The 288,358-nt window shown below is 39.4% G+C and overlaps 1 protein-coding gene, 2 long non-coding RNA genes and 1 other non-coding gene across 16 annotated transcripts; 2 read left to right on the top strand and 2 right to left on the bottom strand.

The window, feature by feature from the left end:
• The first annotated feature begins 13,164 nt into the window (after positions 1-13,164).
• On the top strand, positions 13,165-13,384 carry LOC117071930. The gene has a single exon (XR_004432651.1). It is a non-coding gene; the product is annotated as a small nucleolar RNA U3 (small nucleolar RNA).
• Positions 13,385-24,840: 11,456 nt separating this feature from the next.
• LOC117069307 lies at positions 24,841-32,379 on the bottom strand. 2 transcript variants are annotated; one of them, XR_004431495.1, is made up of 3 exons: positions 32,368-32,379; positions 27,173-27,174; positions 24,841-25,087 (listed from the first exon to the last, which is right to left on the bottom strand). It is a non-coding gene; the product is annotated as an uncharacterized LOC117069307 (long non-coding RNA). The 2 variants fall into 2 exon arrangements; XR_004431496.1 differs by lacking the exon at positions 32,368-32,379 and adding an exon at positions 27,349-27,359.
• Positions 32,380-43,786: 11,407 nt separating this feature from the next.
• Positions 43,787-45,481, top strand: LOC117069306. Its single transcript, XR_004431494.1, has 2 exons — positions 43,787-43,866; positions 44,524-45,481. It is a non-coding gene; the product is annotated as an uncharacterized LOC117069306 (long non-coding RNA).
• Positions 45,482-57,390: 11,909 nt separating this feature from the next.
• On the bottom strand, positions 57,391-273,861 carry MEIS2 (Meis homeobox 2). 12 transcript variants are annotated; one of them, XM_033190642.1, is made up of 13 exons: positions 271,359-271,897; positions 270,424-270,656; positions 268,752-268,870; positions 268,024-268,074; positions 267,006-267,056; positions 266,066-266,215; positions 256,307-256,421; positions 207,361-207,506; positions 119,065-119,141; positions 63,026-63,084; positions 61,519-61,608; positions 61,086-61,181; positions 57,391-58,829 (listed from the first exon to the last, which is right to left on the bottom strand). In XM_033190642.1, exons 2-12 carry the CDS (start codon positions 270,425-270,427, stop codon positions 61,123-61,125), a joined length of 921 nt encoding a protein of 306 aa, XP_033046533.1. In that variant the 5' UTR covers positions 270,428-270,656; positions 271,359-271,897; the 3' UTR covers positions 57,391-58,829; positions 61,086-61,122. The 12 variants fall into 12 exon arrangements, with proteins under 12 accessions (XP_033046533.1, XP_033046532.1, XP_033046525.1 ...); XM_033190641.1 differs by lacking the exon at positions 271,359-271,897 and adding an exon at positions 273,361-273,861 and having other exon boundaries at positions 57,396-58,829; positions 268,752-268,893; XM_033190634.1 differs by lacking the exon at positions 271,359-271,897 and adding an exon at positions 271,911-273,041 and having other exon boundaries at positions 57,396-58,829; positions 61,519-61,629; positions 268,752-268,893.
• Between the last annotated feature and the right edge of the window lie 14,497 nt (positions 273,862-288,358).

Raw genomic sequence — 288,358 nt, 5'->3', positions numbered from 1 at the left:
GGTGTGGTGGCACACACATGTAATCCCAGCTACTCAGGAGGCTGAGGCAGGAGAATTGCTTGAACCCAGGAGGCGGAGGTTGCAGTGAGCCGAGATCACGCCACTGTACTCCAGCTTGGGCAACAGAGCGAGACTCTGTCTCAAAAAAAAACACACACAAACACATTGTACAGTGGAAATATATCTATCCTTATTTAGATGGGGTTTGCACTTACAATTAAAACACATAAAAATAATATCCATTTGGCAGTATGTCTTTATGCTGCAACGCTACTAATTTTTTATGTTTCCATCATGAAGAGAATAGAAATTCAGCTTCTCTATCACTAGGTAATGAGTTTCAAAGTCAACAAAATGATAAAATATTGATACCCATTGACATCTGAGCTTACCAGATCTTTGCTTCCTTTCTAAAGCAAAAATATGTTATTAATAAACAGTTATACAGGCACAGCATGGAAAATAAATTTCAAAGAGCAGCAGTATAAATGCTGTATTTTGCTTTCAGGTTCAGTGGATTTTTACCTTGAGTAATAGCTTAAAAGATTAACCAGCTATTCATTTCATAAGCTTGAACACACACCTCACAGTAGAAAACAAATTGGCATTTGGAGTTCCTGAATAAAGTGCTATTCAAAGTGGCTCCATAGTCATTAAAACATAGAGTTAGTTTTGTGAATGCCATCAGTGAAAAATCTTTCTCGTGTAAAGAAAGCAGTGGGAATAAACTTTAAGTCAAAGGCAAGTTCTTCTGGTCCCTCATCCACGATGTTTATCCCAGTGGGATATGATACAGTCTGTGCAATTGCTGTGTTCCACAATAATTATAAAGAGCAATAACATGTGATATGAATAGAACATGTAACAAAGAACAGCAGTAGATGGTAAAATAAACCACTGGTTATGTCAAAACTAATAACTTATTTTGCTCACGCAGAGTCAATGAGTTAAGGGGTCAAATGAGCCCTGTTGTTTAAGCCTAATAGTACACATGGCTTTTCTGGTTCATCATTTTTGAGGTCCTTCAGAACTGTTTTAAGGATTATGTGAAATTGACTGGGTTTCATCAATGGCTTAGGTAAGAACATGTGCTCATGTTTTCGAAAGTAAAGTCCAAGACATTCAATGTAAGCATTTGCGTTTTTGCAGCTTCTGGGAAGAGGTGGAGTGTTATAAGACCCCGTGTCATAAATATAACATTCACTATCATAGAAAATAGCATCCATCTTTCTTAGGAATGGAGGTAGTTGTACAATATGACACCCAACACATCTTTAAAATGTTATGTATCATAGTGTACTTTTAAAAAGCAGCGTACTTCTCATCAATCTCCCCATTTTACTTTGATTTAAAATGCAGATCTTTTCCTCCTTTTGAAATCTTTGCATGTTTATTCATCAGTCTATAGGGGGAATCCATTTCAGACATATGCATCCTCATAAATTATGTTTGGTAGTTGAAACAGTAGGTGCTTATGTCATGAATTGAACATCCTCCTTTATTAGAATGCTATTTATTGCCACCAGCTGCACTGCTTAGCTCAGAAAGTTCTTGACACCAGCGATTGCTTTTCAGCACCACTGCTTCTGGCTGCTAACAGGGGCTTCTATTTCCAAATGAAGCCACCCCTCTGAAGCTCTTCCTTCTGCTACACAGATACCTCCTGTCATCGTGATGTTGGAGAATCGATGGGGGGTGGGACTGCCCCCACCCAGGCTCTATGATCTCCCAGGCTGTAAATCTCCCACTGCCTGGAGACTTCTCGCCTAATAGTACTGGCCTGAGAGCTGTCAAATGCATTCAGGAAATCTACCCTACGGTAATGGATTTTTCAAAATTAAGATGTGAATTTAGCCTGCAAGCAAAGGGTGTTTCAGAGTCATTGGCGTGTATTTCAGAAGAGAGGCCTGGTGCCTATCAGCAGCAGACACTGGTCTCTATTTTATTACATTTTACAGCAGGGAAAACTAGACAAAGGTAATTACTCTTCTTCTGTTAAAGACTATTATTACACTTGCATGAACAGTTAACCCTGCTGTTATTTTCTCTGCTGCCTGTGTCGATGACATCCAGACCATCCAAGCAGGAAAGGTATAGAAATGGGGGTCTCAGCTCATTTCCAATTGCACAGTAAGTCCACTTTGAAAGGTAATCTTCTAAACCACAAATGTGTGCACCAACACACAAGCGTGTTCCATTTATCTGTTGACGGAATCTGTGTCCGTGTCTTCTGCATGCCAGTTTGAGCACTGGCTCCTTTTTATAATGCTTCCACACATAATTGGGCTCCCAGAGCCCACAAAGCTAACAGCAGCAGTCAGTGACAGGAGGAGACCTCCCTCTGTTAACATGGAAACAGAATTTCCTCGCTCTCCCCTAGAAAGGAAATTCCCTCTAGGTCAAGGTTGAGGCTGTCTGCAGTGTGGGGAGGACGAGATTACGCAGAAGATACCTTAACCTGTGATCCTGGAGCGCTCTCTTGAAGTGGTGTCAGGCCCTCAGCCCTTCATGAGCAGCAAATTTCTCCCCTTGACTAAACAAGAGGACAAGCAGAAAATTGATTTCTAGACATTACCTTTGAGATACAGACTGAAAATTAGAACTTCAGGGCACCTCTTGCCCCAACCAAAAGCTCAGGCAAAGAAAAGCCCTGCATGTCTTCCATTTCAGGTTTGGAAATGCAGCTGTTAAACCTAAGATCTCATTTTCAGAGTCACTCTCCTCATTAGATTTTGCTTCTCATTCAACAAGGGACTGGCTTAAAGCCATACAGTTGTGTGACCATTATTCACAATAACTTTCACCTGAATTTCACCAACTACTCGGCGACAGGTATTATTATGTCCATCATGACAGGACAGAAACCAGAGCACAAAATTGTCACCTCTGATTTTCCAGGTGCCATCCACTGGCTCAGAGGAGCTGACAAGGATGCTGGACAGCCAACCTGATTTTGTTTGTTTGGTTTGGTTTTGCTTTTGCTTGGGCCAGTCTCAGTATCAGGTTGAATAGAAAGAGCAGAAAGGATAACATGGATTCAAAGCATCACATGGAAAATGGAAAATGCTGAGTTAAAAAGGGGCTGGATGCTGGTGTCTGTGTGTGTCTGAAAGGAGTGACCAGAGACTCTCAACTTCCTTCATGTTGACCATTTAGAAAAGAAATAAAAGGAGAAATGATATTTTGGTACTATTACTTATCTCTTCTAAAAAATAGATAATTAAAAAGAAAAAGCACTGATATTAGGTGATTTGGTAAAATGCCCCACGTGCCTATGTGCTCTTTCGTGAGGTTGAAAGTGGGTGATATATTTTAAACAATTAAAGAACAAAAATCAAGTTAAAAAAGAAGATTACCTAAAAAGGCAAACAACACTCACACCAGGAATGGCAACTCAGAAGGTAGTTGATTATAGTGCCCGAGGATATTAGAAGAAATTGTGGTTACCATCTTCTTTCAAGATGATCTTTTATCTGAAATGTTGAGTAGCTGAATCTGACCCACTTAATTAATATTCATTAGTGATACCTGCCACATATATTTTGGGTAGAAAATATGCAAGTAAAAATTGTTTTACAAAAAGAGAAGTTTGAGCCTGTTTCCTTCTGTCTTGTGGCAATGATTTTAATTTATTCTGTAATAACCATTCAACAGATATTCAACCTGTGCCTACTAAGGACCAGGCATTCTACTGCTTGCTACAGATCTTTAAATTCTGAATTTCTAAGATACTGTCCTCAATTGTAACTATGACATACAACCAGTGTTGAATGCCTATTGAACTGATTATAGGAAAGTCTACCTACATTTGCTACATGTTTTACGGAGCTTTTCATTAGCATCTACATCCATTTGCATAACTTTTTCTACATTTCCTCAAGCTATTGTAGTCTTCCTACTATCCATGTAAAATTTCCTCTCTTTATCATTTCCAAATGGGTTTGAGTTAGTTATTACAGAAATTAAATAAATTATAATTACCTACTAGTTATTTATCCTATCTTTATCAAAGAAAAAATAGTTATTAAAGAACAAAATCTAATTTTCACTTCAGGAAAATGAATACTTGTGAATAAATCAATTAATTGATACACCAATGTTCTGCCAGAAATTCTCCATTTATTATATCAGATCAACAGAATAAACATCACTAGATGCCACTAGTAATTATCATTCATCTCAAATGAACCCAGTGGAATTAAGTGACTCAACTCACAAGATTTTATTTCAGTTGCAAGAAAGTAGAATAAGCAATATCAGCAGTTATACTAAACAAAATAACACAGAACAATCAAAGTCAACTTAATGCACCCAGCATCCAGAGCTGGACTGTAAGTCGAGATTCTGACTTTGCCACTTACTACCTGTGTGACCTTTGGCAAGTTACAGAACTTCTCAATGCCTCATCTGTAAAGTGGGTATAGTAGCTTAGCACATAGAATTTTCCTGAAGAATAAATGTGTTTTATACATACTAAACACACAATAAATGTTAGCTGTGTTTATTATGTCAAAAATATTATTTTAAATGAATGGATATAGAAGAATCTGCAACTGTCTTTTGCTTAGTAGTAGCATAAAACATAGTTTATACCTCTATACCATTATTTAATACACTAACTTGGCTTTCCTCAGTAACTGAATCTTTCTTTAAATGTTACCCTCTTTTTTCATTTCACTGCTTATTAAGACCAAATACTCACATTATCCTCACTTAAAGAGCTCCTAAAAATCCCTCTTCCCCCACAGAACATTGCCTGACTTGTATAAGTAAGATTATAAATCTCTTTCCCCTTCAGTTTCAACAAGCTACTTATACAACACAAACACGGAGCACACCAAAGCTTGTAAGTCAATGTTTACATTACATCCTAGTGAATGCTTTTTTCAATGTGCAGTTTAAAATGTAGGCTTCTTGCCAGGGCAGGAATTTTGTCTGCTTCATGTGTTTTCTAGGTTCACACTTGACCGTGGTTTGGCATAGGAAGAATATTTCTAGACTGTTTTGTGCTGCATATCACCCAAAAAAAGTGAGGGTTGGGGAGAAGAAAACCAGAGCGATATTTCATTCTTAACATCTCAAGAAGTGAACCTGACAGCAGCTACAAGAAAGAGCCAAGGAGAAAGAGTACAGCTGCAGGAGGGATGTCTCCTCCGTCAATCTCCAAGCCCTGGCACCCTTTCCAAGAGCTGCTGTCTGCATTCATAGTAATCAGAGTCGTAACAGGGAAGAGAAGTGGAGGCAGGTCCACCTGAGAACTGTGTATGTGAAAAAGGCTTTCCCATGGTGGGAGAGGCTTCAACCTGACCCCAGTGCTAAATTAGATAAGTTACAGCACCAGGATGAGCACTCTGCCTCGTCATACTCCCAGGACAATTTTGAGCCTCCCCATCAGTGTCAAATTACCCCATCAGTGTCAAATTACCCCATCAGTGTCAAATTACCTGCATTGGTGCTTGCTGTAGAAAGTTAAAAGGACATCATCATGCCTTCTCTTTGGTGTAAAAGTAATTTTAAAAGAAGAGAAAGTTAAAAGGAAAACTTGAGAACTCAGAGCCATAAGGAAAGTGCATAGAAATATCATCATCTGCCGGGCGCGTGGCTCAAGCCTGTAATCCCAGCACTTTGGGAGGCCGAGACGGGCGGATCATGAGGTCAGGAGATCGAGACCATCCTGGCTAACACGGTGAAACCCCGTCTCTACTAAAAAATACAAAAACAAAAACTAGCCGGGCGAGATGGCGGACGCCTGTAGTCCCAGTTACTCGGGAGGCTGAGGCAGGAGAATGGCGTAAACCCGGGAGGCGGAGCTTACAGTGAGCTGAGATCCGGCCACTGCACTCCAGCCTGGGCGACAGAGGGGGACTCTGTCTCAAAAGAAAAAAAAAAACAAACAAAATAGAAATATCATCATCTAAGAAGATAGTTTTCCAATTTGACTACACACTGAAATAATCAAGGGAACTTTGTATGTACTAGCACCAGTCCCCTCCCCAGTGGTCTGGGGTGCAACCTGGTCGTCAGTTTTTAAAGCTCCCTGTGTGGTTAAGAAACACCAATCAATCTAGCAAATAATCTAAGCCCCAATCAACAAAGGCAGTCTGCACTGTGCCCCAGGCTTTTTCATGACTTTGCTCTAGAGCAAATTGACAATACGAGAAAACACTGGGTCCTAGGACTGGCTTCTTATTTGCCACTTAGCCAATCTGTGAATATTTACCACGTACGAATCTCAAGACTGATTCTCAAAGGGGATCAGGTGACATTTTTAAAGACCTGACCGTCTTACTCTCTCCTTCTGGAACTTTCTGCATCAATTTTCTCCTTAAGGAGGGGCTAGCTAATTATCACTATAGCAATTTTTCTCCTTCCTAAGAAGATTTAGTAAAAATAAACCAGCCCTCATAGAATATGATTATTTGTTTTAAATGGTTAGGAATAAGGGTAGGGATATAGACCTAAAATATATTTTCCATATTTCCTAATAGAGTGAAATTGCAAAGATGTCAGCGGTTCAAGAAACATCTCAAGAGACTGACTACACGCACTTACCCTTCTGGTTTTTCAGGAGCTGGAGCCTCACCAAAGGAGATGATAGCTAGGAAAGAAGAAAACCACACAACAGCAAGGACAGGTAGAGAAAGCAATGAGCTACACGGGGAATGGAGTGGAGAGTGGAGGAGAGTTGATAAAATCAAAACTTCAGCTGAATTAAATTTAAATGATTTTAATGGAGCAATGAACGATTCGCAAATCAGGCAGCCTTCTGAGCAAGGGTAGGCTCAGAGACTCCAGCACAGCCATGTGGTAGAGTAAGATTACGGACAGAAAAAGGAAAGTGAGGTACAGAAAACAGAAGTGAGGTACAGAAACAGCTGGATTGGTTACAGCTCGGCATCAGCCTTATTTGAACGTGGCTCAAACAGTTGGCTACAGTTGATTGTCCAAAACTCAGTGATTGGCACAAGTGCAGGTTATGGTCTGTTTGCACATTCACTTGTTAGAGTTCATGATGTACAAAAAACCTTTAGGCCGAACTTAAAATATGTAAGGAAGCAGCTTTAGGCTAAACTTTGATTTAGCAGGTCGAAAGAGAAGAAGAAAATGGATCACTTCATTGCCTGAGAGGTTCTCATTGCCCAGGGTTAATTGGTGTCAGCAAAAGGCATCTCCCAGTGAATTCACTTAAAATGGAACCATAATTTGATAAAAAACACATTTCAAAAGCATTTGCTGAGAACAATTGTAAAAATTAAGGTAAAAATTATTGAAGCAAATGCATTTTATTTTATAAGTAACAAAATATATTTTATAATTAAATGCAGTACTAGGAATCAAGAAGAGTAAATCAAACATTGACTTTTGTTGTAATTTTCCCAACAAAATTGTAAGGCAGGATAATACACCCATCATTTCACATTTCACTTCTGCAACACAAGACTATCACTTGGAAAATATTTGAAGTTTTTTTAAATTAGGTTTTTCTGAGGGTCCTACTAAGACTTTGATATTCACATTCTGTATTTAGTCATCCTCCTTCTTGATTTCTCTTCTCTGATTGTTCAATTAACTCTGCCAGATCCCTATATGTCAAATAGTGGCTCAAAATGTGATGTATGCAGTTCACCAACATTACCTTCATTTCTTTCACAAAATTCTACAACTTTTGAAATATGTATAATTTCTCTTTGCAGTCAATTTGTATCATATTATATCGCATTGTTGGCTTTTTATAATATTTGATAGTCAGTGAGAGACTAACCAAGACCTTGACACAATAGGCTGATATAAATGTTCTGCTAAGCCAGGAGAACTAGTTGGATGGGGATTAGTTGTATAAGTGGTTAATTCAGTAATGGACTTTTCCCTAGACTGCCTAATAACTTGAGAACTTCAATGAAGTAATTAGATAATGAGGTCCCCATGTATAAAAGCCAGGTTTTAAAGTGAGTCCAGGTATTTTGCCTCCTTACTCCTTTTTTCCCCACCCCAAGATTGGTTTTTGGCTACCTTGGGAAGTAAGAATCTCAGGTAAAATCAGAAATGACTCCTATTATACTCTCTGACAGATGAGTGTTGAAGTAATGTCATTTAATGGGAAATTATCTAATGGATGCCCTAAAATTAATTTCTAAAGGGGTATTATTCCAAGAATTAAAAAACTATACTCATGAGTGAGTTTAGATTATAGAAGTTATTAATAACCATATTCATAGATAGCTAGATATAAGAGTAATTGCTGGCCCTTGGAGGATTAAATGATTTGAGATGGCTTTTGTTACTCAGTAGAAGTTATCTTACGGAAGTTAAGAGCAGTAAGGGGTGATAAACATGATGGAAGCCAGATAAGAAAACATCCAAGAGATGTTTGATGCTTACATCATTGGGACTTCCTATGCCTATTCTATGTTATTTGCTGCAATAAAGGTCTGTGCTCTATACATTGTTTTCTATTATACTTAATTGGAACAGTCTTCCTAGGAAAGAGACAGAAGGACGGGAAATACATCTTAATGCCCTCTCCTCGATTGAACCCTCCCAATTCTTTAACTTCGAAGTTCACACTTACGTTAAATGTACACATATGAATGAGCGAGGCAAACAATTAAGATGTTTTATTTTATTGCATTAAAGCTCAATGTGGATTCTCAGAAACTAAAGAAATTTCTATTAACTTCAAATCAATTAATATTATACAAAATGATACAGAATAAATCCCAAAATTTCAGACTAAATGACACAGGCCAATCAGGCTTTGCAAAAGGAACCTCACCTGCTTAAAGTTCTTCAGCTTAAAAAAACAAACAAACAAACAAACAGGCAAACTATATTAGCAAACCCATAATTCAGCAAGTGGAGAAACAAAATATCAAGACTGTAGCAGGCATTAATTATCAAAGTATTGATTTAATAAAATGAATAATAAACACTAAAGGCAATATGAGGAAGAGAAGGAAATTTCTGGCAACTTTGTTTAGATCCCTTTTCAGCTAACAGTCAAGCAAATAAAGTCTCTTTTAAGCCAGAAGGATCACAATATTCCTTTCCATCATGGAATCCCAAATCAAGTTTCTAGCCTCAAGAACCAGAAACAAGTGGCAATATGGTCAATTTGTGTAATCAGCCAATGCAAAGACCAGTCAACACTGAAGGAAAATCATCCTGGGGAGCTTATTATACCCAATTTAAAATAATAAGCCAAATGAACCATCAGATGAAGGAACAGAAAGCACTATTTCTTACTGCCAGTCTAAAGGGAACTGCTCTGATTGTGCTAAGCAATTTGTCAGAAAAAGACAGAAGGAGCTCTCCAGTATTATTAGGACATTAACCAGATTTTTTATGGTTGGACACAAGGCAGGATTGGCCAGAGTGAGAATCAAGAATTCTATTAGAAAAAGTTGTTAGTCACTAACCAGATTGACTCAAGATACTGAATAATCATTGTGTTGAATCTATCCATATGCCCTGAGGACCAAAACGGCATCAGAACTCCATTTTCTGAAGCATTTTGTAAGTGATCCAGTGGAAATAAAGTTACATTATTTTTGCTTTAAATCATGTGTTATGCATACTCTCTAAAATACTTATTATTTAGTAATCTTCCTGATAAATCTGGGGAGGAAATATTGCCTAAAGTAAAATAAACATAGAGGATGCCCTCAAGTATTCAGCAAAATATGAATCAATACGTGTATAAGAAAACTAGCTGATGCCAGGAAAAGGACTATCTGAAATGATGAGAGGAAATAGGACTAGGTGCTCACATGGGGCCAGAAAGAATTTCTATATCCAGCAGCCATACTGGAAAATGCAAAATTAATGGTGCATTTTACAGACTACTTGGAAGGGTCTTTTATCATTAGTGGGGAAATAATTAGCACTAAACTGAGCATTCTGCTATTCCCACCTAACAAATTTTAAAAGCAAGGCCTAGCTAAAACAACTTTTACAAAGAAGAATGAAGCAAAAGGACTAATAACTGATTTTAAGACTTAACCTAAAGTTATAGTACTCAAGACTTGATGGTATTGCTATCAAGATGGACAAATCAACAGAACAGACTGCAGTCCAGAAATAGACCATGCCTGGCCAGACTTGCATATTTTTGACAAAAGTGGACTGGCAATTTATTGGAGAGAAGATAGTCTTTCAACAAATGATGCAGGAACAATTTAATATCTCTATTCAAAAAAATGAAAGTTAATTTATACTCTGTACCATGTGAAAAATTAACTCAAATGGATCATAGACCTAAATGTAAAATCAAAAACCATAGCATTTCTAGAGAAAAATATAAGAGAAAAACTTTATAACCTTGGGTTAGGCAACAATTTCTTATATGTGACACCAAAAGCATGATGTATAAAAGAATAAGTTGATAAACTGAAATTTTATTTTCTTTTGAGATAGGGTCCCTCATTTCATCATATAGGCTGGAGTGCACTGGTGCAATCACAGCTCACTGCAGCCTTGACTTCCCTGGCTCAGGTGATTCTCTCACCTCAGTCTCCTGAGTAGCTGAGACTACAGGCATGTGCCATCATGTGCAGCTGATTTTTTTGTAAAGATGGGATTTTGCCATGTTGCCCAGGCTGGTCTCAAACTACTGGACTCATTCAATCCACTCACCTCAACCTCCCAGAAGTGCTAGGATTACAGGTGTGAGCCACTAGACCCAGCAGAGAAATTGGATTTCATAGGAAATATGAAATTCTTCCCTTTGGAAGACATGCTAAAACAATAGAAAGACATGCTGCAATTTAGAAGAAAATCTTTGCAAATCATATATCTGATTTTTTTAAAAGTGTCCATAATACATAAGGAACTCTCCAATCTCAATTATAAGAAAACAAAAATACACATTTTTAAATGGGCAAAAGATTTAGATAGGTACTTCACCAAAGAAGACATATAAATTACAAGGAAGGACATGAAAAGATGCACAACAGCACTAGACATTTAGGAAATTCACATTAAAACCACAAGAGATACCCTTGCCCACTATCAAAATGGCTGAAATAAAACGGATGGACCACACCAAGTGTTGGCAAAGACGTGGAGGAACTGGAACTTTCATATACTGCTGTTAGAAAACTTGGAAGTTTCTTAAAAGTTAAATATACAACTACCATATGATCCAACTCAACTCCTAGGTATTTAATTTTTTTAAAAAATTGAAAGGATATGTCCATAGAAAGACTTGAAAGCAAATATTCATAGATTTATTTGTAATAGCCAACAGCTGAAAACAACCAAAATGTCCATCAACAGGTAAACAGAAAAACAATTTGTGGTATATCCATACAAAGGAATACTACTCAGCCATTAAAAGCAACGAACTATTGACACATATGACAACATAAATTATCTCAGATAATTATGCTCATTGAAAGAAGCTAGACAAAAATATCTAAATATAATATGAATTCGTGTATATGCAATTCTAGAAGTTACACACTTAACTATTGTGACCAAAAGCGGATCAGTGGGCATGGAGGTTGGGAGCCATGGGGAGGGATTAACCAAGGAAAATAAGGATTCTCGGGGGAGTGATGGTTATATTTATCATCTTGATTGTGGTGATGGTTTCAAGAGTGTATATGTTTGTCTAAATTTGTCATGTATGTTTTATTTACATGCAGTTTATTGCATGCCAACTATACCTAAATAAAGCAAAATTTTAAAAGAATAAATAGAAAACACAAATTAATAGAGTAGAAATGTGGACTGGGTATCTTTGTTTGCCTTTCCAGATTCACGGTCTACATATACTTTTCTACCCTGCTGTGTGGCCTGAGAGATTGACTCCCCTGGACAAAATCAGAGACTTCCTTGCTCTCTTGTTTCTGAAGAGTAGAAGATCAGAAAGAAGAAAAGCAAGGTTGAGTATTCACTTCCCCAGCTTTCTCACTGCAGGATTATATCAGACTGGCTGATTCCTTAATCAAAGGTCTCAGTTCTTGTCAGGTCACTCTACACATAGCATTCTCCCAGTAACTACTTCTTTCTCTCATTCCCCCAGCACTTTTGGTGGAAATGAAGCCTGCCATTATGAGCTCTGGGTTGCTTTCCTTTTAGTGTTCCTATACCCAGACTGTACCTTTGTAAGTGTTTTTTGTTGTTGTTGTTGTTGTTTTGTTTGTGTGTGTGTGTCTATGTGTGTGTGTTTTACAACTGATGCCATGTATTTCCTTCTGGGATTTCAACTGACCAAAAAAAAAAAAAAAAAAAAAAACACCAAATACATCACTAAACTCTCCAGCTAAAAGTTTAACTTTTAAAATGGACAGATTGAAAATAGATTTTTTAATGGAAGACTGAATTTTAAAACAGTAATAAAATCAAACTATATGCTGCTTACAAGTGGTGCACTTAAAACACAAGGGCACAGAAATGTGAGTTCAAGATGAAAAAGCATACCATGCAAATATTACTACTATCCAATATAAAGTCAATATATTTATAGTGACACCAGACATCAAGCATTATTGGGAATAAGAAAGGAACCAAACAAGGCTGGGCATGGTGGCTCACACCTGTAATCCCTACATTTTGGGAGGCTGAGGCGGGAGGATCACTTGAGGCCAGGAGTTTGAGACCAGCCTGGCCAACATGGTGAAATGCCATCTCTACTAAAAATACAAAAAAATTAGCCAGGTGTGGTGGCGGGCGCCTGTAATCCCAGCTACTTGGGAGGCTGAGGCTGGAGGATCGCTGGAACCTGGGAGGCAGAGGTTGCAGTAAGTGGGGATTGTGCCACTGCACTCCAGCCCTGGTACAGAGTGGGACTCTGTCTCAAAAACAACAAAGGGAAAGAAAGGAAAGGAAAGGAAAAAGGAAAGGAAAGGAAAGCCAAATAATGATCAAAAGAAAAATTCAAGGAGCCGGGCGCGATAGCTCACGCCTGTAATCTCAGCACTTTGGAAGTCCGAGGAGGGCAGATCACGAGGTCAGGAGATCGAGACCCCATCTCTACTAAAAATACAAAAAATTAGCTGGGCGTGGTGGCGGGCGCCTGTAGTCCCAGCTACTCAGGAGGCTGAGGCAGGAGAATGGCGTGAACCCAGGAGGCGGAGCTTGCAGTGAGCCGAGATCCTGCCACTGCACTTAAAGAGTGACAGTAGGTCTCAAAAAAACAAAAACAAAAGAAAAGAAAAATGCAAGATGATACTCTCAAGAATCATGATCGTTCTATACAGTTCATTACTAGGGAAGTTTCTCTAGATATGTAGAGCGCTGGAAGCCATGAGGAGGAGTCTTAGCATTGTCGCCTGAGCATGAAGCAGGCTCTTGTTGCTTCACTGCAACCACCATGTACCATTGATGATGGTTCTTCTCTTCCTCCAGGAGAGTAAGAGGGAAAGAATGCAGTCTGAGTGGTTTCCTTTCTTGTTAAAAAAGAAAAGAAAAAAAAAATTCACCAAGAAGGTATAACTATTTAAAACGCATATGTATTTAATAGCTTCAAAGTATATAAAGTAAAAAATTGACAGAATTACAAAAAGAAATTGAAAAAGCCATAAACATGGTGGAAGATTTTAACACACTTTTCTCAGTAATTCAGGAAAAGAAAAATTAGGTAAAATGTAGAAGATGTGAACCACCCAACAATTAGAGTATATGCTTTACAAACACACATTTCTAACCAAAAAAAAAAAAGTGTCATAAAGCAAACTTGTATTGTAGCAGGACGAGCCGCAGACAAAACTCTTCAGACACCGGATTAAAGAAGGAAGAGGTTTTTTATTCTGCCGGGAGCGTGGGCAGACTCGCATCTAAAGAGCCCAGCTCCCCAAAAAAGAAATATTTGGCCTTTTTGAAGGTTTACAACTTGAAGGGGTCCACTGAAAGAATCGTGATAAATCTAGCAAGCATGGGAAACGTGACTGGGGCTACATGCATCAGCTAACAGAATAAAAAATTTTACAATGCCTTTTTTCATACAGTGTCTGGAATTTACAGATAACACAAGTAGTTTAGGTCAGGGGTTGATATTATTATTATTACTTTTTTTAACTCCTAGGGCCAGGTGGTGGTGCCAAGGTTGTCTGGCTATTTATCTTACTTTTGTTTCTTTCTAATTTTTTGCCTTCTCCCTTTCCTCCTGTCTGTGAACTAGGCAAGGTAGAGGGGAGGAGGGCAGCAGGAGTAATAGTGGTCTCCTTCCTTAGTATACATATCAAAACATAAGCATCAAAAACTCAAAAACAAAAACAAAAAAAGACCCATGTTCTCTGATTATTAGTTTGAACTTGATAACAATAACAAAATCCTATACACGAAGAAACACTTCAAAGAATGAATATTCAAATAAATACTAAGAGTACATAAAGGTACACAGCCTCATTCCAAATCAGGGAAATGCAAAGTAAAACCAAAGTAATATATTAATACTAGTACATACCCACAAGAATGACTAACGTTAAAAGGAGTGACATTCCAAGGGTGGGCAAGGTTGTGGAAGAATTCTTCCCCTCATGTATTGCTGGCATGAGTGTAATTGTTACAATGATTTTGGAAAACTGTTTGGCAAGACCATAGCTCCCTACCTATGGTTTTGCTTTCCACATTTTCAGCTATCTATAGTCAGCCACAGTTTGAAAATATTAAGATATTTTAACAGAGACAGAGGCCATATTCACGTAACTTTTATTACAGTATATTGTTATAATTGTTCTGTTTTATTATTAGGTATTGTTGTTAATATCTTACTATGCCTAATTTATGAATTAAACTTTTTCATAGGAGTGTATGGGAAGAAACATAGCATATATAGAGTTCAGTACTATCTGGGGTTCCAGGTATCTGTTGGGGGTCTTGGAACATGTTCTCTATGATAAGGGGGGACCAGCGCATTATTAAAGCTGCACACATGCCTACCATTTAGCCCAACAATTCCATTCCTAAGTACTTACCTAAGAGAAATGAGTGCATATTATCACTATAAAGTTTGTATAAGAATGTCTGTGGCAGTTTTATTTATAACAGTTCCAAACAGGAAACAATTCAAATGTCCATTAACAGGAGAATGGATGCACTTTGTTATATTTAAACAACGGAATATTATAGGGCAATAAAAAAGAATGAATTACTGGTGCACAGAACACTGCCAAGTCTCACAAATGTTATGTTGAGCAAAAGAAGCTAAGCACTTTACACACAATCTGATTCCATTTATAAGAATTTTAGGAATAGACAAAACTATCTACAGTGATAGAATTCAGAATAGTAGGAGGTAAGGTACTAATTGAGAAAGGCGCAAAAACAAAAAACAAAACAAAAAAAACCTTAAAAATAACTCCACATTTTTTGTGGTACAACCACTTAACATGAGATCTTTCCTCTAAAATGTTCAAGAGTGCAATACAGTGTTATTACTTTTAGCTATAGATACAATACTTTACAGCAGATCTCTAGAACTTACTCATCTTGTTTAACTGAAACTCTCAGCCCATTGATTAGCAACTCCACCTCCTTCTCCTCTCCCCCTACACCCTGGCAACAGCATTCTACTCTTCGATTCTATAAATTTTGCTATTTTAGATACCTCATGTAACTGGACTCAACGCAGCATGTATCCTTCTGTGACTGGCTTATTTCACTTAGCATAATGTGGGAATGCAAAATGGCACAGCTGCTAAGGAAAACAGTATGGAATTTCCTCAAAAGATTAAAAATATGTCTTCCATATGATCAAACAATCTCATTTCTGGTTATATATCTAAAAGAATTGAAATGAGGATCTCAAAGAGGTATCCGCACTCACTTGTTCATTGAAGCATCATTCATAATAGCCAAGATACAGAAACAACCTAAATGTCCATCAGCAGATAAATGCATAAAGAAAATGAGGTATATGCATATAATGGAATATTATCCTGCCTTAAAAAAGAAGTAAATTTTGCAACATGTGACACCATGGATAAACCTTCAGGATATTATGCTAAGGAAACTTCTGAGTAGTAGAAATGTTCTAAATCTTTATCTGTTTGGTAGATGGCTCTCTGGATCTATGTATCTGTCTATATAATGTATTATAGTAATGTATAATATATGTAAAAATACATCAAGATGTACACTTAAGCTTGATGCTCTTTCCTTACATATGTTATGTCTTTATTTAAAAGAATATGAAGAAGTCATAAATTTGAAAATTAAAGAAATTGAACCAGCTATTTAAAATTTGCTTATGCAGCAAAACAGGTCCAGGCAAAATTCTACCAAAGAAAAACACACTTCAATTATTATGCAAAACAGTAGTTCTTCAACTTATTTTAGAGTCTAATAACATTTTAGTACCAAAACTAGATTAGAAGAGTATGAGAAGGGAAGTTATGGGCCTGTTTTACTGATTAACATAGATGGAAAAATTTTAAATAAAATTTTAGCATACTAAATGCAGGGCAGGAAAAAAGACACTATGAACAACTTGAGTCTATCCCCAAAAGTGTAAGGATGTTTTAACTTTTGAAAATTGATCAATATATTTCACCATATTAACAGAATAAAGTTCCAGAAATCTGCGTAAAAGTCTTCTTGACTTTTTCACTATATTGTTTATTTACACAGGATGATAATTCATGAGGCTAGGCAAAGAACAACTGCAAGGAAGTTGTAAGCTGAACAATTCACAGAGTCCACAAAGGGCTGGGAGACTACTGAGTTCTGGTTAGTCACAATGGAGAGAACTTTTTAAACACCTAGGTCATTCAGTAGAGTCTGCAGAAGGATCATTCCTCAACAGTAGGGCTAAATTGGCCTTAGATTAAGGGATACTCCAGACCTACCCTAACAAAGCTAAAAAGCAAAACTCAAGATGATCAAGCTGGTCTACAAATAACTAATAACCTGCAAAAATAAACACACTATTCTTTAAAGAAAAACATACAAATTCAGATGTTCAATGGTATAACACTCACAATATCTAGCAACCAATAAAAAAATTAGACACAAAAAGAAACAGAAAAATATGCCACAAAGCCAAGAGAACATCCATTCAATAAAAAACAACTCAGCAATGACAGAGATGATGGCATTAGCAAACAGGATCTTAAAAACAGCTATTATACATATGTACAAGGATTTAAAGGAAAACATAAACATAATGAGACAATGAAAGATTTTTAAAGTAGAAATTTCTAGGACTGAAAAATGCAATTTCTGAAATGAGAAATTCACTAGATGAACTTAATAACCGATTATACACTTTAGAAGAAAACATTGGTAAGCTTGAAAAAATAGAAAATAAATTATTGAAACTAAAGCACAGAGTAAAAAAAGTTGAAAAATTTAAACAGAACTTCAATAACCTGTGAGACAATTGTAAGTGGTCTAACATATGAGTAATTGGAGATCCCAAAGAGGAGAAAGTGGGAAAGCAGGAAAAAAATACTCATGAACATTTTCCAAATTTGATGAAAATTATAAACTTAGAGATACAAAAGCCCAATAAATCCAAAGTAGAAAGAAAACAAAAAAATTACACCAAGGCACATTATGATGATAAACGGAGGTCTGTCCTACATTAATGATTGTTTATATGCTTCTACTCTGGACCTAAAATTAGGGCCAGATATCCACAAAAACTCTTGTACACAAATGTTCATAGAAGCTTTAGCCTTTTTCTTTTATTTTCCCTTCCTTCTTTCCTTCCTTCCTTCCTTCCTTCCTTCCTTCTTTTCTTTTTCTTTTCCTTCCTTCCCTTCTTCCTTCCTTCTTTTCTTTTTTCTTTTTCTTTTCCTTCCTTCCCTCCTTCCCTCCTTCCTTCCTTTTCTTTTTCTTTTCCTTCCTTCCTTCCCTCCTTCCTTCCTTCTTTTCTTTTTCTTTTCCTTCCTTCCTTCCTTCCTTCCTTGCTTCCTTCCTTCTCCCTTCCCTTCCTTTTCCTTTCTTCCCCTCCCCTCCCCTTCCTTCCCCTGCCCTCCCCTTCCCTTCCCTTCTTCTTTCTTTTGTTTTTTCTTTTTCTTTTTTTTTTTTTTGAGACGGAGTCTCGCTCTGTCGCCCAGGCTGGAGCACAGTGGCCGGATCTCAGCTCACTGCAAGCTCCGCCTCCCGGGTTTACGCCATTCTCCTGCCTCAGTCTCCCGAGTAGCTGGGACTACAGGCGCCCAGCACCTCGCCAGGCTAGCTTTTTGTGTTTTTTTTAGTAGAGACGGGGTTTCACCGTGTTAGCCAGGATGGTCTCGATCTCCTGACCTCGTGATCCGCCCGTCTCGGCCTCCCAAAGTGCTGGGATTACAGGCTTCAGCCACCGCGCCCAGCCGATTTTTCTTTTTTTGTTGTTTTTAAGACAGAGTCTCATTCTGTCACCCAGGCTGGAGTGCATTGTCACAATCTCGGCTCACTGCAATGTCCACATCCCAGACTCAAAGAACTTCCTGCCTCAGCATCCTGAGTAGTTGGGACTACAAGTGTGCACCACAAAGTCCGGCTAATTTTTGCTTTTTTTTTTTTTTTTTTTTTATAGAGACAGGGGTCTTGCCATGTTTCCCAGGCTAGTCTCAAACTCCTGGACTCAAGTGATCTGCCTGCCTTGGCTTCTTAAGTACTGGGATTTAAAGGTGTGAGCCACCACACCTGGCCCGAAGCTTTATTCTTCTTTTTCTTTTTTTTTTTTTGAGACGGAGTCTCGCTCTGTCGCCCGGGCTGGAGTGCAGTGGCCGGATCTCAGCTCACTGCAAGCTCCGCCTCCCGGGTTCACGCCATTCTCCTGCCTCAGCCTCCCAAGTAGCTGGGACTACAGGCGCCCGCCACCTCGCCCGGCTAGCTTTTTGTATTTTTTAGTAGAGACGGGGTTTCACCGTGTTAGCCAGGATGGTCTCGATCTCCTGACCTCGTGATCCGCCCGTCTCGGCCTCCCAAAGTGCTGGGATTACAGGCTTGAGCCACCGCGCCCGGCCGAAGCTTTATTCTTAGTAGCCCTAAACTAAAAACAATCAAATTTGCATCAACATTTAAATGGATAAACAAATAGTATTTTGGATACTATTCAGTAGTGAATAGTACTCAGAAAAAAGAAAGAATGAACTCATTCATTGACAATGGATAAATCTAAAAACTATTTTGCTAAGCAAAGAAGCCAGAAACAAGACAATAAACACTGTATGATTCCATTTATATGAAATTACAGAAGAGACAAAACAAATCCAAAATGGCAAAAAGAAGACGAGTGTTTTTCTGTGGCTGGGGTGGAGATTGGGACTGCTTACAAATAAGCGTGAAAGAATTGTTTTATATGCCTTGATTAGAGTTGTGATTATATTTGTATATATCTTTGTCAAACATCATCAAAATGTACACATAAAATTTTATCATATAAAAATTATACTCCAACAATGTTGATTTAAAATTTACAAACATTACAAATTTTATAGCAACAGAAATATAAAGAAACTGTAAATTATTCAAACATGCAAACTCTTATGGAGAAAACTGTAATTTATTATTGAGGACATATAGGAGGAAGACCTAAATACATTTAAAAATATATTATGCTCATAGATAGGCAGACTCAATATCATAAAAATGTCAGCTAACCCTCAAGCCAAAAATTCAAAGAGCAAAGGGTCAAATATAGCCAGTAAAATCTTCAAGAATGATAATTATCTTTGAAGGCTGTTGGGAAAGACTAGAAATGATTTGATAACTAAATGACAAAAGCTTAAAGACATTTATACTCCATCACAAGAAATAATCTCATGGGTATTTTTTGAGACAAAAATAATTTGATTCTGTTTATTTAAAAAGCAACACCAGGAAATTTGTATATTTGTCATGGTAAATTAGTATCCCCCCGTCAACTAATTAGGCTATTTTAACAGTAAGACCAGTTACAGTGGTAAGTTCTTCATAAGAAAAAAGCATCTTTTTTTTTAGCACTAGTCAGAATCCTGATGTGTTAGTCTTAAAGGTTTTCCCAATCTTTTTTTTTTAAGACAGAGTCTGGCTCTGCTGCCCAGACTGGATTGCAGTGTTGCAATCATGGCCCCCTGCCGCCTTGACCTTCTCAGGGTAAAAAGTTATTTTAATCTTACAAGGGCAAATTGTCTTTAATTAGAGCATAAATACATAATGAGAAATCCATCTCATGTTGAAAGTGTTACCCTCAGTAAGATTTTATCTATTACAAATGATATAATAAATATGAATAGGAATGGGAAAATAAAAAATAAAACTGTTCACTTGTTAACCTGAAGATGTAGTATTATTTTCTTCTTTATATTTCTGACGTTCCTGTCATGATGTTGGTTCTACAGCTTGTTTCAGTTAGAGTCAATACAAGGAAAAGTTGATTTCATCAACTGTTGCTAACCATTTTCTAGCTGCTTTTTTTTTTTTTTTTTTGAGACGGAGTCTTGCTCTGTCGCCCAGGCTGGAGCGCAGTGGCCGGATCTCAGCTCACTGCAAGCTCCGCCTCCCGGGTTTACGCCATTCTCCTGCCTCAGCCTCCCGAGTAGCTGGGACTACAGGCGCCCGCCACCTCGCCCGGCTAGTTTTTTTTTTTTGTATTTTTAGTAGAGACGGGGTTTCACCGTGTTAGCCAGGATGATCTCGGCTTCTTAACCTAATATAATTTGATGACACGTTCAGAGTAAATGAGGAAACTAATGCCTGCCTCTATTTTTCCTCTCTCCCAGCATCTCACCACAGCCACCTGTTGCAGTCAGTGGAATTCCCACTGATAAGTACCTTAATCAGCTTTGAGCTCTCACATGCTCAGCATCAGTTATCAGTAATAGGGAACCACAGAAGATGAGATCTGTGCAATAAAAAGTATTATCAGGAAAAAGTAAGACATTATCCTTTCTCTGAACCACAGTGTGATGTCATAATTCATCTGACCCGGGAACACTTTTTTGCAGTGCAGTCATTGTGCTTTGGTAAGAAAGATATGTTGAAACTTGAGAAAGATTCAGTGGGAGTGTCACAGAATGATAATATGTGAAGATCTAAGAGTAGGCTCTACTTAATTTGCTATGAGGAATGTAGGTATTATCAAATAGATTAATTAATTAGGTAAATGTATTGGAGATAATATTCTGAAATAGTCTGCTTTTTTCTTTTACCTTTCTAAGTTCATGACCTCCTTTCTGATTGACCCAAGGAAACTCCTAGTAAAGAAGAAGGCAAGAGGTCAGGTGGTTGTAAAAGATAATTAGGATAATTACACAAGTATCCAAAATGAACAGATCCTGACATTTTAATTGTAGTTTTATGTTAATGAAATATCAATTTGAAAATTTCCATAAAATAGTCTTATATGGTCATAAGAAGTCATTTGCTTGAGAGAGGAATGTCTAAATTATTCTTTATTCTCTTATTTTTTTCAAGAACCAAACCTAGAGCACCTGCTCAAGTTATTTTCCCTGTTTCTCCCAGAGAATATTTCTTCTGCCTTTTAGGCTTAGGTAGAAGAAAGATATGACACAGTAAGAGGCAGCAATCTACTTCTTTCAGACCCAGGGTACTATGGAAGAAATTAGGAAGATGGAAAGAGTGGAGAAGGGGAAGGAAAATACCTCAGTGGTCTCTTTCTCCATACTTTGAGGCCAAATATCATTTTGAGGTGCCACAGTAATTACAAATTTATTATCAGCAATTCCATATATCGGAACTAACCTCGTCCAATGGGTCTGAGGCGGATGCTCCATTGACAATCCAACCCTCACACGATTCTTCACCCTTCACTTCACCCTACCTTTCATTATCGCAACCCTCACAGCTCTACACCTACTATTCCTACACGAAACAGGATCAAATAACCCCTGCGGAATCTCCTCCCACTCTGACAAAATCACCTTTCACCCCTACTACACAGTCAAAGATATTCTAGGCTTAGCCCTTCTCTTTCTCATTCTAATAACACTAGTACTATTCTCACCTGACCTTCTAAGCGACCCAGATAATTACACCCCAGCCAACCCACTAAGCACTCCCCCACACATCAAACCAGAATGGTATTTCCTATTCGCATACGCAATCCTACGATCTGTCCCTAACAAATTAGGAGGGGTATTAGCACTCCTCTCATCCACCCTCGTCCTAACAATCACACGTATACTCCACAAATCCAAACAACAAAGCATAGCATTTCGCCCACTTAGCCAATTCCTATTATGATCTCTAACCGCAATCCTACTGACCCTTACCTGAATCGGAAGCCAACCAGTAAGCCAACCCTTCATTATCATTGGACAGATAGCATCCATTATATATTTCACCACAATTCTAATCTTAATACCACTAGCCTCCCTAACCGAAAACAACCTACTCAAATGAACCTGCCCTTGTAGTACAAATCAGTACACCAGTCTTGTAAACTGGAAATGGAAATCTCTCCCTGGGGCAACTCAGAAAGAAAGCACTTAACTTTACCACCAACACCCAAAACTGGCATTCTAACTTAAACTACTTTCTGTATTCTATGGTGTGCAACCTAATTTATTTTAACATGCCCTCATGTAATTCGTGCACTACTGCTAGCCAACATGAATATTACATAGTACTATATATGCTTAACTGTACATAGCACATATTTTTACATATTTACTAACCGTCCTTCAGAACATGCTTACAAGCAGGAACTCTCATAAACTCACCAACTGTAGTACATAACACCAAGATCCAAAGACCCAGCATAACCCCCAGAATATCAACTAACCTAATATATCATTCATCGTACATAGTACATTACATCCTTTACTGGACATAGCACATTTTAGTCAAATACTTTCTTGTCACCACGGATATCCCCCTCAGTTGGGTGTCCCTTGTTCACCATCCTCCGTGAAATCAATATCCCGCACAAGAGTGCCACTCTCCTCGCTCCGGGCCCATCACTTGTGGGGGTAGCTACAATGAACTGTATCTGGCATCTGGTTCTTACCTCAGGGCCATAAAACCAAGATCACCCACACGTTCCCCTTAAATAACACATCTCCATGGATCACGGGTCTATCACCCTATTAACCAGTCACGGGAGCTCTCCATGCATTTGGTATCTTTTATCTCTGGTCTGCATGTGACCCCATCGCAGAAAGCCGGTCCTGCCACACTACATGCTGCAGCACCTGTCTTTGATTCCTAGTTCATACCATTATTAACTGCACCTACGTTCAATGTCCTAGCCCCACATAATACCATAAGGTGTTATTTAATTCATGCTTGTAAGACATACCAACAGTTAACTACACAACGCACCCTCGTTAACACTACAAAACCGCAACAAATTTATGCCAAACTCCCCTCCCCCATCTCCGACCTTTCCCCACAAATCCACTTTTGCCAAACCCCAAACACAAAAGCCTTTAATCCACTGGGCCAGAGCTCGCATTCTCATCTTTTAGCTATGCACAACTTCAACTGCTATTCCCTCAACTAATAAAAATTTACTTCACCCTACCACTCTTGACTCCATTCTCCCTCTCTTTTCCCAAATACTTGCACAATACCAAATTCACCCCCTTATCACCACAACCCCAAAGCCAGCACTTCACAATTATCTGTTTTTCCGTTTATGTAGCTTAATTCACTCAAAGCAAGACACTGAAAATGCCTAGACGGTCTGCGCACCCCATGAACAAATAGGTTTGGTCCTGGCCTTTCTATTAACTCTTAGCAAGATTACACATGCAAGCATCCCCACTCCGGTGAAGACACCCTATAAGTCACCATGACTAAAAGGAGTAAGTATCAAGCACGCATAACGCAGCTCAAAACACTTTGCTCAGCCACACCCCTGCGGGAAACAGCAGTGACAAATCTTTAGCAATAAAGGAAAGTTTAACTAAGCTATGCTATATTCAGGGTTGGTTAATTTCGTGCCAGCCACCGCGGCCATACGATTAACCCAAGCTAATAGACACCAGTGTAAAGAGTGTTTTAGATCTAATACAGTAAAGCTAAACTCCATCTAAATTGTAAAACCTTAGCTGATGTAAAATAAACTACGAAAGTGGCTTTAAAACTTCTGAACACACAATAGCTAAGACTCAAACTGGGATTAGATACCCCACTATGCTTAGCCTTAAACTTCAATAGTTAAAATAACAAAACTACTCGCCAGAACACTACAAGCAACAGCTTAAAACTCAAAGGACTTGGCGGTGCTTCACATCCCCCTAGAGGAGCCTGTTCTATAATCGATAAACCCTGATCCACCTCACCATCTCTCGCTCAGCCTGTATACCGCCATCCTCAGCAAACCCTAACAAAGGTCACAAAGTAAGCGCAAACGCCCAAGCAAAAACGTTAGGTCAAGGTGTAGCGTATGGGATGGGAAAAAATGGGCTACATTTTTCTACCCCAGAAAACCCTACGATAGCTTTTATGAAGCCTAAAAGTCCAGGGAGGATTTAGTAGTAAATTAAGAATAGAGTGCTTAATTGAATTAGGCCATGAAGCACGTACACACCGCCTGTCGCTCTCCTCAAATATATTTAAGGACTAACTTAACTAAACACCCCTAACATTTATACAGAGGAGATAAGTCGTAACATGGTTAGTGTACTGGAAGGTGCACTTGGATAAACCAAGGCATAGCTCAACACAAAACATCCGGCTTACACCCAGAAGATATCAATATTATTTGATTGCCTTGAGCTAACACTAGCCCAAAAAATCTAATCAATACTACTACCAAATTAGTATATACTAAACCATTTACACATACAAAAGTATAGGCGATAGAAATTCTACCCAGGCGCTATAGACATAGTACCGCAAGGGAAAGATGAAAAAATTAACCAAGCACAAAATAGCAAGGACTTACCCCTATACCTTTTGCATAATGAATTAACTACAGACCATTTCGCAAAGAGAAATAAAGCCAAATTCCCCGAAACCAGACGAGCTACCCAAAAACAGCTAAAAGAGCACATTCGTCTACGTAGCAAAATAGTGGGAAGATTTATGGGTAGAGGTGACAAGCCTACCGAGCCTGGTGATAGCTGGTTATCCAAGATAGAATCTTAGTTCAACCTTAAGTTTACCCGCAGAACCACACAATCCCCCTGTAAGCTTAATTGTTAATCTAAAGAGGGACAGCTCTTTAGATACTAGGAAAAAACCTTATATAGAGAGTAAAAAACTTAACTTCCATAGTTGGCCCAAAAGCAGCCATCAACCTATATATTTAGAGTATATCCCCCACCTTGGAGGTGACCCTTCAGAGAAAGTTGTCTTTTGGTATATATACAGATAAATTGAAGAAAATACCAGAAGGAGAATGGAGCTATGCCAACATGAGATACTTAACAAGCCAAAACGGTGTAGCTGGCAGCCAGATGATTTCTTTCGCCCTTCCAAGTCCCTCTCAGTTCCTAAGTGGCATGAGTACAGTGGACCTTCCAAGGTCCATTCTGAACAGGATGGTGTGACTCCATGGCAAAAGCCGACCATCTGGCCTAGAGGCTGACTGGACGGAGCCTCTGGCAGTGGCAGTGCCTGAGGAGTCAGCAAGAGCTGAGGGAAGGACATGCAGGTCAGAATGCACCACTGGAGGCCAATAAATCAGAGAGACCCCATCCTATGTATTATACCAGCTGTAGACTTCAGCCACCAGAAGCCAACATAGTGAGTGGCAGCCTAGATGGACAAATGACAATGAAATAAAAAGCCTTATCCTCTACCCCTCCTACAAGAATTCAAAAGTTTCTTGAGATGTCATGTTGGAGAGGAGAAGGTCAGAAGGGTGGGAGACCAACATTTCTGAGAGATAAGTATTTTTCCCCTGGATATCAAGGACTATCTAATGATACTTTTAAATTATTGGATCAGATTAAGAGAGAAACCAGAATGGGCTTCAGGCTAGCATGATGACAGCAAAAATAAGGAAACTATATTTTCTCTGCCCATTTGAATCTTATTCTGTCCCATTATTAGGATAAATCTGGAAATGATTGTTTGGAAAGAGTAAATGATATTAGTTTGTGAAATCACGCAGTCTTGGTAGAGGAAACAACTTTTTAATGAAAATTACAATTCCAGAATTAGGAGGTACCGCTTAAAGTTTGGAAAACTTAGTTTGGAGTTAAATAAGAGGAAAGGGTAATTTTATATAATCATTACCTGAAGTTATGGTGAAGGCTGAAAGTACAAGAATTTGAAGGGAAGTTTAGATAAATTAGCAGATGCTGTAAGTCTCAAATATGTTAATAAAAACAAAACAAATGAACAAACAAACAAAACCTAAGGCCTTTGGAAGTTATGCTGTTTAAACAAGTATTGTTTGTTACTACTGCAGAGATCAACTGAGTTAGCCATTGGTGTGATCCAGTGTAAACCCAAAGCCACTAAGCAGAGTAGTTGTTCTCATGTTCTGTGCATCAATATATATTATAGCATCATATGTATGAATAAACATATATCAATAAAAACAACATATGAAAAAGTTCTGATATACTATTGGTATATCATGGTAGGTTAGGGCAACTTTGAAGAGGTTGCTTGGAGAAATAAGTGAAAAAATACTGAAAGGTGTAAAGTAAGTAGTTGCATAGAAAAAGTGGGAAGATCTGAAAAGTAAATATTTGACAGATGGATACAAGGGACAAACAGAAGTCTTTATAAAAGTGGTGACAAGAAGAGGCAGCTGTGAAAGGATAATTATTGCACAATAATAACAGCAAAGCTTTTACATAGTGCTAGATACTAGTCTCAGCAATCTACATACATCAGTTCATTGGAGCCCTTCCAAAGCCCTTCGAGGTAGCTACTATTATTACTGGTATACCCATTTTACAGATAAGGAAAGTGAAACATAAAGAAGTCGTAAGGTCGGGCGCGGTGGCTCATGCCTGTAATCCCAGCACTTTGGGAGGCCAAGGCAGGTGGATCCCCTGAGGTCAGGAGTTTGAGACCAGCCTGGTCAACATGTTGAAACCCCATCTCTACTAAAAATACAAAAATTAGATGGGCATGGTGGCACGCACCTGTAATCCCAGCTACTTGGGAGGCTGAGGCAGGAGAATCACTTGAACCCGGAAGGCATAGATTGTAGTGAGCTGAGATTGTGCCATTGCACTCCAGCCTGGGCGACAAGGGCAAAACTCTGTCTCAAGAAGAAAAAAAAAAAAAAAAAAGAAGAAGTTATAAAATTTGCCCACAGTCATGCATCAGTGCCAGCATTCCAGCACAGGCTCACTAACTCCTGAGTACATGTTGTTTTTGTAACTTCTACACTATTATACCATTGTAAAAATAAAAAAGAGTTTAGATATTCAAGCAATAAATAATTTGGATTTGGGGCAATAGCACTTATAACCAGTCTTTGACAACTTTATGCCCAAATATAAGAGTAATTTCATTTTTTCCTGTTGAGAAAAATAAGCACTAAAATTCCATTTTGACCTAAATTAATAAGAAGCAATTCCATTTTAGGAATGTATATAAAAGATATAGAACATATATGCATGAAGACACGTATACGGGCATATTTATTACAGTGTTTTTATTCATAAAAGACAAAAGATCAATCTAAATGTTTAGCAATAGAAGACCAATTCAATAAATTATGTTTTATCCACAATGAAATAGATTACCTCTTTCAAAAGAATGGGTAGAAATCTATAGGTACTGATGGATGGAAGGCTCTCCAACATATATCCTTAACTGCAAAAAACATGGAGCAGAAGCGTGCATGGCAGATGTCTTCCAGTGGCTTACTCTTTCTCTGCTCTATTCTTTGCTGGTGGAGACCAACCTATATGGACTCTACCACTGAGCTTCTGGGTCCCATGGCTGCTGGTTGGATTTGGCCAGTGGGAACCCCTGCATGGCACCAGAGGAGAGGAGCGTGAGGTCAGAGCATTCATTCCCTTTCGACCTTAGGTGGACTGTATCACTACTCCTCTCCTACATGATTTCTTCCTTCCAAGTTCAGGTTACAATAACCATCACATTCCCCATTTCTTTGAGCCTGTAGATGTGACAGCTCCACTGATACTAGTGTGGGTTACTAAACTATCTCCTTGTGGTTCCCTCACATAATAACTCATAAGTTTGCTGATAATTTCTTTATTTGTAAACTGTTGTCCAATTTTCCAAGTTTGAGTGTTCTTTCTGCTTCCCATTATGACCCAATTATGCTACTATATTAATATGAAAAAGAATGACCAAGTGTGGTGGCTCATGCTGGTAATCCCAGCATTTTCGGGTGCCAAGGTGGAGGACTGAGACCAGCCTGGACAACACAGGGACACCCTGTCTCTACCAAAAAAAAAAAAAAAAATTAGGTGGATGTGGTGGCCCATCATCCCAGCTACTCCAGAGGAGTGAGGAGTGATCATGCCACTGCACTCCATCCTGGGAACAGAGCACGAGCCTATCTTAAAAAAAAAAGAAAAAAGAAAAAGAATGGTGGATATATAGAAATAGACACTCAAATATTCAGATAATACATTTAGAATGGTATATTGAAAATGCTAACAATAACTGTCGAGAAGGCTGGGTGTGGTGGCTCACACCTGTAATCCCAGCACTTTGGGAGGCTGAGGCGGGCGGATCACGAGGTCAGGAAATCAAGACCATCCTGGCTAACATGGTGAAACCTCGTCTCTACTAAAAACACAAAAAATTAGCTGGGCGTGGTGACGGGCGCCTGTAGTCCCAGCTACTCAGGAGGCTGAGGCAGGAGAATGGCATGAACCCAGGAGGCAGAGCTTGCAGTGAACCGAGATCGCACCACTGCACTCCAGCCTGGGCGACAGAGTGAGACTAGGTCTCAAAAAATAAATAAATAAATAACTGTCAGGGAGAGGAAATGCACTGGGTGCTGGGAATGAAAGGCTTATCCTCATTGTATATCTTTTTGTATTGTCTGAGTTTCTTACCATGTCGATATATCAGCTATTGAGAAAAATAATAAAATAAAATGTTGTAAAAATAATCCAATCTTTACCTTCAAGATAGGAAAAAAAGTTAATGCAGAAACTGTGCTATAAAGCCCAAAGTCTAGTTCAGAGAACATATGTAGATGAAAAATTAGTGCCTGTAAGGTCCATGAAATTGAGTTGCACATGGCTAGAGTTATGTTCTACTGAAATATTATTTTTCAGATATCTTATAGGATCTAATATATATAGCACTATACACGTTAACATATATTCTCTATTTTTTAATTATTTGCCATTGTTACTATTTTTATTTAGCCTTAAATTAAAAATATGATTCACAGGCTAATCACAATCTTCATTTCGACTAAATGTGACAAGTATTCAAGTTTACCTTTGGCTTTATGAAGTGAGTCTCACTAGCGATAATGAGTAAATAAAGTCTTACCTTTCCGTCACATCTTGAATCAACAGTTTTGCAAGCAATGAATGCAAAAATTAAGTTGTCTTTTTTTGGCAACAATTTAGCAAAGGCATATGTTCCAAAGTCAAATGACTTCACTTAAAGTTGAAATTAAGAAATGTTTTGAAGCATAGTCATTTGATAATAATTTGCTTCAAAATAAGCAGCACGCTTCTTTTTAATGCGACCCACATCCTTAACATGTGACTCAACAATATGGTAAATGAAAAAAAAACAAAGTGCTCTCAAAATAGCCTCCAAGTACATTCCAGTTCATGGGATTTGGGTGTCTGTGTTTCTTTGTTATTTAGGTCCCCACTTTATGGCTGTCTATGCAAACCCCACCATTTTCTTCTTTGTTTCAATGATGACAAACGCTCTGAGAAAGAGGAGTTGGGCCTCTGCCAAGAACCTACTCTCGACTTCAGTATGTTTCAGCTTTCAAGACCTGATTGTTTTCTCCTTTCTCCCAGGGACCACTAGTTACCTCATTACCAGGAAGAATGACCCTTTGACAGCACAACTGCAATCCAGAATCTCCACCAAATTGTAACCTTAGAGATGCCGATGGCATCAAAAAACGAATCAAGATCGGAAGGTCAGAAAGACAAATGCATTAGTACATCTATAGCCTACAAGTTATTTGGCAGTTTTCTTGGCTTGCAAAAACCCATTTATAAAGTTTCTTTTGACATATTTATTGCCTTTTTGCTTACAATCTTTAGACTGCCAGGATTCTTAATGTGTAGGGGATTCCACTGTTTGAGATTATGGCCTGGATTTGCAATCTATTTCATAAAATGTTGAACTAGAAACAAAAGCCTCCTCCCTCTTCAAACAATCACTATTAATATCTTACTCAGTTTTTACTACAGCAGAATACCAGCAAGATCAGCCATTTACTAAAAAATATTTCATAAAACAGCTCAAACTAAAAATGAAGTCAGATAGAAAGTAAACTAAAATAAATGGTGAGCTTGCTATTTAAGCTGCTTAACAACTTGAATTAATCTAACTTTAAACTTCCTCTTGCTATTATCTTAAGTTGATTGAATGTACTAGTTAGAGTTTTCTAAGATCCAGATAGACCAGTAACGAATTGCTTAATTTCTTCAAAGCAACCTGAACTTTTAATAAATCATCATAATAAATTACAGCAACCATTTATTGTCTGCTATATGCTAGATACTTTGCTTGAATTATTTTTAATCTTTACTGTAACACATCTAGGCAAAATATTAATATACCTATTTTACAAAAAAGGAAACACACTCAGCAATTTTTAGGGACCCAGGAGCCAGAATTCCATTTCTTCCAATTTCCTTCAGTGTGTTCACGATGTATCAAGTGACTTGTTGGTTTAGTCAAGCAAACATTTTAGTTGATTTAGTCAACGATTCAACTGATAACATTTACTCATTGTCTTAGATTTGGGAGGCATAGCTTGACAGCTGCAAGGATTATGTTAAATGCCAGTGAAATAATGGAATGTGGATTGGCTCATTTCATCTTAAAGATCCTGCTTACAAGGCACCAACATTAAACTAGTTTTAATAATTAAATTGATAGACATTTCCTGGAGCAAGAAGCTGTGGCTACATTCTGTAAGTTTGTTGTGTAATACAAAACCTTATGTGGGTGTGCAAAAATCAAGCACACATTGCTAATTAAATCATTATCATCAAGGCTGAAGAGTCTTCATAAAAGAAAGACAAAGTGTTGTTGAGTTACTGTTCTAGTTCCAAGAACAGGATCGAACCAAAGTGGGTGACATTCTGTGACCTTACTTACTGTACCTTTTGGTGACTATCAGTAGATAGACCAAAAAGCTACCCTCTGTTAAAGATGACATTCCTTCTCCCCATTTCCTAATGGCAAAATTTTTCACTCAAGTCATAGAACAAGAAGTCTAATGTTACCATTTAGGAATGGCATATCTCTTTAAGCCCTTCTCAATGGCTTTTATGGCAATGAAGAAACCAAAGAGTGTATTTTTTCTTGCCATCTTACGTGCTGTTTTTAGTCTTTATCTGGCAGCATGCCTAGAGTATAAGGGTTGGTCTCTAGATAGATCTTTAAGTCTTTCTCCTTGCCAATTACCATCACTCAAATACTCTCATTATCAGTGGATATCTTACACTCTGGATTACACCTTCTTGTTATTCTACTTCCAGAAGTAGAGCTTCTAAAACTGGTGCTTCTATTAATGATACCACTCAGTTGATCATTTATCTGTCCCTAAAGATGGAGTCGAAAAGACAACAATTTCGGAAAGAAAAGGTAAATAATCCAAAGATAGTTTTTATGTACAAAACAGCATTGCCTCTACTTAATATAGCATAAAATTTAATGCTCTACAAAGAAGTCTAAGTTTCTAAAAGTAAAATGATTTGCATATTTCAATATTCGATTCCCTATTTTGCTTACACAATTTTACACAGGCCTCTCAGATAGTTGCAGTGTCTTTAATCTCATGTTTTCCTTCATGATACTCTCTCTAACAAACATCCAATAAGTGTCTCACTCTGCAATACTTCCATTTCTAGTTCTTCAAATTTTTCTAGGGCATAAGCATAGAAACAAATGCTTACAGGAAACTTAATAAGAGTTATCGTATTTCTGTTAAGTTTCCTGACAATATGTTAATGTATATATGGGGAAATAATTTCTATAGATGACAGGGAGAAATCATATATTTCCATTATCCTTAACAGTATCATGAAAGGCTTCAAGAAGTAAGTGGCATTTGAGTTGACTCTTAAACTTGGTTCAGTGGTGGACCAAGACATTCCTTGCTTAATAATAAAATGAGTAAAGTCATGGGAGAAGAAAAGTAAATGGGTTATTCGTGGCCTGCTAAGTTGTCTGGTGGGATTTGACTATCAGTATATCTGATATAACTCACTTTTTTGCTCAAACAAGCCTTAATCAACTAACCAACGCTTTGCTAAGATGGTGTCATCCATCCAGTCTCTCCACCCAGTCTCTTACGTGTGCTGCCTGAGCTGCTACAGCTTTACAGCCACAAATCAGTCACTACATTGATAGTCAACCATAGGACTTTCCAAAGTAAACCTAAATGCAAAGGTGAGCTACCTCACTTTCTTCTAGTCTGGAAAGAGAGTTGGCCTTAGACACAAACACCTGGAGGCGAAGTGACTGGCAGCCAGGAAGAGATGGCAGGAATAGAGACAGATGACATCTGAGATGCCCATTCTGGGATTCACCCATGACAGTTCCCATGGCTCTTTCCTTTTTTTTCTTTCTTTTTTCTTTTTTTGTGTGTGTGTGATGGAGTTTTGCTCTTGTTGCCCAGGCTGGAGTGCAACAGCACGATCTCAGCTCACCATAACCTCCGCCTCCCAGGTTCAAGCAATTCTCCTGCCTCAGCCTCCCAAGTAGCTGGGATTACAAGCATGCACCACCACGCCGGGCTAATTTTGTATTTTTAGTAGAGACGGGGTTTCTCCATGTCGAGGCTGGTCTCGAACTCCTGACCTCAACTGATTCACCTGCTTCGACCTCCCAAAGGGCTGGGATTACAGTCGTGAACTGGCCATGGACTGTGTCCGTTGAAGTGATGTGTCATAAATCTAGTGGCATGTGGCATTTCACATCATGGAACACTTCCCACATCATTGCCAGGATTTCTGGTGCAGCTAGCTTGAATATTTCCTGTCTACCCCATTCCTACTTCTAATGCCTGGTGACTGAAATGAGGTTCTGTATCACCTCTTCCTTGAAACACTGCAAGAATATCTCAACTGATGATGATGGTGATGATGATAGTTAACTTTCATTGAGAGCTTTCGATAGGTCAGGCTTTTTTTCTTTTTTGCACACTCTTTTTTTTTTTTTTTTTGAGATGGAGTCTTGCTCTGTCGCCCAGGCTGGAGTGCAGTGGCTTGATCTTGGCTCACTGCAACCTCTGCCTCCCAAGTTCATACCATTCTCCCGCCTCAGCCTCCTGAGCAGCTGGGAATACAGGTGCCTGCCACCACGCCAGGCTAATTTTTTTTTTTGTATTTTTAGTAGAGATGGGGTTTCACTGTGTTAGCCAGGATGGTCTCAATTTCCTGATCTCATGATCTGCCTGCCTCAGCCTCCGAAAGTGCTGGGATTACAGGTGTGAGCCACCGCACCCGGCTGCACATTCATCTTTTAAGAACTTTTACTTTGAAATAATTTCAAATGTACAGAAAAGTTGCAAGAAGTATGCAGAACTCCTGTACAACTTTTTTCCCAGATTCACCAATTTTTACATAAGTTTTCAATATTTCCTTTAGTATTCTCGCTCTCTTCTTCTCTATATTTTTCCTAAGCAATTAAGAGAGTTGGTTGCATAGATAATGCTACTTTACTCATCCATCTTTCAGTGTATATTTTCTTCAGTGTATAAATGTAGTACAGTCACTAAATTGAGAAAATTAACAGTGATACTTTTTTCTAATCTCAAGTCCGTATTCCAATTTCATCTATTTCCCTGATAATGTCCTTTATAGCAAATTTGTCCAATACAGAATCCAGTCTAGGGTGATAAATCACACTTTTCATGTCTCTTTGGTCTTCTTTAATGTGGAATCATTACTTGGCCTTTCCGTTGAAGCATACAGGCCAGATATTTTATAGACTGTCTCTCAATATGGATTTGTGTGATGTGTCACATGACTACATTCAGGTTGTGCATTTAGGGCTGGAGTACCAAGAAGTGAGAATATGTACTTTTCACAGTATCACATTGGAGGCACATCATCTTTATTGGTGATGTTAATTTAGATCACTTGGATAAGGTATTGTCTGTTTTCTTCACTGCATAATTTTTTCCTAGTGTAATAAATAATCTATGATGAGATACTTCAATATCATATAAATATCCTGTTCTTCATCAACTTTGCTCCACTACATTTAGCATCCATTGATGATTCATGCCTGAATCAATTTCTTTCTATGATGTTGCAAAATGGGGATTTTCTTCTTTGTTGTTTTTTCTTTTTTGAGACAGGGTCTCTCTCTGTCACCCAGACTGGAGTGCAGTGGCACAAACATGGCTCACTGCAGCCTTGACCTCCTGGGCTCAAATGATCCTCCCCACTCAGACTCCTGAGTAACTGGAACTACAGGTGCACCCAGCAAATTTTTGTTTTTTTTTTTTTGTTTGTTTGTTTTTGTTTTTTGTTTTGTTTTGCAGAGACAGGGTTTCACCATGTTGCCCAGGCTGGGAAATGGTGATTTTTTTAAACTTCACTATTCCCTCTATATTAACTGGTTTACTACTGTAAAAGCAAGAGCTTTCTCTTCTTATTTATTTATCTATTTATTATTATAGACTCACAGATTCCTGTTCTATTCAAAAGACAACAATCCATTACTTCCTTATTTATTTTGATGGAAGCCTCTTCAAGCTGGCTTCGTGTACCTTTTGACAGGCCTTCATATTTTTGGGAGCACTTCCTCACTTTCAGGCACTGAAGATATTCCAAGCTCATAACTTTTCCTGCTCCAGCCATGAAATCTGTAGGGTATATTTTAAACACTTTATAAATAAACAATTTCCCAATGAACCTATAAGATGTGTACTATTAGCATTCCGATTATACAGATGAAGGGATTAAGACACAGAAAGGTAAAATACTCCTAAGTTATAGCCTTATTAAATGGTGAAATCAAATTGTTATTGCCTCCAATCTTGTGCCCACTCTCACTCCCCAGCCCCAGCCAAATTTATTCTCCACAAAGTTAACAGAATGATGGATCTCAAATGCAAACACTGAATCTCTACCATGCAGCAGTACCTTGGTAGTTGGTATTAACGCATTAACTACTTATTGAAGTGAATTGGTTTAAACTGACAAACAACTAATGAATAAATCATATTCCCATTTTCTCCTTTGCCATCTTTCAGTTATCTGGCCCAAGAAGCAGAAAATAAATTCCTAGAATGAAATGGGAAGAGAAAGTGAGGATGTTGTCATGCCTTTTAGGACTGATGTAAAGATCCCTCTTTCGATATCTATCACTATGGCTGATCTGGATCTATTTATCCCCTCTGCATAGAAGAGGAAACTTCCACCTCTCCATCCGAAATGCTGATGTAACAATCTCTCATTATACTCTCCTACATTCTCTTAGCTCTAAGAACCTTTAGCTTCTTTTCTCCAAGAAAATATCCAAACCTTGTGTCCCTAAATTTACACTCAGGCTGTCACCCACTCTGTGTCTTCATTTCCTTCTTTATCTAACTTAGACCCAATGGTTTATTAGCTCAAATACTCCCCAACATGTATTCTTAACTTCCAAACTCTTCTTCCCCTGCAAACTCTCAGACCTAGAAGAATCCAAGCATCTCACTCCCTCACTGAAATTGCTGAGCACTTCTGGAGAAAATTACACAATGATATGGATGGTTGGCACCACAAATCTCCCTTGGCAAGGTTCAGCAATCTTATGACCTGATCCTGATCAGCTCCCTCTCCTATTCCCCTCAACAATGATTTTAAGCTTTTATCTCTCTCTTTATGTCCTTTCCCTACCATCCCCTTTCTCTGAGTGCCTCCTACAACTGGGAGAAAATCCAGGTTGTCAAGCAGCATCCACACTATTTTCTCAGCCCCACACCTCCATTTAATCCACATGTATGCCTGCCTTTACTTTCCTCCTTTATGTCTCATTGAGGAGGTGACTTTTAACTTTTATAGAACTTAGCTTATATGCTCTAAATCCCAGCCTCTACTACAATCCTCTAATATTCGTTCATTAATTTCTTTTCTTTTTTTCTATATCCTCAATCTCCATTACTTTATATATCTTCTATTTTATTGCTTTCTTTTCAACTATATAAATAAGCTCAGTTCTTTCCTCTTAGAAAGCAAAACATCCCCTGATCCTACATCTTTCCTTTATCTACTGTCATATTGCTTTTTTTCCATGACTAAGATTCTTGAAATTAGTTTACACCCACTTCCTTCACTTTCTCACCTCCCTTTTGTTCCTAATCCACTTCGATCTGCATCTACCCATGCCTCGCCACTGAAACTGCCTTCTCTGAAGTCATCCATGACCTCCTAGTTGCTAAATCTAAAGGACATTTTTCAAGCCTTATATATTTTTTGACTTCTCCCTCCCTCCCTTTCATCTTCTTTTACCCTCAAAAATATTTGTTAGACATAGGGGATACCATAGTGAACCAAAGATACCCGACCTTGTCACCACAGAACACATAGTCTAGCTGGGGAAACAGACATTAAACAAATCGTTACGTAATTAACTATTAATGAAGCTAATGTGATATCACAAATATAACAAAATGACTGTTGATGAATATAACTGTGATAGTGATGCAAAGAAAATTTAAATGTTATTATGAGAATAGAGAGTCTAGCTTAATCTAGAGGGGAAATGGTCAAGAAAAATTCTCCTGCAGCAGTGGCATTTAAACTGAGATCTGAGAAATGAATAGCAGTTAGCTAAGTTACAGATGGGGGACGGTGGAGGAAAGAAGAACCTTCCAGACCGAGGAAACAGAATGTGCAAAAGCCCTGAGGTAGGACGAGGCTATACTGTTTGAGTGATGTAATGGCGGACAGCATGACTGGATTAAAGAGAATAAAGGGATTCCAGATGGGGCTGAAGATCGGAGGACAGAAGTGAAATCAATCAAGGCCTTAGAACATTTTAAGAAATGTGGACTTCATCCTAAGAATGGTGGTGGGTTTCCATCAAAGGATTTTGAATAGGAATATGAAGAGATCAGATTTGGCTCCAGAACCCCCAGTGGTGAAGTCCAGATAAAACTAGGGTGGTGGCAGCTGAAACAGAGAGAAACATATGGGTTGAAGATGCATTTAGGGGCATAATTATTAGGCCTTGGAAATTGATTGGATTTGATACCCTTTGTGGAGGTACTGGGGATGAAGAAAAGTATCAAGGATAAAACCCAAATCTCCAGCACAAGCAACTGGGTGGATGGTAATGCCATTTACCAACATAGTGAACACAAGAGAAAGTGTTTCCTTGGCGGTGAAGATCACGAATTTAGGGTGCCTCTTGACCTATAGAGATGTCACTGGAGAACTGAATGTATACGTGTAAAGTTCAAATGCAGGTTCTGGGTCAAAAATAGAAAACTGGACAATCATCAGACAATGAAGGGTAACTGACGCCAAAGGATTCTATAGGACTGACACTGACTGTGGAGACATGGAAGAGCAAAGAGGGAGAAGCCACGTCTCTACCCAGTCACACATACCCTCTGCCCTCCAGCTATGCTTAACTACCAGTTTTCTCTATGGCCTTATCTTTCTCTCTCTCTCTCTCTCTTTTTTTTTTTTTTGTTTGTTTCTTTACACATACTATTTCCTCCTGTCATGATTTTCTCCTCACCTCTGCCTTAATTCTTATTTATTCCTTAAGACAGTTGAGGTGCCAGTTCCTCTACAAAGCTTTTCCTTCTCTTTCCCTCGTCATGTATTTGCCTCCCTTTCATTAGATGTTTCTTCTATCAGGTCTTATAATTCTGAAGAGTTACCTGTAAAATAGCAATTATTATACTGTAATGTAATGTTAGCTACACTGCTAGACTGTAAATTTCTTGAACACAGAACTCTACTTATATCTCATTGAGTCTCAGGGCCAAGCACAGGGCCAGGCACATAATATTTCTCAATATGTACTTGAAAGGAAGCAAAAAGATTCTACTAGGAAAAGTTTCCTATGTGAGTCGTAGAATTCCTGACTATTAAAGCCAGAATGGACCTTGGATATTTTCTACTGCAACCTATTTTGTAGGTGAGGAAACTGAGGCCCAACTACAGAGCTAATAAGTGGGAAAAAATATTTAGAATCCCGTTTTCCTGGCTCTCAGCCTAGTGGTCCTCCCATTACCTAATAAACCAACAAACCCATTGAGTAAGCTCTTTACTCAATGACTTGCCCATAAAAATGTATGCTGTGTGGGTCTTTTTAAAACATGGAATATTAAATGATAACTATACAGATGCAAATATATAAGCAATTGAAGTGACCTACATGATATAAAACAAAAGGAGAATCTAGACTAACAGAAGCGTTGAATTCTTATGTGATTAATAAAAGTAGAAGATGTTAAAATTTTATGCATTGTTTACATGAGGTCCTGTCTAAGCTTGGAGATAGGGGTGGTATAGGATGTTAACTATCCCATTAACAATAATAACTGGTATTTATTGGCTGCTCACCATGAGCCAAGTACTAGGATAAATTTCTTCATTCGTTAATTCCTTTGGTGAGCATGTGAAAGCCCTATGAGAAGTTTGGAAGTATGAGTTTGCCTAGGGTCGTCTAGCTGATGAGAGGCAGAGCCAGCATTGAGATCCAGGCAGTCTGACTGTAAAGGGATGTCTCCTGCCTTCATTATTTAAACCTGTGTGTACTCCCTCCACTTAGGCAGCTCTGGTTGCCACCTTCTCTTTGCCAGTCTCTTAAAAAGGTTAAAAGGGCAAGAGCTGTTTGTCCAAAGTCATCCCTAGTTGATAGAAAATAAATGCAATAAATTATTCTCTCTTTCCCAACCACCTACTTGGATCTGAAAAAAGATATTTAAATGAAAAGATAAAAATGTGTTCATTCATAAGCTAGGCTCCATTATATTTGCTTTTTTTTTTTTATTAAAAAAGGATATATTTATCATGATGCCATTTCTATTTGTCTGTGTTTCCCTGTAGTTTTTGGCGGGTGCTCTTGGATTATAAACTCTAGATGGCAGTGATTAAGTTAAAGTTTTGTGCGGTCTCTGGACAATGGTATGTATATTGCGTAATACATAATAAACACTATTTGTAATTATAATAAGGGTGAGTCTGGAAGAGGTAAACAAGAGTATAAAATTCATCTTCCGTATGGTTATTATTCCATTTATACGAGAAGTCCACTAAATTCACTGAACCATATCAGGCCACATCTGTTTGAAAACCTACCAGTTTTTATGAACATTAAATAAAACTGGTTAGACTTAATGACCATTTATCATATTCATACAAACATCATGAAATGGAAACATAGCAGAGAGGAGACCACTGAGAAAGAAAAAGTTTTAAACACCAACAACTTTGATATATTATTTTTATATTTAAAAAAATCAAGTATCTGCTATTTTTTTGCTCCAGAACTTTCTGCAATTGGAGGGTCTTTTAGTTGCACTGTTGTTTTCTTTCTTGCCTGAGTATTAACCTAAGTAGCATAGATTCAGAAAGCATGCCCAAAATATTTATACATGCATTTTCTCACAAAAACTAGGTACTTGAAACTTAAGAGAAACAGCTTGGATGAAAAATTTTACCACAAGGAGAAACAGTGAACAGCCTTAAACAGAATCAAGATAAAGTTTGCAGGGTGCAGGGCGATGGTTAGGGAGAGAGGTAGGTGACAGGAAATGAAAAAAGTTCTCCTAGTTTCATTTCATAGGTGAAGTAGGTTCTACTTGGATTAGACCTTCTAAGTTACTATGACAGACAGTAAAGAGAGGTGGAAAGGAAACTGAAGGACGCTTCTGACAGCAGGCTACAGAAATAACCGTTTGACAGAAGGGGCCATCATAAATATAAGATCAGTTCAGGCATGAATAGGACTTCTTAATGTAAAAAATATGGAGCATGTATAGGATTCAATTTGGGGTGAAGAGAAGAGCCAGGTGGGAAGGTTACTTAGAAGCCAGATATTAGTGTTGAAGTCAAGGAACTCTGGTATCCATTTAAATATTCCTGGTGAACATTTTTCGGAGATTTTGAATTATCTTTCTCAGTTCTTTCTATTTATATCTGGTTTTAGCTTGATTGACTGAGCTGACGTGTAACCAATAAATAGAGAAGTTTGGTATTTCTATAAATACAAAGTTTGTTTTTGTGCCAATACTGGCATCTATTTATCCTGCAGGTAGAGGATAGATCTCGTTTTTGCCTAATTAAAACAGCATCACAGATCAAAAACAGATCTTCCTATCAGCAAACAGAACCATCACTGTCTTCTTGTTATTTAATAGGAATTTCATTATCAATGTGCTGGAAGGAAAAATAATAGTAAAAAAGTCTGCATATGGTATTATAAATACTACTCTATTATAGAGGGTAGAAAATGGGAAAGCACCATATAGTAAGAAACATTGGCCTTAAGTTAAAAGCTTTGGAATCTTGTCAGAAACTAGAGCTAACTAGTTTTATAAATTGGACTGGTCAGTTGCCATCACTAGGCCTCCAATTCTTCGCTGGAATGATAAGAGAAGTCGTCCAAATTGTTCCTAAAGTCCACTATTCAGCTCTGAAACTCATGACAAGTAAATATTCTATTTTGAATTTTCATTAGGTTAAGGATTTAACAATCAGCTGAAACAGGATGACTAACCCATAACATGTTCCAGAAAAATATGAAATGACATGTTGAAGAGCATTCAAATTGAACAAAACAGATTTGTGTCTGTGCCACTATTGATATACAAATGTTGAATGTGTTTTACTGTATCTACTGAATGTGATTGATAGGAGAGGCATCAATTTCAAGGTTTGTGAATTTAAGTAAATTGTTGTCAGTGGTATCGCTTCTTAAAAAAATGATATCTTTACAGTGAACAGACAAATTGAGACAGGATATACATAAAGCATCAATTTAGCACAAATAGCCACTTACAATTGTGAAATATATATATATGTAGTTGGGAGTTTTTCAGAAAATTTGAGGAGCATTTTTTAAATTGCTTATGCTTTTTAGAATGCTTAGCATTTCTGTTTTGAAAACAACTTGTCTTCCTTTTCAAAATGTATGTGCGAAGCTGGCTCTGATGTCAGAATGAACCATTTTCACAGGATTGGGTCAGCTCCCACTCAACATTTCTTTTACAGAAAAGAAACCGGTGATGAGGCAGTATTTGAGCTCGTTAAATCTCAAACCCCTAGCGTCTTTTCCAAAGCACCACAAAACTCTTAAATGTATAATCACGAGGAGGAAAAGAAGAGAATATAGTTTGTCTTTAAATTATTAAATCTTTGTTTTGACCCTTTCCTTTCTACCTTGACGCTTTCTGCCTCCACCTTCATTTAAATTTCCTCACTTTGAATGAAAACGCATAAGTAAGTCTGGTGCATAAAAAGGAAAACAAGCAAATAAATAGAAAACTTGTCTTTTCATCTCTCCCATTGCTGTTTTCTTTTCCCTCTCATTTCTCTCTGCATCGAACTTGAATCGTGTCTATTTAAATCCTTCCTATACCCGGGATATTTTAGGTTTCCAATATTTTTAAACGGAATAAAAATAGTTTAAAAAATTTTAACTGCATGTCACAAATATTTTGCAGATAAACTTGCTTTGAAACATAAGTGAATATCAAGTGGGGAAAACAGAAATTTTCTTCACAAAATCTATAAATGTCTTCCTTCACTTTAAAAGGTTTTTAAAGCTTATAAAGGAAGCTACTGGAAGCAAGTTCATGTTTAGCAAGACTAGCCACAAAAAAAAAAAAAAAAAAGAAAGAAAGAAAAAAGAAAAGAAAGAAAAAGAAAAAGAAAGAAAATAAATTGATTTAACGGGAGCCCACCCTGTGTCTAATTTCAACGTTTCCATTTATGTCATGTCAGATTTGGGGAGACTGAACCCTCGTTAAATGCACTGGGCTGACTGTCTCCCATGCCTGATACCCAGGGTTCATGACTGCAGTTCCTGGCACAGTCATAAATATTCATACCTAGACTAAGAATTTGCAAGCCAAATTCATTTGGCTTTTTTCACCCCATCAATCTTATAATTAATAAGGGTGGTGCTCTTGTTTCACTTTCCTCCAAAAGAAAAGATAAATGAAATAAAGAGTCATCCTGTAAATTTAAATGGGAGTGCCTCTCACTGATTAAAAGCTGATGCTATCATATAATGGTGGAAGGGGAGGCTTCAGCTATTTCTCTCACTGGTGGCTTGGGCGGGGTGAGGAGGTGGTGATGGGTAATGCAAAGGAAGCATTTCCAGATGTGGCAGCATGAGCCTTAATCTGAAGAGTTTGGTTATCTATTAAATAATGCATAGGAGAATGTTGAGATACTATGTTAGAAATGAGTTGTAGGATATATATTTACAAATTGCACTCTTATCTAGTATTTTGATAGGTGGACACTGAATTTAGCTGGACATTGAATATAGCATGCCAATATCCAGAAAATTGGATTCTGAACAGCCTGCAGGTTCTGCTTGCAGTTTAGAAATTTAGACATATTTTAGAAAATTGTTAAAATTTGATGATCATTGAATCTTCAAAGTAACTGCCTTTGAATTAGTGTGATAGCTGTGTTCCTAAATCTAATTGGAAAGGCTTTGTTTCCTCAAAAACATTAAAGAAGGTATACATATATATCACAAAATAATTTTACAAATAAGCCACAGTACCCAGGACACAATGTAAATTGTCTGCTCCTATTGGATTTTCTAAGATCTTTTAGAGCAAAGCAGGAGAATCAAATTAAACATAATTTTGAAATAAAATTTTGATAATTGAGTTAAGCAACTTGATCTTGTCAATAACCTGTGACCTTATTCTATTTACACTTCATTTAAAAATTCAAAAACTCCCAAGGCTCTTGGATCAGCTTCAAAGTATGAACAACTGTCTTCACTCTATTTTGGTGGGTAATGTCAACCCTTTTGAGCAGATTATTTAGTCTGTTTTAAAATTAAGAGACCTGCCGGGCGTGGTGGCTCACACCTGTAATCCCAGCACTTTGGGAGGCTAAGGCGGGTGGATCACCTGAGGTCGGGAGTTCAAGACCAGCCTGACCAACATGGAGAAACCCCGTCTCTACTAAAAATACAAAATTAGCCAGGCATGGTGGTGCATGCCTGTAATCCCAGCTACTCGGGAGGCTGAGGCAGGAGAATCGCTTGAACCCGGGAGGCGGAGGTTGCGGTGAGCCGAGATCGTGCCATTGCACTCCAGCGTGGGCAAAAAGAGTGAAACTCTGTCTCAAAAAAAATAAAATTAAATTAAATTAAATTAAATAAAATTAAGAGACCTGGATAAACAAAGAAGCAGGAAAAGCTTAACTCTGCAGTTAGGTATTCACCTCTAACTTCTTTGAGGGTAACTTACTTTAAACATGTGATTATCTGTTATTTTTGTGTATTGGTTAGTTAGCTTTAAGAACTCTTGATACCTGAGATATCCCTGAGACCCACCTAATTTATGTAAAGGCAGTGGAAGGGGATACTGGGCCTCTTCACATTCTTTGTCTTTAAAGCTTATATTTAATGGTTTCATTCTTTAAAAACCGACTACGTTCAGGGCAGTCCCTCTTTAAACATGTCTAAGTGCATTTGCAGAAAAGATATATTTGACTTCTTAATTCTATGTGAATGCAATTATACATTTGATTTACTGCAAAAGAAAGAAAAAGAAAAGAAAAGAAGAAAGAAAGAAAAAGAAAAACTCCTTTCCTCCACTGACCTTTGAAACAGGAGGGTAAATGAGAGAGAAGCAAAACTCACTGGGCCTCCTAGTGTTCCCCGATCTCCCCTAGTCAGCTGCTTCCGGGATGAGAATGGTCTGAGATCCTAGAGGCCGTGGTGATCTGGGTAAGTGGCACAGGTGGGGACCCTAAGGTGCCTTTACAAGGAGTCCTCAGCTGGTGGGGAAGCTCCCTCCAGGTTTCTTGTAGGGGTGTGGAGGGGGCTAGGAGGGAACTGTCTTGTCCTCAGCCTCTGTCAAACCCTTCTCAACTTTGCTTGGCTGAGGGGGATCATCTTGGAAAACTCACTGTTTGGTAATAAAGTCTCTTTCCTCTCCTACTACTTTTCAAAAGCAAAATTAGACCCACTTAGAGCTTGTGGGTGTTTCTGGGTCCTTGCTATTGATCTCCCAGGTCACCAAAACAAGGCAGCAGCTCCTGCAGGCATGTCCTCCGAAGGCGTGGGAAGAGAGATCTAGGAATGGCAGAGGGGGGAGTGGGAGAGAGAGAGAGGGGTGGGGGGAGAGGGGAGAGAGAGAGAGGGGTGGGGGGAGAGGGGAGAGAGGGGAGAGACTGGCTCTGTCACCCTTTCTCCTGCATTCTAAATCTGGCTCTTGAGACAGGAGAGAGGAGAGAGACTGGCTCTGACAGTCACCCTTTCTCCTGCATTCCAAATCTGCTTCTGGAGCCAGAGGCAGCCCTCCATCCTGGTGCCACCCAAATGCTACACTGCTAGATTGGGCTGGGCCTGAGCACTGCCGAGCGAGCTTCTCTGTCTTTAAAGGGTTCTGCGGGCTGAGCCCTTCAGCAGTTCGACGCTGCCGTCCTCGCTGCAGACTTTCTCGCCGGCGGACGTGGGTTCTGGTGCAGTCACACTGTGGCAGCTCGGAGGCGCCCGCCCTACGCTGCTTCTCCAGGTCCTGAGAGTCGTGGGGTCCTGAAGACTGGATCTGTTCCTAACTCCATTCCCAAAAGCCCGCGAAGAGCGTGGAGGAAGGGGAAAGTGAAAAGCACCCCTTCACCTCACCCAAACCCCACGCTCTGTGAGAGGTGGCACAGCAAGGCCCAGAGCCGGGAGGAACCTTGCTCCCTGGCCTGCTGCACCCCAACTTCCTGCCTCGGGGGAGCCAGCTGTGCTCCTTCTCAGCCGGGGGGATTTGAGGGGGGTTGCAAATGGAATTTTGCTTGTTTTAATGTTCTTCCCTTTTTTGTGTGAGTCCAGCTGCTGTGGAGGCAGGCGAGGGCGGCGGGATAGGAAGGACTGGGATAGGACCGGGTCAGGGAAGAAGAGACAGCAGTTACAGAGCTTTGTGGATGTTTGTGGATGCCTAGGTCACCGCGTGCGTGCGTGCGTGTGTGTGTGTGTGTGTGTGTGTGTGTAATGGGGTGAGTCAGAAAGAAAGAGGGTGTACAAAGCTAAGGAACCCCAGACCAAGTCAGTTTGTGGAGCTCAGAGACGCGCCTCAGACCCAGCTACTGTCGCCTCACCTAGGGGTCTGGAATAGGCACACTTACAGCTCGGGGTTCATTTAACCCTTTCTGTGCCTCAATCCCAAGAACTTTCTTTGTTCTCCAGCACCGGGGAGAGGGGCTGTCCGGAAGAGGGGGGCTGGAGTGGCCGGGCGGAGGTTCACACTAGAGAGCTGAGCTCAGGGGTGCTGGACTCGAGAGTGCTGGCTCAGCTGCCAGTGTCCACTCCACTGGCCGGGCGGCCTGCCCTGTCTCCAACTCTTTTGTCCAGGTGAGAATGAAGGGCTTTTTTTTTTTTTTTTTTTTTTGCATCGATTTGGCTTTTCTGTAAGAAGGGAAATGATGAGTTGTGATATTTCTATTTTTTAAAAATCACGCCTGCTTGAGATTGTGTTCACCTGGCAAAGCGGAGAGTTTGAAGCTGAGAAGAGTTTGAACAAATGAAGTTGAGAAGACTTTGGACAATGCCAAATAAATATTGGGAATGATAACTTGTGTTAAAGCTAAAACTTTTGCACAGTTTGCACGGGACTGGCTCATTACTGGGACAGAAATAACCCTCACAATACATTGTCTATGTGTGTACACAGTGTCCTCACTATCTTCAACATCCCAATTCTCTTGGGTGTCAAAAGGTGGTTGGGCTGACACAGTCCAAGAGCCTACTTATGTGTGTGTTTCAGAGAAATACTTTGTACGAAATGGATCACCATGAAATACACAAAGACAAGCAAATAGAGGAGGGGGAGAGGAAATTAACATCAATTCTGGGAAAGGTGAGGAGAAAGCGGAACAGGGAGAAAGAGAGGAAGAGGAGGAGCAGGAGGGAGGGAGGAAGACAGAGAGATTTTTCACACGTGCAGACCAATGGCTTTGAAGCCTTCGACCCTGACCCCCAAACCCAAGTGCATCTCACAAAACAGGTTCGGCTCATATTTCAGGCGGTCTCCTGGCCCGGCGTCCGCGGTCCCCGGGGCCTTAATTCACTCCTGCCCTCTCTGCACAATGACTTTCGAACCTGGGAAAATAATTGCATTAGAGCAGATTACTTATCCGTCTTTTTCTGTTCGACAGAAGTCTATTAAACTCAACACAGCCATTACCAGCTGAGCTCTAGAGCGCGCCTTCATTAAGAAAATTAAAATCATACTTTTGAACCCAAGCAACGCCTGCGCAGGTCTCAGGAGTCCGCGTCAAATCGCTGTATTTTCGAGAACCCGATTTTTCCGTGAATCAATGTCTGCTTTTTGGATACGGTAGACCAGGGTGTAAAGATTGAGCGTGATGACAATTTCTCGGAAGATAGGGACGTCTGAGCTCTGGAAGTACCATCTCTCTTCTCTATCCCTCCCACCTCCTCCCGCCGCCTCGCCTCCTTTCCTGCGGGGGCTCTTTTCCCGGGAGCTTTCCAGTTAGAGGCAGCACACCTGTCCGGGCGTGCCCCGGGATTTGGGTAGCAGGTGGGGGCGGCTGAGGCGACAGGGAGGGAATGGTGGGTTCAGGGCCCGGGAAGCCCGGGGGTGAACTTCCCCAGGTGACGTCTGCGGCCGAAGGCCCGCACCGAGTGCACGTGTTTCACACGCGCGCGCGCGCACACGCGTACCAGAGCCGGCGAGGAGACTGGCCCCCTCCATTGCCTTTCACAGCGGCTCCGGGACCAGTGTGGCCTGTGAGCCTTTTGTCCAGCCGGGCGTGGGAGCCTGGCGAGGGAACAGGGCAGGCCGTTGCGTGTGCCTCGGACCGGGAGCTTCGGTCCTTTTGGCGGGGTTTGGCCTCTGGGGGCCTATCTGGGTTTCCTTCTTGGTTTGGTAAGAGCAGCAGTAGCGCCCGGTATCCCTTGGAAACTGTGGGCGGAATCGCTCCAGCTCCTGCTCTCTCCTGAGCCCCAGCTTGGGGCGGAGGGAACAGGTGGGAACCGCTGGCTGGAAGGAGGGCGACGTCCCCTACCTCCCTTCCGAAGCCTGGGGTAACATCTCCCATTGCTCTAGCGGAGTTCAGATCTCCAATTCCACTTTCATCTGGAACCCTCACCGGGTCTGTCTGCTCAGTTAGGAGGGGGTGCGTTTGCATTGGTTTTTTGTGGCATCTGGAAATTTGCGGTGTTTCAAGAATAATTTTTAGCGTGTTTTTATTTTCTGTTAGCCACCACCCTCCGTTTCTGCATTTTGTTTTTAAAATGTTAATGACTGTGTATGTCTCTCAAAGGTCCACCCAACTCAAGACTCTAAAGGAAAACATAACTGCTTTTGCACATTTGGGGGGCGTCCTTCCTTAGGGATCTAGGAGCAGAGAGATGCTGCTTCCATTTTTTGTCAGAATGCTCAGTCATAGAGTTCTCACCCCCTCTTTCTGTCTAATACGGTTTTGAGGGGCTTATGAGGGGAAAATATCACCCCCTCCTCCTCCCTATCAGCACTCAAATACAGGATTAGGTGGAGTTACCTGAAAGTGTATATATTGTTGTTCCTTGGCAAGTGTCTAATTCTCTTTCTCTCCATTTCTATCTGGTACAAATGCCTACAAAACTCCGATGACGAAAGTCAACAAATAGATGTGGACAAGCGAACATCTTTTTACATCTCCACAGCTTTCAACTCGCTAATTGGTGAATATTAAAAATATTTTTTCCAGGAAAAAAGAAAAACAAACAAACACACCTACACTGCTGTTGTTCGTGTTTTCTTCTCATCAAACGTAGACACATCATTGGATTTCTTTTTCCTTTGTAGCAAAAGATGAGGAAGTCAGAAATGAACTGCAGCCTTTTAACAATAGCAATTCCAAGACTTTTGAAACAGTTTTCTTTGCTTCTGTTTTCCCTTCTTTGCCCTTAAAGCAAAACAAAAACAAAGATAAAAAAGGAAGAAACATCATTCTTAGTGAAGAGTTTATTTTGTTGCCACAATAAAGGGATGGGGGCAGTTAACAGCTACTTGAGATGGTAATGCTTAGTGATCCCATTCTTTTAATCATAATCTTCAAGTGGTTTAAGATTAATGGCAAGGGGTGTTTTCCGTCTCTTCCTAAGGACCTTCACATTAATTTACTTGGAACATTGACCAGACTGTCAATGTCTCCAAATTTCATTAAGTCAAACAGAGACAATACAATGAGATGATCATATTTTCTTAATATGTGAGAGAAATATTTTTATTTGGATGCAATTGCTATGAGGGACACCCCCTTTCTTGTCTTTATTACTTTATTGTCTTTGTACAGATATATAGATAGCTATATAGAGATATTTTGCATATATACCCACATACATATATACCTATATATTTGAATAGATCCATACGGTCTGCAGATAACTTCCCTTCCACTTCTGAGCTTAACAGAGACCTTTCAAAAAGTCAACCCCAGTGGCAGGCAGCAGATGCTGCTTCCCCAGAGCAGGATTTATATTTAAAGTCAGTTTGAAACCAGTGGACTTCCTCTAAACAGATCCCCCAAAATGTAACAGCTTGGAGTATAAATATTTAACTTTACCTCAGTTGTCACACAATAGCCCCAGCAAATCTTCAAACACAATCAGACTGAGGCATCCCTTCACTGGCCTGAAGACCGGGCCGTCTCCCACCTCTGCCTTGCCCTAGAAGTGCTCGTTCTAGGGAGTTGCCTGGTCCCTGTCCCCTCCCGGAGCGTCTCCAAAGATGGGGATAGGGGTTGAAGAAGGGGTGACACGGATTCTGGGAAGAAGCGAAAGAGGAGCATGGATTTTTAAACTAAAAAATCCTGCTACTCTGGCAAGAAATGAAAGTCCAGTGACACAACTTTCCCCTGCTGTCCGCCCTGCCCGTGTTCCTTCCCCCGCGCCTCATTTCTGAGCACTATTTTAACAAAATCCTGAAATCCGGTACTTCGAAAAGCAAAACCAAAAACTCCCTCAGAAACTAAAGTCGTTCCGCAATGTAGATTGACACTCTTTATGTGGGGGTCTTGTTGCGGTCAGAAGACTTTTCCGAGTCAGGGCTGCGTTGCCAGCGCCTTTCCCAAGAGTGGAGGCTGGCGGTGCAGGCGGTGCGGCTGCCAGCCTGAGATGGCTCCGGCTCTCGTTACCTGTGCGCCCTCGCGTTACGTGGTGCTCATAAATCCCGCGGCAGATGAACTGGGAAACCAAGAAAATGCCTCTATGCACCGAACCGTTGAATAAGAACCAAAATTCTCTCAAATAGTAGCAGTCTCACACCTCGCACTGGACGTGAAACACTATAGTAAGATCAAATGTCAAAGACATAGGTTGTTTGTTTTGGTGCGCTTTAGCTACCTTTTCCGTTTCCAGCAAAATTGAGAAGTACTACCCAAAAAAGAACAGACACATCCGTGGAAAAGACGTGTGTGTGTGTGTGTGTGTAGTGTGTGCAGCTACGGCGGTGACAACTTTTAAATACGTTTTTTGCTTAAAAAAAAGATTCGGACAGGGTCTGGTATTGCTTTGCGTTGCAGGAAAGGGTCATTCTGGACAAGGAACCGTCTGAATTCCGAAAGCTATCCCTCAAGACTTTTCTAAACAGTGCGAGTTTCCTGGGAGTTTAATTTTGTGAGGATGCAAAATATTGCTTTGTATTGGCCTGTTTCCCCATCAGATATCCATTTTAAAAACATCTACAGCATCTATTAAAAACATTTCCTTGGACTCGGAATCTGCAGTTCGGCAGGAAAAATAAACTGTAGCGAAAACCCAGAGAATAAAGAGATGTAGAAAAAGGAAAGATGTCCCTTTGCCAAGGCGTTTGATACTTTATTCCCCAGAGGCCAAGGGAAGGTGGGGGGGGTTCCTTCGCATTTTATTATTATTTTTATTATTTATTCATTTAAATGTTCAGTCCTTGACAAGCCATTTTCCTGCCGCTGGGTTTTGCTGGAGAATGGACGTGAGGGCAGTGGAAGGAGTCAGCGAAAGGTGGGGTGCGCAGAAAAACACGATTCACTTCGCAGGGGGCTGACCCGCAGCGTTCTGCTCTACTGGCCAGCAGGGGGCGCTCTGATGTTAGCTCTGGACTAGACAGCAGAGCCACTCTGTGCTTGCAAGACAGGCTTGGCAGTTTCACGCAGCTGCAAAAGGAAAGGGAGGGAGGATTGTAGCTCCTAAATCCTCAACAGCTATTCCACTTGGGATTATTTACCCTCGGTTCGAAATGCGTCTACGTCTCACTTTACCTACCCATCCCGCTTATAGTGCATCCCGTTCCCCATTCACCTCTTTCTTTTCATCGGCATCTACGCACCACATATATCATCTCTCTCTCTAGCCTTGAAATATACATTAATGCAACTTATTAAATGCGACGATGAATAGTCAACATTTTTTTCGCCTGTTAGTTCCGCTGATCCAAGCAGGATTTATTTGCAGATCTCACGTCCAGGAGCCATAATGCATGATTTTTTTTTTTCCTTAAATAAAATTGGTCAAATGTTGACAACCTTTAAGCCAATCTAACACTCAAGATTAGTGATGGGAAACTAATGAGAAAATATCAGATCGCCCAGCCTGAGGGCTGCCAATTAAATCTTCGCTGATTGAAAAATAAAAGCGGACTTGGGGTGTGAGCCCAGCTCAACTTCAACTATTAATTTAACATGTTGCCGGGTTTATGCCTTCTCTTCTCTAAACAGCTTCCCGTAATACAGCTTTCTCCTCTTCATCCCTCAACCTAAAAGCCAAATGTTATTTCTTAGAATATTTCAAGAGGTCCAAATCTGGATGATCATTTCTTACACGGTAAATATTAGGCCTTTAAGCAATATGATTCAACTAATTAGAAAATTTACATCATTAAGTCTCAGGGAGAGAAAAAAAAAAGAGAAACAAATCTGCCAGTCATTTTAAAGGAGACAGGCACTATTGAAGTGTGAAGAAATCGGCTCTAATTCAAAAAGGCAATCGGGCAGAAAAAGCCCTCAACATTACCCTGCTAGTTATTAATCAGAAAGGGCTCTCTCCTCCCCACACCCCCTCCCCTCTGAGCACTGAGTTTAAGTTCGTTTTTTGCCAGTGGCCCATGTCATATTTATATTGAGGTTTTGTCTGCTAAAGGATTAAAATTTGAAAATGTTTCAATAAGAGGAAAACAGGATCCTCAAAGGGAAAAATATCCACAGAATCACCTCTCTTCCAGACAAGTAAACTTGTAATAAGCAATTCTCACGCCCCTCTTATTTTTTTTTAATTCTTTCGTCTTTCTTCCCATTAAGTTCCTATTTTGAAACCTGCTTGGTGAGAACTAGATAAAGTCTTTGTGTTCTGCTCCCCTCCCCCTCCTTTCTTGCATCTCCTCCCTCCTCCAAAGCGAGAAACTTAGTCTGAAAGCAGAAAAGTACAAATACATTAACAAAGCCCCACTCACTTGATAAAAAGGCCATGGTCTAGGCTTACATGTCAGGAATCTAAGGGAAGGGGGCTCCGTTGGTGGGTCTACAGACAGAAGGTGATGAACTAGAAATTTCCCCCACCTATGTGTACTATTCAATGTAGTGTGTGCTTAGAGAAAAAGGAAGACAGGTGGGTGAGAATTATTTTAAAGTGTATTGTGGTGTTGTGTGGCTTTTTCTTTCTTCTCCTCTTTTCTATTCAGCTTAAAACAGCAGCCTCATTATATCTAGGTGCCCCTTCCCATCATACTCTTACTTAAGCCCTTGGTACACCACACACATCGCCTTTTCCCTAGTCTTCTCATTCCCAGCAAATTAACAGAAGAAGGAACTGCAAAAGGAACTTTGTGAGTAGTTCCATTTGGAAACCCAGGCCCTTCCTGGCATCTCTGAGGGTTTGTTCTTAAACGGATATTGGCCTCAAAAAAAAATGTAATAGCAAGCCTTAGATATTCAATTTCCCTTCATTATTATTTCTTTTTAAATTATAAAGAGGTCCCAAAGGCTCATTTTTCTGCCTTGTCCTATTCTTCTCTCATTATGTTCCCTCCTCGCCTCATTTTCTTCTCCCCCTCTCTGCCTTACTTTCTGCAAGTTTCACTACCTTGCTTCCCATCAAGTCACTGGGCCTTAGAATTCTCAAGTCTTTGGGCTTCTGCTGACCTTGAACAGCTCCCAGCATTAGTTCAATGCCATATTCCTCCTTACCAGATTTCAGCTTTGCAGAAGAGAGCAGTAGCAGACCTGGGCTATTAACACACCACAGTTAATTCTCTGCGGGAACTTTTACTAGGTGGGACTTGTGAAAGCAGAAAATGTCTGTAAACAGGGCATGCTCCTGAGGGTGGCAAATGATTTCTGGTATAGAAGCCAGAACACATAAAATATGGCCAAATTGGTGAAAGAGCCAGTTCCGAGTTAGCATTTGGTTAAATAAGGAGACGGAAGAGAACAGGGGGACCTTGGGAAGGGTTTAGAATGCTCCCCAAATGCAACTCCTTTTCTGACCATGAAAGAGCAGATGTGAGTCGAACGTGCTCCCCTTTGAGAAAGATTAGAGTAAAATGGACACCTCTGTCACTTTCAGGAGGCAGGACACAGAGAGGTGAAAATATACAAGACAATGGCCTCTGGTGCTGGTGGGCTTCCTTGGCGGGCTCTCCACCTTTTGCCCCATCCCTCTCAGAACCCTTCTTACCTTTGTTGCTTCAATTTGATATGAAACTATGGGATGTTCCTGGGCTAGGTTCCCCGAGAGGAAAAAGACCACGAGAATCATCCCGTCTCCTGCATCTACTCCGAAGTCAAGAAGCATTACAATAAAATTTACAGCGCCTTTAACAACTAGCAAGTAAAGCATTAAAATTCGCTTTAATTGAGAAAATATTGATTTTTTAGTCTAGAAAAAGCGAAATCGTAATTTAGCTTCAAACTTTCATGCTAGAATATAGCGTATTATGTCGCCGTATAATGGATCCACCCTTTCTGCCCATGCAACATCACATCTTTAATTGCTCTACTTTATGAAGTGATAAAGACAAAAGATAACCCGACTTAGGCAAATGCTTTTTAAAATGAGGACCTAGAGGAATTTCTTTTACCAGATAATTGTAGAAAGAATTATCTCCTTTTTTGAAGCAGAAAAAAAAAAAAAAAAAAAAAGCCCAAAGGGGAGGAAAGAAATAAAAAGAAAAACCACAGACTAGTCTGAAAGCAACTCACATTAGCAAATCCGTTGATAGTCTCTACCAAAGGAGGGATGAAGCCAACATTTAGAGAAAATGCATTCACGAACAGAATTGCATCCTCCTTTAAACGAAACAAACCTGGATCTATTTTCTTACTTTACTCCTCCGTCCTTTTTTGGGGGGGGGTGGCGGGGAGGGGTGTCAGAGGGGGCAGAATCCATTGGTGGACAGGGAAGGGAAAGAAAATCAGGCTTTCTATGTCATTTCTGTATCGGTTTTTGGTATTATAGAGGAGTAAAGAAGTTTTTGTGTGGTGGTTTTTCATTGATCAGTCACTCTGAGCTAATGTAATTATCCTCATCAATAGGAGGCTGCAGAGAGAATCATTATGTGGGTGACATTGATAAATGATCGCCCAGGAACGGCCCTCTCGCGGGCAACCCCCACGTCTGACCCTCCCACACACACAATGTAGTCATAGAAACACCTAGAGAACCTCAAGCCCCGCCGCGGAAGAGGCAGGAGAGGGAAGAAAAGCCTCGGGCGGCCGAGGTGGGGGTGGGGGCGAAAGGGGACGGCCAGCCCCAGATCCAAACCAGTTCCAACGACAAAAACAGCCAGCGGCGGGGGGCGAGGGGAGAGGGACGGTCTCCCCACCCGGCGGCCAACCCTCCCGCGCACAGTTGCTCACAACAAAGTGAAAATCCGCCCTCCAGACGGACCCCATTCCTCCACACCTTTTCCCATGTGTGACCTCACTACCAACAACATCTGATGTTTGCCGAGACACGCATTCAAAGGGGTCTCTCCAAAGGAGTTAAATAATTAGGTCACGCAACTTGTAGGCATCTCATTCTCACGCGAGTTTACCCCGCTCCCCAAACCCCAAACAAACAACAAACCAACCAAACCCATCGGAAAGAACACAAAGGCAGCATCTGGGCGACACCCCCCTTCCCACATTCCCCCCAGTTATTTACTGGGTGACCCGGTCCTTTCTCTTCACCTCCTCACCCAGCGCCTCTGATTATGAGATAATGGATTTTGCGATTGTTCTTGTCAGGGAAAAAAATCTCCACCGAACCCCGCGTTTTCATCTTTCGACTGTTTTATTTAAGCCAATGGGAAGGTATTGAGAGCAGTAATTGATTCATAATGATCCATAAATCGATGCCGGAAAGCGGGGGGTGAGGGTGGAGGTGTGCTAAGAGTAAGGGGGGTGGCGATGCTGTTTATTTTATTTCTAAAGCTTCAACTAAAGTAGCTTTGACACTGTTGGGGCTGGGGGGGAGGAGCTGTTGGGCTCTGCCGGATCATCCATCATCCCTGTCACCCAGAGTCTGCCCGGAGGAGCCGTAGACGCAATCTCCCTTCTGTCTCTACACCGAAACTATTAATATTAAAACCTCCCTTCAAACACTGCCCCGACGGTCTCCATTCTCATCACAATCTGACCGGCCTCCCCCATCAGACCAGCATTTCCCCCGCGCGGCACCTTCTCCCAGCCCGGGCCCGGAGGGAGGGGGCCCGCCCTGGCGCGCGAAGCCCAGAGTTGATGACCGCAGCTATAACTGGGACGGGCCCTGCTGCTGCCCCCATAGTTTGCAATCCGTTGGTCCAACTCTAACACACGCCCCAGGAAGGCCAGGTGAGGGCCAGGGTAGCCCTCTGCACGCCCCGCTGCCGCGGCCCAAGCCTCTGTCCTGCCTCCTCCCAGGCTCCAGGACGCGCGTCCGCACCAAGCCCGCTGGGTGGGCGGCGGGGGCTGCGGCCGGCGAAGCTGGGGCCACTCCGCGCATCCAGACACCCGGACACCGGACTTTCTAACTGAGTGGCAACTTGTAGCGGAGGTCCAGGCTCCTTATCAAATTGCTGGCGTGCTAGACTAATGGAGAGCTTGTGGAGGATCCCTGTCCAGTCCCTTTGAAGGAAGGTCCCTCCTTTGACAGCTGCTAGAGATATTAGCCACATTTCCCTTCCCAAATCTGCTCCGGGTTAACAGGCCCGCGGGGGCGGGAGGGGGTGAGGAGGCAGGAGGATCCCGGTGGACTCTAACGAGGGTGAGAGCTGGGGGCGTGAGGGGTGCTGACCTAGGGGGTGGGAGAGAGGAGGGGTGGACGGAAGACACAGACTTTCCTGGTCTTTTCTCTCTTTTTCGTTTAAAATGTGGCTTCTTGCTCAATTCCCAACCCTTAACAGATGGCGACTGCAGTTCTCTCAGAATTTCTTAAAGAAAGGGAAACCTTTGGAATTTATTTCTGCTTTTGCTTTTTCATATAAATAAAAAAGTGTTTTTATATTACTCTTGTTTTGGAGAACATAAGCAATTTTATTCAGACTACAGTATTTCCTTTAACACTATATGGTTGTCAAAACACCATTCCCAGTTTCTTTGCTTTTGACAGCTGAGTCTTTCTTAAATATACCCAAATCGGAACTCTTTACACTAAATAGTAAACCCGAGATAGGAGCAAGTGCCTTCCGGGGTGGTGTAAAAAAAGCATTATAAAAATTGAACAAATCTATCACTTCTCTGTCTTATCATAGGGTTGGGGGTGGGGGAGAGCAAGGTAATGCAAACAAATATTACAGTTATCATTCGTCTCCCAATATTTAAGAAGGTTAAAGTTAACACGATAGGACGTGGGTTTGACGAATAAACTAAGCATGAGATGACTTTATTCATTAAAACCAAGGATTGAGAGCTCTGGTCTCTAAACTTTGAGATAACTTAATAATTTCATAAAACACATCCTAAACATGAGCCAATTACCAAGTAAACCCTTCAGCATTTACTGAGTGGAAAGAAAAAAAGGTTTTTTCCTCACCTGATGTGAGAGTTGATTTATGGGGAATTTTCAGAGTTTACACAAAAGCATTTAAAGTAAAAGTAGGCAAACATTTAAAATTTACAAAAAGACTTCATGTAAAATAGAATAGCAAAAATGAGAGGGAAGCTATCTCTCTTTTCCAAGTGGCACAGAATTTCTCTATTTAGTTTGTGTCAGAAGCATTATTTCTATGTTTAAACAGCAACACACCACTTAAACTGATAAATGTATGTGTAAAAATTCTACCTAACTAAATATGATACAAAACAATAAAAGTTTATTTCCTTGGTCATTTATATAGAACTTCCATAAATGCTGTCTGAAATGGAAAGATGGAAGAGTCCCAAATAAATATAACGATGGATTTCTTCCAAGTTTAAGTTTGCAGAGATAGTGAATTATTTCCCTAGCCAGTTGACATCACATATCTAGCTAAAGTTTACGGTATTATTCTTTCTAAACAAAGATTCAAAATTTAAGAGTTACAAAATTCCAGGATAGTATATTCATTTGAAAATTGAGGGGACTTGCCTCACTCTTTTTGCACACTTTAGCAGACATTGTTTGCACAGTCTCAATAAGCTAATGGTATAAATTTCCAGGAATGTTGCATAAAATTTTGAAAATGGCATTACACTGTCCATTTTGTTTTGTTTTGTTTTCAGAGAAAAATGTAAGTTTAGTGATCAAATCATCACCCTAGCATCCCTGCACATGGAGGTGTCTGAAATAAAAATACACAATATAATTTATAAAATATTAATGATTAAGTAATCTTTTAAAGTCAAAATTTCAAACTCCATAGAAGTTGTTTACTTATCTATGAACACCCATATGTAAATTTTCATTTACATATCCAACAGTATTGTAGTAAGACAGGCAGAGGAAAAACACAGGCAGATAAATTACCTTTGAGCACAGACATTATTTCTTACATTGTAAAATTAACCTGAAAAGTCCTTTATTCTGGCAGAGGATGACCATGGAAAGCTTTATCTGAAAGTATATATTTTTTAACTTCATGCATCTAAAAAGGAGGTTGAGCATGTTCAAGGGGATATTTCAACCTGGCTCATTATGTACACAGAGTTTCGTACCTTTAGAAGTTTTCTGCTGGTGGAACTTATAGGCCAAATAGACATTCAAAGGCTACAGACAACTACCTTACAAATTATTGATAAGTTTAAAATATACTCAACTGCTAGGGGGAAAAATTATCACCTACTTTTAACACTGTATAGAGTTGGCATTGTGCAGCCTTGTCCTCAAACCATTAAAAACGCAAAAGCCTAACAAAAAATCAAAAATGAAATATTTATTACCGCATTTTGTGACTTAACACCTTTTTTTTTTTTTTAACATAACGTCACAGTCCTCATACAAGTATTTTCATGTAAATTTGACAAAGCTTAAAGGTAACAGCATTTTCTTCTAGTGAGGAACACGTGCTGAGAAAAGAAGAATTCATGGACATACAATACCAATTCCACAGCAGATCTGATACTAGCAAAAACATTCTTTTTTTTCAATTGAGGTAAACACATAGAATATCTAACATGAAACAATTAATAGACCGAACTCTGTACGAAGTTTGTTACAGTATTCTCTTGCTCCTTTTTATCCCCCAAGCTTTGAGTTTCTGATAAAGTCCTAGTTACGGTTCAATGACCATTAATAACTTTTTTTGTGTTGAGGAAAGCTGCCCAACTTAAGATTGTTGTGTCCACAACCAAGGCTCAGAACTTCTGGAAGAAGCTCCTGCTCTGTCTTTAAATCTTCATTGGCAAGCTCTTTGAAGAAGAGTCCCCCAAAAATAATAATAAGAATTGGCTTATGAAGCACGAACTATAAAGATCTGTTTGAAACTAAAGGACACATTTATGGAGGAACAAAGGCCGGGCATGAAAACACATTCTTGAAGCTGGAGTTCGAGTGATGAGGTTCAGCCAAACGTTCATCATGATCTCCAGTGTGGTTCTTTTCTCATTGGCCCAACAGGTTTAAAATATATACCACAGTCTCTCCTGGATAGTGAATTCACTGATGAACCAAAACAGTCATTCTTTTGGGAACAACACACATAGTGTGGAAAACAAGGATATATTTTTTTTTCTCTTCTAAAACTATTTGAGGCAACATAACGGCGTGATCAACAGAAATGTACAAGTTTAACTTAGTTCCTATGTTTATACTACAGTAGTTATAACTCTCGGAGTCTTTTTCCAGAGGATCTTTACATGGACAGAATTGTCTCAGTCAGCCCATGATTTCACATTTGTGTTCTTGTTGCATTGGTCCTCTGTTGCTTGATGAAAAATGACAAAAGTAAAAAATAATCACAGCTGTCTGGAATTTCATATTAAGTGTCAACATCTGGTCAAAGTTCAGAAAGTCTTAAAATAGTTTTTGCGTGTGTTTCCTTTTCCCTTGAGTTCCCTTATACTATTGGGCATGAATGTCCATAACCTGTCCGCCAACATTGGGATCTACAGAATTTAACATTGTGGGACTCTGTGCTGACATAGTCATTCCAGGGTGGGTAGGGGGTCCTCCGTGCATCATCATGGCTGGGTGGTGGGGATGGCTTGGCAAATATGAATGCATTGGGGGTCCATGTCTTAATTGAGTAGGGTGTGGGGTCATCTGGGGAGGAGTGTAACTTGGCTGTGCCATACTCATTCCCATAGGACCACCCTGAGAAACGTAGTCCCCTGGCATGCTCTGCAAACCTGAAAATAGAGAGGGAAGAAGAAAGCAGGTCAAATTCCTAAACATTTTTATACTTTACCCATCAAAGATGAAAAGAAAAAAAAAAACAACAGACACTGCAAATCTTATATCTAAATTTAGCTGCAGATTCTTGCCAATGTTTGCAGACATTCAAATTGTAGTTTGCATTTAATTTCATCGCACAGCAGTATAATGCAACACAACAGAACTAAATATTTAATGCAACTAAATGTCATAAAGTGGAACTGTTTTTCAAAATGGTATTCAGTACATTTCTTTGATAAGTGCAATAAGAATATAAATTTTGAGCCGAATTTTATCAGTTAACTGTTGATAGATCATTTATTTTTCTGTGTTGCATTTGTAGACATGGACAAAAATTGAAGAGAGTAAAATAAAATAAAATTGACATCTTATCATATCTATATTTCTTCATGAAAAATTTATTATACAAAACATTACAGCATATTCATTTTGAAGAAATGAGTTTTATGTGTATTTAAAATGAAGCCCCCTTTTTGAATTAGAGGCACTCCTAGAGCAGTACACCCAAGAGATTGTAAAGGTCAAAGGTAAGAAGTCAATGTAAGGTCATATGACATGCCCGGTAGTTTATTTCTGAAAATTCCCCCAAATAATGCCTTGATATTAGGAATAAAACGTAATAAATCTAGAAATTCTTAATTGAGATAAGCAACATTCAAAGTGATGAGTTAAATGGTGGGAAGTCAGCAATTGTAAGGATTCTGATTTCTCTTGCGAGTTACCTGTTTATTGAATTAAGGTTATATTTACAGTTGCACATCCCCAGGTCTAAAAGGACAGCTTTATTCACCTCTATTTAACCTCCAGTGCATACAGTTGAAAAGCTGAACAGATGTTTTTGACACTGTAAGCTGGTAATCTAAAGGCTTATATGCTGCAGTCATTTTGTTAAGTAGATCCGCAGTCCATTATTAACAGAAGTGGCAAAACCATCTAAAGACAATAACACAGCCTGCATAGTCCCAGCTCTCTGTTTATTCTACCACAGCAGCCTGCTCAATGGATGATGATAATTAAGTACCAAATATACCATATTGTGTGGCTGCATAATCAAATCAAGAGAGGATAATATTCTTCTGTATTAAGCTATTAATGTAATTGGTCATGAAGCATAAAATATGTTATGTAATTAAATAGGCTAGAAATTATACGGCCTATATTAAGAATTATCCAAGCTGAGCAAATGTTTTCTCTATAGCTGTTTTAGGGAACATTGCTTTCTACATTTTTTGACTGCATTAGTAAAGGAAGGAAGGAAGGAAATTGGCTTCATCAATGGTGTGCCATGGTGACCCCCTGAGATCTCCTATAAAATGTTGGCCTCTATTTACATATAGAGAATGATTTAATCAAGGTACGTGTTGTTATATTCAGCCTCATTAAACAAGGAAGTTTCAATGTTATATGAATTTTTTTATGCTCTGGTGTCTTCAGCAAAGGATATATCTTGTTGGCAGACTCTGAATTTTTTTCAGATGTCAAAAACACTTGAAGCTTTAAAGTCTAATGGGTTTCTTAATCCAACTGCAGCCATTCAGCCTCAGTGAAAAATCCATTCCTTCATATTCAGTTGCTCCTAAATGTCTTTCCCTTTAAATTTATTGACTGACTTTCCTGTCTTTCTGTCTCATGTCGAAAGTCAGTAGGCACATGTAAAAAATAATCAAAACACACCGACTCCCTAGTGAAGAATCAATGGTGTCACTGCTGTCATATATCTAGACTAGGCATAATGAACTGCAGCATTTCATCTTTGCATATAAGATAATTTGGGCATCAATCGTATTCTGACAGATTTATGTCACTCAAAGGACAGTTCTACTTTTCCTTTTTTTTTTTTTTTTACCGCTTCATTGAAGCCTGCTTAATTTCTCTCAGTCAACTGGTGCCCCCAAGACATTATTTTTATTCTTAAATGTCCAATATCTTCCTGATGTCTGTGTTTGTGCACATTGGGGCCACAGTAAATAGGCTAAAAGGCAGTCCCACCTGCTTAAAACACACGCAGGCTTGTCAGTTGGCCTTTTCAAAAGTACACATCAGTGTCATCTGTGACTTCAGAGATGGGTGATATATCTTTAAAAACAGGTCCTTAGTTTGGAAAGGCATGCAGTTATGGGCAAGGAAAAATAAAATGGGGGCAAATTATAAAAAATAAAATCAAGTCTCTGAAGTGATAGTGAAGACAGATCGCACCCGACTGTACTTACTTCCCCCTTGCTTTGCGATTGCTTTACATGATGAAGGTTACATGTAGTGCCATTGCCCATCCATGCCCATATTCATGCCCATTCCACTCATAGGTCCTAGAAAGGAGATAAAATCCAAGAAGAGGCCGGAAAATCAGCAATAATTGATGGTGAAAAAATAGAAGGAAACTCATATTCCTTTTCACTTATTGCCTTGGTTTAAAAAGAAAAAAGAAAAAGGATGTGTGTGGGGCAGAGTATAATGATACTGTGGTAAAATCTTTACTTTTTCAAAGAGGATTTTTTCCCCCACCCAATGTAAAGAAAGCAGGCAGAGCAGGCAGCAGGCAAATGTTAAACCCACCATGAGAGTGGGAGAGTAGAGTGGATGGAGAGACTGGTGGAGCAGGTGGTACTTCCCAGGGAAGCCCAGAGGCGGGATGAGCCAACCTACCTGCAGGCCGGATCCCCATGTGTTGCTGACCATCCAACACAAAGCTCCCCATGGGCTGACCCTCTGGACTATATGCTGCTCCTTGGCTCACTGAAGGATCAAGAAGAAAACCTGATTGTGGTCATTCGAGGACACAGAGGAGAAAGAAGAAAAGATATACCAAACAATCAGCAATTGTTCCCGCTGCAGCACTGAAACGTTACAGCAACAATGTGGTTGGCACTCTACAAATGGGGGTGTGGTTTGTATGAGTGTCTTGATGACTGAGTGAAGGTGTGCAAGTGGCTTTAAAAAGTGTTCTGGAAGAAAGACTTCACTGGCCAGTTTCCCAGGGGGTTCGTCCTCTGCAGCCCTTACTCTTTTACTCATCTCTTGATTAGGGGGACGAAGGCTGGAGAAGTTAGGGGTACCCCATATATAAATATTGCAATGTACCATTTGGTTGGGATTCTCTGAGCCTACCATCTCTGGTGGCTTAATACAAAATTTTCATATTTTACACAAACATTTTAAACTGGAATACAGTTTCACAAGGTTAAATAGACTCAATTAAATACTTGCCTTTTTATTCACACCCAAGGAAATACAAACACAGTAAATATAATATTTCCTTTGTTTTATGTTCTTCTCCAACAGGCCCCCTGGCCTCCAATAGTGAGAACATTATTTTGGCGTCACTGGGGAAATTTTGCCAAAGGATGACTAATTTTCACAAATCCTTTAAAGCGAGGCTGCGGTTAAAATCTCCACCAAGTTTAACACCGTTGTTAATGGCAGCAGCCATCACCCCAAGGAAAACTGTTTTTCCCTATAAGCCTTATTGCAGGAGACCACAACCCCTCAGTAAACTGAGGAAAGGTCTGTTTCAAAACAAAATGACTTGGAGTACACCAGGAGGGTTCTGACAGTACCACGTAAAAACTGTTTCAGAGAAATTGAGAGAATTGTGAGAAAAGCTCACCTGTATTTTAGCAGCATGGATGTGAAGCATTTTAAACAAAGGTAATAATTCTTTAACAAAAAATAATGGTGGCAATGCAGCACGTCAGGCTTTCATAGAATATTATGAATAGCCAAAGCAAATGAACGGATACAACAAGTTTAACAGTGGATGCTACAGAACGGAAGGCCAAGCATACACCAAGGAGCTATAGGCAACAAAAAAATGAGAGTGTGCCAATGATTGGATGCAGACAAGCAAGGGGTAATGCCAGAGCTCACAAACACGCTGCTTGTGGCATTAATACTTGTGCCCAGTTACCAATTCAGAAAGAAAATAAAAAGCAGTTTCAGTAGAGTCAGGGTGGGACATCTGCAATTAGCACCAGTTACTGAAGTTGCTTCCTTGAGTGGGATTCTGGGGACATTAAAAAAAAAAAAAAAAAAAATTCCAGAATGCCTGGTGGAAGCACTTATTTACCAGATGAGGAAACTACTGGAGTCTAACTTGATGAGGATTTGTGCCTGTGGGCCATAAATATAGATAAAGATACTACTTGGAACTTGCCTGCTCGATTTGACTGGTCAATCATGGGCTGTACTATTCTTCTTCTGGCATTAATAAACCTGAAACAGAACAGAGAAGTCCAGTCATCAAACTCCGTTTCTGTACTCTGCGAACACCTTTGCATGAACGCTGAGGGGCACAAAATACAGTCAAATCTCTTCTGAAAATTAACTTTTCAACTAAAGGTGATTTTCCCTTTCAGTGTTCAAAAATAGTCGACTGGGTAATCTCCATCGTCACTGTGTAGTCATCACCAAGATAACTTGCTGAAAGAGCTCAGGGAGGGAAAAAAGTTCTCCATGAGAAAGCTTCTGTTAATTTTGAATTGTGCTTCTGCTTCTTGAACAAGTAGGAATCTGGCTAAAGTTCACAGGCTGGAAGACTTTCCCCTTTCCCTAGACTCCGCGTGATAGGGAGACCCAACTTCCCCTTGCAGCTGGTCATAAATGGAGACCAGGCTCTAGCACTCGGCTTTCACAAGGTATTGTTAGGTCAGCAAAGCCATCAATTAGGCTGTCTGAAGTTTTATCACCAACACAGCAGTAATAAGTGCTGGCCAGAAAGACTTCTTCTCTTCGGCAACTCCTGCAGTTTAAGCCTGTAAAGTTAGGGGTCATTCAGAGGTCAGTGCCAGCTGGGGGCAGCCTTTCCAGCCTAAGCGGGGACACCCAGGGCAGAGGATAAGGTAACTGCCAACCATAAACCCAGCCACCTTTCAACCCACTAGAAAGACAGAGCCTCAGGTACACATGGTTGATATTAGAGCCCAAGAAACGTTTGCAAATCAGGTGGTGACTGAATCGCAGGAATGCAAAGGAGAAGGTTATTTCATCTAAGAAGCCTGGATCTAATTTTGTTGGAAATCCAAAAATAAGTGCCTACTTCATGTTACTTTAATGTTTAATAATGCCCATCAAATATTCATGTACAAACAGAGTAAGATGATAAGAAATCTCCTTTATTTCTCCAAATTTAATAAAAACAAAACAATTTTCTACCATTTGTGAGTTACCCTTGTCCCTGTGCACTTAACGACGTGTATTCCCCACACATTTGCGCTCATGCACAGGATTCACTGACCATGCATTTCAGAGGAGCAGGGAGCATCCAGCTAGCTTTTCCTTAAAAATATACCCATTGATAACATCTGTCAATATTTCCAGTTTCAGATCTTAAGCACAGGGGGGACTTCATGATTAATGAGTCCACCTGGGGCCACAGGCAGGAACTGAAAACTCATTCTTTGAAATTAGCCAGAAAAATTCAGTGTGTGCTGGCAGCTCTGCGTTCTGGGAAAGCTGAAGTCCCTTTGGAGGAGGACAGCCAGGCCACACTCGGGCAGGCCTCCTGTGAGCACTCTGGTGGGAATACAATTAAGCTGAGGAATAATAGCTGGGAGAAAACCAAAGGAGCCTTTTGCATATGGTGTTTCTTTGCAAAACAATGGACTTCTTTATTACTTAAGAAAGTGTCGGTCAGTTGTCAAAAAAGAAAGTGACCAGCTATGTAGAGGTGAAAACAAAAGGAGAGTTGAAACTTCATCTTTATTCCCACCTGTCACCTGAAATGTTGCTGAGGAATATCTGACCAGATCACAAAGACTTCCAGAAGTATCCCTCCAATCAGAAAAAGAACTCAATTATCTACTCTTTCCCCACCACTTTTACAGCAACCAAGGAGGACTGACCCGATATTTCCACCCCAGGAACTGTTTTTATCAGCTCACCTTGAAACCAGCAGAGATGCTCAGGAGAGTCAGAGAAGTCTCTTCTCCTTGAAGTTTCTAATGGAGGACACACTTGGCAGGGGTTTTACCTCCTTTTATGTGCTACTAATCCTGGTTTTTGTGTTTTGTAGTTTTTTGTTTTTTGTTTTTTGTTTTTTTTTTTGGTATAGGCCGACTCTTTAGGTAAAATGAATTGCTATTTTTTCCCTTTTTAATTTCACTCTTTTATTCTTTACATCTGGAGGTTGTTCCCTTATTTATGTCTTTCTCTCCAGTTCCCCCAAACACTCCCTTACTCACAGAGCTGCAAGGCATCATGGTTCTTAGTTCTCAGCAGGAGAACTCCACACTGTCTTCAAACAAATAATTACGGGGAAGGTTAGAGGTTCACTCAAAGGTCATTTCTTTGGATACTCGTCAGAATGTTTACATTAGTAAAAACGGGGTCCGCTCAAAAGGTTGTTCAATGGGGGATACACAACAATGCAGAACATTAAAAAAGCATTCTGTGTGCTAGCAGGTCTTTATAGAAGCACTGAACTTGGAAATGCCACTCCAGTATAACATTTTCAACTAGTTACCATGGCATGGACTGGATGTTCACTAGCAGTTATGGCAATGGCCTTTCTTTGCCCACTTCTCCTAAGCAAATATGAATAGGAGCCTCTGAAGGTTTTCACTAGGTCCTTTTACAAAGGGTCACAGAGATTTTGCTTTTTTCACTTGGGCACCATTTAGCCTCTCTGGATTTTTGTTCTCAAACAATGTTTTTGATTCATAGTGCTATTTCTTGCCAGATTCATAATTCTACCACATTCTTTCAAATCACACAGAATTTTAAAAACATATGGGCCCCAAATTTTCAGAAATCTCTTAACATACAACTCCTGCCAATTGTCAATTCCCCCGATCTTGGGATATTTTATTGACATCATAGATGTTACTATGAAAATTAACAATTAATGAGATGACTGTAAGAAAACCCTGACATTAAAAAATGAAATTACCGCCTCCCACCAGTACTGATGACCCAGAGGCCACTCTTAGAAAATACACTGACATACATAACATGGAGCCATTTAAATTATAGACTAAAACAAATCAAACTAGGAATAATTTTATTTGTTTAATATTTCTAAGATGAAATTTCCATCTATGGTCTTTTCTCAAAATTACATGAAGTAAATTTTTTTCCACATCTCCTAATCTATATTTTTTTAAAATGATCTTTTTCAGTGCTCAAGTAGTAAATGGAATGTCAAGCTTTGATTTTACTTAAAATTTGAAGAATCTAAGTTGAAAATCAACTCATCTTCAGTCTTTCAAGGTTCAGGCTCCATTCATATGGAAAAATGTAACTTGCTGGTTCAAAGACAAAAGACTTGTCTTAAAAAGACTCAGAAGTTTCCATGGATATTAAATGGGTCTTATAAAATAACATTTTGATGAGTTAAGTGTAAATGAATCAGACACATATGGATTAAGTTATCCTTGAATTTCACACGGGTTTAAAAAATAAGGGGAAAAGAGGGTCTTGGCAAAAAACATTTTGGACTTTGCCAAACCCAAAACATTTGAAAAATTGCTGAAGACATCCAACTAACCAAAATGCAGCAAGCTGCACCCAACTTTAATGAAAACCCCCACAAGTTATTTCCAATCCAAAGACTGTTAGGTTTTTCATCTGTATCTGATATTAAAAAAATTCTCTAAGTTTTAATGTCATACCAGAATGATTTTGAAGTTGCAGACATACAATCTACTTCTCTATTGGTTTAAACAATTTAACCCTAAGTTACAAAGTCTTCTTCAATATTAAACAGTTCTTAAAAAACACTCTTGAGTTTCTTACAACTTGTCCATAAAATGTGCCAGTAAGCTTCGTGTCTAGCTTTATCTAGATTTCACTTAGAAAAAAAAATTTCATTAGCCTCATTGTGACTTTTTTTAAAGGGCTACAGATAATTTCATTAGTGAGTCCTTAGGGAATGAAGACCCTAAAGAGCCCTAGTTCCATTGATTTGTAATGAACTCACAGTTAGTATCCAGGCTCATACACAAGCTTGGGAGAGTATCTACTAAGACTACTTTTTCTCTAATTTTTTTTTCTTTTTTTTTTGAGACGGAGTCTCGCTCTGTCGCCCAGGCTGGAGTGCAGTGGCCGGATCTCAGCTCACTGCAAGCTCCGCTTCCCGGGTTTATGCCATTCTCCTGTCTCAGCCTCCCCAGAGCTGGGACTACAGGCGCCCACCACCACGCCCGGCTAGTTTTTTTTTTTTTTTGTATTTTTTAGTAGAGATGGGGTTTCACCGTGTTAGCCAGGATGGTCTCGATCTCCAGTAGAAAATGCATGAGTATGTGTGATCCTTAAAAATTATATACTAAGACTGTTAGTTTAAAAATAACTTAATTATAGAAATAAATTCAATGATGATCCAAGAATCATGAGGCCTTTCTGAGTCAACTCAGAGATGAAAAAAGAACACGTTAAAACAAATAAACCCAAGGTAGCAAATATCACTGTAATCTCATCTTACTGCCTTGCTGAAGAGCTGTTTCCCAGAGGCCTTTCCTGCTCCTAGGAAGTCTAAACTTTGTAGCTTTGCATAGTTTTCTACAACTGAACTCTGACCATCATGATTTTTCGTTTAAAGACTTTTTACTCCAAAGTATAGTTCAGACTGATAGAAGTAGATTTAGGTGTTATTCCTGTTTGTTGTTAGTTTCTTTTCTTTATTCCTTTCTTTCTCCACCCCCCACCTTTTTAACTGGCTGATAAATCCCTTCTTTCTGGTTCACTAAGTTCATGCCACACCTGGTAACCAACTCCTTTTGGAAGCATTCCTTTTGTTAGAAAGTGCAGGCCTCCATGGAGTTACCTGGAAAGCTGCCATCCCTGAACACTCTGAGGAGGAATCAAGAAGAGCCGGAATTGAAGCTTCTGCATTGATTGCTTTGGGCAAGGAAGGGGACTGAACTGTTGAAGAGGGATCAGATCAATTGGGGAAAGGTGTTGTAGGTAGCTCAGTGACAGGGGACCTGTTAAAACATGAAAAGGCCCTGCTTCCCTACTGTCCCCAGCCCTGGGACCCATCAGCCACAGTGCTTATTCACAGCGCTTGCTCTTGGCTGGTGTTTCAAATGATGAAACTTCAGCCTGAGCAAGTCACTTATTAAATTTCTCCATTTTTTCTTACTTTACAAAAAAAGCAAGTCTTTCTCTGTGCTATAGTTATGGCTGAGAGTAGGATTTTCTCGGTAAGATACATTAAAATGGTTCAATGAGTGAATAAGGCAAGTTTAATGCCTTTGAAGGTGAACTTGGGCACGCAAATGATGGAGTCATATCGCAAACGTAAGTTTACCACTGGTGACCAGACAATGGCTCCTTTCTCACAGACAGCCATGAGCAAAGTAAGGTAAATCAATGAGATTCATATGTTACTTAGGGACAGATTCATGGATCATAATTACTTTCCCTAAGCAATAGCTTGATTTATAATTTGATAGAATACTAGATTTGCCTACACCTTTAAAAACACACGAACTAAATACTAATACATTTATAATATAAAACATGATGGTAATCTGGAATCACAAACATTTCGTACCTTTATGAATATGGCTTGAACAATGGAGTGTTCATGCTGACATAAAAGGCCCTGGGCAAAATTATCAAGTAGGTGACGCTTATCCTTGATGGCCTTCTACTGTCTTTTTCCAATATTCTTACTTTCATCTAATTCTTCCCTAAAGTTACAGGGGTTCATGTAGGTTCTTTACTAAAATACTCTACTTTCAGCATGCACTTTTCAATTACTGTTGTATATTCCAGACTTACACATAGAGTAATATGGTGAAGAGCATGGGCTCCTGTTCTCTGCCCTTTATTTGCTGTGTGAATTTGGACATAGAATTAAGAATTCTTCTTAACCTTCCCAAGCTTCACTCTGTTTCCTATCTGTAAACTGAGGAAATAACTGGGCCTGGGTGGTTTTGAGGACTGAGGGAGATTTTGTATGCAAGATCCTTAGCACAATGCCTGGCACATAGTAAGCTCATTCAATGTTAGCTTACAGTCAAAATGCACCTATTCCAATGCTCCTAAATAGCTCTGTTCTCTCATAGATAGTAATTAGGAATAGGTGGGTGGCTGTTAAAAAAATCTGTGCTGGATTGGCAACAGGGTAATAATGTGTTGTACTCCTACAAGTAGCGTATGTTCATGTGGCAGGATCTTTCTAAAAATCGCAGTTGAATCCAAATGTACAATGCTATGGTGGAGATTTTAGACACTGGGGCAGGCGTCTGCCTGCAGGGGTGGGAGGTGGATAGGGGAGGGAGCTCTTTGGAATCATACTCTCTGTTTGGTTCCCTAGATCCTTGCTGCTTTACATATGTGCCATGGACCAGTAGCAGCATCACCTTGAGCTTGTTAGAGATGCAGAAATGTATTACCGTCCCCATTCCTGTGCTACTGAATCTGAATCTGCATTTTAAAAGATCTCCAAGGGATCTATGTACATTTAAGTATGAGAAGCCTTGCTCTAGATCACATATCAAATTCTAATACTCTGCCTAAGAATAGAAACTTGCAAAGATCAAGTTTTAATTGTGAATCTCAGTTGCAAAAAATTCACACACTCTTCTCTTTAGGTATCTTAGATCTAAAGAGTCTTTTACTCACTTGCCTTGGGCAATAAACACTTTATAATAATTTAATCTATTGTACTCCATCTGTACCTCTTAAAGGAAAAGTTAGGCCAGTAAAATGTTTTTGTGAAGACTGTTAACAGAGGCTATCTCTCAGGCAGGGATAGGAGAATTGTAGATTTCTATCTTTTTTTTCCAAATAATTCTGTACTGTTGGAGTTTTTAATAAATATAATTATTTTTATATATAAAAGAATTTTTAAAGGAGATTGAGAAAATTTGTCATTTTACTTAACTAAGGTTTATATGGCTAAACGTAGGGACCTTTTAATTAAAATATTTGAGAGATTTCCCCCCAGAAAGGGAATTACCTTTTATTTCCTTTATAATATTGAGCAACAGTAAACACTATTCCATGAATATAATCACACTTGATGGCATGTAACAAAACATCCCAGCAGGTTATGATTTTGAAGCACTGTTACTCTTACAGAATACCATCAGATTATTCATATGTAGCTATTTATCATGCACTATAAAAGTGATCTTTCAAAGCTATTTGAAAGCAAGGGAGGAGAAAACACTCAAACTTCCTTAGCTATTCATATCTAGGATCTATCCTTTTAAAGATAAAATCCTAAGTCAATAGACATAAGTTGTAGTATATTACCTCACCCTGTACATGATTTATTGCAGATGGAAGTCAACTAGAAACTGAATTACTTTGAAAGTTCTACTACTGACATTAAAATTCCAGATCTGGATACCTACACACCTTATAGTGCTTCTGGAAACAACTTTTTGCAGACACAGAAAGTACATCTACAACTTTATTTAACTCTATCAACATAAAAAGCAGGCACAATCATTTTTAAAACTACTGATTTCTAATTACCTACTCATGTATCTGAACACTGTAGCCTGACCTGGCTTTGCGAATCAACCAGTCACTTCACAATCAGTTGCATGCATTCTTAGTCAATTCCTGTTATGTTCCAGCCATTTTACTAATTCACTCTAAGAGGAAAAGATCCCAACAAATCTAGTATCTCTTTAACTTTCATAATCACCTTTGATTGAAGTATTAATTCTCTATCCTACTTCTTAATGGAAACCACCTAAGCATTAACTGGCCAAAAATGCACCAAGCTGTTTAGCAATTATGTATTAGATATGTTTGAAGAGATCAAGGTGCACTCACATGCCCTGTGCTATGGATATGTCTCTGATTAGCTTGTCATCTGCTCAGAAGAAGATGTAGGCTGATTCTCCCATACAGTCTAGCAGGCCAGCTGTTAGCTGCCTGTCAAGCCCTCAAGTGGACAAGTAGTCCAGGAGCAAAAATGTCACTCCTTTGATCTGGCAAGGAGCAGCTGCTGATTTATAGAGTAGGACTTTGTTCTTCCGTTCCATTTTACTTTCTTTCCTAAGGCAGAACCACAAAATCCAGGAGAAAAAAAAGTGCCGTTCCCAGCAACATCAACAAGCTCTGACAACTGCAACAGGGTTTTTCTTGGCCCTAACGAAGCTCTCAGGCATCTCCTTTGACGCTCACCTTTCCCCCTCCCCTTCCTCCCACCCCCACCATTTTTTGCAGTGCGGTAGTTATTGTTTAATTCAGCTTCTGTAAATGGAATGGACTGTGGCCAGCAAGCCTGGGGCATAAACACACCTGTGTGAAAGAAGCCTTATTGTAGCAACCATCTACAAGGAAGCTCACATGAACCACGCGCTCCTGAGTTCAGAAAGAATGCTCCATTTTTTCTGACAGCAAATTTTACCCTAAGTGAGTTTCTATTTTTGGTGCCACCAACCTATGACGACCACATTTGAACTGCTTCCTTTCCAATGGCATTACACCCTTTAAATCAAAGAGATAAAAGGATTACATTTTCTTTTTTTTTTTTTATCTGTGAGCAAACAGATCCATCAAAAATGTTTATTCACTGCCTGTAATATCAATCATTGAGAGCTGGGTAAACGTCCAGAAAGGCTTTAGCAAATGCATTATCAAAGATGCTATAATGTTGATTTCATTACCACTGATTTATATTGACATGACTTTCCCCAAGTAACTTATCAGGCAGAAAAAATCAACAACGAAATCTACATAAGACATGTGTATTGTCTTGTTAAGAATTAAACTGGTTTCAAATGCATACTCCTATTCTCAACAGATAAATCTGTCAGGCTAGAGATGCCCTATCAACTAAGTGAGACATGCAATAATGCTTTGAGATATACTGTGAGAAGTCATCAGCCACATACAGGTATGTATATGTATGTGCATTGTGTATGTGTGCACATGTACATGTATGGAAACACACACACACACACAGCAATAAACTTTGCCAGAGGTGAATTCATTCACACCTGGCTCAGTTTTCTGTGCTGCTGCTGAAGGAGAGGTGATAAGGACACACACACACATACACACATACATATAGAGAGCGTTATCAATTCTAGGATATTTAGACATCTTACTGCATAGCTTAAAGACAGGAATTTTGTTGGGGGGTGATGGGGGGTGAAAATGCCAGAAACAAAGGAGAAAAGAATGGTTGCTAAACATTCTCACTTCTATTATACTCAATCATGCCATGTTCTAGTGTTCGCTCCCTTCCCCTCTATCTAGGGGAACAGAGACTTTTCTCACCTTCATTTCTTTTTATTTTATTTTATTTTTCTTTCTTTTTTTTTTTTTTTTTTTGAGACGGAGTCTTGCTCTGTCGCCCAAACTGGAATGCAGTGGCCGGATCTCAGCTCACTGCAAGCTCCGCCTTTTGGGTTCATGCCATTCTCCTGCCTCAGCCTCCCGAGTAGCTGGGACTATAGGCGCCCGCCACCTCACCCGGCTAGTTTTTTTTTTTTTTTTTTTTAGTAGAGATGGGGTTTCACCGTGTTAGCCACGATGGTCTCGATCTCCTGGCCTTGTGATCCACCCATCTCGGCCTCCTAAAGTGCTGGGATTACAGGCTTGAGCCACTGTGCCCGGCTCACCTTCATTTCATGCTTTAACCTACATCACCCTTTTGCCAATCAAAAGTTACTAATCACCCACCTCCTCCATGTTCACAGAATTGTATTCATAGATGCTTTCTCTAGGGGCGTGTGTGTGTGTGTGTATGTTTCCCAATGAGAGACTGGGTTTGGCAAGGGAAGAGGGCGGAAGGTAAAGCTAGGTATAAAGGAGCAGATATAATGTAAGGCTTGTTTTCATCCTGTTTTAATCCTTAAAAAAATTAAACCAAGTAATTTTTAAGGTCCATAGTAATCTATATATGTGTCACACATTGGTAAATCTTCCATATTCTATACTTAACATAAAACAAATTTAATGACAGAATATAAGACAAAGTTATATATACAATTATAAATAATACATACATATCTAGTTATATGAATTTCTTTCTCCGTATATATGAAAATGCAAGTTATGCCTTTAAAGATTTTTATTTTTTACACCCACAGAAACAAACTGAAAATCACAATTGGAGAACACACAAATAATTACAAATCAAAATAGCCCATAGTCAGTAAATGAGGGTCACGAGGTCAATTAAAGAAGGTAAAGATAAAGATTAATCTCAAATTCTTGGAGGAAGAAAGCTGAACCAGATTAAAAGAACGTGGAATATTGGAAGAAAAGAAAACAAGGAAATGGCATGCTGTAAAGCACCAGTGCAGAACAGGGCCGATTTTGTGTAAGGGAGGATGAAGGAACTGAACTCTGACTGGCTCCCAGCTTCGACCTGGAAAACATGGCTATGCTTAACACGCAAGCTGGTGGAGGTTCTTGAGTGATAAATTGAATCCTTGAAATTCCTAAATGGTAGAATGATAAAATATGGTGTTTGAGGAAGATCTTTCCAAGAGCTATGTATAGGATGAACTGAACTGATGAGAATCTAGAAGCTGAGAAGATAGAAAGTTCTTGTCCAATCCAGGCAGAAGAGGGAAACAAAATGAACTCTGCGGAAGGTGGTAGAAATGAAAAAGAAGTAGGGTGTTTGGTTGGGAGACTGCTGATAAATTACACTTAGACGAAAAAGGAGAGATATAAATACAAAAGATATTGAGAGGATAAGTCTGAGAATTTATGTTTAGTATGTTATGGTGTACAGTTGATGAAAATTGGAAATAGATGAGAAATTCCTATTTGTTGTGGTGAGAAGAGGCAAACCCAAATTTTCAAAAGTTACCTTTGGTTTGACAACAGGACTTTCATGCCGAGACAGTATGTAAGCCACTCAAGAAAAAAAGAAAAAAAAAAAAAAAAAACAAGGACAAAAGAAGAGCAAAAGGTAGTGACACAACTTCAAAACGTCTAATTTCTTCCTATTTTCCAAGCTATATGCATATTCCAGAGCTGCAGGAGTAGGTAGTAGGATAAACTGCCTGGCTACCTCCAAAAAAATTACTTCCTTCCTCTTCTAAATTATCCTGTAAATTTTAGAAAGTTCTTTATCTGATCATGATTGGCCAAGTCAATTATTAGTAAAAACCTCTGTGGTCAAGGCCTTGTTCCTAATAGGTCCAATTCGCTTTTTCTTTACATTTTGAGTTAATTTGTGTGACTAGATTTAGAGGCCGATGATAATTACATAGATGTTACACTGGGTGTTGCTACACAAATGACGTTCCACTCTTTACTTAACAAAAGTAAGTTTAGTAATGGAACTTACCAGAGAGTTTTTAAAACTGGAATAGGAAAATATATATAAAAGACGATGTGTTTTTAAGCAATAGCATAAAACAATCAAGGGTGGGTTTTCTCTAGGTAGTGACAACTAATTTAGAAGAGAATTGATAGGATAAAGTGTTACATTTAAAAGGGGCTCCATTAAGGGTGATGGCTTCCAAATTGTGTCCTCCTTTCAAACCATATTTTTCTTTTTAAATGGGCTTTTAAGGTGAAAAATATAGCACTTCACCCAAAATGGTGTGGAAACAAATGGTTCTCAAGTCTCTATTCTTCAACTCAGGCCAAACCACCCCAACACACGGGCAATCTAAAGCCACTTGGAGGGAAGGTGTTATGCATGTCAATGTCCCCGTGGCCCTTTCATTTGTCTGGGGATCTCTTTTTTCTAAAGCAGCAGGGGATACTTCAGAAGACCAGATTGGCATGCCAGAAGTGTTTGGATGGACCAGGCTCTTATCCTCCTCTCAATTCTCCTGCTGCTTTAAAAGAAAGGATGTGGCAGAGGACACATTCGGAAGGTGGCAACATTCTTAGGGCCCTTTATCAATACCACTGCTTTCTCTAAATTGTAGCTTGGTCTCTTGTTTGAGAGGCTGAGATTTTAGCACTTTTAAAGGGAACCATAAGTGAGAAATCTCCTAGGTGTTAAACTTTAGAGTGGCTTCATCCCAAAATATGAAAAAATGAGATTAAAACACAGAAAGTCAAGTAATATTAAGAAAAAGATCCAACAAACAAAATATCATGAATATGCATATGTATATTCTTTCTGTTTAAACCAAATGCTATTTAACCAGTTTATACTGGCATCTAGTAAAGGTGCCGATGGAGAAGAAAAATCAAAGATCTAAACAATTTTAAAACTCACTTTAAATAAATTACAGTTCTAACAGCTACACATCTAACAATAGCTTTAAAAATTATTAAAACACATTATGTCAGAAAGCAAAAAAGAATCCATGAATACATGACTTAATATCCTCACATTTATGATGTTCACACATCAAAGACCAAATTCCAAATAAAATTTCCTGACTGCCTTTTCTTAATGACAAATTAAACATCTTTTACTTTGATTTGACAGCCGGGTAGCATTCTGTATCTTCTCCAGAGATGTTATATGCAGTCTTTCCAATGTGACGGTATTATTACCCACAAAATTTTTAGCATCATCCCGTAATCATAAAAGACATAAAATATATCTTTATAAACCACAAGAGACCTAGCAAACCAGCAGTTATGCCACATCTGCTTTAGTCCTTAAATATTTTAGCTTTAGAGGGTTAGTTAGTGGATTTTTCCCCCCGATTTGCTGAGAAATAGAGACATCAACCTTTGATTCTGACATTACCCACAAAGCTGTAATCTCCAATAGACAAAAAGCAAACACATTGTACCACAATTTGAAAGACTTTTTACAGCATACTCAGATTTCACATCTCGTATCAGAATTTTCTAAAGTGGTTTAACTTAATTTTTAGAAATAGAAACGATGGCATTTGAAATATTTCCACTTTCACAATACAGATAAAGTAACAACACTATTTATCAAAAAATAACTTGGCCGGACATGGAGGCTCACACCTGTAATCCCAGCACTTTGGGAGACTGAAGTGGGCGGATCACCAGCCTGACCAACGTGGAGAAACCCCGTCGCTACTAAAAATACAAAAAAAAAAAAAAAAAAAAATTAGCCGGGCATGGCAGCGGGTGCCTGCAATCCCAGCTACTCGGGAGGCTGAGGCAGGAGAATCGCTTGAACCTGGGAGGAGGAGGTTGTGGTGAGCCGAGATCGTGCCATTGCACTCCAGCGTGGGCAAAAAGAGTGAGACTCCATCTCAAAATAATAATAATAATAATAAAATAAAAACAAAACAACAACAACAACAAAACCTTAATTTAGTACTTGGTTTAACTGCCACAGATTATTTAGAGTCAGGTAATGTATAAATAAACAAAAAGCAATTAATACTTTTAAAGTCAATGTGCTAACTAACCAGGACCACACTATTTCTTTGCTCTGGGCTGGGCTTTCTGCTATGGCCATCTGGCTAACACACCCTTCAAAGTGCTCATCACAGAAATCTCTTTGAGGTAACTTCCCTGGTTCCAAAGTCTGATTAAGAAGCACTTCCTGGCCGGGCGCGGTGGCTCAAGCCTGTAATCCCAGCACTTTGGGAGGCCGAGACGGGTGGATCACGAGGTCAGGAGATCGAGACCATCCTGGCTAACACGGTGAAACCCCGTCTCTACTAAAAATACAAAAACTAGCCGGGCGAGGTGGCGGGCGCCTGTAGTCCCAGCTACTCCGGAGGCTGAGGCAGGAGAATGGCGTAAACCCGGGAGGCGGAGCTTGCAGTGAGCTGAGATCCGGCCACTGCACTCCAGCCTGGGCGACAGAGCGAGACTCCGCCTCAAAAAAAAAAAAAAAAAAAAAAAAAAAAAAGAAGCACTTCCTCAGTGGCACCGAGCTAATATGCCCAACACAGTGTTTATTCACAATTGTGATTTACTTGTCTGACTTTCCTACTAGATAGCCTTCGAGAGCAGGGGCCACATCTTAAGTTTTATTATGGACACTGTGTCAGGAATATAGTACACTCTCAATAAAATGTGTGTGAGTGAATAACTACGCGAGTGAATGACAATACGGTTCCTTCATCTCTGATATAACTTAGAATTGAGAATAAAGAGCCCGGAGTTTGGGGATTTTCTTGTTCTCATTTGATAAGAGGTATAGCTGAATCCTTGATGAAATGATTTGTCCCGGAGCGGTACAGAACTACGGTGGGAAATAACTCTAGCTTTCTGGCGCTGGTCTAGTTATTTTTGTACTCACAAACAACTTAAGATACAGACTAGAAGTATTAGGTAACGGTGCGAATCTATCTGGGCATTAGAGAGCCAGGTAAATCGTGGGTACAGAAGTGATGGAGGAAAAGGATTTAACTTGGAAGAAATTGGGCCTCTGGCTTTTCTAGGCTGGCAGGCAATATGCACAGTACAGGACATAACGGTATTGGGGATGATAGGGGCAGTTGACTCAAGTGGAGAGGAATGAGAACTGAGGTCAGTGAGGTGTTATGAGTGTGTGTGTGTTGTCGGGGGGGTGTTGGGAGAGAGGGATAGAGAATAGAAAGTGAAGGACGAAGATTTGTGAGACTGAGAAACGAAAGGAGACAAAGGAGAAATAGGGGCAACATGATGAAGCCCTATCTCTATGAAAACCTTAAAAAATCAGTCAGACATGGTGGCATGTATCTGTGGTCCCAACTACTCAGGAGGCTGATGTGGGAGGATCGCCTGAGACCAGGAGGTGGAGGCTGCAGTGAGCCAAGATGGTGCCACTCCACTCCAGTCTGGGCAACAGAGCCAGAACTTGTCTCAACCCCCAAAACAAAAAGCTTTTTAAAAATATTTTTTCTGATATCTTTGTAAGGACATTTTGCTCTCAAATGTGCTCTGAAGAACTCTAGTATCAACAGGTATTTCTCCAGAATAGGGGCCAAGGTCAAATAAATATGGAGAAAACAAATGTGAAGGTAAACAAAGTGAAGTCACTTTCTCTGCTGCAGGTTGTGTCACAGCCTTTAACAGAGTGACATGCATTATGGATCCCTAAGAGAAGGTGATGGTACAAATTAACTCCTGACTCTAGTTGTTCAGATTTTGAGGGGCACTAGGGTTCCAAGTATTTGAAAAGAAAATGAAGCCGCATCCTAATTTTTAACATAAATTATATTTTTAAGCCTTTTACCAACTTAAAAATAGGCTTTCTTTCCATCTTTAGATTTCCACGAGTCAGATTCAGAGATGAAGAGCCACTCGTAGGGCTCTCCTTTATATCTAACCTGTTCATAATTCTACCTCCCAAGATTATTATAAAACACGAGTACCCCATGACAACCCCAAATATGACACCTTGACCCCTAAAATGTGCTGGCTGAAAAGATTCTTTAGAACTTTGCTATCTCAAAGGTAATTTTATTATTAGGGAATTATATTAGGCTTAAATGCTTTCTCTGCCTTTTCCTTTCCTTACTTTTGTCATATTTTCCCTACTCAATGGAATATTTTTTAAAAAAACGATTATTGGGTATTTTACTATGCCTAAAATATCTGCTTCAAAATAGCTGTTTGAAACCAAAGAATAATCTTAAGAATAAGATGTGTGTGTGTGTATGTATGTATACATATAGATACAGACATTTCACATATATACATATATATTTTCAATACCTTCTTGATGTTTCATTAATCAGAACTGTGATTGAGCTGTGTGTGGCCATCTAACTTTAGCATGTCTGCTACATGTGTTGGAGACACACGCATGCAGAGGGTAGGAGGAGGTGGGGACCATGTTAAGAGGAAGGAGAAATGAGAAGAGGAAAGAGACGGGAAGAAAAGAAGTGCTGCTTTGGATAATGTATATCAATGTACATCAAATGCTCCCAATCAATTCTACTTTCTTGTTTACAGAGCTTACAAGTACAAAATCAGCTTTTACTTATAACTGTGTTAAACACCACCTGCCTGCCCTCTGAACCTCGCTGTCCCAAGATGAGGTCAGCCTGGTGAAGGGCTCTGGGTCTATAAGCAATCCTGTCATTCAGGCTAACAGCAGTGATTCACTCACAGGAGGCAAAAATGACTCAATTGTTGGGCTTATTGACTCCAGGGAGCACAGCTACTCTATTATTACCATGGAGTGCAAACACCCTGAGCTCTGTTTTGGTCCACTTAAAATTACTATTTGCTGTGAAGAATTGGCAAAGCAATTCTTAAAATGATGGGGGTGAAAGTCAGGCAAGCGCCATTATGGGCTTTTCCTTCCGTTTAAGCAGAAGTAAGCAGTACAGGACTCGTTCTGAGCCTGACCCACTTATTTAACCTTTTATTCACTTTGTTGTATTAACATATATTAACTGGCTATATAAGCCCTAGGGGGGATAAAAAAAACCTCATGACCAAATTACGGTTCCATTTTCATGGGTAACCTCTCCTTGGGTGGAAATTAAACCCCAATCTAAATACATTTTAGGTCCATACGAAATTGAGGAGGAATGCCAAAAAACAAATGCTGAACAACGGTCCTGCAAAGACCACAGCAACCATGGAGTGGCTGGGTAAATTACACACAAAAGGAACTATTTCAAAAACCAAATAAATTTAATTAAATAAGTTACAAAATTATTTTCCTATCTCTTATCTACTCCCCTTGGTTAATATCCATGACATACTGATGTTGCATAATTGCTCTTACGGAATGCTGCAGCTCAGAGCCGTAATGAGCTGTCTTTGCACAAAGGCAGCAAAAGTGGTTTCCCTACAGAGTTATCTTCTCAATTATTTATACTTGCAACACTTTCACATAATGGCAGTTTTAAAATCAAACAAACAAAGCAAACCGTACAATAAAGGAAGGAGGCAAGAAGGTACAGGGACCTTTTCCTTTCTCTTTTGAACACCAGAAGCGATGGGCAAGCCACATGAAGTCAATGAATCTGGTTCCTGGAAAAGTCTCAGGGGCCTTACAGCCAGGCGACATTAAAGCATTTGGAGAGTGCCACCTTGGTGAGGGATTAGACATGCTCTGCATACCTGCTTTGCTTTTAATCTGTCATATCTAAATATATAAAGGAATGCAAACTTTATTTCTTCTGTTTGTAAGTTTGTCTTTGAAAATTCCTAATCAGAAGACTTGCTACTCACCCCCACTCCTGAAAAAAAGAAAAAAGGTGCTAAACTGTCAAAGTGATGTCAGTGTAAACAGAAAATGGTGCTGTGTGTTGTACCCGTCCCTCAGGCTGTGGAAGGGCCTGAAGGTTTTTAACAGTGCTTGTTTCCACTGTCCACACCTGCCTTTGGTTAATCACTCAAAAACTTATATACAGCAGAAGAAAAACGACTTGGCAGTTATACCATATATGGACATACAAAATAACATAAAGGGTATATTTAAATATTAAGGCAGAACTATAGTGTTATTTCTAATATTTAAATTTGGTATACATTTGGAATGAGCTGCTTACTGCTACCATCCAACTCAGACTTACTTGGTTCTTAGTGCCTGGCTCAGTCTCCTGGTTAGAGTAGATGCTCAATAAATGTTAGCTACGTGATGCTTTCAAGTTAATTCATAGATGTGGTGGCAGATTATATTTTTATAGTTTCAAAAATTAAAAGTGAAATTTGGACATACATTTTGGACCTGCATAGCATTGAGAGTTAGTTTGATTCTCCATTAAACAAGCATAGATTTTGGCCTTTGGGAAACAGTTAACAGCCTCTACTTAAACAGGTATTCCACATCGATTAATAGTCACTCATATATCCATGACTTATGATATTCATTAGCAATACCAAAGAAACAAAGATTTTACATCACCTACTGGCCATTTCCAAATAACAAAATGTTAAAGCAACTAGTTCCTTAAAGTCCTACAGGAAAGATTATAGAAGAGAGTAAAAAAGTAATTTTAAAAGCCTCAAAACTTATTTCTTACAATATGCCTACATGCACATACATTGAATTTACACACATATGCGCCTATTTTTCATAAATGTGTCTTGTGACCTTGAATCCCACTTGACTTGACACACTCGGGGGGAAAAAAAAAAGCTTAAGGAGATTTGTTTTCCTCCTAAGCACACAGGTACTACCATGAAAGGTCAGAAGGAAAAAAATATACCCTGCGGAAAAGAAATCAGACCATGATCCATAACCCAGCTGAGGTCACGGAAGAGAAGCTCTTGGAACTGAGCTGGGATCCGCCATCTTGTCTTGCTTTGCCCCAAGAATCAAACTAAACCGATATCATATGGTGTCCACTTGCTGCCACTTAAAGTTGTTCTTAGCTATGAAGAGCTAGGAATGAGCCATAGTTTCTTGACCTCTTCCTTTCTTTCTGCCATCCTCACCTCTAAGGTCAAAGCGATTGGTGGTATGGTGGGATCTGAGGGGTTAGCAACCTTGCAGTTGTGACCCCAATTCTACTTATCAATATAAATTTATACCCCACTGTTGGTCTCTGAGCAGCACTAGCCACCATCAGTACTGAAAATGATCTTTCTGAGTATGTGCATGTGTGGTTATGAACTGGACAAAAGAAGATGGAGAAGCGTAAGAATGCAAGGGGAACACAGATGATAATAAGAAACTCTTGTGCCAGAGTATTCAAGACACATCTCTGCTGTAGACAAATATAAATCTGACTGAACTTTGGCATACTGCAAATATGTCCCATGACATGCATAATATACTTTTCAAAAATGTGAATGTAACAACTGGTATGTGATTAATGACTATGTGAAAGATGAAATATTGGGGTCTAGAAGAGAGTTGGGTAGTTTTTGCATTTTCAAATACGGACAGGTTCTGAAGGGAGGTCTCAGTTTCTGAGTTTCCCATTTGAAAAGTGCTCCCTCTGGCAGTAAAATGTGAAGGTTAGTAGAGGATGGGGGAAAGTGACTTGATTCTGAGAGGCCTGGAGAATAAAACCAAAAGCTGAAGTGGAGCCGAGTGGGTGTGGCTTTCATCCCTGGGAGGACTCTGGCTGATGGGAATAGAAATTGCTATCGGTGGCTTGAGGGTAGTAAGATTATATGGCTCTCAATTCCCCAACGTAACAGAGTCGTAAGAAACCTTAACCTCTATTTTTTTTTCCCCAGCTTTCCTCAACCGCAGCAACACACTCTTTCATGGAAGGCTAGCCAATTAACCAAGCATTAAAAAATCCCACAAATCTATACCAATAGCTTTGCAGGACAAAAAGAAAGACATGTGAAGTCAACACTTGTTGTTATAAACAACATAAGCCAGGATGTTCAGGAGCCAAATAAATTGAAATAGGCTATGGCTGAAACAAACAAACAAATAATCAGAAGAAATGAAATCTCTCTCTCCTTTCCTCAAGTATCCTGTGTGTGTTCTTTTGCATTTAATTCACAGCGACAAGCCTTCAGCTTCTCTGTGACTGGTGCAAATCTGATAAGGGGTTGGCACAGATATACCGAGCCTAGTTTACAATTTGTTTTGCAACTTCCTTTCCCAGATAAACATAGTAGTACAACTTCTGAAAAAAAAAAAAAAAAAAAAAAGTTGTGTTTACATGTCCTGTTCTTAAGATTTTTATTTTTTTTTCTCCTGAATGTCCCCTCAGGATACCGGCTTGAAATCTAGAAAAAGCTGGATTTCAGTTTCGGTCTCCAAGGTATTCTACTGTTCAGCTGGGACGTGCTCTAGGAGGGAAGCTCTCTACCTTGCTGATTTAATTAACAGGATTCTTTTCATTATTATGGGGATTTAGTTTCTTCTTGCCTTTCAGTGTTTAGGAAACACTGATTTATGTTTTATATTTTGAAGGAAAATTTATTGTTCTTTGACAGCTGAGGCTCTGTAAATCTCTGGCACCAAAGGGACCGCAGGGAGGTATCACAGTTGCCTTGCCCTCCCCACCTATATGCTGTCCTCTCAAGGGCCCCCTCCAGAAGTGAGGAGAATGCTCAGTGCCCAACCCACTCCTCCTCCCACTGATCATTATGCCAGCATTGCTTGGTCCATTCCCATTTATGAATGGTGGTATCCCGGATTCATTTAAGTGAAGCCAACAGTCCATGAATCTGACCTGGATTTAGTCTCTTGACTAAATAGAGCTCATTGAATCAAGTGGAAGAATGTGCTGTACTTATTATAATAACCATGGCTGAACCAAAATTCAGGGTAAATTTTGTAAAGATGAGTATGCTTAGGAGGTCAACAAAACAAAATATTTGACGTTAGCACTATAGAAAATCTGGCATAGACGGTTATCACAGCTCTACTGGGTTATCAGTCCTCTAAACGACACAGTCCATCAAATTCTGACTTGGAGAACAAGTGAAACATGTAGTGAAAACTCCAGAAGACTTGTAGCTAATGTATATTTTAGGTGAAAAATTTCAGGTGTCAGTTAATGCTCATAGTTTTATTACATTAAAGTTTCCTTTTCTTTGAGACCATCCTGGCAAAAACGGTGAAATCCTGTCTCTACTAAAAATACAAAAAATTAGACAGGCATGGTGGCAGGCGCCTGTAGTCCCAGCTACTCAGGAGGCTGAGGCAGGAGAATGGCATGAACCCGGGACGCGGAGCTTGTAGTGAGCCGAGATCGCACCGCTGCAGTACAGCCTGGGCGACAGAGCAAGACTTTGTCTCAAAAAAAAAAAAAAAAAAAAAAAAAGAGAGAGAGACAGGGTTTCACTTTTTTGCCCAGGCTAAAGTGTAGTGGTATGATCATAGCTCATCGTATCCTCCAAATTCTGGGCTCAAGCAATCCTCCTGTCTCAGCCTCCCAAATACCTAGAACTACAGGTGTGCACCACCATACCTGGCTACTTTTTAAATTTTTTGTAGAGATGATATCTTGCTTTGTTGCCCAGGCTGGTCTCAAACTCCTGGCCTCAAGCAATCCTCCCACCTCAGCTTCTCAAACTGTTGAGATTATAGGTGTAAGCCACTGTGCACAGCCAACAACATTTCCTTTTCTAAGAGGGCTTCATACTTCATAACTTGCTTTCATTCGTATTATTATAATTAGCATTTATTGAGCTAGACACTAAACTGAATGCATACATGTATCCTCTTATTAAATTCTCCCAAAAATCCTATGGAGTAGATAATGTTATCAGCGTCCCCATTTTCTGGTTGGGGAAACTGACAGTTAGCAAAATCTAATAATATGCCTAAATTCACCACTTAGTAAGTGGCAAAAGTGGGAGTCAGATACACTCACGCATACATGTGCGCACACACATACACGCATGCATGCAAATGATTGGGGGCTAGGAAATTAGGAATATTTAGGGTTGTTTTTCCTGTCTTCTCAGGAGACGCCTGCAGCTGAAAGACCTTCTGGGAACCAGCAGCAACCTGATCATAAGCTATCTTTTTTTTTTTTTTTTTTTTTTTTTTTTTTTTTTGAGACAGAGTCTGGCTCTGTCGCCCAGGCTGGAGTGCAGTGGCGCGATCTCAGCTCACTGCAAGCTCCGCCTCCTGGGTTTACGCCATTCTCCTGCCTCAGCCTCCCGAGTAACTGGGACTACAGGCGCCCGCCACCTCGCCCGGCTAGTTTTTTTGTATTTTTTTTAGTAGAGACGGGGTTTCACCGTGTTAGCCAGGATGGTCTCGATCTCCTGACCTTGTGATCCACCCGTCTCGGCCTCCCAAAGTGCTGGGATTACAGGCTTGAGCCACCGCGCCCGGCCCATAAGCTATCTTAAACCCAGCACACTCTTTATCTGCTATTTCCCAGTCAGGTAGAGAAACTGAACCAATTATTACAGCAGACACATAAAATGGAGCCTTGGAAACTACTTCATCTCTAGAAAAGTTCTAGACCAGAACTTTTCACTTATCTAAATTTGAAAGCCAGTAGGTTCTAAGGAAGAATATAGGAAAAACATAGAATGTGCATAGAATTCTATAGTGGTTAGCATTTTTAAAGTCTTCAAAATTACTTAGTGTGGGAATGTGGTCCAGCTTGTGAGGAAAAAATAAACGAAAGTAGGCCTTTACTCTGAACCCAATTCAACAGGTCCACGCTAATTTTCTCATTCATCAGTTCTGAAGGGTTAAACATGAATAACTCTTTTGAAATTTGAATTATCTTTGTTTATTCAGCCTGTCCATCAGGATCCTTAAATGCAGACTGTACCTGTCCTAAAAATTCAGACTTCTTGAATTTTCCTACAAAGGAAATCCTAAACAGATTTTTATCTCCAATCATACTCTAGGGAAACACCTGGGTAAAATGTCACCTAAGGGCACTAACTCATCACTGTACTGAACACAACCTAAAAGAGTGTCAGGATCAATGACAGAGGGAAACGAGAGAACACTGGAAGCAAATCAACACAGTGGTGAGAAGTCCATACCAGAGACATGAGTACGAATTCTTTACACACACACAGAATTTCAAAATGGTAGCCTCTCTTTGCTTATCTCATCGCTATTCCATCTACAAGAAAATTTTCCATTATCTTCCTTCAAATGGTCTTCTGGTTCCCCTGGTCCATCTCCTTTCTCTCATTAATAATCTTTGATTGCCTGCAGAAATTCTAGAAATCACAATTCTTAATCCCCTTTAACAAATATTTATTCAGTGTCTGCTGCCTACTGGGCATTACATCAAGGACCTTGTCAGAAAGTATATAAAGAAGAGACTGTATAACAAGCCACATTTGTCAAATAAAAAAAGCACTAAAATTGGGATTAATTTCATATCTTAGGGATCTCTGAATTTAATTAGAGAAACAAGACATACAGCCCTCTATCCATTAAGTTTTGTGTGATGAGAGAGGCAGCACAATTTAATGAAGAGTATGGGATTGGGAAATCTGGGTTTGAACTCTGGCTATACCACTTACTGAGTGATTTTGGACAAGTTATTTAACCTTTCTGTGTCTTCATCTTCTCAAATGTAAAATGAGAATAAATTATATAGTCTACTTCAAAGACTTAACCTGAAGATGAAATGTGAAGTCCAATTTGTATTGTAAAGACATCAGAACAGCATGTGAGAATTACAAGGAAACATGTTTAAATAATTCCACAAATAAATGTTAATGCTTACAATCCTGTAGACACTGCAAGGCATACATGGATGAAGAAGATTTAGTCTTGCTCTCAGAAAGGTTGGAGTTTAGCAGTAAAGCGATGACCATGCAATAAGATGAAAGAGTCTTGATGCAGAAGAGTGGCTATGCATGTGCAGAAAAGGTGAAGATAACCTGGATGAGAAGGGGAGGAGGAGAGGAAGCTTTGGGCCCTTCCTTGAAGGATTCTGACAGGAGGGAATGGGAAGGACAGAAGGAGAGAGAACATTCCAGATAGAGAAAACTACTTCAGCAAATGCACAGATACAGCAAGTACTCCTGGTCATAAGCTTAGTAGAAAAGGTACTGGACTAAAGTTAGGTGGTAACTTTGAATCCTGCTGGTGCAATTTCTTAGCTATGTGACCTCTCTGACTCACCATTTCTCATCTGTAAAATGGAGATGATACCTACCTCATAACTGTAACGATTAAAGATTTTAGGCATTGGCTCATGCCTGTAATTCCAGCACTTTGAGAGGCCTAGAGGCAGGAGGACTGCTTGAGTTTAGGAGTTTGAGTCCCAGCTACTCTGCAGACTGAGGTGGGAAAATCACGTGATCCCAGGAGTTTGCGGCTGCAGTGAGCTATGACCATGCCACTGCAGTTCAGCCAAGGTGACAGAGGGAGACTCTGTCTCGAAAGAAAGCGAGAGAGAAAGAGAGAGAGAGAGAGAGAGGAGAGAGAGAGAGAAAGGAAAGAAGGAAAGAAGGAAGGAAGGAAGGAAGGAAGGAAGGAAGGAAGGAAGGAAAGCAAGAAAGAAAGCAAGAAAGAAAGCAAGAAAGAAAGAAAGAAAGTAAGTTTGATTTATCCAAATAATGGGCATATTTGGATAAATTTTTGGATAAATACTTGTACAAATATTATCAACGTTTTATGTACTTAAAATTTTTGGAAGGCCAGGCATGGTGGGTCAAGCCTGTAATCCCAGCACTTTGGGAGACCGAGTTGGGCGGATCACCTGAGGTCGGGAGTTCGAGACCAGCCTGACCAACATGGAGAAACCCCATCTCTACTAAAAATACAAAATTAGCTGGGCATGGTGGCACATGCCTGTAATCCCAGCTACTCAGGAGGCTGAGGCAGGAGAATCGCTTGAACTCGGGAGGCAGAGGTTGTGGTGAGCCGAGATTGCACCATTGCACTCCAACCTGGACAACTCAAAAAAAAAAAAAAAAAAAAAAAATTGGAAAGAGTAATTTTAGAAATCTTCAATATTACCAGAAGAATTATGATTAGTCGCTAGTTTATGTGTACAGTGGTCCAATCATAGCACTAATTTCTATAATCACTTAAACATTGGAGGATGAGCATCAAAATTTGTTATTGACTTGTACTTGGTATTTTATCTACAATGACCCCCTATTGGAATGCACATGAAATAGAGCAAGTAATAAGTGAGACAGCCTGAATTTTAAGCTGTTTTGCTAGATGTTGTCTTTCAGAGTATCACGTTCTCCTTACGCTGACATGGGTGAGCATAACACAACAGGTGGATCTTTATTTAGAGCTCACAAATTATTCGTCCAAATATTTAGGCATGTAAGAACAACATACCCACCTAGGTGTTGTTCCTTAAAGTCAAGGATGAAGGAAGGTATACTACATAGTCACTGGAGCATGGATAGTGATGCTGGAATAAGAAAAATAAGAAGAAACGGAGGCTGGAGATTAAAGTCCCAGCAACACTTAGCAACCTATACTGCTCTTCAGGTACCACTTTTCTCTTTTTATAAAAGAATTCTTAGAAATCTTATAAGGCTAAAGGGGAGAATGATGCAGAACCTATTTCACTGATAAAAACAGGTCTGCTAAAAATCCTTTAATTTGAGCCCACAGGGGATGATGACTTATGGATCACAAAGTGAGAAAATGGACCTCCATGCTTCCTTTGGCAGATAACAATCTTATTTCTCAATTTCACCAAATGAAGACAGTAGAAATACAGTCTTGACTTAGTTTATAAGAACTATACTCTCAGAATCGCCTGTGTTCTGAGGATAAAACAATACAAAGTTATAAAGTAATCAAGTCCTTCAATTTAAAAAGAAAAACTACTATGGAGGTCGAGTGGAATCTGTTGTTCTACATCCTTTATCTAGACTGGAACTGACCAGTCTGACAAACAAGGGTGGAAGCTGAAATTTAACCAGCGCTCGGCCGGGCGCGGTGGCTCACGCCTGTAATCCCAGCACTTTGGGAGGCCGAGGCGGGCAGATCACGAGGTCAGGAGATGGAGACCATCCTGGCTAACACGGTGAAACCCCGTCTCTATTAAAAAAATACAAAAAACTAGCCCGGCGCGGTGGCGGGCGCCTGTAGTCCCAGCTACTCGGGAGGCTGAGGCAGGAGAATGGCGGGAACCCGGGAGGCGGAGCTTGCAGTGAGCCGAGATCGCGCCACTGCACTCCAGCCTGGGCGACAGAGCGAGACTCCGTCTCAAAAAAAAAAAAAAAAGAAAAAATTAAAAAGAAAGAAATTTAACCAGTGCTCACGGCCAGGAGGTAACAGATATTGTTTTCTATTGGTAAAAGCACATTCCAAAGGTTTCAGAAGGGCTGGGAAAAAAAACAAAACAAAACAAAACTCTGTTGTTCATTTTTAACCCCGAAGAGCCACATAAATCTAATAAATTCTCCATTTGTTAATCAAACATGGCATATAAAGCTCTCTAGGATGCAGCCCCTGTAGAATAAAGCTGCCAAACCACCTTGGATAAATTTTTAGCCGGGCGCGGTGGCTCAAGCCTGTAATCCCAGCACTTTGGGAGGCCGTGACCGGCGGATCACGAGGTCAGGAGATCGAGACCATCCTGGCTAACCCGGTGAAACCCCGTCTCTACTAAAAACTACAAAAAAAAAAAAAACTAGCCGGGCGACGTGGTGGCGCCTGTAGTCCCAGCTCCCCGGGAGGCTGAGACAGGAGAATGGCGTGAACCCGGGAGGCGGAGCTTGCAGTGAGCTGAGATCCGGCCACTGCACTCCAGCCTGGGTGACAGGGCGAGACTCCGTCTCAAAAAAAAAAAAAATTTTTTTTTAATGAGATGTTTGCCTTGATGATAGGTATCACCAAGAAAAGGTATCTTGTGATGCCTGTGAAATATGTAGGATTGACTAGAGGAGGCCCATGTAACCCTGTGGATTACGTCAATCACAGGGCTAAAAGCAGCAGCATGGAAAAGAAAATGCGAAATGATCAGTTCCAATAGAACATGAAGCCTAAACATACATTCTGTTCAAGGGACAGCCACTCAGCTTGTGTTAGAAGTCATTAACTATACTCAGACTCAGTTTTCCTATACTGTGTGTTATTTTATGTGGTTTGAAATAATTTCAAGGAAGTGATCTTCCTAGCATTTTCAAGGAAAAACACCATAGCGCTTAGTCTCTGGCTTTAACTTCGGGAGTTGAACGTTGCTTTCTGCCTCACTGTCTGTCTGTCTGCTCCCGATCCAAAGTGGAAAAGAATTTGGTTCACTCAAAGTGTGCCCCCACCTTTCGTGTTGTTCCCAGAGCTCGTGTTTCAGCACCACTTAGCATAACTTCATACTTAAAACACAGTGTGGAGCCTGATACGCCAGTGACCTCTCAGCATTGTTGGAAAAAAAAAAAACGAAATGTGAGTGGCCCTCTCAAGCTAACTACATTTAGAGAGTCGGCACTGAAACAACAAGAAACAGAGACTCAAGTCCTGGTTGGAAGGCCGCAGGAAGAGCAGCTATAAAGAGAAACCAAAGGAAGCAAAATGAGAATTCAAACATTGACTGAGTTTGCCCTTACATACGAGGGCTTCCTTGTGGGAAATCTCACCCTCCAAGGTCAGCCATGATGAGATATTCCCGGAGTATCCAAGGACCTCCATGATCACTGATGTGGACTGATATGGAAATGCATATGCTTAAGTAACATTCTGGCTTAGGGATATCATTTTTGTCTGGCAAGTTTGCCTTCCCAATCTTAAAAAATTCAACTGAGCTCTTTCCACAGGATAATGCAGCACATAGAAAAGAACTGCAAGGAGTAGAAGGGAGAGCATTGGTCAGTTAGAACCTAAAGGTTTAGTTCCAGTCTGACCCTAGAAGCTTTGCAACAGTAAACAAGCCCTCAAGCCTGGAAGAGCCTGTGCTTCTTCATTTACAAAAAGGGAAAAACCTTGTTCACTTTACAGAGCTGATGTGAGAATCAAGTGAGACAGCATATATGAAACTGCCCTGAAAACTGTAAAGGACTATAAAATATAAGATAGTGTGAGGCCCAGCGCGGTGGATCACGCCTGTATTCCCAGCACTTTGCGGGGGCTGAGGCAGGCGGATCACGAGGTCAGGAGTTCAAGATCAACCTGACCAACATGGCAAAACCCCATCTCTACTAAAAATACAAAAATTAACCAGGCGTGGTGGCGGGCGCCTGTAATCCCAGCTACTCGGGAGGCTGAGGTAGGAGAATCACTTGAACCTTGGAGGCAGAGGTTGCGGTGAGCTGAGATCACACCTCTGTCACTCCAGCCTGGGTGACAGAGCAAGACTCCGCCTCAAAAAAAAGAGAAAAAAAAAAAGTATATATATGTAGTGTGGTAAAGAGTTAGTTTTATACGTAATCAAAAGGGTTTTTGTGTGTGTGTGTTTGTTTTCACCTCATTTTACGTTTTAACTACTGTGATCCTTCTTTTTTTTTTTTTTTTAATGTTACTTTTTATGGGAGTTCATCTAATAGGGCAGAAACAAACCAACAAAAAATCCTTAAGGAGTATCTGCCTCTAATTTTGTTTTCTGTATGAAATTCTGTAAGTCCCTTTGGAAACCTCGGTCTTTCTCATCTTTGTAATGAACATGGTATAACTTTCTCTTTTTTTCTTTTTTCCTTTTTTTTCTTTTTTCTTTTGTGACAGAGTTTTGCTCTTTGTCACCCAGGCTGGAGTGCAGTGGTACGATTTCAGCACACTGCAACCTCCGCCTCCCTGGTTCAAGTGATTCTCCTCCCTCAGCTTCCTGAGTAGCTGGCGTGCCACCACTCCCGCCTAATTTTTGCATTTTTTTTTTTTTTAAGAGATGGGGGTTTCACCATACTGATCTGGTCTCGAACTCCTGACCTTGTGATCCGCTTGCCTTGGCCTCCCAAAGTGTTGGGATTACAGGCAATGAGCCACCGTGCCCGGCCAAACATAGTATAACTTTCTATGCAGTGTTTTTAATTATCTAGAAGAAAGTCTCCTGCCATATAAGTCTTTCATCTGAAATGAATAATGTTCTCTAGAAACAAACAAAAAAATCTTGCCCCCAAACAATGTTTATTCTTATGAGTTGTCAATCTCCTTAGCAATAATATGTCACAATTTTGTCTGCTGCAACAGAAGAAAAACAAGCCGCACACACAATACGAAATGCGTTTAATTTCTGGAGGGCACAAAAGGTACTTGCAATGTCACCTGAATTAAGGCCATTGTACAATGAACCAATGCAAGTATAGCAGTTTGCCAACTAGCTTGATGTTTTCTAATTCTGGTCTACTTTCCCTTAGTCTGTCTGATGATATCATCCTGTTCTAAGGTTCTGAGCTTTTTTTTTTTTTTTTTTTTTTTGGTCATATATGTTCGTTCTGCTAGGAAAACATGGCTTAATGTATGCATTTATACCAGGCTTACAGAATGCAAGCTTCCAACCAACTAGTCTATGGCCACCCTACATCCTTCAGGAAAAGTCAAGCTATCCCTGGTGCCCCATGATTCAAGCTGTGCAGTGTCCTCCAAAGCATTCAGTCTGAACTGAATAAACACCTCTCAAAATGCATTAATACAGTAATAATCCTCACGGGAACTGGTAGATCACCACTAGCTGAGATTCTTTAGTATGACCAGGAAGCATGTTGACATAGATCATGCGCTCTGGAGAGAAAGAGAGAGAAGAAAACACAAACAGAAGTCTTTCCTCACTGAGTCCTGTCAGTTTCCCCCAGCATGTAAAAGGTTCTATCCCAAATTCCCTCCCATACATTCTCGCGGCTCTCCTTTTGTTCACCTTGACACACTCAAAAGGGAAGCACAAAATACCATAGTTGTTTTAAACAGCAAGCCATGCCATGTCACCTCCCTCCATACAGGTTTGGCTGAAACATCTGTGGGAAAAGGGGCTGCAGAGAATTCAGTGAAACATAAGCAATGAGAAAACCTTTCTATCCTCTTCAATTACTCAAAAATGGGAAAGGAGCATCATTTTCAAAGGAACAAATGCTACACAAGACATGCCCTTTAAATCCTTTTTAAGGTTCTGTGACCTGTGAAACTATCTGCAATATCAGCAGGAGAAAGCCCTTTCCAGAACAAATGCCCATGTTTTATGTGTACTGTATTTGCTAATCATTACTTCATAAGCAAGAGTAGATATACAGTGAGCTATAAATAATGGCGGGAATATAAAAGTGAATTGATCTGTCTGGCTATCTAGTAATACTCCTGGCACAAGACCAGTCTTGAATGGCTGCCAACTACCACAGAGCCAGCCAGTGATTTGTCTGGGGGTCCTGCCCTGTCAGGCAGAAAACAGTCTTAAAGCTGAACTCCCACCACTGTGTGCAGGGCTGAGATCGCGGCCGTGAACATTTCTTGCAGAGTTCCCTTTCACCAAATCAGTCCAAAAACCACTTAAAAATTCTGTCAGAAAAGAAAGCAGAGAAAAACCATAGAACCAAACCAAAGTTTAAAATTCATAAAGACCTTAAGAATCCAAGCTGGGGGTCATGAGATAAAAATATGAAATACACATAGGCAGCCAACCCGAATTACAAAGGGCACCAGTGAGGACTGGCCTGTCATCCCAAAGGTTAGGAGAGTTAACTACATAGACTTGCCACAAACCTCAAAGCATCCAAGGCACCAAGCTTGACCATGACTGGCTGCGAGCTTAGGGGGGCAGACCTGCTAGGACTTTCCTATGGAATAAACCCAACATTTCAGCCTCTAGGCCCCACAAATCAGGTCAGCCTCAACCCCAAATGCATGAGTTTCCCTGACAAAGAAGTGGGGTGTCTCAGCAGCAAGTCTGACAACCAGAAGTATTTCTAATAAATCTCTCTTGCAAATGGAGATACAGTTATGGATTGATCATCTTCCTTAATTTCCTCTCAGGCTCCCACCTTCACCCTATCCTCCCTTCTGGAGTAGGTGAGTCTGATGCCAGAACTGGTGGCCTGAACTACTTCTCCCTGCGCGTCAACACTGCAAGACCACCTGGGCAGCACACTCACCTCGGGACGCCTTGCAGGGATGCAGTGACTGTCTGGCACTGTTTCTTGTACCCTCAAGGCTGTCTCCTAAGTTCTTTGTAAGGGTAGCCCTGGCTCAAAAAAACAAAAACAAAACAGGAACAGAAGGAAAAAGGAAAAAAGGAAGAAAAAGAGAAGTAAAAAAGGAGAAAAAAAAAGAAAGTCCTATCAAATGAGGAGCTCAATTCCAGCCTTGCTAGGTGTACTTGATTCCCAGCCTCAGGCAGATGAGGGCTCCGCCTGAGTGTTTATTATACAGGGCAACGTCCTTACGAAGAGATAAAGTAACAGAGAAGGCTTTCACGAAGATGGAGGGGCGCACCCTGTGAATCAAGAAGTTGCTAATTATTTAAGGATCTGCAACTTGAATTTCCTCAAAGTGATGCACGTTTATGGCTCAGAGACCACACAAGGGTGAGGCGGCTGCTTTGTTTGGATATTTCTTCATTTTTTTTTTTATTGAATTTCATAAATACCAACCAAATTCAAACAAAACTGATTTAGATTTCACCTCGTCACTTAAAATATATTTTGTCGAGTACAGTCTGTGCAGTAATCCTCTGCTATACTTTAATTTGGTTTTAATTTTATAGGCCCTGTTTTAACTGCATATTTCCAGACCTTTATTTCTCTCACAGCTCTTAGCAAAATGGTAGCTCATAAACACAAGCTCTGCTGTATAGACTTTGCATTTCATCCCAAAGTATTTCCTTTTTTATAGCCGTGGTCTTTCCATCTTAGTGCTGTGAGCTTGGGTCACAAATCTCTCTGCTATTCCAGTGTGTGACATCTTCGCTCGTTTGCCGCTGCTCATTAACAAACAATACTGCTGTGAAATTGGTTTAATGACAAAGTAATAAAATTGCTATTCTGCTCACAGATTGCCTGAGGCACTTTGAGCTCCTACAAGGCTTACTGTGGGTGCCAAGATACATTAAGCTGCTTATTCGTAAAAACTGCATCATCCGTTTTTTCACAGGTTTTTCCCTTTCCTATCCAGCTCCGCTTCTTTTTATCTTCAAATAAAAAGATATATTTGCTTATGTTCTTCCAGACTGTCAAATTTTTACTTGCATGCATATTTCTGGAAAATGAAAGTATATTTCATTTCCTTTTTTTTTTTTTTTTTTCCTTGAAAGGTCACTCTGTCCCTACTACAAGGTTGTCCCTGGACAGAACACCTACTGCATACAACATTAAAGCAGACTTATTTTTGTACATTATGTAAGTCAGAGCCAGGGTCGTTGGAACCTATTTTGGGAGAGCAAGGGAATGAAACTATTTATGGAATGGTTTTACCTTTTCAAAAAAACAAGGTTTGGAGAATCCTTACAATTTCTCTCTTCACATTAAAACTGAAAATTTTACATGAAAACAACCCTCACAACTCTGGTAGTGACTACTCACATTAATATTTTATGAATAATAAAATATGTCTGCATTAAAGCAAAAATCTTCAGCAGGCACCTGTTTTCCATAATGAATTACATGTTCTGGGAAAGTAGCCTTTTTCCATTTGTCTAATGCCCATCCAGACCTGAAGATTTACTGCTGCAAGACAATGGGGAAATAACCCAATTGCGGTTTGACAGGTGGGCAGGTCTTGATAATTATGGCCAGACATCTTAACACTGTGCAACTGATGTAAATAAACATCCAAAGCACAGATCAATATTGCTTTCCTACTTTTGCATTTTGAACAACACATGCTAGCAATTTACATCCTTTCTCTCTTTCTGGCTGATTGGAAAGGCTGCATTCATTTAAACACATTGCATGCGTGCACACACTCCACATATTTCATTTAAAAGTATTCAATACACCCCAACAGCCAGGACTGTACTTTATAATCACATTATAGTCACCTGCTGGTATATTTCTATTAATTATGTAAACGGACATCTCAAGAGCTCCAAAAAGCATCTGAATTAGCCATTTGAATACCTGCAATACCTGGATGATAAATTAAAGGAAACACAAACCAGATTGGCAAAAATACAAGCTGTCCAGAATTTGGGCATCTTTTCTTCCTACCTGTGCACTTGGCATTCTTTACAATTTCATGAACTGTAGGCGCTTTCTCGTCTACATGCATCTGACCTCATAAATCTCAGCAACTGGAGATTTTATTACAGCAGCCAAAAGATTTGCAAGGCCTGCCAATCCTGCTGAGAGGCTAGACCCCCGCCCCCCAAAGATGAGAGAGGGTCTGATGAGTGATGGGGGGGTCTGATGTAAAGGAGCATATAAACCAGGGGTTCAGAAATAAGTGGCCTGAGGAAGCAAGGTGAACTGTTTCCACAGAGAGGATCTGAGGGAGGCAGGTAGAGAACCTGCAAAAAAGGCAAGAATGGGCAGAAGGAAACGAAGGAAGGAAGGGCTCTGATGGGAAAATAAGGTGAAAGGAAAAAGATAAACTAATGCGAAGTGGGATTACCATCAAATAGCATCTACATGTTGTTTATTCTCATCTTCAGACCTTGTTAATCTTTGAAAGGAGATGTTATGTACCGTTTCAAGAACCTTGTATGAGTTCATTAGACGTGTTGCTTCTCTCACAGCATCTTGACGTTAACGCCTTTTTCTTTTCTTAAATCTTTAAGAAATATGACAGTGGGAGGGATGAGAAGACGTGTCTCTTCTATTTTAATATAAGAAACAATGGGCTATAGAGGAAGTGACCAAGGAAACTCTCTCCGGGATGTAATGTTAACTTAAATCTCTGAAAATAATGTCTGTTCCCTTCTCTACATGTGTTAGGATGTCCACAGTCAGTCAATTTCTGTGTATTTAGAAGCCTGCAATAGATCCTGTCAGCTGTTTGTACCTTAATGGTATATATTATAAAACTCAGGTATTTAAATTTAAATATTTGATAAATAACAAGTAAACAACTGCTTAGAGGAAGAAAAAAATACCGCTTAAAAAAATATTTAGAGCCGGCCAAGATTTATGGTTTTCATGACCATTTTGCTGTGACATAAACCACCATCATTTAGAAGCCATGAAATGCTCAAATTACCAGAGGCATTTGTCTTTATTTTCAGAATGCCTCTGTGAAAATACTCCAGCATCAAAAGCATTAAAAATCTTATGAAAAATAAAAACGTTGCATAATAGTAAGAGGAACTATTTGCAGAAGAGAGTATGAAATTCCTGAAATTCACTTTCTGCGCTATCTGTTAAATCATGCTATTTATTAATCTCCTACCATATGCAGAAAAATGTACAAGGTTTTTCCAGGAATAAACGAAGAACAGATAATGTGACATAACAGCAATGAAAACAACAACAGTAACAAGAGTTACTTTTTGGAGCTCCCACCAACTGTTATATAGTTCTCACGATAATATTCTGAATCAAAGCCATTGTGCCAGTTTGACAGATGAGGAAGCTGAGGGTCCAAGTTCATGTCCAAACTGATAGTTAACAGTGATGCCAAATGCAAACTCACATCCTTTTTGTTCCAAAATCTGTCCTTTCTACTATATGCTACTGCCTCTTCATAAGAAGTGATTTAAGAAAAAGTACCAAATACTACCTGTGTGTGTATGCAAACTATTCTTCTAAGTAATGTCAGACAGCTTATGTACCCTTTGTTACCTAACCCTGTACATAAGTGGAGATTTAAAAACATGTGACCCATATTTGAGAAGAGTCTTCCGAGGAACAATTAGATAACATACAAGAGTACTTAGATATTTTTAAAGAATGGTATGATTAGAACACAGCCAATATTGTTTTCCTTGGCTTAGTTAGAACCAACTGAAAGTAGTATCTTCTATCTTCCCCTGTGGGCCTGTTCCTTCATTCTGGATGGCTGAGGACTGCACCATTAACCCTCATAATCTCTTGGAAAATGAGTGGCACTGCTTATAAAAAAAGATCAAAAAAAGAAAGGAGGGAAAGAAAGAAAAGCAAAATAAAATAACTCACAGCTTATGTCTAACTGATCACCGATTATTCCATTATAAACATTTTAAATAAAACCAAACAACAACTAGTTATATAACTCTTCTGTCTTCTTCAATAGACTTGAAACTCCATGAGGGCAGGGTTGCAACTCTGGTTTGCTGATGTCTCTCTAGCACTTAGCATTATAAGTATTTGCTATCTGCCATATTACCAATCAAATATTCATATTAATATAAGAAATCTCTCAACTTAAAGACATTTTACTTACATGTGTCTCATACTTTTCAACAGGGGAATTTCACTGTAGTGAGTCAGTAAGATGAGGGAAGAAGCAGAGGAACCAGAAGAGGAAGAGCTCCCTTCCAAAGACCAATAAATATCAGCTCTGGCCAAGGCAGTCTGCTCTGACCTGTGGGTATGGAGTATAAACTACCTTGTGCATGCTACTATTTTTCTCATTTTACATTTTATTTTCTCCCCCAACTGTATGGAGCTTCCATACATTTTGAGATGGAATTTATATGAGAGTATTATGTACGCTTTTGTGGGCATGTTTGGGCCTCTGCATGTAATTATAACATTAAACTTTAGGAAGAATATACTCCAAGTTCTACACAACTGATGCAATAGTTCCATACTTGTGTCATTTACATTTGATTCTGAACTGGAAGTGCCATGAAGGCAGAGGGTCCACTTTGTCCCACTTCTGAATAGACCTCACCTAGCACAGCTCCTGGCACCATGACAGGTACTTGTGCAATGGTAGATGCTCAAGAAACATTAGTGGACAGACTGAATCTGTGGTTTTGAAAGAGGCAGCAAACTTAATTCTCCAATTACACTTGATGTGGGCTAATATTAGGATTGGTTTGGATTTTCTAAACATACAGAGATTGATGACAGAGGTGACAACTCAGCAGAAAATATTGACCGTCAAGAAGAAATCAGTTGAGGATTAAAAGTCATCCACAGAGGCCGGGTGTGGTGGCTCACACCTGTAATCCCAGCACTCTGGGAGGCCAAGGCGGGTGGATCAGTTGAGGTCAGGAGTTCAAGACCAGCCTGGCCAACATGGTGAAACCCCATCTCTACTAAAAAATACAAAAATTAGCCAACTGCCGTGGTGGGCACCTGTAATCCCAGCTACTTGGGAGGTTGAGGCAGGAGAATTACTTGAACCCAGAAGACAGAGGTTACAGTGAGTTGAGATCATGCCACTGCACTCCAGCCTGGGCGACAGAGTGAGACTCTGTCTTAAAAAAAAAAAAAAAAAAAAAAGGTTATCCACAGAGAATAAACCACAGAGATACACAGAGCTGATTCCACAAGGAATGGTTATATAAAACATTAAGGGACACCCAGAAACAAAAAGGAGCTGCCAAAGTACCAAAGAACTCCCAGTAATACCAGGAGAGGTCACTGAGGCTGGCGAGGGTCACTAAGTCACGGGTAAAGGCACAACCAAAGGCTCTTCCAGTACGCACTTAAAGCTGTAAGTTAAGTTGACAAGGTGCAAACACATAGGTTTAAAGACCCTCAATGAGCGACATGCATTATCTCTCATTCCTCATTTTCACGTCCTCAGCATCTAGGTTTTTAATTTATTTTGTTGTTTTGTTTCTGAGGTCATGTTTAGCACATTTAAAAGTAGTCCATCAAAATAATTTCCAACTTGTTTCTGAAGTCATAAGCAAAAGAACGAAAACTTTGCCAAAATACCAAAGTTGTTAAAGGAGAGGACAGATATAAGACTGGGACACTAGCTTTCAATGTAAATATATACTGTTCATGTATGTTCATCATATATATGCACATCCTTCTATAAGTACAAACACTAGTTATTTTATCTGTAACATTATACAGCATGTGAAATAGATAAGTGAAATCAGACCCTTCTTTGTGGGTTTGATATTGTTTTTAATTTCCCAGTTTCCACCACTCTGAAATAAACCACATAGTTCAAAAGTTGCCTGAGTTACCTGCCTGGCAATGGTGGGCATCCAAATTGCAGTGAGTAAGTGGTTTCCTTCACACTCCCAAGTTTCCACATTTTTTTCTGTATTGGTTCAGCCCATTCTTAATGACTATGTTTGAAAACATTTCTAGAAAATTTCCTTTCACTGGTTTTGATAGATTTCCCGACTTCATTCCAATAAAGAATATATAACCCATCTTAAAGTAATTGTCGTGAAGGACAGTCAAATGATTAAAATTTGTCGTCAGCCAAGAGAGGAGAGAAAGAAAAAAGCCTATAGCAGCAAACTCAATATATCATGGGGAAGATAAACAGTTAACATATGGAAAATAAACGCTGTTGTTTTGTACAGAATAGCACAACCGTGATGGGTGTACTACTGTAGCTGAGGCCGACTTACTTCAAGACAACAGAGTAAAGAATTTTTGCTACAAAGGCATTTCTTTCACTTAAAATTCAAATCAGAATACAGCTTTTGTGCTGTAACTTTTAAAATATGAAATGGAATGAAGCAGAAGTTTGTTCAAAAAATACCAGCATAATCTTAATGGCATAAAACAAAATTGAAACAATTTTTTTTTTTTTTTTTTTTTTGAGACGGAGTCTGGCTCTGTTGCCCAGGCTGGAGTGCGGTGGCCGGATCTCAGCTCACTGCAAGCTCCGCCTCCCGGATTTACGCCATTCTCCTGCCTCCGCCTCCCAAGTAGCTGGGACTACAGGCGCCCGCCTCATCGCCCGGCTAGTTTTTTGTATTCTTTAGTAGAGACGGGGTTTCACCGTGTTAGCCAGGGTGGTCTCGATCTCCTGACCTTGTGATCCGCCCGTCTCGGCCTCCCAAAGTGCTGGGATTACAGGCTTGAGCCACCGCGCCCGGCCTGAAACAATGTTGATGCTTGCTTTTTAAAAGAAGCCACAAAGCACTTCTATTTTGTAAGGCTCTGTGACATTGTTGCACATTTGAAACGACAATGGCAACTAGGGAAGTGCCCCGGAAACCAGAAAAATGCATTTGGGGTTGGGCCTATGCATCACAGAACAGAATCAATCTTCCTAATTAACGACAAATTAGCAATCCCAAAATGAGTGGGATCAACCTGTCTTCACTGGCCAAGAATCATGCTAAGTATAGAGCTTTCTCTAAGTGCCTCTAAATTACATTTACACTCATATAAAGTAACATTCTTTTAATCTAATACTACATTAGTGTCACTGTTCTTAAAGTTATTACACCGTTTAAAATTTCTATAGATAGGTGGACAGATAAACAAATTAATAGACAGATATGCAGATAATCAGACATTTCACAAAGAGGGAGGCTAAGGTGGTGACAAATCACTGAAAGGCAGTGCACAAAATCCCTATTAGCATAAAGCTCACCAAGGAAGAAAAGTTTATGTGTAATAGTGATATTCTTTAAGATCTAATGGCTATTTCGACATGTACTATATATTTTTTTAACATACAGAGATAAACGTTAAGAAGAAAAGTCACCATTTAGAAGAGAATAATTATAACCAAAGCAGACTTAATCGCTAATGACTTAAATAGCATTTTGCTAAAATTGATGTGCTGTTGGGTGGTGCCATTCAATATCCATGTGTTAAACATTGATAAGAGATGCTGAGTTGCATGACGCTGAGGGTGCCGATCACAGCGCTGTCTGTGCATATGATGCGCCCTGAAACTGTGCAGTGTACAGAGTGCTCAGGCCTCTACAGTGGCCCTGGCTGTACCATACAGAACAAACCAAAAGGTATCGCTCATAATTTTATGAATTTAAAATCTAATAAAGTGAGAACCATCTGTTGCCATTTTAAAAATTCAATTAATTTAAATTTCATCCACCAAGAAAATGAGGAATAGTGATTATGGTCTTTTTTTAAGATTAGTTAACATATTTCCACCAAACTTATTAGAATAGGAAGTTTCTTTGTTGTTGTTGTTGGCTTTTGTTCATTTGTTTTTGGGTTTAATTGTTAGGGCCCATTGAAGGGCCCTAAGATTGTGGACAAAATTCTATGTGTGCGCGTGTGTGTGCGCGCGCACACGTGTGTGTGTGTGTCTGTCTGTCTATATGTACATATTCCTCTGGGGATATGTGGGTTTCATTACATTGTCAGAGACGTCTATGACCCAGCAAAGGTTCAGAATTAGTATATTACAGCCCATTGCTAAATGAGGAAAAGCCTTGAGTGTTACGCCGAAGGTGGTCTGAGTAGTCAAAAGTGATGGACAAAGGAATTCATAGCCTATTGCTAGAAAGAGATTATTTAAAATTTGGAAAAAATTGCTTTTCCAAAGATCAGACCCTGACTGAGGATCCAAGTGAGTAAACAAATGAAAACTCTGAAATCTCTCCAGTGTAGACTATTAGTTTGACATGAAACACCCGCTATGTTTGGGCCCCCTTCTCTCAGCACCCACAGTGGAAAATTTTAGAACAGACTTTAGGGTCTGATCTGAGAGAGGCAGGATAGTCTGTCCTACTCCAGAGTGAGTCTCAAAGCTGTAATCCTGCTGGGCAACATTTCCAATCTGCACTGCTAGTGAAAATTAGGTGGCTAGGCTCACTCTTGAACTCACTCTTGAACAAGTGGGAACACTATCTCAGCATCAGAACAGTGCGGCTTTCTATAGGGTCTGTGGTCTAAGAAAAAAGCCCTAAAAATTCGATGGTCTTCCCAAGGCCACTATTCACAAAGACTGAATATGTGTATACATATTTACCCATACACATATCTGAATAGTTGCATAAGACTCTAGTCACTGAGGAAGGACATCTCCATCTACATCGTGCAATTTTTATCTCCTCCATCAAGCCATTTTACATTCTTACATAACCTGTATGGTTTAGAGACCAGTTGAGAAATTGATACCTCAGAAAGAGACAGTCCTTTTTAATGAATCCCAGACTCTAGTGCCAAGTAGTCTTCTTCCCATTTGTTTAGCATTTGTGTGTGTGTGTGTGTGTCTGTGTGTGTGTGTGTAGCGGTGGGCGGGGGGCGGAAATTTGGAAACACAAATTTTTAACTTATTCAGAAGGGATTAACAGTGAAATCCTACTACCTGCCTCACATTTTGACTTGGGAATTGAGTATCGTAACACTTTTGTCTGAGTCTATTCATATGACTTTCCAAAAGCCCCTGAGAAAACCACTTCAATTTATGCATTGGTTTACTTCTCTGTACAGAAGAATAACTAACTCATAAGGGTGTTAGGAAACTAAGTATTGTTGATAAAGTGCTCTTCTAATTGGTGCAATACAAGTGGTGATTATTATTAAATGGTTGTCACTGTCACCTCTGCCTGAAGCCAACCCTATCTTTAACATTTCCTTTATTTTTCAAACTTCCTCTTTTCAACATTAATAAAATATTTGTCAGCTATGTATATCACATAAATGCATTAGGGCATAAAAGCTAACATTTTCTTTTAATTTTAACAATGTGCATACTATTGGTAACGAATACTGAAAGAAATACAATGCGTAAGTAGATTTTACACCACATTAGAGTTGTCCAATTTCTCATGTTTAAAATTTTTCTGCATGACTAGAGCCAGGAAGAAATACATGCCAGCATAATTATATGAACAGTTGAAATTTAAACATATTGAAAAGGAGAAGAGAACATATCCACCCATTTGTGTGTTTTTTTTTCCTCCGTAACAATTCGAAAGATGAGTAATTTCTTTTCATAGAGTCAGGCTGAAGGCACAAAGCTTTAACATTCAAAGGAGGGAGGTAGGGGGAAAAGAAGCTTTTTAAAGTACTGTGCAAATCAATACACAAAAAATTCTCAAGATGATAGTTTAATTAAAATGTGCACAAGGCAATTCATCAGCCTCTTCCCTTGGTGTACTAGCCTCTAGAACTTGCCTTCTGCTTTCTGATCCCCTGATGGTTTTAACTTGAAGGCATTTAAAATACCGTTCAACGGGCACCTTTCCACTTAGCTTACATTCCTTGTTTTTCTTTATAAACAAAAAATTGTACTGGCTTTGTGATGTTTGTTATGCTTCATGCTTTTTCATCTCCTGTATGAGCTTTGCCTCGCATGAAATGCTGCCATGCAGTGAAATTTACCTGAGAGCTAAAGGGAGAAAAAAAAATCTTCCAAGTGTATTTGGTTACAAGTTCATAGCCAGCTAAATCACTGGCAATTTTATGCTACTGGTTATTTCAATTTAGATGTTTGTAAAAGTACATCTAAAAATAAAATAACCACTCCCATAGTCATCAAAATGAAAAATCTGCTTGGATTAGAATACACTGTAAGTTGTTTTAAACTACCATGTGGGAACGTTAATATTATTCAATTTCTATTATATAGTGTTCTAGGGATACCTTGGCAGAGACATAAAGCTACTGAACTCTTGGCTCCTTAATAGTTTGACTCCCATTGTAATTGCTTTGTTCACTGGCTGCCCTGGGTCTTCAGAATTGGTTAGAATCCAGGGTCACAGATTCAGTATGGTAGTGGGAGCCACTTAGCTGGCTGTGAAGTTTCCAATGGTAGCTTGTTTTCAGTTAGTATTATCTTCTTTTCAGATTGAGAAATTCTTTTTTTTTTTTTTTTTTAGCAGAGGAGAAATTCTTCTTTGCTGGGTCATGGACTTCTCTGACAATGTAATCGTTTTATTTATTTTTAATAAAATGAAATTTTGTTTAATAAAATAAAAAATTTATTTAATAAACATTTATTTATTAAATAAAACATAGGTATGTGCCTATGATGGTTTTGTTCAACCTCCCTCCCCAACTTCTGCATATAGTAATTTTTAAGCCAAAAGTCATCCAGTAATATATTAAGTCCAAACCCAAACTAAATTTTTTTAAGACTTGTTGAGGTTCCTTAAATGTTGCATTTTTTTTTTAATTACAAATATCCATTTGGACAGACTGTAAATATTTCATTTAATAAAATTCGTTTAAAACATAGTCTCAACTCAGTGTCTTAGTTATTAATTTTTCAAAACATTTATGAACACAAAAATATAATAATAATCAGGGCCAGGCGCGGTGGCTCAAGCCTGTAATCCCAGCACTTTGGGAGGCCAAGACGGGCGGATCACGAGGTCAGGAGATCGAGACCATCCTGGCGAACACGGTGAAACCCCGTCTCTACTAAAAAATACAAAAAAAAAAACTAGCCGGGCGAGGTGGCGGGCGCCTGTAGTCCCAGCTACTCGGGAGGCTGAGGTAGGAGAATGGCGTGAAACCGGGAGGCGGAGCTTGCAGTGAGCTGAGATCTGGCCACTGCACTCCAGCCGGGGCGACAGAGCGAGACTCCGTCTCAAAAAAAAAAAAAAAAGAAGAATAATAATAATCAGGAAAAGAAAGAGCTTTAACTTTTCTTAAAACCAAGGTCACAACAGCAATATAAAGTTATGTAGAGAAGAAGCTCATTGTATGATCACACTGCATCCTCTAATGTATTATGTTTTTCTTTCCGAGATAATTTAACAATTGAAATGAAAAAAAATTGGAGGCAGTGTGTGGTGTATTAGAAATGGCTCTGGATCTGGGGCCTTGATCTATTTGACTTTGGGCTTTACCTCTAAGGCCCTCAGATAATCATTTTCCCCCTCTGTACCTTGTTTTGTTTTGTTTTGTTTTTTTAAATAAAATGAGAGCTTTAGGTTAAATTATCTAAAATGTCTTTCCCACTTATAATTTATTTTATTTACATTAGCCAATATTTAGCTCAGTTAAGAGCTTCACTTTATAAGCAATTATTCAGAATTGACAGGAATATTATTTTACATTATGAATTCCCCATTACCTGCAAGTAAGTATTAGTACCATTGAACAGTTTTTGCTGCTCAGATAAGACCCTTTAGGGCATCTTTTAATACAGACATCAAATATTTACTTGCTCTGTTTGCATTTATTCGATAAGTATTAGGTGAGTTTCTTACTATGTACCAGGCACTATGGCAGGCACCCAGGATCTTGGATAGCAAATCGACCATAGTTTCTGCCTTCAGGGAGGAGTGGGAGGTGCATTTTCTTTTTTCTTTTCTTTTCTTTTCTTTTTTTTTTTTTTGAGACAGAGTCTCGCTCTGTCGCCCAGGCTGAAGTACAGCGGCGCGATCTCAGCTCACTGCAAGCTCCGCCTCCCGAGTTCACGCCATTCTCCTGCCTCAGCCTCCCAAGTAGCTGGGACTACAGGCGCCCGCCACCTCGCCCGGCTAGTTTTTTGTATTTTTAGTAGAGACGGGGTTTCACCGTGTTAGCCAGGATGTTCTGGATCTCCTGAGGGAGGTGCATTTTCTTAACGGAGCAAAACTTTTCTTCAGTTAGTTTAACAGTTTGTATAAAGGTGATGGTAAACAACCATTTCTCCTTTCGTGAGCACAGGCTTTTCCAAAAGTGAGTGCGATTGAGCTGCGGTAGGCATGTGTTCCTGAGAACCACGTGAACAATTTATTATAAACTTGAGCTCTACTGTAATTATGAACTGACTATATTTGATATTGTATTCAATGCTCCCCTTTAAATAAAGATTTAAGAGTCACAAAATAACATATTCTCATAAAATGACTCAACCTGTTATACTATTCCTTTTTATTATGAATGCCCAGTTTTCCGAGGAAATTGTACAATTTTCATGTATTTCTCCAAATATAGTCAGGACTGGATGGATAACAAGGATGATTCATTCATTGCATTCAAGGAGAAAAGATAACCGTTTCAGAAAAATTTCAAACTCATTAAAAAGCATTTGTTTGAGATCCAAGGGTTCCTCTGTATTAGTGTTACCCAATAAGGAGACTTGACAAGGAATGTGCTTATTTTTGAAAGACTTCTTGATACAGATGAACTTTGGCAATAACAACATGTCAACACAAACGGTGAACAAGCAACCCGTGAAAGAGGCCCTCAGGAAATCAATCCTTTAGTGAGAAACAACTTGGGTGGGGGAAGAAAAGACAGATTAAACTGTGTTTTGAGGTCGGATATGATACTGGAGGTATACCACAAATGTCCCACTGATTTACATATTTAAATAGCAAAGGTATAGTGACTTACAGATCCTCAAATTTACCTCTCCCTTGTTGTTTGGTCAGAAATTAACAAAATAGACAATCCTCAAAATGTAAATGTCTAGAGTCCCTCTAGACAATCTTGACAAATGAAGGTGACTGGGTGAAGTAATCATTTGGTCTGATCATCTCAATCATTCCAAATTCAATAGCTTTTTGTGAAAGGCTACATGTAACTTTGACCTGGTATGTGTTCTAAAGAGGGGTATCTACCTTGCAAGGAGGGATTTAAGAAACAGTTTATCAAAATACCAAGAGAAGGCACTGTGCATAGTTTCTACATAAAAGCTAAATAAGATATACTTTTTATAAGATGGTATTTCATTTTTCGCTAGTGCTGCCTTTTAAAAATTTATAAATTGCTATGAAAGTGACAAGCCAAAAGTGTATGAATGGTCACTGTTGAAGCAAATTACTTTAGAGCAGAGCTCACCCACAGCAAAACGTCTATGCGTTCCACAGCCAGATCAACAACATACTATTAGGAAGATTGTTGCTTTTGTTTTGCTATGGACCTGTTAGGGATCAGGATGCCACAAAGAGAAACAAACAACAACAACAAAAACCATGATGTAATTCCACACTCTTAAAAGACTTTTTACCCTCACAACTCTGGAAAATTGGGGGTTGTCTATTTGAGTCAAAATTTTTATGACACAAAAAGTTGACTCATTTATTATCCTATGTAAACTTGCAAGAGGAAAGCCAGGCTTCTTGCTTTGCCTACTATTCCATTTTTATGAAGAATTTTGTGCTTTAAATAGACGTCAAACTTTCTTTTTCTCCAGCCCTAGTTGGTCTTTCCAGTTGGAGATTTTAAACAATGTTTGAAATTTGGTTCTATATAGATTTCTGCCTTAGGAAGGTCCTCTATGCCTAGATATGGTATGTCCTTTTCAGGGACCCTCTAAATCAAAGTGTGGATTTGTCCCTAAGCCCCAAGCTCCTCCAAGCACCCGCTGTCACCAAAGCCTCCTCTCTTTTTCTGGATGAGCTCATCTGCTCCCAGGGCTGGAATAACATCTATACCCTCAGACCTACCTTTCCCTCCCCTTGTGCAGTCCCACAGTGCTTCCTGTTATTCTGACCTCTTTCCCTACAGGGCTCATCTTTATTTTATGCTACCTATTGTGAAAACAAAATCTTCTTCCCAGAGAAACCATCAGGCCCCACTCAGATCTGCTGTCACTGTGGAAAGAATCCCCAAGCCCCTGCTCCCACGGGCCAGAGCCCAGAGTTGTAGCTCCTTTTTCTGTGCTCGCCCCATGCTGAATTAGCCACCAAAACCTGCCACAGTTACCACAATAGTGATAAAAATCAGTTTCTTTTTCTTCATCTTAATAGCTAAATCTCTGATTCAGGTTCTCTTTAAGTTACCTATCATCTACCATGACTGGCCTCTGCATCTCTTGTTCTAATCAATTCAAAATACAACGGTTAAAATCGTTTTTCATCTTACTAGCTTTCGCTAGACTTTTGTTTTTAGTTCACAGGCTTAGAATCATAAAATACTAGAATTTTAAAGGTATAAAGGACCTTAAAAATCACCCGGTCCCCATTCTCTTATGGATGAGGGAAATAGACACTAAAGAAGGCTAAGCTGACCAAGATCACACAACTTGTTTGAGCTGGAATTAGACCCAAGCTGCTGACGTCCAGCCTGTTCTCTTTCACGCACCACACTGCATTGTCCTTTGTCGAACACTGAACCTTCCTCCACGCTGTCCCCGCTGCAACTTTGTGGACAGGGGTGTCAGCCTTTCTCACTGGACCTCGTACACTTGCAAATGTCTTTCTCTCATCAGGGAGAGCTGGTTCCTCCCAGACTCCTTTACTCAATTTCCCTACTTCCATGGTCTCTCATACTATCTCCATATGACTACTAAAACAGTTCTTCCTGATTCAAAACTGACTTCGAATCTAATCTCCTCCAAGAAAATGCATGCTAATAGTTACCCTCCCACCTCAATAACTGGCTTTCATGCATGTTTACTTCTCCAGCCCTCTCTCTAGCTTATTTGAATTCAACCCAACAAAAAGTTATGCATACCTACTAAGAGTTGAACACTGTGGTTCTGAATAATTCCTTTGTCACATAAAAGGCAGAAAAAAATCCCAAACCAATCTGGGAATTATTTCAGATGGTCAACTAGTTTGGAAACAGAGCCAAAGGTCAGGGCTGTCGCTCATAAAAAAAAAAAAAAAAAAAAAACCTACTTTTATTCTGGTGGGATGTCTAGGAGAACCATTTTCCCTTTGGATCCATTTTGCTCTCTTTGCAAGTGTTGCTATTAGGCTATGGAAGAGTTTCTAGGAAGGTCTAGCAATAGAGGTCCTCATTATTTTTTTTAAATTTGTTAATGATCTTCTGGTGTTATTGGGAAAATCATATCATCTCCATGAAGTGCCAGTTTTCTCAAGAAATTGTACCTGTTTATCCTCAGAACAAATACAATTCATTATAATATACTCCAAGGGGCTTGCCCACAATTCTTAATAAAATTGTGTCATTAAAAGTATTATTTAAAATTAGTGAACTACTGCCTGGGCTGGAAATTTTTGTTGTATAAAGATTTTCTGTTGGAATGGGATTTGACTTATTTATAATACCTACAATTCTGAATTCACCTCATCACTAACTTGATGGTAAATTGGCAGGCGTTACTTATTTAGGGTATGGGGCAGGTAAGCTTTCCTTCTGCGGCCAAATTAGTGGCAAGTCTTTCATTAATCAAGTGGAAGATAAATTGAGATGGCAGGACATTGGTTCCCACGGATAATCTGAGGATATGACACTCTTACACAGTAACAGATGCTCAAATCCCCAGGGACACAGCACTCTGCAAATGTTACCCTAAGTAGGAGCTACAAGTCCTGGTTGCTGTGATGGAACCAAAGTATGGATGTGCCTTATCTGCAGAGCTCTGGAACTGGGGCATTTTTTTCATCTGTGGGTTATGGCCCCATTTCCAGGAAAATCTATCTGAGCCTAATGTAACCTAGCAAATCTTTCAAATGAAATAGTCTTGTGGGAGGCAAGTTGTCAGTTGCTGACATATTATTTAGGGCTCAGTTCAGGTTTCATTCTTTCTTCTTTCCCTACTTAAACCCCCTGCTCATTCTCCATAAGCGCCATTTTCTAATTAAGGAAAATGAAATTTGTAATGTGTGGAAGGGAGACATGACCTCCCTTGCCAGCCAGTCTCGCTCCTCCCTGCACACCATTAAAAATAGAATCCAGGGGTGGTTGTTTTTTTAATTGGTATCACTTTGTCTTTAGTGCAAAACACATGGCAATAATTCAGTGAACTCCAGTGTTTCTCTTGTGGCAAATTGATAGCATAATTTTATTATGAGTGGAACGATGACTTCTGGGAGCAGGAGAGATTCTCCCAGAACTACACATAACTCGGTTGACTAAATGTAATACTTGCAGAAGGTAATGAAAATAGAGCCAGGGCTCAGCAAGGACTAGAAGATTTCAGTTTCTCACTCCTGTCAAAAGGCTACTCAATAAATCATACCTGAAGCTTATTTAACGTCAGAAGCCAGTAAGCTGACAAAGTGCATTGGGGTGCTCACCTCAGAAAAGGCACGCGGAGTCACCTGATCTCTGGTCCCTGGACTTGATGGGGTCATAGAATCCATCTATGGATTTTAATAAGTAACCTATTATGTTCCCTTTGGTGCTAATTATTTTACACATCACTTGTTTCCTGTTTACTGACATTGCTTTAGTAATTTCATTATGACAAAAAAAAATCACAAGGAAAGTTAATCCCTGTGACTTTTACTAGTCTGTTCCACAGGCGGTTTCTACTTTTCTCGCCCTCTATTCTTCTGCAGCAACCCATTTCACCTAACACAAACACGGAAACACAGAATCCATGGAACATGACAGGATAACAGGAAACCTGCAATGAGCAAAGCCAAGCAAAGAGCTACCCTGAGTCACACAGATCCAAGACTATCGGGATTTAGTAACTCACAGCTAAGAAAGTATTTGGAATTTACCCTATCTAACCCGGCCTCAGGTCACCCAGGAAATCTGTGACCAAATTCCATGGTGCTACTTTCTACAGCCTTTATGAAAAGGAAATTTGCCCATGGGCACCCAAGAATCCCTGTGCATCCTTTTAACTGCATTGACAAAGAAAACAATGAGAATCAGATCAAAATAACAACCACAACCACCACCACCATGACTATTTTGCCCATCTCCTTATGCATTGTATTGCATACATGTTGAGTATGCTTATCCATCAGACTACTGGAATCAGAATCCTCTCTCTTCTGAAGAGTGTATTTTTCTGAATTTTAGCAAACCATGTGCAGAGATCAAGAAAGGTAGCATGTGTTTTATAATTTTTAGGTGAACTAATATCCAAAATCTAGGTTCAAAATGTAAGACAGTTTGACTTTGAAATTACCAAAATGTCAATACTGGATTCGTAAAAGTATACAAACATCTGTGACCATCTCTGTAAAGGAGATCAATCTATCAATAATGGAAAAAGGATTTCTCTAGCAGGCATTCTTATGAGATACTCTTAGTCAAGGAAGACCCATTCCTTCCTCAAGAATTGAGCTGAAACCATTAAGCCAAGACCATTAAAGAGATTTTTCACGTGTGGGTTTTGAAGTAGATTTGAATCCAGATCTTTGGGGATTAATTCACTATTCCATTCACTCCTTGAGTAATTACTGCTAAAGTTTGTTGCTTATCTAAAGGCTTTAAGGAAGTTTGGAACTTAGGAGGTCGACATTAAACAGCCTGAAACCTCAGCCTGCAGGGACTTATCTAAAAGATAAAGTGTATCTAGAGACACAGGGAAATCTCATATCTCTAAATGTTTACCTTGCAAAGGAAAAAGGAGAACCTTGCATGTGTTTTCAGCCTGAGTGCAGAATTAACGATTCTGGATGAGGGCTGGGAGTTAGCTGAAAATCTCCACTGAATGATCAGTCAGCAATAACGATTCTGATTCATGCACAAAAACAAAAAACAAAACAAAACCGGAAACAAGGCTTTCTATTATAATTACAACAAAAACAGTGAAGCCGGAAAAAGACTTGGAGAAAGCAATATTTTTTAAAAATTAAGGCCCTATGTATTTTTGTACCCAAGTTTCTAATAATTTTGCAGATTAGAAAATTATTTTCCTTATTTAGAGAATAGAGGGAACAATTCTGAGTGTGGCGAATTGGGCGGAATTCCTGGAGTAAGCACCGGGAAGCACCACCTAACCGATGCTCACTCTCTTATACTTGAAAAATCCAACACAATGAAAACAACAGCAACAACAACAAAACAAGTCCTCAAGATCACGAGGTTAATAGGACCTACATTTACTCATTAACAGAGCAGATTCTCAATTAAGTAATTTTTAGAAGGCTGCTCTCCAGTGAATCAATGCATGAATGAATGAGTGAAGTGAATGAGGATCTGGTCTAAAGACTATTCATTAAGCACTTATTTCTCTGAGAGTGAATTTTTGGAAAGAACTTAAAGACTACTCAATACTGTGGGTAATGCAAGAAATGAGAAAAAAAAAATTTCTGGTAAAGGCACCACCATAGTAAAAAGGACTGAAGATTTAGAACCAGGGCTATGGCCCCCAAGACTCCTATTTTTAAGAGTAAAAAAATTAGAGAAAGTAAACAATATGGTATTGATATATTCTGATCTATCTTTTACCTTCCTTTCAATAGCTTCTAATTTAGAGGCTCGGTGAAATTTTGCATTTACAAGCCCCCTTTCTATTTTCTGTCTTCTAAAAAATAAGTTAGAGGGTAATTTGAAAATTCCTTTTTTTAAAAAATGTTTTTTTAAAATACAATTTTACTTTATCCATCTGTGACTGGGGCTAGGAATACTTACTGAATCAGTTGCTATGGGATAATTGTGTAATATTTGCAATGAGTTATCTTCAACTTTTTTCCTATTTAAAAATAAGTAAATCGCTAAGTCAATATCGTTCTTTTAAACCATGCAACCCACTGAAATATAGACTTTTGTTTCTGTGTTACTTTGAGAAACCATGTAGATCATGCCAATTGAGATGGATAAAGGACTTATTTGAGCAAACTTTGTCTCCCATCCAAATACTGTTATAATGAAGTGCAGAAGTAGGTAGAGGCTTGTGCCTCACACAGGACTTGTCTGGAGTTTATTGTCTCCATCAATGAAAGAGAAGAGGATAATTCTAAAAATCTTAGATATCAAAAAGGGTCTACGTTTTTGGCCAAATTTCTTTCCATATTTAGAGACTCTGGAAAAACTGGTTACTTTCAGCCTGAGAAATTTTATCTTCCAAAAAGTTCTCATTTAAATATTTTCTTTAAGGGGCATTTTTTGGAACTGTTTCAGAAGCTTGTTGCATTCCTTTTTTGTTGTTTTGTGTTTTCTCTGTAGCACTGTACTTTCCTCTAAACTAGGAACTTTTTTTCTCCCCTTATTGGCATTCCAACCCAGCAAAGAAATATGCATCCTGAGATAATGCTGCCAGCTTGCTATGAAAACCATATTTCATTCTTTCTTTGCAGAGCAAAAGGGAAAAAGCACAAAGGAGCTGGTATAATTGAATGTAAAGGATTGCAGCAAACCTCCCCTTTGAGTCCCCTCGCTGGCATTCCCTTCCTTTATTTCCCCCTCTACTCCTTTTGTTTACCACTTTTAAAAGGCTCTTGCTGAGTCTTAGCTGCTTGCCCAAATTTGGTCTGAATCTAAATTTCTGGAAATGGGACTCCCATCTCTACAAGATAGAAGGGTGTCTAGAAGTGGTGATCTGACACAGCAATGGATTGGAGACACAGCTGCCTAGGTACAATAAATACATTCAGTGTTCGGCTCAGTGTGGGAATTTCATGAATCTGCTGCAGGAAGTAAAATGGGAAGATATGGTAATGCTTTCTCTTATTCAAAATTGGTATGCCATGTGTCAATGGTCACCCCCAGTTACATTTCCCCAGTTACAGAGCAAACTGAAACCCACTTAAATTTCAGGGTGATCCCTCTGGTTAAACATTAATAATGTGTGTTTTTCTTTTTACATCTTTTAATCTCTTTTCCCACCTTCTTTTGGTTTTCTTCTCAGAAATAATTGTAGGTCTCCAAGAAATGATTATATGACCATGGAGACAGAATGATTGGAAACTATACAGAGGTGTAAAGAGATTAGAAACTCTACTGCTAACACAAGGCCAGTTATTTCACCACATGAATGACTGTCAGTAAGAAAATGCTCCAGAGTAGCAAAAGACTTCATGGGGCTGGTTGAAATCACACCCCTTTGGATCTCTGCCTCTTCCCATGGCCACTGATTTTTCTGGCATAGGAAGTGATCTGAAAGAGAAGCATTTTCACCTAGAGCTCACCAAAGCTTTTCTGTATTCATTTCATCAGCATCGGCAGTTTCAGCACATTAAATGCTGACAATGAATCTAGCACCTGGCAAATCTGACTTGAGATTCAAATGGATTTTTATTCAGAAACATAGACGTTACTTGGAAATAATCACTGAAGATGGCAGCTATGCGTTTAACAAATGGCCGCGGTGGAAATTGCTGAGCAGAGAGAGGATATTTAGTCCAGCAGGCTTGTTCCCTTTAGGTTTATCTCGACCCCACCTCCCTGGTTTATCACTCTATCCTTCAATCCTTTCTCTCTTGAGATAAAAGTGTCCAGCTGTCTCTGTACCTCATTTAGATTTCTTGCACCACTGGCCAATTATTCCATATGTTTACCACAAAATTATTTTCCTCAATTCCCAGCTTACTCTTGATGTCCTAATATCACAACATATTTCCTGGTGTCTGCTCTCCTTGCAGTGGAATGACAACATATACACCTTGGAAAATGACTTCTCTTTGCTGTAAAGAAGTGCAACCTCTTCTAGCATCCACCCTGCCTCCTACTAATTAGGCTTCAAATTGGGCTTGGAGATTCACTGACCTAGGCCTGAAACTGACCCTCTGTCTTGAAACCCACCTAGAACACTATTATTGCCCTTCAAGTATAAGCCGCAAAGAAAAGCATCTGGGCACCCAAATCTATCTGGGCTGATGGATCCAGGAGGAAAATGATTGCTTTCCTTAGGCTACCACTCTGTTCCTGTCCATATTTTAATCAGGGCTGAGAAGTTCTTCTAATAATGATACCTTTTATTTTCAGAGCACTTTTAACCTACAACATGTTTTCACACACAAATTCTCCTTTTGTGTCAGCATCATTCCATTTCACACATTAGGAAACCAAGTCACCTGGGTGGTTAATGAGCCTTCCTGAAGGGAAAGAGAAGGAGGCTAGAAAGGGAAACTGATTCTTTTCTCTTGGCACAGTCCTTTACTGGTAATTGAACAAGAGCCTATATATTCTTGAAAAATTCATCAATGGGGCCAAATAGAAATGGGTAAAGCAAAACTACCACCTTCCATGAAGAAGTAATACAAAGGGGGTGTTGATTATTAAAAATGATTAATAATCTGGAATGACTGTTGTGAGACCATTTTGATGGGAAGGTGGGGCTAACAGGACACAGGTATTTAATCTCAGCTTGAGAGGCCATACAAGGACATTTAATCCATTATACAAAGGAACTCTCTGAACCACCTTCAACTGGAAAGTTCTTTGAAATTTCAGTGTCATGCTTTTTTATCTGGAGGCCTGGAGACAGCCTTCTATCAAGAAAGTAAATCCTTTATTCCTAGTACGCCTGTAAACTGTCAACAAGTCACCCTGTGAATTGTGCTGGTTGGTATACAACTAGGCTGTAATTACTGCAGTGACATGAGTTTTTAAAAGTACAGTATTCCCTGCTTTTAAAATTAATCTGGAAATGGAAACATTTAAGTCAATATTATAATTCGGATATAGCACTGAGAAAAGTTATATGAGAACATGGAAATGTCTTATAATCTTTCCTTTGTAATTTTAGCTTCAAGGATTTTAATTGTCAAAGACTTTCCTATATTTCAATGATTACTGTTATCAAAGATGTATATAAACGCAACTCATCAAATGACTCAAGCAAGGACTTCCTCATTTAAAAACTAACCTTTTTCGTCTTTTGTCAATAAATGCTTATAAGTATGTCTCCTGATAAAATACCAGAGTGTTAATACCCAAAACTTGCTTTCAAAATGCCTAACCTTCACAGTTATTTGAAGCCACTTACCTCCTAGGGTCCCCTAATCTTACCTGCCTGCCATCAAAGAACTGTAAAAAAAAAAAAAAAAGTATCATCTGAGCAGCTACAAAAGTCTATCTTTGTTTAATACAGAAGTTCTGCACAGTAAGTTGTCTGCACTAAATTTTTCCCCCTTAAACATGCCTATTTGCCCCTGGAAGAAATCTCCATTGCTATTTGTAAGCTACTTAATGTCTTCTTTGTATCATTGTATGAAATCATGTTTCTCTTTCATTTTTACAATTACTTATTTTAACTATTTTAACAATAGCTATCTTATGTGCCAGCACCATACTGACCACTTAGCACACAGAGTTTCTTAAAGTCTTACAACTACATGCGATATATATGACCATTTTCTCCATTTCACAGATGAAAGCACTAAGTCTTAAAGGGGTTTAGTAATTGCTGAAGGTCAAACATCTATCAAATGGTGGAGCCAGGATTTTAACCCCACACGGTCTGATTCCTGAGCCTGAGTGCTTACCCATCATGCTATATTACCTTTAGAGCTTTAATCAATATTCAGTCAAATTATACCATGTTTGCTTTTCCATTGCAAGGAGGTTATTCAGGTTGAAGATATTTGGTTCGTTGCTATTCCTCTCTCCTAATGCATGCACTTTGGTTGTTTTACAGCTGATTTGACTCTCCACCAACTAACCAGCATAGAAAGTGAGTCTTATCACTTGTGATTAGCTTTGACAGTGAGGTGCACACATTGAAGATCTGGTTATCATCTTTTAAAAGAAAGTCTTAATTAGGTGATTGATGATTTATGGACTTCTGAGAGCTAACTGTAGGAAAAAATGACTGAGTGTCATCAATTTCACTCCTTTCCTGAAGCACATTTTGATTTGGTTGCATCATCACTTTTTGCATACTCCCTACTGTAAATACACTGGAAAAGTCCATGAAGATTATTTCTAGCACTGACTGTGAAGACCCAAGGCATCTTTAATTCTCTTAGTCATCTCCTAAACTTCCTTTTTGCTTATTTGTTCTAAAGTTCATCATTACTGGCTGATACTAACAGGTCTGTTTTTATTGCTTATTGCTCTCATCAAGTGCGTGAAGCCATGTTCCATTGCTTATTACTATAGATGTTATTTTGTAGTGCTGCTTAACTACCCTGACCTTGTGTGGCCTTTCTATTTTAAGAGGTAAGTAAGAAGCAGAACCAGAACCACAAGTCTTCCGTGATTGTCTGATTTTTATGTTTTTTTACTGCTCTAATTCTTTGGGTGCAAATCTTACAGCCCACACGTCTAAATTCCTGGTCTCAATCGGAGAAGTGGGCATTATTTCCCAGTATTGCTGACTGAATGAGTTTGTTTAGGAACTACACTCTGATCCCCTCTGCTTTTTGACTGAGAGCTCTCAGGGCCTGGAGAAATAGTTTATAGTCCACTCTTCTCATCTCTCTTAGTGATTACTTTGTAGTTAAGAACAGTGACTGTGAGGCCTTTTGAAAGTAGATTGAATAGCTTTCTCTGTTTTGAAGCTGACTTCATCAAGGCACTGGGCAAGTTCAAAATGCACTAAAATAAGTGGTGTTCACTTTCAGATTTCTTTCTGAAATCCCCAGAAGTTTGGGCCCTACATTAAATTCTTGCTGGTCTTTTAGAGGTATTTGCTGTACTATCCTCATGAGTCACACCTTATTATCAAAGTTACGGTAGCCGTTAACTAAGACTTGGACCCGAGGGCAGGATTACAGGATTTTTCTGAAGGAAGTGTGAAAATTAGGAAGATGGAATTATTTTGTAGAGATGGAAGTGTCAACGTTTCTGCTGTATTATGGGAAGTATGCTCTGCGACAGACTGCCACATCCTAACCCTTGGCATTCTGTGGCAAACATGGCTCAAATAATAGAGAAACAAGAAACCTAAACTCCCTCTCACACTCACTGAACTCCTTGTATATGCCTTGGGACTCAATGGAATTCAGAAAGGAAGGGTGTTCTTTCCAGCTCCAGCCAGGTGTCTGATTGTGGGAAATGCTAGACTTTAGATTCGAAAAATTATTCATTCTTCAGACGCAAAGACTACATCAAAAACTACAGGTAATGGACGATAAGGCACAGTATTTTCAAAAAGAACAAGATCAAATATCAGTACCAAATATCCATGTGGAAATATTTATTTTTCTCAGAAATTCCCGTCACACCTCCCTCAATTGCCTCAAATGTACAAAAATTATGATTCTAAAGCAATGTTAACTGCGTCATGGACCAATGTATATATATTAGCTCAGTCTGGTAATCAGTATGCTATAAAAGAATGTGCAGAGCAAACAAGTATCCTATAGTTAACAAAGAATGCATTTATTTTACTGTTTCAGATCACTGATAACTTGTGCTAGGAACATAAATGAGAATATGTATATTTACATATATTTTTGCACTCTGAAGCTCATATCAACATATAATCACATACACATCCCCCTCCAGAGGGGAATGTGCTGCCTTTATTCCAAGTTTTTGGTCTAGAGGGTGTCTTTAAATGTACATAGTTCCAATCTTTAGAAGAAAATTAAAGTGAATTCAAGTCTGTATTGTCTATCCTTTCTTTCTGCCTTTCTTTTCAGGTTAGCAGTTTATTTCTGCATTAATCACCCTGACAGAAGCAAGGCAACTCAATTTTCTGCTTCTGTAGGTAGGCACATCACTTTCTGTACAGCACTAGGCATGAAAAGGGCTGCAGCTAAGCTTTGGTTACTGGTGTAATTGAAATGCTATCCACACTATAGGGTGCATTAAAGTCAGATAACGGCAGTTCCTGTGGCCAATTTAAGTAGCTTGACTTCCCTGGGAAAAAAAAAAAAAATTGCCTGACAGATAAGGCAGACAAACTGGCTAATTCTCCAAGCATGTCTCTCATTGTGATCCCAGAAAAATGAGAAAAAAATGAATCACAGAACCACAAAATCAATTGACCCTCGGGTAGCTCATCAGGCAGCGAGCCTGATAAACCTAAAAGCTTTGTTAATGTCTGCCTGCCTGTATCCCACAGATAGAGCACTTTGTAAATGAACCTGCTTTGATAAATATATTAAGGAAAGCTGTGAATAAAGGCAGAGACTTCTCATTTGTAAATACAACCTCTGCTACATGGAATTAGAATGATAAAATGGAGTTCCATGTAATTAAGTTTGTATAAGGCCTGAAATCCGTGCAAATACTTTCCCTGAATTTTGAAAGAGAACTGTCAGTTCAATTAATCTGAACATCACCCCAAGAATGTACCGAACAAAATTAAGCTGCTGATAAAACCTGGGCCAGTATTTTGATAAGTAATTCCTATATCATTTCTTGGCCACTGTGATCATTTTATTTAATCCTCTGCCCCTCCTTTTCCTCAGTTACCCTCTAAGCTGTGTACAAAGGGTGGACGGTCCATACACCACCACAGGAATAATCTACCAAATCGCACAAATGGAAAAACCTTTTCTCCTATTTAAAAAAAAAAAATTAGGGTAAATAAATTTCTATTAGGAGATACTAAAAAGCCTGTATCTACATCACCACTCAAAGCCAAGACAAAAGAATCCTTTCTGGAACCGATGACTCCGTATGAGGACTATGCAAAAACCCACGGTGTGACTATTTTCAATAGGAATAACCGGAACAGAATTTGTGGTTCAATTCGAGAATTTTAAAGCATCAGAGATGGGAAAAGTGAGGTGGAGAGGAAAAGTGATAGAGAAGAAGAGAAAAGAAAGAGGGAGAGAGAAAAAGAAAAGGAGTCAATCTTAACAAAAACCATTTCCCTAGGTTACCCTTTCCTCTCCCTAATCACTCCTTTCACACCTCAAGGTAGAAACACAGAAGTTATCCTCCTCAATTTCATTTGTTTTAGAAACAAAACAAAGAGAAAACCATTATTTAGAAATCTCATTTTAGCCATGGGAGAAAGACATTGATTTTTGGGTCACTCACCAGTTGTTTACTTGGAGAATTGTAAGTCCTGTGTCTTGCGCTAACTGTTTCTTCTGCTCTTCGGAAGGGTACGGATGCTAATGGAAAAACAAATGTTTTAAAAGATGGATCAGAAGTTAAGAAAGAGTCACTTACTTCTAAGAATAAAACCACCATTGGTGATTTCTTTAGTCTATGACTTGATTTTCCTAACTTGTATCTTTTTTATCATGTGTTGAGAAATTGTGGGCAGGGACAAGAACCCAGAAACCTGTATTAGCAGCCCCATGTTCCTATTACATTCTGTAGGGCCAGCAGTAAAAAGTAAGGAGTTTAAGTTATTCAACGTCTTTAATCAGTCAGAACGCAAAGCACTTTTGTGATGGTGTCAGAATTTTGGTCATCTTCGTCGCTTCTGCTGCACTAAGGGAACTGGTTTCAGGCCCCTTTTACTCCCCTCCTAGACAGCCTATGTAAAGCCCTTATTCTAAATTACCTTTGTGAGATGGCTCAATATAATCATCCTTCCCTAGTTATTTTGAGAGTATTGACAGTAAAAGTTTAGAAAGTGAGGTAGTATATAATCACAACTATTCTCGTAAGCCATGGCAACCGATTCAATTACAGCACAGTTCACTCACAGTGTATTTCTGTTGACTCCTGTGTGGGACAACAGAAGATCCTTTCACTGTTACTGGTGACTGCTCTAAGTTAACAGGGTCACACAATGATCACACAGCAAAACGAGCCAATTATGTGCAATGCTTCATACAGAAATTTTACATTTTACCTTCAACTACAACAGTAAGAGAATGAAGCCATAGGTTTTCGTGTTTTCTAATTCTTTACTTCCCCTGGGAATTCACCAACATTTCTCATGGACAATTCTCCCATTATCAAGCCACTTTCCTCTCTCATTCTAAAATCAAGGATTGTTATTTTAGACCCATACCTTACTTTAAAAGACACTGTACTGGGTATACATAATTATGAAATATGGATATTAAATAGGTCCCTGCTCTAAATTCACTGATTTTCTTAAACAAAAAAGTAAACTTTTATCTAGCATGTCAAAGTCATTCATAAAGTAGAAAGCCTTTTGTAACAAACACTTCCCATCAACATTATTAGAGGGTGACATTAGGAACAACAAAGTATTCCATTCAGAGTATTCTAATCATTCCAGTCTTTGAGAGAGTGAATGTTTTTCAATCATCTAAGATTTTATTCTTCAGGTATTTCATTTTCTATAATAGCGTACATTATCCAAAATGTGCACAATTACTTATTAGCAAACCCAAATGCCATGAGGTTAAACAAAATCCCCTGTATAGCAAAAGGGGTTAACTAGATTTGTATTAATATAGAAGCCAGGCTTTTAATATTCTGCAAATGTTAACAAAGAAAGATGATAATGTTGAGTTAATATGGGTTAAGCATAAAATGAAAATAAATTTTTCTGATTGCGAGGTGTTGACACTTTTTTGGCTAGGGCCTCCAGCCTGTTCCTGAAAGCTGTGTAATTACAGAAGGCTTTTCCCCTCCTTTCCCCCTCCTGCTTCGAGCCTACCCACATTAGTAATGACCCCTTCACTGCTTCAAAAATCACTAATGGTCTTCAGCACGGGCAAGAAAAATGAACAGGATAAATTGGAATCCACAGTTAGTAATTTGCATCCTATGAGGCTGCTTTGGCCACTCACACTCATTCCTGGCCATCAGTCGTTGCCTGTCAGGTGCTGCACTCTGCCACCATGACAAATACTCCTCCTAACACTCTGATTCGTCCAAACAATGTAATTGTCCTCCATTCTCCTTTTGGTAATGGAGATAATGAATGACTGCACAAACAAGAAGGATTGCTCATCACTGACGCCAGTGTGGCTTCAAACTGGAAAAGGCCTGGAGTACAAATTTTAATGGACTGAAAACACTGGTTGGGGTGGGAGGGGCGGTGGGAAAAGAAATGTAAAAATCCTTTCTGTTATGGTATTTTCCTGCCAAATTCATGGGAGTTGCACCCTTTGACTTTTTGCCCCTCCAAGATTTTTAGAGCCTAGGTTCATAGGTTATTTGCCCAACAGAAATATATTTTGCAAATAGCACAAATTAAAATGAAAACAAGGATGCATCACGAGAGTATCTAGACCTGCGTTGGTAATGTCTTCCAGTGTGCTGTTTCTTTATGCAGTGTTTTTGATCTTTCTTGTGTGTTTAGTCTTGCTCACTGTTCACTGTTGTGATGCATTTGTCCAAGGCAGTTCTGACAAAATGTGGGTTGTAGAGTCTCTCTCTCTTTCTCTCTCTTTCGGTGTCTGTCTGTGTGTGTGTGTGTTTAAGCAAGAGAGAGAGAAGGTTTAGATGAAATAAAGGTTTAGGATGTAAGCAGAAGAGCTGAAATGGGAGATTACTGGAGAGTCAATTCCTTCAAGTTTGATTGTAAATTTTGTAAATTCTGATTGAATAACAATAATTCTTTCCAGTGTTTTGTTAGAAATTCAGTCAAATGACCACAGAATTACATAAATGGTGCATTTTATCTTGGGAATCCCTGAGCTGTACGGAATCACTATGAAAGCAGTTGCAAATTCCATCCACAATCATTAAAAAAATTGGTACCTTACCAAAATTCACCTTGCACAGATGGCTTTTTTTTAATTAATAGGGAAGACCATAATAACTTTAACTTATTTAAATAACGGTCTGTGGTTTCTGAACATTCATGATTCCATGCCCCTTTTATACATGGGTGGACTGTTTATCTCCAAGTGCTCTGGCAATCAGCCACTATATTTCTAAAATTAAAAAGGGGATTGAAAATAATCAGCTTTCAGAGGAATTGGAACCATGACAATGTGTTTTGGATTAATTTACAAATATATGTATACATTTAAGGCCAAACTGTGGAACTAGAGAATTTCTACTACATGGTCTATCATATGCATTCTTCTGCTTTATTAGAACAGACATCATATTGAAATAATAAACATGGGAAGCCTTTCACTTCTTCTTTGATGTGTATTACTAAATGTCTGACTGGCTCAAATTTAAAATAAACTTTGGTATGCTTGCACTTGAAAACTGGAAGTAGACCACAAGCAATAATTTGTTGTCAGTTTCCATATTCTTGGACTAAAGCTATAGTTTAGTCTGTTCACTGTTGGGGGTCAACCCACTCTAGTCCAGTGGCCCAGAGGTGGCTCAGCTTACTCATAAGAGCACACATCATAGTAACCTGATAGCAATGATTAGGATTCCCCTCATCAAGAAAGAGCCAGCACAGGTTAAACTTTTTCACATCTCGAAAGAATTCTAAAGCCACTGTTGAATAGAAGTCAGTCACAACGATCCTTTAACTTTGAATATCAACTGACAGCTGTTCAAAAAGCTAAGAAGACATGTATGGCTTATGACTTCATGTAGACAGAAAATGTATTTTAATTACCTTTCTTCTAAGGACTCATTTGAAAGTAAGCTATCTTTATTCAAGATACTGACCTTAGGCCTTCTTCTTTTTTATTTTCCTTTTGGGGTTAACTAGGTTTGTCAAGAACATGGAAATAGATCTACAATATCCTTGGAATACATCAGTGGGACTTTTTATGGGCAAACCACCTAATAGTCAACTTCTTTTGTGATTAACTCCTCTGTGATGATATCCAAACTGAAACTGATATATCATAAACTTTATTCTATATTGAAAGAATTTATATTGATGTTTTGAAATTTTAAGTGATACCTTGAATCACCTCATAAATTAGATATGTACAATGAATGAAAAAGGTAGTATCTGGAAGGCTAAAAGTTTGGAATTAACCTAAATGTCTATCAACTGGATGACAGTTAAATAAAATGTGAGGTTCTCATGAAAAGGTTGTCCCCATATATTATTGAGTTAAAAAAGCAAGCTGCAGAACAATATGCATCATCTATTTCTGATGAATAAACAAATAAAATATACACATATCTATGCTTGTAGTGCAGAAAAATCTGGAAAAATATACACTGAATAATTCATGTTGTGTAGGGCAGCGAGTAGAAATTTTTTGTTTATATACTCCTATATTGTCTATGTGTGTACTGCTTTAAATAATTTTAAAAATATAATATCAATTTTAAAATTATAATTAATTATAATTATAACTAATTTATATACTTCATATTTTTAAAAAACTATAGCCTCTTAACTTTTTAATACAATGTGATATTCTCTCGCATTGTAGTAACTCTTTCATGGACTTTTTTTAAAGCAAGACATCTCCAAGATCAGTTCTGCCTCTTAGGTTACCTTCCTATCCTGTAAGTCTGACTCACTTGCTGGTCTACAAAGCTGACCAGATGAGCGCTGACTGAACAATGCACAATTTGTCACATTACTTCTGTGATAACGTAATACAGTCATTTAGATAATGGTCAAGTAACTTGTTGAGTAGAATCTTAGTTTGAGTAAATGTGTGGAAACTGATCATTACAATGATCACTTCCTTTTCTTTGCTCCCCTCCAAGACATACATTTTATAGAGTTAATACAGGTGACCTTCACTTTGATGATCCACTCATTAGTGAAACTCTCTACGTAATTTCCCTAATGTGGACAATAAAAACGCATTGGGCAGATATCATTGATCTAGGACTATGCTTACTGAAACAGGGTACAGGCAGACATGCTAAGGACCCAACCCCTCAATAAATAAATGCATCTTCCTGGAATGCCAAATTTATTCGATTGCCCTTAATTTAATGCCTTTTCCTTTTTAAATATCTTTTTTTATTATGTAAACAAGAATTCCTATGCTATGAATAGAATGTATATTCTCATGAATTTTGAAGGTAAAACAAGAAACAATAAGATATTTTAAACCAATCCCATCCTTGTAGTGGAAAAAAATCACCTTTCCACTAAATTCGCATAGCAATTTACTTGGTATTCATAATTTTCAGCTTTTCATTGCCGTACTTGATTTACATCTCTGTGAAGTATAACTTCCTGAAGGTAAAGCCTTGGGATTTTTAACTTTCGTATTTCTCCCCCATTCTTTCTCAATATCTCTAAATATTTGTAGAAAAAATGAAAAAAATTAGACATAGTTCTCATTCCAGCTTTGTTACTTTAAACAAGACTGTGCTTGGGATGCAGTCTCTGTTATGGTAAAATGAGAGAAGGTTAACAAAGGCATACATGGGATATAAAACACCTATAGAGGTTGTAATAACAAGGTTTGTGATGCTTAATTTTGAATTGCTCTGACTCTCTTTCCCTGACAAACATATACACACCCTTCTCAAGTTGTCTGAGCTTCTAGCCACATCAGGATGCAGTAAAAATCCTTTGCTATCCTACTGCCAAGCTAACTCCGTTTCCACCTGAAGCACTTCTGCATGAAACAGTATGTATCTCTTGATTTGTGTTTCTATATTCAAATTTCTATATTTTCTGGAGGTCTCATCCTTGTCTCTAGCTCTTGAAATCAGAATCACAAAACATTAAGAGTCAAAAGATTTTTGGACAGAACTTGATCTGAGACCTAATTTATGTAAATAAGGAAACCGAGGCTCACAAGGCTTAAATAATCTACATCAGGTCATATAAATTGGCTTTGGCAAGAGTTGGGATAACCAACGGCTCTCCTAACATTTAGTGGAGGACTTTTCCACTCTAACATTAATGTTTTATATTGAAATACCACTTCCCCTTTCTTTTTGATAAGAGTGCCCTGATTTTACTTTAGGGATGTAGTCAGTGGTGGCTAAGTGACTCACATTTAGCCAGTCAACACAAATAATGATGCTGTCTGCATTAAAGATGGAACCCAAGTTAGGTTAATGGGAGTCAGTCATGAAACTGTTAAAAGTGTTGTTTTTTTCACTGCGGTTACCAAGTCAGTAAAATGTGTGCCTGGAGTTACTAATGGCTATTATTGTCACTGAATGAAGAGAACTTGATTGAGAATGAAGCTCATGCAGACAAAAGGAGAGCCAACAGATGCAGAAAATACATTCCTTTTTTTTTTTTTTCTGAGACGGAGTCTCGCTCTGTCGCCCAGGCTGGAGTCCAGTGGCGCGATCTCAGCTCACTGCAAGCTCCGCCTCCCGGGTTCAGGCCATTCTCCTGCCTCAGCCTCCCGAGTAGCTGGGAAACCAGGCCCCCACCACCACGCCCGGCTAATATGTGTGTGTGTGTGTGTGTGTGTGTGTGTGTGTGTGTATTTACTAGAGACGGAATTTCACTGTGTTAGCCAGGATGGTCTTGATTTCCTGACCTCGTGATCTGCCCACCTCAGCCTCCCAAAGTGCTGGGATTACAGGCGTGAGCCATCGTGCCCGGCAGAAAATATATTCCTAACATCATTTCTACACCTAAATTAAGCTTTACCTAAAAGTTACCACCTTTTACCTTTCAGTCACTTCAGCCAATAAATTAGTCCTGAATAACAAACGTAGTGTGATTTGGATTATGTGGACCTTTTTCAGTTTATTCCCTTTTCCCCTCCCGCTAGAAATGATTGTTAAAAAAAAAAAAAAAAAAGAGAGAGAGAGAGAGAGAAGCATGAGGAGGAAAAGGAGGAGGAAGAAGAAAAAGGAAAAGAATAAAAAGGAAATGAATCATTTTGCTTTAATTTCTATGGAAAAGCAGACTCTGGTCAAACAGCAAAAACTTTAGAATTGAAGTTTTTTAAAAAGTTTATCAGAGTAGTGATCCCAATAGATTTTAAAAATCATATAGTTTGAAAGATAGAGGCTTAAGCATGCAATGTATATGGAAGTGTGAAAATTTTGTATCTAAATTCGAAAACCAAAGGATAAGGTGGAATTTTAACGATGTTTCTTAAAATGACCATAGAGAGTAAATTTTAGCATGTTTTTCACGTAAAGTTGAAACTCTAAAGTGAGATGAATATAAATTTGCTGATATAAATTCAAAATACCTGAAAAACACATTTAGACTCAATAACCTTACAGCAACCAAAGGCTGTGATAAGGCAAAATGATACAAAAACTATTGCAATCATCTGGCTAATTTAGGGTTATTTGATTTCAGTAAAATTCCCCTACCCGGCTGCTGAAGGAGAGTGTATCTCAAGTGGTGTGGGATCAAAACATCCCCCTCCATTTCCACGATTCCGGCATGTCCAAGCCCTGCTATCCACCATAGTTCATTCAAACAGTGGAAAACCCTCCCAAGCCAGAAGTAGTCGCTCCCCCAAACTTCCACAGTGCTTTCTTTCCTCCTCTCTTGTGTTTTTACTCACTTCATATTGTCTTTTATGTACACATGTGCATCTGTGTTACATCCCTCACTGGACTGCAAATCATTTGAGGGCAGAGTTCAAGAATTATTTAACCTCGAATTTTCTACAGCACTTAGCTCGGTGTTTCCTACAGAACAGGTGTTCAATACATACTTGTTACTGAATGCATTGGTTCTGAAATTGGTAGCGTTTCCTGACAGAAAGGACGGACTGTGCCACAGATAAGATACATAAGTACTCAGATACATATGGAGAGATTGAGACAATCATTTAACTGTTTTACGAACACAATATTTGGATATTTGAAGACATCTCTGAAGTTTTTACTTTTCATCCAGATGTTTGATGTTACAGAAACGCAGGCTTCACCTTCAAAATAGTAATTTTTAAAAATTTAATGCCAGAGGTATACTTGGGAGGAGGGGAAAGTGACCATTTCAGGAAGATTCACTTCCATTTGAGTTTACATGGAGGTAAATAGATTGAATTATAATAATAGCATCCTATAAAATTCAGAAAAGGTTTGAGAGATGTTAATAATTACCAGATCCTAAGAAATTAAAATGTTTGGTGGATACTGAGAGCCAGAGTGGGAAGGCCTTATTAAAAAGAGCAAAGAGAAAAGCACACTGTCTTCTGTAGATAAGCTAAAGGAATACTGAATAATCTTTGGATTATTATCCAAAGATTTTAAGAACAATTATTAAATTTATTATTAAGATGTAGATAAAATAGAAAAGTGGAGAAGGAATGTTTTAAGATACCAAAGTTAATGACTAAAAGGAAAAAAAGGTGAGTATCTTAGGATAAGGAAAAACAAAAACATTTGCAAGGAGAAATGTTACATATACATATTCTAACAGTATCAAGGGAGTTTATATGGATGGGAGTGATGGAATTAAGTGATGGTCCAATACCACCAACACTCATTTTACCTCTAAACTTCCAAAAAGGCAACAAAAATATTGCAGATAAGATTCAGAATTTCAAGCATAACAAATATAATTATTTTCCTATCGACTGAGACTTTAAAGCTGAGCACAATCTTATTTCGAATATAACAGAAATATATTCCTAAGGCTAGAGAAAGATAACTTTTATTTAACATTTGTTAGGATGCTCCCATGAGCTGCTTGGCCATGCATGTTATGCTGCCTACATGGCTAATGGGTAATCTTACTAAATGAGCCAAGAGCCACAAATAAGGTCTTGACTCATTTAACAATCATTTCACATTTCCACACTATGACCAAATTAATATTTTATGGGACCACTCAATTCTACAGTCAGACCACTTTTCCAAAAAATTGAATTTTGTACTTATTTATTTTATGGATCATTTGTTGAAATAGATTTCAAAACAGGTTTAGGCTATTTAGATTTTTCAATGAACTGCAAAAGAAAAACTCAGATTCAGAGTTTTAGACCTAGAGAGGATATTAGAGGTCATCTAACTCAAGCTTCTCATTTTATGCCTAACAAAACTGAGGTTGACGGAGGCAAAATGGCTTGGCCAAGCCTCACTAACTTTCCTCTCTTTTAAGATGTCCGTGATTTCTCCAGTGAAAAGAAATTTCACACACATGATCTCAGAGAACACTCTTATGGAACATCTTATTTCTACCTAGGAATTATAGATGCCAATATCCAGATTTTTTTCCTGCAAGTTACTTAATAACACCCATATCCTATGTCTTTCTGTGCCACTGTATCTTTCCCCATTTGCCACACTGCGTTACAAATGCTTGCCTGTTTGTCTAGCTTCCCTATTAGACCATATGTGCCTTCAGAGTAGAGACTGGCTATCCATATTTTACTTCCAGAAGCTAGTTCACTGCCTGGCATTTAAGAGGTACCCAAAAAATACACGTTGAACTAACCAAGTTTGAAAAGGTGACAAGTGAATTCTTTGCATCCCCAAAATACTATTTTAAAATTACAGAAAGGGAAGTTAGTGGAGGTAAAAGCCAGACAGCAAACAAGAAGGGAGATTTAGGAACACAAAGAGGCAGAAAATACCAACTTTTTATCCACATCAAACTTGAAATAGTGAAAATCAGCCCTTACTTAAAACAAGAGTAAAACTTTATACATATAGAGAACTGGGAAGAAATTGCAAATCCAGATGGTGACAATGAGACACTATGGAAAAGAAATAAATGCATTGGAGTTTTCATTAACATTTAATTTATTCATTTTAAATAGGCTAAGGGATTGCTTTAAAACAAGGGTCTGAAGTATGTAGCAGAGAGTTATATAATGTCTAGACAACTGAGATACTTGTATCTAATCTTATGACAACAATCCTACTTAACAGGTCCAGACACAGTGCCTTATGAGACTGAGTTAGAAGGAAATGAGGATTAGCGATTAGTCCATTACAACATTTCTTTAATAACATGAAAAAAAAGTCTAGGTGAGAAAAATCTGGGGCAAATATTAAGGAATTATTAAGTAACATTAAAAGCTATAATAATTTCAGTATGTCCCATTCAATTTTACTTGCACAGATTATGCTATGAATAATTTTGTCTGATTTACCAGAAGAATGCACTGAAGGTCTAGTTGGCCAAGAGATAGCTAACATGGATTTAAAGAGGAAGAGGTTGTTTAAGGAAGCTGAGGGTTATCTTTTTTTTCAAAAAGGTTATTATCTCTAGAGTAAGCAATGGAAATGTGGTGGATAGTATCTTCTTGGCTCATCTCAGCGTATGGGATAACAGAATGGGGTTAATGATAAGCTTAAAAAGTTAGAAAAACAAGAAGGAAGAAGCTATAAACTAGTGACTTCTTGTGATAGACAGGAGTGGTTAAAAGGAGAACCTTCATAGTAACTGACCATTTCTTGCGCCATATTATGAAGAAAGTCTTAATCAGGAGGGCTATGCAACGCAACCCCTTAATAAGACTTAGTTCTTTCATTTTTGAAGCTCACCAAGACAGTAACTCATAAGGTATAAAACATCAGCATTAGGAACTTGGCTGAAAGGTTCAGAACTACTTTCTTTTTCTAACATATACCGAGAGCTTCTTTCTGCATATAAATGAGGGTTTCATACAACTAGAAACTTAGATGAACACCCTAAAAAAGGCAGGCTCAAAACATCTGACATTTTTTCTGTTTAATTATAGTCTCATATTCTTAAAATGTTTCGGAATTTATCTGACTTTTAAAAATACATAAGAAGCATCATTACCAGTCTGCCACAAAATATGACAAAATAAAACAAGGTATTGCCCAAGTGTTTACCTTAGTTTAGTTCTGCATTGTACTAGTAAATGAAGCAATCAACTATAATAACCAACCACAATAAGAAAGCTCTTACCCAGGCCATCAGAAAAGGTCAGTTAGCAGTATTTGTTTTGGAACTCCCCAGTTTTATCTTATCAATTTGTTTTTCCTTCCCTTTTTTTAGAGCAGCTTCTGCAGTGAAAGTTAAACTAAATCAAGATGGAGACAGAGCAAGGTACTGCCACAACATTATCTTTGTGCCCTATTACTATTTTACCTAAACTCTAGAATGCATAAATACATTAAATATAAAGTATTTCTGAGCATATACAAGAAAATCACTGTGTGAGTTTCTAATTTGTATATAGACAAAATCAACTGATTAGTAAATAGAGCACCTTCAAAATGTCTTTTCATCAAACCTATAAATATATATTTTTCTGGTAATTAAAATATAAGATCATAAATGATCTAATCTACACCATAACCAAAACCCCCCAAAAATAAATATGCATATCTTCACGATCTGGCTATCTACTGACTAAACATTCACTTGTTCAAGACAAAAGTGATTAAATACTAAAATATCAAACCATTTGATAGTACTTAATCTTTTGCCACCATAATGGAATGCAATGCTGAGTAAATCCAAATAAATTGGAAATGTATAGACTAAAAGAAAGTACAGACATAAAATTAAAAGTATTCTTGGCAAAAAATAAGGCTACATGCTGATATATGTTTATAGTTTACTTAAATATTAATATGTGGCTATTTTTTACCTAACTTGAACAAAAAATCAGAGAATATTCAGAAAAGGCTTTTCTTAGCTTGGGTAGACAAGTTGACCTCAGCAGAAAATAGTCTAATTATCTCTCTACTATATTTGCTTCTACTCATCAACTGGACAAAAGAAAGAGAAATAATGACAGACATATTTAAAATATAAATATGTGAAGGTATACTCTAGCCATTTTTTAAATCAATTTAAGCAGTAAGATTTGCTAGAAAGCAATAGTTATTTCTTATTCCTCCTGATTTGTATATTAGAAATTAGTAGTGTATCTTTATATTCTTAGAAATAAATAATTCTGTATTTGCACAAAAATATTTCTTATAAGGATTTTGGAAGCCCTGAAAATGGTTGTCTCCACAAAAATAGAACCTTAAAAGGACAAATTTTTAATGTAGCTAAATTCAACTACTATGAACCACTATGGCCAGCAACTGCTTTGATTAGCATTCATTCTGACCGTTGGTGCCTGTTAAATAGACTGAATTGTTGGTTGCTGTTAAACAATTATGTTTTTCTGCATGACGGTAAAAACCCTCTAGCATTTCTGATACCTGGTATGTTGTGGCTTTGGCAGAAGAACTTAAGTTTGACCCATATCCAGCATAATGTGAAGGGCGTTCATATATCAGAATATGGTGAGTTAACCAGTTAACCATAGAGTATGATGCTTTTTCATCTGAAATAAGGTGTCTTTGGGGGATGGCTTCCAGGACTCCCTCAGACACCAAAATCTGAGGATGTTCAAGTCCCTAATATAAAATGGTGTAGTATTTGCATATAACCTATGCACATCCTCCTGTACACTTTAAATGATCTCTAGATTACTCAGAATTCCTAACAGAACGTAAATGCTATGTAAATAGTTATACTACATTTTTTATTTGCGTTATTTTTTACTGTTGTAGTGTTATTTTTTGTTGTCTTTTTTTTTTCATGAGTATTTTCAATATGCAGTTGGTTGAGTCCCCAGATGTGGAACCCGCAGATGTAAAAGTCCGACTGTGGCCTGAAGAACAGTTTGAAGGTATCTTGGCTACTCATGTGTTACTGACTGAATCATATACATCATTAAAATATTTAATTTAAATACCTTATTTGAGTAATTGGAAATACAATCTCATGCAACAGAAGCTGAGTGGGTTTCATTCTCTAAGTTAGCAAAACACTTAAGGATTGCCACATGGCAAGAAATAAGCCAGAAATGGCCTTTAGACTCTAAGCAGAAAATCATAAAGCAAATCTAAAATACTATTTGTATGTATGTACCATGAAAATATTGATTATGCTTTACCTAAATGAAGATATTTTCTGATAGGAGGTAAGACAAGATAGTTTTTAGCAAGAGGTTAATAAGAGGAACCAAATTTATCTCAAAGAGATCAAAAGTGTGGATAAAAATCACCATTCAACTCAGGACTCTGACTCCCCATATAAGAGTGAAACTTAGCCAGGCACAGTGGCTCATGCCTGTAATTCCAGCACTCTGGGAGGCTGAGGTGGGTAGATCACTTGAGGCCAGGAGTTCGAGATCAGCCTGGCCAACATGGTGAAACCCCAACTCTACTACAAATACACAACAAAATTTAGCCAGGCATGGTGGCGGGCACCTGTAATCCCAGCTACCAGGGAGGCTGAGGTAGGAGAATTGCTTGAACCCAGGAGGCAGAGGTTGCAGTGAGCTGAGATTGCATCACTGCACTCCAGATGGGGTGACAGTGCGAGACTCCGTCTCAAAAAAAATAAGTGAAACTTGGATCTGACCTGGATACTGAGGAAACTATACTGACAAATTCTTCTGTATTTAGCACCCAGTGTGACCTGGTGGAAACTAAAGGAAAGACTTTGTCAGTTCAGGTATTTGTACATGTAGAATTTTCATACAGTGTAGAGCACAAACAGGAAATTAAGGAAGAAATGCATAAACCACTGTTTTATAAAGTCTTCATCTTCTTTCCAACCTAACTAGCCAATTTTGAAATGGCCTGGGAATATACTACTACAAGGAATGAATAAACCTATCTTCATTTTATTGTTGTGGTATTTGTACAATTCTACAAAAATTGATGGATAGCTGCCTCATCCCAGGCGAGATCTTTAACAAGTCAGGTGACTGGAGCAATGTAGAAACAGAGACTGAAATTAGCATTTTGGCATTTGACTGCTTATGCTTTCTTTTAAGTCTCTCCCGTAAGTTCCTGAACACATTGTCTGTTTTCATTTTAAGTGAATGGAATGCTAAAGATGTTATAGAAGAACCTAGCACCGCACTCTCTGGAGACATTACTTTCTTTTGGACATTTAGGACTATGAGCCCTAAGTTATTGTAAGCATAAAACCTGTCAGCAAGGGAACTTCAACTTAGATTGTGCTTTACTGAAGTAAATGCAAACTGAAATATCGTAAGCTGGATCATGAAGGGAGTTTGCTGTTTGCTAAAGTGAGTCCTTTTTTTTTTTTTTTTTTTTTTGAGACGGAGTCTTGCTCTGTCGCCCAGGCTGGAGTGCAGTGGCCGGATCTTAGCTCACTGCAAGCTCCGCCTCCCGGGTTTACGCCATTCTCCTGCCTCAGCCTCCCGAGTAGCTGGGAATACAGGCGCCGCCACCTCGCCCAGCTAGATTTTTGTATTTTTTAGTAGAGACGGAGTTTCACTGTGTTAGCCAGGATGGTCTCGATCTCCTGACCTCGTGATCCGCCCATCTCGGCCTCCCAACAGGCTTGAGCCACCGCGCCCGACCCTGATTTCTTTATGAACAAATCTAGATGTTTACAAAAAAATGGCAAATGAAACATTCTGGTGGATTTACTAATAAGCACTTGGATTTTCTCTTCTGTGTTCCATTCACTGCTGTATGTCCAGCTTCTTAGGAAACAGTCTAGGAGATCAGTATAGCTCAATAAGTATGTTGTAAGGGAATGAATATTTTTTCAGGGCTTGACCTGAGTCTGAAACATGGAATGTCTCATTTACAGTGCACAAGGCAAGCAAGGGAAATATTAGTCCTTACCTTCTCAAATTAGTAGTTAGAACCACCTAGTTGGGAGGAGACTAATGATAAGGGGAGGGAAAAATTCTGCATGTTACAGATTTAAAAGCATACTCTCTATCAGTTGATTTACATTAATGAAAATCTGAATTTTTTTCATGACAAATTATATATTTATATTAGCCCATATTGATTCAGAAAGAAGGGAAAACCCTGTAGAAAGCCCCATAGAACTTGGCATAATAGTCTGGGCAGAAGTATATGACCGCCATTCCAAGGCAGTAACACTTTCCATAATTTAATACCCTAATGGATCAACATTTGAATTTAAAGTGTAGATACATTTTGGAAACACTCAACCAACTCAGGAAACACATGTGCTATGGTGTCATCAGGTCACACTTCAGGTGGAGCTCTGGGAAATTTTTTGGAAAATACTGGCAGAAATAGGTTGGAAGGAGAGAGAGAGAACACATAAATCCATTAGCAATTGCATTTATAGCTCTTTCCATCTGTCATTTTCAAAGCATTTTTCTAATATTAGCTGCTGAAGTTCTAAGTGCACATGGCTCATATCCATTGTCTCATCTCACTTGATAAAGGTAAAGAACCGAATGCAGGAAGCATTGTGACTTATTACTTGTTTGTGATCCAGGCAGAATTAAATGCAGGAACTTAAGTTTTGAGTTCTCAATGCTTTTCCCTATGCTGAAAATCCATGAGGCTAACTACTTCCAAGGATTATTTGTCTTTTAACAAAATCTTCATTTTTATTCTTCATATAGATTAGAGAGAAAGTTTGGAGATGAAAACATTGGTGATGTTCCCCATTCTAATATAATCTATTACACTGAAGATCTGATTATACCCCCTCAAGGCAAGCAAGGCCAACTTACAGATAAAATAATGATGTGATATTGGCAAGATGTGATTAATTATATGAGGTCTACAGTTGTCATCAAAACAAACAAGACAATGAATTTCTAAGGTATTTTAGTTTTGTGTAAGATTTAGTAATTTAACTAAACTCATACCTCTCTGTCCCTCCAGAATGTAAATGATATTATGTCTGCTCATGGACAACACAAGTGGCCTATAACATTTAACAAAACTGTTTAAAGAAATTAAAAGCCAATAATCATAGGATGAATATGGAAGGCCTGAATAGTTCCACCATTAGGTCAGTTAATTTAAACTTCAAAATATTTATATGCCTCCCACCAGAACATAAGCTTATTGAAGAAACTTCAAAGAAACAATTAGGAAAAGTTCGTGGAATAAACTTTTCCCTAACCCAAGCTATAGTTGCACAAGAGAGTTGGGGATCTAGAAACTTCTGTGGCTAATGTCTGCAACACACTGCGATAATGACCAGGAGACTAACTAGTCATTCAAGTGAGAAAAAGCTTTGACAAGTCCAAGAAAAAAAGAGCTCACTGTCATTCACTCTGGGAAATTAAAACAAAAACAAAAACTTATAAAGAAATTCAGGCCATATCTCACAAGGGGAAGAAGAAACTAAAAAAGATTAAGAGACAAAGTGAGCTTATATACATTAGAATAATATATGCTCAAATCTCTGGAGAAACTCTATTATATCACAATTAATGCAGAAACTGCAATCAAGCCAGGCTAATTTCAATAGATTCCAAGTTTTGAACAGTTCCTAGGCTATCCAAGTGGGAATGTGGCCAGGACGCTGGGGTTAATAATTCATTTTGAGGAGGGCTAATTCTTTGGGAAGCAGCCCACTCTGCAGGAGGAAATATTTGGCCCATATGAGCAAATTCGCTCTTTAAGATCACCATCTATTAGCTCCACAAGACACCATTTTTAGCGGGGGAGAAAGGGGGGAAGTAAGTTCGCTTTCTCATACATATAGAAATATTTACGTTTTCAGTAAATATATATTAATGTCAGAGAAATGGCTCAAGCACACACATTCTCAAGGAATAATTTTACAGCAACTTTTAATTACCATGATCTTAGTATAGCATCATCAGAAGAGTATTATGGCTAAAAGTAGGGGCTCTGGAATCAGACGGTCCTGGCTTTTAATCTTGGCTCTGCAGATTACTTACTGTGAAACCTTGAAGGAGCTACTGAATCACCCCAGGACTTGAATTCGTCGTTTATAAAATAGGAAAAATAATGGTACCTACCTCATAGGGTTCTTATGAGGTTTAAATAAGTCATGTATTAATTGAACAAATAGATATTGAGTGCCAGGCACTGTTGCAGGAGAGAAAAATCCCTGACCTCATCGAACTTATATTCTGGCAAGGAGTAAAGGCACTAAATGAAAAATATAGAATCTGCCTGGGGGTAACAAACGTTATGAAGACAAACAAGGCACTCTACGGAGATAGAAAATAACTGGGGATGCTGCTCTTTTATGTAGGGTAGCCAGGGAGAGCATTTTGAGAAGGTGACAGTTGATCATAGACAAGTGTAGTCGGAGCCAGCTAGGAGGCAGGATGGCAAGGAGCCCAGAGCCCTACTGCAGAGTGAGAGGGGTTCAGTGGAAGGATGGAGGCTGGAGAGGTAGCTGGTGCCAGACCATCCTGGGCCTGTGGGTCATGTTAAAGGACGTAAGTACTAACAGGGTATCTGGCACATAGTAATTAAGCACGTAATAAATAGTAGCTATTTATGTATCCATACTGGGTAAATACAGTCATAAATCAGAGTCATTCCTTGTTTCCATTGCTCTGTCACGTAATGGGAGTTGTCTACATCAATCCTGTCATCCTCACATAGCGATATCCTAACACATTTTAAATGCTGATGATATCACTAGTGTTTGTAAATATAAATATTTTGTGATGTGTGGTTATTCAGCATCTTATTTTCCTGTTGGTGGGTCTTAAAAGTGATGTTTTTAAAAGGCATTTTGATTGAAAAAGGTGAGATAGGATGCAAAAAAAATCTTCAGCTGGGACATGTGTAGAGGGAAGATGGATTAGGACAGTGTCAAGAATACCAGAATGTAGGAATTTTCCTTAAACTAAGCTGATTTGGAAGAAAGTCTTTAACTGATCTTCATGTCTCTAAATTGACTACAAATTGGCCCCAGCAGTCACCACCTTGCAAGTACACAAGACATCAAAAGGATCATTCATACCCTTCCCAAAACCTGTATGGCTCCATACCACCAATAAAACAGATTCTTGGCCTGCATTCGAAGGCCTTTCACAATATCCCAAACTATTTTTCCAAATTTATATCCCACTACTCTGCAACACAAATATAAAATCCTAACCAAACCACATTGTCTTCTCTGTCCATTTTATTCCTCTATTATTGCCACCAAAACACCTTCCATCCTGCAGATATTCAAATGCTCGCTATTCCTTCTCTCCTCCCCTTTTTCTATACACAGGGAACATTGTGTTTCCCAAGTCCCTCTACACCTTTCCTCCCCATGAATTGGGCAGGACCATGCAACTGATCACTAGACAAAGGACTATGATTAAGGGTATGTGTGCTATTTGGGGGACTGAAGAATTCACTTGCTGCTGTGAACTCCCCCAGCCCTCTCTACTGCTGCTGCAATCATGGAGGTACTTGTTAAGAGTGAGGTGTCACAAAGTGGAAGAAACTTTACATGCTGAGCTTGTATAAGGAGGACAGGATCAGCTTCAAGAGAGTAGCCTGAACTCACCACTGATTTTGTGTGCCCAAAAAACAACTCTTTTGTGTTAAGCCACTGAGGTTTTTGGTGCTATTTGTCGAAGCAGCGTAACAAATCCTATTCTGATTGATATACAGTTCTTCAAGATCAAGCTTCCTTGATCACTACTTTGAAATGATTTTTCCTTTCTCTGTACTTCTAAAAAAATCATACGGAGAAAATTTTTTTTAGATGCTGGTTAGAAATTTCTTTGTAGGAAGAATCAGCTCTATTGAAAAGGATCTTTGATAAGCCTGGGGGTTGAAAAATAGGGGTTGAAATAAATCCCCCAGGCCTGTGTTTCTAATGGCAGCCAAGTTTCTTGTCAAAGCAGGAAGCTACTCAGCCTGAATTGCTGAGAAGCTGTGTTGAGAGCTGCCTAGGAGAAGAGGTGGAGAGGCGATTAAAGTTAAGAGGCGAGGCCTGGGAAGAGATTGCATAAAGGGAGTTTTTCAAGTGATACGTGTGTTATGTGATGTGACACTTCCCCTTGACACTAAAAGTCTTCAGTAAAACTAGAGAATTCACAAAATCCTGGATATGACTGGATTTCTTAGGAAGCTGATGAAGCGGCTGAATTTCGCATCGAGTCTATGTTGGTTTAAAAAGCGATTCACTTGTGCAGTCAAAGGAATCAGCTGATATCTGGGTCACACTTCATTTATATTATTCATGTAGGAGAGATATGCATTATAGTACTTGCATTACAGAAACCGGGGGTAAAAGAGTAAGGTTCTCGGCCGGGCGCGATGGCTCAAGCCTGTAATCCCAGCACTTTGGGAGGCCGAGACGGGCGGATCACGAGGTCAGGAGATCGAGACCATCCTGGCTAATACGGTGAAACCCTGTCTCTACTTAAAAATACAAAAAACTAGCCGGCGACGAGGCGGGCGCCTGTAGTCCCAGCTACTCGGGAGGCTGAGGCAGGAGAATGGCGTAAACCCGGGAGGCGGAGCTTGCAGTGAGCTGAGATCCGGCCACTGCACTCCAGCCTGGGTGGCAGAGCAAGACTCCGTCTCAAAAAAAAAAAAAAAAAAAAAAAAAAAAGAGTAAGGTTCTCAATAAAATGAGCCATATTTCACGCAGCTCTTTATTTTGCATGTGCCCAGCTCAGAACTGTATAGTAGAGGATCTCAGTAAAAACGTTATCTATTGAATAGATAATTGCTGCAGATCAAAACCAGTCCTCCTCGCTTCTCTTTCTCATGTTGAAATGTAAACTGGCCATCATTTAGTTCCAGTTTATTTGAATTTTTTGTTCAAGGCATTTGAAGAATATTCTATGACATTTCAGTCGTTTTTACTTGTTAAGTGATAGCAAGTATTTTAAGCCTTCATCAGCCACAACCTTACTAATGGGACATTGTTGTATGTATTTCTTCTCTTAGTCTGCACTCTTAACTGCATTTGATTATCTGCATTTTCTCAGGATGAAGAAAAAGAGCTCCCATAAAGGGTGAGAATTGAGAGGAAATGTAGATAAAAATGAATTTCACTATCTCACTTCCAGTTTATCTACTCTGTCATCAACATTAAAGTCCTGTTTTTGTCTCTTCAGAAAACCACATGACATTTGAGAATCTTCTCCTCTACTGCACAAATTTTAAAACCATCTGGAACACCTTCCTTCCTTCCTTCTCTCCACCTCCCTATTCGTCCATCCTTTTCTTCAAACACGAAAGTGTTTTTTCCTTATTTGGCTCACTCTTTCTATGTTTCTGAGCTCTTATATTCTACCTTAATTCTTTAGTTATTTAAAGGTATTGTTTATATGAAAACAAACTTAGACATACATAGGACAATTTGAAATAAATAATATTTACAGATAAATCCTCTATAGTGTATATGAAAATTAAGAATCAACTTTTCTGACTTCTAATTTCAAATATTAGTGAGAAGTAAAAGGGCAAAGATCAAACCACTATATGTACACAGGAGGAAGCACTAATACAATACGTATAAAGCTATTTTTAAATTAGTATGTTCGTATTCTCAGTCAAGAAGACTCGTGTCTGCTCCTTGTTAGTAAATTAAACTCACAATTATAATCTTTGAGGATCTTCCCATAATGAAAAACAATGTAAATTTCAGCTCCTCATAACTTAAGACTCAAGAACAATGTCTTTTTGGCTTTTTTTTTTTTTTTTTTTGCAAAAAAGTACAGATATAAGAAAACTATACAGGGCCCTTGTCTTTAAATATTTAATACTTCATTTACTTATTATAGCAGGAGAATTCTGGATTATTGACACTGACTCTGTAAATAACCTAGCTATATAGCCAGTCACGTTTACAAAGATTGAATCCCTGGTTAAAATCATCAAATATACTATAGTTTTGTTTAAAAGTGCAAACATTTGGCCAGGCACGGGGGCTCACGCCTGTAATCCCAGTACTTTGGGAGGCCGAGGCGGGCGGATCACGAGGTCAGGAGACGGAGACCGTCATGGCTAACGCGGTGAAACCCCGTCTCTACTAAAAATACAAAAAAATTAGCTGGGCGTGTTGGCGGCGCCTGTAGTCCCAGCTACTCGGGAGGCTGAGGCAGGAGAATGGCATAAACCCGGGAGGCGGAGGTTGCAGTGAGCAGAGATTCCATCACTGCACTCCAGCCTGGACGACAGAGCGAGACTCTGTCTCAAAAAAAAAAAAAAAAAAAAAAAAAGTGCAAACATTTGTGTGTGTGTGTCTCATGTTCATGCACACACACTCTGCGGGAAATTAAAGAGTGCCCATATTGGAAAAATCTCGCTACAGGAAATCAGAGAGTGCCCACGATTTGAAAGAAAATCTGGATTTCAACATTATCCTTTGCTATACAAATAAGTGGACGTGTCTACGTTACTGTCCCCAACATAGCACAAGGAAAGTGATTCCCCTCCCAGACAAGAGGTTTCTGACACTTGCCTTTATTGCCCCATCATAAATTCATAAAGGGATGTCTGCTGTAACCAGTTGGCAAGTTCACTGCATAAACATCAACACCAATTTAATGACTGTGTACACATCGTAAACTAGAGAATCTTTATACAAAGAAATCAGATAAATCAAACATGAGCTGAGGCTAAGGAGAAAGCAATTAAAGCTTTAGGTTAAGGTGGCTGTGGGAGGGCACTGTGTCACCTTACAGCAGAGAATAGAAAATGTGTTAATACAACTACAGTATGTATAATTAAATTAATTAATAATATAAAATGTGTTTAAAGCAACATCTCATCAACAGATTAATAGATAAGAAACATTCAGAAGTTTTAATTTTCCCATTGTATGTGTTCAAAGAATAGGAAAAAAAAACTCTCTGAAATTTCCTAAGGGGTTGATAAAAATAAAATGGCGGTGGTGGTGGGGTTCGGGGGTGGGGGATGTAAAGTTGATTTACTTGCCTCTGGCTAGTAACATGAAAAAGGAATAATCAGAACATAAAAACCTGCTTGGCCAGATTTCATCTCCTATAGCATATTGAAATGTTTTGGCGCCAACCCATTTCATTCTAATACCTGGAAGGCTGGTATAAAGCACCTTTAAGGCACATTGTTTTCTGAGCAATTATTTAGAGTCAATCTCTAAGAAATGCTTAAGCATCACCTGGTAATACAAACTTTAAAGTTATATTTAAAACACCCAAGGAGGTTTTTACTGAACAAAAATTAGATTGCCTATATGCCAAAGCTCCTCATCAGCTGAAAGCTGGAAGCTAAATTTGGCCGTAAGAAACTGGCTTGGAACTTCAGAAGTTCTGGGGCCAAATTCAGCCCTGTATTACTTGTATGCCTTGTTACATGAAAAAAAAAAATAGGGCTGTTCCAGTGATAGCAAGCGTTCCATTTATTCATCTCAAAAGCAGTAAGATCCTAGAATGGAGCCTTCATAACACAAAATGCTTTTAAGTTTTCCCTGAGGGGAACACAATATACACAATTTATGTAAAAAGAAGAAAAATGAAAGCTAAGTATTTCAGTTAAGGGTCAGAAATCAATATTTCTTTAACAGCCTAAGCAACATGCATTACTCTTAATACAAATACTTCAGAGACTTTACATTCTTCATAAAGGGGGATTTTCGCATAATTGGGGTTGAAAGTGGCAGAATATGCTCTCCCAACTTAGTTTCTATTGCTGCAAAATGGAAAAGAATATATTTGGACAGCATTTCATTGATCCCTGTCATCTGCAGTTAAAACTTCTTCCCTAAATGTCCAAGTGTGGAGCAACAGGTAACTAAATTTTAATACATCTCAGTGGAATATGATAAAGACATTGCAATATCAATAGGAGAATACAGAAACAGAAACTATAAATGTAAAACTAACTTTATTGAAGAAATGAGAATATGGCATTTTTCAGGTGGCAAAATTTTTTCATGATGTTCTGTTACGCTGTCAGTAAAAAGTTTTAAAAAAGAACAGTCCCAGCTACTCGGGAGGCTGAGGCAGGAGAATGGCGTAAACCCGGGAGGGGGAGCTTGCAGTGAGCTGAGATCCGGCCACTGCACTCCAGCCTGGGCGACAGAGCGAAACTCCGTCTCAAAAAAAAAAAAAAAGAAAAGAAAAACTTCTTTTTGAGTAGCACAAATGTAAGTTATGATAAGATGTAGTAGGAAGAGAATGAACCTTAAGAGGTAAAGTGTAACTAAAAGAACTGAGTTTAAAAAAACAAAAACCCTGACTAGTTGACTAGGTGAGCATTAACATTAGTCCTCCTTCTGTTCTCCAAAATGGAGCCAGAGTGATCACTGCAAAGGACCCATGTGATTTTGTCCCTCTACCGCTTGGCATGCTTCAGTGGCTTTCCATTATTTTCAGGCTGATGACGAAAATGTTTATCATGGCCTTCAAAGTACCTGATGGGGCCGGGCGTGGTGGCTCAAGCCTGTAATCCCAGCACTTTGGGAGGCCGAGAAGGGCGGATCACAAGTTCAGGAGATCGAGACCATCCTGGCTAACACAGTGAAACTCCGTCTCTACTAAAAAATACAAAAAACTAGCCAGGCGAGGTGGCGGGCGCCTGTAGTCCCAGCTACTCGGGAGGCTGAGGCAGGAGAATGGCGTAAACCCGGGAGGCGGAGCTTGCAGTGAGCTGAGATCCGGCCACTGCACTCCAGCCTGGGCGACAGAGCGAGACTCCATCTCAAAAAAAAAAAAAAACACACAAAAAAAACAACAAAAAAAAACACAAAGTACCTGATGATCTGGGTACCAGATGGTCTGCCTCCAGAGTCATACTACACCTTTATCAGTATTGTTTTCTCTCCTTCATCTACATTGCCCTTTCATTTTCATACCGTGACCATGCTTCCTCCTGCCACAGGGACTTTGCACATGCTGTTCCTGGCTTTTTCCCCTGTACCCCATCTCACAGCCCCCAAAGCCCATATCTTCCTGCTTCAGATCTCAAGTTAATCGATGCTGACCTTTCCAATCAAGTCAATTCCATCTTACCGCAATCTCTCAAAGGTCTCTAGGCTATTTTCCTGAGGCATTGACCCCAGGTGTCCTTTTACCAGGCTGTAAGCACCACAAGGGCAGCAGCAACATTATTCTTTTTAACCATTGCTGTATCTCCAGTTCCTAGCACTGGAGGTGGTTCATACAGAAAGTACTTGATAAATATTTGTGGAATGAATGAGTGAGTGAATGAGTGTCAAGGTAGAATTAAGGTTCTTAAAAAAGCCCACAGAAACAACCTCAAGTCACTTCTAAGCAGCCTGAAATTAAATAGTAACTCAGAGGCTATGCCAACACAGGCATTACTCAATGGATAGGATTGAATTATTCAATTATGGTTGGTGAGGCCCAGCTGAAAAAATGGGAAAGGATCATCAAACAGTACTTGTACTATCCACAAGATCCTTAATACATGCCACAGGAGCAAATGTGCTAGATTTTTAGCGCGTGCATGGCTGTCTTCATTAGCCACACTGACTCAGAAGTTAAACTTCTTTAAAAAAATACCAACACCACTTGAAAGGATATTATCTATTTACTAAGTTTTTAAATAAAGAAGCATATTACTCTTCTCCACATTTGGAATAAGTAGCCGAATAGTGGTCACTCCTAAAGAGCTGTGCTTTTGTGATAGTAAATTTTTTTTTTGGAGATGGAGTCCCACTCTGTTGCCCAAGCTGGAGTGCAGTGGCACAATCTTGGCTCACTGCAACCTCTGCCTCCCGGGTTCAAGTGATTCTCCTGCTTCAGCCTCCAGACTAGCTGGGATTACAGGCGCCCACCACCATGCCCAGTTAATTTTTGTATTTTTAATGGAGACAAGGTTTCACCATATTGGCCAGGCTGGTCTCGAACTCCTGACCTCAAGTGATCTGCCTACCTTGGTCTCCCCAAGTGCTGGGATTACAGGTGTGAGCCACCGCACCCAGCTGATAGAAACTATTTTAAAAATTCGTTTATGAGTCTCATGCCTTTTAAAGGTTGTTTTTGTTTTTTTGTTTTCCTGTTTTTTCCTTCTTTCAATAGTGTATTCTGATATGATATGATTCAAAGGAATCCCAGGGACCAAAACTTCTCCTGGTTTCCAAATGACCTTAATTTTACTACAGTTTAAGATTCAAGTATGTAACAAATTTTTTTTTTTCTAAAGCAGAATTTGGAGGAATCAGTTGTGACAATTCATAGAGATACATTTTTTTTTTTTTTTCTGTGCATGAAAAGCAGTAAAGTCCCTGACTCCTGGTTTTTAAACCAATTTCCCATATTAAAAGTCTACAAATCTGTTGAGACTACCTCTATTGCTTAGGACTAAGAAACAATTTCTTTGTATGGGCTGACTGAACAAATATCTTTCAAATCTCTTAAGTATGTACTAGAATTAGTCTGTGTTTGCATACATACCTTTTACTTGTCGATATACACCAACACAGCTGAGGAAGAAAGACTAAGCTTTAGTTTCCACTTGGCCATCGGAAACTAAAGCCACTTCATCTCTCTAAGCCTCAGTTTGCTCATCTATAAAATAGGACAGTAATACCTGCCTTACAGGTATGTGGGAGGATTAAGTAAGAAAATGATAGAATCATCCTTGATAAGCTGTAGAGCATTTACAAACAGAAAACATAATTAAGATCCCACTTAGCTTGAGGATTCAGACACAGAGTTTTGTAGAGTGGCTAAGTCACAAAAGGACCCTTCAAAGGCGTCTACTCTCTGGTGTGACACTGGCACAACACCTGTTGCCCCGGTAGCAAGACCTCTGTTTCAAAATGTTTCACTAGGAAACAGTTAAAAGCTGTTCTTTGGTTAAGCGCACTGACTCTTATTTGGATACCGCTGCCTCTTTAGAGCTTAGATCTGCATTCTTCAAATGGAGAAAAGGAGAGCAGGCATAAAACTACAGAATACAGAGCCTGGAACTTAGGAGGTGTTATAAAACATTTCTTTAAAAAAGAAAACATGAGTGAATAAACCCAAAGCATTCATCTATTTTCAATTATCCCAATTGCCATTTAAAATACAATCTGTAATTAGAACCATCAGGTTTGATGCTTTGCACATAATAAACGTTGAAAAAATAAAGAGGATGACTGGAGTAATGATGTTCAAATAAGAAGTTAAAATATTAACACTAAAACACTGTAACTGTACTTTTAATTTAAAAAACCTAAAAACTAATGACATTGTTTTCCTCTTATTTAAAAAAAAACACCAATATTCCACTTGAAATGTTTGTGAGATATACAAATCCACTGATTTCCAAAATTAACCTTATGATATTTAAAGATGATATATGCCTTGTTGTCTATGGATACCTGCCAGAACTTGTACTTACATATTTCTAAACAGCTAATTCAGCAATATTTCACATCAATTTCCCCCTCGATTTTTCTAGCTATCATGCCCTGAGAGCAGTTCCTATCTTTGACCTTGAAAACTCTCAATAAAAATCAGTCCCATTTCTGATTCCTAGAAATTCAGAGTGTCACCAAACTTTCAGATAAATTCTTGTCTGGTTACCCTGTATTATGAAATGCAAGCTCTTCATTATTTCAGAAAATTCTATATCAGGGCTGATATTGAATCTACAATTTCGTGTTTTAAAACACCAAACATCATAGTGAAATTTTTAAAAAATGAATTTCAGAATTCTGAGTGTTCATATTTCAAGCTCCTACATATTTCATTTATTTTTTCTTTCCATCAAGCCACAGAAGTTGACCCCAGTAAGGCCATTAAGTCCACTGATTTCATTTCTAATATTTTTGTTCACACTCCAAAAAACAAATTGTTCATATTCCAAAAACTAAGTCATTTGATGTTTATCAATATTTCAATGATTTTCCATATTCTCCCAAATTATTTGAGAGCTATGACATACCATGTTAATATGTATGTATGAAAAACAGAAGCAAAAAAGCAATTTTCCTAATAGAAGGCATTTAATCACGTTGAAATAAAATCTTATCTCATAGGGCTGCCCCTCACCCCACCTTATACTTTCTGGATGTTGAAGTTTGTGGCTTTAACAAACGTGTTACATGGGTTAACGTCCTCTGTAAGCTAAATCCAGTATCAGATGGACATGGCACAAGGAGCCAGCCAGCGTGAGGAACCAGGTCCTACTGTTAAATCTGCGTGCCATGTTCAGTCTCTGGCTTCTCTGGGGTTTTGGGGTGAGAATATAACTGAGTTTAGGATAGAGACACTCATCAGAATTGTTCTTGAAACCATTTGCATTTCAATCAGTGCAAAACGCTTTTTAAATATTCCTGCTAACACGTGCCCAAGAGAGAAGAGTTGGTCTCATATTTTCCCAAAGATCAAACTATCAAGAAATGGGAAATCCTTCCATAGAAAACCTTATTATCAAGGCTAAGGCAAGCACCTGGAGAATTAATAGCTGACATACCTCATTTTAAACACCTACCATATGTTCATGGAAAATATAGCCATGTTACTTATCACTTTCTGTTTTCCTTTCACTGCTTTATGTTTTGCCTTGAATAAAAACTGCATGAAAACATAGTCTTACGTTACCAGGTATGCATCTCCTCCATGGAATAGCTCAATAACATTTTTAGTGTTTTATTTATGCAAGCAAAAATGCTCCTCAAATCAGTGCAGCTTGAACTGCTTGAAGAATGCTTTTTGAATTCCAGAAGACTGAAGTTTTTTCTAACATCACTCAGGTACAGATACTTCTCAAAAGGCCTGTGACTGCCTTTTCCCCTTCTTGGTTTTTAAATCCCATATCTGCGTTTCAGTTTTCTTTAAATTTATTCATAGTAGAATCATGAAACTTCTTAAGGCAAGGCAGACGGTTTACAAAAAATAAGGGTTTTTTTTTCGTTTTTTTGTTTTTTCAGAGTTCCATGAATTTACTGATCGTCTACCACGTGCTAAGTGCTCCACACATACACCTGCATCAATTTTCCCCTTCTTGACAACAGTCTGAGAAGGTAAGTTTTGTGCTTAGGTCACAAAGCTAGTGAGTGGTGGAGCTGGGAATCTAACGAGGTTTTGGTTTTTGTTTGTACTTCCAACTGTTGTTTTGGCTGGCGCACAATAGACGATGTTCATGTGCACAGCCACTCCCAGGGTGAGTCCTAGGTGAGATGACATTAAGAAAGCAAATGTGTAGGCAGGAGGAATCAGTTCAAGAGATCTATTGTACGACATGGTGACTACAGTCAATAACAATGTATCATATACTTGAAAATTGCTGAGAGCAAATTTTAAGAATTATCACCACAAAACAAAGTATGCGAGGGAATGCATATATTAATTAGTGTGTTTAGCCATTCCACAATGGATATATAGTCAAACCACGATGTACACTGTTAAATATATATGATTTTTATTTGTCAATTACAAAATAAACAATTTTTTAAAGTTTCTACTAAGACTTTATATAAAGTAAGGGAAATTAAAAGGAAAAGACAAGAAATTATAAAGAGTTTTATTTTACTTTTTTTGAGATGGAGTTTTGCACTGTCGCCCAGGTTGGAGTGCAGTGATGTGATCTCAGCTCACTGCAACCTCCGCCTCTCTGGTTCGAGCGACTCTCCTGCCTCAGCTTCCCAAGTAGCTGGGACTACAGGTGGCTGCCACCATGCCCCGCTAATATTTTGTATTTTTAGTAGAGACAGGGTTTCACCATGTTGGCCAGGCTGCTCTCGAACTCCTGACCTCGTGATTCACCTGCCTTGGCCTTCCAAAGTGCTGGGATTACAGGGGTGAGCCACCGCGCCCGGTCTATAAAGAGATTTTTTAAAACAGAAAAGCAAATGGGAGTGCAAGTGGGTAAGAGAGGCTTCTTCTGGGCAGAACGATAGCCAAATATCTATTATATTATATTATTATATGTCTAAAATTATATCAATATATGTATACTTATACATATATATAAATTGGAAACATCAGTTCTTAAATACTATGACACACCACAACCGACAGACTGAGGGTGCAGGTGCTGTATCTCTGTGCCTAGGAACCTAGACAGATAGCAGCAGATCTAAGGGTTGACACTGAATTGCTTATAGATTTGCAGTAAAAAATTAACAGATTAATAGAAAATGATTATTTTTGTTTGCTTTCTAATATGATCAATGGAGACATGCAATTCAATTCAATATGTACTGTCCACCTACTATGGGCATGGACTGTAAAGAGGAGTAAAACACAATCCCTGCCTTCGAAAACTTAAAAACTCCAATAGGGGAGGTGTGGCAAGTATATATATAAAACAAATCAATAACAAAATTTTAGAAAATTTCCTTAAAATTCAGTTGAGGAAAAACACACTTTTCAGGAATGTTTGTTTTATATACTTATTTAAAACAAGGCTTCTCATAGCATCACTATTAAAGAAAAGGACTTAAATCAAATCCATGAAATACATAGTAAGAAATGAGACACACTGAAATAAACGTAAAAAAAAAAAACTTGTTGATTGGAAGGAATGGGGAAGTAAGGTAGCAAAGTGTTGAATAGCATAGTTTTTGACATCAAAGACAATCAAGTTCAAGCTCCCAGCTGAATTTACTATTCATGTGATCTTGGGTGAGTCCAGGGATCATCACCTACTAGAAGGAATAATAATGCCTACATCATAGAGTTGTCATATCAAAGAAGATAATTCCTGTAGTAAAGTATTTAATAGCACAGTGCCCAACACAGTCAACTAATATTAAGAAATATCAATAAATGTAACTTAGCCATAAAAGGTCCAATGTGTTAGTTATTGCAACAGCTGATACAGAAAGCAGGAGCCTTTTATTTACAGAACTCCCTATCTCTAATTCCTAAAGATAAAACTTAGGAAAGCCTGGTTGATCTTTATCTTCTTAAGTGATTTCTGGCAATAAGGGCTTTAGTGATCACAGGCCGCCACATAGTGAAGGGCATTCAGCAACAAAAGTGTAACCAGAGGAGAGCCCAGGCAAACAACCTGAATTCCACTCCATTTACTGCTTGCTGAGCAACTACTATATACAAAATACCTTACTTAGGATCTAAAATTACTCAACTGAAAACTTTCCTGGTTACTCCTCCAGAAAGTCACATGCTCTACAAGTACATAGCTTTAACCTGTGACAAGTTTTGATAAGCAGTTATTTTCTGGTGAAACCATGGATTAAATGTACATCTTCTGTATTTGGTAAGATGATACATTATAAACAAAAATTTCTTAACAATTCATCCATGTTTCTTCTCAACAATACAAATTTGTTTCTGGTCTTCAGTCCAATTAATTTCCTTGGCATTTACAACAACAACAATAACAATAAGGATTAACCTTTTGTTAAGTGCACAGTATGTGCCAGAGACTGTGTGTTAGGTGATTTACATTTTTGCTAATCCCTAGAGCAATTTACAGATGCGGAATCTGAGATGTTAAATGACCTGCCTGAGGTAACACTGTCAGTAGTAGCAGAATCCAGATGAATTGAATCCAGGCCAGTCTGGCTCCAGGATCCGTGCTCTTATCGTTGTACCACACTGGTATTGTGCTACAGGCATTGAAGTGTGCTTTTTATTGTATCCTTGCTTCTTACATGGATTGTTTTATTTTAAAATGCTAAGAAAATATACTAATTACCCAAATACTGCAGGTTTATTGTAGAAAAGTTAGAAAAGACGGAAGAGCAAAAAGAAAACAAATTAAGTCTCAAATAATCTACCATCCAGAAAGGGTTAGTATTTTGTGTCTTTACCTCACCAAACTTTTTTTTTCCATACTTACTTGAATTTGTTTTTTTTTTTTTTTTAACAAAAAATGGGCTCATACTGCATATACTCTTTTCTAACTTGCTTCTTAAAAAGTTAATAAACTTTCTTCCATATCAATAAATATACATCTCTATTACATTTTAATGGCTGCATAATATTCCACAATATGGATGCATCATGATTTGTCAAATTTGTTTCCAGTTACTAGATTGACTGTTTTCAATGTTATGGCTAAAATAAACATCATAATCAATATCTACTTACATTTTTGTTTCTTAGACTATTAATTTTTAAGAAAATTACTGGATGTAAAAATAAAGGGCCAAAAGTATGCATTTTTTAAAAGAAGTTTAATTCTTTGGAAAGGCTGTACAAACTGAGAATCCCTTTGAAAATCTGAAACTGGAAATGCTCCACAATTTGAAACTTTTTGAGCACTGACATGATGCTGCAAATGAAAAATTTCACAGCTGACCTTATGTGACAGGTCTCAGTCAAAACACAGTCAAAATTTTGTTTTGCACATAAAATTATTTAAAACATTGTATAAAATTACCTTCAGGATACTTGAATAAGGTGTCTAAAATAAGATGCCAATTTTCTTTATTTTTTATTTTTATTTTTATTTTTTGAGATGGAGTTTCGCTCTTGTTGCCCAGGCTGGAGTGCAGTGGCACGATCTCTGGCTCACCGCAACCTCCGCCTCCTGGGTTCAAGCAATTCTCCTGCCTCAGCCTCCCTAGAATCTGGGATTATTTAATGTGCCTCTATTGTGTTAAACCCCCAATTCATTTTTGGGGTACTTTTTTCTAACTTATTTGTAAGAGTTATTTACATATCAAAAATATTAACCCCTACTTAGTCACATGTTTATGGCGAATAATTCCCCTCAGTTTGTCATTTTCATTTTAACTTTGTTTATGATGCTTCTTGCCAATAAATTTCATGTTTAGATTTGGGTACCATCCCCAAGAATACATATATTATGTATATGCGAACATCCAAATCTGAAAAATTTTGAAATCCTAAGCACTTCTGGTCCCAAGCATTTCAGATAAGGGATACTCCATGTGGACACTCTTCAGCATAATACGAAAGTGTCCCTCTCCCACATCTTTGCCAACATTGGTGCTTTGGTGTTTGCCAATATGATAGGTGAAAACTGACACCTTCACCATGCGTGCTGGCTCACACCTGTAATCCCAGCACTTTGGGAGGCCGAGGCAGGCAGATCACCTGAGGTTGGGAGTTCGAGACCACCCTAACCAACATGGAGAAACCCCCTCTCTACTAAAAATACAAAAAAATTAGCCGGGTGTGGTGGCACATGCCTGTAATCCCAGATTCTAGGGAGGCTGAGGCAGGAGAATTGCTTGAACCCAGGAGGCGGAGGTTGCGGTGAGCGGGAGATCGTGCCACTGCACTCCAGCCTAGGCAACAAGAGCGAAACTCCATCTCAAAAAATAAAAATAAAATAAAAAAAAGAAAGAAAATTGGCATCTCATTTTAGTTTCTATTTCCTTAAGATAAACTATTTTCACGGTTACTGATCACTTGCATTTTTCACTAATGAATTACCTAGTGGAGACGTATCAGATGCATGTTTAATTTGATTGCATACACTCAGCAACATAATAACTTATATGTAATTAAAATTACATTTTGCATACATTTGCTTTATTATATATAGTCTATTGCATTTTACATTTATTACATAAATACATATATAACATATATGTATCACTCTAAAGGATTATATAGAAACCCCCATACAATATAGATATTATCAGAAATTTAGGAGATTTTTCCTTAATTTTGAAAATTCTCCATTTGTCATTTTATACTCTAATTCAGAATATTTATGAAAAAGATATGCCTCACTAAGTTTTACAAAAAGATGTGCCTCTATTGTGTTAAACCCCCAATTCATTTTTGGGGTACTTTTTTCTAACTGATTTGCAAGAGTTATTTACATATCAAAAATATTAACCCCTACTTAGTCACACGTTTATGGCGAATAATTCCCCTCAGTTTGTCATTTTCATTTTAACTTTGTTTATGATGCTTCTTGCCATACAGAAAATTTAACCTTTTAATAGTTATATATATCTAACTGTGTTTTTCATCCCTGAGATCATGCTCTGAAAGACTTCTGTATTAGTTCGTTTTCATGCTGCTGATAAAGACATACCCAAGACTGGGCAGTTTACAAAAGAAAGGGGTTTCACTGGAATTATAGTTCTGCATGACTGAGGAGGCCTCACAATCACGGTGGAAGGCAAGGAGGAGCAAGTCACCTCTTACATGGATGGCAGCAAGCAAAGAGAGCTTGTGCAGGAAAACTCCCCCTTATAATAACCATCAGATCTCGTGAGACTTACTGTCATGGGAAAGACCTGTCCCCATGATTCAATTACTTCCCACTGGGTCCCTCCCACAACATGTGGGAATGCAAGATGAGATTTGGGTGGGGACACAGCCAAACCATAACAACTTCTATAACTTAAAATTCCATAACTATTATATCCTATCAGTTTTGTCCTTTTATTTCTTACACTAAAATTTTTAATTCATTAGGAATCAAATGACATAATCCATTTTGTTTTCTCCCATTTGAAATGTCATCTTTATTTTCAAACTAATTTTATGTAAATTTTGTTCCTATACTGTCTCTTCTGTTCCACTGACAGACACCTTCATTTCAGTGCCTGTTTAAAGCTATCGTAATTACTATCGCTTTATAATATGTATTGATTAAAGTAGGACAAATATCTTTACTGCTCTTTTAAAATCTTAGGGTACATTAGCACATTTATCCTTCAAAATAAAACGGAGAGTAATTTTTGTCAGGCTTCTCAAAAACTTCTTTTAAGATTCTGATGTGTAGACTGAGAAAAATTGTTATCTTTACAATATATCCCTCCATTTTTTCAAGTTTTCTTTTATGTTCCACAATTTCATTTGTCATTTCCTCCAAATAGGAAATGAACATTCCCTTTTAAAGTTGTTATTTGATATTACACTTTGTTATGATTTTATCTTTTGTTACATTCTTTTATTGCTGATTTTAAAAAGCTATTGATATTTGCACATTGATTTTGTAACCTAATAAACTCATTGTTTTGAGCAGTTTTTTGTTTGATTCTTTTTATTTCATTTTGTTCTTTTGTTCAGATAGGCAATTATGCCATTTACTAGTTATTTTAATTTTTTCTCCTTTCTGGTACTTACACTTCCAATTTTCTTTCTTTCTGTTTTTTTTTTTTTTTTTTTTTCCTGTCCTGCATTGACTAGAATGTCCAGATAAACTTTGAGAAAAGCTGAGAAACTGTAGCTCCTTATTTATAGTGAGACTAGGGGTTCCTTCTCCCTAGGTAAAATACTACGTCAAAGTATTTTTTACCTAGTAAAAAATACTAGGTATTTAAGGTATACACTGTGAGTCTTTGATATGTGAGTGGGCGTGTGTGTGTGCGTGCCTGTGTATATGTGCATGCGTGGTGAGAACATTTTAAGATCTACTCTGTGATGGTTAATTCTATGTGTCAACTTGACTGGGTTAAGGAATGCCCAGATAGCTGGTAATACATTATTTCTGGGTATGGTTGTAAGGGTAGACATTAGCATTTGAATCAGTCAACTGAGTAAAGGAATTCCACCCTCGTCAATGTGAGCTGTCATCATCCCATCTGTTGAGGGCCCTGACAGAATGAAAAGGCAGAGAATGGGCAAATTCTCTATTCTTGAGCTGGGACCTCATTTTCTCCTGACCTTGTATATCAGAACTGCTGATTCTTGGGACTTACACCAACCCCCAAAAACCCCCCAGTTCCAGTTCTCAGGCCTTACATGTTGAACTGGGAGTTACACCACAGGCTCCCCTGATTCTTGGGCCTTTGGAATTGAAGTGAATTATGCCATCACTTTCCTGTTTCTCCAACTTGCAGATGGTATGTCATGGGGCTTCTCAGCCTCTATAATTGCATGAGTCAATTCACACAATAAATCTCCTCATATATATATATAGGAGATTTATATATATATATATAGCCTATTGGTTCTGTTTCTCTGGAGAATCCTGCCTGATCCATACTCTCTTAGTGAATTTCAAGTATACAATACAGGATTACTAACTACAGTTACCATGCTGTACATTAGATCTCCAAACTTACTCATTCAGCATAACTGAAACATTGTACCCATTTCTCCTATACCCTAGCCCATGGCAACCACTAATCTACCCTCTACTTCTAGGAGTTGAACTCTTTTAGTATCCACATATGAGATCATGCAATATTTGTTTTTCTGTGCTTGGCTTATTTCACCTAGCATAATGTCTTCCAGCTTCATCCATGTTGTCACAAATGACAGGATTTTTCTTCTTTTTTAGTGTTGATTAATACTCACATTGTAAGTTTGTATGTATAATCATTTTCGTTATTCATCTGTCAATAGATACTTAGTTTGATTCCACATCTTGGCCATTGTGAATAATGCTTCAATGAACATGGGAGTGCAGATATTTCTTTGACATACTGATTTCATTTCCTTTGGATATATTCCCAGAAATGAGATTGCTGAATCACATGGTAGCTCTATTTTTAATTTTTCTGAGGAACCTTCATACTATTTTCCATAATGGTTACACCAATTTACATTCCCACAAACAGTGTGTCAGGGCTCCCTTTTCTACACATCTTTGTCAACCTTTATCTCTTTTCTTTTGATAATAGCTGTCCTAACAGGTGTGAGGTAATATCTCACTGTGGTTTTGATTTACATTGGCCTGATGATTAGTGATGTTGAGAAATTTTTTCATTTACCCACTGGCCATCTGTATATCTTCTTTGGAAAAATGTCTATTCCAGTTTTTGCCCATTTTTCAATTGGGTTACGTGTTTTCTTGCTATTGAGTTGTTTGAGTTCCTTAAACACTTTGGATATTATCTCATCAGATGTGTGGTTTGCAGATATTTTCTCCAATTCCTGTAGGCTGTATATTCACTCTGTTGATTGTTTCCTTTGCTGTACAGAAACTGTTTAGTTTGATGCCATTCCATCTGTCTATTTTTGCTTTTGGTCCTTATGTTTTGGAGTCATATCCAAAAAAATCATTGTCCAGACCAATGTCAAGAAGGTTTTCCCCTATGTTTTCTTCTAGTAGTTTTACAGTTTCAGCTCTTACGTTTAAGTATTTAATTCATTTTTAGTTGCTTTTTGTATATGTTGTGAGACATGGATCCAATTTCACTTTTGTGCATCTGCAGTTCAGTTTTTGCAACACCATTTATTGAAGACACTATACTTACCTCATTGTGTGCTCTTGCACCCTTGTTGAGGATTAATTGACTGTAAGTCCATGGATTTATTTCTAGGCTCTCTATTCTATTTCATTAGTCTATATGTCTGTTTTTGTGCCAGTATTATACTGTTTTGATTACTATAACTTTGTAGTATCTTTTTAAAACAGTTAATATGGCAGCTCCAGCTTTGTTCTTCTTGCTCCATATTGCTTTGGCTATTTGGAATCTTTTGTGGTTCATATAATTTTAGGATTTTTTTTTTCTATTTCTAAGAAAAATGACATTGGAATTTTGATAAGGATTGCAATGAATCCATGGATTGCTTTAGGTAGCATGGACATTTTAACAATATTAATACTTCCAATCCATGAACACAGTATATCTTCCCATTTATTTGTGATTTGTTCACTTCTTTCATCCATGTTTTATAGTTTTTTAGTGTACAGATCTTTTGCCTACTTGGCTAATTTTTTTCCTAAGTATTTTGTTGTTTTAGATGCTATGGGATTGTTTTCTTAATTTTGTTCTCTGTTCCTTGTTAATATATTTAGAAACACAACTGATTTTTGTACATCAATTTTGCATTCTGCAACTTTACTGAATTTGTTTATTAGTTCTACAAGTTTCTTGGTGGTGTTTTCAATATATAAGATCACAAGTTCTGTAAATATAAGATTATGTCATCTGCAGAGAAATTTTTACTTCTTTCTTTTTGCTTTGAATCTCTTTTATTTCTTTTTCTTACCTAATTGCTCTGGCTAAGACTTCTGGTACCAGGTTGAATAGAAGTGGTGAGAGTGAGTTTCTTGTCTTGCCCTAATCTTGGAGGAAAAGCTTTCAACTTTTCACTGTTGAGTATTATGTTAGCTATAAGCTTGTCATGTATGGCCTTTATTATGTCAACATATGTTCCTTCAAATATTTCTTCTGCATCTACTGAGATGATATGATTTTTATTCTTCATTCTGTTAATGTTGTATGTCACATTTATTGATTTACATGTGTTGAACCATCCTTGCATGCCAGGGATAAATCCCACTTGATCATGATGTGATCCTTTTAATGTGCTGTTGAATTTAGATTATTTGTATTTTACTGAGGGATTTTTGCATCTGTGTTCACCAGGCATATTAGCCTGTAATTTTTTTCTTGCAATTTCCTTGTCTGGCTTTGGTATCGGGGTAATGTTGACTTCATGAGATGAGTTTGGAAGTGCTCCCTCCTCTTCCATTTTTCACAAAAGTTTGAGAAGGACTGGTGTTAACTCTTCTTTAAGTGTTTACTAGAATTCACCAGGGAAGCCCTTAGGTCCTAGTCCTTTCCCTGTTCAGAAGTTTTCAATGACTGATTCAGTCTCCTTACTGGTTATTTGTCTGTTCAGGTTTTCTACCTCTTCATGGTTCACTCTTGGTATGTTATATGTTTCTAGGAATTCATGTCTTTCTTTTAGGTTATCTAATTTATTGGCACAAAATTGCTCATAGCTGTCTCTTACAATCTTTTGCATTTCTGTGGTATCAGTTGCAATGTCTCCTCTTTCACTTATAATTTTATTTATTTGAGTCTTTTCTTAGCCTAGCTGAATGTTTGTCAATTTTGTTCCTTTTCAAAAAACCTACCCTTAGTTTAATTGAACTTTTCTATTGTTTTTCTTCAGTTCAGATAATTTATTTTTTTCCTCTTATCCTCTTGACTATCACTTTTATTTTATTTGTACTTGATCTTTCTTAAGTAAGAATACCTATCTGTTGGTCCTCCATTCTCTGTTGTTCATATCATCACTTTCCTTCTCCTTTTCTTTCCATCTTTTTATCCTTCGCTGCACCATCATGGGAGATTTATTCAAATATCTTCTTCCACCACATTCTGATTTTCTACAGGATCAATTCTGTTCTTGACTGTTCTCAATGAGTATTTTAATCTTGCTCTTGTGCCTTTAGCTTCCTTACAATCTTCTTTCATCTTCTCCTGTTTGCTTTTTATCTTCTTCTGTCCTTTATCTCATCATTTTACTTTCTATTCCACATTTTTGCCTTTTGATAGAGGCCTTGTTTTCTTGCAATACAGTATTCTGATTATTTCTTCTGGATCTTGAATTGGAGCATTCTCAGGTGTGTTATTTGCTTTATTCTGATTAGATGTAGCACTTAGAAAACTGAAATTCACAGTCTGCACTGCTAATATTTTTTCCCATCTATGTCCCACTTCCTACACTGGCTTTCTCATAAGGATTGTATTTATTAGAATGCCCTGCACCACTGTTAACATCCCCCTACTTTCTGTTCATTTGCTTCCTGAGAATTTCAATATCTGTTTGTTGTAGAAAGGTGACAGTTGAAGTGTCAGGAAAATGATAATCTCTCAAAGCAGTTCCCAAGAGCCAGAGAGGGATTTCTGCTCAGATTTCTGGTTGGCACAATTCCTGGTTCACTAGGTCAGCAGGCAGATGGTGAAAGAGTTGTGAAGCGTATTCTTACCTCTCACCATACTAATTCTTTCATTCAGTAAAGAGGGGTATGCTATGAATTGAAGCTCTACATGCCTTATAAATAGAAACTATTTCTCCCAGATTCTATTGGTATTAGTTTCTAGAGCCACCGTGACTTTTTAATTATTTCTTGCATTTTCATGGGCACTGAGGGAGAAATTATACTGGAAACTGCTAGTTAGAGCCATTTTGATATGGTTCTTGTTGACCATGTTTTCACATAATTTTATTTTGGGGATGATCAAGTCTTCCTTTTCATTAGCAAAAATCAACCACTTTTGTAATCTTAGGTTTCACACCTCTCCCTAGTTAAACATAATCTTGCCTTCTGTATTCAGCTTTAGCATCCAGGTTAGCCTTTATTTAGCCAAAGTCTTTTAGCTCCGAATTTTCTCTTTAGTACTCTGCTTTCAGATGCTGAAACTGGGATACTACAAACTGCATTTCGCCTTTGTTCCGGGCTCCCTGTTAGACACTGCAGTTAGGGAGCACTAGAGGAAAACTGGAAGGCAGGAGGGAAAAGAACTTGCTTCTTCCTGTGCTCTTAATGTTCCACCCACATTGCCTCAACAATGGTACTTTACTCTGGCAGCTACAGTTGGTCCCAGCTTCCAGCTTCCTTCAGTGCTCCCAGAGTGAACTTCATTATTCTCATGGGTATCACAACGAGTCTGGCGGTTCTCTCCTCAGAGGTCTGAGGCCCAGCTCCTGAGGTATTAGTCCCAGCACTAGCTAGGTGGCTTCCTTTCTCAGAAGACTGACTTCCAACTCCACAAGACTCTTCCTCTGGCCTTCTAGGATCTGCTGACCCTGTCCTTTTCCTTTTGTCCTCTCAGCCCTAGAGAAGGTAATGGTTTTCAAAAGTGCTGTCTTGTTTCCATTGTGTTCTGTTTGGCTTTTTAAGATTCTAATGCCCCTTTCACCAAATGCCTGTGTTAAATTCTCTCTGTTAAAATAACTAGTGTGATTTCTGTTTTCTGACTGGACCGTAACTATTACACAGGATGCTTTCACAAAATATTTGTGAGCGTAAACATTTCAGGAAGCCAGGCCAAGGGGTGTGTGGAGCTTGGAGCTATGCTTGATGATGGTAAAATGTGTACCCCAAGATTTAGATAAGAAAACAAAACTTTCTGGACTACAGTACTGCCAGATCACTGAGTGTGGGGTGGGGTGTGTGTGGTAGAGAGTACACACAAGGAAATGGGAAATGGTCAAATGCCGTGATTCACAGCTATAATCCCAGCACTGTGGGAGGTCAAGGCGGGAGGATCACTTGAATCCAAGAGTTTGAGATGAGCCTGGGCAACATGGCAAAACCCTGTCTCTACAAAAAATACAAAAATTAGCCAGGCATGGTGGTACATGTCTGTAGTTGCAGCTATTTGGGAGGCTAAGGCAAGAGGATCGTTTGAACCTGGTATGCAGAGGTTGCAGTGAGACAAGATTGTGCCTCTGCACTCCAGTCTGGGCAACAGAGCGAGACCGTGTCTCAAAGAAAACAAAAAAATTGTAGATTTCAAAGGTAAGCTTCTAAAACTTAGAAATTCTACCTGCAGCAAGTCCTTCTTGGGGTGAAATGACACTGGCTGTAAACTTTTCAAACGGAAGTCAGAATCAGGTTGGAGTTCTTAAGAAGAACAGTGTCGTTCAGGGACTGGGGTGAAATTATGAGAAAATGAACTGGCTAAATAAATGGTCACTGAAAATGAGATCAACTCTGTCATAAGACACCTAATAACATCATAACACTTTGATGGCAAAGAAAAGGCATGTCCGCTGAGGGGCTGAAAGTCCCTTAGTTCCTTTTCTGTTCACAGGGATCATCTTCATCTGATCTAAACGAATCTCAGCTATGATCGTTTTTTGTTTGTTTGTTTGTTTGTTTTTAACACTTGTCTGTCACCAAACTGACCACTGGGATTAAATCAAAGAAGACATAACATTCAGTTTCAATGTTGAGAATACTGTTCGCATTGAACATCAGATCTATACAAAATTTTGATTCAGCTCTTTTACATTTTTTGATAGGTATAATATTTTACTTTAGAAATGCTCATTCATGTCACTGGAACAACATTTTAGACTCTTAAAAATGCCACAGAGTTGTAGTTATGTAGGATGAAAAAGTTTAGAGATCTAATGAGGACTATAGTTAATCATGTTGGACTGTATACTGGAAATCTGCCAGGAGTAGATTTTAGGTTCTCTTACCACAAAAACAAAACAAAAATAAGAAAAGCAAGGCAACTATATGAGATGAAGGATATAATAATTTGCTTGACTGCACTCATCTATATATATATATATATCAAAACATCATGTCATATACCTTGTATATAATAAAGCTTTTTTTAAAGGCCAAATACTTATTATTATCTGAATGAGTCACATCAGATTCTTTTGTGAGGGGAGGAAACTTTATCCTTTGGGGAACCCCAAATCAGTATGTTTTCCTTGTTTATCTATTTCTTAATTGTATTCCAAATACAAGTTCAGAGACAATGAACGTTAGCTGACATTCCTGTTACTGGGCTTGATAAACCTTTCAGACACAGCAAAAATATTGTCATTTCTTACAAGGGTCCTCTCTAGACAACTGCTATGACTTTACTTGTTATAATAGATAACAGTCCTGAGGAAAATAGTTTGCCTTGGCCCAGGATAGAATACCCTAAGGCACACTGCTTAAGTCATTACATAGGGGATCTGTAGAAAGAAGGAAAAGATTTATTAAAGTAGAAATTTACAATAAATACCCATTAGCTATGGAAATATCTTAAAACAATAACTATCAACCATTCTTTCATATGAAGATAACTCTTTTCTGTCTCTTCACTTCAATGAGATGTTCAAGATTTGGCAGGTCCCCCAAACAATAATTTGCATTCATCTAAGAATTTCTGAATCATTTTAAAAAGGTGAATTCATTATCTTTTATAATATAACCAAAACTTATTTATTACTAGATCATCTTATCCCTTCTGCATGGAACAAGACACCAAAGTAACATACAGAGGAAAGTCTTGCATTAAGAAATGAAAAAAGGCTAGCAAGAAAAAAGGAGGGGGAGTGCCTGTTTTGTAGATATTGAGATCCACCAGTGATTACAAAGACAGCCAGCTTCTATAAACACATCTTTAATTAATCTTTTAACTTTTAGACTTCAAAACACCACCATTAAAATAGTATTTCTTTTTATCTTCAGTGCTTGACATTTCCTTCATTTGCTGACTCATTAACCACCAGAAAGCAGGCTAAACACAAAGAATCATGTTCTTTGAGAGTTAACAAGTCAGGACAGTACTAAAGAGGTTAAGTGACCACTTAGACAATTTGGGGGAAGAACCAAACAAAAGCTCATGGTTTCCCTGTAAATTTTCAGCCCGGTGGGATTTCTGCTTTTACCGTCACTGCCCAGCTGCCCCCTTATCATGCAAGTGACCCAACTCTGTCACTTATATGCTCATGACAGTATTCACCTTTGAAAATACAAGAGGTTTAGGTTTGGTGTAGGTTCAGTTTGGGAGGGTAGTAATATTTGCCTTCAGGACTTTTTCTTTCAGTTTCAATTCCCTTGCATACTCGTGTGGCCTTCCAGTCACACAGGGTCAGCTCGGACTACAACTGCCTTAGGCCCAGATATGGTCTCTGCCCGAGGTTCCTTTACTTCTCCCAAGCCATCAAAACTCTTCCCTGAGATCTTCTCATTGAAAATGAATGTTAACATTGGTCTAATCACATAAATATAACTACTATTACAACTCTAGTAGTGATACTGCACTTCTATTACTATGGGCTAACTCATGTTTACAGAACTATGTGCCACATTTCACAGAATGGAATAGTTTAATTGTTGTTTTACCAGCAATTATTTGGCAGTTGCCAGATATTTGTTGACCATGACATGACAGTTGTTTCTGTAGTGTAAGTACAGTGTAGCAACACGCCAGCTTACTTGTTGGTAGTCCCCATTAGGCTGTAGGTCACTTGAAGTGGGGGCACTGTATCTTCATCTGGAAGCAGTTATTTTTGTACACACTCCCCAAAGAAAACAGTTTGATTTAAAGTTTAAATGTATTGATTCAATGAGTAAATGAAACCATGCTTTGTTAAATCTGCAGGAAAAAAATTAACTTTGTCTAATATCAAATCAGTCAGTAGAGCTAGTGTGGAAATTATAAATTTGTTACTATTAAAATAAATGACAATTTTCAGTGACTAAGCTGTCAATGGAGTCTCTTGTTCACTGAAGTCATTTTCAAAATACCTCCTTTTGGCATATCTGGAAACATTTTATTTGAAATTATTATTTTGGTTTGAATTTTTACCTATCAAAAGAACTAGTCAAAAAAGAAAGATGAAAGGAGGCACTCTGTATATACAGTTTATTGGTATAGTTTAGTGGGCTTTTTTTTTTTTTATAGCTTTAAGATGTAATTCACATAACATACAAGGGACCAATTTAAAGTGCATGATTTGACATTTTTAAGTATATTGTAGATTTTAAAAATAAGCAAAAACTTAACATTTTTAGTACAATAATTTCAAGTGTGAGTGCCAGAAAGGGAGAGAGGGCTTTTCAGAAAAAAAAAAAAAAAGCCTTGATATTGAGAGCTATTAGATAAATTTTCTTCTGAGGAAGGATCTGAAGCTCTGAAAATCTAGGAAATGTAAATCCAACGTGTGCTAAACACAAGACTATGAGGCTTTTTCCTGAAATGAATAAATGAATGTCAGTTTTTTGCCTCTTTATTTTCTGTGAATCAAGGGCATGTATAACTATTTTTCAGCTTTACCTCATGAAAGCTCTGAGCTTTCCCTTCATGTTAAAATATATTATTTAACATTTGAGTATGTCAACACCACATTAGGCATGTTAAAGAACAGAATTAGCCATGCGTTGTACTCAGGGGACTTGTCTACTAAGTATCAGACTAAAGCAAAATGCTCTAGAATTCCCTCACATCAAGCAATCCATAGAGTGATATTTTCCCTTAATTCTTCTGTAAAATCAATGAAATTTTTTTCTCTCTCTCTCTCTCTTTTTTTTTTTTTTTGGTGCAAACTCAAAGGAACACTCTTTGATTTAACATAGACCTTTAGAAGTTCTGTTTGGGCACATTCCACATCTTATTCTTTTATCATGGGACAGAATCAGTGACTACATTTAAAATTAGGCCTATTAAACGTGGTTTCTGTCACAAAGCAAAAGAGTTCCCATTTTCACTAATTCTGTCATCACCTACATTATTGTAGGTGGGATATTTAAATAAACGAGAGCTTATTTCTCTCATGCATCTTCACAGGGTACACTAACTTAATAAGGTTGATAGTATAACACAGTGAGAGAGCCTGAAGAAAATAAATACAAAATGCTTTGGTCTAGGCATACTTTTGCAGTGTAAAAATAGTTGGAAGTAAAATTTTTAATTATGCTATAGTCTAGGATGCTTTGTGAGCATTAGAAATATAAGGCAAGTACAAAGTATAAACTCTTAAAGCTATCAGGCTACACTCTTTGTAAGATGATTAAAAGTACACATTAAAGTGTCAATTTTCAATCAAATAACTTGTTTAGTCACTGAATTGCTAATTGGCTTCATTTATAGTTTTACCAGAGGCTCCTTAAACTTTTTGGTCTGCCAGATTAACTCTGCTTGGATAAATATACTATAATCAACTAGATTAATTAGTCAAATTACCTCAGTATTTCTCCCTCAATACTTAGAAGTTGAAAAGTTCATAATGTTGAAATTAATAATTCAGCATCAGTTGCTAGTGTAAAGTTTTTTTTAAGACTAAATGTAATAGTGACAAGTGTTACAAATTCAGAAATATTATAATTAAGCAAGCAGATGTACATTTTGAAAGAGTGCCTCAATGAATATTAAAACATCCTGAATAAATTCTTGCTAGAGTTTAATTTGGTGATATAAATTGTTGAAAGAAATAATAAAATTATTAGCACACAGTGTTTTCTAAAAGATCTCATTGTCATTTACTGTAAATGGTGTTGTCAATATGCTAGTTCATAGATACATTTGGGAAAACTTGGCCCAGATGGTTCTCTCAGAGACCCCATCGAATCTAGGGTGTTATTTCATGGACAAAAAGATCTTGTCTTAAGATATTACGCCTTGAAACTGGGTCTTTGAGTTTTTTCTACCAGAGAGTGTAGTACTTTCTCAGAGCAAATACTCGTGAAATTAGATAATTTCATTTTGCAAACAATCTGGAAAAGATTTGGAGAATGAGGAAGAGGGGGAGAGAAGGGGGGTGATGAGAGGAATCTACTCAGGTTTTCTAGCACGGATTTTGAATTTTGCCTTGAGATATTTAGAATTGAAATAATAAAAAGGTAATCATATTACCTAACTTTGGATAGAAAATGTAAACGAATCCCAAATTTCTAATACTTACTCTTCCTGCTAAAACTATGAGTCTTCCTAATGGAGAAGAAATAATGAAAAGTTAAATAGCCTGACTCCACACTAATTCTTGCAAATTATCTGTAGCTGAGAATTGTTACACAGTCATTTCATCTTCAAAAAATGGCTGCAAAACGTCAATGAATAGGTAGTAGGAGGAGTTCTGGAAGGATGAGCACACCAATAACATTATTAAAAACCAGAGGTAGGTGAATTATTACCTGGATTTCCTTTCATATGATTGGAGAGAAACCCAAGAGAGTTTATTCTGGAATCTTTTTCTATTCTATAAATATTTAAGTGAGGCAAAAAGAAACTTCTAGAATTCCAGTATTTAAATAATTCTTCTATTGTACTTTCTTTAAAAAAAGTAATAATCCACTTGTCAAAGTCTCCTGGCGCATCACATCATTCCTTATAATTGTCCTTTATATTCTAAATGGTAGATGGATCTCTTAGTATATTTCTTCAAGGTGAAGAAAATAAAATGGAAGCATTTGTTTTTCAACAAAAAGGTAACTGTCAGTAGGAGATGCAAAGTTTGCAATCTGATGGTTTTTAAGTACAATTTTAAAGCTCGTCTCAATCTTTGAGACTGGTTACCTCATCTGTAAATAAGGAATGTCACCTCCTAGATCCCTCAAAGAAAATATTTGTGTATTAAAATGTAAAGGCTGCGTGTATGTGCTGCATTGTCAGGCAGAGCAGTTTGGGTTAAGCGTTTTCAGCAATCTTAAGTCAAACTAATGTAATCCATTATAACTGCATCTACAAATGTCTTCAGGTAAATTCAGAAGACTGAAGGGAAAGTTTTTTTTAGCCCAAAAGGTACCTTCTACTGAGGTTCTTGCAGAATGTCAGAGCGCTTTAAATTATGGTACTAATAGAGAGAGATTCCATATATGTAAGTGTAGACATTTTTATGAACAAAATCTTACAATGATAGTCTTGTCACCAGGATCAAACAGAAGCTCAAACCAGCTACCTCCATAAGGTGTGAAGTTGAGATGATTTTCAGGGTCAATAAAGCCAAAGTAATTTTAGATTAAATGCTTTGTTTTCCAAAAGAAAAAAAAAAGTACGCACATCTCTATTCATGATGTGTGTGTGGGTGGTATAGTTTTGAGAACTTGAGGAGAGTGGTGCTTGGTATAACCTAGGCAGCAAGGGAAAGCATTTAAAAATACTGTCAACGATTCTGGCAGGAAAGACTGTATAAATATACTGTAGACTCAAACGTAAGTGAGCTGGTTAAAAAAAGAAAAGAAACTGCAAAGGAAAACTTCAAAACTTCTACCCCCATGATGAAATAAATTACATAAAGGAGGAAGTTATCAAGGGTTTTCATACCCACCTTCTACCTAATTTCAAAAGCCTAGTTCTTAAGGAATTTTCTTTTCAAATCTGAGGATTCAGTATTCAGCCAATATAATTGGTCGGATAGTTTTAGCATATTTTGTGAAATCATTTATAAGACTACCAAATGTCTTGGGAACTTTTTCCTCTAATCACTCCTGAATCCGTCCAAACTGGTTTTAAATTATTCCATTCGTAATGGTAAATTTTTATTACAAACATGTTTTTTACTCCAATTTAAACACAGATATGTCAGTTTGAAGTTGAAATAATTAGATCCTACATGGTTTTTCATGCAGCACATTATTATATTATATCAAAAATCCTATCCCATCATGGAAAAGATGTGAAAGGTTTATATACATTCTGAGTTAATTTATTTCATTAAATGGCTTATACTGTGCATGTAGGTGTGCATTTATTTTCAAGCACAAACATGCAAATACACAGAGCCATGAATTATATTACACAGCATCCCTTTTAAAGTGTGTTTTTTCTTTTAAAAATCTTTACATGAATAATATCCACCATCATGGACCTTGAACACTGATGATTCTGGCTAACGCTTTTATCCTTTGCCTGAAATTACAGGATCAGTCTAGCCAGAATTTATGAGAACCAGACCTCAGACCTCACATAGCTCACATATTAGACCATTAGGCATCTAACTACCTCTGAACAATTTCAATGCATTATCTCGCCTTTTCCCTGGGGCACAAACTTCACTCGTCCATACTTTTAATATATTTTGTCTGCATGAAGCAGATCGAGTTATTACATGCCAGCGGATCACAACTTACAGAAATTTCATTGCTTCCCAACGATGCAACAAACGTCTCTGTTCTCCTCCCTGATGTGGGGCTGACGGGAAATGGTCAACACTGCAAATGTCCGTAAATTATCTGGCGGTTTTATGTAAAGTCTATTTGATATTTTTACTTAAACACTTTAAACATTTTCATACATTCCCACCCATAGACACTTAACCAAGGAAGGCCATATCCATGCACTTTTTTTTCTAATTGCATGCCACTTCAAATGAACTAGGAAAGTGCCTAGATAAATGAAAACCACCTAACTTTTACTTTCTCCAGTACATTCCTGATTGAACATCTCTTGTTTTTACTTACAGGTTGATTTGCAGGTTTCTAAGTCTTACAAGCCAGAAATTTATTTGCTCTTCAAAAAAGAAATTTAGTGATCAAAGATTTAAAAATTAATTGATCTTTGAACTCTTCTAAACCTTTTACCTGGATTAATGGCAAAGCCATTACGTTCTTTTCTTTCATTATGGTTTTTTTTTTTTTTTTTTTCTCTTCAGCAAGGCTGAACAGGAAACAAGGGTGATCCTATCCTGTCCCTAGAGGCAGTTCATCGGCTAGCTCAGTTTACAGCTATAAAAAAGAAAAAAAGAAAAGAAAAGAAAAAAAGAAAGAAAAAAAACCCTAGAGGTAAGTAGCACTTAGAAATGTTGTGGTTTTATTATGAGGAACTATTGTGGTAATGCGAGCACACAATAGGCATTTTTCTTATTTGACTTGAATCTTTGTATTATTATTTTTCATTATCCATTCTGAAGTTAGGTTTCTGGGACTTCCGGGCTAGTTAACCATTTCCTCCAGTCTGAGATATATATATACACACACACACACATACACACACACACATACACACACACACACACACACACACACACATATATATTTTAAAATACTGGTGAATAATTATGCTTAGGTTTTCCCAATAAAATAGTTGGTAAAGGAAAACCAAGTTAGTGTCATCTAAGACAATTTTCTCATTTAGTTCCAAACTAAAACAAACAGCAATGAAAGGTCATTAGTCTCACAGACTAAAATTGTTTTGATGAAGGCCAGCTTTCCATTCTGTTGACAAGCGTCTCAATTCTTTTCAACAGCTCTAGGTGTTCACACTGGAAGAATGTGGGGCAGTTGGGGCAGTCATCAGCCTCAGGGAACCAATGGCTCCTGGTGACAATTTGCAGAGCTACCACTAGTCAAAGTGTTCTTCCTCCCTTATTTTTTAAATCGAGATTGGGATAATTAATAATGGAAATTCATTCTTAGTGGCAGATTTGAATACAAACACTGCTTGAATTTCTGCTGCTGTATATTGCTGTTTAGCAATAATGAAGTCTCATCACAATTGCGTGTTTCTTCAGAGTGAAGTTAAGGAATTTAAGGGGATCTACAAAACTTCACCAAGGTTTCCTCCAAGAAGGAGGTTTCTTGGTAGTAGGTAAAATATCATGGCCCAAAACAGAATCAGTAAACAAGAGACATGGGGCAGATGGAACGGAAATGGAACCTCTGCGGGTGGCCTGACTGTCCCATAACTTCCATGCTCGCTTAACAGCTGAGGGCTGACCAGCCTTATGATAAAGACCAAGACCTAAACTGCATGATTTTGTCCCATTGTCTTCCCAGCTAAAAATAAGAATCACCATTTCTCAGCCAGAAATGGGAGTAACTCTCCATATTACATCCTTGCATTCAGGCCTCCCCTTACCATTTACTCTCAGAGGTTTTACTTGTCAAGTCCTCTAACCTTTCCAAAACTGGATGTCAGAGCTGTGAATCACTGAAAGGGAAGCCCTCAAGGGCTGGAAGGGTGAATTCAAACAGTCTCTGAAAAATTCAGGGTAAAAAGCATTGTATAGGAATAGCTCAGGGATTTAGAAGTCGGGAAATATAGGTTCTATTTTGAGCTATGCCTTGAGCATGTTGCTCTCTTTACAAAAATTGCCAGATGTGAGAGGAAAGATTGCTTACTTTGCCGAGTGTTTAAGGAATTCTTAATCAGAGAATCTGATTAAAGTTAAGAATGAAACTCAGCTAATGGCTCTTTTAAAACAAAACCAACAAACACACACACTGGGCTGACAAGCTATTTTTCTGGGTTAATTTTGCGTGGTTTTTTTTGTTTTTGTTTTTGTTTTTTGAGACGGAGTCTCGCTCTGTCACCCAGGCTGGAGGGCAGTGGCGCGATCTCGGCTCACTGCAAGCTCCGCCTCCCGGGTTTACGCCATTCTCCTGCCTCAGCCTCCCGAGTAGCCGGGACCACGGGCGCCCGCCACCATGCCTGGCTAATTTTTTACATTTTCAGTAGAGACGGGGTTTCACAGTGTTAGCCAGGATGGCCTCGATCTCCTGACCTCATGATCCGCCCACCTCGGCCTCCTAAAGTGCTGGGATTACAGGCGTGAGCCACTGCGCCTAGCCTTGATTTCTCTATTTACCACAGGTGCCAAGGTACAAATGTGCATAGCTTGAGGATATTTAGGAAGATGAAGCATACCACCTGTACAGGCAGTTCATTCCACATTCAGATCACTGGTGCTTACAAAGTGCTGACTGAGGTCAAGCTGAAACCTGTAGCCCTGCGCCTTCACTGATCCTTGCCCTATCCCCTGTCATATCACAGAGCAAGCCCAGTTGCCTTCTTCCACATGGAAATCCTTCAAACACTTAAGGACACTGTACTGTCCCCTTAGATGTTCTCTTCTCCAGTTCAAGCATGCACTCTTCCTTCATGCCATTTTCCTCACAATGGGCTAGAGGTTGTTCATGTCCTCCTTAAAGGTGGATCCCATAAATGGTACCATAGTTCAAAGCCAGTTTGATCAGCAGGGACTACACTCTGTATGACTTCTACCATCCTGGATACATTGTTGTATAAATACAAGGTTTTATTCTTTTGTTATTTATTTTTTTTTTTTTTAGTCTTCCTTTGTCACCCAGGCTGGAGTACAGTGGTGCAATCACAGCTCACTGCAGCCTCCACATCCTGGGTTCAATCAATCCTCCCACCTCAGCCTCCCAAGGAACTGGGAAAAGAGATGCGCACCACCACACCTGGCTAATTCTTTTACTTTTTGTAGAGATGGGGTCTCGCTATGTTGCTCAGGATGGTCTCAAACCCACGGCCTCAAGTGATCCTTCCACCTCAGCCTCCCAACGTGCTGAGGTTACAGACATGAGCCCCAGTGCCTGGCCAAGGCTTTCTTTTTTTTTTTCCCAAATCATTCCATGCTTACTGTCAGCTAAAATCTCTTCTCTGTCACATAGTTCCTGCCTTATATTTGTATAATTAAATTATGGTACTTAAACATTCTTTACATTTATCTTCTTTACAGTTTCATCTGGTTCAGGTTGGCCCATTGTTTCAACCCATTCCAAACGATTTTCGGCCATAAGAAACAAGCTAAGAGCGTCATAACCTGCTTGAAGCGCACTGCTCTGAGGACTTCCACATTACGCCAAGAGTTTCATCCATGCAAGAGCCCTGTGAGGTAGACATTCCCCTCCTAACTTAGTTGATGAAACTAAGCCTGGAAGATTAAGCAAATTGCTGACGGTCACACTCCAAGTACTGTCTGAAACCAAGATTCAAATCTTAAGCGTTCTAACTGTATATGACTAGTTCTTTCCATTCTTCCGTGCTCTTCCTTAGGATTTCTTTGGATTCCTTCTGTTCCTGACATTTAACATGTTGGCTCTTTCTTCATATTCAGGTAGAGTCATCAATGTCCTCAATCAATTCATCATTTTGAAAAAAACTGCATATAACCGGCCTGAAGACAAAGCCAACTGAGCTCAGGTGCTAGCAATCTCTTTGTGCTGTCTTTCATTACAAAGCCATCCAACCAAACTCTCGCTGGCCAGTAATTTTTCATTATGCTCACAAGGACATTGTTGGCTCATTTATTTAATATATAGAGTGTCTACTATATGCCAGGATCAGTGTCAGACACTGGGCATGCAGCGATGAACCAAACTGACGTGGTCATCACGACAATCTTGTCAGAGGTCAAGACAGGTCTGGTTTAATTCACTCATAGTAAACCATGCTGACTCTTAGTGATCAATGCTTCCTCTTAGTATGGAAGGAACTGCCACAATGACACTTAGTTTGCCTGCCTAAGGGATGAAAATTAGTACTGAGTTCAGCAAAATGAGCAAGGTAAAGGCATGCAGAACAGTGCCATTAAGAGTGATGCTGCTCTGAGAATCATGGGCTCCCGCCTGTAGTAGCAACTTGACCCATCCTGCAGGGAGTTTTCATTTGTAAGAACCCAGGGCCGAGGTGTTCATGTTTCCAGCTGCATGACAAGTATATCCCTCTCCCTGTAACCATTCACTGACAACAAACACACTTTTCCAAAGGCAAACACCTACAGAATTTGCTTAGAAGATAGTCTGTGAAAATTGATCAAAGTGAAATTTGAGAGATAACTGTGGAAAATAATTTAGCTTCCATTTATTGAGTAACTATTATGTGCTTGGCACTGCGTTGCACACTTTTATTTATGTTAGTCCTCATAGTAAACCTACGGGGAGTGTAATTTTTAAACTCCTCATTTAAAGTTTTTAACATGCTTTTTTTTTTACACATGAGAAAATAGAAGCTTGGAGTGATTATGGCACACAATTGGCAAGTCAAAGAGTCACCAGGCCCCACGTGGAAACTTCCTACCTCCCACATGGAAACGAGTTGTACCCTTTTTATCTTCGAGTTATTAATATTCCAGCAAGGAAGAGTTTAAAATATCAGGAGAAAATAAAAGAGCAAATTTGATGTGATACTTAAGGCAGTCACCTCATTACTATAGCCAATAATTTCTTCAGGCCCCAGTGTCTCAATTGGTTGAATTCAATTAATAGGACCTATGTATTGCAAGGTCTTAAAAATGACTACAAAGAGGTTTTTTTGAGAAACAGAAGATTAGGGCCGCTGCTTCTAGGAGCTACTCTACTGCTTTCACTATCTGCTTGATGCTATTTGAACTAAGCTAAATAGAAAATAAGGTCTTTACATTCTAATAAGTACTGGAAGTCTCTTTACCACTATTACCCAAGCTTGCCAGCCTCAACTGCAGTGAGAAGATTTACTCTTCATCTTTCTGCAGCCACAACCCCTGCACTGAAAACTGCCAAGCTTTTCATGTTTCTCAAGGAGCAAATCCGTCTTGATACTACTTGAAGATGATCTTACTACTTAAATGAAATAACCAAAGTCAAAATGAGTTTCCTCCTTTTTCTCCTCTTCATATCACTGACTGCATTTACTCCCACCCAGTTTCAGAGAAAGAACCATTCTTCCACATTGCCAAGGCTATTCTTCCCATGTGTGCCTTTGATTTTCTCCTACTTCTTGTTTTTCCCATCAATTTGCCCCTATTCTCCCATCCCTTGAATTTTCAATCTCTTCACTTCTACCACATCCCTTCTTCTTGTTTACAAACGTGCATGAGCATATCCTATTCTTTAAAAGAAGAGAAGCAAAAATCAACCAACTTTTCTCAGCTCCTCTCCCTGCCCCCTCCCAAGCTAGTATCCTCTCTATTTTCACAGGTCTTGAAAGAAAAGTCCACTTCCGGACCCCCCACTCTGTCCTTCCCTCCTTGCAATCTGGCTTCTGCCCTTGTCACTCCACTGAGACTCTACAGACCGAAAGGTCACCAATGACTTCCTCATGACCAAATTCATTGGTATTTTCTCCCTTTGGCCCCTCAGCCTTCTCTATAGACCTTGATCTGTTGATTATGCATTTCTTTCACATTAACATTTATTTCGCAACTACCTGATGCTAATCACAGGGCTATACTGGAGGCTCAGGCTTCAAGTAATCTTTCATGACTAAGAGAAGTATTTTCTCATTTCTCTTCTTAGTTCTCTAGTATCTTCTTGGGCCTCTCTAGCTGCTGTCATTCCTAAGTCCACTTTCCCAAGGGTGTATCCTTGGCCCTCTTCTCTTGAGTCCTTCGGCTACTACCTTGGACCCTTGAGAATCAGAGGCTGATTCTAAATCTCTTCCTACTCCAGCCCTTTAGTTCTGCATTTCAAATGCCTGGTGCATGCTCACATACTAGACTCTCCTTTTTTCATAAACCTACTCCTGTTTTATTTCTTTTAATGGTTACTGGCATTCTAATACAGTCAGGCCCCAAACCCTAGCAGTATGTTGGATTGCTTTCCCCTCTTTCCCTGTTCACCACACTTAGATTACCAGAATATGCAGATTCTTCCTCCAGACTATTTCTCATACTTATCTCCTCACTTCCATTTCCATTGCCCTAAGGTAGAAACTCATTAGCTTACACTGAGATCAGGGTTTTGCACCTTTAGTCATTTCCCCTAAGGCCTTCAGGATTTAGGCAATATGGGCAGATCACATGCACTATATTATTTATTTAATATTTTAAATTTACTAGACCTACATTGTTTTCTTTAGATTCATCCATGGCAATAGTTTACAGAGTGAGAGATTTGAAATACAAATTATATTTTTAAATATATACTTAAACCTACGTTATTATTAAAATCTGAATAGCACTTAGATTTACCATACATGCCACAAATCGTACACCATCCGAGCTTTGGGAAACACTTATTTTGATTACACAAAAGCCTTGTAATGAGTATTCTATCCCATTTTTTTGGCATTTCAACCCATCTGATTAAACTTTTCCAAACTAATTGTTCTGAATTATAACAATATTCTGTCTGTTTCTTGCTCAAAAACTCATTCTCCACCCAGTTATATCTGAAATCCTAAACCAATGTGGTCTCCAGTCTGAATAGACCTGCCCTCCCAACATCATTTCCTGTTGCTGAGGCAGCCTTATCTCAGCCTTGATGGAAGCACTGCCTGCTAATCACTGCTTCCCATACATTCCCTGCACCGTCCTGCTGGCTCCAGCCCCGACCCTCACCCCATCACCTGCCTTCAAAGTTCTCCCTCCTCCTCCCCCCTTCTGCAGTCTCCTCAAAACATCCACTAATTTCTTCAGCTGGAAGTAATCTTTCCTTCCTCCAACTCCCAGAGCCCTGTACCCATAGTTTTCATTTGACACTTTTCACTTTCTACTTTTAATTTATGTTATATATTCACATTTTATCTCTCCTACATGTGTTTAAATTTCTTGAGGGCAGGCTGGGTTCTGATTCATCTTTGCATCCTCCTATGACTTAGCAAAGTACTTGCTCATAGAAGGAAAATAAAGACCACTAAATATCAGTTGAATAAATGAATATACAGTCAGGCAACATTTTGGTTTAAGTGATTTTGATTCGTTTCCTCATCTAGTAGCATTTTTTCTTAATAATTCATCTGTATTTTAGTGGTAGGGATAAATGAAAGGGGTGAAGGAGCTTCTTATATGTCAAATCTTGGCCCACTTTTTCCTACATTTACTTTCATTTAAATGAGACAATGAAATCAATGTAATGAAGTATTTCCATGACATAGCTGCAAAGGAAAGGAGGCTGTTTGGAGTGACAACTAAAGTTCTTATTCTTTTTATTTTATTTGCTTTCAATTAGAAGATTTCTAAGAAGACAGTGCTACCACAAAATTTGTTTTATGTTTAAATTTATTAAGTGAGCTGTTTTTTGTCTCAGCCATCCTCCCATTACCTAACTAATATGGAAAGTCTATAAAACCACATCTCCTGGAGGGCTCACTTACCTCCAGAAAGATTTTTCCTTGAATGACTGACCACAGCTGGAGGAGAGCCTTGAGCATTTAGTTTGGCACCCACAGAAGGAGCCCAGAGCAAACAAAGCTGCTGCACAGTGAAACAGAAATGCCCTCTGATTATTCTGCCCTTTCAGCAGAGACCCTCCCTCTAGCCTAAATGGACCTGCACAGTGTGATTTCACTGGGCCATAGACTCTGCCACAGACTCTCTGTGACACTCCAGAGAATACTTCTTAGGAAGCTGAAAGCTTTGCATTCATCACTCACTTTTGCTCAAATATGATAAGAATAAGTCTTCCAGGGTAAAAAAAAGAAAAAACAAACAAACAAAAAACCACCATTGGCTAAATTTTCTGTTTTAAAATTGTTCATATTGTAGACTTCAACTTCATACATTTTGATCTTTTTAAATTTAGAAGAGAGGGAAGGCAAAGTAAAAAAAAATCAATAAAAGGCAAGAGTTCTGTCACTTAAAGATACGAACATGTTGGACTGCATATGACACTTGCTGTAGCCATTAGTGAGAAATTAGTATTTCTTACTAATGTCCACAGGCTATTTAATGTACTAAGAAGTGGTCTTGACTTTTGAAATCTTCTTTCTCCAGATTTCTTCCTAAAATATTTTCCCCATGATACAATGTGCTATAGACTGAATGTTTGTGTCTTTCCCAAATTCATAGGTTGAAATTCTAACTCCCAGTGTGAGGATATTAGGAAGTGGGGCCTTCAGTAGGTGATTAGATCATGAGGATGGAGCTCTCATGAATGGGATTAGTGTCTTTACAAAAGAGACCCTGGAGAGCTCCCTCACCTCTTCTGCCATATGAGGACATATTGAGAAAGCTATCTTTACACCAGGAAATAAGCCGTCACCAGGTACTGAATTTGCCAGCACCATGATCTTGGACTTCCCAGCCTCCAGGACTGTGAGAAATAAATGTCTGTTGTTTATAAACTGAACGGTTTATGGTATTTTGTTACAGCAGCTAAAAAGGACTAAGATAAGATGTAAATGAGCAATTAAAATTTCCCTAACTGACATGAGAAATCTCCTGTTGGCTTTTGGGCCTCCACAACTACTGGATGACTTTAATTGTTGGTCATGCCTAGCAGTTTCTACTTACATTCCAAAGCTAAAATCAGAGAAAAAAATACTTGAAATAAGTATATGAAGTGCTCTTCCTGTACTCAAGAGAAATAATTATACCAAAATCTTAGGATAACAAAGGGCTTTTCTTTCTCAGAGAACATGTGAACTTTATAATTCTCTGCTAAGAAGTGCTGCCATCTTGAATACAGTGCTAGAATCAGAATACTAGCAATAAATTTCAACTGTGGTGTTCAAGCACAAAACAGCCTGAGCAGGTGGGGCCCTTCGTTGCTCTAGGCATTATCAGCCAGTTCTCCAGGAAAAGGAAAATAATCTGCTATGATGTCAGCAAACTTCATAGACTCATAGAGTAATAGAACTGGAAATGGCCTCAATAGATGATTCTGTTAGATGTGTCAGCATGCCCCATGTGCTTCAGATTGAGCTGCTTGCTCTTTGTACACATCCACATCTCTGCCTCAAGGCCTGTCATTAGCACTCTTGATACCACAGACTGATAGTACCCATGGAGATTCCAGAACAAGACCCAGACTTGGTCAGACAAAGCCCAGCAAGATCCCTCATATAACACTAAGATCATGCCTTGGTAGACTTTGAGCCACAGCAGCCAACAAAATACTACATAGAAGGTAATGTTCCATCAAGATTATAATCTAGTGCTACAATCAAGATTATGAGGCGTGTTCCCAGCACAAAGAAAAGATAAATGTTTGAGGTGATGGATATCCCAATTACCCTGATTTGATCATTACACATTGTATGCATGTACCAAAATACCACATGTACTTCCCCCACATAGGTACAACTATGATATACCAATTTGAAAAACACAAAACGCAAGAAAAAAGATTACGGGGCAGAGTAAAGTCATGTTGGAGCCTCTGGTTGATTTGATATGATGTTCTAGAAAATTCCAAGATAATTCATAAAAACCACGTTGAAACATCTACTATCAAAAGCTTATTTAACTTGCCTTTTCAACATCACGGCTACATAAGCACACTGTGAAAGAAGTCATGTTCATTCACGCATGCCCTCACCATGATGTCACCCAGTCACTCCCGCTGAAAGTGAGCTTTGCTGTAAGTTCTTAACGAAATATAAAGCTGATTAGAAAAGTCAAAGGACATTTTTAGGAGAAAGAGTAAGATGATAAAAACATGAATATGAGAAAAATGAACAGTAGGACCTCAGCAGGGAGTCAGTTGCTCCGTTGACTTAACTGAAACCACAAATGGAACAAACTAGGGCCCCAGTGAATCCCCTGAGGAGCTCAAAGCTTTCAGGGGTGGTGGCAGCGACACCTCGCTCCAAGGACCAGCATGTCACAGTACCATTCCTGCTGACACACCACCATGCAGAATTATTTACCGACTAGTTTCCTGCATTCTGTAGGCCAGCCCTACCCATCGTGATGGAACTTCTTTTTTTTTGTTTTGTTTTGTTTTGTTTTGTTTTGTTTTTGGTTTTTGTTGAGACGGAGTCTCGCTCGGTCGCCCAGGCTGGTATGCAGTGGCCGGATCTCGGCTCACTGCAAGCTCCGCCTCCCAGGTTCACGCCATTCTCCTGCCTCAGCCTCCCGAGTAGCTGGGACTACAGGCGCCCGCCACCTCGCCCGGCTAGTTTTTTGTATTTTTTAGTAGAGACGGGGTTTCACTGTGTTAGCCAGAATGGTCTCGATCTCCTGACCTTGTGATCTGCCCGTCTCGGCCTCCCAAAGTGCTGGGATTATAGGCTTGAGCCACTGCGTCCAGCCACTTCTTTTTTTTTTTTGAGATAAGGTCTCCCTCTGTCAACCAGGCTCAGTGCAGTAGCATGATCTCCGCTCACTTCAGCCTCCTGGGCTCAAGAGATCCTCTGCCTCTCAGCCTCCCGAGTTGCTTGGACTACAGATATGCATCACCATGTCGACCTAATTTTTGTATTTTTTTGTAGAGAGGAGGCTTTGTCATGTTGCCCAGGCTGGTCTCAAACTCCTGAGCTCAAGTCATCTGCCCTCCTTGGCCTCGCAAAGTGCTGGGATTATAGGTGTACGCCACTGCACTCGGCCCATGATATAACTTTTGGCAATGAGTTCCCAACACTAATTTGATTCCTGTAGAAGAGGAATTTAATGGCATGACAAGTTATTTCTATGTATATAAGTGAACGAATCTATTACACATCTCTCAAAGAAATGTGGGGTTCTGTAAAGCACTTAAAGATCCTTCGGGAGGGGGAGTACTGCCTCATTTTTATTGTTATACAATTAATTATAATCTTCCCTTGTTCTAAGTATTTGTTTACACAAACTCTGAAACAAATAAATCTTGCCTGTGCATAATACACATTTTTTTGCATTATTTTGACCACTGATTTTTCCATTTATTTAATTTTTTTGAACACTGACTTTTGATAGTGATCCAGCATTGCTACTGTTTTTCATACCATAAAAATCATTAAAATTCTGACAGAAATAAAGATACTTAACCTATAAATAATTCCCAAATTAAGCTATGGCCTGGCAGTATCTCTTTCCCTCTGAAGGATATAGAATGTTTGGGTATGATAACCATATAAATTTATTTCTCTTTATGCTAATGGTTACAATTTCTATTATCTGGAGAAATTAAGATGTCAGCTTATCTAACACTTTCCGGGGTGTGACCTTATATCTTCTCCATCACAGCTTGATCCATGGTCTATAAACTATACTGTTCACTTTCAATCTATGCAAGTCTACTTTAAATCACTCCTTCCTTCACTACCTATCGCGTCCCTGTTCTCTCCTCACAAATATTTGATAGCTATATGCCTCTCTTAATCACTAGGGCTAGTGCCAATGAAATTTTTTCCTCAAAAATCTTCCCTCTTACAACTGACGTAGCTCACTAGAGATGCAGAAATGTTCGTTGTTCACCTGACAAAAACTTAACTCGCTTCTTCAAGGATAAGCCAATAACCATGTTAAATGCCTGAATAAAAGTAAAAACAAACTCCTGTTGGCTAAGTTTTTAAAACCATTCTGATGTAGCTTTATGACAACATGTACTGCTTCAGGTACTGTTTCCAGGCCAGACCCTATTTTGAATGTATCTTTTTTAGAAGGAAGGGGTTGGAAATTGTTAAGTATATATGAAAAGACTAAATCTGTGTGTCTTACATTGATAGCTGAGGTTGTAGGATTGTCTGCCACCTTTTACTAGCTGAGTAAGTCTAGACGAATATATTTAATCTTTCTGGGCATTATGTGCTTGCTTAATATGTGAAATGAAACTAATAACAGTGTATAAGGCTGACGGTAAGGAATTAAACCTCTCTTGAGCGTCCTTCCAACTTTAAGGATGGGTCCAATTTGTCTAAGGGCAATCCGATTTCCTTGCCAGTGTGACCAACATGAAAAGACTTTTGCTAGAGGCTTCTGGGAAGTCTAGCTCTCAAAAGAGATCCAGCCAGGTGCAGCAGAGCACACCTGTAATCTCAGCTACCCGGGAGGCGGAGGTGGGAGGATCAATGGATGCCAGGAGTTTGAGACCAGCCTGGACAACATAGCAAGGTCCCATCTCAATAAATAAATAAATAAATAAATAAACAAATAAATAAGAAAGAAAAAAGAGAATTCACAAGAAGCCACTTGGACCTGAATAAAGTGGCCTGTAGCCCTGGCAGTCATGTTACAACCATGCAGAAACCCTCCCTGACGGTGGCGCCAGCTATGAACAGAGAGCAGTAAAGATGCCCTGCGTCTCTGAGGACGTCACTGAACCACCAACTCTTGAAGTCCACCATACCACACACCGTGGAACTTCCTCACTATCCTCTAAGCCAGTTTGTGAAATAATTTTCTGTTATTTTCAGGCAAAAACGTTCTAACACAGCTTCCCATCACCTCTTTGTGAATACACACCTGGGGATCATTGATTTAGAAAATTCTCGATTCCTCATTCTGGTTCTTTAAAACTTCAATTTTAAAAATGCCGTCTAAGATTAATATCCATAAGCCTCTGCTGTGTTAATAAAGAGGCAGTGGGTATTTTTGACAAATATCCTTGATGTTCCATCAGTATGCTAACACCTAGCATAATGTTGTCTCCAAGAGGTCTGCAGACCTCTAGAAAACTATTTTTCATTATATAGCAAAACGTAATGATTTTAAAACCTAACATTCTCTTCTTCATGTAAGAAATATAAGAGTAGACTAGGGCTAGGCACGGTGGCTCACGCCTGTAATCCCAGCACTTTGGGAGGCCGAGGCGGGCGGATCATGAGGTCAGGAGATCGAGACCATCCTGGCTAACATGGTGAAACCCCGTCTCTACTAAAAATACAAAAAAATTAGCCGGGCGCGGAGGCGGGCGCCTGTAGTCCCAGCTACTCGGGAGGCTGAGGCAGGAGAATGGCGTAAACCCGGAAGGCGGAGCTTGCAGTGAGCTGAGATGGTGCCACTGCACTCCAGCCTGGGAGACAGAGCGAGACTCTGTCTCAAAAACAAAAACAAAAACAAAAAAAAAGAAATATAAGGGTAGACTGAAACATCTGCTATCAATAAGGATACCTTTTTTAAAATGTTAAATCGAATGTAAAGTGTTCATTTCTATGCTACCCTTATCCTGAATATAGCCAGTCAATGAAAGAATGTTTAAAGAGTATTTCAATTTTTTTCACTAGATTATTTTTAGTTTTATCACCAGCTGCCTACAGATTATCTAGCTAGCTAGCTAACTGTAGTTATATTAGCTCTAGGACAATGAACTTGGCATTACATTTTTGACTGATTTATAAATTAGTAATAAAATCAACCCAATTTAATAAACCAAATGTACTTCTACCTATTTCCCACAGGTGGAAGTTTTGCATTTGTTCTCAAGTTTCACCAATGACCTTTGAACCATTTTCATGGATTTGTAAATGAATGTAGGCGAGTAAAAGCCAGTAAAGATAAAACACAAAATGAAGTATGCCATTTGAGATCTTTCACAAGAGTCACTTTTCTTTCAGAAAATTTATTCATTTAAGTCTTCTTATTTCTATAAGTCACCTCCTCAATTTGCCTATAATATTTTAAGTACATGAAAAGTTGAGTGTGATCTTTAGATAAAGACTTTCACTCACTTTAATATACTGTCAAAAGTGATTTTTAAATATTTCAGAAAGTTTTTAACTGCTAAAAGGTAAAAGTTTGCCATTTGCTAGAAAATTATCAAAACTATTTTAGCTTATTTGGAGCAGGCATTAAAGTATTGATTCGGGGGGAAAAGAAAGAGCTAAGTATTTTTAAATGAAGCATCACGTAAGTGGCAGAACACATTATAGGAACAAACATAAAAAATGACATTTTGTGCTGCACATATTTAGGTATAAAGGAGAATGCTCAGGCTGAGAATAAAGCAGAATGGAACCCTAAACCAGTAAACATATCTCCCCCTCTTAAATTATCACTTTTTTCCATTGATTGAATTCCTTAAGATAACGCGTAAAAGTATGGTCTCTGTGACCATAAGAATTAAAATAAGATGTCAACTTGAGCATAAACCCAATATAAATTTGGCCTCACCTTCACATTAATACATTTGGGGTTCAGGTTTGTTTTGATTTGGGTTGGAAATATTTATTTCATCGACAAACAATTCCAGAGTGCAAACATTTGTCCTGTTAAGCTGAAGCCAATGTTTATTTTAGCACTGCTAGGATACCTAAGTGTTGTGTAAATGGGAAAATACTGGATGGAGAAACATTTACACAAAAGATTGTGTCTATTAAGACAATGAACGTGTTTAAAAATATATCTTTTGGGGTGCGTTTATGGCAATGAAGAATTATGCTTCAAATATTATGAAGTCATTCAATTTGGAAAAAGTGTTCTAAAAACTTACTTCCTAGTCACTTTGATACTTCACAAAATTATCTTTGGAAAATTTAAAGATTTCTTCACCTCTTTAGTCTGCTATTAACAAGGATCTGGAGATTGAAAAGGAGGGTCTAAAAAAATTGATTTGGGTACAAAAAATACAAATGAATGTTGACAATTCTAACATGTGTATACATAGATACATCGAGTAAATATGGATATGAATTAAAAAACTAAATCAGTTAAACTAGAGTCTGATATATTTAGTGGTTGTTCAATAAAAGCAGAATAAGTGAATAAATGAATAAGAACATTGAATTAATGTCCTTACAGTTAATGGAGATAAGGGAGACAGTCAGACCCCATTTGATGTGTTCTAACCCATGCTTTTCATAGCCTGAAAAATAATCCTGGAAAGCACTGTGGGTTTTTATTTGTTTATTTTGAGACAGGGTTTCCCTCTGTCACCTAGGCTGGAGTGCGGTGACATGATCTTGGCTCACTGCAACCTCTGCCTCCTGGGCTCAAGAGATCCTCATCCCTAAGCCTCTGGAGTAACTGGGACTACAGACACATGCCACCATGCCTGCCTAATTTCTTTTAGTAGAGACAGGATTTCACCATATTGCCCAGGCTGGCCCTCGAACTCCTGGGCTCAAGCGATCCACTCCCATCGGCCTCTGACAGTGCTGGAATTGCAGGCTTGAGCCACAGCACCCGCCTAAAGCACTATTTTAGATGAATCTCCAAAGCTCTTTAGAATTCTTCAGATCAGCTGTTTAAAATGAATTTTAAAACTTAATTGAATGGGGGTTGAGGGTGAATTTATTGCTGATCTAGCTTTATCTCTTGCTCCTTCCAAACTCACAGTCACATCTCTACTTTCCTCACCCAAAAAAAATGTCTAATTCACAATATTAATTGCACCCAAATGATTTAGGGAGCATAAGATAAATCAGGTCCAAGTTCACGAACACCGTCATTCTTATCCTATCTCCTTTTGCCCATCTCTCTGTATTTAGCTTCATGTTTAGCCACTGTTCTGCAAATGAAACAAAACAATAGGTCTATTGCTCCTTATGAAGACATGACAGGGAAAGATTTATTGAGCTGGAATGTACCTGAAATGTCATCTAGTCTATAGACCGTCCTCCAGATGAACACATGTAAATAGCTCTATATGTAAGTATATTTTGGGTTAGGGATATTATATCACACAGAGTAAAAGCTAACTTATTAAATTTAGAGACGTAACTTTTCAAAGTAGTTATCTCTCGTCTCCACACAAAATTCAGTCATGCAAATCTTATTCATTTCCCAAGCTGTCACCTTCAACGATGACCAATTTCAGATGCAGCTGAATTACATAAGAGTTGCTTGGATCTAAGTCCATCATAGTTGAAATTTTCCAGGATAGTTAATTATCCACAGACATTTCAAAATAGAAAAATGAGGTTCTTTATTAAGACACAAATGTATATAGACTCAGAGTCCAAAAGAATTAGTTTTTTTGATTAATGAAAGTGTGTGTTACTGATAATATGATAGATGGAAACTGAAAAAGAGACAGGTGCATTGCCAGTAGCTGTATTTGACTTAAATTCTGTGAGCAATAGGAAAAAAGATTATGTTTACAGACCAGCATCTATCGGTGTTTTTTTTTTTGTTGTTGTTGTTGTTGTTGTTGTTGTTTTTGAGATGGAGTCTTACTCTGTCACCCACCCTGGAGTGCAGTGGACTGATCTCGGCTCACTGCAACCTCTGTCTCCCGGGTTCAAGCAATTCTTTTATCTCATCCTCCTGAGTACCTGGGATTACAGGCATGTACCATCACGCCTGGCTAATTTTTGTATTTTTAGTAGAGATGAGGTTTCACCATGTTGGTCAGGCTGGTCTCGAACTCCTGACCTCGTGATCTGCCCACCTCAGCCTCCTAAAGTGCTGGGATTACAGGCATGAGCCACTGAGCCCGGTGGTGGTTTTACAGTCTATAGATCCCTATGTGAATAAAGATAGTTGTGGCTTGATTCATTGCCACATGTTTATTAATACCAGGTTTTACCTTAGGCTATTGGTTACAAGCCTGTTTAGCAGTTTTTATTCAAGACAGATTAATACTCCTGACAGAGGGATCTACTCATTGACGCAGTTTTGTGGTATCAACACAATTAACTTTCCTTCATTGCACATCAGTGGCATGTTAAGTTTTTCCTAACAACCTCTACGGATGCATATAATCTCATCACAATATATGAAGCATGTCCAATAAAAGGAACATTGATGGGTACTTTGGTTCAATATAGCAGCAAGATTTTATAGAGGCTGGACCAGAGCAGGTGAAATTTGATCATTAAAACATCTCCTTGTTCCTCAGTCCTTTCCCAGTGGTATGGCCATGTTAGAAACCATAGATTGCTAAGAAAGAAGGGAATGACAAGATGCACCATTTGTTTGCAAAGAAAGCATGCTTCCGTTTTTATCACTAACTGAACCTCAGAATCTAATCATGCATCCTCTTCATAGGCCAGTTACAAAGTAGCCCACAGGTGAAGCATGCCCACAAAAAGGTCCCATGAATTTCACCAAGAAAATGTTACAAGTCTTCCCCTATTTTGCATAGGTTCTACCTTACCACAATTTGCTTGTTTGTGTGTATACAAGCATGTGTGTATATCTATATATGGCCTATTTTACATATATTTGTATATCAGTATGCTACATAGGTTACCACTATATGGGCATTTTTGTCAGTATGCTAATTAAGATTGCCCTAATGTGTACAAATTCAATTATATTAAATTCTTTATTAGAATATCTTTAAATAATTTACTATAAATCTAATTTGGATTTGCAGGTCATTGACTGTATTTTTCAGGTGGATATATGAAAGGTTAGAATAATATTTTTTCAATGCGGCTTTTTTTGGTACTTTGGGTATATATTACAGTGTATAAATTTGTCTACCAATCTTTACCTCCTGTAAATGCATATTTCAATCTCAGTGACCCTCAAAGCTCAACAGTATTTGGGTTTTAAAAGGCATGAAATTATTTAAATGGAAAAAAAGAAGAATGTGTTCTGGAGGAGGGGACCACAAAAGAACGTAAGTCACAATGTTGATTCTTCTTCCCTAGGACACTAGAGGTAGTGGTGAGAGAAAGGAAACTGGCGTGGAAGATTTCATGGAGTCCAGGAGAATCCTTCCACTGAGAATGTCAGATGGCACCTTACAGCAAAGCTCAGCCTGAATGTGAGAATAAGGCCTGAAGAAATGAGAGAGAAAGGATCTTACTTCTGAGGAACAAGGAAGAGCTGAAGAGAGGAGAGGAATAAAGATGATTTTAGGGCCAGCACTTTAGGAGGCCAAGGCAGGTGGATCACCTGAAGTCAGGAGTTCAAGACTAGCCTGACCAACATGGTGAAACTCGGTCTCTATTAAACATACAATTGCAGTGAGCTGATATCCGGCCACTGCACTCCAGCCTGGGCGGCAGAGCAAGACTCCGTCTCAAAAAAAAAAAAAAAAACATACAAAAAATTAGCTGGGCATAGTGGTGGGCGCCTGTAATCCCTGCTACTCCAGAGGCTAAGGCAGGAGAATCGCTTGAACTCAGGAGATGGAGGTTGTGGTGAGCTGAGGTCACGCCACTGCACGCCAGCCTGGGCAACAAGAGCAAAACCCCGTCTCAAAAAAAAAAAAAAAAAGAGATATTTTAGGAGGAACACAAACAGCTTGATGAATTCAAAGCTTTGGCAATGAAATAAAATTAACAACTACCACTCCTTATAACAACTTCTGGGTTAGGCAAAATAGAAATGACTGTCCCCATTTTACAGTTGAGGAACCTGAAGCTCAGAGAGGTGAAATGACTTGCCCATTTAACCTGGCTTCTTAACTGGACTAACCTGGGACTGAGATTCCTGGCTTACTCCTCTTTCCAGTATAACAGGCCACCTTACAGTATACTTGTGACGGTAGAGACAACATTCCTGTAACTTCACACTTGAGTATACAAAATGTCCAGTTAGTGAGGAATTTCAGGGAGGAAGATACAGGCAAGAACCCAGGGAAGCAAATTATCCAGAGACTTAATGGCAAGATGAAATTCTTGGAGGCTTTGAGTGGTCGTGGCAGAATGTCACCAATAGCAGAACACCAGGAGCCCTGTTTAAGGGTGCTTTAGGTCCTTTTTGTCACATTGCTTCGCAAACTACTGCGATCTATTGCAAATAACTTCTTAAACCCACTGCTTTGATATATGTGAAGTGTAGACCCAGTTACAAGACACAAAACCACAAGGCCTTTATCTGCACTTCAACGTAAGCAAAAAAAAAATAAGGGTAGATTATCTCCCAAACTGCCAAACTAATTCTCAAAGCCCGAGCACTTCCAATCCTAAGTGTGGATGCAGTACTGTATCTGAGAAAAGAGAATGACTATGTGGGGAAATGACCTCATAATACCAAGATGAATGAGCCACAAGTGGACAAATGAGCTCTTCCCAAAAGAGATAAAACAACAATAAAACAGTGCCACGGTTTGCCTAAAGAGACAAGAGAGAACATCTAAGAATGGGGGATAAAAAAACAACATATGTTGTTTTGGTGTCTGACACAATCATCCTAAACCAAATGCATTTTGATTTGACCTTAATTCTGGAATTTTTATTGTTTAGACCCAAGTGATTTCAATGGCTGATGACGGCACTCAAGCAGGTTTCCTGGACCATCCAATGAGAAGTCCTCTCAAGTTTGGTAACACGAAGCCCAGCTTCGGACCACAGGTTACTTCAATTATCGTCTCCAACTGTCACTAGGTAACACTCAGAAGTTCTCTAAATGCCAAACAGGAAAGGGCCTTAGGGGGCATTCCTCAATGGATCACTCCCTTCAGGCACTTAGGTCATAGGTCTAAGGCTTTTTTTTTTTTTTTTTTTTTTTTTGCCTCTTTATCAGCATCCTAGATTTTTAACTATGGACCTGAACAGATTGGGATAAAAGGAAACACAACGGTACCACCAAAACTCTCATTCTTTTTCATCATAAAAGTACTTAATTCAGAAACTTTAGGGGAAACAAATTCTTTTCTTTCCCAGAATTGCACTGACATTGGGGCCCCAACATGTGACTTGAGCTCAAGTATACACTAAAGTGAAAAGCTATTGTCAATATTTAGCGGAGTGCTGTGCCACGTCTGAGGTCGTATCAGCTTCCTAACACCAAAAGAAAATTCACGTATCACAGGGCTACTGAGATGAAGTAACGTGCAGCCCCAGAGGGCACAGATTTCTGCTTTATGTAAATCAGAGCCTGTCACGGCATGCATGATTCACTGCTCAGGACGTACTCTCCTGTGACGAATGAGTCCCGCTTAATTTGGCAGTGATTATGCGGGTTGCTGGCCCTCTAAACCCCTTTGAACTTGTAATTGCTGCTGGTTTAAATAATGAACATTAAGGGGAGTTGAATTCATAAAACTGTAGATAATTACATTTTTTTTCTTTTCCCCCTTTGTTTTGGTGCAGGAGTATATTCACACACACACACACACACACACACACACACACATACACACACACACACTTCGAAGGCCCCTGATCACTGTATCATGCCAGAATGTTATCGAAATAAACTGCAGTCTTGTTCCAGGGTTGGTCAGGGAGGGCAGATTTGAGGTGGGGGAAGTGTGGGGTGGGTGGCAGGGGGAGCATCTGGGAGCTGTGCAAGAGGAAGATCAGAAAGGCCTGGATGCTCTACGAAAGGAGGAGCAATGGCACTCATGAATATTCATAGCTAGTCACATCTGTAGCAGGCTTGCTTTCTACCTTTTCTCCCCCCCCCCCCGTGCAGTGCAACATAGAACACCAGCGCAAACAAAAGGAGGGAATTTTGCAGCTTCCCGAGGCTCCAGATTTACTCATGGTGGTGAACCTTCTCCATGCTTTCATATTCTACATACGGATTTTTAAAGTATATAGTAGGAGATGTGTATATCCTTTCTTTCTATAATGAAAGAAAACCATCCTGTCCCCACATTTATGAAGTGGAAGAAATCACACACTCCCACAGCACATGGATGACTCAAAGCCAGTCCTCCTTTCCCCCTTCTTTCCCCAACCATTGGTAAAAATCACCCAGTATTCTTTGATCCAGGAAAAAACAAATTTTGATTTTATTTGGAGAAAAATGAAACATTACTGATGGGAGGGGGCAGAATCCAAAGTTAGCCAAGTCAGCTAGCTCTTCCCCTCCCTGAAACAACAAAGAATGAATGATAAATTTAGCAGCCTCATGTTCAGTTTTCAAACAACACTGCTGAGATTTATAGCTTCACTGCTCCCATGGCAAACTAAGCTGCACACAGAAAGCTATCTGTTTTTGATTTCACTCTGTTTTCTCCAGTTTTTGTTCTTTTTTCTATTTGCTGTTTTTTGTTTTTTTTTTAACTCTACATTTACTTTTTCCTGGTGTGAGTCGAATATCAAAGGCCAGTGCTGTTGGTAAGCCTCCAGTCTGCGAGAGCCACTCAATGGGATGTTATTAAACCTGCGTCACAACATGGCAGACGGTGATTAATAGCAACTGTATCAACGGTAGCAACTTATAAAAAACGTCCCTCCAGCAGCTCGAAAAGGGATCAGTGAAGTAAGAATAAGAAACGTCTGCCAGAACCCAGGGCCCAAGATGTTCTTAGAGAGTAGAGTACCCTGGGATTGTGTTTGACAGAAAGAAAAAAGAAATTCATACTATTATGCATATAATAGGAACTTTTGCCTTTAACTAAGTCACTTATACTTAAAACAGCTCCACATTATAAAACAGCTACACATTAATTTAAAATGAAGTCTGTGTACAGCTTAGGAATCATTTTATTGATGCAATGGTGTCCCCCAAAATAACTAGCAGATGGATTTCCACCCCCTCAATGAAACACTGAAACAAATTGCAGAATTGTCGAAATTTTATCGTGAAGGCACACACTCTATAAAAAGGTTGATTTAAGTGAATTGTAAATTTGCTTCATTGCACAATATTTTTCTAAAATTATAACCGGAAAGTATTCTCTGTTTAATTTTTTAGCATATCCTTTCACAAAACACATCTGCTGTGAAGTATTTCTAATTTGTGCTAACTGCTTTTTAACAAACACACACTTGTCACTATGCCATCTAATTTTATTGGGGCAAAAAAAGTACATTCCCCTCCACTCTCTTTGGAGTAAGAATTTTGACCTGTTTCTGATGACGCAAACCGATAGAAAATAATAAAATTATTTGAACATCAAATACGAGTGACACATAGGAGGTTAAAAAATGAGGAAGAAGGAAAATTCAGTCAAACCAGAAAGTCAGAGAGAACATGGTAAAGGATATCAAATGGCTATAATTGTGGAGAAAGAATAAATGTCTATACAGAGTGTGGGCAGGGTTGGTGGCTTATCCCTCTAATCCCTGCACTTTGGGAGGCTGAAGTCAGAGGATCCACTTGAGCCCAGGGATTCGAGACCAGCCTGGCCAACACAGCAAGACCCTATCTCTACTAAGAGTAAAACATTTAGCAGTGAACTGGGTATGGTGGGGCACGTCGGTAGTCCCAGCTACTTGGAAGGCTGAGGTGCAAAGATTGCTTGAGCCCAGGAGTGCAGTGAGCTATGATGGTGCCACTGCACTCCAGCCTGGGCAACAGAGCAAGAACCGGCCTCACACACAAAAAAGTGCCTGATTATGTCTCATTATTAGAAAGGTAATAAGCAGATTAAAAAAAGAAAAATATCACTAACTAAGAGACAGACCAACCACAGAAGGGAAGGAGGACAGGATGCACTCTCACTCTGAGTGAAAATGGAGATCGCCTAGTAACAGTGCGAGTCCTCTTCATTTCTATCTTACACCCCCCTTTTGTGTTCGTCAAGAAAAATGGGATTCTATGGTGTTTAGGACAGAGGTGAACCAATGACACCAAACATTTTGAATTTATTTTACCTTCCAAATTATTAGGGAAATTTAAAAGTATTTGTCCCCTTAAAGGGCCAACATAGTGATTAAGAGCCAACCTCCTCCAGTATTTAATGCAGGCAATGTGGTAAATGCCTGGCCCATCATTATCTCCTTTGTGCATCCTAACAACCCTAGGAGGAAGTATTATCATTATCCCTATCTTGCAAAGATAAGAAATGGAGACTGTTAAAAAGTTAACTAACTTGCACAAGGCAGCTCAGCTAATAGGAGATATTGAAGCTCCATCCAAGCTTTCAGTCACTCTATGATCACTGAATATTTTCTTTATATTTGGAACGAAAAATCCATATGCTCAAAATATTTTACATGTTAATCTTTATGGAATCATAGAGAGCAATGAGAAACAATTACTGGACCTTGCCGGCATCTACATGATCCAAGGAATGTGTCTTCACTTCTTCACAGCATAGGACCTTGTGCGTGCGCTTCAGAAGAAGGAGAAATGTGGCAGTCTAGCCAGTAAGACCCACATCAGCTCATTAATGTTTTAGATTTATTATATTGTGCAACTTCAATCTATCAGGCTTATAATATAAAATTTTCAAAGTAGTGTTGGTTTTTGTGGAAAACGTAAATAGTATCTATACATGCAAAACAAATTATTTCATTTACATAACTGAGTTATGAGAACAAAAATTATTCTTGTGTAAGCTGATGTGGAGTCTGAGTATTAAAGGTAATGAATTTTACCACTAGAATTTAGACTTCTTGAAATACCTAAGAATCCAAGTAGATTTTTACCCATTCATTCATAAACAAGCAAATAAAAGAAAAAATTCCCTTATAATGTACCAGTACAACAAAAGAAACTCATGTCATCAAGATGGAAAGATGATTATAATTTGATATCTCCACTGATGGCAGGGGGTAAGGCACACATAATACAAAACTTCCAATTAGCCTCTGCTTCTCTCCTTAAAAACAGGCCAGGGAATGGAGAAGTCTGGAGTGCTGTGGCCCCATCGCTAATGGTTAAACATACTCTGGGTAATGATAGTCCCAAACATCACCCAGCAGGCCAGGTCGGTCACTGATGGTCCCACACTGCATTAACTCCAGCTTCCAGCCAAGGGGACTAGTCCCAGACCACCCACAGCTATAATTTATGTCACGGGGTGAGGGTTGGAATGGGAAGAGAAAAAGTAATTATTGAGTGCCAACCTTGTTCAAGTGACATAGACTGCTTTACGTATTCTATTTTTTTCAGTTCCCCCCTACCCTGACAATCTTACCCATTTTACAGATGAAGAGTTAAAGATGTTAAATAACTCATCCAAATAAACAGCACGAGGAAGTAGCCTCCCGTGAATCAAACCAGAGTCGATCTGAGCACAAGCAGTGCATGAGCTACTAAGATCTTCTACCTTTCTGTTTCTCCCCTTGTGTAGTAGAGGCATAAGGACTGAAGGTGACAGGGCAAGTCACTGTCAAAACTTTGATATTTTTACATTCTTTCTGTCTACCACCCCTGCGCTTTCTCATTCATCTTCACCAAGCTATGTCAATGGAATATGCATTGTATCTGTAGTGCACAGATGACAATTTAAATGAGTATTTGGGAGTAGTATTTTGTTATAGCATCATGACGACACCACTTCTTCAATTAAATTGCAAAGCATTCAGGAACTTAAAGTAAATGACTCTCTAGATCATTCATGGGGATAAATTTAGAGCCCCAAAGAGAAAGCAAAATATCTGGTTTGTGCACATGCAAATGGCCGGTAGAGGGTAGGGGAGCATAGTGCGAGGAGGAAGAGAGCTGCACATGGTGAAGCGCAGGGCCCAACAGCAGGCCCTGGTCTTAGGTGCCGCCAGGTTTATTCCAACTGCTCACAGTGTGGACTTCAAATATAATCCAAACAGAAGTGACAAAATCCAAAACCACAGGAGCAAACACTGGCTTTCAAGTGCTGTGGGAACAGAGACATTTGTTTAAGTAACCACTGTTTTAAAATTGCATACATAGTAACACCAAAATAAACAGCTTGCGATGCTGTTTATTTTAAGATACACAATAGTAATGTAAAGTGTGGCATGCCCCAGATCCGGGGAGCCCGAACATAATTTACAGTTGTAGAGAGCCCTACGAGGACTCAGCTACACGCCAGGACTGTCTACTTCCTGATTAGATAACAGCGAAGGTCAGAAGGCATTGCTTTTTGTGCAGCAAAGAGCCAACAAGCCACCACAAAGACCCTGCTCCTCCTGCTCGCTGTGAATTATGAATCGGGTCCTGTGGAGAGCGGGGTTTGCCAAGCCTCCTCTACAAAGCGTGTATTAATCACAGGTCCTGAGGAGGGGTCAAGAGCACAGTCTGACAAACCGGGAAATGAGTCTCGTCTGCTGACCTCGCTTCCCTCAGTCCTTCCCCTCCCTGATCTAAAAACCAACCGAAGAAGAAAAAGAAAGAGGAAAAAAAATCCTGAAAATACACAAGCTGGTTGGGCGCTGAAGCATATGTAAAACTGAACTCTAAGGAAAAGCAGCTAGATCAAACAAACCTTACACATAATCAAAATAAGAACTCAATTTGTGGCTTATTTTAGCCAACGGAATAGTCCTCCCCACGCCTTCTTCGCTCCTCTTTCCTGCCTCCATCCAGGTGCTCTGAGGAAACATTTGAGGGAGCTTTATCTCAGATTCTCTACGCCAAGATAAGATAGTATTTTAGAGAGCTTTCTGACAGCCTGGGTCTAGCAAAGACCTGTAATCCTAATGGCATTACTGTTGGCATTCTGGTTTTTGTTTGTTTGTTTGTTTTGTTTTTCTTATCTTACCACATCCTACATTAACTTGCCTCTTCGCCCTCATCCTCACTGGCTGTGCTATGGGGAAAAAAACCCCAAAAACCTTTGATCTTTTCTGTACACATAATTCCATATCCTTGATTTTTTTTTAAACTTGTGTTTGTCCTAAAATCTTGTTAACCTACATACTCTCTGCTCTTAACTGAATTAAGTTCTCCCAAATTGTGTGTGTTGAAACTCCAGCCCCCATATGATAACTATTTGGAGATAGGGCTTTTAGGAGGTAATTAAGTTTGAATGAAGTCAGAGGAAGGGTCATGCAGGGACAGGGAGAAGGTGGCTGTCTGCAAACCAGGAGAGAGCCCTCACCCAACAACAACTCTGCTGCACTGGCGCTTGGACTTTCCAGCCTCCAGAACTGTGAGAAAACAAATGTCTGTTGTTTAAGCTACTAAGACTATAGTATATTGTTATGGCAGCCCCAGCTAACTAATATACTCTTCTACTAAAATATTCATTTTTCCTCCTTACCAGTTGAGGACAAGAGGCTAGACTGTTCTCCCTTCCCTTTCTTCCCTTATTCCCTGCTCCCAGCCCCTACCTAAAACTTTCCAGCCACTTTTCTCATGAAGTTCACAGCATTTGCTTTCTTTCCTCTCCACCAGTTGTTGAGAGAAGAATGTTGACTTTTAAGCCACCCCGGCTTTCCCCATGACATATATACATGCTAGAAAGTTCCTCTCCATCCTGTGGCTTGCCCCTACTTTTGAAAGCTTCAATATGTATGACAAAGGCCTGCCTAATATCTTGCCTCTCTCATTTCCAATATTATCCATCTCTACTTTATCAGCAGAAAATTCATCAAACAGAGATGTTGCACCTCCAAGATCACAAACCTAAAAATGCTCTTTCTCTGCTTCTCTGTTTCTCTTTCTTATTCTGAACCTGGACTTGCAACCTCTCGGTGAGTGTCCAGTGTTCCCAGTGTGTTACCATACTTTATTTCTCTCCTTTAGCCAGCATGGTTCTTTATTAAAATAAAATTTATTGTTCTGTATTATCAATGCAATACACATTACATAGAAAATTTCTACTATAAAAAGAATGTCACCCAGATCTCCCTACCCAAGGATAATCATTCATATGTTCTGTGCATATGTCCATATATATTTTCTCTAATAAAATTAAAATTATATGATAAATACTGCCTTACCTGTTTTACTTTGCCTAGCAAAACTTAAGAGATTTCCCCCATCTCAAAATATTTTTGGAATGTAATTTTTAATGGTTACATAGTAGTCCATAACACTCCATAACACTCCATATCTCCTACATTTGAGAATATAGGTGACTTTCAATTTTTTATTATAATAAATATCTTTATACGTAATTTTGCATAATTTTTGTGTATTTTTAAAATTATTTCTTCATGATAAACTCCTAGAAATTGAATTACTAGATCCAAGGATGAGAACATTTTTAGTTGTTTTCTTTTTTTTAACACATATGACTAGTTTATATTCCAGAAAGACCATGTCAATTTTTATAGTCATTATTAAGCTAGATATTCCCTTCTACCCTGGACAGTGCCAGACATTATAACTTTTTATTCTTAGTTTCTACCAAATAAAAATTTTTTGTTGTTGATTTTTACATTTATTCGGTCCCAACCTTGGCCTCATAAGTAGCTGGAACTAAAGGTGCACACCAGCACACTCGGCTAATTTATTTATTTTTATTTTTTTTGTAGAGATGGGGTGTCACTATGTTGCCCAGGCTGGTCTTGAAATCCTGAACTCAAGACATCCTCCCACCTCTGTCTCCCAAAGTGCTGGGATTACAGGCATGAGCCACCACACCAGGCCAACACTGAACATTTTTTAAATGCTTACTAGTCCTTCGTATTTCTGCTTTTGTGAATGGACCTATTCGTCTTTTGACTTTTTATTCACTTCATTTTTTTTTCTTTTTTTTTTTGAGATGAAGTCTTGCTGTGTCACCCAGGTTGGAGTGCGGTGGTGTGATCTCGGCTCACTGCAACCTCCGTCTTTCAGGTTCAAGCAATTCTTCTGCCGCAGCCTCAGGAATAGGTGGGATTACAGGCACCTGCCAGCACGCCCGGCTAATTTTTGTATTTTTAGTAGAGACAGGGTTTCACCATCTTGGCCAGGTGGGTCTTGAACTCCTGACCTCGTGATACACCCTCCTCAGCTTCCCAAAGTGCTGGGATTACAGGTGTGGGCCACCATGCCTGGCCTACTTCATTTTTTTTCTTATTGATTTGTACGGTGCTTTATTTGTTAGGGACACTAATCCTTTGCCTGTTATATAATGTTACATATTTTTCCTAGTGTAGTGTTTTTCTTGCTTTTGTATATGGTGTTTTCTTGGCATTCAAAGGCTCTTAATTTTCATACACATGTAATTTAATCAATCACAATATTTCTTTATAATTCCTTTGCTTTTACTCTCAAAACATTTCATTAAACGAAGGAAAGAGAAATAGTCATATCTACTTCAAAAAACTCTTAAGTGTATATTTTGATGAAGACTACTGATTATTTTTTTCTCCACTGACTTGAAGTGATGCCTTTAAAATTAGTAAATTGCTTTCTCTATTTGTGTTGATTTGTGAATTCTTATTTTCTTCAAATGATCATTGTGCCTATTGTGTTAGCCAGTGCCACGTCATGTAGCTTTATAATACATTTTAGTAATTCTCAGTGCACAAGCTCCCTCATTTTTCTTTTCCAAAAATACCTTGACTTTTCTTTGTTATTTTATTATTCACATGAACTGTAGGATTATTTTTCTGTCCCAGGAAAGACTATCTCCTTGGAATTTTTTGCTTACTGGTCTGTCATTTCAAAAACTGCTCTAACATCTTCCCGCTCCTCCTCTTGTTGATCTCACCCTTAGGTTTTTCTGCTTTAGTCCGTCTTGCTCTCTGGTTCTGAGCACTGCCTAAGAAAGGATGAGCTGATGTGCAGAGAGTCCATTCAGCCTGGCCCTCTTTGCTCCAAGGCTGCACTTCCGTGCCTTCCTAATTCACTCTCCACCACCCTCTCCACAGTTTCCTAGTCATAAGTGAAGAGAAGCTTTTTCCTGAACTCCCTCAGCTTTCTTGCTCTCTTTACAAAATGTGTCTGTTTCTCTGTACCTTCCCAGGTGTGCTTTGGCCCCCATCTTCACTGGCCTCCTTTTCTCCACTTTTTGTTGTTGTTGTTGTTGTTGTTGGAGTTTTGCTTTGTCACCCAGGCTGGAGAGCAGTGGCACTCAGCTCACTGCAACCTCCGCCCCCAGGGTTCAAGCAATTCTTCTGCCTCAGCCTCCTGATTAGCTGGGATTACAGGTGCCTGTCTAATTTTTGTATTTTCAGTAGAGATGGGGTTTCACCATGTTGGCCAGGCTGGTCTCAAACTCCTGATCTCAGGTGATCCACCTGCCTCAGCCTCCCAAAGTGCTGGGATTACAGGTGTGAGCCACTGCGCCTGTCCTGTCCTTGATCTTTCTACAGAATCCACTTCCTCTACTTTGAAACTCCTTCCTTCTTCACATGATCTGATTATGCTACCGGTCTGATGTCTTTATCTCTGCTCACTACTTTCTTTCTTCACCTCTTCACATATAGTCTTCAAAAAGACTCAAACCCCCTTCTCTCTCTGCACTGTCTCTTATTTTAACCTTTATTCAGTGCCATGGTTTCAAGTATTACCTCTACAAAGATTAGCTCCAACTCTCAAACTATAGTGCCACCATTTCCAACTTCCACAGAAGTTCACCCACCTGGCTATCTGGCTGGTGCATCTAAATCTAAGGCCTCTCTATACCTTTAGAAGCTTTCCTCACTCTTCTTCCATTCATATTCTGTGCTTTAGTTTAACTGAGCAGTAACATCTGAAATCTCTGTATGTAGAATCAAAGAAAGCCTGATTAAACATCCAGATTGAAACTGTCTTCAGCGGAAAAAAAATCCCACTTAAATCTCTTGCTGCAATGAGACAATTCCATCTGGTATGGGACTTTGCCTTCCTTGAAATGGGCCTATGAGATCGCCACTTAGGGATGTAAAACCATTCTTCCCCATCAGCTTGGCCAGGATGAAAAATGGCACGCTGATGGACCAGTTAATTCTCAGGATGAAGAGTTTAGGGACAAAGAACAAAGATGCCCAAACTCCCAACCAGCTTGTTCCAAAGCTGTAATAACACAAGTGACAATATGTTTATTGTGAAGTTAGTTTGCAGTCTTCCAGTTCTTTCTCTTAAGTTTGAGTGTACAAATTCCAAAAGTTACTTTGACTCACACTGCCACAAATCAATGGTCTGTCAGGTATTTTGCCTTTCTCCTTGCACATGTGCTATCTGTAGGATTGGATCCCCATTCCAGACTTAGGGCAAAAGAAACAAGTGCAATACTTGTCTTTGAAGAATGTTTCACCCACATCCAAGTTCAGGTTTCAAGGAGCTATGACAGAACAGACGATTTCAATGGATGATATGAAAACATGAATAGACACCGTTTTACAGTTGCATAGTATTTTGTCCTTTTCAGAAGGCTATTTCTAATCTTAGCTAACCCTCAAAACAATGAAGTGAGAAAATGAGCACGCCGATAAATTAAATGACTTGCCCAAAATAATCCAGGAAGCAAAAGGCTGTGCTAAGACTAGGACACTGGTCAAGTCTTCAATTTGGTCTTAACTCCACTGCTTCTGGTCTATGTATAACCTTATAAATGGTAGAGATTTCTTTCACCATGTCCTCAAATGTTTGCTTCTGTCAACACAAAGAGTTAAGAGATTGTCCTCACTATCTAAAGGTAGGAAAGTCACATTTTCTGAAATGAATTGCAGACATTTCTTTTTTATTTATTTATTTTTTTTGAGACGGCGTCTCGCTCTGTCGCCCAGGCTGGGGTGCAGTGGCCGGATCTCAGCTCACTGCAAGCTCCGCCTCCCGGGTTCCCGCCATTCTCCTGCCTCAGCCTCCCGAGTAGCTGGGACTACAGGCGCCCGCCACCGCGCCCGGCTAGTTTTTTGTATTTTTTTAGTAGAGACGGGGTTTCACCGTGTTAGCCAGGATAGTCTCGATCTCCTGATCTCGTGATCCGCCCGTCTTGGCCTCCCAAAGTGCTGGGATTACAGGCTTGAGCCACCGCGCCCGGCCGAATTACAGACATTTCTATTGTCTGCTCCAACCACAGAGGTCCAACCATAGAGACATGAGAATTTAAGCATATCTCTTTTTACATAACTGATTATATATACATTTTAAATAAGCAGGGGGGCATTTGGAATAGCCGTGGACAAAAGCGTACAAGTACATAAGGACCAAAGAGCATTAAATCACTTTTCTGTCAAACTCGCTCTGCAAAAAAAAAAAAAAAAAAAAAAAAATCAGACACTTCAGAGGATTTCCAGACTGGCAACAAAGGTCATATTAAAAACTAACGCCTTTTCACATGATCATATTTAATTACACTTAAGTGTTTTACTAGAAAACAGAAAACCTTCAGGACTAAGCTCTAAGAGGGGTTTTTATCAAAGTGCCACCAAGTAATCCGTGAGATTTTGCTACCCAGTTCTAAATTTCTGGCTTCCCAGAAACTAACGGAAAAACTGAGACTATAATTGAATCATAATGATCCCCTGTTCCCATGTTCTCTTACTACTTTTTTAAAAAAAATCACTGTGAGGAAGGGTTTAAAACAAGTATAGCAACTCATGAGCTGCCTGCAGGTATCTTGAAACACTGAAATGGAACCTATAACTTTTCACCATGGGGAAAAAAATAAGGTTGCTTTTATAGAGAGTTCCAATGTGTCACCAAATCCACAGGCAATATTCCAGCATTCATCTTCTATCGATAAAAGCCGTTTTCCTTTGAAAAGCCTAGTGTAGCACCACCCTGGTACACTAGGGTTGTTTTTTGTCAGCATACGATGGGATCACACCACGTACTCTGGGTAAGAAAAAAGCCATTTTCCAATTGTAGTGTGGCCTGAGTCATGGGAATATACTTTTCTAAATTATTACAGAATTGCCAAATATTTCCAAGACAAAATTAATTCTGGAATATTTGTGATTGCAAGAGTATGATGCAAAAAGTAAAATAAAATCTAGACAGTTATAATGTGATAACGGAGGTATTTAAATTAACAGCAGCAACAAGATCTGATGCTGGGATTCACAAGAGGAGAACTTCATTATCTGGCTATGGGGGAAGAGTGGTGGCTGGAAGGAAACTAATTAGTGGTCCATGTTAATTTTCTATAATGCTCAGAATAACTAGATAATAATACTCTCTTCATTTCTTGTCATTGCAGAATCCCACGACAATATCTCTTGAGTTGTAATTTTTTGTGTGTGGACAATCAAGTCAGATTCAACAAATATTCATGTTATCTATTATAACCAAGAAGTAAAACTATAGTTTAAGAAAAATTATCTGCCATTATATTGTGACTTGACAACTTATCCACTATTAGATAAAAACAACTTAAATTAGCTCTGGCAGATTTGGGACTTGGCAGATCAGAATATGAATAGCAAATGTAAAAGCATGAAAATGGCATTACTATTATGTTTTAAGAGGATAATACACCTTTAAAGGGTGCCAGTGATTATTCTGCATACTGTAAACAACTGCTGCCAATCAATGTGGAAAGTGGCACACAGCACATAAATGTAATAAGGCAAATTCCATTCAACCAACCTAATGCTTCCTACCCAAGTCACTATTTCTTAACAGGAGAAATGGGGCTGGATATTATCTTTACACTTCATAATCTGTTCCAAATTGCAAAAACAGACTACAGCCTGGAGAAGGCAGGACATTTCCAGGAGTCCTCTGAAATCTGTGCAGTAACACTCTCTAAAATCGAAATTAGTCTTGAACGTTAAGGTCATCTTATGACCCTCTCCTGCAGCAAAGCTAAGGGACAGTCAGCATTCTCATAACCTAGTCAACTTACCCTGTAATTCCCAATCACTCCACTTCTCCATGGAATATACTTGCAAACTGTGGTCATGTGGAACGAAGAAATGGAAATTTTCTCTATGATCTGAATGAATATTCAGGGATTTCACTAAATAGCATTTAATGGCACTCTATTCTTGGAGTTTTTAAATAGCTGAATATTCAATATGCACACGCCTTCTATGTTCCTTTATTCAAGGGTCCTCAATTCCCCATCTCCTTGAATTCTTTAACATATTTTTAAACAATTATACTTCGAGTGATATTTTATGAAATTGAGTGCTCAACTTTGAGCTAATAATTATTTTGGTTTCTTTTTGACGGTAATTTAATAAGCCTTTCATTCTTCAATCTTTTCATTCAATTCCTTTTTTTTAAGTAGACTTTCTTTTTTGAGATCAGTTTGAGATTCACAGCAAAACTGAGAGGAAGGTACAGAGATTTCGCATAAATCCCTGGCCCTACACATGTATAGCCTCCCCATTATCAACACCCCCTACTGGAGTAGTACATTTGTAACAACTGATGAACCTACATTGACACATCATAATCACCCAGAGAGTCCACAGTTTCCATTCGGGTTCACTCTTGGTGTTGTACATTCTATGGGTTTGGACAATTGTATAATGACACGTATCCACCATCATAGTATCATCCAGAGTAGTTTGGCTGCACTAAAAACTCTGTTCTGCCTATCAATTACCTATTTTTAAAATGTATCTGTCAGTTAGTAGCTCATAATCTGGGAGGTAAGTTTCTCAGTCTATCTGAGGTGAACCTCTTTTTAAACAGGATTGTCTGATGTACTTTGAAATGTCTTGACATGTCTTAAAATGTTTTTGCATTGAGGAGGAGACGATGCATTTCATGACCCCCATGAAAAGCCATTGCACCACCACTGTTCCGGGGACTTTACCACCGTGTCATTCAGAACCATGTGAACAAAGGCTGCTGAATCCCAAACACATCAGTCTTTCCATGCAGAAGCCCTCTTAATCCGATTCAAAACACCAAATTGGGACTACGAGTAAAAGGTTATGACATAGCAATATGCAATTTTTCCCCCTCAAGAGAGACAAAGTAAATTCAGTTGCAATTTTCTCTCTTCGAGAGGAGCTTCTAGGATCCAACACAATATTAAATTTTTGGCCTGTCTCTTTAATTTGAGAAATTGTAAAAACGACAACAGATGGCACACAGAATTGACTTATGTCCTCTATTCTTTACTGAAGAAGGAAGTGCAGAGAAACTTTGATAAAGGCAGAAGCTCCAGTATGCAGGTCACTATTAAAATTATCTGGTGGCTCTTTGGACAGCCAGCATCAGAACACTCAAGCTTTCATCTTTAGACATTCTTTAAAACTAACCAACACTGTTGTAGGTTGCCACCGGTGATCACAGCTCCAGCGCTCAGCACTCTCCCATCCCAATAAGGACATGATGGATGGGCCATTAGCTCTGAACCTCAGCAACCTCTGAAATTACCCTTCTGCCCACCCCTATCTCCCATCCCCACCCCTCAAAATTATTATGAAATAGGAAGAACACTCCAGCTTACAGTTAATTGGAAACATTGCAAAAGAAGAGGAATGCTTAGGACAGCATGTCCACGGGAAAATAAATCACCCAGCATTGTTATTTAATGCATTGTGACATCATTTCCTGAAATTAAACAGAGATGACACCAGTTCAGACGCTCTCTAGTATAAGATTCCATTCAAATAATTCACAGATGTTTTCTCCTGGCAAGCAGGAAAACAATGCAAAGGCTAAGGCTAGGGGCGGCCCCACTATGCTGCATGCTTGCGGGAAGCTCTCTCTGCTGGTGCTTTCAGCTGTGTGTTATGCATGTGCATTTCCACATAAGTATTTCTTAGGTGCCTCACGTGTATGCATGTGAACATTTGCAGCTCTGAATATGAGAAAGACCATCTCTTACTGTATAACTAAGGTCAACATTTCCTATTTGGTATTAATTTGGCTCATAGCTATTTGTATTATGTAGACCAGTCTCAGAATCATGAAGGCCCTAATTTCTAAGCAGAAATAACTAATGTCCGTGAAATACTGATTCAATTAACCATTCAAGATCCTTAAAAGATGTCTAATGATAGAAATTATCACAGTGTCTCCAGGGATATATTTGTGGAAATGGACAAGTGGAGAAATTGGGGGTGGAGGATGAAAGAGGTGGGCAGCACTCTATCTCTAACCCTTGGTGATGACATAAGATCCGAGCGGTCTCAAGCAGCTGGAAAGCCAAGCACACAACCAGAAGACCAGAATACCTGACATTTGTGCAGCACATTACAGTTTATAAACTGACTACATCATTTGACCCATGCAGCAACCCAGTCAGCTAAGGAGGGCAGATAACTTTCATTTTAATGGTAAGAAATAGGTTCAGAGAGGTTGAATAACACCATAGGGTTCACACCTAAGGCTTCTAAGTTCACAGTTGGTGATCCCTTTTTTATAAACCATTATCATGGCCAAGTGCTGTGGCTCGCACCTATAATCCCAGCACTTTGGGAGGCTGAGGTGGGAAGATCAGTTGAGGCCACGAGTTCAAGACCAGCCTGGGCAACATAGCAAGATGCCATCTCTACAATCAATCAGTCAATCAGCAAAAAATAATAAAAACCATAACATGCTGTCTTGCAGACAGCCCAGACTTTCACACTCCAAGCAAGATGGCAACTCTATATTCTGTTCACATCCTGGAAGACAAATGGTAAGAGAGAGCTTTCTCTCCCAAAAGTAGCCCCACTCGAGACATTCTGAACTACGCCATAGCCCGTTCCTTCTCCACCTTCCACCCCATCCCTGAAGGCTCACTAGGATGCCCTGGCTTTCACTGACACCAGGACTCTCTGATGCTATCACCTAGCTTCAACAAGCAGCCACCGAATGTTAATATGGATTTCAAAAGGCAGAATGTAGAGCATGTTCTCTCCTGCTGAGGGATATTTCAATTTTTTTTCTTTTTTCAGGCGGGAGTGCAGTGGCATAATCTCTACTCACTGCAACCTCTGCCTCCCAGGCTCAAGCAATTCTTGTACCTCAGCCTCCCCAGTAGCTGGGACTATAGGCATGTGCCAACACACCTGGCTAATTTTTGTATTTTTAGTAGAGATGAGGTTTCAACATGTTGCCCAGGCTGGTCTTGAACTCCTGGCCTTAAGCAATCCACCCCCCTTGGCCTCCCAAAGTGCTAGGATTACAGGCGTGAGCCACCACCCCCAGCCTGGATATTATTATTGTTTTTTTTTGTCTTTGAGATAGGGTCTCACTTTGTCACCCAGCCTGGAGTGCAGTGCCATGATCAAGGCTCCATGCAGCCTTTAACTCCTGGGCTCAAGTGATCCTACCACCTCATACTCCCAAGCAGCCAGGACCACAGGCATGCACCACCACGCCCAGCCAATTAAAAAAAATTACAGAGATGGGGTCCTGCTATGTTGTCTAGGCTGGTCTCAAACTCCTGAGCTTCAGGCATTCCTCCCACCTCGGCCTCCCAAAGTGTTGGGGTTACAGGCACAAGCCACTGCACCAGCCATATTTGGGATTTGTTTGGCAAAACCTGGTCTCTCCATTGCTACAATCCCAGGAACAAATGTGGTAACTTTGGATGTCTAGGTCCGTTGGTCAAAGCCTTTTGCTAGCCATTTAACTGGATTAAAATAAGAATTATAGTTACTTTATATTATGTAGTTATTATAAGAATCAGGCACAGGGCTGAGCACTTTACATTATTTCACTTAATCCTTAAAATAACCCTACTAGGTGGAACTAGAATTATTCTTCTTCTACAGATATGAAAAATGAGGCTCAGAGAGGGTAATGGCTCAAGATCAAAAATCTACTGTGTTGCAGATTCCAGGCCCTGTGCTCTTAACCTCGACACTGGACTGCCTCATTTAAGAAAGAAGCCATCTGGATCTGCACAAGATAAAGAGAACTAGTCAAAGGGCAAAACAGTCTAAGTCTCTCTGTTTCTCTTTCTCCCTCCCTCCTTCCCTCCTCCCTTGCGCATGTGTGTGTGTGTGTGTGTGTGTGTGTGTGTACACCACAATAACAAATTTAAGATGACTAAGTTTACTGTCATATGGTCTTGATGAACTCAGTGGAGAGACAGTTCTCTAACATAACATGGAACTGAATATACTTATAAAACTTGGGTGCACTGTCTCTGTAGGATGATATCCTTTTCAGCCCATTTTTATGACCAAACCCAGGCCTTTACAAAATCCCATAAGACAGATTGTAATAGGGGAGGCAGTAAAATGAGTAAACACCTGAGAGGTGGGCTTCATCCGTCTCCCCAAACCCCGGAGATATGAAGAGGGGACAAAGCATTTTGTCATGAAAGAAAGGCAGAGGTTTTAGAATCTGTAGTTTCAAGGTGGCTGCATACATAATATTATATCACTTTTTTTTTTTTTTTTTTTTTTTTTTTGTGGCTGGGTTTCGTACTGTTGCTTACACTGGAGTGCAATGGTTCCATCCTAGCTCACTGCAGCCTCAAACTCCTGGGCTCAAATGATCTTCCCACCTTGGCCTTCTGAGTAGTGGGGACCACAGGCATGGGTGCACCACACCCGGCTAAATTTTTATTGTTTTGTAGAGATGGGATCTCATTATGTTGCCCAGGCTGGTGTCAAACTCCTAGCCTCAAGCGATCCTCCCGCCTCGGCTTATGTCACTTTTAAAAGTAAAATTTGCTTCTGATTCTGTAACACACATCTTTGAAAGAAGTCCCACATCTCCTAAGTGTGAGCTTTATCCCTATGTTTTCAAATAAGAAGACCTTCAGCCAGAAACTGGTATGAGCAAGTAGTGTCTTTGTATGTGAGCACTTCCTGTTTCTGTTCCATGATCAAATATATTATTTGCAGCACAACTGGAGGAGCTCTTGAAGGTGGCAAGTGGAGGTGCCCGAGGGCCTAATTGAGCACACTAAGGGCTTCTTGGCGTGGAGGAGTTTTTTCATGGGTATGAATAAACCGTCAGCCTGGGTATTATTGCTTGCTGTTTCTTTATCTTTGAAGTCAAATAAAAACAGTTGTAATGGCAGGCTTACTTTTATGATATCATAATCTCCATGTGCTAGCAAAAGGAATGTACTTCTTTAGGATTTCCCTAAGTTTTTGTCTGTTTGTTTGTTCGTTTTGCCATTGGGTACTTTCCAGAAAAGGCACACACATTTCCAAGAGATTCTTTCTTCGATCTTCACTGAATTTCTTAGCTTGAGAAGTTAGGCAGAGCCATCAACCAACGGAAGAGGGTAATGGTATATACAAAGTTTTTGCTAGTTGAATTTCTAAAAATATATAGACAGATAGATTTATTTTGTTAAAATTATTGTGAATTTTTTGAGAGGGGATTTTTCTAAGGGGCATTTTGAAAACAGGTAGTTAGAAACTAAAAATCTGAGGCTAATTATTAATATTTAGCCCCAGATTAAGCAAATTCAGAATGCTTAATTCTGACTATGGAAACCGTTTATCAAATCACTTGATTTTTTAAATGCCACTTTGGACTTTGTTTAAATATTTTCCTCAGCGTAATCAATTAGTGCAAGTTTGTTACCTTTTTCCCTAAAGTTGGTGGTGCAAAGGAATTTGAGAGATTGTTTTAACTGTTACAGTTGGAGTGGAACTTGTTCTTCCAAGAAAACTGAGGGTGAATGATTTTTGTCATATTGAGACCAAGACTTAACAATTGCTACAGTTGGCCTTTGTTGAGGTAGGTTTTTTTCCACCTCTGGGCCTTTTGAGGTATTCAGAATAGGTGACAATAGCTTGCAGTTGAGAACATATGTAGAAAGACCCCTGTGGCTTATTGGGAAAAGTTGCTCCACGCTGGTTGGGTGTTTGGAAAAAAAAATACAACCAGAGTTCTTTTATGTTCTGCTAGTTAATGAATGCATGAATGTCAAAATGGGCCAATGGCCCATTCAGGGGGCAAAGCCTTAGCAGCCCCCTTCTTTAAGAACACATCCTGAGATGCAAAATACATTTGCTTAACAAATTAAAATAATGAGATAATTCAATTAGCTTCTTTTTTAAAAAAGAAAGAAAAAAGGGTACATCGGGGATTATTGTAATACAAGAACAGGTCACACTGCACAAAAGGGAACAAACCAGTTTGAAATAATGTTAAAGAGACTAATAATGGAGAAACGCATATTGAATCATGCACTTGTAAAGAAATTTACATGAATAATAATTTAGACTGCATCTACTTTCAGTGAGCTAGAGCCAACATTTCACTTTGAAAGTTGAAATTAATTAAATGACAGAAAAATATAGTGGGGCATCTCTAGTTCCAAGGACTTCCTCATGCCTGTTAGTGCATGTAAGAAAAGAAATCTAAATTAACATGTCGCTAGTTAGGGGTCTCTATTCTTGGTTTCTGAGCTCAGAATTACAGCTGAGTAAATCTTTCAGCTCATTAAAGATTGGAAAGTAAAAGTTTTACAGGACCATTCTCATCAAAGTTACTGAACCTCTTCTCTGCAGTGGGGTGAAGTGTGGATGAAGAAGGAAAACATTTTCAAAGAGCAAGCAGAGGAGAATTTCCTAAAGCTACATGGGAGGTGCAGAAAAGGCAGGGGAGCGGCACCGAGAGAAAGATGGGAGACAAAGCCAGTGGGAGAAAGTAATGAAAGGGGCATGTTGCGAAGGTCAGGAGAGAAATAAAGCATTTAGTGAAACGCAAAAGCAAAGAGAAAGGGGAAAAGAGAGGAAAGAATGACCCATGAGGCTGGGACAGGGCATTGCTCTGACTAAATGTCCTTGAGCAGAACCAAAACCTAGGAGCATGGGAAAGGAGGTGATCCATCCTGCAACGTGTCCCTCTCATTTGAAAAACGGGGAAACAGAAGGTCCAGGGAACTTGATGGACTTAACTGAGGTTCAGCCAGTACAGAGGATCACAGAGCGTGAATGCAGACTTCCCAACTCCCCCAGCTTAGGCTATTTGAGTCCTCTCTCCCCCGACCCGAGGACAGGCAGTCATTAAAAATTAGAGTTGGACAGAGAATTCTGCACAAAGCCTTGCATACATTCAACTAGATGAAAGCACTCTCGAGGTGAGTACAAGCTCTTACTGTTGGTTCGCAGCACAGCAGAGTTACAACAAGTGCCCAGAAATAACCGGCCACCCACAACTCTCAGTCTGTGGCCATGGTGTATGCTGGGTGCTGTCCTGGCCAGGGAGGAGGGAGTTAAGGCATCAAGGGTTCCTGATACTCCCCACGTGAGATTCAACTCACGAAATACAGGTGTAAGGCTTTCTATATTTGGAAAGATTGGGGTAGCACGGGACTTTCAAAACAAGAAAAGAAAACAGCACTTGCCTTCTCCGTATTTCTCCCTTGTGACTGATCGTATTGATGGTGGAGACTGTGAGATCTCTATGCAACTGGTAAAGGTGATCGTCATTTTGGCAAAGTCATTGTAATGTGGAAAAATCGCAGAGTCGGCGGCTTGGAAGGCTTGGGTCCTTGTCTCAGCTTGACCTTCAGCTAGTAACTTCCCTTTCTAGGTCTCTGTTTCCTCATCTATAAACAGAGCAGCTGCATTCTCTAAGGTTCTACTGTTCTCTGACATGGGTTTTGATGACAGAGAGGTTGAAAACACACGTAGCTGTTTGCTTGGAAAGCCGCTGTTGAAGTGTTTATTTTCAACCAAGAAAGACCAAGCATGGAGGAAGACAGAGGGCGCGAACCAAACAGGTGAGCTGGTCAGGAGAAGGCAGCTGGCCTGTCATCCGCAGCTACACTGCCTTTCTGAGTTGCTACTCTAACCAAACCAACCTTCATTTAAAAATGAGAAACCCCTCCCCTCACACTCACTCGACTTCCAAATTAAAAACATTTTACAGGTTAGTAAATCTCCAGCTGAGGTGATGTAGCAAAGAACAGCTGTGAAGTAATTTTGATAATGATGAGAATAATAACCACATGGCAAGGTTCAGGGCTTTGCTGTTGCAGCTTCAGTGCTCCTGAATAGATAAAAGTGATTAAATACTCCTGATTATCCCTGACCAATATGTAATGGATTTACAGCCCTTTCAATTAGTCAGTATTTGCTTAGGACTCATTATTTTGTCTTTGGTTAAGTAATCAGCCCAGAGACCGCATGTTCTGTCTAATTCCTCTGAGCCGAGTCAGTGCAGGGCCCTGACCTTTGAAATGGCCATAGCTGCAAGGCAAGAAAAACCACTACCCCGGCAGCCTCGTTGGTTCTCCCAGCTAATCCTGACACCACAGGCCAGATCGATACACCTTAGTTTGCTACTAATGTCCTTACATCAAAATGGCCGATTTAGGAATGTGAATCTATCACTTTTCCCTCCCCACCGCCGCTCCACCCCTTGCCCTTTGCAGCTCTGCGAGAAGAGCAGATCAGCCACCACCACCATAAATAAAAGTGGAACCTTGTCCTGGACCCATGACACTGTAACTAATGTCATTCAGCATGGCAACACACAAGTTGGATAATCAAAGAAGACCTTCAGCTTTCAATGTGCTACTCTATGTTTAAGTATTAGCCTAAATCAATGGCCTGAAAACAATATTATAGCAAGAAGCATCCTCTGAAATTTTTACTGGTTTCCCAGAATTTCCAAATGAACAGTAAAATATAAGCATGCCTAGTTTCTCTGTAAAAATATATTGTATTTTTTGGGCCATGAGAGTCTTAGAGTCAACAGTATGTATCCACACATACAAGGATTGCAAACAAGAAGATAAAGATAAATTGTTACTTTTAAAATGTTGCACATAGTAAAACCGTTTCCAGAAGTGAATATGGTTAGCTTTTAAGATAATGGACTTGAGCAGCTAAAAAAGAACCTTTAATGTCCACCTTGCAAACAAAGGCATTATAGCACCTATAACCCTTCTGAATTTGTCATATAAATACATGATATTTATACTGATTCAGTATAAATAAATCAGTAAACTGATTCAGCAATTAAAGCTGCACCTGATACATGCATGTGGCAAGGTGCTTTTTTTTTTTCTTTTGCCTCCTAGAGGAGACGGCTTTCGTTAACAGTGTAATCAGCAATGTTTATGGATTTGTGAGCTTCTTACAGCCATTTCCCTTGGTTGCTGTTGCATTATCTGAAGTTGCTCTCACACTTTTAGCATAAATAACAAATTTACTTATATATGCTGTTTAGGGTCTTAGATCATTTTAAATAAAGTCCATTCCCGGCTTCTTAAAAACCTGCTACTTTCTAGAGGGTGTTCTTTGGATGGTAATAGTTGATTAAAAAAAAAAACAAAAAACTTAACTACTCTGTTAGTCATCAGATTTCAAGAATAAGAAAATAGGCACCTTAGTTTTAAAAAAAATCTGTGTGAGACCGTATAACTTGCTAGCAAAACAAGAAACACTATTTTTTTTTCTCTTTCATCTTGACTTACTGTGAGATGCTGGAAGAGCCATGCTCTCATGATATTTGTTGCTACTTTGGGGAAAATGCCTCTTTTCTTCTGGCGTTTTTTGTCCTTATCCGGATCATCATCGTCACCTGTACCAGGTGAAGCTACACTGTTGTCTAAACCATCCCCTAGTAGAAAGAAATAAAAATACATTAGAGAAAACATCGCAAGGGTGCCAACCACAAGTGCAGCTAATGATGAGCTCAGCTAAGCTTGTTGAAAGAAATCCATTAAGCGGGTATATTCTCTTTCATTAAAGTATAATTGGAGACACAAATATGTAAAAGACAAAATTAAACCAGGCCTCTTCAAATGTTAATTTTGTGTGTCTCACACTTGCCCATATCATTAATTCAATTATAATTGTGCACTTGACACAGTGCAGTAGCTCTTTGTCAATTATGGAATCCAATGTGGGAAAACGCCATCAGAAAACCCATTCAGTGGAAACGCATCCCCATGCCCAGAGTGAACACATACTGTAGGGTAATCAAGTTAAATGTTCTGTAGTCTATATATTCTAGGCTGCCTGCATAGGTGACAGTAACTGTGTCACCGTTCATTGCACATAACGCACTGCCTGCTCTGCCCCTCCTAGAGCTGTCACCTCCTAAGCACGCACATTCACGCACTTCTCATATGACCCTGCACTCGGCATTTGCATGACATGAAAACTTTTAGCTCTCTGCACCACTGATCATTATCATGAAAAAAAAAAGATACACATCAAGGTAGGGTGCTCACTTAATCAGAAGTTTCTATCAACATCTTTCTCTTCTGTGCTTTTCTCTGGCATTAATTGTGCATTAGCAAAAATCATTTACTTTTAACAGTCATAGTTATTTTTTCTTGCCCTCCGGCAAAAATGCCTTGAAAGCCTGCCTGGAGGGCATCTAAATTATGTATCTGAAAAACTCTTCTGGCAAGGCATTGCAGGACCCCTACTTTCTTAAAATTCATACGAGCACGTCTTCCTGTTTTTGGGAAGGCATCAATCAAGAGCAGCAATGTATGCCATATCCCTACATTAATATTTGAACTAATAACTTTAAAAAAAGGAAAGAAACAAGATCCGACTTATGGCATAATCAAATGCAAAATAAATGAAGAATACGGGGACAGCACTGGGGCTTTATAGACGGCTGTGTTTTCCTTGCACATCATTAGCCTGAAGCCACACGAAAGAGGAAAACAGAGAAGTGGAGAGTTTATGCTCCCTGCTGGTGTTTAAGAAGCCAGGGTCCTGGAAGGACATCTGGGAATTGCACTGAGATGGGGGTTTTTGTAATTTAAGAATAGACATTCATTAGCAGTAAATGCCATAAATCCCATGCTAAGTAAAAACCTTGTCCAAGAAAGCCTAAAACAATAAACTCTGTGCTCAATGTAGCCTGAGCTGGATGCTCTGTAGCTTTCTGAGGAATACTAGAGATCCACCAGCTCATTCCCAGACGTGCTCCCTCCTCTCGGACTGTGCTGCAGCACAGCCATCCTGCGCACTGGGCCACTTGCTTTCTAACTTCTGGGTCTGCTCCGTGGGCTTCCCTGTACCTGTTCTTTTCCTTTCTTGCCAAAAAACCCTCAACCTTCTTTGACCAGAGAAGCAGAAAAGCCACAGCAAAGAGCTGGCAGATTAATTTTATTGACATTTCCATTTTCACTGCAATGCGATCCCCTCCATCACATGGAAGAGATGACCCTCACTATTTACAGACTGACAGGCCACTTCATTACAACCACCCTGCCCCAAGGCAAAGCAGCTCCCTTCCATCTGCCCAAACACTAGAGCATGACCCCGAAGTTGCTGTTCTCTTTTTCTTTGCCTTCTGTTATGACAAAAAAAAAAAGGGGGGGGACCCCATATAGTCAAAGAACGAATCAGTAGACAGCGAAACAAAAGGCGTTTGACTCTTCCAATACTGGATATACAGAGTCTAGTTTTCATCTGCCATCCTCCCTGCACACCCATGTACACCAGGGTGTCGCCTGGACAAGGAGACACACACACATACAAGCACACCCAAGCTCACGCAGGGACACGTGCACACGCTTTCCACCATGCCAAGGAACTGCTGCAAGGCAAATTCTCACCCACACTAATGGCTTCTGACTGCTCCTTGGCAACCCTAGCATTTTAACCTGGGTGGATGTGCTCTCCAAAATACAGACACTGGCGCGATCTCATCAGCTGTTCATGTGACACAGATGGAGAGTGGCTATTAGGAGCCAGGCAGTGGGCCTTGGGGATCTGAGGTGCTGTTCTGTAGCCTGAGGCGATTTTGAAAAGCAGTACCCGGAGATGAGGAAAAAAAATCCACACTGCAAGTGCAAGTTTGAAGTCAGTCAGTCTGTCTGTCTACCTACCATGGATAAAGATATCTTTGTCTGTTAATATGAAATCTATGTAGGCTATCTGAATGTACATTTCAGATAATGTATGTATGGAATAGCTCTTCCTTCAATGTCTTCCAAATATAAAAACACACTCTGTAAACAATGCCTGTGTGTATATCTTTCTTTCTAAGCACATATGGTTTCTGTGTATATGTTTAAGCTGAAATTGTCAGGATTTTGTTAAAATCTCATTTAGCTTTTTTTGATAGATTTTTGAATGCACTTATTTTAAAAGGTTAATGGCTTAATTGAAGGAAGTTCAACGAAAAAAGTCATTTGCCTTTTTAACCCAATCAATGACCTTAAAAATGAGAGACAGCATTTCCATGGTGCATTTTTTCTTTCTTAAAAGCAAAGAGGGCTGGTAACACCTTCAAACTATATGATTCACTATATTTAGCTCAAAAAAAATATATAGCTAGATCGAGCATCCTTTGATGACTGACTTAAACTGGAGAAGACAGGAGCATCACATAAATTTTAATATAAAGCAACTCGTTGTATATAAATGTAAAATATTTGAATTTAGATCCAGTGTAACAAATAATTATGAACAATAATGTGTCTAGTTTTGTATTAATGACTAGATACTAGACACAAAATTTTAAACTAATATATGTTTATACCTCTATAAAAAGAGGAATTTTCCTCTCCCAAACACAACAATAAACACAGGTGTTTTTTCCTCCAATGGACTGTGGACCAACTCCAGCACAGAGAACTAACAACAGCATAAAGAAAATTTTTGAAAGACAACTGTGTGAACTGCAACCTAAAATAAAACGTTGCAGCTGATGCTAGAGTTAGTAACTCAACATGGATATTGGTGTTTTTTTCTTTTAAGGCTGTGTGTGTGTGTGTGTGTGCGTGTGTGTGTGGTTGTGTGTATAAGATAGTTGACAATCCTTGGCACATGTGCCAAATGAGTTTATATGCTGGAAAAAGGTATGTATACCAGCACAAATACACGTGCCAAATGAGGTAAGGAGATAGCATCTGAAGTTAGGATTCAAAATTGTGGAATCCTTGAGGGCAGGAACTGTTTATAGCTTATCTTTTGATTATGAGAAGATACCTCCATGCCTGACTCAGAGCAGATAACCAGTGATTGTCGGTTGGGTGAGTAAATGACTGAGCTTATCCATGAGCTTCTGCAAGTGCCCTCCCCACTTTTTACCAACCCCCATGGTGGGGCAACTGTACACATTGTATATCTAAAGGGTGAAGGTCTTGTTCCTTTGGAACAGCTGAGTGAGTTACCTGTGTGCACAGAGTAACTTCTAAACACGCCAGGAACAGAGCTTCTTTGAAGAGCTCAGTACCCACAGGGCTTTTCTGCAGAGCTAAACCAAAGGCCATTCCACCAGCACTGACGCCTCTGATGATGAAGAGCTATTTAAAGAAATACTGGGCATGCTCCTTTTGAAAAGTTGCTAATCCCTTGACCAAGGGCATAGTCTAAGTTTTGGGTAAATAAATGTGCATTAGTGAAACATACTGTGTGTGACCATGGAAAGGGAGACTCAAGGCCTGTGGACAGATAAATCTGAAGTGGATTAAATGATCAGAGGAGATTGTTAAAAACACAGGTCCCCAGGCCTCATCCCAGACCTACTGATTCAAAACGTGCTAGGGCTGGAAAAAGGAATTTGTAATTTCGACAATTCCTCGTGTTTGCTTAGGCAATCAGCATAGCACTGGTGCTTTAACTGGCTTTGGGAAGCCACTGACTAGATTGTCTAAATAGAAATGAGATGCAGCCTCAGGAACAGGTAGGTAGTTAAAATTCTACTTTACTCCCATGAATGAGGTTAGCGGTCATGGTGAGTAACTGCAATCTGGCCTGGGTCTTATTCACTGTGGGAAAGCCATGGTGTTCTAAATCCCCATCCTAGTCTTCTGGTAGTAAGGGTTAAACAGAGAGAAAGAAGCTATAGAACACTGGCTCTTTGCATTGGCACTAGCTGAAAAATTGTGAGAAATGCAAATTCTCAGTCTTAGCTGAGACCCACTGAATCTGAAACTCTAGGAGCGGGGCCCTGTTCATAATCCCTGCAGGGGGGTCTGATGCCCACTCGAGCTTGAGGACCACTGCCATAAAGCACAGAGAGCATCCCCTTGGTTTGCTGTCCTCCTTTGTTGTTGTCTGAAGCCCTGAATCTAATCCCTGGGTCCTCCTCCTGTCTTAAGACTCTGAAGCATTTTGAGAGCATCTCTAGCTGGATTTACACCTATGCTCTCAAGGAAGTCACACATGCTTTCCTTAGCTGGGCAGATTATGCTCAGAGCAGGACACTGCTCTGGTAGGTAGCTCCAGCACACACCTACTTAAAAGAGCAATAATGAGAGTGTCTAACTGCAGGAAGCTAAATCCTGGGATACCATCGGCATCTGGGTGTAGGCAAGTACCCATATGCATAGCTGTGTATCCATTGAATCAAGGAAGGACGTCGGCACACTATGAGAGGATCCTCAGGTGACTGATACTAAATTCTATCAAGACTGGGTGCGGTGGCTCACACCTGTAATCCCAACAATTTGGGAGGCTGAGGTAGGTGGATTACCTGAGCCCAGGAGTTCGAGACCAGTCTGGGCAATGTAAGTGAAACCTCGTCTCTACCAAAAATACAAAAATCAGTCAAATGTGGTGGTGCACACCTGCAATCTCAGGTCTTCACCCGGGATTATGAAAAGATTTTTTTAGAAAGATAAAAAAAAGAAAAGAAAATTCTCATTCATAAAATTCATGGTCATAAAAACTACCTAGGCTGGGCGCGGTGGCTCACGCCTATAATCCCAGCACTTTGGAAGGCCGAGGTGGGCGGATGACAAGTTCAGGAGATGGAGACTACCCTGGCGACACGGTGAAACCTCGTCTCTACTAAAAATACAAAAAAAAATTAGCCGGGCATGGTGGCGGGCGCCTGTAGTCTCAGCTTCTCTGGAGGCTCAGGCGGAAGAATGGTGCGAACCCAGGAGGCGACGGAGCTTGCAGTGAGCCGAGATCGCGCCACTGCACTCCAGCCTGGGAGACAGAGTGAGACTCCGTCTCAAAAAAAAAAAAAAAAAAAAACTACCTAGGCAGGCTTGGCATAGTGGCTCATGCAGGCAATCCCAGCACTTTGGGAGGCCTGTTTGGGAGGATTGCTAGAGCTCGGGAATTTGAGACCAACCTGGGCAACATAGTGAGACCCTCTCTCTACAAAAAATGAGCCAGGCATGGTGGTGAACACCGCAGCTTGGGGTGGGAGGACAGCTTGATCCCAAGAGTTCGAGGCTGCAGTGGGCAGTGATTGCACCACTGTATTCTCGCCTGGGCAGCGGAGTGAGACCCTATCTCAAAAAGAAAGGAAAAAAAAAATCAACCATCCAGGAAAAAAGATGCCACTTTATTGTTTGGCATATTACTTTATTCCATTTAACCAACAATCTATCTATATGTTGAATATCAAGCACATGATTTGGAATGAAAAAATGATAAAAGCAATGATGATGTGCTATGATGAGTCTGATACCGCAGAGATGTGGCCTTCTTTCTCCTCGTCCTATCAGAAAAACAGTGCAACAACCAAGACAGTCCTAGTCTATCTTCCTCTACTTACCCCATCCCCACCAAAAGTGACATTTACCACTGAGGAAACTGAAGCCAGGAGATTAAATCCTTGCCCAACATGCCATAGCTACACATGCTCAAGGACAAACTGGAGTCCAGGCATGGCAACTTCAAGTCAGTGCTACCGCCACTGGTATTCTCACATTAACATTGTCAATTATCTTTTACTTTTCAAAGCATTACCTTGTCTGAACACAGTTACCAATGGCAGATCCAAACAATGTATGATTCTATAGGAAAAGGTCTAAGCACAGAGAACAGATTAGTTCTGGGGCCCTGGGGTTGGGACTGAGGTAGACCTGGTCCAAGTTGGCTTCAAATAGAAATGTGCAAACTCTTCTCCAGAAGTCAGCCCGTTCCTGCAAGAGCTTTAATTATATTCAGTACAGCAAGAGTTCTTGAGACTCAGAAGTTTCATAACTGGTTTAACACAGTCCAAGTGAAGACTCTGACATGGGTAGCACTAGACTGACCCTCAGAACCCAGAGATGCTACCAATATTTGAAGCCTACTGTCCATGAAGTAGGATCTCATGGACTTTGATGTCATCACTGTACAGTACAGTTAAACATTTCGTAGAACTGGGATTACAATGGTATATTCACATCCTTTAAAGTCACTTTTTAAAAGATAGAACAATGTTTCTGTGACATTTGGCCCACTGTCAAACACCCAAAACTGACTTCTCAGCCTTGTCTCTTCAGAGAAATAAAACTGGGTTAACAGTACTTGTACTTCTTTTAGGGAACTTGAGGTACATTATTTAATTGTCACATTTCTCCCTAGTTCTAGACCAGGTTTAATAGTTAAATATGTTCATACAAAATATATATTAAGTAAATAAAGAATGATAGCTCATCTGGAGGAACAAGACCTTTTTTCTGCTCTTTTTGTAGCAACAGAAATTTACCATATTCACTCACATTTTAATTTTGCACAATGTAAGTTCGCTAATTTTATACATACACAAATATAGGTAGGCAGATATCAATATTGATATCCTGCAGACAACCCATTTCCAGGAAGTAGGTATATTTATGAATATAAAGATATTTATATGTGTTATATGCTATTTTAAACCTAAATTTATATAAATTAAATTGTCACTGTTTAAAATGCTTCATCGATTTGTGCACAATTATTGAAATATATTTGTAGATGAACTTAATGTTTTTGCCTATAGTCAGAGACATATATACATATACATATGCAAATTTCTATAGTTTGTAGGAGTTTTCAGTACCAGTTCTCTCTCTAGAACACCATCCCCTCTTTTTTTGTTTTTTTTTTGAGATAGAGTCTCGCGCTGTTGCCAGGCTGGAGTGCAATGATGCAATCTCGGCTCACTGCAACCTCCACCTCCATGGTTCAAGCGATTCTCCTGCTTCAGCCTCCCGAGTAGCTAAGACTACAGGCGCCCACCACCACACCCTGTTAATTTTTGTAGTTTTAGTAGAGACGGGGTTTCACCATGCTGGCCAGGATGGTCACCATCTCTTGACCTCGTGATCTGCACACCTCGGTCTCCCAAAGTGTTGGGATTACAGGCATGAGACACCGCACCTGGCCCGTCTCTTCTTCCTCCACACTGTTGTCACTTTCATTATGATCATTACCACAAGTAACTTACATTGAGCACTTGTAATGTTCCAGTCCTTATTTAATCTTCACAACAAACGAATAAAATAACTACTATCATCTCCATTGTACAGATAAGAAAACTGAGACTCAAAGAGATTAGATAACTTGTCAAAGGCCACACAGAAAGTGGCAGAGTAGCACTTGTCCTCCAAAGCCCATGCTCACCTCCTCTATTCCTTTCCTCAAGCTGCTGGGAGAAGAAGATGTGAAGGGTGAAGCTAAATTCTGGATTTGCCCTCACTGCTAAGGAAATAAACGCCAAGAGAGAGGCCCTGAATGTTCACATTTATGTCCCAGACAGACACTGGATGACAGTACACTTAAAATTAAATATGAACCAAGAAACAAGCATCTCATAATTTTTGCACAGATGAGTGTATCCAGTATGAGCCTACCCTTTATCTACAGGCTTATGATTATTTCCTGTGGATCTAAAGCTCAAGTTAAATATGATTTTGAAGCAGAAACATCTGCTGAATTTTAAAGACTTTTCTGAACCAAGGGATCTTTCAAGATTCCATCCCTTTAATCCTTCCTATTGGCCTTGAATGCCCTTTCTCTTCATTTTTCCTTCCTCCTTTCCCATTCTTCTTTACTAGCAAACTCCTATTCAACCTTTAAAAGTCAGAGAAAAAGGAATCTGCTTCATAAAGCTTTCCCCAGCTCCCATGAACAGAGCTAGTGTACTATGCTCCCTACTCCTTCAGCAGTTTGCTCTTACCTCTGTTATTTACTTTTCTGCTTGCACTTTATCTGTTTACTAGTTTGTCCGTCTGTGAGCTTTTACTAGTTTGTCTGTCTGTGAGCTTTTGCATTTCTGATGCCCAAGCCCTGAGAAAGAGTAAACACTCAAATGTTAGTGAAATGTACAGATTGATAGCAAGAGCCTCTAGATCTATTAATTAGAACCTGAGGAGAACAAACTTGCTTTGAAGAAAGTACTCAGGAAAGAGATTCCCTGGCTTCTAGTAGTCACCAAGCCTTAGGTTCCCTCCCTCCACTCTCCCTGCCCTATGGGCACTAGGTTATATCTCACCCAGTGTTTCACTCTGTGCATATATGCAGAGATGATGTGAGACACATGTCATATACTGCTTATAAAAATGGTGCTCCATCTCAACTCTGCCCTATTCCAACATGGAAGAGAGAGTGCTAGGAGAGAGGGGACTGCCCACTACCCAGCTTGTTTGGGTTATTCAGAAACGTTACAGTTAAAAATGAAGAATAATGTAATAATGGAACTGCAACACAGTATTTTCATAGACTAATTTTCCGTCATCACTTCTTTACGCCTTTTTCCTCTTAAATATAGTACTTTGAAAACAGGATTACACCATACTAAGAGCCAAAAGGTATTTTCTTTCAGTGGTTGTCAGGGACTACCTTCCAGGGGTTTAATTTAGGGCATCCCACTGAGAAACCTGCATCAGGATTTCAAATGAGATTTAAAAAAAAAAAAAAGAAGAAGAAGCTTTTGCGTAATTCTGCTTTAGAATACAGCCTTGCAAAACTTGCTTTCCAAAAACCATCAGCAAAGTAAATTTTTTTCTACATGCAATTTACCTTTTTTCCACATCAGATCAGTTGGGGGGAGGGGGCTGTAGACCCAGAAACACGGGGAGGATGAGGGGCCAGCAGTGAGACCTGCTAATTACTGATCTCTTTTACTCTCCTGCTGTGCTTAACTGTCTGGACATGTTAAAGTGAAATTTTTCTGTGATTTTTCAAGTGACTAGTTCATGGCCCACTAGCATGGAGGGAAGCAGAAGAGATGAAATGCTTTCGTTTACATGCAACATTTACTAACTGTGTGGGTTTTCTGACATTAAAGAGAGGACAGTGACCCAGGCCACCTTTTTCACACTCAAAAGAGTACTGAAAAAACAAGTCTTCATCGGCTTACCTCAGGCTTCCCTGGTCCTGAACACCCTCCCCCCGGGGTATGAGCAGAAAGGGAAAAAAAGAGGGGATTTTATGCTCCTTTCTCTTCAACTTTTCAGGCGGTATAAGCAGCATTTAGCAAATTCAGCCCCAAATGGCTCCAAATGCTCAGAGCTGCAGGGGCTCATTCTTTGTTATCCTCCCTCTATTTACACAGGATTTACGCAGGCTCTCCACTGAAGAGACCGAAAGCACTTCCATTCTCACTGGCTTGGCCAGCCCAGACAGTGGCCGCTGCAGCTCCACTCTGGCCTGTGATGGGAGATTTCTACAACCTGGAGAAGGCAACTAACTGCTCACTAACTCAGTGATCCTGAGACAACCTGGCTGGTACAGGCAGCTGCAAAGCAGACAGGCCTGCAGAGATGAGCTAACCTTCCAGAAGAGAAAGGAAAACCCAGCCAAGGCTGTGCAAATGTGCGTCCAGAGACAAATAACATGCACTTTAAAATATGCATCTATATGATATAATGGAAAGTGGTGGGTGAAAAAAAAAATTCAGACTGCAGCTTGGATGAAAACCACTTCACCCACTGGTTGGAAAAATAAAGTGTAAAAACAGACAGATGGACACATATGTAAATGTGGCTGTGTTTTAGGCTTTAGCTGGCAATGTGAGTGTCGTAGTATAGTTTTGCACGCCTGTATTTTCCATATCATGTTGAATCCTGTTAACTGTTGAACAGAAACATCCTCATACTGGTCCTTGACCAAATCAGTCCCCTCAATTTACCCGTTAGGAACCATAAAATGGCTTTGTTTATTGACTGGAACACTCTAATCCTTTATAGCAGAAGAGAATGAAAGCTTCCAACACTTTTAGCCTATTCTTCACTAAATGTGGTTATTCTCATTAAAAAAAAAAAAAAAAAAATATATATATATAAAATTCATTGTCATTTGAAATAGATATATATATATATATATATTGCTTACCAATTTTAAAATTTTTTAAGAAAGGATATCTGTTCTCCTAAGTCTCCCATTGAATTCTTTAAAGGATACTGACTGACTCTAGTAGAAAAGCATATTCCTCTGCCATTATAATTCAGCAGATTGCTTAATCTCTGTGGTGCAGGATAAAAGAATGTACTTGTTACTCAGTTACCTGATAAGCACATATAAAAGTACAGAGTATGTTCTGAAGTTATTCACAGTACATCATAATAAAGCTCTTCTGGGCACTCTAATGATTCGTTTTTAGTGATCTCTCAAATGCCCCTTTCCACAGTTAACACTCAGATTTTATTAAGGTAGAAAGCAGGGACAAATGTCCACTCAAGTCCCTGCTCTCAAATTTGACTCTACTTGCACTACACTACCTACAGCTAAAGCTTTTTTAATGTTCTGCGCACCTCCCTAGAGTGGCATTTCAGCTAACAGAGTTCACAATCTTTCAGCCCTAAACACAGAAGGCTGCTATCTTCAAGTCATTCTAGGAATGTGCCAGATACCATCATTTCCCTCCTGTGATACAAAGAACCAGAAAGAGAGAGAGACCAAGAGAAGACCAACCTGATCAAGTTACCAAGAGCCCAGAACGCCCCTCTCAGGAGGTTAATCTTTGAACTGGTAAATGTTATAATTAGGAGCCTTGAAGTTGGGCTGAGGCTGGCCATTGAAATAAAGACCCTAAAAGAGAAAGTATGAATGGATCCCATCTCTTTCACCTAATAGTTTGACACAAGAGTCATGGTTTTTATGGAAAAGTATACAAAAATGAGTTGTTATGATATATGAGTCTCATTCCCACATCTCCTACAGAAGAAAAAAGGTGGTCGGAGAAATGTGTCTTCCCAATTTCACTTAGCTATGTTTCCGTACAAATTGTGAAAATTATGCAAATAACAATTTTGGCACCTTTGCTAGAGGAAAACATTATTAAATTATGCTCTAAGTATTTTGTCTGCTTTAGTAATTACTCTCATGTAACTGTAAATATAAATAGCTGTTATTCTGTTTAAATTTTTAATCATGCAAAATATTGTCACACAAAATGTCCTTCTGTTGCAGTCTAACTGGGATTTTCTTTTTTAAAATATCCATATTTAACTGAAGTGGACTATTTTTAGCGTTGTGAAGTGTTTTAGTAAAGATAGCTGGCTAACATCTCCGAATCCACAGGTCTTTCAAGTAAAGATATGGCCTTTATATTTGCAAAAAGAATTTCCTACAAAAGGCCATTTATATAAAACACATTTTTAACATTTTAAACTAAAACTAGCATATAATTAGTCTGCTTCCAAGAATGTATTAACTACATCAAACCTATACTATATGTTTTAGTGTAGATCAATAATAGCTAAAGGATTTTCTAACTTACCGTCTCTTTCATCATACTTTAATATTAAATGAAACATTAAATGTCAGCTAAATATTTACCAATAATAAAATCTGTTGCAAGAAATAACAAAAAAGCAAAGTTCTATCTATAACAGAAATTATTTCATTCCATTTTTAAGAGTTTTTACTTCATTATCAAATTTGCTATCTAAAACAAAAATAAGACAATATATTTTTATAACATAAAATGGTTGATCAGTTTTAATTCTTAAGATGGTATTGCTCTGTGAATTTATATCAGCAGATATCATTTCAAAGAGTAGAACAACAAAAAAGATGTTTTGAATATTTCTTCCACTTTGCCAGCTATTGTAAAATGAAAACAAAAGAATATTTTAATAAAAGTGCAACTTTGAAACTGGCATTGTTAAATAGTGCAAAAAAACCCCACAATAACTCTTTATCTTAAAAGATAGCCATCTCTATAATAATAATGTTAACTAAGATAACTAGCTAGAGATATATATCAACATGCCCTTTATGAAGTTTTTAGGAAGCTAGTGATAGTTACCTATAGAAAAAATGAACAATAGTATTATGGAGTTGATAACTGGTTTTAGGTGAATACTTTTTAAACCATTAATACACCAAATTTGGAACACATTTGTTAACTATTAGAAAACTATATTTTGAACATTTTTTTCAAAGAATATTTTTATACAATAGAGTTTCCCAATCAAACTTTGAATTTTTGTTTAAGAAGCTTATAAATTAAATTGCTAGCACTTTAAAAGTAGCAATGATGCATTCAGATATTCCATTTATGATCATTGCTTTAAATAAATGTAGTGTCATTATTTGAGACCAAGTAGATATGTTTTGTAATAGAATGCAAACGAATATCTGCTACATATATGTTAATAGCCCTAGAGAAACAAATAACGTGGCTGCTTAATAAGAATAATCTAAGATAGCACAAGTTTATCATTCTCCATATAGCCTACGCAGTAAAGAACAGCAGACCCTGAGGCCCTATAAAGTACATGGAAAATGGAAATGATGGGTGTGAGGTTTCTTTGGGGGTGATGAAAATGTCCTAAAATTGGCTCTGTTGATGATTGAACAACTTTGTGAATATATTAAACCACTGAATTATAAGCTTTTAGGGATGAATTGCATAGTACGTGAATTGTATCTCAATAAAGTTGTGTTTTTGTTTTTGTTTTTGCTTTTTTGGAGACAGAGTCTCACTCTGTCTCCCAGGCCAGAAGGCAGTGACTCAATCTCGACTAATTGCAACCTCTGCCTCCTGGGTTCAAGCGAGTCTTGTGCCTCAGCCTCCCAAGTAGTTGGGACTACAGGTGTGTGCCACCATGCCTGGCTAATTTGTTATATTTTTAGTACAGATGGGGCTTCACCATGTTGGTCATGCTGGTCTTGAACTCCTGAGCTGAGGCAATTCATGCACCTTGGCCTCCCAAAGTGCTGGGATTACAGGTGTAAGCCACCTCACCTGGCCTTTTTAAAAAAAAAAAACAAAAACAGATTTTGACTTCCCACTACAAATAAGCATGCTGGAAGAAATATAAAAGCCTAGTAGTTGAACTTGAAAGTATCCATAGTCTTTTCTGAACAGCTTCAAAACAATGTGATTTCAAGGCCACTTACTAATATTGTCTTAGCACCCTGCCTGTGGACAAACATATGTACTCGAAAACATTTGAGATAGATATTATGCTGTTTATATTACAAAGATATGCTTTATAGAATGTATATTGACTTTCATGCTAAAATTAATCCTTCTCCACTCTCAATTCTATTGCATCACAGCAGAACCCTAGCCCAAATATTTGCTCTTCCAAGGCTTACATTAACACTCAGAACTCCAGAATACTTCCACAAACAGATACACACACACACACACACCCCACGACTACATTTCTACCCAATTATTGAAAGCTTCTTCAAGTCAAAAACCGTATCTCTTTTTCTCATATTCTTAGAACTTTGTATAAGTTATGGGTATAGTTTGTGCCTGGGCTTTTATTAAAGGAATGGATGGAGGGCTCTCTTATTTCTTGGAATACGCTTTTATGCCTTGTGGGTTTACATCTAAAATTTGGAAACAGAAACTATCTAGAATGTTTGTCTCTAAGAGTTGTAAATTGGCCGTAGAGTTGACATGTCATAAATTTCAAAGGCATTAACTTGGAAGATACACTCCATGGAAGAAGCAACTTTATTGAAACAGACAATAAACAATAGGGGCCCGACATTTGTTAGAGTATCCTACATACTTTTCTAAATATCTGACATTTTTCTATTTCTGTGGGCAGCTGTACTGCTTTGTTCGTACACTGGAAACTGGCTTCCCATGCGGTCCTTGTCCCTCCACCCTGCCTCTCCACTTCCTCCTCACATAGACACAGAAGCACATACTCATGGGAGGAAATGGTGATGTGATGGCAGAAGCACGAGCTGTGGAATAAAACAGATCTTGTGTTGAATTTTCATATCTAGTTCATAGTTTTTTTTTGAGATGGAGTTTTTTTTTTTTGAGATGGAGTTTCACTCTTGTTGCCCAGGCTGCAGTGCAATGGCTCGACCTCAGCTCACCGCAACCTTTGCCTCCCAGGTTCAAGTGATTCTCCTGCCTCAGCCTCCCGAGTAGCTGGGATTACAGGCATGTGCCACCATCCCCCGATAATTTTGTATTTTTAGTACAGATAGGGTTTCTCCATGTTGGTCTCGAACTCCCAACTTCGGTAGATCCACCCGCTTCGGCCTCCCAAAGTGCTGGGATTACAGGCGTGAGCCACCGCGCCTGGCCTCTTATTTGTACTTTTTAAGACTAGTCAAAGTGAAAGAGTGTGAGTGAAGAAGAAATGAAGAAACCTGTGACTGGTTTTAATCAATTAGTTGTAAACACCACTGCACTCGGACCAGCTCCACATCTATTCCTTATTGTTTGAGTATGACTTCAGTCAAGAGATTAACCCTCTGAACCTCAATTTTCTCATCTGTGAAATGGGAAAAATTACATATACCTGACAGGTTAACCATAAAAAATTAAATGAAATGAGAAATAGCTATTACTTATTGTGTCTCCACTTTGTACCCAATGCTTTATACTTATTAACAAAGTTAAGGACTTCATACACAACATCTAGCCTCATGCAGTACCTGAAATAGCAAAGGTGCATCAATAAATGTTAGTCATTTCTTTTCTTAAAACGAACCAGTCTGAATGGATAAACAAACTGTGGTATAGCCACACACTGAAATACTACTCAGCAATAGAAAAGAATAAACTACTGATACACCCAGCGTGGTACATTTTGAAATCATGCTAAATGGAGAAAGCCACACACAAAAGGTCACATACTGTATGATTTCAAATATATTAAATTCTAGAAAATGCGAACTTATACATAATGACCGAAAGCAGATCAGAGGTTACTTGAGGACATATATAGAGGGAGGGAGTGATTAAAAGGGGTATAAGGGCCGGGCGCGGTGGCTCAAGCCTGTAATCCCAGCACTTTGGGAGGCCGAGACGGGCAGATCACGAGGTCATGAGATCGAGATCATCCTGGCTAACACGGTGAAACCCCGTCTCTACTAAAAAAAAATACAAAAAACTAGCCAGGCGAGGTGGCAGGAGCCTGTAGTCCCAGCTACTCGGGAGGCTGAGGCAGGAGAATGGCGTGAACCCAGGAGGCGGAGCTTGCAGTGAGCTGAGATCCGGCCACTGCACTCCAGCCTGGGCAACAGAGCGAGACTCCGTCTCAAAAAAAAAAAAAAAGGGGGGGTATAAGGAAATTTTGGGGTAATGATGGAATGGTATAGTGTCTTGATTATGGTGCTGGTCTCATAAGTGTATACAACTGCCAAAACTTATTAAATTGTATACTTCAAATGGGTGCAATTTTTGTATGTAAATTATACCTCAATAAAGTTCATAAAAATAATAAGCAAATTATAGTTAAATCATCAAAAACCTGTTATTTGGCATAAAAACACATTTTGGTGGAAAGTATAGCATTCAATACAGAGATGCTGGAGTGGGAATTCTCCCAGTAATTGCAGCAAAGTTCTGAATGATTTGGGGCAGCTCTTGAAAGAAGCTGTGAGGAGAAGCTCAACATGATATTTATGAATGTGTTGACTGATACAATTTTCTTTAACTTCATAAAGATGTAAGGTGGGTGGTCAGAACGCACTTTGCAGATTTTACCAAAAAATATCTCCATTGTTCAAATCTCATTGTAAGATATATGGTTAACGAAGAACTATCCAAGTTGCAAAAAAATAAAATACCGATAATAACTTGAAAGGCAATAAAAGTAATTCTTAATAAATTACTTTTTAAAACTTTCAGGAAATTCAGTCTTAACCCGTTCCTACTAAGTAAAAGAAGATCTCACACCACACTGGAGATCTTAGACAATTTCAGAGGAAAACCACATCATTCATGAAAGACTGAGTACTCTCAAGATTAAGAATTAATGGAAAACATAGAAATAACATTAGCCCTTGCAGCCAGCTCCATGCCTTCAGATAAACCCCTGAATCCACCATATAAAGATGAAACAGAAGTAACATTTGTGGAGCGTCTACTACATGCCAGTTTCGGCAGGCTTTATCTCAACCACAGGACAGTTCAGAGTTTGGTATTGTAATGCCTATTTAATATAAGCAGAAACTGAAGCTGGACAGGTTAAGAAACTCGCCTAAAGTCATGTGGCTAGTTGATAATGCAGCTGGGTCTTGAACTCTAAATCCTGAACTCAAGTTCATGCTCTCCACTCACCACACAGACTCTATTCCCATACAGAAATGGAATTCATATTTTTAAAGGGTGGGTGAGAGGCAGGGCAAACAATGCCTTAAGGCTTTGAACCTGGATAAGTAGTCACTTACTATTGGCCAATTATGGTCAAGTGATCCATTCGACTTTTGAGATGTGTGACATTTGGCACATATTAGATAACCAATAAAGGTTAGTTCCATTTCATTCTCTTTTTCCTTCCTTCTTTCACTTATGTTAAAGGTCCATTCACATAAGAAAAATGAAAATAGAGTCACCACTGGTTGAAAAATACATTTGCTTTATACAAATGTCTTCCTTATTCTTCCAAAACTCAGATCTCAAATGGCACAAAAGCAAAGGGTCAAGTGTGCTACTACTAAGTGGGAAACATTTTCATACCTGATTGCCATCCATCTTTTTCTCCTAGAAAGGTGAGGAGCTGAAAGCCATGTAACTATTACTTTGCCATGACATATCCCCATTCTCTGTCATGAAGAAAGACAACTCGAAGGGCACAAATATGGCTTTATTCAGACCCTGTCAGCTAATACAACAGGAACTGTAAAGGTTTCTGTTTGAGAGGAAAAGTTGTTCAACCTTTTCCCAGGAAAGAAAGGAAGGGGTTTGCTTTCTCAGTAGGTTTATTCATATACCTGTGGTAAACCAGCCTATGACAGAAGTAATGTCTTTGCTGTAAGATCAGATCTAAGAGCTACCAATCAAATAGCAGTCCAACCTTAATATGCTGATATAGCAAATTTCCGGATCTTGATCACACTAGGCTAGGGAGTCATTCTTCTCAGTGATAAAGTCGGCGAATGCACTCTTGAGAAGATAACAAATTAAAAACTGGCTGACTCGACACCATTTGAGTGAGGAATTCATCGCTGACCCAGTAGAACACAATTTCTACCACCAGTCAGTAATCACTGGAGAGGGGCCAACTTCACTTCGTGGCTGTAAAACTCTTCCTAACAGAGGGTCTTGGCACAGTTAAAACACAACTGTCCGATTTACCTCATGCACATCTACTAAAGTTGGTAATGACTTCCTCAACTATTTATATTGTGAGTCATACCGTGTGTGAAGGTTCAAAGATTCCAAAGCAAGTTGTGGAGTTCCCAAAAGTGTTGTATTATTTAAATGATCAAAAATGTGAAAACAACTATGTAACCTAGAGAACTTTTTCATTTTGAAAATATATTTTAAAATCTATAGAAGTTCCACTAAGATATCTAGGTTTTCTGTAGTTGACATATTATTCTGGTGGGAGATGAAGTTGATATCCTCTACACATCAACCTCAAGACGTTAGAGGAAGATGACTAGTGGACTAGCTGTTGTGAGACTCACATTCTAAACTTTGAAACATGTGATCTTGGATAAAAATACCTCATATCTATATAATAATTTTTCACCTCTCAATTCTTTTCAATTACGGATTACCAAAACCAAGTATAGGGGCATAGACGATTGTCCCCATTTAACAGAAGTGAGGTTAATGTTTTCCTAACTTCTTGCCTTGCTTGTAGCACTTTCCATTACTTATCGTGTCTGATAGTTATTAGGCTGAACCAGCTGAAATCACTAATATTTGACTATTTTTGATCTACCAAAATGGCAATTCCATAACGTGTTATTTCCAGCTTTACTAGCAATTGTAATAAGGCTTTTCTTTTGCTTTTTCTATTTTTCAATTTGCTTGTTTTTTATGTCTAGCCTCACTCCCACAAACTCCTTCAATTATATTCTCTTTCCATATTGACCAGATGAAAGAGATAAAGTAGAAATAAATTCTAAGAATGGAAGCCCCGACCTATGAGAGGTCACTGATTTTACACATAGAAAACTTGCCAATGAAAAATCAGGAGGTGGGGAGACTGCATGTTTTTAACTGTTTTTTGTTCTGTTTTGTTTTTTGAGACAGGGTCTCTGTTACCCAGGCTGGACTGCAGTGGAATGATCACAGCTCACCACAGCCTCAACTTCCCAGGCTCAAGCAATCCTCCCACCTCAGCCCCCTGAATAACTGGTACTATAAGCATGTGCCACCACACCCAGCTGATTTTTAAAATGTTTCTGTAGCGATGGCATCTCCCTATGTTGCCCAGGCTTGTCTCCAACTTGTGAGCTCAAGCGATCCTCCTGTCTCAGCCTCAAAGTGCTAAGATTATAGGCTGAGCCACCGTGCCCAGCATAACTTTGTGTGTTTTTAAAGAGGGATGTAGAAAGAAGCCTGTTTGTGATATTTAGAAAAAGGAAGTATTCCTGTCAATTCTAATTTCAAATTTCAACAACAGTAATTAGCATTGAGAAATGATTAGCTTACATTCTATTATATGCCCCTGGAGAAATTTTCACTCTAAGTGTTTTCTATAATAACGAAAGCATTAATACAAAATAATATTTATTGAGCACTTACTCTGTTTCAGACACTCTGCTAAACACTTTATATGAATTCTTTTGTTTAATTCTCATCATCCTATGAGGGTTGACATCTTCCAAAGCTTAGAGATGTGGAGTAATTTGCCCAGGGTCTTACAGGTAACGGTGGCAGAAACAGGATTCACGTCAACTGACTGCATCCTGTGATGGCTATCCGGATTTTCCCATTCTCCTATAAAACCTCATAACATTTCCATACCCTACTGAGTAATTCATGCCAAGATTTTGAGGATGATCAACTTAAGACAATAGGAAATTTACATTGACTATGAACGTAAGCATCCTGGGGACAGGCACTGGGTTTTCCCTATCTCTCCTCACTCCTAGCACACAGAACAGTGCCTGGCACATCATAGGCACTGATGAAATACTTGTTAAAAACGTAATAAATATAATCCTTCCCTGTGTGTGTGGTTTTTTTCCCCCCACTTCCTAGAGCCTCACTTTCAACTGTTTTCCTCATGAGAATGTGGAGAGCTCTCAACATTAAACAATATTACTCGACTCTGGAAACCTTCCACCACTGCCACAGCCACCACCACCTTCAACCTTGCTGTATGCAGTAAGATTGATTCATCTCACTGACAAAAATGTGATAAAAGAACGCCAACCACAGAGGTGGAGAAACCACTCCTTCTCCTTGAACAAATGCTGCTTTCTGATGCCTCTGATTGCTTTTCTTTTCTCGCTAAGGTTCACTAAGTACTGAAAGCTCGGCCCTGGTGAATATGGGTCAGGTTTGTAATGCAACAGCTCCACCCCTTTCATTACCATGGAATCAGTTAACAATCCTGCTAGTTCTACCACAAAAAATAAAGTAATTGGTCCCAGTGGTTATTTAGGTGCTGCGGAAGTCTTAAAAACACTATTATCTCCCGTAGTGATTTGCTAGCCTTTCCATACTCCAAGCAGCACATTGGGACTTCTAAATTACATACCATAATTGACATAAAATATCTGTCCCATCAGTGAATATCTTTATTAGCATCAAAATCACTCACAACTAGTGTTCCTCAATGTTATTAAACATAACTTGTTCTAGGTGTTGCTTTACTAATTAGTCAGGATGAGCCCGAGGAAGAAAATCTGGGTCATGTTAAATTAATTGGAATGAGCATGAAAATTAGCAGAGCAAACTGCATCAATTTTCTATAGAGAGTCTTTCTTCATGTTGAGAATAAAAATGGATATTATGAGGCATTAACCAAACTGCCTTCTGTGACTGCCAAGAGGTGTGTTACAGTAGCCCAAAATATCATGCTCGCAGATTTTCAGAAGTTAATGAGACATTTCCAGGAATGGTAAATACATGGTGTTAAAATGGGTGTGCCTCTGATGGGAAAATGCCAAGTCATTTCATGTTTATTCAGGCATAACAAGCTCTTCAAAATGAGCATAATTTAAGAGGTGAATAGTGCAAAGAGGGCTAACATTCAACTAATTTTCCTTCAGAAAGAAAAGATTAAATTGAACAAAAAAAATGAATTAAGAGGTTTACAAATCAACAAGTCAGCCACCAGGACGGCAGCTTCGCCTGAGCACCGGCTCCGCAGCCCCCGCCAGAAAGTTTTCGAAACATGTCCCGAAGGCAGGGAACAAAGCGAGCAGAACTGATTACAGTCCCGCTCACCGCCTTGTGTCTCAACTCTGTTTGGCTTCCTAATGAGCTCACTAAAAACCTAATTCATCTCCCATAACCCTCCTCAGCCCTCCTTGAAATCCACCATTATGGAAATCATAGATGAAACATTTCCAGGCTGGGTTCAAACCAGTGTGTCTTCAACAGGCGGGGGCCCTGACCCCCACCCTGGGCACAATGGAGCAGGGTCCAGCTCCGAACCGCTCCCGCGGCAGCTTCCAGAATAAAGAGGCCGAGCTAGGTTAAAGACTCTTTCTCAGGGTGACAATGATTTCCGCCTTAACGCCCTCCCTCCCATGAATGTGGGAATTTCGTGGGTTCCACAGTACATAAAATACAAATTGTAATGCAGGAGAGGAGAAATGAGTTGTACTAATGACAAATAGCTGAAACAGGCTAATGTGAATTCCCAGCCTGTTCATGAGGAAACTCCCCGGGTTCCTCATTACATGGAGTCAAATCCTCACGGCACCTAGCCTGTAACTGAAAGATTACTGAATTGATGGATCCTTAGTTTAAAATGCAGCTGTTTTATTCTGCTTTAGTAATTAATTCTTTTTCCAATACTCTATTGATTAAGCGTAGACCCTGATAAAGTTCAAACTGAGAAGAATCTCTCGTGGCGTCCTTAGTTGCTGGGAGAGTCAATGAAAACTTCCTACAATTCCACCTGCCTCCTCAGAGTGCTGATCCAATGAACAGAACAGTTTTTTTCTCATAAATTAGTCAGGCCATGTGGAGCTGTATTAGCTGATCGTTGCTTTTGTCTCTCTACTTGCTGACTTGCTTTTCAGTTTTGCTGGCCTTTGTGCTGTCACACACAAAGTCGGAGTGCAGCTGCCATTCTGAACCCAAACCAAGGTAAAGAACAATTCATACAAACTACATTTTTCCCCCATTTTATAAAGCTGCAACTCCCTGAGCAGTACAGGGCTCAGTGGGGCCTCCTGGGACCCAACTAGCTGAGAAATCAGTGCTAAAGCATGCAGACATATTGTGGAACTGAAATAAATAAATAAATAAATAAAGTAACCTATTTTTTTCAAGGCTTTACCAGGCTTTTTTGTCTTTTTTCCCCCCCGGTTGAATTTGTGCTACCCTATTTTCAGCAATGTTAAGCTCTCTATTTTGCTTTCATAGAGAACATCATGGAATGACAGAAGACAGAGCAAAGAGAGTAATCAAGAGACCAAGACTTGTACCCTGTGCTGGTCAGGTGGCATCAGAGAGTTACAGAACGCCTATTAACCACACGGGCGTGGAGTGTAACCATATATAAATGGCCATTATAAACACAATGGTATTTAGTAATAAGAGGAATCACCAACATGGTGCTCCTTTTCAAAGGGTCACATGTACCAGGGATCAATGTTGGTGAGTAAAACAAGCACGATAACAGAAAGTTTCTCAGGTTACAGCCCTGCACAATGGATTTTTGTTCCTATGAAGATCATCGCTACTGGGAACGCTTTTACAGCAATGGACTCATTCTCCTCTCCCTACTCCCCCCACACCCACCTAAGGCCCCGAAAGAAAACGTGCATGGGCTTAAATCCCTGCCTGAAAACAGGTCAAGACGTGGGTTCTAGGCCACGAGCTGGTGGGGAGAACAACTGATTTCTTCAGTCACTTGCAACATACATTTATAGGAAAACTCACATTATTTTTCACTCTGTTACACAGGGTGGGAGTGATAGTAAAGGTCTGGAATAATTTTAGGAAACCCTCTCAGGTTTTTATCGTCTGACACTACAGTCAAAGCGAAAACCAAGCTAGATCCTGTGAGCAGAGAAGCTGGGGCTGTTTTCCATGTTCTCTCCTGGGCCAGGGCTGGGAGTACATTCCCACCTTCACAGCATTCCTTCCTAGGTCAAAAGGTCATCTCTCACAGACGTCTCCAGCAGACACTCAGTTGTCAAAGGGTTGTATCATGTGATCTGTGCTGGACCACTGTGCAGCTCTTTCCTCATTGGGCAACAAACTTTGCAGGTCTAAATGATTCCTGCATTAAAAATGTGTTTTCCTCTTTCTATTACCACTTGTCTCTTTAATTTCAAAACAATGAGGACAGCAGTGGGCACCAAATTCATCAGCAAAGGCTCCACAGATCACTTGGGTCAAGATTCCACCACTTTTACTGCGCATATTATGAGGAAAAATAACTGCCAGAGGACACACTGATTTCCTGCATTTCCAAAGAAAACAGAGGTGACCCTTTTCCAGGGGATTTCTTTCAAAAGGAAAACCCCATTTCTAAAGCAAACATACATATTTTGAATAAATACAAAATTACAAACAGAAAAAAATCTAAAAGAATTCTGTAGGAATCATTAAAAAATTAAGGTAACTTTTTTTGATTAATGCATATATTCAATTGTATTTAAATGACCAAAAATGTACATAGTGTATGACAAGGTACAAAAACAAAAACGAGGAGATAAGTTTATTTGCCCAGTGCCCAGAACTGATGCAAAGTTTGCCCTCAGTGATCTGTAACATGCAAAAGGTCCCGGTTACTAGGGGAGCAGACTGCTTTTTTATTTTTTTAATTTCCTGCTGCCCAGATGAATAACACAACAATTTTCTCATTGTCGTGGACTGTTACTTAGAGCAGCTTGAAGCTCTCACATGCAATCCAGAATGAGTCATTTCTTTCTAGAAGGGAGTCAAACAAGTCTATCAACATTGCTTCTATTTATAAATTATATATTTAAGAGTAAAGTAAAATAGTCATGGCTGACATGTTACATATGGGAGATAAAGAATTAGAGGCTCTTTCAATTATTTGGCCTAGTACTAAGCAATAGAAGCTAAGGACACTGATAATTTCTGTAAACCTAAGCATTACGTGCATTTGTTTATTCAAAAAAGTTTAATTAAATATCCTCAGAAATGGGATCCAAGTTATTACATGTCTTTAGGATACTGAGGCTTGCAGATAAATAAAATTTTCCTAAGTGTACTGTCTTCTTCTTCTTCTTTTTTTTCTTTCTTTTTTGATTAAAAAAAGTACTTTTAGGCCAGGTGTGATGGCTTATGCCTGTGATCGCAGCACTTTGGAAGGCTGAGGTGGGTGGATCAGTTGAGGCCAGGAGTTCAAGACCAGCCTGGTCAACACAATGAAACTCCATCTCTACTAAAAATACAAACATAAATTAGCTGGGTGTGGTGGCACATGCCTGTAGTCCCAGCTACTCAGGAGGCTGAGGCATGAGAATCACTTGAGCCTGGGAGGCGGTGGTTGCAGTTTGCTGAGATTATGCCACTGCACTCCAGCCTGGGTGATAGAACGAGAGTCTGTCTCAAAAAAAAAAAATTTTTTTTAGAAACAGGGTCTTGCTGTACGCAGGCTGGAGTGCAGTGGCATGATCATAGCTCACTACAGCATCCATGAGCTATGATAAGGACCTCACGTGATCTTCCCAAGTAACTAAGGCTATAGGTGCAAGCCACCAGGCCTGACTAATTTTTAAATATTTTGTAGAGTTGGGGGTCTTGCCATGTTGCCCAGACTAGTCTTGAACTCCTGGCCTCAAGCGATTCTCCCATCGCAGCCTCCCAAAGCACTGGGATGATCGGCATGAGCAAACTCTCCAAGAGGTACACTTCTCAAAATTCATTTTTGGGCTTTGACATAAAGCCTTTTAGCTACGTTGGATTAACAGGGACCGACAAAGATACATATTCTTAAGAACGTATATAGTTTTGTTTGGTATAATCTACAAACTTTAAGGACTCTGGTTCCATACACTTTCCTTAGGGTAGGTATTTCAGTGTTCTACAAACCGTGTTACGGAGTGTTCAATTAAGCACATATTCTACGTTGACACTTCAGTTCCAGGAAGTAACTGTGTGCCATATTTGCCAGTTCAGCATCTGTAACCCCTGAACGTGTGCTCTCTACTTTTCATAGGGTATTTGGAAGGTAAGTTAGGAATAAAAAATTATGACACAGACTCAAAAAGAAAAAAAAAAAAAAACTACATGAGGGAAGAAAAGAAATTGGTACATATTCTTAAGAATGCATATAGTTTTCTTTGGTATAATCTACAAACTTTAAGGACTCTGGTTCCATACACTTTCCTTAGGGTAGGTATTTCAGTGTTCTACAAACCATGTTATGGAGTGTTCAATTAAGCACATATTCTACGTTGACACTTCAGTTCCAGGAAGTAACTGTGTGCCATATTTGCCAGTTTAGCATCTGTAACCCCTGAACGTGTGCTCTCTACTTTTCATGGGATATTTGGAAGGTAAGTTAGGAATAAAAAATTATGACACAGACTCAAAAAGAAAAAAAAAAAAAAAAAAACTACATGAGGGAAGAAAAGAAATTGGTTTCTGAACTTTTCAAAGAAGACTGGGTGGGATCCAGCTAAACAAGGTGAATAAAAAACATGTTTATGATCTCGTAATGATTCTGAGCTCATCACCATTTCTGTTACTGGGTATCTGATGCTCAGCATTTGGCATCAGCTGCAGAGTGCAGGGATTCAGTGTAATTCTAACCATTGTAGAGAATGGCCCTAAAAATAAGAACTTGTGGGCTGGAATCATGTTTTATCTGCCAAGGGAATCTAGGAAGGAAAATAGGTGTCTAATAATGAAGTGGTATGAATTTAATTATCATCTACTTTGAGGGTATCACACACTTGGCAGCCTTATCAATCAAGGAAAGAAATTAACCAAAAAGTTAAGAACTCTCTATGAAGAGTATTGATGCAGTTAGTAATTTTAAATAGGCATGGTTAGGTCCTGTACAGATTTGTAATCTGATCCTCACAGGGGTGTGACTACCCAAGGCTGCATTTTTCATCCTGTGGTATTACCTTACTTGAATATAGGACTCCAGCTCTAGATATTCCATCTATAAAGTCAAAATAAACCTTCTCACTGGATGCACACGAATATTCTTCTAAGTGTAACAATGAAGAAGGGGTCAAACAGATGGAAGATGGGGGTTAAAGGGATTGGGACACCTTCTTGAAAGGTGTCATGTTAGAGTACTGTAATGTACCAGGTGCCCTAAGAGAAGGTCATGGAGGCTGGCAGAAGTGTTTAAGGGCAGAGATAGCTAATTACATTGCACCCAGGAAACAGACTAGTTTCTATAAGCCATAAAATGTTACACAAAACAATGACTGCACTCGTATTTATAAAATATCTTTAACATATAGGTCGTTAGGGTAAAACCACCAGACTACTAAGATGAGGGTTTGTAGTTGCAGAGGTGGCCGCACTAACAATTTACACATTAAGAACATCTTCAGAAGTAGCTGGTTACCATGTCTACCTTGTTAAGTCATTCATTAGGGGCTTGAGCTAGCATCAAATCTTTCAATACTTGCATTTAACACTTCAAAAAATCCTAAATGACAAAATTATTTCTTGAAATAAATTACACAAGGAGGCAGCAATTCTGGACTTTTGGGGAGATGGTTGTAGAAACTAAGATTTACAGTCACCAAACCAGTTTTTCTGAAACCCTTTTCTAAAGTATAGCCTTTCCTTTTAACTTTCAAAATCTGGATATCTTCCTATCAATAAAATGGCAGCCATAAAACATCTTAAAAGAACTTTTCAAAAAACCTTAAAACTGCTTGAAAAAAGCAGACAGGATGTTTTTAAAATTCATATAATTTTAAAATTTCAAAATAAAATGCTTTATTTCTTCAAGTAAATTCCTTAGGGGAAATTATAGCTAGACCAGAACATGGAGCTCCTGACACTCCAGTGTCAGTCATCAGCTCCGAAGTCTACTAAAGGTTTTCACGCTGCCTCAGGAGCAACAAGTTATAATAAAAGACTCGAGAACTTTCCACAGATTCAGGTGCCCAGGGTAAGGCAGTGTGACCCGTGACTCATTGCTCTCTGATTGTCAGGCTAATACACTTTGCATGTGGCACTGACTTGACAACCTAGTCCTCCCTCTTACTGATTCCCTTGGCATATTTTCAATGCCCAGCCTAGGAACAGCAGGGGCCTAAGTATCATTACAGTGTGACAGATTCTGACTTGTTTTCTTAGAGAACAAGAAGGACTGCTAAAGTAGGCCAAGAAAACCATTTGTGAATGTCCCTCCTTCTATGTCAAAACTTGTAATAAACAGTAGAAATCAATAAAGTTTTAGTTGCAAAAATATAAGGCCACAGAAGGGATGGTGTACTCCAAGGATGTAGTCAAAGAGGCAGAAGGGGAGGTCTTTCACAAAGAAGATGGAAACATACAACTTTACTGTCTTCTTCCTTTGTCAATGATCTTGTCCTAGGATCATGGAGAATGAATAGGCCAGTATTGAAATCAAAACAAATATCCATGCTCAGCCTCTACAACTTCCCAGGAGAAATTCCAATCAGATCCTTCGCAAATTCTAATTTTATCCTAGTGAGGGCAACTATATGGCATAAAATGTACATATAAGGACCCCTGAAGAATTTAACCAAATTTACCTTCTCCTGTTGAATTCTGTTATATGCCATAAGTTTTTGGAATGTATTTTTAAAAACTGGAAACCAGTGATTTCTGTGCCTTAATCATCATCCTGTTCATCAAGATCAGTAGCTTAGAAAATTTTATTTACTTGACACTTGAAATGATATCAGAGAAATGTTGAAGGGCTCTATGCTTCAGGGATGGGGTAAGATGTCTCTTCAGTATGGCAATTCCAAACTATCAGTAATTTTCTAAAACCATATATGACATTACAAGCCTGTCACCAAATCAATACCTACAGGGTAGATTTTTAGAAAAGAGCTGATCTCCATTACCATTATGACCTTCAAAGCGTCAAAAAAACTGTACTGAAATGTCCGGGCATATGATAGGAAATACCAAAACCTACCTGAAGCTTTCAGAATGGGAGGGAACATATCTAGCCCATATTTTAGATCTGACAACATTTTTTTTTTCTTTTAGAGACAAGGTCTCACTATGTTGCCCAGGCTGGATGCAAACTTCCAGACTCAAGTGATTTTCCTGCCTCAGCCTCCCAAGTAGATGGGATTACTGGTGTGCACTACCGTGCAGGAGTGCTAGGTATCTGACATCATTTGACAACTTTTCTTGTAGACAGGGTGTGGTACCCTGGTTAAGTGTCTGGATTTGGGGGTTAGATAGACCTGATTTAGAATCTTAGTCCCACCACTTTCTAGATATTCCAGGTAAAGGGAAGTTTCCTAGTCTTTCTAAGCCTCAGTTTTCCCAACTGAAAAACCCGCACAAGGTTATGAGGATGAAATTGTACTAAATGTATAGCACAATATCGGGCATACAGTAGCTGTCAAGCATTAGCTATAATAATGATGATAATCTGGCTATTGCTGCCATATTTGGGTATATATATCATAGGTACTTTTCCTTGATCTAGCACTTTTTTCTGTCCATCAATGGTAATAATCAAATAGAAATGAGTCTCAGATTACGATGAAGCTAGTATCTGGAAAGATCACGACTGAATTCCAGAGAGCACTTTTTAAAATTTTTAAACAAGAAATTAGTTCACATATCACATTAGTTTTTCTCCTTCCTAATAGCGTATGGCACTATAAAGAAGCCGTGAAAAATGAACTTATATAAAGAAAAAATATTTCTTCACCAATGGGTGTTAAGCTGCAAGATCTGTGTTGAAATTCTTGCTTGCGTCAAATAGTTCTTAGGCTCAAACGGTCAAGATTTGGAACAAAATGATTTTTTTTGTCCCATATATGAAAAACTTGATCAGAAGAATTTTATGGTGGGTCAGGGAGTGATATGCGAAGACAGCATTTAGTCTGTAAAAGCAAAAACTAAATAGAACTTAAGGTCCAGTGATAACTTACACGTTTTCTCAACCAAAATAAAATAACACATATTAAAACTTAAGATATCAAAAGAGAGAAAATACCTCATTTGTGTCTCCATACAATATATCAAATAAATAGAAAACTAGGAAATTAAAGATGTCTTTGTACATATCCACTTATTTTCAGGACAGAAAACAAACTACCAATGCTGATACTACATTAGTATATAATGCTGATAAGAAATCTCTATTTTTCTTTTGTATATTTACATAAAAACATATTTACAACATAAATAGGTAGTACTATATATGCCCCCAATTGTAAAGAGAAAACTGTATCATTTATAAAAGTTTAAAATAAAGGACATTATGAATAGTATTAGCAATCCTTATAGAAAACAACACAATAAAACATATTTACACAGGCAAAGTGAATTGATTAGTTAAATTTAGGCTTATTTATTTATTTATTTATTTATTTTTGAGCCAGAGTCTCGCTCTGTCGCCCAGGCTGGAGTGCAGTGGTGCAATCTCGGCTCACTGCAAGCTCCGCCTCCCGGGTTCACGCCATTCTCCTGCCTCAGCCTCCCGAGTAGCTGGGACTATAGGCGCCGCCACCTCGCCCGGCTAGTTTTTTTTTTTTTTTTTTGTATTTTTTTAGTAGAGACGGGGTTTCACCGTGTTAGCCAGGATGGTCTCGATCTCCTGACCTTGTGATCCGCCCGTCTCGGCCTCCCAAAGTGCTGGGATTACAGGCTTGAGCCAATCATTAGTCAACTTTCAAATTAATTTTAACTATGTAGACACCATTGGCATTGTCCTAGAACTTGAGCAAAAGAAGGTTATAAGAACACTTACGCATGGGAAAATGGACTGGATTGGAGTATCAAAAGCCACTGTCTTTAAGAAATCCTGAAACTCTATAGGTTTTAAGAAAGTCAGGATTGGCCGGGCGCGGTGGCTCAAGCCTGTAATCCCAGCACTTTGAGGGGCGGAGGCAGGTGGATCACGAGGTCAGGAGATTGAGACCATCCTGGCTCACACGGTGAAACCCCGTCTCTACTAAAAAATACCAAAAACTAGCCGGGCGAGGTGGCAGTCCCAGCTACTCGGGAGGCTGAGGCAGGAGAATGGCGTAAACCCGGGAGGCGGAGCTTGCAGTGAGCTGAGATCCAGCCACTGCACTCCAGCCCGGGCCACAGAGCAAGACTCCGTCTCAAAAAAAAAAAAAAAGAGAGAGTCAGGATTAACTTCTCTTTAAACCACAAACCCAACGCAGTGAGTAAAAATCAACAAACAACTACAACATTTCTAAAGAAGGAATAAATTATCTATTGTCCGGTATCATTTCTTAGGCAACTAATTGCCACTGATGTGTTGAGCCAAAAATAACCTGATATTTTCAAAATGTGCTTTTTAGATCTATAGCACAGAAAACTTTGAACACAGGATACTACATGATTTTGAAATTATGCCGTAATATCATTCTCATTCCTGTGATCACTCATGATGTAATATTTCTCAGAAGTTTTCAAGATCAGGTCAACTAGAGATTAGAAGTACTTACATAGTCTCAATTCAAACTACGCCCTTTCAAAAGGGCATAATGTAAATTCTGGAAGCCCTTAGGTAGGTGGCAGTTTACGCACTTTATACAGTGAACTGCTGGCAATCAGACATAAGGTCACAGCATCTAGACATGTGGCTGCATGCTTTTGACACTACTATAGGCACTGGGATACATCTCTGGAGATTTGTCAGGGACAACCCTGAAAGTCAAGAACTAAAGAGAGTGCCAAGAAATTCTTTAGAGGAAAAATACTGCCAAAGAGATGAGAAAGAGCCCTGATTGGCTCCTTTTTATTTTGTAGTCGGGCAGAAAATAACTCTCTCAGAATACTGAGGATACCTTTAAGTAATTCCAGAGCTCTGAAGAATTTGAACAACACGTGTGACTGACACTGTGGTTTGAATATTGCAGAAGCACCTTTCAATTAAAGAGTGTGGTTTTATTTTACTGCTTCAATATTTCAAGCCAGATAAAAACAAGATGCTAAGCCAATTTATAACAAAAAAGAAATCACCTTGGCTTCATTTTTAAAGCCCATCTAGAACACACTTCTGGTAGGCTACAGAGGTGATTAAGTGGTGTTGGCAAGCAAATTAAAAAGAAAATTGAAATGAGCAGCTTCGAGAAACTCCTTTTTTATTCACACAAAAGTATCTTTTAAAAACCCACGATATAAAATATTCACTAACCCTTCAGTTTTTTTATCCAGTTGGATGTGTTAGTAATGGAATTGGTAGACTTTCTTGGGGTAGCAGATCTTACTATTCCCAAAGTCAGTGAATGTTTGATGCAAAGAGCAAATGCTAAAACACAAATAATCATTTTTACTTATATATAAGTTGGTGACTATGACATAGGAGTTTTGGAAAGTCCCACAAGAAAAGCAGTCTCATTATCTTAGCCTTCAGCACCTTATTCAGCACAGTATTCTTTGCCATTTCTAAGAACAAGGAGACGATAACCAAACCTTTAGAATTGCCAGTTTAATTTCTAACGGCTCTCTTTTCTAATCAAAGTGACCCTATGGATCTAACCAAAGTAAATTGGAAAAAAAATTTTTTTAATTGGTTTTTCAAAGTGTAAATCACTGATTTAAAAAATCACTAGCAAGAGGCTTACGATGGCTCAGGCTCCAGTTTAACTTGAAGAAATAAAAATAAAGGGTTGTAATAAAGAAATAATAGAAGGGTGGCAGCCTTTTGATTAGAGAAATGACACGAGGGTGTTAATGACTTTCTCAGGACAGTCACTTGCCTTAATTAAATTTTACATCATTTCTGAACTGAATACGTTTTATGCAAAAGGTAAAGAACATGAAAATTTTAAATGGCCTTGTCTTCATTCTTCTGCTTCCTCTTTCTATAATGACAGTCAAGTAACTGACCCTCTCCAAGGCCAAGCCACTTCATCTGGAAAATGGGGATAAATCTGAAAGATTCTGGGGGAATCAAACAAAAATTTATGCACAAATGCATTAGAAACCTACATTAAGAAATGTAAAACTAAATATACAGTATTCCTTTGCAGACATAACTCAAGTTTTAAATAATATCATTTGAGAATTAATAGATACAGCATGTTAGAGTTGGAGAAAACGTAGAAATCCCCTAACATCCTCATCACACAGAAATGTGAGTCCACGACAGCTTAAAGAGATAATGATAATATTAACAGCAACTAACTGTACTTTTTGTAGAGATATGGTCTCACTCTGTTGCCCAGGCTGCAGTGCAGTGGTGTGATCATAGCTCACAGCAACCTCAAACCCTGACTGATCAAGGAAGGGACCCTCCTGCCTCAGTCTCCTAAGGAGCTGGGACTATAGGTGCATGCCATTGTGCCCAGCTAACTTTTTTGGTTTTTTTGTAGAGATGGGGTCTTGCTTTGTTGCCCAGCCTAGTCTCGAATATCTGGCTTTAAGTGATCCACCTGCCTTGGCCTCCCAAAGTTCTGGGATTAGATGAGTCACCATGCCCAGCCAGCAACTAACTTTTTTTCTTTTTTTTCCTTTTTTGAGACAGGGTTCCACTCTGTCACCCAGTCTAGAGTGCAGTGGCATGATCTTGGCTCACTGCAACCTCCATCTCCTGGGATCAAGCAATCCTCCTGTCTCAGCCTCCCAAGTAGCTGTGATTACAAGCATGCGCCATCATGTCTGGCTAATTTTTGTATTTTTTGTAGAGACAGGGTTTTACCACATTGTCCAGACTGCAGCAACTAACTTTTAACAGATGGTTATAATGTGCCAGGTATACATTATCACCTTATGCCTTCCACCAAATTCCTTTACCAGGTAAAAGCCTAGTTTGTAGGTAGTAAAGAGTGGAACCTTGTCCAGGCTCTCCCACCCTGATGTCTGAGTCCATAACCTTCAGGCCTCCTAAACCTGCCCCACGTCACACCCCCAACCAAGCTGGGGCTAATAGAAGGCCCCAGCTCTGGTCTGCTGAGCTCACTTTCTTCTGGTCTTTAGGCAGAAAACAGAAATCAGAAATTTCCAAAAAAAAAAAATTATAATGGGACAGCATTTGACTGAGTACCAAATCATGGTACACAGGAAACTGAGAATTTTGACTTCATACTTCTCCCAGATTTGTAGCCCTCTCCTGAGACTCCTTCTCCTACAAACCCTGCCCATGTTTGTATGTCTCTATTATAAAACACACAAACAACAACACAGAAGAAAATAGAGAGACAAAGTGTCTTGAGCTATTGTTCTCTTGTTTTAGGAAATCATATTATACTGTATCCTGAAATAGAAATTTATAGAAAGTGATAAGTGATGTGGCTTAAAGTTCAAGCTATGGAACCAAAACTAATAAAGCTGTGGTCATATGCATATTATTATCACTTAATTGCTATTATTATTATTATTCCCACTTATGGAGCATATTGTATTATAGATGCCCAACCCAGCACATAGATCTTCAAATATATCATCTAATTTCATTCTCACACCATTTCTATGAGATAGACATGGTTAGCTCCATTTTAGAAATGAGGAAATTTAGGCTTAGAAGAGTTAATTCAGTCACCAGAGGTCACATTGCATGTGGGAGTCAGAATTCAGACTTAGGTCTAACTCCAAATTTCATGCTCTTAGGAACAAAGTTATGAGCATTTGAGTTTTGAATTATAATCTCTCTATAAAGTGTGGAATCACTTCCCTTAAGTTTGCAGGAGTTGGAGGACTCTCAAGACATGACTTTGTATCCTGCTTTCTTGTACCTATGACTACTCGATTCTACCTAGCACAGATTTGGTGACTGATGCTTTGACAAACTCAACCAATGTTGAGAGTGCTAACATCCCTAATGAGGAACTAAACCCTATGTCAATGCTAACAATTCTAAGTTGTCACAAATTATTAACTATTAACCAATCATCAAATTGCAGCAATTTATTCAACCAATGTGTATTTATTACAAACTAAGCACCGAGCACTCTATGCTAGTTATGAGGGTGCTACACAGAGCTGACCTATGAAATAAGCCATAGATGAATGGCCCTCCATAATTAAGATTGATTTTTCAATTCTTGTTTTCCTTACCTCCTACTGGCAAGAGTAGCATAAAAACTAAGCAAATGTTACTAGACAACATGACCAGAAGGAGGCCAGGTTTAAGTAAAATCTTTTTTTTTAAGAGGTATCACCATGCACATGAAAAAGTTAAGTCACAGCTTCAGAGATTACTGTCTCTAGGGTTGAGATGTTACATAAGGTAAGAAGATGTCCATGAACTTCATTTTCCACTTTCATTATCTGCCTACAAAGCAGCAGGTTTTAAGGTCCCTATCAATGTTCAAAGGGAAGCTTCTATGATGTTTCTGCATTAAATGCCCAACATTTAGTATAACACACCAAGGTATAAAAGTACCAATTTTTGCCTCTAATTTTTAAAAAGCTTGACACATTATTTTTGCTGTAATTTTGCTTTAGCCAGGGCCCCATTTCTTTTTTTTTCTTTTTTGCCAGCTGAAAGCAACTCGTATTTTATACTGGCAGAAAATGAGCAACTAGAATTCCTTTTAGAACAAGAAAGAGAGAGAAAACTCTCATCCATTTAGTGGCTAATAACTATGCTAGGATATGCAGTGCATGTGTCTAGAAACATCAGTCTGGTTGGATAAAGAACAGAAATTCTGTTTCTACTCTCAGTTTTTCAAGGTGATTGATGATGTTAAAGGTCACTGATTCTCCAAATATGTCTATGTTCCTAAGTATAAAATAGGAAGAACATTCTTTAGAGGTATGGCAGTTTTCTGAGCTAACTGCTATAAAGGGTTCAAAATCTTGCAGAAAATCTATTGACAAACAAGACAAAATCAACTTGTTCTCATCATACTGCAAAGATAGTCTTAATTGTACCACAAGCCTCTTCTTGCTCATTTCAAAATTGGAGAGACAAGGTATACACAGCCCAATTCTCTGTCCCTCTCACACACACAAGTGGGCAATCCCGCCACATACTACTCAGGAGTAGAATGTATGAATGCAGAAGAGTTTCACTTCACCTGATAACCAAGAAGGACTGCAATTCTGGACCTCCTGAATGCCCCTGATCATGACACAAATACTTTCTGGGATCCTCTAACAATAAGAGGGTCAGCGAAAAATTCATGGACAGTAGATGCAACACCTATCGGTGGCAACCAGTTCTAATATTTGCTAAACTAGGGATCTAGGACAGTGAGATGTAGACAGGCTGGGGTTTTGCAGCTCTGTTTCCCAGAAATTTCCCATGGGTGGACAGTATATCCAGTCCATTGCTCACCACCTGCAGCAAGCAGAACCAAGCCATCCACTCCAAATGAGGAATGACTGTTGTTTTCTCACCTCCTTCCTCTTTCATGGATTTGCCACCCAACTTCCAACTCAATGGCCACTTAAAAAAAAAAAATACATCAAGCTAGATGTTAATACCATTCATGTCAAGAGTAAAAGTCTGCTGGGATCCTCATTTATATATTTTAGAGGGTGTAACCAAATGGGCTTACTTTTAATCAAACACTCAAGGGATATTCCAGGCACATTGTTTGATTAATACAATGAAGAATAACTACATGGAGAGCTGGGTTAATGGAACATTCTGCACAAGTATAGTTGAAGTCCATGAGACTTTTGAGTACAAAGGAAGTTATTTTTACACAATTAAAATTGAAAATTGATCCTGAGCCCATGCTGACCCACCTCTTAAAAATAAGATGCAGGAAGACTCCCTATGAAATTAAACTCTATCCGAATGTACTTCAATGAGAGAAGCAGAGTCCTGGACAGTGTTTTCCAGAGTGTGTTCTGAGAAAGACTGGCCCCCAGAGATAATGCATAAAAGCGTTTCAACGGTTAAATGAGTCTGGAAAGCTCTGTCTCTCTACCCTTTGCAGACTTGAAATGCACATTAGCAAATTAGGGGATCTGAACATTCCTATAGAAGAGGATACCCTGCTCTACTCCAGCTTTCAATCTATTGAACCACAAAGTTCTTTTTTGTTTCTGTTTGTTCGTTCATTTAAAGTAATGCCTATTTAAATATTCCTGGAACCACAGTTTTCTAAATATTGAAGAAGATATATTTACTCAATCCTGTTAAGTCATCCCTAGGTGTTAATAATTGCAACAATGCTAAAAAACATTTATAAAAATGTGCCTTTGTGCCCTGTCTACAAGTTTCTAGAATGGTGTCACATACATGGGATCTAAGGAATCACAATAATTTAAGTGCATAAAGTACTTTAGAGAGAATGTCAAAGCTTTATTTTTCTTAAAGAGCTATTTGAAATTTGCTTCTTCCCTCAAAAGAATATCCAGTCTTTCAAACAGGCTGTACTTCAGGGAAGCATACGGGTCTGCTATTTTGACCATGGAGGACATAGTAGAGAATTTGTCATTGGCATTCAAAAGGAAGGCAATTATGTCACTACCCCCATTCAGAATTGTTCAATAGCTCCCTATTACCTAGCAAATCAAGCACAAACTCCCCAGTCTGCTATTCAGTGTCCTTCACAATATGGACCCAATCTTCCTTTCAAAAAAAAATAATTATTATTGAAGGCCTCCTATATTATTGTAGCACAATGGGGGCTAGAAGAGGGAGGAGATGCCTAAAACACAGAAACTGTCCTCAAGAATCTTACAGTCAAGCAAGATAATAAGTAAGTCATGTAACAATTACTATAGCACCAGGGGAACCTCATGCGTCCGAAATGTGTAATCAGACTTCAGACGAAAAGAACTGCTTCCAACTAGAAGTCCAGGCTGAGGGCTTGGGGCCAGGCTTAGAGTAGGTAGATGCTTTTCTAGCTTTACAATTCATAACTTCTCTTTTCCAGGGAATCATAACTTCTCTTTTCCAGGGATAAATGTGGGATTTCATTTCTAGTTCTTCATCATGATGTTTGTTGCATGGGGTCAGTTGTCAATTATTTTGAAAGTGACTTTTAAATAAAACATATTGATAACATTGAGTTACTATGAATGAGGCATAAAATTACTATCATTTTACATAAATCACCTCATTTAATCCCTACTTTCCACTCCAAAGCTATTAGATTAGGTATTATTTATTATCCTCCTTTTACAGATGTAAAGTGAAGGATGGCAGATTTGGCCAAGAAAAGTGACAGATCTGAGGAGTCAGTCAGTTATTTATTTATTTATTTATTTATTTATTTATTTATTTAGAGACTGAGTCTCACTCTGTTGCCCAGGCTGGAGTGCAGTGGCGCGATCTCTGCTCACTGCAAGCTCCGCCTCCCAGGTTCACGCCATTCTCCTGCCTCAGTCTCCTGAGTAGCTGGGACTACAGGCGCCCACCACCGCGCCCGGCTAATTTTTTGTATTTTTTTAGTAGAGACGGGGTTTCACCGTGTTATCCAGGATGGTCTGGATCTCCTGACCTCGTGATCCACCCGCCTCGGCCTCCCAAAGTGCTGGGATTACAGGTGTGAGCCACCACGCCCGGCCAGATCTGAGGATTTAAAGGCATGTAGACCAACACTAGAGGCTATATCTTTAACCACTACCCTATATGGCCTGTGAGTGCTCTGTGCCCCAAGAAGTATCATTATTCACCCAACATGCACCAAGCATTTCCACTTCGACAGCTTTGCATGTGCAAATGAAATATTCTTCCTCTTCTTCTCTACTGGTTGGTAGATATGCATACTTCAAACACATGGCAGGGAAAGAGAAAACTACCTCGACTGTGGTGCCTGCTCTGAGGGAGAGACCTGCCTGTTAGTGTGGACTTTGTCCTCTTCCTTTGTCCCCACATGTAATGTTAGTCCTCTCCCCTCCAACTCTACTGCCACCACTTTCATTCAATCCTCACCCATCTGCTAGACTATTCATCCATATTCTATATGGAGTCTTCTTTATCTCAAATGTATTCTCCACATTCTACAAGAGTTATTTTTAAAAATGTAAACCCCATCATAAACTCCTTTTGCTTAAACTTCTTTAAAATGAGTTCTTCACATCCCAGAACAGGGTTTCCCAGGGGTATGGACTGGAAAGTCAGATTCTCAGCACTTCCCACTGGAAAGTCCTGGTTCTGTATTTCCTGTGGTCTGTGGTGTGCCAGGGAATCTGTATTTATATGTGTCTGAGAAGCTGCTTATCACCAGGAAAGTTTGGTAAACAGTGCTCTACAGGATTAAGCATAAGCTTCTTAGTGTGGTAAAAAAGGATCTTCATGTATGCCCTCACTTACCTCTCCAGCCTCTTTTTTTTTTTCACCATGCATTCTCTCATGCAAACAGCAATATCACCCCCAGTTGTTGCTCCATGCACAATATACTGCATCACACTTAAGTGCCTTCGCACTGGCTGTTTCATCTGCTCCCTGCACCCTCCCTACTTTGTCCATTTGGAAACACTCATTGAAGGCCATCGAAATCTCTTAAAACCTTCCGAATTTTGTGAAGCCTTCCACAGATGTTTCAGACAGAAGTAATCGCTTCCTCTTCTGAAATACCTTAAAACCTATACGTTAAATGCAACATTAGAAGCATGTGTACTTATTCATTTACATTTCTGAGTTGCTTACTAAATACTATCACCTTGCTGAGGAAAGAGATCACATCTTGTTTGCTTTATACCCTAGAACCCAGGGCAGGGCTTGACACAATTAAATGGTCCATAAATGTTCGATGAAGAGAATAATTTTGGGGCTCCACTATTAGTCACCAAACTAGACTTTTTAAAAGCAAATGTCAATTTAATCCTAAAAACTGCCCTATGAGACAGTTATTATTCCCATTTTACAGGTGAAGAAACAAACATTCAGAAATATTGCTGCTTGGAAGTGGCAGGACAAAGAGGGATGTTCAGATCCACCTGCTTCCAAAACTGCCATTTCATCTACAACAAGCTCCTCCTATAACTGAGTACCTGCCATGTGTAAGAAGTATTTGCATGCTTGTCATGGTACTCCCCCCACACATGCACAAACATACATCTTGGGAGATGGTAAGCCATTGAAGATAAGGACCCTTGTGATTTCCATATTTTTATTCCCAAGGTGCCTTGCTCAATGAATATCTTTGTGCATTACATTTAAACAGCCTACACTTAGAAGAGGTCTTGAGAGAGTGAGAGCTCCCTGACTCCAGAGAGTGGTATGCATCTACACATCAGCTCCAGTGTGTGGCAATCTGTCAGAAAAGGACACCCATGAGGTAGAGTCCATAAGCTTCCAATAATCAATGATTTATCAACATTTTTTCATCTTTCACATTTAGTACATGGAAATTTTGGAAGTTTTATTTTAGTGGATGGCATTTGTTACAAATGTTAGTTGGAAGAAGAAATATGAAATTTTACACTCCCAGTCTACTTTTGTAAATCTTCAAACTTATAAAAAAAGAACGATTGGTTTTAAGGCAACAGTCATGTCTCTAGCTGGAAGGGTTAAGGAATAAGTGTTTTTGATTAAACAAATATTTCATTGACTAAGATAAGGTACTTATCTATATTTTATATGAATTTACAGAGTAAATAATTAGAATTTGCCTAAATATATATTGTACTATAAAATTATCCTGAAAATTGTTTAGATTTTTTTCTGGAATGATTTGGAACATATTTCAGGAGTGGGTAGAACCTCAGCCTCTGTAATGATGATCATTTATTGTTCCACTTGTGAAGTATAGAAAATTCCAACTGAGAGAGTTCTAATTAGATAATGGAGAATGGAGAAGTTGCTCTGTGTTTACAAAACACGCCTCATACTTAGCAGATTGAACAGTCTATTAGTATTAATACTACCACCTTAGATGTCCTATATCTGAATTGTGGCATTCCACTATCCTCAGAAAATAAACTCTAATGTCTAGTTATATTTTTACCAAACTGAGAAGAAAAAGGCTCTCCTGGCAACCAAAAACAAGAAACAGAAATACTACTTCACTGTGTATTATAAATCAAAAAAATTAAAAAGTTCATGTTTTACCCATGATGAAAAGCTTGCGACCTCCCTTTATGTTAAAAGATAAAATGTACAAATAAAAATTAAGACCCATGAATGGAAACATTAGATTCCTGGAGCTTGGATTTAAAAGATCATCTAGTTCAATCTTATTTTACAGGTGAGTAAAAGTCCAAAGAGATTAAAGGACGCAGCCAAGGTCATACAGCTAATTAATGTCGGCATAGGACAGAGGGAAGAGAGAGGGGAATAAAGGAACCAACAGTTACTGGTTCCAGGCAATGTTATTTGCTGAACACATGGAATCTCTCTTAATGTAAGTGAGATTATATTAAGCACTTCACTTTCCAGATGGAGTGACTGAATCTGGCAGATATTGAGTAAAACTGGGATTTGAACTCATGTCTCTCTGTCTTCTAGGTCTGTGCCCTTTTCAACGCAATCATGACTTTTGAGCATAAGTGTCTTGACTCATAGTTCAAGATTCTAGACAGTATCCCATGTAGATGAAAAAGAACTCCCTATAAGGTTTTGCTTGCATCACCAAAAATAATTATATTTGCCCAAATGCAAACTATGAAAAACTGGAGGACATGTGTAGAAAATCAACAACAGGAGGTGGGGCCTAAAAATTCAAGAAATACTTCCAGGCTCCTTTACCTGTGTGTGAAGACCAACCAATGAATTCCTTGAGGTCAATCCTATCTTAAACAAGATTTATTAGCAAAATGGATCCTGAGTCCATGAGAACTATTTGCCACACTAAGCAATTTTCCATTATTAGATTTACCATTACATTTAAAGACATCCATCTACACATTTTGTATAGATACCATAATGAAATTGCATGTCCAAATTCTGACCATATGTACACAATATAAGACATTAAAGGACAAATAAGTCCCATTTTAAGTACCATCTTAAAGTAATACTTAAAATGGAAACCTAAAATTGAAGAACCTATCTATAACCAAATAATGCTAAGTTTGAGTTGATGGTCCACCGACATATTTAAGACAGTAATGAATACAACGTAAGTTCAGTAAAACAAAATAATTTTTATCTCTTAAAGATGTAATGGAATTTGATGGAATGTGTCCATACGTTCCAAAGAGTTCATTTATGTTCAGGCACACATCAGTGAATCAATACACACAAAGTTTTGATCGATTTACACATCTTTAAAAAAGAAAAATCTGTAGATTTTGTTTATTGCTTCAAAAATGGACATACTAATGCCAGATAGTTGAAGAAGTGATCATCTGTACCTTGGAAACGCAGGGAGAGACAGAGAGAGAGACCAGGAATCAAAGAATTACAACCCAGTGTGAAAGATGCTATATCAGAGGTACAAAGTGCCACAGGAGTGCAGAGAAGGAGCTGTGGCCTCATACCTGGGCAGATCAGGAAGACTCACAGAGAAGTTAATATCAGAACAGGATTTTCATCTGTACAAATTTCTAAGGCAGGCAGAAGAGAAGCAACGACACACTCCCTCCAGATCTCTTTCATTATTTCTTTTCTCGAGACCTCGCGCTCCAGCAAGCTGAGGAAACTTATTGCTGTATAGCAGGGATACTGAAGTGGTTCACTTTCATTTTAATGAGGAACTAGATTTCAGTGAAACCCCATTGTTGCTTTTTTTGCTGGTCCTCAGAAAGATAGTGAATAACTCCAGACTACCGAGGGATAAATTGGGTATATACAAGTGGTGTATATTATTGTTTGCTGTGATATAAAGTATTTTTAAAGGCCAGATTAAAAACAAATTTCCACATGTGAAAATAAAAAGTGACTCTCCTACTACCCTCCTCCCCAGCAAAAAAGCAGTAAGAATTTCAAGAAACTCTCTGAGGGTAGAAATGGGAAAGAAAGAAGGGGGAAAAATAACATGGCGTCATCACAGACTACTCGTCTGAAGCAAAGTAAAGACAATGAAGGGAAAAATAGAACACGTGTATTACAATGTATAGCACCACAAGGCTGTGTTTGATGCTCTGGAGGGCTTCAACAAGTACTGTTCAGTCAAAAATCAATTGAAAAATCAGCATGATAACAGAGCATGAGTTGCCCTATAATAGCCTTAAGACCCCCAAGGCTATGTGAGCCCCTTTCATCTGCCACACAGCACTGACTCTAGGGGACCCTCACTTCCCCTCCCTGAGTCCTGTACCCATCTGTATTTCTTACCTACTGCTTTACTCCTCCTTAGAAAGTATGGCTGACAAGGAATGATGATGTTTTGAAGTGGTTTTTGAGAATTTTTTCTTTTCAGCTTTATTCTCTTTCTCGACAATCGCACTTAAATTTATCCTACAATATCAGTCATAGACTATTTCCACAATATTAAATGGTTAGCTGTAATCTCTGAACCACCTAATGAGTTAATAGTCTTATGTTTTGCCTTAACTAAACTGCCCCTTAATAAAATCACAGTTCAGGCTTATGCAAATGTGACATGTAAGCAATTCACAGCATTGTTATAAATATACATATATATTTCATTCCAAGATTTCATCTCAATATTTCTTCAATCACTTCCTCACAATGTCTGGTTTGTTCAATTTATATTTCTACTTGGCATTTGGTGCAGACCCCCAAAGATAAGATACATCTGTCCCTTAGTCACAAATCTTGGCATTTTTACCTTAACTCAATCGTGAAATGATTGGTTGAAAATTACCTTGCTTATTAGCAGGATTTCCTCATAATAAAACATTTTATTTCCAAACTTTCAAATTTGACATGAGATGTAGTAACTCAGCAGTGACATATCAAAGCTCAAGGAGGACATATAAATACCCTGATCCATGTGAGGAAAGGAGAAGCTAATTGGAAGTCAGCTTCCCTGTGATTATCAGCTTGTTTATGAGGAGGGAGGACTCTTCCGAATGGCACTGTAAATTCATCCCTGATTATGGCGTTAAAACCAGAGCTCATTTCTACAAGCTCCCCGAAAGCCCCCTACCCAATCCATTTTGTTTAGTTATAAAAGGGTTGTGCATTGCTTTCAGAGAATGACAGTTTTTCATGCTTTGATTTTCTCCAGTTTCAAGAAAAATTAATCAGTTGCACAAGCCAGTTGTCAGATTTCACTTCCCTCATGGCAGAAAGCACACATATTCATTGTCTGCTATAAGAATAAATTTCAGTAATTTTTCCCCATGTCAATGTGAATATTAGACTGACCCAATTAATATGAAATGCTTCTATGCTGCTGGAACAGACAGTGCTACAGAAAGAGCCATTTGCACAACCTGTTCATGATTATGGGCCATAAGGACGCAAAGATGGCACACACATTTGTGGACCATCTGAATTCTTATACCGAGAGGGGAGGGGGAAGGGGGAGCAGCATGACGTTAGCTTGACTGTCCTGGGTCATGTTTTTTAATCCAGAGTATTGGACATGTAACACAGCAACAAGAGCTGATCATTTTGTTTAATCACCTTTTGGATCTTTGCCAGATGGTCTCTATTGAGAGCGCTGCAAACAGAGAGAGATGAACTGCATCTAACACGCCACCAGAGCTTTCCCGTAAATGTCTGAGAACTGATTCCAACAAGAATTTAGTCTCAGAGCAGAAAGGGATACATTTAAAAACTATGTGCATTAACTATACTTTTCCCCATAGAATCCTCACTTGGCATGAATAATTTACCCACTCTTATGCTAATGGGATCATGAAAGTATCCCTCTGTCTTTAGTGCAGCTATTCTCAGCTTTCAGTAATTACCCCACCCAGTGAAAATAACATGGCTTCTGCATTGAATGGCTGACTCGTACCTGACAATTAGAAAGATCATGGCTGACAGTGGAAGGGTCTAGAACTGGACAGAGAGACCCTTGCAGCCCAAGGAAGAGCAGAGCCATAAAGTAACGCTGGCCGTGGGTGGGAACGCATGCCGGTGAGAAGTGGCAAGAAGGGTAAAAAGAAAAATTCTCCACTGTCAAGCTTTTCTTTCTTTGACTTATTATCAAGAGTTTACTTAAATAAAAATGTGGTTCTCTTTCAATTACCAGGTGTGAAAGACATTCATGACCAAATTAATTTTGACAAAAAAAAAAAGCAATATCTAAGAAAGAAACCATAGTTACCATTAAAGCACATCTCCATTAAATATCTATTTCACCAGAGTTTTTAAAAATCTAAATAATGAAAAATCCTTTGCGTTTTGCTTTTTGGAAGGAAAAAAGGATTGCCACGAAAAAACAACCAAAAAAAAAAAAAATTCATTTTCTACCTCTGTCCACAAAACTCCATGTTAGGTAGTTCACTGCGTAAAAATTATCAGGCTAAAACATCTGGGAAAGAAAGCTATGAAACAGCAGGGAACGTGGCTGGTTTATTGTTTATCTTTTGTTTATGAGGCAGTATTCAAGTTTAATTACTACTCTAAATTAAACTCTAACTGGCATCAGGAGACATCCCTTTACATGACTAAGTTAAAAAAAAATCTAGAAATCCCAACTCTGGGTTTCTCAAGTAAGTTGATACATATAGGAAGAAATTACTCAAAATTAACAGCAATTATAGAAAGCTTTTAAGCATTTATGAGTACCATTACATGCTCCCGGAGCATTTATTTATTAGAAGAATTCAATTTTACTTCTAATGGTTACTACTCTAAAAAGCCTTGAGAAAATCAACAGAAAATCTTTGGATGTTTCCTGATGGTTAAAGAATGGCATTCTTTTAAATTTTATTTGGGGGGGGGGGGGAAGAAAGAAAATGCAATGTAAATAGTCCATATACAACAGTTTATTCCATGGCAATGTTCAATTATCAATTATAGTCTCAGAGAATTTTTTTGACACAATTAAGGGGACAGGAAGGAAAAAAAAAATGTCATCGTATTTATCATAACAGTAAGTGACCAGTTTTGGATGAACTTAGCTCTAGGAAAAATAAAAGTTAAAAGCAACTAGCAAAAGATTATGCCAGATGGCATCTGTCATATTGTATTTAGGGTTATTTTAAAGAGATTGCCGCCACTATGAAAACATCCCATTGACAGAGTTTTCCTAGACTGAATAAGAAATCCCAGTAGAACATATTCAGGACCCACAGTAAGTGGGTTTGAAGCCCCCTCCTCCTCTTTAATATATATAACTTTAATGTATATCCCTTTAAATATATAACTGGAATACTTTGATGGGAGAAAAATACTATTTTATAACTATAACATGTATTATAAGCTCAAAAGTGCAATACTATTTTAGACATTTGCTTACCTATAAACATTCACTACTAAGGAGGTATTTGTAGGTTTCAACACCATGATTGCTAAAGAACTGTATAATACATAAATAAATATCTAGCTATGAAGAATTCTAGCCTCATCGCCTGGAAAATAGATGGGGACATCAACAGAGGGATGTGGCAGGTGGCAGAGTTAGGGAGAACTATGCTGGCTTGTACAGCCCTGTGTCCTGAAAGATTAGAGCAATATAGATTCTAGAATGCTAATGTATTTAGGTTAAACTGGGTCTGGCAACAGTATGGTTAACGTGCGTGTGGTGTGCAGTGTGAGCTCAGCAGTTACTGGGCCAACTGTCTCGGTATTTCTGGGAATCCTGCCTATTCACAGTGCAGGGATTGTTCAATTGCTGCAAAATGTACAAAATGAATTTTACAAAAATGAATTGTAAGGAAGGCCCCATTACAACGATTTTACAGCAAAGATGTCAACATCAATTTTTCTTTCATGCATAGCTAATGATTAAAACAGCATATTCCATTTGCCTAAGACAATTTATTTCATATTGGCACATCAAAATATTGAAATACAAAGTTATCTTTACTCTACCCTTTTTATTCATTGCTGCTGAACCCATACCATTGTTCAAACCAGGAAAAATAAAACAAACTTGGCACGAAATACTTAAAACAAAGGCTCATCAATATTCTCCAATTTGTCAACATCTCAATTACAGCACGGGAAAAAATGTAAATTTCATGTGCTCTAAACACTGAGGGGTCTATTCTCTTGCCAATTCACATGCGTAACTCCCATCAGCGTTAATGGGAGCTACACAAACTCATCAATAATAATAATACTTTGTACATATATTGCGCCTTTCATCTAAGGCTCTCAAAGTGCTCTAGGAACAAGGGGCTGCTTCCTAGTCGTTACTCTGGCAAAACACACAGTGAAATACAAAGCAGCTTTTGACTCAGCAGGTACAGAATTAGGGATCCCTAGACTTATTATCAAGCCCCATTTTACTGATGGGAAGCCAGACACAAAGAGGGCCAGTTCCTTCCCCAGAGCCCCAAGTCTGCACCCTAATTCTATCCTTGAAAAACTAGATTTCCTTCCTCATTCTAATGTGACTAACAAGACAAACTCCCTTCCTTTGGCTGCTTTTTGCAAGAGAAATCAGTGAATGAAAAGTCTGGTTCATATTTAGATAGCTTACTGTTAGACATGTGCTCTTTGAAAGATAGTAAAGTCAGGTTTCACATTTTACCAAGTTTATTTCTTATGATATTTTAAAAATGTGATATACATTTTTTTTCTCCTCCTTGTGGTTCACTGCTGAAACACTGTGGAGGAAAAGATGAACTTTCACCTGTGTAACTGTAGCTCTTTCACTATCAGGTCATAAAATGAGGTATTTTTAGGTTCCAAAGTAAAGTTTGTATGAATCATTATAGTAAACATAATCACAAAAATTATAAAGCAACATAAATACATGTATTGTTTTATAGCATATGGCTATTAAAGTTTAATTTAAAATGTGTATGAAAACATTGTATTTAGTACAATTCATCCCTATTTTTTGTGTTTATCATAATTTGTTTTGAAACTGAATCATTTTACAGTTTTCCATATGCCTGTTTTGCTAATAAATTCTGAATAAGAAAACTCTTTGCTAAACTACAAACTTGATTTCCAGTGAAACATTATAATATATTTAATACTAAGGACATAAATTTCTCTCCCACGTTTTCCATTATACATCAACCCTAAGATTTAACCTAGGATAAGCATATGCGATTTCAGTCAATATCTCTGTTGACTTTGCCCTGAAGCAGATAATTAATCTTTCCCGCTGAAACTACTCTGGACAATTCGGTGGCACAAAATATCAAACTACCTCGAAACCCTGTTTAAAAGACTAATATAGGCATGAGTATGACAAAATACACTCAAATCTGGCCTTCAAATTTTAAAGTGTGCTGTAAAAAGCCAGAATGCCCTTATATACGCGTTTTAATCACTGATGTGGTAAGTCAGGTAGGAAATTTTCTATGCCAAAGCAGTCTTCATTTTATAGAAATCATACCTTTTTTTTTTTCTTTCAAACATTGATACAGTAAAATGACTGACTTCCTAGCACTCATATACATAAGCTACCATGTCCATTATTTAATCCTACAGAGATATGATTAAAGGAACAGAATCCTACGGGGATCAAATCCTTCAACATTGGGTAAGTGGGTGCATCTCCCCACAGCACAGAAATTTGTGTGATCGTCTTTACCTATATATCAGTCTCGGAATTCTTCTCTTTCCTAAAAAAACAAAACTAACTAACCAAAATGATAAAACTTTATGCTTTATTCGTCATTACAAGTAATCCCTGCTCCAAACCTGGGGTTCGTCTCTCTCCCACCTCCTCTTCTCTCTGGCCCTTTCTTGCTATCTCCCTTGCCGTAACTCAACTAACCCAACAGAACCAGTCAGTTTTAAATTTCAGTTGGGACCTTGGTGACCTGTTAATGAATCTACAGAGAGGAGAAAAACTCACAGTGTTGAGTTATGCCTGGTGTTGCTAGCTGACTTGGAGTCAGAAATGCTTGAAGCGTTAACGTAATTGCAAGAATGTGAAAAATGAGGCGCTGGGCTCCTGAGCAAAGCAAAAGGTCAAAGTGAGCCTCACACACAAGAAGTCTCTGGAAGATAGCCTCATTAGACCATTAAGTCGGCTTCTCCTTTTCCCCTCTTTTATACAATGTTTAGAGTATTTTGTTTTTATTAATAGATACATTTCACCCTTTGTGTCACCGCAATTTGGGGTGGTGGGAAGGATGGAATCATAGAAAGCTTTCCAGATTTAACCATGCTGAGAAGTCCATCACTGTGACATGGAACCACAGTTAAGTCATTGCTTGCAGATCCATTGACCCTATGTACCAGTTACCTTGAAAATGCCTTATAATTTACTTATCTTTTATATAGAAACTAACTGGTAGAATAAAACAGTATATAAAACAGTATATATTATATAAGTACAATTTGCAAGTTCTTCCACAATTTGCCACCTGATAGGATCCATCGCTGTGTTACTTTCGATTTGCTTAAACTCAGATTCTAATTTGGACCCATTCACAAGTGAATGGCATCCTAGAAAGGACATTTTTCTAGACTCTTCTAGAACCTCAGGAATCCAAAATTCCTAGTCAGAAGCTTGGAGGACGGAAGGCACCCCACTTCCATCAACACCCTGTTTTAAATGGCATATATAACTACAGCTCAAGCTGTTAAACTGCCCTCTACTTGGAAGCCTGTCTAATACTTAAATATTGTGGCCATAAACACAGTCATAATAGAGATGAAATAGACCTAGGAGATCAGACACCATCTAATGTAACATATTAAAAAGTAAAATCTATACACTTCTCTGGCACACATTCAATAATGCATCTTCCTTTAAATTATCATTTTAGCCATAGATGAGTCATTCTTATCAATATATAATTGCTTTCTGTGCAATAGGTGAGTTTTAAACAGTAAAATTTATTCTAAATTGCACTAGGCTTCCTCGACATCTGCAGTTGATGTCCCCCTTGCCCTCTGATTATTCTAATTTTTAGGACTTGTGACAAAAGTCACCATGTCAGCTGAATGGAAATGGGGACAAATAATCCTCTAAGAATTCAAAATCTACCTTCCCAAGGTAAGATTCCATGTAAAATTCCCACAATATTTCCAGAGCTAATAAGAATAGATTTTTAAATTGTATGTGCTTTAGAGGCATCACTGCTTGATTATAAAGAATGCTTATTGTTGATATTACAGGCAAAATATGCTATTTATAGCACAATTCAAGCTACTGCGTCACAGCGGTAAAGTAGGTCTGTCATTCCACTTACACACACAGAAATAAAGTGTAGATAACCAAATTTGTAAAAGAATTGGCAGAACTAATCAATTGTTATTGTAATGCCCACGTAAAGATTCGACAGCTCACTTTGATTTCTCTTTTTAAGTAAAGTAAGTTAAGAAGAGGAAATACTGTCTCTTTAAATAGCAGCTGATTCTACTCCTGCCACTCTCCTGTTTACATGGAGGCAGATGTACTGATATCATAAAATACTGAAGTTATTTTAGTCATGCCTACTTTGCACGAGGAAAATGTTTGACCTTTTACCTTGCTCACTGCTGTTGTCTCCGCTCTGGGAAGCATGGCCCCCACTGGAGGGCCCTGGGGTGCCTGCTGAGTGGGTTGAGGTTGCATCATCGTGGTCTCGCCAAGAAGAAGGGTTCTGATGTCAGGATGCCAAGGAATGTTTCCACAGTTACCATTTCAGCCATAAATGAGGAACCAAGAGGAACAGCACAGAAAGAGACAAAAAAAAAAAAAAAAAGTATGCATATTAGTATTTGTAGCACTAGGCATATACACATGTCATGTTACAGTGTGCCGTCTTTTTAGTAATAGGTATATAAAAGAAAAGATGCTCTAGAACTTGATGTGGTGATGGTTACACCAGTGTATATGTTGGTTAAAACTAATTTAAGTGTACACTTTAAATGGGTGAATTTTATTATATACAGATGTAAACCTAAACAAAGTTAATTTCTAAAGTAAAAAAAAAAATTAATGAAAAATGTAAAAGTCATTTTTACTCTCACTCTCTTAATTAGGGTACATTCTTCCAAGAAATAGGTTCCAATGCTCTTGGATACTAAATACTTCAGAACATTAACATCTGCAAAATTCAATGACTCCATTAAAAAGATTACAGGCTCTACAATATATGGGACAGCCCTTGACATCTTTCAAATGCATTGCCCTAAAATAGCCTACAAAAATTTTCAAAATTATCAACTGATTGACTGTATAATCAACAAAGGTAATGATATTAATCACTGCATGAATACCTAACAAATTACTGATTTTTGCTTTAATTTGTAGAAATAATTTAAAAGAGGAAACACATGTGAACTACTGGCCATCTAGTAAGCTAGAGAGGACTTTCACTTGAGCTTCATGGAAGCTTGAAATTCACTGAGCAGTGCTTCTTCCTAGAAGAACTACTTGTTTCAAAGGACATGCAAGGCAAACCAAGAGTTATAGCTCATGCTACTTGGCTGAGTATATTCATCTTCTGTTCCTCCTCCCCTTTCCTGATCATTCGCAATGCCCTGCTGTTGCTTAAAGGAAAACAGGAATTCTAATGTACAGGAAGGACTTTATCAGCACCACATGAAGGCAGGCAAGAGATGGAATTTCCTCTGGCAGAAACGGAGAGTAGGAACAGCATATGAAACAGTCCAGCCTTAAAGCAAGAGCTGTACACTTGTCACCTGCATAAGATGACTTCAGTCAAGCCCACAGACCTACTGGCAAGTGAATTATTTGGGGGTCAGAGGAAGGGGCAAAATATTTCCTCAAAACCAATAAAAGTATACAAAGTATATGCCAATCTAAGTATACACGGAAGTATACAAAATATACACCAATCAAAGTATACAAATTTTACAAAGTATACACCAATCAAAGTATACAAAGTATACACCAAAGTACACAAAGTATATCACTAAAAACCAATCAAAGTATACACTGTTTCTTACTAGAACTGGTAAATAAGAATTCAGATAGAGCCACGTGGGTCTAGGCAACAAATAAACCTCTTGACCAAGGGAAAGTAATCTTGCTATGTTGCCATTATATACAGTTCATCAAGAAAAGAAGTCAGTCTGTCATTTTTCTCAGCATCAACTCTACAGTGTACATACAGCAGGGATGATGTTACCAAAATAAAACAAGAAACCAACGTGAGAAAAAACAGGGAAATGTTCTTATTTGGAACTACAAAACTTATTTTTCCCTCTACAGATCTGCAGCAAACTGACTGTAAATTAATATTTGGCATTTTTGATAGATTATGAAATAACAATCCAGAGCTCTACGGATTAATAACATCTATATAAAACAATGCTACTGGCACTGCTATCAGGCGAGCAATTGATTCAAAGTGAAAACCCTGAGCAGAAATTTTGGGACTATAAATATGGCACAGGTATAGATCTCTAAAACAAAGATATGTTTGAGAAAGTAGATTAGGGAATGAAATTGAGTAGAATAAAATAAAAGTCAAGGTTTTCTGCTGCCTGTATGAAGACAAAGTCATGCCTGTGAGCTCTCTTTTTTATCTAAGTTAGAAACCACTCCAATAGTTTCAAGCAAAAGGCAAACAGAATACAGGGGCTCCTCGAGCTTTGAAGCCTCTTCGTGTCAGCTGTTAGCCGGGTGGTAGTGAGATAAAGAGCTAGAAGAATTACATGAAAAAAAACAAAAAAAAAGAAAGAAAGAAAAGAAAAAGCAACAATAGCATGGTGTGAGTTTAGTCCTGCAACAACACAGGCTAGAGCCTTCTTTTAGAAAATGAAATAGCTGCAACATACTCACCTAAGCTAAACTTTCCATTGTACACAGCAAGGATGTTAATTTTATGCACTGCAGGCTTTTTATTAAGCCGGCTGCTATAAAAGCTCCTTACCCCTCATGAAAATTACAATAATTAACCACTAACACCTCAACAATGTTTTAAGGCAAATGTCATCCAATAGTTATTATATAATCGTTTAAATGAAGCCGGAGCAAGTCTTTCTGTTTAGGCGCTGCATTGATTTGAACAGATCACTCAGAAGGACTTCCTGTAACTGAAAACACTGGTTTGTCCCTATCAGCTAAACTGGTGCTGAGTTTTCAAGTTAGTCCTCATTCGTTTATAGTTCAGTGTATTTCTTTCAATGGTATCTGAAGGAGATATTTTCTAAAGTAAAGGGGTGAAAAATAAGCCACAGAAGCAAATATTACTTTTAAGAGCAGCTGGTTCTTCCAGATAAATTGGGTCTTTGGTTTTCTGCCCATTCCCAGAATATACTTAAGTTCACTCCTTAACCTACCATTCCATTATCTCTTCCCTCTTTTCTTCCTCACTCTTTAAAAATGCTCTCCTGAAAACGTGTCATGTTTATTTCCCATAGAGTGTCTCAAGTATTATGGTCTTGTTTGAGAGACTGGACACCAACTAAGGAGTATCACACGATAGTCATCTGATTTGAAAGAAGGAAGAACAGATAAATCCCTCTGGGGTTTCAAGGCTGAGGAGTTACCCCAAGTTGTTTGTATTCAGCTACACGTGGTGGTGATGTGACCATATACAAATACAAATGTTGATAATCTGGTCAATAAAAAATTGTTCCTCCTTGGTCATAAAAAACCGTAACTGACATGGATGGACAAAACCTATTACTTTTAACACTTTTTTTCCTGAGATTAAAAGATTTGTTTATATCACGACTCCCTTCTTCTATTCTTCCCCTTAGAGTTTACAAGTTCACATCCTTCGAGAAAAACTGCATGGCTTTCTGCCAAATTATATGCAGAAGTTGAGTGAATCCTGAAACCAAAGTGGCATACAAAAGCATGTAAAAACACATGATGCAAGTAGAAAAATAAAGAGAAACGCTCGCTGGGTGCACGTGTATGACTGAGCATTCAGGTATATGCATTCCACAATATATGTCCTGTTCTCCAGCCAAAAAAAATCATGAAGACACCCGAGGGCAAGGAGTGAACATGTTTCTATTCCCAGTGGCTTTAGTAATTGGGAGTCAAATATGGTAGTCTTCTTGCTCTTACGTAATTGTGTTACAGAGCAGTGTTACCAGGAGAAAAGCAGTGAATACTGAGTGAAGCACAATAGAAGGAGATGGAAAATAGATACAAGAAGCTAGGTCTCTAGGGGCAGTATTTTCTATTTGCTGGGCTACAGACTCACAGCTGATAATGCAAGTTGTAATTAATATAAAAGCAGGAGACAATATGGGCAGAGCTTGTAGTAGTGGGGCCACAGGAGAGCGCTCTGCTGCTCTACTCTGTCTCTCATTTACACAGAGCTTTCCCTAGAAAACACAATTCTGCCAGTGTTTTCTCCCTTGAAAGTTAAAAAAAAGAAATTGATTTAGCACCATTACTGAATTTTGCTAAATCCAGAAAAGAGCATAGAGAGGACAGGCGTCTCTGGGCATAGGAAGCAAATCATACGTGTGCCTCTCTTGTTGAAGTTGCAGATACACTGCAATGGTAACAATTTTAAACCATTATGGCATTTCCATGAGGGACCTACCTATAAGAGAATACTTAATGAGTCTTGGTGAACTGGTGTTATTTCCCTATTTAAATGATTCCACATGGCACATGGTTCTTCCATGGGGCCAGTGGGGTAAAATGTATAAAGGGTTTGTAAATAAATACAAAACTGAATGGAGAAGTAAAATGTATGAGGATTCAAGGATAAAAGCAAAGGCCATGCCACATACAAGTTCTACCTAAAATAATCTGAAACTCATTTTAGATCCCAAATGAATGAAAAGGCAATGCAATGGACATGGTATAGGAAAGAAAACATTAGATTGGAATTAAGACTCTGGCATGCCACCTCTCACCAGTCAGGTGAACTTAAGCAAGTGATGTACCTCATTTCTGTGGGGCTCATTTCCTTTATCTCTTTAAAATTAATAAGTTAGACCGGATAACCTCTAGAACTTACAAAACTATATCACATCAAGAGAGAAATTACATGTAAACCTGGAAAATACAATAAAGTAACTCAGGATATGTGCTCATAGGTAGAGAGTAATAGTAAACACACATGAAGATATTTTAATCAGTAAATGAAGCATGTACAACTAATTTGACTCGATATATTTAAACAACAAAGGGAAGATATACTTGTATCAACATACATAATTAAATTACTTATTTCCTATGACTTTATAATGGTTTAACTCCTAATTAACATTATGTAAAAATTATTTTTAAAAATAAGACAAGGACTCCTATCTTGGGGTACTGAAGTCTACGAAAGTTAAAAATGTTAATTGTATGGTTTGAACAAATGTTGGAATTTCAACTACGGTACTGTAAAGTTGACATAAGAAGTCAGGAGACCTATGTGTGCTTTCAGAACCTGGACTCACTCTTTAAAAATGTAAATAAAGCTGGGGTCCTCCCTCACCTCCCCACTTCTACCTCTCTATTAAGCTTTGGGATTAATATGTAAGCAACTCTCACAGAAGTGTCAAGTACCCTTTGCAAATGATTTCTCCATTTAATCGAGCGACTTTTAGAGAAGACAGAAATGTCTTGTATTGTTGGCATAATGCCATATTATAAAATGCCTCTTATAACTTTGAACTGTGTTGGGATGTTCCATAGCACATTTAGTATTTAAAAAAGAAAATGAATTAATGCCAATTAAAAAAAAATCTGATAGTGAATGTCTATGTGGTTGTCAAGTACAACCTTTGTTTAATTTCATCTCATCACAGTCACACTGAAAACATACTCCAATTGCACAATCTAAATGATTCAAATAGTATAATTATTCTTAATGGGAAATTAAGAAAGCTATCAACCACCAGAAACTACGCAGCAGCAACACAACAGAAAACCCATGCCCCCAGCCATGTTTCCTTGAGTTGGTGGACAGAGCTCTGAATAGAACTTTATCGGAATAGGCCCCAGAGGCTTTGAATAGCATACCATCAGGTCTCACCTTACACTAAAACATAAGAAACTGGCAAATAAAATAAAGCATTCATATTATTACTATTATTGTCACATTTCATTATTTCCCCCTTGATATTCTATAGAACAAACACTTGAACCTATCCCACCCCTCACTGTCACTTCCCTCTAAGTTTTCAGGTAGTAATTGAATTTATCTAGAGTCACTTGCCCATATTCTGTCAGAAATAAGATTCTGGAGCGTCTCCTCTCTGACCTAACCCATTTGAAACAAACAAACAAACTGTGTGAACATAAACTTGATATATTCAGAGATGCAAAAGAAAACACCAGAATATCTTCATTTAAATTACAGTTTTCAACATATAAATTAAAATAATTTTTCTTTACTTAGTGATGTTAGTAGAGCCAGGCAATTTTAAGGTATCTGCTATTAACTGTTAACAGACATAATTGTATTTTCTTCCCTCTACTTAATTCTTTCAAAGAAATTAAAAATGTAGCTCTTTATGACCATTAACTAGGAATAACAATATAATTATATAACTGTATGCACTTCAAGCAAATAGAGCTTAGCTCAGAGACTATACTTCAAGCAAGTAGATTTCATTTGTCTGAACTTGATCTAAAGATATGTAATATCTTTACATGTCAATGTGAGGATATATTTTCTTTGTACTAGGTCTAAACACTTGATCTAAAATTGTGTAAAATAGATAATTTGAGTATCACCTGTTATTCAGAAACTCCACAGACTAGAAAAAGCTGGTCATTTCACAGCAGTTTTCAATGGAAACTTCTTTAAAAATTGTTTTCTAGACATATTTATTTTAAATATGATAAATTTGAATGTCTAGGAAACTAACATGAATGCAGCTGGAAAACAGAGCTCTATTTCTTTTGACTATTATATATTTTTTCTCCCCAGTATTTCAAAAAATATTGTAATAGCTCTTTCCTACCTATAAATATTATTATTATGTTATAGTAAAAGACAAAATACATTATAATATTAAAAACATAAGCATGCCTTATGAATTTACTAAATACAACAAAATTATAGTCAATATTGCATTTATTATTTTCTATTTAATTCCAAACTTCCTCTTATCATTACACCCATCATATGTAAGTGCTAATAATAAATGAACAAATTCAGTAACCTCATTGAATGTAAGGAATGGAAAGCAAGAATATTATGGTTGTCTTCTTTTAATGCATCTATGTTATATCAAATTATTTATATAACTTTATGAAATGTGAAATTGACATGATTTACTAATAACATATAAAACTTATTCTTACGTCTGCCAATAGAGTCGCTTTGAAGATATTTATATTCATTACTTTATTTACATTTTCAAATTCCTTTAAATAATACTGAAACTATATTGGTACCTAATATTTTGCTTCTGATGCATTTCTCTCTGCTTTTCTCTCTCTCTTTGCACGTTCCTTCCTTAAACACGCACACGCACGCGTACGCACACACACACAATGAAGCTGGATACCACTTAATAAAACTAGAGGTGTATGTGTTTTGGCGGTGTCAAACAGCTGTCACAAACTGTCACCTCCACAAGAGAAACCTTGGCACACAACAAATTAAACTACACTTCTTTTTTAGCTGTCATTATTCATAGCCAATAAGTTGAAATGCTCTCAGCATTTCATGTGCAAATAAAACCATGAGGAAGCTCAGTAGATCAGAATAGTGGGCCAACAGATAAAACAAGAAAACAACGCGCTGTCTGGGCCTTTCTGAAGTAGCTCATCATCACCCCTGCACCAGTGTTCACCAAATGAGATCCAGCCTGGGGCAATGTATTAAATATGCATATCAAAGCAAATGAAAAATAAACCTGAAGATTCAAATTGGGCACATTTACATGCTGAAAATGTCCCACTCGCACCACTTTTCAGGTAGTGGTTCTCTGTTATTTTTACTTTGTGTTTGGCTAGGGGTTGAAGGAAGGCAACTTTGTAGAAGAGGCTGAAAAGCATAAGAGGATTTGCTTTAAAAGGGGAAGCCTGGACATGAATACAATCAATACACCTATGGTACAAAAGTCTCAAAAATGGTGAAAACTTCTCCAAGGTTTTCTCTCATGTCCCTGCATAAAACACAAGTCTGTGGCAAATCTCTCCATTTTCCACTTGGTGTGCTGGTGGAACAAATTATTGCTTCCTTTCAAAACAAATAGCAGGGGGCTAAAGTAAAAATGTTATAGTTCAGATCTCTAGGAAATACAAGGCTTTAAATTATGACACCCAATGAGGTGGCAAGCCCTCATGGGTTCAAAATAAATCAGTTGTCATATTTACTTGACTGGGGCCTGAAAGGAGAGCAACAAATGTTACAGTTGACTCTTTTATCCAAAGATGATGATTGATAAATTATTAAAGCACTATCCTCTTAGGTACAACTTCCTTCTTGAGTGGATATTTAAACATTACAATAGTCTCATAAATTGATATTGTCTATCAGCCAATACTTTAAACAGCCTATTTTATCTTATCTTTTCTATGTAAACATCAACATGGTCTAGCTCTACACATCCACTGGAAAAACAGTTGCCAAGAAACTGTTTTCGAAAACTAAGTAGTCGGTACTCCTAGAGATATCATGAGAAAAGCTTTTGGCTCCAAGAACTGTGAACCTCTCATTTTACAAACTATGTAAATAGACCCCTCCCCATTCTCCCAATAATGTGAATAAATAAAAATTTACCAACAGAAAACAATGAAAATAAACACATAAAAAAACAACAAAGATAAATATTTCTTAGGTAGTGTCACGCCTCATGGACCACAACACACTGTAGAGTCTCAGATCAGCAAATATACTTTCCATAACCACTGCTGCATCCTTTGGATTTCATTAGATTCACTCGATCTACAAAGGAGGTCACCAAAGATTCCCTCACCATGATGGAAAAAGGTAAGGGTAAAGAGATAGGAATAGGAGCCTTCAACTCCATAGTGTTTATTCTGTCACAGAACTGGATATCCCAGACTGACGTTTTCTTTTCTAGACTTTTTCTAACTTTTGTTCTTAGGCTGACTTCCCATACAAGTGCAAAGGTTAATTATGAAAATCTATGACTGCATATTTTCAAAACTTTTGTTTGGAGCAGAGGAGAGAAGAACCTCATAGAAGGTATATACTAAGGCATCCCATTTCATTTCTCCTAACAGTCAGGAATTGGGATGGGAGGTAGGAACAAAGCACCTTCAAGCCTTAATGCCTGTTCAACTCACACGGAGTGTTAAATTAATATTTCGGCCACAAAGTTATTAAACTACAGCTTATATCATTTAGGCTGTGAGTTCAACTGAATGTAATCTATAGACACCCTGTCCCCCATTTCCAGGCTTGAGTTCCTATAAATACAACTGCTGTTCACACCCACTCTTTAACCTCGCCACTCTTGCCTTTCCTACCAGCTGCAATCTTTCTTCTCTTTGCTTCTTTTTCAAATTTTCAGTCTCACTACATATGCTTTTTTTTTTTTCTTTTTCTTTTTTTTTAGCATCAGACTCACTAGATTGGTTCCAAAATAGGATTAGAAACAGAGAGAATAGAAAGAAATCTCCTTTCCTGGCCTGACACACACAGTCACTTCTTACTATACTCTCCATCCTCATTCACCAACTGTTAAAGTGTTAAAATTCAACCACTAACCTATGTTTACTCAATCATAATTCCCTTCAGCTTTTTGTAATACATTGTTAATAATTGGTTCATCAAGGTGACTGTCTTTTAGTATGAAGATGCTTTGGGCCTTTCGTAATAAGTCCATATTCTGACAATAAGTTTCTATAGAGCAAAAGCCCTGAGAATTGGAATGTATTTGCTCACCCCTTTTCTTTCGAATGCAGTGCAAAATTGCCAATAATTCTCAGAACTGTCATCTCTGTGAGATACGAGGAAATTAGCACTCACTCCCCAATTCTCTTTCCTTCAGTCCTTTCACTCCAGACCAGTCCAGCTAACCGTCTTGCTTCGTTCTATCCCTGCTGCACTGATCACACAAAATTAAGAAAGCAGAAGACACAGTGGTGACTATATCAAACAGAATTTGCTAACACCCAAGTCACCAAATCCAGAAAACTTTACACATTAAGACCACAAATCACTCTATCAACTCTCTGGTTTTTTGGCTCTCAACATAAATAGGAGGGGGTCCAGGAAAGGAGAAATGAAAATGAAGGGTATGGCAGAGACAGCAAGAAAGAGAAGACCCAAAAGAGATCAAGTCATTTAAAAAGAAAACTAAATCAGTGGAGCTAGATGTTAAAACAAGTTTACAATAATGCTTTGCCCGGTGGCCTTAAAAGATTGTCAAAGCCTAGCAGACTTACATGGTCAGCGAGATTTGTGGAGGAGCCTGAAAGTTCTTCATGATCTGACTTGGAGCTGCCGTCTCTTTCATCAATGACGAGGTCGATGGGCATTTTCCCCTTCAAACAGCTAATGTATCGGTGGCAGAAGTTATCGCACAGTTCGTGGACCTAGAACGAAGGTCATGGTGGAGAGTTCAGCTCATGTTGTTGTTGTTTTGTTCCATTTTTAGAAAGGAAAAATACCAGGTTGTAAGGTTACATTTGGAAAGAGCAACAGCGTGATGTCTTCCAAACTAACTCTAATTAAAGGGTGTAATAGTTGAAGGCAAGGAAACAATAGAGTAATTGTTGCAGCAGATATTATTCTCCAGAGACTTCTCTGAGCAACAAGTTACAATAGAGAGAGAAAGAAATAGGACTGGAAATAACTGGGTTCAGACTGGGAGTCCAGGGAATTAAATCTGATTCGATAATAACATCAAAACATTACCACATTGAAACTGGGGAGTGCATGAACGTTTGTGATTTTATAAGCTAGGGGTTCTGTATGTTTCTAGGGGAAAGTAATTGAGCTGCAGAGCAATGTAAAGACACCCAGTGAGGATGATTCACTCTGCCTGCACCTAATGCAAACCCAGGGCCGAGGGTGAGCTGAGCTAATAAAGATGCAAGCAGGCTGAGTGTCCAGTAACATAAATGGTTTGCTGCATTTCAAAATAATCCTGAATGCCTCAGGGGAATATTGGGGAGGAGGAGGCTATTTTAAAGGCAAGCCTGTCCTGATTCACCCACCCTCTGAGCCCCTGTGTTGAGAAGCCAGTTGAAGGATGGACATGGTTACATGCTCAAAATCTCCAGGTGCCCAATCCCTCATACTAGAGGTTTGTTAAAAACATCCCAACTCAACTAGGAGAGGGAAGCGGTTTAATCAACACCGGGAGTGTTATTTCCTGCTTACCTTTTCTAACTCCAAAAGATGAAACCTTAGTACTTGTATTGCTTGTATCATCTGAAAGCAAAGTTCAGGGAATGGAGTTAGAGCTGTGTGACTCTGAGGTCCTGTCTTGGGGTTGGGAGTGGGGTGACGATGGTGGTGAGAAAATTGGGCTGGGGAGAAGAAACGGGCAGGCGGCCAGGAAAAACTTAAAGATCAAGAAAATAGTCAGAAAAATCAAGTGATTACTGATCATCTCTGCCTCATTGGCCACGGGGTAGGAATCTGACTCAACCTGAGCATGAGCATTAATATCTTTCCCCCTGATGTTCACTGTGCTATTTGTAAGGCCTGCTTTCCTCGGGCCAGGCCTTTTTTCTCCTTTTAGTCCTCTTTAAACATCCCCTCCCTCGACCTCAGGACAATTAAAAAAAAAAAAAAAAGGTCGCTTCTCAGGATAGAAAAAGCTTTTTAGAACAGCATACCCAGCGAAATCCTTCCTCACTAAAGAAGGAAATACTCAAGATGAATGCTGAGGCAGGGCCTTTGAAAGCGGATTTAAGTACTTTTAATATTGAAATCGTGCAAATTAGCAAAAGAATCGCACCTAAAAGTGGCCTGCGCTGGCCTGCCCCTCACCGCCCCCCAGCCCCCACCCCCAGCCCGCCCTCAGCAGTGCCAGCGGTTACATCCTTCGGGTTAGCCGCCCGGGGCTCGGCCGCCTGCCCCAGCAAACAGAGGAAATAACTCACTTCTCGCAGTTTACTCCTGGGGCCGAGACCTGGGAAACATCCCCTGCTCGCGCTCTCGGCGCTTGGTCTCCCGTTTTGGCCTCCCTGGGCTTCGCTCCCCACCACGTTCATCCTGCTCCTCGCTCGCCAGCTCCCGTGCGGGGGCTCTAAGCTGCTCCCTTCCTCCCTCTCTCCCTAGAGCTCCAAAAGAGGGTTCTGTTCCAACTCCCCAGAGCTCCAACAGAAAGTGGGTGCTTCTGGGCATGGGAGAGGGCAAAGGCTGGGGAAAAACAAGGAACAGAGAGCCTTACCAAATTGTCCAGCTCTGGATTTGAGGAAAAAAGTGGCTTTTCGGCGCGAACCTGTAAGAAACAGAAAGTCAGCTTGAGCGGTCACCCCATTTAAAATAAGAAAACTGAAATGTGAGAATGGGGACGGTGGAAGGGCAATGTTGGAGAAGAGGAAAGGGGCTTTGGCAAAATACAAGAAAAAACTGGTGCCTTAAATTAGTGGGGTCGCTGAAGAAGAATCAGGGCATTCTGGTCCTGACCCCATTAAGGGGGAGCTGGTATCACTAAGCTGTAACCAGCAACTCAGGGTCGTTCTCAGGGCCCCGAGTATCCCCTTATCCAGCCATCCAAGAGGCTGTGGCTCTCCTTTGCTGCCTGGGACCGCTCGGAGAGGCGCCCAGCTTCCTTGCCTCCCGGGCACTACCGGGTCCCTCACAGCCCCTCTCCCCAATTCTTGTTCAAGTAGCTGGAGGCGGGGAAAAAGGCCAAGCCCCAGATTAGGAGCAGGTCAACTTTAATTCGAGGGTCGAGACCCCGTATTCCTGCTGGGGGGGAAAACAAACACCCATATTTATCTCCACTTCCAATTCGCCCCCAGGCTCAGGGATGGGGAGGAGGCATAGAGAGCGGACTGGGCCAGTGGAACAGATCGGGTGTCCCTGGCCTTTCCTCCTTTCAAGTAAAGCTCCGAGGAAAGGGGAGGGGTAGTGAGGGACTGCCCGAAGATGAGTGGATCAAGAAGGCTGGACCTGCTTGGCGAAGACCGCGATGTCCTCGTTGAAGGAGTCGGAGGAGCAGACGTCTCCGCCGGCCACTCCAGGTTCCCGCGGAGTGCAGGTCGCCAGCTCGCACTTCTCAAAGACCAGAGCTAACAGAGGAAACAACGGGTGCCTAACGGGCAGCGCCACGCAGAGACACACACACAGAGACGGGGTGCAGAGGGGAAGGAGCAAGAACTGTAATCAACAAGTTTGGAGGGTGTGGAGTCCTTCTTTAATACAACAGGCACGCAACACACTTTACAACCCTTCCTCCATCAGCCGAGCCTAAGCCAGAAACAGAAAGGGAAAAGGGCCTGGTCCTCTCCCGCAGCTCAGAAGTCCCTCAGATCTGGCCAGAGAAGCCCTCGACCACTGCAGCCCAACAAATAAAAACAGCCTCAGTTGGAACGTAATGAAACATCGGAGACGCTCAGGCAGTCTGGAGCCCTGAGTCGATTCTGATCTACTCCCCACACTACGGAGGCCGCCGAACCAACCCCCGAGACCCAGCCCTGATCTCCCAATAAAGGAACACTGCTTGAAATAAAAAAAAATAGTTTTAACTCTGCATTTTAATGGGCATTTCAGACAAGGCCGAAGGCTTCACCTACAGACACACGGGAGTGACATTTCCTAAATGCAAGAGAATGCTCTTCTAATCTCTCCACCCCCTTGCCTTATAAACTTGTTTGCTCCACTTGTACTAAAGCCCCAGTGTGGGGGCTGAAATAATAGGAAGGTTACACGCTGTAGAGCTTCCTTCCAAAGACCACATTTCTCCCAGCGTTACAGGAGACAAAAATAAATAAATCGCCTTTAAAAACTTGCAAGTGTGCGTGCGCGTATGCCCTTTGTGTTCCTCCGGGCGGCTTAGCCACACTTCGGGATGCTTGCGGCCTCTGGCTTGGGGCTCAGTTGCTGTTTACCCACTGTCCCCTCCCCTCGGCATCCCGTCGCTTTTCCCACCTACCCTCAGCCGGAAGAGCCCGTGTGGTACACGTTAGGATCCTGCATCCCACCCCTCGCCAAGTGCTCTCAGAATATAAAATAATTTCCAGCCATCTTCCTTACTCCCCCTAAGAGCGGCTCCAAGCAAGCAACAGTCCCTTCCACCTCGCTGCACTTCAAGGTCTGCCCCCTTTATTTACAGAGAATTAAGAAGTGGGTGATTAGGACTTCCTGGCCGACAGAAGCAGCCCTGATCCCAGCTCAAGCTGCTTTTAGTGACTCCCAGACCCTCAATAGGAAACAGACGAAAAAAATAACTTAAAAAAACCCAAAGTTGCTCCTCATCGGCAGGAAACTTTCTCCTTCGTCAAGGCCTCTGTTAGGGAGCCTGAAACGAGCAGCCCCGCGTCCTTCAGCCAGGAATCCTGTCCTCGGGGAGAAGGCCCCGGCAGGATTCTGGGGACTCAGTCACTCCAGGCTGTGGCGTCCGGAGTGGCCGGGCTGTGGGAGTGAAGGAGGCTAGTTCTTCGGGTCTTTGACTCCAGGGGCAGAAGAGCAGGCCCCCTCCACGGTCCTTTCCCAAGGCAAGCGGCGCCTGCCCCCCACCATGCAGAAATAACTCCCCACTTAGTGGTCCACCCTCCCACCCCTACAGAGACACACACTCACTCACACTCACACACAGTAAGCTGGGTCCGGGGGGTCGGTTTACCCATAGATCGCGTCCTTGTCCCGCTTCAAGGCGTCGTTGACAGCGGATCCCATGCTGGCCGGCATGACATTGGGGTGCGGGGCGTGTGCGCCGTAGTGCTGTGTGGCGTGGAGCGGCGGCCCGTGGTTCAGGTGGTGAACCGGAGGGATCGGCCGTGGTGCGTGAGGGTCTCCGTACATGGAAGCGGGAACCCCTACTCCGTCCATCCCGCCGTAATGGGGTAGCTCATCGTACTGTCAGAGCCCGGGAAGAGGGAGGGGGCGCAGGAGGTGAGGGAGAACAGAGGAGGGGGGTGGAAAGGGAAAAAGAGCAGAGAGAAGAGGGTGAACAGAAAAGAGGGGAAGGGATAAAGATGAGAGAGAGGAGAGAGGGAGGGAGAGAGGTAAGAGAGAGGAGAGGAGGAGGAGGGAGGGAGAGAGAGAGACAGAAAGAGAGAGAGAGAGAGAGAGGAGAGGAGAGAGAATAAAAATAAAAACAAAGTCAGAAAGGAGAAAAGTACCGAGCACAAGTTGAGCACACAGAAACCAAACCAGCCAAAACAACGAAGTTAAAAGTTGTGAGGAAAAAATGTTATTAAATTTAAAAATGAAAAAGCATGAACCAAGAGCAACGTTTAGAGAAGGAAGAGGAGGCGGCGAGGCCGGGGATTTGAGGGGGCGCCGGGAGGCCCCGCTCCCGCCGGAGGCAACAGAATCGTAGCGAGCCAAGGGAGGGAGAAGTGGAGTTAGTGTGAGGAGGAAACCCCGGATCCCACCCCTAACCCCCCTTCGCCTCCTCCGAGGATCCAATAAATCAAAAGGCGAAATGAAACAAAATAAAGAGAAGAAAAACGCTAATAATCAGCACGAGAACGCCGAGGACGAGGAAAGACTAGGGCCAGTGCCTCCCCGGGGGCAGGGAGCGGAGGGTGGGAGGGGGAATAACGTGAAAGTTACCAGAAACATTATTTAGCCGCGGATTCCCTGCGTCCTTGTCAATTTCAGAGACAAAACAAGCAGCCCAGGCTAGTAGTCTAGGCGGCGGCGCAGCGGCTGCGGCAGCGCGGCCCCAGCGGCGGCCCCGGCGGCGGCTCCTACGCAGCCCGTGCCCGCCCCGAGCCGCGCGAGCAGCGGCGGCAGCGGCGCAGCAGCGGCAGCAGGAGAACCGGGGGAATCGCGCTGCTGGGGTAAAAGCTGGAGCGAGGCGAAAGCGTGTAACGATTGCACACGCACACACACACCACTCACACGCACTCGCCGCCCGCCCGCTCGCACAGCGCTGGAACACGCGCGCCCAGACACGCACACACGCACGCACACACACTCGCACACACGCAGAGGCACGGGAGGGAAAGAAGCCGATGAATAATTTTGCTATTTTTTAAAATACTGGCCGCCACCATCAAGCAGCGAGCAGCAGCAGAAGCGTTGAAGGGAGAGGAGGCATCGGGACAGGCCCCTCTTAGGAGAGGATTTATATCTAGGTAAGTGTTGGAGATTTAAACCTACCCTTTGCGCCATCAGTCTGCGCTCCAATAAACTCCTGGATGTGTCGTATATTTAATATCCCAGTCCGGATAAGAAAGTGATCTAGGCTGAAGATTCCTTTTTTTTTTTTTCCAAACCAAAGAGACTTCTCCCAATTCTCCAATATGTTATTTTTTAGGGGGGAAAAAAAGCCCAGGCAAGACAACGAAGAGTTTTTTTTTTTTTTCTGTGATATTTCTTCTTTTTCTCTTTTTTCCTCTTCTTCCTCCTCCTCCTCCTGATCTTCCTCCTCCTCCTCCACCACCTCCTCCTCCCCCCTCCCCTCCTTCTCCTCTTCGGTCCTCCTTTCCCCCTCTTTCTCTTCTCTTCCCCTCAGTTGGAAAAAAAAAAAAAGAAAGAAAAGAAAAAGAAGAAAAAGAAGAAAAAAATTGTCAAGCCCCCGAACTGAAGGTTACGAGCGGCCCGTCAGCAGCCCACATGCAACCGAACTGTCGTGTTTCATGGCTTTTTGCCACTCCAGCTGTCAATCAAAGCCCGGAATGTCAAGGTAGTGAATGAATGATGGTTGATGATGATGAAGAGGAGGAATCTTTCAGACCCGTTTTTTTTCTTCCAGTAAAACTCCGCGAGGGGTTTCTGCTTCTTGAATTTTTTCCTCCCCCCCTCCCCCCTTTTTTAGCTTTGCCCCCGCGGTATCTATAATACGATCCTCTCTCTTTAAAGTATTGTTCAAAGAAAGCAGTGAGAAAAATCAAGAAAAAAAAAGGAATAGTTTGCAAAAATTGGACTTCCTCCCCCCCTTTCCTGGTAGGTATTTTGTCTCTCCCTCTCTCTCTTTCTCGCTCGCTCGCTCGCTCTCACTCGCGCTCGCTCTCTCGCGCTCGCTCTCTCTCGCTCTCTTTCTCTCTCTGGGAGATGAGTGAGTGTCAGTAGGTGTTGGCAGGTTGGCTGCTGCCTGGCTTATTGAAGAGCCTCAGTTTGGCGGCGCGGGTCGGCGGCGGGAGAACGAAATGACGGAACCCGGAAGTCGTGGTGGCCATAGCCCGTCGTACGGCGGAGACACATCCCGGGAGTGGGGAGCGGGAGCGAGGAGGAGCGCGCCGCGCGGAGCCTCTGATATGCAACGAGTGCGATCGGACAGCCCCGGCTGGGGGGGCGGGGGAGGCGGGGGGCGGGAGGGGGAGGGGAGGCTCGAGTCGGGCGGACCCGAGCAAATCAGCGAGCCTGCTCCTCCACGGGGCTGGGGGACGGCGGGGGGGAGGAAGGGGAGAGTGTGTGTGTGTGTGAGTGTGTGTGTGTGCGTGCGCGTGTGTGTGTTGTGCGCGCGCGCGAACAGGGAGAGAGGGAGAGGGGGAGAGAGAGAGAAGAGGACAGGGAGAGCGCAGAGAGGAAAACTGCAGAAAACCACAGGGAAAGTACGGTACCACCTCAGATCTTTTCATTTTTTTTTTTTTTTTTTCCGAAAACTTACTTCTAGTTCATTTTCCCATCACTCCCGGCTCCTGCCTAACTGGGTCTTGTCGGAGACGTTTGGCATGGCGCTCTAGCTTTTGTTCCTTTTAATTCCGCGGCCTCCCTCTCCTCTGCCCGCCGATTACAGCACCCCGAAGGCCTCCTGCTAACGTCCAAGGGCAGCAAGCTCTGCAGACGGTACCATTGCCGGGCTAAATTTTTTATTAAGTGGCACTTTCTTTTCTGCGCAGATCCAGCAACCTTGTCAATACTCATTTTTTTTCCAGGAACAGAAGAGACCAGCTTAACTCAGAGCACACTCCCTCCCAGCGGTGCGGACAAGTGGCCCCCCCGAGAGTCTTTGGGGGCCGCGGCGGAATCGGGAGGGAGGAAGTGAAGAGAGAGTCATTTGGGTCCGAAGTAACCAAGGGCATGTGTGTGTGTGTGTATGTGTGCGCGCGTGCGCGCGCGCGACGAGTGTGCGTCTCCAAAGTGGATCTTACTCAGAGCTGGGAAGCACAGGAGGGAAAGAGGGGGAGAAAGAAGTTGCCGGGCGAGGAGGAGTGGCCGGCGCTCACAGCCCAGCTTTGTTGTGGTCGCCCGAGGCGCAGCGGCGGGCCGCGGTAACGCCTGCTAATGGCTGTGTTAATTACACAGGGGCGATTTCGCGGGGTCAGGAAGATGGGGCCAGCTCCGAAAGAACTTTTCCAAAAAGGAAAAGGAAAGGAAAGGAACTACCCCACACCGTTTGGGTGGAAACTAGTTGTTGTCGGTGCCTGGTCCTCCCTGGCCCAAGCTGCACCAGGCTTCACCTCTGCGCCGCTGGCTTCCCGGCGGCCGCGCGTCAATCACTACGAGCCCGGAGTTGGGGGCGGAGCCACGGTCACCCCGCGCGATCCGCGCTGCCTAGCAGCCCCCGCCGCGCCTCGGCACCTTGTGGCGCGGCCGGGCCGGGACAGGCGCTGGAAGCGCGCCCTGTCCCCAACTTCTCGCTCTCGCTCTCCGAGTGCCTGGCCCAGAGAGTGGAAAACGGACTGTTGTTCTCCCACAGCCGCATCCCTCCCCAACTTGGAACCCATTCTGGGAAGTGGAGAGTAGAGTGTCTTCCGCGCGCCGCGTCTATCCGACTTTCCCGCGGAGGGAGGGTGGGGTGGGGAAGGTTGATTAGAGAGAATAAAGTACTGTGTGTGCGTGTGTGTGCGGTGTGTGTGTGTGTGTGAGAGAGAGACAGAAAGCGGGGAGGAGGGCGGTGGGAGGGCTCTTGTTTTTGGCCCCCTTTCCATTTTCCCTGCTTCACTGTAAGCTTTCGAGCAACAGAAACTAGGCTAAGATTGCAGACTGCAGAGACTCCAAGCGGAGTCGGAGAAATTTGGCCTCGTTTTAATAGGGCTGAGGAATGAACTCGGGAGGTCAATAAAGCCCTCCAAAAATGATGAATGATTGAGCACCTGTGATGATGATAGTGATTACCAGAGCAATTAAACAGTTTGATTAAATGAGCCATCATAACAATGATGTCTGCGGGAAATCGGCCCTCACATATAAAGAAAGATAGTGCGAAGGGGCTGGCAGAGGCGCTGATAGCGCGACGCCAGGGAGAGGGGCTGCGGGCCGCGAGGTTTCTGCCCAGTGGCCCGAGCAGGGACGGCCGGACTCACGGAGCTTCAGGGAGGAGAGTGTAGCCCAGGTTTTCAGCCACTCTTTTTGCCCGGCTTCAAGCCTGCTAGAGCCGACGGGTAGGAAATCTGAAGGTTGGGGGGAGGGTACTTCCTCCACGTATTCTTTTTTTTTTCCTAGAAGAACTCCAAGATTAAAAGTATCCTTCTTATTTGTTGCTGAGTTGCTCGTCGACATTTAAGAGAAGGTGAGTAAAAAAGAAAAGAAGATGAAAGAGAAAAGAAAAAGTTGGTCTCCAGAATTTTATTTCAATCGACAGTTACGCGAATTCAGTTTAGCCGGGACCGGGAGGTTTGAGAGGGCGGCGGGGTGGGGAGGGGAAAAAACCACCGTCTGCTCTCGCCGCGGAGCGTTTTCGACTTTGCAAAGCTGTTAATGTTGGTGGGTCCAAGTTCCCGGTGCAGCGCCGCTGGCTGAGAAGTTTGTATTCAGTTTTTACTCTTCTAATTATTCTTAAATTAAATTTAGGAATTTAAGTTTATCGTCGCCAATAGGATTATTGTTGTTTCAAATGTCTTGTTCAATAAGTGCCAGTTACGTTTCTTTTTAAAGGAGACTCCTCAGTGTCCTTGATAAACCTTTTTTGTAAAGATCAACTTCATGCGGAACTTCTGCCTTGCAGGGTTTAAACATTCAACATTGCTACCTTCTGTTTCTTTTTCTGTTTTTACAGTGATACTGTAAAGTGAGTTAGCATCTCTATAGCTTTCATTTAGAAAAACTTAAGTCGCATTTCTAGAAAAACGTTCCTTCCCTGGCAGTGTGAGTAAACACAATTCAGACAGATTGATGATTTCTATATTTTTTCTTTCTTTCTTTTCTTTTTCTTTTTTTCTGAGACGGAATCTCGCCGTGTCGCCCAGGCTGCAGTGCAGTGGCGCGATCTCGGCTCACTGCAACCTCCGCCTCCCGGATTCAAGCGATTCTCCTGCCTCAGCCTCTTGAGTAGCTGGGATTACAGGCGCGCGCCACCACGCCTGGCTAATTTTTTGTGTCTTTAGTAGATACGGGGGTTTCACCATGTTGGCCAGGCTGGTCTCGAACTCTTGACCGCCTCGGCCTCTCAAAGTGCTCGAATTACAGGCGTGAGCCATCACACCCGGCCGATTTCTATATTTTCAAACAATCGTAAACTAATAATGAGTTGATTATCCGGTGATAATCTTGGGTTTTACAAAAAAAGAAAAGTTTAAACTTTCTTTTCGTGTGTCTTCATCAGATGCAGAAGGCATTTTTAACCTTAACGCCTTTCTCTCTTTTTCATATTCTTAACTTCTTTTGCATTTTATTGAATACATTAAAGCAAACAACAGGGACAATATGGTTAGGTGTAGGAGGGAGAGAGAAATACGACATTTTAAGATATTGTCAAAAAATCATATTTCACTTCAACGACTTTTAGTTTAAAAAGTGTGAGAGTGTTAAAAGTGCATTCCTACTGGAGGAAATCTGTCTTTTAAAAATTTACCAGTTGTCTCAGGGGAGAACCCAGAATTTCTTTGAACGAAAGAGATCTTACTTACCTAGTTGCATGTCACTTATGAAACTGTTAGTTTAAAATAGAAGTCCTAGTGTAGTGGATTACACACGAGGAGATCAAGTTGGAGTCGATTCAAGGTATTGGTTCTTGGTCAGTCTGATGAATTCAAAAGACTGTTACCTTTAATCAGCGACTTGCTGGTGTTTTATTAATAGAGCTGAAAAAAGCTCATCTAACATTTAAGAATTTCCTGGTTTCCCCCATCCCCAATTTTCCAGTCCAATAGAAGCGATTCCAAAGGAGTAGAGTACCCGCACTTTCTGATTTCCATCCTGGTGGCATTTCGCTAATGCCCCATTGTCAGCGTTGGCACTCCCACCCAGGCTTCCAGGCTCATCTGCTCTCCCACATTTGGGGTGAAAGGAAAGTAGGTGGGGCAGGCCCGGGAGACAGGCACGAAATGGGGGTCGCAGGAGGTGGCACACACCTCCGTCAACAGTCAGCTCCTTCTGCCCAGGCTGGAAATGGTTTTAACAGGCGGTAAAATTTCATCTTGCGGTGTCAAATTGGGGTCATTTTGGGGTTAGAGTTCTCAGTGTCCGAGAGGAGCTGTCCAGCTGCGTGGGGACTCATTAACTGCAAAAGATCTGTTTCAGGAAAAACAATTCAAAGACAATCAGAAGGCTAAAGACCCTCTACAGATCGCATTTTACAAGTGCCCCGGAACAAATATGGATGGTGAAACCTATTTCTTCAGAATCCCAAATCAGCTACTTAGCTCTGGAGTGGGGGTGGGGGTACTGCATAAAAAAGAGGTGAAAAGGAGGGGACCAAGTGGGTGGGGACCAATGGAAGGGGGAATCGGGCCTCTCAAATTTAAGAGTCTGTTTTTAATCACCTCTTTCTTATTGAAGCAACCCCAAGACTTCTGAAAACTGCTACTTTTCTATTTTTCCTTTTCTTTTTTGAGCCAACATGGAATGCCATTATAGGTAACATTTAAGATTTAAAAGGAATAATTGAATTCCACTATAGTCCCTTAATTTGAAGGCCATTGGCTTTATGGGGGGGTGTTTAATTTGAACCAAGCATTTATGAACCCAGACTCTAGGTGACTGCCCACACTCCTTAAGGAGCTTGTGTAGCTGTTTCTTTTTCTTTTTCTTGAAAGTTATAGATTCTCAGCACAGATAACTTCAAATTCCTCAGAACTGTGAAGTCCGAAGTGTTAATCTGTGTATTAAAATTGCCACGTTTAAATCCTTTTTGTCTTCTTACAACAGTTAGAACAATTGACATCTTGCTACAGAAGCAAATAAATCCACCCTTAATCTTATTTGTAACTTTATTTAATGTTTTAATTTGGAATATTTTAAAGCAGATCTTTAAAAACTGTGTAAGGTTAATTTTTATTCCGGGAGGGAAGTTCTATTTACTGGTTTTGAAAAAAAGACATGAATTATTACTTTGATTTTCAAAAATTCCTTCAGGTAAAAGGAAAATTCAGGTTTAAAAAGAGAAACTAGCTATGTGAAATGCCAGGGATTTTAAGATAAAACCAAGTCAATACTTAAAGTATCATTTGAAAGAAGTTTTATTTCTCACATTACTGAACTCAGCAAGTAAAAGTGATCAAAGATATGTTATTCTCTCTCCATCTCTCTCTATCTCTGGACTCCACCTCTGTCACTAGGTCTTCTCATTCTATCCCCAGCACTTCTCTTTGGGTTCTGAATGGCACAGTGATTTTTTTTTTTTTTTTTTTTGTAGTCTAGTTATTTTCTCCAAGCTTCTCAGAGTATTTCTAAATCGTTATTCAAGGAGTTTGATTTCAGCCCTGCAGAAACAGCCCTGAGCCCAGCATCCCTGGGACAAAGGCAGAAGGGGCTATCTTCTGCCCAAGACCTGCTGGCTGACAGTTGGAATTTTTGATACATATTTTATTTGGTGTTTCCAATAACGTGTTTGTCTCTCCTTCTCCACCCCTTGCAGCCATCTATTACTTTTAAAACATCCCTTCTCCATATACATCGGCTCATCCTTGTGAACTGTTCTTGACCTTCACAGCAGTGTAGCCAGCAGCTCTCAAAGTTAGCCTAGAAATAATTCCACTGGCTTCCTTACCTGTTAACTTTACTCACTCTTCCTAGCTGGGATCAACAGAGGGAAGGGGACTTTTTTGTTTCCTTTTGTTGTTGCTGTTGTTGTTGCTGTTGGTGGTGGTGGTGGTGGTGGTGGTGGTGGTGGTGGTGGTGGTGGTTTTTGGTCCTTTGGTCCTTTTCCCACTTAAGCTTTCTATAATAATTTGTTCTCTGCCTCCTCCCATTAATAAGGTTTAAGCACCCCACAATTTATTTTTTAAATAAAATGGAGTAAAATTATTATAACTTTTTTCGCCTTTTCCCCTTTTCTTCTTATTTCTCCCAATTTTAGCTGCTTCACCATCTCACAGAAAGGATTTCAATAAATAGCCCTCTAGCGCTATCTGGCGGGGCTCCAAACACTGCGTACGCTTGTTCTCACTGTTTCTTCCTCCTTCCTGCGCGCTCTTCTTTCTTCTCTTTCTTCCTCTCTCCTTCTTTTTCTTTCGTCTCTTTCGCTCGATTGTTTTTCTCTTTTTTCTGTCCTCCTGCGGCCTCTTGTCTAGTTCCCTACCCCTACTTCCAGCGCAGGCGGCTTGGAAAGCCCCGGCCAGAGACTAGTAACCCTTGCAACTGGGAGATGCTCTGGCGACGGAGCTCTCTTCGGATCCCTCCTCCCGCTAACCCAACGCGGATCACACACATCCTTTGCCTTTGATTCGCACCTTAAAGTTGCTTAGCGTGCTGCTTAAGTCCCAGCGTCTCAGCTGGCGGTGGTTTGGAGGGGCTTAAAACTGCATTCGTGAAGTTTGGAGGAAAGAAATCAGACACTGGAATTCAGGGCTAGTGGAGCCCAGCTCAGTTTTAGATCAGAAGGCCGAGTCTGAGTGCGCGACTGAGGAAGGGTTTGGGCTTCACGGGGGAGGTGTGGGGCTGGGGGGAACAGCATGGCTCGGCGCCTAGCCTGCGAGAGGGAGTCGGAGTGGGGGTGCGAGCAGTCCTCCACCGCCTCCGCCCGATCCGTACTTCACAATGGACTGCTCGAGTTTGTATCCTAGGCCTGTCCAGGATTGTTTATTCCTTCACTTAATCAGCTTTATCTCTTTTCCTCCTCCCCCCGCCTCCACCAAATTTGGAGAGGAGTGGGAAAGAACTGGAAAACTCACAGGGCAAAGAGAGAGAGCCAACAGACAGACTGAGGGAGGAGGCACGCCTGGGATGCAATACCCAACAGTCTCCTCCCTCCTTTTCTGCAATTGCAGGTCATTGTCTTTCTTATTTGTGGCTTTTTTTTTCCTTCGGTAGCCTGTAAACAATCAACACCGTGTAGGGAGGTCAGAGGCGATGGGACTGTGGGAGAGATTCGACCCAGACTAGGTGGTTTAGATTTGGACCGGGCTGTATCTATACTTTATTAAAATTCTCATGTGGGCGCGAGCGCTCTCTCCCTCTCTCTCCCTCTCTCTCTCTCTCTCTCTCTCTCTCTCTCTCTCTCTCACACACACACACACACCACACACACACACACACACACACACACACCCCAAGAGAAATTTCCAATCTTTGAGCAAATCTCTTCCATCTAGTCCTTGAAACAGGAAAGGACATGGGACGTGAAGGAGAGTTATGATTGAATTTTCTAAAATTTAGTTTTGACATTGCAAAGTAAAAGTGAGGACTGTATTCCCAATACAGACCCAGAAGGTGGCTATTTCTGGTGAGGGGACCCCAGCCTGTGGCGTCCATGATCAAGCAGACAAAGACCCCTTCCTAAATCTGAAGTCACACCCCCACCCGTGGCAAAAATGGAATACAAGGGAGGGGAAGGATGGCACAATAGTGGGTTCTGTTTTCCAAGAACTGCCCCCCACCTCCAATGCGGAAGGAAAAAAGCACAGTTCGGGTGTAATTAATTGGGGACTGTTATTAGGTCATCATTAGCCAAGGTACAAATAATTGCAGCACATTTTTACTTAAAATTGACCAGCCCCAGAGTGATAGATCGATTTGGAGTATAAAAATGATGTATCAAAACATCAATGTCGATTATTTGAAATATTGTAGTCGAATTTTTTTTATTGCTTCATCGGTTAAGTGTCTGAAAGTGCAGTGTTCAAACATATATTTATGTTGTCAATACTGTCAGAACTGTCAGTTTTACTATACCGGATTTGTACTATATTTCAAATATGCTCATTTACATAAAATGCCCACCCTAGGATTCCCCCCCTACACCCACCCCATCTCTGGAAAATCCGTGTCAGTTTCTTCAAAGGATTCAGCAATCTTTGCCTAAGCTAAAGTGTGCACTACCTCTTTTACTCAATTTTCCACATCGGATTACATGTCTTTTTCACCATCTCTAACTTTCAAAGAGATCCTTCTTCCTTTCTCCCCAACTCTGCCTACTCTAACCTCTTCTTCAAAATAGTACTGAAGCACTTGGAAAGCTTCGAATTTAAATATCCACATCCCAGCTCCAAATATACCATTGGAGTACAAAAAGGGAAAGACCGGACTTGAGTGTACTTGGCCGCACTCGGGTAAACCAGGCTCCACCAGGCAGACATTCTCATACCGTCAGGGTCCATCATCAAATTACCTGGCAGATTGAAATCTTCCAGGGAAAATGAATTTGGAAATATAAACACCTTTTCTTTCTTTTTACTTAAAAGCCTCGATGGTAGAAAAAGAAATAATACTTATAAATGATCGGCACGTTTTAACTTTAAAAGCTTTTGAACTCAAGCGAAAGACACAAGTTGGAAACCGAATTGACAGTTTTAATTCTACCCATTTTCACCTGGCACATCCGCTCAGAGGCAATCATTTACTTTATGGGGTGTGGAGGGGAAAAGCGAATAGAAAGCTAGAATCCACTGAAGTCCCTGTCCTAAAAATCTCAGAGAAATTAAAGACTTATTGCAACACAAACATTCCATTGCTCCATACTCTCGGTCCAGATGAACTGAAACATCCACATTCTCCCCAATTTTATGCTTTTTATTTATTTTTTTCAGAGTTTGACAGGAAAGATATCCAAGTCTGAAAGGGAAGACAGGGCCACTTCTGGGCTAGCTGTGAGGATGTGTGTTCATTTCCATAACACGGAGGCACTTTCTGTAAACCTTTTGATGTATTTAAATAAGTCTATTTGGACATTTAAAGAAGCTACACATGCAAACATAGCTTGGCTTTTTGCCGTCAATCCCAGCATTAAAAAACAATTCATAGACTGAGAAGCTTTTTCATACCCATCCTTCTCTCAAATAAATAAATAAATAAAACTGCAAACCAAAGAAAGTTTCCAGCATGCATCTGTATGTCTTCATGTGCGAGTTTATAAACAACTTCCAGTCAGTACTTGGGTGTTAGCTCCCTCCTGCCATACACCCCAAGGCAGAGGCATCGAGGGATCGCCCCCAGAGAACTGTGTTTACTTAGCTTTTTTTAAAAAAAAATCTCGCCACCATGTATGACAAGTGTTACTTCAAGAAATTCATCAGCCTTCTACAGATACTTCCAGTTTTCCTGTAATGATCTGCAGAAGAGAACTGCCATCACTTTCTCACATCCCAAGGTGTTACAGGAACTCAGAGAGAGGGGAGAGTGGCTGAAACGCTTAATTACCGGAGGCGAAGGAGGGGCGCGCGGGGGACCGAAGGAGAGGGGAGTGAAGAAGGAAGGTCCTTTACCAGGCTTATACCTGGAGAAAGCTTTGAGTCGCTTCTCTGCGAATATTTGGAAAAGGTATGGTTGCTTTTTTTAAAATGCCTTTAGGGCAAAGTGATACCCTTGTGTAATAATTAACTCAGACAATAAAAATAATTGGAAAATCAGTTGGAATTTCTGAGTTTTTAATTACGTTTAATTTCGTACTAAGCCGTAAAATTACGAATGCCCCTCAGTTAAACACTCTTCTCTTGTAAAGCGTTTAACAACAATTATTCCTTAATCAGTGTGAATGTGAGTCACAAATGGTGCTTTTCCACATCAAAGAGACGTCCTTCCACGTTACCTTTTAGTCATAAGTAAGAGGATTAATTCCTATAATTAGAGGGATAAATATGTGCATAAATATATCTCTCACCCTCTCCTTAAAAAACAAAACAAAACACTTTCACTCTGTGTGATACGTGGCCGGCTATGGTAGGATAAGTGTTTTTAATTGTCTGCCTCTGCCCGGCATCCCTTTGCTTACGGGTGACTGGAACGGAGGAGACGCCGCGCGAAGCTCAGGGCCCCAGAGGGACACATGCACAGAGACGCACCCACGGGTCAGGCAGGAGACGCAGAGTTCGGGGGCCCGGGACTCCACCAATTCCAGTGCGATCTTCCCCAGACAATAATAACCCACTTCCCACCTTGCCTCTGCCCAGCGCAGCAAGAGAGTTGTCTCCCAGTCGGTCCGCTTGTCCGGAAGAGCGGGGTCCCTGCCCTAAGCTCCAGCTCCAGGTTGACTCTTCAGGCTACAAATAAAAATTAAGCGTGACCTTTTAAAACTCCTGTGTGAATATCTCATTTACCTAATGACTTTATGTCACCTAGGAAGAAGGTCAATTTCCTCTTAACCTTTTCCCCGCTGCTGCAGTAAGCATTCTTCCCTAATCAATGGTGGCTGGAATAATCAATTCCCATTTTATGATCGCTGACAAACTCAATCTCAGGGCGGGGTGTGAGAGCGCAGGGGGGAGCTGGCTCGGGCCAGGACAGAGGTCTCTGTGCGTACGCCCAGCTCCGCCCGGCGCCAAGGGAAGCCGCTCTCTCTTCCGTCGAGTTCTGAGACCTTGGCAAACTTCCCTCCCCCAACCGCCGGCGTGACTTCTGAGTTGTCACTAATCCGAACCTGATATTCACCAGAGCTCCTTCGGTCACCGACAACGCTCCCCGCTGCTGCCGCGGCCTCCCTCCAGCCCGCCCTCCTCGGCGTGTTTTCATTTCAAAGTCTGCGGGCAGGGATTGCCCCGACCCAGTGTGTGCGTGCGTGTGTGTGTGCGTGGTTTCATTTACATTTTAAAAATCATTGTTGCCTTCTTCAGCGTGGATCTCAGCACTTTCCCTGTGTCTCAGGCCGACTAACTTTGCATAAACAAAACAACCACCGACGCTCATAGTGGGTGAAATCCTGTGGGGAAATGAAGGCAACCTGATGGAGTTCGATCTCGATCTCGATCTCTCTCGATCTCTCTCTCTCTCTCTCTCTCTCTCTCTCTCTCTCTCTCCTCTCTCTCTCTCCCCCCCACCTTTCTTCCTCTTCTCTTCTTCCTCCACTCCTCCCTCCACCCCAAATTCAGCTATCCTAAACTTTATCAGATACCACTTCCTCCCCTTTTTAAATTCTTCAGACCTGCCCCAGTCTGGGGAAATTACTGGGCAAATTACTAGATCAGAGCTATTTTGAAAGCTAATTTGGGGTAAACTCACTGTTTCTTATATTTGCAGGGTTTAAATATGAGCCGCTCTCTGGTTCTAATCTCTCATAAAGTAGAAATTGATTTTACACATGCAGGCCCTATTTAAAGGAGGGAGGATCTCAACACTGGTTCACCACGGGTCACTGCAAACTTTTCCCCCTTATTCCACCCTAATCCCGTTTTCACTCACTACCAAGACACTGAAGCCACTGATGATTAAAGCAATCTCAAAAGTCTTGCTTAGCTAGGGTTCAATGGCAGGAAAATCATTTCCTCAAAAAAAGAAGTTCTGTAGCCAGGTTTTTGAAGATTTCCTATGAAGAGTCAATCTCTCAATACTGTATTGCCCAGTTAGTTAAAAGGGAACCCCAAACTGAACTTTCTCCCCTGAGAATGCTCTCTCAGGCCTGCCTTGCCTATGGGGATAATCTTTAAAAAGGTAATCAAACCATTCCCTTTCTTTATTCACAGATCCTCATGACTTGTAGGCAGACATTCTGCTAAAATCGGAAAGTTTTCCAAATAATCAAAAACAAACATGTAACTCTTCCACTTTCTATCCTTCACTCTGGTGTAAAAAGCAAACAAACAAAAAGGGCCTTTGAGTTCGAGGTGAGGGATATCTGGGCCACGTTATTCATTGTACACCCATGAAAGCCTCCTACATCCTGTTGGTAATGAAGATGGCAAATCATGGCACTTGCCTGAAACTTTCAGGTTCCATTCTTGCGTTGGGCCTGAAGGTGCTAGAGTGTGAAAGGCAGTGAGAACATGCCAGGTTCAGGACCTGACCTGGAACAGGAGCACTGAGTTCTCAGTGTTGTCATTTTCCTCTTTCTTCACACCAGGAAGTACTTTTGCAACTCACACTGAGTGAGATTCGAGATTTAAATGGGTGTCGAAGGTTGGTCCAGCCCTGAGTCACAGTTTATAACACCCTGGCTTTCAGAAGATTTGCTTCATGTTCCCAACAACTGAGTTACAGACCATCTTAGACTACAACCTGTTTGTAGTCCAAAAAGTGCTTGTACAGGAACAGTTTCCCATTACTAAGAGTACTGAGTGGGTTTTTTTATCTCTATTTGACAGAGGAGCAGACAGATTGGGGATGGGCCCCTTGACCTCAGATAATTACTTCAGTCATCCCTCTTCAGCAAATTTAATTCTCACACAAAGAGTAATTAACAACCTCTGACTAGTCACTCCATGAGAATTTCCTTTCCTTTTCTTGTCTTAAGGACCCTCACAGGAATATTGAAGAATATGTTTAATAGTAGTTTTTAGTTTCACTGCATTTAAACATTTTGCATTCTGCTCACTTCTTCCATAGTCTACTGGAACACATTTAACAGAGTCTTGGGCCGTATTCTAACTCCAGCACATGAAATTGGAAAATCCAGTCATCAATTGACTGCCCTCCCTACTCCCCACCCTGACCTCAAGCAAAGCTATTCACTAGACAACTCTTTGTCAATGGAAAATTCCTTAAGTTTGCTTAATGAGGAGAGCATGTCACAAGAAAGAAAAGATTTTAATAGTAAAAAATGCTATTCTCTCCTTTTGACTGCCTAACAACTTTTTCTCTATGAGTGTCTCGTTCAGGGTTACAAACCAAAATTACATGTCAGGATACAAGCCACAGTATTGGAACAGGAAGAATGAGCACACAGGCCACTAGCTTTTCAAAGGCGACTGAGGTCTCTGCAAGGCTCATGTCCTAAATGGAGAGACATCTTATTCAAACATCTCTAAGGGAGAGGGTTGAATCAGATCACCTCTGAGGCTGTTTTTAACCCTAGAAAGACAAAAAAGGACTCCAAGGGCTAAAAAGCCATCAGGAGCTCAGGCTCTGGAGTCTGACAGGAAGGGGCTGAATACTAGATCCAGCCTGTGCTGACTGTGAACTCTTAGTAGTCACCTAACCCCTCTAAACCCCAGTAACCTCATGCATAAAATCCGCACAACAATAGTTGATATTACTGGACACGTTTGTCAGCCTCTTCAGGTCCACTATTTATTTTCCTCCTCCTGGTTTGTGCCCTAAAGGCTGGTATCGATGGTTTTAGAATGGCCCTTGTTTCCTCTTGGGCTTGCCTAGATTGGGTAGAGCGAGGTCTGGATGCTGATTCCCAGGGTTCCTGAGGGCTGGCTGCATTCCAGCCACAGCTCAAGCAGTCCTCTTCCCACAGTTCCGTTTCTGGATTTAGGTAACCATGTCCTTCTCCAGTACTAGCCTTGGGGCACTGCACTGTCCCTCGTGGTTTCCTAACACCCTACTCACACCTTTTTAATAAAGTTCCTTTATTAAGCTCTCCTCAAATTACCCAATTTGATGTGTACCATCTGTTTCCTGCTGGACCTTGACTGATACACCTTATAAACGTGTTTAGAGGATTAAAATTAAATGAGATAATGCTTGTAAAGCACATAGTGCAGTTCTTTGCATATAGTAAAAGCTTAATAAATAGGGCTTTTAGTTATTTTTACAATTATCATCTTGTGCAACCCTTTCATTTTATACAGGAGAAAATGGAAACCCAGAACTGTTAGGAGAAGCATTCAAAGTCTAATTAACTGAAGGTAGTAACAATCCTGGGACCAAATCCCTGAACTGCCTGCTTGAAGTTCATTGTTCTTCCCTCCGCATCTTGTTGAGCAAAACAGATGAGAAAGGAGGGAACTCTTATTTTCATAGATGTTGGAAAAAGGGTTAGATGAGCTAGAGGCAGAGGTGTAGGAGGTAATAAGCATCTTTCCATGTATCATTGGGTTTGTCCCTGCTAAATTACTGCTGAAATAAAGAATGCCATTGCAATTTAGAATCCAGTGATTTCACTAACAATAAAATGGGTATGTAACAGGGGGCACAATGTATGCTTGACAGGTTAAAAACAAATTTATAAACATATAATTGGAAGTTTTACCAGGAGGCATAATAATGTTTTAAGACTATAGAGGGTACACTGAAATTAATTTTTAAATAAAGGCTGATTTTTGGATTAGCAGTGTAGATTGAGTATCTTTAAAATACAATACTCTGCTGTGAACTCATAATAGAACCAGAACACTGAATCCTGAGCCACAGATGTTCTATAATGTAATAGAATTAATAACTGGGGAGAAAACATTCAATCACTAATTCCTACGTCCATTCAGTCGTTCAAATAGATATTTGTTGAGCTTGCAATGTTCTCTAGGTGCTCTTATGAGTGTTGACATATAAAGATTAATTAAATATATTCTCACCTTCAATTGGGTTTTAGAGGAAAACAGAGGCAGGTGTATAAAAAGATTTTGGTATGAATAAAGGTAGAAATATGCCTAGGCTACTATGGGAGCCTTAAAGAGAGTGAGTGGGGTATGGGGAACTGAGAGTAGAAGAAGCTTTCTTAGGTCAGAACTAAGTCTTAGCAAGAGTCATGTGTTTCCATTCAATTACATTTTAGCCTTCTATATTCTTCCAAATTATCAATGATACCAATGAATTAAGATTTAGCTTTCATTAGTATTTACATTAGTAATAAAACCAAAAAAGCACATACAATATTGCATGACTTTTTATGTAGGAGGTTGGCTGAGGTATACGTGGAAACAGAAACATTTAAATAAATTTTCCATTGGTGACTAGAGTGTATGATATGAAAAGTAGAATAAACTTTAAAGGTGGTATCATACAGAGACTTGCTTGAAAAATGCCATCTTCAGAGATTTCATTAATGTACTTTACCTATTATGTCTTACTTATATAATGAGTTGGACCAGGCTTATTCGACATATAGATATACAGTTTGAAAAATAAGTCACAATATATTTGTGGAGAAGAAACATAAAGTAGGGCCATTTGTTTTAGGACCTAGGATGCATTCATATACAATTGAACATACTAATAAATAGAACACAATTGACACAGGTTATTTGTTTTTACAGAATTGGTCTTTACAAAATTGGTTATTTCTCTCTCAATGTTAATTGAGACCTAAGTATAATTTACTTTAACATGGTAATGCTGCTAAATATTTGTGAATCTTTGTTGAAGTTCAAACTGTAAAGTTATATTATCCTGGCTAATTCAGGTTGCTCTTGTCCACTTACCCTGATCATCTCCACTTGGTCCACTGTTTTCTTGTCCACCTCACATCCCAAAATCCATTCCCACTCACATTGTGTGTGTGTGTGTGCGCGTATGTGTGCGTGTATGCACACGTATATGTCCATTTTAGCCACCCACATCTATGGCTACAATGTGGAACTGAAAATTACTTTCAACATCTCAAATGTAGAGATTGCTTTTTTTTTAAATCCACTATATTAGCCTCTAAAATATAAACGATTCTGTCTTCCCTGTGGCCCGTATTATGTTTTCTG

Source organism: Trachypithecus francoisi, unplaced genomic scaffold, assembly GCF_009764315.1.
Source record: "Trachypithecus francoisi isolate TF-2019V2 unplaced genomic scaffold, Tfra_2.0 Lachesis_group3, whole genome shotgun sequence".
Lineage (NCBI taxonomy): Eukaryota > Metazoa > Chordata > Mammalia > Primates > Cercopithecidae > Trachypithecus > Trachypithecus francoisi.
This window is presented reverse-complemented; position numbering and strand designations above follow the sequence as displayed.

Excerpts from the sequence above, each read along its gene's own strand:
- MEIS2 (XM_033190630.1), bottom strand. Across the intron at positions 268,894-270,423 it reads GACAAGGACGCGATCTATGG|GCACCCGTTGTTTCCTCTGT; the intron begins GTAAACCGACCC and ends GCTGCCCGTTAG. Across the intron at positions 61,630-63,025 it reads TGACCAGTCAAATCGAGCAG|GTTTTCTTCTTGATCCTTCA; the intron begins GCAAGTTCCAAG and ends GACCACAATCAG.